The sequence below is a fragment of the Parasteatoda tepidariorum genome, chromosome 7, assembly GCF_982258835.1.
Source record: "Parasteatoda tepidariorum strain Cologne lab strain chromosome 7, Ptep-v5.0, whole genome shotgun sequence".
NCBI lineage: Eukaryota > Metazoa > Arthropoda > Arachnida > Araneae > Theridiidae > Parasteatoda > Parasteatoda tepidariorum.
The window spans coordinates 39,253,815-39,523,317 of NC_141761.1; the positions used below are offsets into that span (position 1 = coordinate 39,253,815).

The 269,503-nt window shown below is 26.4% G+C and overlaps 4 protein-coding genes and 4 long non-coding RNA genes across 12 annotated transcripts; 6 read left to right on the forward strand and 2 right to left on the reverse strand.

The window, feature by feature from the left end:
* Positions 1 to 3,183: 3,183 nt before the first annotated feature.
* On the reverse strand, positions 3,184 to 4,509 carry LOC147807027 (uncharacterized). Its single transcript, XM_087168755.1, has one exon. It carries the CDS (start codon positions 4,507 to 4,509, stop codon positions 3,184 to 3,186), a length of 1,326 nt encoding a protein of 441 aa, XP_087024881.1.
* Positions 4,510 to 7,025: 2,516 nt separating this feature from the next.
* LOC147807028 (uncharacterized) lies at positions 7,026 to 11,691 on the reverse strand. The gene is made up of 4 exons (XR_015435454.1): positions 11,395 to 11,691; positions 9,800 to 9,837; positions 9,096 to 9,172; positions 7,026 to 7,137 (listed from the first exon to the last, which is right to left on the reverse strand). It is a non-coding gene; the product is annotated as an uncharacterized LOC147807028 (long non-coding RNA).
* Positions 11,692 to 38,098: 26,407 nt separating this feature from the next.
* On the forward strand, positions 38,099 to 58,763 carry LOC139426058 (uncharacterized). Of its 2 annotated transcripts, XR_015435456.1 has the most exons (10): positions 38,099 to 38,400; positions 38,698 to 38,715; positions 42,743 to 42,766; positions 44,402 to 46,379; positions 46,462 to 46,482; positions 53,474 to 53,488; positions 54,360 to 54,383; positions 54,511 to 54,528; positions 55,709 to 55,732; positions 56,302 to 58,763. It is a non-coding gene; the product is annotated as an uncharacterized LOC139426058 (long non-coding RNA). The 2 variants fall into 2 exon arrangements; XR_015435455.1 differs by lacking the exons at positions 44,402 to 46,379; positions 46,462 to 46,482 and having other exon boundaries at positions 38,106 to 38,400.
* Positions 58,764 to 60,264: 1,501 nt separating this feature from the next.
* LOC107447057 (uncharacterized) lies at positions 60,265 to 125,621 on the forward strand. Its single transcript, XM_087168756.1, has 45 exons — positions 60,265 to 60,280; positions 61,408 to 61,428; positions 62,625 to 62,639; positions 65,431 to 65,445; positions 67,154 to 67,165; positions 68,372 to 68,407; positions 70,045 to 70,059; positions 70,852 to 70,887; positions 71,519 to 71,533; positions 72,622 to 72,657; positions 73,848 to 73,862; positions 75,617 to 75,640; positions 77,689 to 77,703; positions 78,640 to 78,660; positions 81,382 to 81,414; positions 81,524 to 81,547; positions 84,004 to 84,018; positions 84,505 to 84,519; positions 85,545 to 85,568; positions 88,458 to 88,478; positions 89,734 to 89,757; positions 91,824 to 91,907; positions 93,136 to 93,150; positions 93,532 to 93,546; positions 95,808 to 95,822; positions 97,503 to 97,520; positions 98,128 to 98,142; positions 99,428 to 99,445; positions 100,673 to 100,690; positions 101,470 to 101,487; positions 102,370 to 102,384; positions 102,535 to 102,549; positions 103,374 to 103,391; positions 104,110 to 104,124; positions 104,854 to 104,871; positions 105,554 to 105,568; positions 107,970 to 115,461; positions 115,608 to 115,625; positions 115,745 to 115,759; positions 118,113 to 118,130; positions 122,319 to 122,333; positions 123,483 to 123,500; positions 123,932 to 123,946; positions 124,509 to 124,557; positions 125,497 to 125,621. The coding sequence occupies exons 1-37, from the start codon at positions 60,265 to 60,267 to the stop codon at positions 107,993 to 107,995; spliced, it is 786 nt and encodes a 261-aa protein (XP_087024882.1). The 3' UTR covers positions 107,996 to 115,461; positions 115,608 to 115,625; positions 115,745 to 115,759; positions 118,113 to 118,130; positions 122,319 to 122,333; positions 123,483 to 123,500; positions 123,932 to 123,946; positions 124,509 to 124,557; positions 125,497 to 125,621.
* A 12,637-nt stretch (positions 125,622 to 138,258) lies between these two features.
* On the forward strand, positions 138,259 to 168,182 carry LOC107438688 (uncharacterized). Its single transcript, XM_087168757.1, has 28 exons — positions 138,259 to 138,274; positions 138,837 to 138,896; positions 140,554 to 140,568; positions 141,009 to 141,023; positions 141,768 to 141,782; positions 142,463 to 142,480; positions 144,041 to 144,055; positions 144,668 to 144,685; positions 145,829 to 145,846; positions 148,881 to 148,898; positions 150,797 to 150,811; positions 152,884 to 152,898; positions 153,895 to 153,912; positions 154,573 to 154,587; positions 155,412 to 155,429; positions 156,774 to 156,788; positions 158,373 to 158,390; positions 158,781 to 158,795; positions 158,942 to 158,952; positions 159,340 to 159,355; positions 159,462 to 159,479; positions 161,108 to 161,122; positions 161,938 to 161,955; positions 163,497 to 163,511; positions 164,373 to 164,390; positions 164,667 to 164,681; positions 166,732 to 166,769; positions 168,069 to 168,182. The coding sequence occupies exons 1-27, from the start codon at positions 138,259 to 138,261 to the stop codon at positions 166,755 to 166,757; spliced, it is 489 nt and encodes a 162-aa protein (XP_087024883.1). The 3' UTR covers positions 166,758 to 166,769; positions 168,069 to 168,182.
* A 13,356-nt stretch (positions 168,183 to 181,538) lies between these two features.
* Positions 181,539 to 206,522, forward strand: LOC107438687 (uncharacterized). The gene is made up of 22 exons (XR_015435783.1): positions 181,539 to 181,575; positions 181,722 to 181,733; positions 182,439 to 182,459; positions 183,399 to 183,416; positions 184,467 to 184,502; positions 188,114 to 188,128; positions 188,566 to 188,580; positions 189,364 to 189,378; positions 190,195 to 190,212; positions 191,793 to 191,807; positions 192,427 to 192,444; positions 193,452 to 193,469; positions 196,942 to 196,959; positions 200,020 to 200,034; positions 200,688 to 200,702; positions 201,713 to 201,730; positions 202,202 to 202,216; positions 203,105 to 203,122; positions 204,422 to 204,436; positions 205,939 to 205,956; positions 206,347 to 206,361; positions 206,509 to 206,522. It is a non-coding gene; the product is annotated as an uncharacterized LOC107438687 (long non-coding RNA).
* A 1,507-nt stretch (positions 206,523 to 208,029) lies between these two features.
* Positions 208,030 to 215,293, forward strand: LOC147807029 (uncharacterized). Its single transcript, XR_015435457.1, has 9 exons — positions 208,030 to 208,045; positions 208,153 to 208,170; positions 209,184 to 209,198; positions 210,027 to 210,044; positions 211,011 to 211,025; positions 212,019 to 212,036; positions 212,312 to 212,326; positions 213,845 to 213,882; positions 215,181 to 215,293. It is a non-coding gene; the product is annotated as an uncharacterized LOC147807029 (long non-coding RNA).
* Positions 215,294 to 226,897: 11,604 nt separating this feature from the next.
* On the forward strand, positions 226,898 to 256,220 carry LOC107449533 (uncharacterized). 4 transcript variants are annotated; one of them, XM_087167706.1, is made up of 30 exons: positions 226,906 to 226,960; positions 227,669 to 227,689; positions 228,667 to 228,684; positions 229,717 to 229,752; positions 232,541 to 232,555; positions 233,014 to 233,028; positions 235,208 to 235,222; positions 235,980 to 235,997; positions 237,554 to 237,568; positions 238,162 to 238,179; positions 239,129 to 239,146; positions 240,427 to 240,444; positions 241,644 to 241,658; positions 242,355 to 242,369; positions 243,095 to 243,112; positions 243,710 to 243,724; positions 244,332 to 244,349; positions 245,541 to 245,555; positions 247,090 to 247,107; positions 247,561 to 247,575; positions 247,725 to 247,735; positions 247,989 to 248,004; positions 248,114 to 248,131; positions 249,703 to 249,717; positions 250,535 to 250,552; positions 252,051 to 252,065; positions 252,910 to 252,927; positions 253,203 to 253,217; positions 254,765 to 254,802; positions 256,113 to 256,220. In XM_087167706.1, exons 1-29 carry the CDS (start codon positions 226,939 to 226,941, stop codon positions 254,788 to 254,790), a joined length of 510 nt encoding a protein of 169 aa, XP_087023832.1. In that variant the 5' UTR covers positions 226,906 to 226,938; the 3' UTR covers positions 254,791 to 254,802; positions 256,113 to 256,220. The 4 variants fall into 4 exon arrangements, with proteins under 4 accessions (XP_071039663.2, XP_087023833.1, XP_071039661.2 ...); XM_087167707.1 differs by lacking the exon at positions 244,332 to 244,349 and having other exon boundaries at positions 226,899 to 226,960; XM_071183560.2 differs by lacking the exon at positions 247,725 to 247,735 and having other exon boundaries at positions 226,904 to 226,960; positions 247,561 to 247,577.
* Positions 256,221 to 269,503: the final 13,283 nt, after the last annotated feature.

Genomic DNA, 269,503 nt, shown 5'->3' on the forward strand with positions numbered 1-269,503 from the left:
CTAATTCTAAAATAAAGGTCTTTACTTCTTTTTGGAACAAATATTTTAATATCATGAAGGGCACACAAATACACTTACAAACTCCTTTTTATTCCTGAAATTCTATTGCATAAAATTAATTGACCATTAAAATTCTTATGATTCTCTTTTTGATATCGACCTTACATTTAATATTTACAGTAAAAAATCGCTAGTTCTTACCACGTACAAAAGTGCTTGCATTACAAACTACTAATTTTAGTGCAATAATTACCAATAATACAAATTATTATAATTTTATCGAAAACTATTTAAAACAGCACTAATTCGAGGAATTAATTATCATGATGGGTCGTGTAAAGAAGGGACGGTGAGTAAACTTTGTTTTTACGAAAATAATTCAAAATAATATTTTCATTTAATATCTGTCATAGTAGCGTAAAGATTAAAGTGTTAAAATTCTGAGTAGGAAACTAAACTCCTTTAATTTTCTATTAAGATATGTATACTGAACTGCTCTAAATTGATTTTATGGGGATATTTATTTGAGCTAAGTCAAATAAAGAATAAATAAATTAATGCGGCAAAAGAATTACGCAGCGTAAATTACTCAACGTTATGTTGAATTACAAGTTCTTCAAAATAAATATTCTACAAAAAATATGCATATCAAATAAATTTATTTTTTTTTACAAAATAAAGAGTAAAAATTTAACTTAACTATGTCGTATTTGTTAAACTTCTTTATTCTTACTATAATTGCGAAATTTATTATATTTAACTGTAAATAAACTAAGAATAAGTTACTAGATATCAGATATTATTTATATAAAATTTTATTGAAAGATTGGTTTGAACTGTTTTCTAAAAACAGAATCAATTCAAAAAAAGATTATTAAAATAAAAAATTAAAAAAAAGTATGTGTTATTAAGAGAAAGAAATATACTATACAATTACAATTTTATTCGTTAATAAAATGATTAATGAAAGTTACAGAATACTATTTGTTTAATAACATGAGAGAATTGTAATTGCACTATTCCAATCACTGGATACCCATTAATCATTTTTTTTTCTTGGATAGATTTGTTTTAAGGTCGTCATTAATTACAGAAGGTGTCTAAATTAATTTTTGTCCTTTTGTCAGTCAATGGGCTAAATTGATTTTTAATTCCAGCCAATATACGTTTCGCAGAAAATTCTTTTCTTTCTTCAGTATTAATATTTATATAATAATTGCTGCCAAAAAGAAGAACAATAGTTGTATATAAGTTAATTATAAAACGAATATAAAATTGCTTTAAAGTAATTTAATGTAACACTATTAAAATTACCCTCTGGTGAAAGTAAAAAGAAAAAGGTCACTCTGTAAAACAATGAATTCCAAGAATTTCAAAAATTATCTTCTTTATTTTTAATTATATCATTTCGAGATGCTTTTTGATTTTCGAGATGCTATCATGATTTTTTTCATGACTCTTAGAATTCTTTACTTAAGATAATAGTGTTGAAGTTAATCTAATCGATTAAATTGGTCTAATCGAAAAGTGCGAACGCATGAGAACCTAGAATAATAGCATTAACACTGACCATTCCTGAAAATTCTTTTTATATGAAGTTGGAAAAATAAACTGCATTGTTAAATTAACGTGAAACGAGCAGATATTAATAAATTTCTTTCTCTGTCAGAAAACTGAATAAATTTCCTTCTCTGTCAGAAAACTGAAAAGGTCACTGATACCGCCACTGTTTTGGGGTTTTCAACTTAACGTTACATTTTATCAAACACTGTTTGATTTAGAAACTTCAAATTACGTTAATATGTAGGAAATTGAGCGGAGATTACAATGGAATTAAAAAATAATTCTAAAATTAAGTCAAGATTATTTTTACTCTTATACTTGTTAGAAAAATAACATGCGGGCCGCTCTGTGACAGCAAGAATTCAGCTGCGGAAGTTAAATTTGGTATGCTGAAAGAGCCAAATTTGTTTTTAACCGTAACATAGAGTCTTTATTTCCTTTTAGAAACTCTTATTTGTTTGAAAGTTATTACAATTTAAAAGTTTTTTTTCATTTTTTCTTTAACTAATAATAATTTACTGATTGTTGTGGAAAAAGTTTTCATTTACGCGATTTTCATAATATCCCTCTTGACTTAATATTAAAAATAATGAAAATAAAGAAAAAAATATTATATAGAAAAAGGCTAGGTGTTGCCAAATATAAAACTTCGACATTTTATACCGACATTTGAAAATATGTGTAGAATAAAGAGAAATAAGAATTGTTTCTTATATGATCGGTTAACAAGAAAAAATTACTTCTAATTTATAAATTCTTTTCATTGTGTCGCACACTCTGCCTTTCTAAAATGTAATTTTTTAAGCGCAGTTATTTATTATTCAAATCCAGCTATCCTTTTTATTTTGTCAAAATTAACAAGTTAATATAATGAACTTAAATAAAAGTATAATAATTTTACATTAAGCAAATAATTTTTAATCGACTTTTCAGGGAAAAAAAAAACTTTTAAGAACATTGTTAAGAACAGTTTGTGCCAAATGCCTCTAGTTCTGAGAGAATAAAAAAACGAATTTGCGCGTGGGCATAAACTGCTTTTTCCATAGAACATCTTCAATGCGTAATAACTCTCGGCGAGACCGTTTTTCCTTCTTCTTCATTTGTCAAAACTTAGGAATCCTTAAAATGCAACTGCTGGCAATCCAATCGTAATTTTTACTTAAAAAAGTGGAAGAAAACAATTTGTACTTGATCTTCAATTATTTCAAACTTGATGAATGAGATTCAACTACAGGGATTATCGAGCGTAGCGAACAGGTGACGGTGCCTCCATGTAGAAAACAAGGATACATAAAAATAAATTGTGTCGAACAACTATTATCAGTAAGCGTATGATTAATATTTAAAATTGTCTCTAAAAAAGGACTGTAGAAGCTGATCAATTGATAAAAATTTATCTGCTGCAGTCAAGGTATAAATTATCGTCACTATCTGAAAAACATTTAATATATTTAAATATTAGCATGTTTACGAATTATGACCTGTTTTTGAATTTTTTTTAAATTAACGTCAAACTTTAACCGGATTCTTCTTCTTCTTCTTCTTCTTGCTTGAGCTTGTCAGATATGTGGCACCTCTGCACATGTTGCATTTTGTACCATACTCCAAGCCCAATTTTTCCTAGTTCCATTGTCTCGGGTCGCCTACTTTATTAATATAGTCTGACAGTCCCTTAATGGAATTAAGGTGAAGCTCTTTAGGATAGGGATTGCCTAAGGTAGTGAGGCGCGTAAGGGCGAGGGCATCACATTCGTATAGGATGTGATGTGCTGATTCTACCGCTTCACGGCATTTCCGACATATTGGTTCTTGTTCGAAAAGTCCCAATCTATGTAGATGTTTCCTGAAATGATAATGCCCAGTGATGAAGCCTACAATTGTTTGAATCTTCAATCTTGGGAGCCTAAGAATTTCAGAAGCAATTTTTGCAGAAGGGCTGCTGATCATGCTTTTAGCATGTTTTTGTCCAGGAGAATTGCGCCAAACTTTGTTCATCTCCTGTTTTTCCCATTTCAGGACGGCCTTCTTTGTAGTCTTCATATTGATTCCACAGAAGGGTTCCGTTCCTATTGGATTGAAAGAGGATCCCTGTTTTGCGAGTTCATCAGCTCTTTCATTACCATCAATTCCCATATGCCCTGGTACCCAAATAAGAATGATTTTATTCCTTTTTGCCAGTTCTATTAGGAGATTCTTGCATTCCAGAACAATTTTTGATTTTACTTGAAATGAGTAAAGAGCCATAAAGGCTGCTTGACTGTCGCTGAAAATAAGAATCCGCTTACCATGGTAGCCTTTCTTAATATTTATCTGCAGACCGTTTACAATAGCAAGTACCTCCGCCTGAAAGACAGTAGCATACTCCCCAAGACCTTCAAAAAGGTTGAATCTTGGTGACAAGCCACAGACACCCAGTCCTGAGAGGTTACCTTTCTTTGACCCATCGGTATACCAGATTAGATCATCATTTTTTGTATCGATCGTGTTGTTATCCCATTCTTCTCTGGTAGGAAAAACTACTTCAAATGGTCTTTCAAACACGTACTTTCTCTCCATGCAGTCAGAAGGCATAAGGAGAGTTGGATGGTAAATTTTCTTAGTAATACTGGTATGACCTCCAGAAGAGGGCTTGTCATACCATTGATATTGCAATTTCATTCTATATGCAGTCATTCTGGCAGAGCTGCACATGAAGATATCTAAAGGAGTCAGGTCCAGAATTGCCTCAAGTGCTCTGGTAGGGGCTGTGGACATTGCACCTGTGATACACAAGCAGGCCAGTCTTTGCAGACTTCCCAGCTTGTCCTTCACAGTTTTCTGTTCCACTTTACACCACCATATCACTGAAGCATATGTGAAAGCAGGCCTGACAATTGCTGTGTACATCCAAAACATCATTTTTGGTTGTAATCCCCAGTTTTTACCAAGCATGCGACTGCACATCATGATGCATTTTTTTGCTTGATTGATTTTGTAATCAACATGTTTATTCCAGGTGAGTTTTTGGTCAAGAATTAAGCCTAAAAATTTCACCTCAGAGGCAATATTGATTTCATTGTTAAAAAGTTTTGGGATAAAAAAGCCTTCCCTTTTTATTTTACGAGTGAATGGTACTAGATTGGTCTTCTGTGGATTTATGTCCAGATTCCTCTCCCTGCACCATTTGCTTACATAACTTAGAGCGTTTTGCATAAGTTGGCAAGTTATGTGAAAATCTTTGCCAAGGATGAGTATGACAATGTCAGCCGCATATCCCTGGATATAGTAGCCTGTATTATTTAGATGTTTGATTAGGCAAATAATTTTTAATCGACTTTTCAGGGAAAAAAAAACTTTTAAGAACATTGTTAAGAACAGTTTGTGCCAAATGCCTCTAGTTCTGAGAGAATAAAAAAACGAATTTGCGCGCGGGCATAAACTGCTTTTTCCATAGAACATCTTCAATGCGTAATAACTCTCGGCGAGACCGTTTTTCCTTCTTCTTCATTTGTCAAAACTTAGGAATCCTTAAAATGCAACTGCTGGCAATCCAATCGTAATTTTTACTTAAAAAAGTGGAAGAAAACAATTTGTACTTGATCTTCAATTATTTCAAACTTGATGAATGAGATTCAACTACAGGGATTATCGAGCGTAGCGAACAGGTGACGGTGCCTCCATGTAGAAAACAAGGATACATTAAAAATAAATTGTGTCGAACAACTATTATCAGTAAGCGTATGATTAATATTTAAAATTGTCTCTAAAAAAGAACTGTAGAAGCTGATCAATTGATAAAAATTTATCTGCTGCAGTCAAGGTATAAATTATCGTCACTATCTGAAAAACATTTAATATATTTAAATATTAGCATGTTTACGAATTATGACCTGTTTTTGAATTTTTTTTAAATTAACGTCAAACTTTAACCGGATTTCAATAAATTAGTTCAAAAAGAACTGCACTCTTTAAAAAGTACCCAACAAGCACACGACTTTAGGGCTAGTGAAGGGACAATGTCGGCTCACCTAAAGTGCCATTACGGCGGGCTTTTCATTGCCGTATCGGTTCCGTTAATAAAGTGAAATCTGGGCCAGAATGAGGGCCAGTGCATGGCATTTCAGGCAAAGCGACGGCAATCGTTAAACGACCGGAACTAGTTTGTTGCCTCTGGATTACTTTGCCATTTTTGCCTGTTAAATACCGGAAAAAAAATTTTTTTTCACAGAATAAAGAGAAAATTGCCGTAAAGGCTTTTATTGTACCTTTATGATGTCTTTTTTGCCTTTTTATCAAAAGCTGAATATGTTCACTGGCACACGTCGTTGCCTCACTTGCCGTTAAGGCACCTTAACTGTTGGCTGATTAGAAAACGTCTATGCCGTTTTCGCCCGTATCGCACCTTTATTTCAGGTGCTTAGGCGAACTTCTTTGCCTTATTTGCCGGCGCACCACCCTTAACTCACCTCAAACTCAGTTTAATAGAAAGTTTTAATGCCGTCCTTGCCGGTATCACACCTTTATATCAGATGTTTAGGCGAACTTCTTTGCCTTATTTGCTGATATACCACCCTTAACTCACCTCACACTTGGTTCAATAGAAAACTTTAATGCCATCCTTGCCGGTATCACACCTTTATGTTAGGTGTATCGGCAATTTTTTTTTTTTTTTGTCACTTACTTATTTATTAGAGTTCTCCTTAAATTTCAAAGACTTTTTACTGCATGTTGTTGATAACAATTCTTATTTAAGGAACATAAATTGTTTTCTCTTACTCTGCTGATATCAGCTATAGTAATTTATTGCATTTTAACTTTTTATATTGTAATAAAGCAATAACTGCCATTACATGCAAAAAACTTATGCTAATATAAAAAGCAAAATGTTGGAAAAAATTGCTTAATTTATGGTAAATTATCATCCAATGAATCTTCTTACATAATATAATAGATTTCTTTTTTATTTCATTTTAATCAATTTTAAATGCAATAAGTTAAAAGTAGAATCATATAAAAACATTGTGTGTTTAATTGAGTGTTCACATTTTTTTACACATTATGAGGTAAAATTAAATAAAAATTTTATTCTAAGATAAAAACATATTGCGACTTAATGTATAAGTTATTTAAGTTATGAAAAAAATTAAAATAATTATATATATTAATGTATAAGTTATTTAAGTTATAAAAAAAATGAAAATAATTATATATATTAAACCTACAATTAGCTTTTTTTGATAGAAACAAAGCCACAACCCAGTCATTATTTTTGTTTTCAATATTATTCATATTTAATATTGGATAACTTTCTTTCAATATTATTCATATTCAATATTAGATAAATAAGACACATTATAAATATTTTTAAAAATATATATATACTGGGCACCTGTAAATAACACATCAGTTTCTGTGATTTTAAATAAATAAAGCTGGAATTTTAATAAAAATAAAATGCATAAAATTTAAAATAAAACATGACCTTAAGAAAAGAATATTATTTTATTTCAATATAACAAATCAAAATACAAACAAGTACATAACTGTACAATAACTTCTTTATAAGCATTCTCCTTCACAATGAATCTAGTTTTCCTGCAAAAAAGTAACCAATTTATTTTACAACAGATTTATTAAATAATACGTACAGAAACAAAATATCTCATTAATTTTTGACGAATTTTAATTCTGGGTTAAGTTATAATATCAATTAATTCTAACTATTCAAAATACTTTTATTGATCCCAGGGAAATATTCGAAGAAAAATTCTATTCAATAATTTTCAAAAATTTTGTTTTTCTCTTATAAATATAGTACGCTATAGAATTTAATAAAGTTGCTCAAACCACCTGTTTTTTTTTATTACTTACAAGCGAGCATTGATTGTCACAAAAATAAATTTAAGCTGATTGTAACAAAAGGTAATAATAGCACAAAATGAATATTCCAGCTCGTAATTAAAAAAAAATGTGTAAAATAGCGGATTCATTTGGATGGAAAAAAATTGCAGCATCAAATATTAAAAGAACTATGAATAATATCCTATGAATTAACGAAACAACCTGGATAAAACTTCTCTTTACAGTATTATGAAACAATTAATTAGTTTATATATAGAGAGAACAATGATTGACTTTAAAAAAGTTAAAAGTGGTGACCAAACTTCATTACTTTAAACTCATCTGTTATAAACTGTTAACTTTTAAAATGCTTCCATAAGTTAGAAGACTAATTGAAGCGGTACATATCGCTTAACAATGCTTATATATTGCATTTTGTAACTACTGATCAATCTATTTAATAATTGAACATAAAAATGCATTTTAAATAAAGAATTTGATAGCAAAGCTTTAATATTTTTTAATTTAGAAAGAATACATTCTCACCAAAATAGTTTGTAGCTATTAATATGTGATGTAATGTTAATATTTAAACAAAATTTAACTTTTTTACGATTAAGAACTATGAACGAATTTTTTACTTTAAATTAATATGTGAAAATACTTTAAGTTTATATAAAATTAAATTATTTAATTAAAAGAAATTTTAACCTCAAGGAAATAAACAAACTAAAGGTTTTTAAAAATGCAAAAAATAATAATGTAAAATTTTTTAAAATAGTACGTTTAAAATCTGAAAATATGTTATTTGATTAAAATTTCTAACAATTAAAAGAATATATGATCGTTCAAAATTATACTCCATTAAGTATTAATTACTTAAAAATGATATACCAATTATTATAGAAGAAGTTATTAAGATATGCGATAAAGAGGAATGATTTTCTGAATTTGTAATGAATTTACAAACTAACTAAAGAATATAAATTTTATGCCATCAAGATAGGTTGGTTTAAACTAAACGGTTTTTTAAAATATTTAAATTTTTTTTATACATAAAAAATTTTAATTTGAAGAGAACCAGTTGAAAAAAAAAGTTTAAAACCAGTGAAATATATATATATACGTATATATATTAAACATCATAACAGTACATAGCACTTAATAACAGCTATGCAATAATTTTAAGATTTATTTTATAATAAATTTTTACTTTTAAATTTTTAATATTTAAAAATTATGAAAAGAAATTTACTTTAAGATGACATGTAAGCTATGATAAAATCAAATCATTTGACTAAAAAAGAAATTTCTCTCAACAAATACAAGTAATTCTAGTATAGGCATAATTTTTAAAAAAACGAGCTGAAACTTTTTTAAAAAAGTAATAAATTTAGCGGCTAAAAAGCTAAGAGTTTAGGAAAGTACTTTTGAAAATCAAGAACAGGTATTTTGATTAAAAAATTTCGATTTAAAAAAAAAATATTTCCTTATAAAATTTTTCCTTTAAAATCATAAAAAATTATTTATTGATAATCTGAAAATATTTTAATACAAATTACAGTCGAAGAAATTATTAAAATTGCAGTTCTACATATAGAATATAAAGTAGATTTTCTAATTTTGCTATGAACTTGTAAAATAGATTCCACAAATTATAGAATATAAAATCGGTGCTACTGAGTTAAAATGTAGTTTTATCATGTTCTTACCTTTTCTGTTGATTCTCGTTCATTCTAATTCTAGTACTCAACCATTCTATTTCATTCACATTCTCAGAATTTCTGGACTTTTCATGAAAGAAAGAAAAATAATTAGAATGTGAGCGTGGAAAAAACTGTTATAAATCAACAAAATAAAAACATTAAATTAAAAAAAAAAAAAACTGCTTAGAACTCATTTCTAGACAATAAGTTTATGTTTACCAGCTATCTTGTACATGCACAATGCTTATCGGAAATTATTACTAACTACTGAAGATATTTCTTATAAAATAATTACCATTGGCAAATACTATAGAATATAGTTCAAAATTGAAATGCGAAATTTAGATTATTTTTTTTAGAATTAGGTAAAATTAGATAAGTTATGATAAAATTAAATCATTTGACGAAAAAAATGTTTCCCACCTCAAAAAAAATTCTAGTATATTTAAAATTTTCAATTTTAGTCTAGCATGTGTATGGTATGTTTGTTAGTCTAGTATGTGGTCAACATTTACAAAAGTCAAAAATAAACTTGAAAATTTTTTAGGAAAGTACTTTTGCTAATCAGAAATAAGTATTTTGATTAAAAAATGTTAAGGATTCAAAAAAATATTTTCTTTAAAATTATAAACAATTATTTACTAATAATCATAAAGTATTTCAATAATTCAATAATACTAAGTTAAAATGTAGTTTTAACATGTTCTTACCTTCTTTTCTGTTGACTGCCATTTTCAGTCTCTCCAGACTTTTCATGAAAGAAAAAGAAAAAAATAAGAATATAACCATAGAAAAAACAGCAAAAAATCAACAAAGTAAGAACAATGAATTGAGAAAAAAAAAACTGCTTCTAACTATTTACAATACAATATATCTGACAATAAGTTTAATGTTTACCATCTATTTTTAATATGCTCAATGCTTATCGTAAACTAGTATTAACTACTGATGATCTTGCCTTTAAAATAATTACACTAGGCAAATGCTATAAAATATAGTTCAGAATTGAAAGGGTAAATTTAGAGGACAAGTTTATATCTAAAATAAAAAATCGAATTTAAAGTCCTAACTTATTATGCATCTTTTTCAAAAATGGGGTAAAATGTGTGTTTAGATAAATTCTGCCTAATATTTATAATAAAATTACATTATCAAATCAATCAAATATTATAAATGACAATCATTAAGAAAATAGTAATTTATAGTTCTTTTATAACATGACGTAGTATTAAAGTGAAAAATTTTCTTTTTTAAATTTTGTTCTCTAATTCAAATTTAGAAAAGGAATAAGATATGAAAGGGAAAAAAATCCTGCATAACAGACATAGAAGTCTATTCAAATTATAGATACTAAAATAGTCCAATATATTACTTTTGTCCGGGTTACCCTTAATTTTAGAAATAAAATTCCTTGCCTCTTCCATTATAATTTCAAAAAATATTTAGATTAATTTTTTGCACTACATAGTAATCATCAGAAATATATATATATATATTCAACAGTCAATTAAAATCACTTTTTTTTTACGGAAAATATGTCAAGCATAATGCTTTTTTAAAAATAAAATTTCAATAGGTGAAAGTTCAACAGGAAGAGATTTAAAATAAACAACCCTATAAATCTTAAGATAGAGAATGAATTAAGAAAAAGATAAATAGTAAAATTTGCACAAGAACTGGAAAAAGAGCTAGAAACAGAAAACTTAATTCTATGAAGAAAGAAAAAATATTATGCTGCAAATATTTCTATACTTAAAAAGAACTTTGAATTTATTTCCACAAAAAATATTCTTATTTTAAATAATTTTAAAAAATGCAAATATGTTGCAGTAGATTTCTTTTATGGGATAATAAAGTATATGTTTATCTTAATTACTTTTAACCTCATTGGCTACATAGTGTTAACGTGAATTTTAGAGTGAATTATATTTCACGTTTATTGCAAGATTTTTTTCATGTTTTGGCCGAAAATTACATCGTTCCTGACAGTTCCAGCATTTCTGTTTACTTAAAATCAAATTTCCTGTCCCTTTTGTACACAAAGATATGGGCCAAAACAATTTTTTTTACCATTCATTATAAATGTAACGTTCGTTATAAATATAAAGTTTTTCAAAAATATGAAAAAAATTTTAAAAGACATTTTAAGAAAATGCTTTTGCAGATTAAATTATGCGTTATTTATTTAAAAAATTTAAAAATGTTTTAAAAAACATACTTCAATAACAGTAAAGTTATTTCCCAATATTATTAAAAATTTAATCCTAAATTTTACCCTTAATATAAAGATTTGAGATGTTCTTACCTTTTATCTTGACCTTTCTTCCAAAAGATTTTTTCTTCCAAAAGATTTTTCTTACAGTATTTCCATCCGTGCAAAAAAAAAAATTAAATAAATAACATTAATAAAAAGCAATTACAAAGCAACAAAAGCAAACTTAGAAAGAGTTTTCCCAGTTAATTTATTCTGAAAAATTAAGAGCTGAAAGCAAGTGTGAGACGAGTTTTAGATTGTTAAACGTTTCTAATTTAAAAAACTCTTATCAAAAAATTATTAAATTTAAATTATACGATAAACTAATAAAAAATTAGAAAATGTTAATACCATTTCTTTTTTTTTTTTTTTTTTTTAGTGGTCGGAAACATATTTGAGGAAAACCCTTTAGGTCTGATCAGAAGTTTTATTTGAAACAAAAGGTGAAACGCGCTGTCAATACATGGTCCTGGCAAAAAATGACTACCGATTTTTTTAATAAATTAAATAAGGTAATTAAACTAAGTAAGTAAATTAATTTAAATAATTATTAAATTAAAAAGTTTTTAAAAAAATAAAGAAGCATTTGATTTAAATAGCTATAGAAAATCATTTTTCTATTGTTGGGATTAATGGAACTTATAATTCATTTTAAAACTAAAATGGTAACTTACACTATATTGGTTTTTAAGGGAAGAAAATAAAACAAGGATTTAAGGGAAACAATTACGCGGATAGGTGATCGGAAACGGGGGAATATAACGATTAAAAAATATAATTACTAAAAACTAAATAAAGAAAATAAAAACAAATTATTTGTGAAAAATTAATAAATAATAGTGTACTGGAAATATACCATGAGCTAAAGAATAAAAGTTTACTTACTTGTCCTTCTTAGGCTGTTGAGTATCGCATTCCTGCAATAAAACAGAAAGGAGACCTCTTTTGAAGTTGACCATTTCCATTATTTATCCCCTTTTTTTTCCAAATTTTTTGGCGACCATTGAATCTTTTGGCGTCTGGGGTAAGTGGACCACCTGGTTGAAGAGATTATTTCTTAGAATCGGGGAAGGGGGTTTAAAGTGCTTAGCGTTCGCTTTCCCCTCTCTTTTTCCCTTAACTTGAAGGATTGGAAACAAGGTCACTTAAATGATTCTTTTTAAAAATACGTGTCCTGTGATTTCAGACAGTAAGATGTCCTCAAATTAAGATCAATATTTATTTTTAAATTATTAAAAACAATTTCTGGTGATATAAAGGAAAAATAAATTAAATAACAAAAACATTTAGTTAATTACCAACGATAAATGAACTCTCGAAATTAAATAATTGCATTATGTCAAAACTTATTTGTATGCTTTTTTTTTCAGAAAAACTTTTATACTTCTACACTTGGAAATAATGCTTACATGAATGTTTTGACTTCCTGTGCAGAAAAATAAAATCCTGTTTCTCTATAAGATTAATATGTATTATTAATAAATATTATTAACTCTTTCTGTTAAGGAATTGTTCCATGCGAAAATTAAAAAAAGAAAAACAGGGAGTCTCTGACTCCCCCCGTTTCCGATCACCTATCCGCGTAATTGTTTCCCTTAAATCCTTGTTTTATTTTCTTCCCTTAAAAACCAATATTTTAAACTGAAACGCTGAATATTTTGCTTTTAAAATGTACAAGTGAAGTAGCGTTATGTAAGAATGTTTTGTTAAAATGCTAATCGTAACGACTTCGAGGACTACCTCAACTTGAAAATTATCATCTGCACTTTAAAGAAGATTTGACCTAAGGAATACAGATTGTGTATTACAATAATAAAACAAGAAAAATTGCTGAGAAATTATTTTATTTGTTGACGAGAATTTTAACAGTTTAAACTGAGAATACTTTTTATTGTTAGGTTTATTTATTTTTAAAAAAGTCAATTTAACTGTTAAGATTTATATCCTGCAACATGCAAATCCCTCTCTCTCTCTTTCGCTACTCTTAATTCACAATTCAGTCCGAGCTTACAAAATTAAAAAAAAGACAAAGATCTCCTGACGAAAAAATAAATTTTCTGCAAAAATGAATAAACAGTCAATATTTAAAATATACCTGAAAAAAATCACGAATGAACACTTAAATTAGAAATGACTTTCAAATAAATTGGAATTCGAAAGAAAATTCGTTTTAGGTTTACATATAAAAATGATTTTTTAGCTCATCGAATTTTAACTGCATAATTACATTTAAGTGGAAAATACGAAGAAAACAATTCGGTAAAATTACGGAACTGTATTGACATTTCTGGTTTAAAAAAAAAAAAAAAAAAAAAAAATAACTTGGGTAATAAAATTAAAATATATCCTGCATTTAAACCATTTATTTGATAAATTTTCTATTCAAATTGTAAGGGTTTAACAAAAATTCTGGTTTTCACAAATATAGTTCTTATTACCACACATTTAGTAGAAAATACAAAACAGAACAGTTAATTTTATTGAATAAAGGCTTATAAGAAGAAAATGCTCTTAGCTAACATGATTATTTACCATATTTTACCAAAATTTAACAAACATTATAAAATTTCATCTTATTGTCAACCTAAAACATTACCCAAACACTTTGGTAAAAATTATCGAGTTTTTTGGTGTTTCCATAGAGCTAGAATTATGGTAAACTTAGCAATATTTTGGTAGTTTTGATCATACATTTTCTCATCTTACAGATCATCCATATATAGTATTTTTTTTACAAGTATAAGAGTTAATAATACTTATTATCGATTGTTAAATTTTCTCTGTATTTCTTTCTATAAACCATAGTAATTTCAAATTTTAAAATCTTGTTGTTTTTGCTCAGAAAAACAAAATTTCATTTCTGTAGAGGAATTTTTGTGTCCAGCAGAGCGGCTCATACGATATTTTTTATCACTGAGTGTAGGAGTTAATAATTCTCAAACAAATTATCGATCATACATTTTCTTCATTCCATCGTAATCCCTGTACACTTCTCTACAGTCCATTGTAATTTGATTTTTCTAAATCTTGCAGTTTTTGCTCTACAAATAAAATACAGATAATAAAACGTAGATTGAAGTTATCAATGGCGCATACGGCAATAATTTAACTCCGTTGGCTACGCCCGAACGAATTTTTAATTTAGAAAGAAACGCATGGTATTGTAACGTATTATTATTTCTCTACTCAAAGAATTAAGGAGTTTTCCTCCCTAAACATTGCCCGTTCATAAATTTTTCTGTATTGGTTCAAAATTAAATGAAAACAGAGTACATTAATTATTTTTTCCTTCTGAACTTTTTTGCTAATTTAAGAAATGAAATACGGTTAGAAGTTTCTGAGTTAACTCATAAATATTAAGACAGTAAAAAATTTAAATGCATGAATTTCAAAAGATCTAATTTTAAATGCATTTGTGTCCAGATGAGAGAAGAATTGAATTTTAATAATTTATGAAGATGCGAAATAAGAAGATTTAACAATTTAGTTACCGTTAATTTTTCTTTTACAGTTTTCTTTTTATATTTTAGCTTTCTTCATTATTGCACGAACCACGAAATATAGTTAATTAAGTAAGTTACCGATTTATTATATCAATTGTTAGAATTATGACAGGTTGTAACTGATTTCTCGCTTTATAATATTTTAATGTTAATTTTAATTTGAATAATGTTAATTTTAAAACACATGAATGAGAATGAATTTGATTTATTTGAATCATTTACAAGCTCTGGACTGTTCAGATACAAGGAGTTTAAAAATCCAAAAAAGTGCAAAGAATTATGATGCTTTGTTGTACTTATAAAGCATAAAAAGCGAGACCCTCTCCATTTTTAACAAGTTATATTACTAATCAAATAAGACCTTGATATCAAATCAAAAAATATTTTTTTTAAAAATTAGAGTTCATTTATATATTTATTTTTCATTTACTTTTCTAATTTCCCACAAATGGTTGAAAGATTTTTGTTAGATACATTTTAGAAACACAATTTTGATCTGTAAATGACTTTTACGGTGTATTGCTTTTCGCAATCTGAGAAATATGAGAATTTTGCGTTTTTCTGTTATATTTTTGCTTATTTATTTTTTTAGGAAAAAAAATAAACAGTTCAATGAAAAACTTATTACGAACAATTGAACATAATAGTGGTCTTATGAAAATGTTAAATAATAATAATCGTCAGCAATATAAGGAAAGAAATTAAAACTGAAATTGATGATAGGGGAGATCGATTCAAAACATAAAAAAATAACAAAATATTGGAAAAGTCTGAAGTTCCTCAAGAACTCTGACCCCCAACAGGGTGGGATGTGAGAAACGCATAACCGGACATCGTTAACTTCTCAAGTTACCATACACTAACAAAGAGAGGAAAAGGATCTCTTTTTGAAACAGCTACATTCCATCACCTACTACTCGTCCCCCTCAAAGTAAACTTTAACTTCTTAATTCTAAAATAAAGGTCTTTACTTCTTTTACTAACAAATATTTTAATATCATGAAGGGCACACAAATACACTTACAAACTCCTTTTTATTCCTGAAATTTTATTGCATAAAATTGATCATTAAAATTCTTATGATTCTCTTTTTGATATTGACTTTACATTTAATATATGCAGAAAAAAAAAGCGCTAGTTCTTACAACGTACAAAAGTGCTTGCATTACAAACTACTAATTTTAGTGCAATCATTAATAATAATAATTCAAATTATTATAATTTTATCGAAAACTATGTAAAACAGCACTAATTCGATAATTAATTATTATGATGGGTCGCTCCTGGGAGAGCAACCCCCCTGTGTAAGGAAGGGACAGTGAGTAAACTTTGTTTTTGTTTTAACGAAAATAATTCGAAACAATATTTTCATTTAAGGTTTGTTATAGTAGTGTAAAGATTAAGGTGTTAAAATTCTGAGTTGGAAACTTAAATCCTTTAATTTTCTATTAAGATATGTTTACTGGACTGCTCGAAATTGATTATATGGGGTTTATTTGATATAAACCCCATATAACCAATTTCGGGAGATATTATATTTATTTGAGCTAAGTCAAATAAAGAATGAATAAGTCAATGCGGCAAAAAAATTACTCAACGTTGAATTACAAGTTCCTTAAAATAAATATTCTACAAAAAATATGAATATAAAAAAAAAAAAAAAATTTACAAAATAAGGAGTAAAAATTTAATTTAACTATGTCGTATTAGGTAAACTTCGTTATTCCTACTATAATTGCGAAATTTATTATATTTAACTGCAAATAAACTAAGAATAAGTTACTAGATATCAGATATTATTGATATAAAATTTTATTGAAAGATTGGTTTGAACTGTTTCCTAAAAACCGAATTAATCCAAATTAAAAAGATTATTAAAATAAAAAATTAAAAAAAGTATGTGTTATTAAGAGAGAAAAAATATACTTTACAATTACAATTTTGTTAATAAAATGATTAATGAAAGTCAAAGAATACTATTAGTTTAATAACATGAGAGAATTGTAAATGCACTATTCCAATCACTGGATACCCATTGATCATTTTTTTTCTTGGATAGATCTTTTATAAGGTCGTCATAAATTACAAAAGGTGTCTAAATTAATTTTTATCCTTTTGTCAGTCAATGGGCCAAATTGATAATTAATTCCAGCTAATATACGTTTCGTAGAACAATACAAAATTCTTTTCTTTCTTCAGTATTAATATTTATATAATAATTGCTGCCTAAAAGGAGAACAATAGTTGTGTATAAGTTAACTATAAAAAGATTATAAAATGCTTTAAAGTAATTTAATATAACACTATTAAAAATACGCTCTGGTGAAAATAAAAAGAAAAAACTCAGTCTGTAAAACAATGAATTCTAAGAATTTCAAAAATTGTCTTCTTTATTTTTTATTATTACATTTCGAGATGCTTTTTGATTTTCGAGACGCTATCATGATTTTTTTCATGACTCTTAGAATTCTTTACTTAAGATAATAGTGTTGAAGTTTTCGATTAAATTAGTCTAATCGAGAAGTGCGAACGCATGAGAACCTAGAATAATAACATTAACAATGATCATTCCTAAAACTTTCTTTTTATATGAAGTTGGAAAAATAAACTGCATTGCTAAATTAACGTAAAACGAGCAGATATTAATAAATTTCCTTCTCTGTCAGAAGACTGAAAAGGTCCCTGACACCGCCACTGTTTTGGGGTTTTCAACTTAACGTTACACTTTATCAGACACTGTTAGATTTAGAAACTTCACATTACGCAGATATGTAGGAGATTGAACGCAAATTGCAATGGAATTAAAAAATAATTCTAAAATTAAGTCAAGATTATTTTTATTCTTAAACTTGTTAGAAAAATAACACGTGGGCCGCTCTATGGCCGCAAGCATTCAGTTGCAGAAGTTAAATTTGGTATGCTGAAAGAGCCAAATTTAGTTTATAACCGTAACATAGAGTCTTTATTTCCTCTTAGAAACTCTTATTTGTCTGAAAGTTATTACAATTTAAAAGGTTCTTTTTAATTTTTTCTTTAACTAATAAATATTTATCGATTGTTGTGGAAAAATTTTTCATTTACGCGATTTTCATAATATCCCTCTTGACTTTATTAAAAATAATAAAAATAAAGATAAAAATATATATAGAAAAAGATTAGGTGTTGCCAAATATAAAACTTCGACATTTCATACCGATATTTGAAAATATATGTAGAATAAAGAGAAATAAGAATTGTTTCCTATATGATCTGTTAACAAGAAAAAATTACTTCTAATTTATTAATTCTTATTGTGTCTCGCATTCTGCCTTTCTAAATGTAATATTTTTAAGCACAGTTATTTATTATTCAAATCCAGCTATCTTTTTTATTTTGTTAAAATTAACAAGTTAATATAATGAACTTAAATAAAAGTATAATAATTTTATATTAAACAAATAAATTTTAATCGACTTTTCAGGAAAAAAAAAAAACTTTTAAGAACATTCTTGAGAAAGGTTTGTACCCAATGCCTCTAGTTCTGAGAGAAAAAAAAAACGATTTTGCGCGTGGGCATAAACTGCTTTTTTCATAGAACATCTTCAATGCGTAATAACTCTCGGCGAGACCGTTTTTCCTTATTTTTCATTTGTCAAAACTTAGTAATCCTTAAAATACAACTGCTGGCAATCCAATCGTAATTTTTATTTAAAAAAGTAGAAGAAAACGATTTGTACTTGATCTTCAATTATTTCAAACTTGATGAACGAGAATCAACTACAGGGATTATCGAGCGTAGCGAACAGGTGACGGTGCCTCCATGTAGAAAACAAGGATACATAAAAATAAATTGTGTCGAACAACTATTATCAGTAAGCGTATGATTAATATTTAAAATCGCCTCTAAAAAGGGACTGTAGAAGCTGAACAATTGATAAAAATTTATCTGCTGCAGTCAAGGTATAAATTATCGTCACAATCTGAAAAACATTTAATGTATTTAAATATTTGCATGTTTACGAACTATGATCTGTTTTTGATTTTTTTTTAAATTAACCTCAAACTTTAACCGGATTTTAATAAATTAATTCTAAAAGAACTGCACTCTTTAAAAAATAGGTATGAAAATTGGATTCGTTTTGTGCTATGAAAATTGCCAAGTCGATTCGGCAGCATGAAATACTATTTAATTTTTCGCCAGTTTATGGTTAAAAGTTAAAAGAGCTCCACTTAGTTCTAATTACATAATCATTCAATTTTGTCTAAATAGTTATGCCTTTTCTAAAATATTGATTTGCAAATTGACCGTAAATTTAAAACTATACCAACAGTTTAATTGGGCAAACAAATAAAATTTCGGTTCTCTTACCGTTATTTTCATATTTCAGCCATATTTCTGCCATTGTTTCCTAAGATTTAAAACACATCACAATTTTTAAATTTGTTAACCCCAAAACCCCTTGTGAGAAAAAACAATGTTTTTAACTCATGTATAGGAAACATTTTGCAAATGACGTTTGAAAATGGATAAATGTGCGTTTATTATTTTGTATTGTCACGTTTCTTTCATTTTTCTACAACTAGGGAACATTATTGGAGAATGAGTAATTTTTCACACAATGCATTTTTATTTAAATCTTATATCGACTTCATAGAAGAAAAAATCGGTAACTTTTTTTAAATCATGCTATAACTTTTGTATTTTTTCCAGCTTTAAATACGAATCTATTTTGATTAACACTTGAATTGAAGTATGTGATGAATGTAAGTGTAAAGAAAGATTGAAACAGAGAAATTTAATGTTTAATTTTGTCTAATTTGCTATTAAAAGAATTGAGTTTTAAAATAAAACTCAATAACGCAATTCTGGTTTTAAATAACTATTCCGCTATTTAATTGGTAAAGGCAATATGCAGTGGAACATTTTTTTATTTATGTCACATTTTATGCTAGAATAAATAGTGCAGACTCTTGCCACACATGAATGATAGATTTGCTTTTTTTAAGTAAGCAGAAACTTTTGTTGGAGGGTTGTCCTTGGGTGGGGGAGGGATATGATTTCCGCAGAGTCCGCGGGGGGTTATGCCTCAGCCAGGACAGAAGCCGTACCGACTGTCATTCTGTGCAAATTGGCGAAATTCTATCAAAGTTAAAAGAAAGGCAACCCTACAAGACCCGACACTTTATATTTTCTGCCATCTATCGGCAGGAATCGAAAACACGTCTAAAGTAAAAAATAAAAAAACAGCGCCATCTATGTATTGCATTCAAAACAGTTTTTTTTTCCTTAATGTATATAAACTATTTTAAAAATAAATATAATACTGCATGAAAAAATATTTTTGTTATGCGAATAAAAAATAAATATAATTAACATTTTGAAAGTATAATTTTTATTTTTATCTATATTCTGTATTATAAGCTTAGAGAAAAAATTATTTGCTTAATATTTTGAAGTTTAATTAATAAAAATATCCAAATGTATTTTTATTATTTAAAAACATATTTTGAAGAATAAAATTTCCTAAGCAATTATTACCTTCAAGTATTGCTTAAAAGTTTACGGAAAAAAAAGTTACTTACTTTATTGGACTAGACGTTTGCTATAACCAATCAGAAAATTTAAACACGATTTTTTTAAAATTCAAAATTCCTAAGACCATTTAAACTATTTTGAATCCAGTTTTTAAGAAGTAAGTGATTAAACTAAGATATTAAGTTTAAAATGAACATTAAAATAAAAATAATAAAAAGCAGTTTATATAAATGAAAAGTTTACTTTTTTAAATGGTATACATTCATTATTACAAAATACTTAAATTGTAATAAAAGTTAGTAAATTAATGTAATAAAAAAGCATATTTCATTAAAAATCCTTGCTCTAAATTCAAGATATTTATAATTTCAAGGAGGATATAAGCAATTTACAATATTTTTTTCTATTTATTTTCTATAAATGGATTTTTTTATTTACATGAATTTTGAACTTACCAATTCATTTTTGTTTTAAAGAATGTTTAAAAAAAGAATCATAGTCTGAAAAAAATTCATGTTAATTTCATTTGGTTAATTTCATTGTTCTAGTTATAAGTATTAATATTTATTCTTATTTTTAAGGGAATATGTATTCAATTTTTCTTGAAAGTAACAAATATATTATATTTCGAGTTAAAAATTATACTTCAGAAAATGATTTCAAAAAGAAAAAATTAAAAAAAAAATAATTATATATATTTATTTAAAAATTGTAATCAAATTTAAAATGATTATTTTTTTATTAAAATTACTTTTTTTAAAAATATAATAGGTAATGCCACAGAAAGTATATTTAGATTATAATAAAATAATAAAATTCTAGTTTTTAATATTCTATTTAAAAAATTAGCAGTTTTCAAAGAATAATAAAAACTGTTTTTTTCCTCTCAAAAAATACGGTTAATGTTTTATGAATTTTTTTCCTTTCTCTCTTGATTTTTTTTCAAAGTTTTGAGTTAAAAGCACATTTTTTACCAACTCTGCATCTATTCATTATTAATCAATTGTAACATTACATTTAATTAACGGTATACAGTAAAGGTCCTGTAACTAATTAAGTGTAAGAGGCCAAACAGCGGTATACAATAAAGGTCCTGTAACTAATTTTGTGTAAGAGGCCAAACAACGGTTTTATTTTTCGGGCCTGTATAAGTGAGGAGTTATTCCGCCTCTTCCTGAAATGCCTCAAAACAAACGATAAAGGACCCTATTGTACTTGCCTTTTGCCGTTATCCTACCTAGAATGCCAGCTTACGGCCTTACGTTTGCCGTGAGGTGTGTGCTTACTGGGTAGGTATGAAAATGATTCATTGGATTCGTTTTGTACTATGAAAATTGCCAAGTCGATTCGGCAGCATGAAATACTATTTCATTTTTCACCAGTTTATGGTTAAAAGAGCTCCACTTAGTTCTAATTACATAATCATTCAATTTCGTCTAAATAGTTATAACTTTTCTGAAATATTGATTTGCAAATTTACCGTAAATTTAAAACTATACCTACAGTTTAATGGGACAAACAGATAAAATTTCATTTCTCTTACCGTTATTTTAATATTTCAGCCATATTTCTGTTATTAGTTCCTAAGATTTAAAACATAGCACAATTTTAAAATTTGTTAACCCAAAACCCCTTGTGAGGAAAAAACAATGTTTTTAATTCATGTATAGGAAACATTTTGCAAATGACATTTGAAAATGATTAAATGTATGTTTATTATTTTGTATTGTTATGTTTCTTTCATTTTTCTACAACTAGGGAACATTACTGGAAAATGAGTAATTTTTCACACAATGCATTTTTATTTAAATCTTATATCGACTTCGTAGAAGAAAAAATCGGTGACTTTTTTTTAATCCTGCTGTAACTTTTGTATTTTTTCCAGCTTTAAATACAATGCTATTTTTATTAACACTTGAATTGAAGTATGTGACGAATGTAGTGTAAAGAAAGATTGAAACAGAGAAATTTAATGTTTAATTTTGTCTAATTTGCTATTTAAAGAATTTAGTTTCAAAATAAAACTCAATAACGCAATTATGGTTTTAAATAACTACTCCGCTATTTAATTGGTTAAGGCAATATGCAGTAGAACATTTTTTTATTTATGTCACATTTTATGCTAGAATAAATAGTGCAGACCCTTGCCACACATGAATGATAAATTTGCTTGACTATAGTAAGCAGAAATGAGAGGGGGGGGATATTGTCGCCGCAGTGTCCTCAATTGGTTATGCCTGGACAAAAGCCGTACCGACTGTCATTCTGTGTAAATTGGCGAAATTCTATCAAAGTTAAAAGAAAGGCAACCCTATAAGACCCTACACTTTATATTTTCTGCCATCTATCCGCAGGACTCGAAAACACGTCTAAAGTAAAAAATAAAGAACAGCGCCATCTATGTATTGCATTCAAAACAGTTTTTTTTCCTTAATGTATATAAACTATTTTAAAAATAAATTAATGCTGCATGAAAAAATATTTTTGTAATGCAAATAAAAAATAAATATAATTAACGTTTTGAAAGTATAATTTTAATTTTTATTTATATTCTGTATTATAAGTTTTTAAAAAAAATTATTTGCTTAATATTTTGAAGTTTAATTAATAAAAATATCCAAATGTATTTTTATTACTTAAAAACGTATATTTAAGAATAAAATTTCCTAAACAATTATTATTTTCAAGTATTGCTTAAAAGTTTAGGGGAAAAAAAGTTATTTACTTTATTAGACTAGACATTTGCTATAAACAGTCAGAAAATTTAAACACGATTTTTTTAAAATTCAAAATTCTTAAGACCATTTAAACTATTTTGAATCCAGTTTTTAAGAAGTAAGTGATTAAACTAAGATATTAAATTTGAAATGAACATTAAAATAAAAATAAAATAAAAAACAATTTATATAAATAAAACGTTTACTATTATAAATGGTATACATTCATTATTACAAAACACTTAAATTGTAATAAAAGTTAGTAAATTAATGTAATAAAAAAGCCCATCTCATTAAAAATCCTTGCTCTAAATTCAAGATATTTATAATTTCTAGGAGGATTTAAGCAATTTACAATATTTTTTTATTCATTTATTTTCTATAAATAGATTTTTTTATTTACATGAATTTTAAACTTACCTATTCATTTTTGTTTTAGAGAAGGTTTAAAAAAGGAGTCATAGTCTGGAAAAAATTTATGTTAATTTCATTTGGGGCTTACAGTAATAATTTTCAAGCGACCAAAACATAAACAATGGGAAAAGTTTTCATATCGCTTCTTCCTAAAATGACAAAAAATAGACAATGACGGACCTTTAGTCTTTTACTGCTATCATATAAATTATACTAGATTTTTTTTTTTTACCATGAATTACAAAAATGATGGATTTTTTATTGAATCCTTTAACGTTAAAAATAAATGTATCGCTTATTCAATTAAAAAATAATAATAAGTCTTCAATAAGAAAAAGTCTTCAATAAGTATTCAATTCAATAAGTCTTTCTTAAGTACATGTTTAATACAATAAATTTAACAAAATTTTATAATAAACAATCGAAAAAATAAAAACTTTTTCTCAATGAACAAAGGAATTGTTCTAGTTAAAAGTATTAATATTTATTCTTATTTTTAAGGGAATATGTATTAAATTTTTCTAGAAAGAAAGAATATATTATATTTCGAGTTAAAAATTATACTTCAGAAAATGATTTCAAAAAGAAAAAATAAATAATTATATATATTTATTTAAAAATTTTAATAAAATTTAAAATGATTATTTTTTAATAAAATTATTTTTTTAAAAAATATAATAGGTAATACCACATAAAGTATATTTAGATTATAGTAAAATAATAAAATTCAAGTTTTTAATATTCTATGTAAAAAATTAGCAGTTTTCAAAGAATAATAAAAGTTGTTTTTTTCCTCTCAAAAATACGGTTAACGTTTTATGGATTTTTTCCATTCTCTCCTGATTTTTTTCAAATTTTTGAGTTAAAAGCACATTTTTTACCAACTCTGCATCTATTCATTATTAATCTATTGTAACATTACACTTAATTAACGGTATACAATAAAGGTCCTGTAACTAATTAAGTGTAAGAGGCCAAACAACGGTATACAATAAAGGTCCAGTAACTAATTAAGTGTAAGAGGCCAAACAACGGTTTTATTTTTCGGGCCTGTATAGGTGAAGAGTTATTCCGCCTCTTCCTGAAATGCCTCAAAACAAACGATAAAGGACCCTATTGTACTTGCCTTTTGCCGTTACCCTACCTAGAATGCCAGCTTACGGCCTTACGTTTGCCGTGAGGTGTGTGCTTACTGGGGATTCCCTTAGCCTTGATAATGTTCATTTTATTTCCTTGAAGTTTTACGTTGATTTCCTTCATTTTTTCAAGACTATGAGTGAGGTACGCAGTTTCCAACTTGCGTTGTTTCAAACTCTCACTTAAAACAGGATCTGTGGTGTCGAGAAACTCAGTAACCGAATCCAGCAATTCGAAGAAACGGATCAGAAAGCCATCTTTTGAAAGCCATCTCACGGCTGTATGTAGGAGCAGAAATTCGAAATTTTCATCATTTTCATGGCAAAATTCTCGGAACAAACGGTTATTAGGAGAATTAGCTTTTATTTTATTGATGCCAGAAATAAAAAAAATTTCGCAGCCAAAAGTTGACGATGAATGACATAATAGTGAGATAACTTCCGGTACTTCTTTTTTAAGGTGACCAGAATCTGACAACCAGACTTGGTTGGAGCACCATCTGTTGCTCAAGCACTTACATTTGTGAGGGGAATTTCTTTTACCTCAAAATAATCTTCGACCAATTTAAAAATCGACGATGCTTTTGTATCTGTGTTCAAAGTTCTTGTAAACAACATTTCCTCGCTAATCTCCTTACCATACCTGCCAACTTTTAATCCTTTCCATTATCATTTTTCCCAATGGTATTAAAATGGAATTAAAATTTCAATTTTAAGCAAACAAATACATTGTATTTGAGAAACTTTAAGTTGACAACCATGATAGTAACGCATATTAATATATGTGCTTAATTTTTGTAAGAATAGTGGTGATTAAAATCATTTAAAAATTAAGTTTATAAAAGAAAAAATAGTATATATTTACTACCACTTAAAATATAAAAATAAAATCTTCCGGAAAATCCGGAAGAGTTGGCAGGTATGCCTTACTCTCATTTATGAATCTCACGTAAGCTAAAACAGCTTTGTTATCTATCACTGTTGATTCATCAATCTGCAACGCAAATTTACCTTCTTTCAGAAATTTTATGAGTTTTGATTCAACGTCGGCGGCCATCTCATCAATACGCCTGGAAACAGTATTATTGCTCAGAGGAACAGAGTGACTTATCAGATTTCCGCCTGCGATACCAAAACGTATGACGAAAACGATCCTGCACTTGAATTTGTTTTAATTTTTAACTATTATAATTCTTTGTCTACACCAGAACCATAGGTTTCATATATATTTTCAATTTCAATCTCAAATAGCTTTTATTATTAATATTATTAGCAATTTTTATCTTTTGAATACTCGTCGCCCCCTGATCGCCCCCCTAAGGATTATCGCCCCCTTGAGAAGCTCTATCGCCCCCTTTGGGGCGATCGCCCCCAGGTTGGGAACCACTGAGATAGATTTTGCAACTTTATTTAGTTAATAAGAATATAATATATCTAAATTTCTTTTATCGAATTCGTAAGACATCATTTAAATAAATTAACAAATTATGTTACTATAATAACTAAGTATTTTATAGGTCAGATCGAAAAAGGTGTATCTAACTAGATCAAAAAATATATATGTAGTTGCTGCAGTTGATGATTAATTTAAATCAGGATAACGAACATAGCTATAGTGTTCCTTAAGTCTAAATTTTATGCTTCGTTTGGTTTTTACAATGTAGACTAGATCGCACTGGCAAGGTATGTGGTTATTGCCTTAGAGATTTCATGTAGACGTGCTTGAAAATAATTGGCGTCAAAACAAAATTTCAGACAAAATTCAAACAGACAAAATTTAATGGAGAAAATAATATACACTTTAGGAGACGGAAACTACTACTTTAGAGATGGAAAAAACGATATGGAAATCTTAAGAATAACCATAAAGATAAACGGAATTGAAAACTTTAAAACCAGTTGTATTTTATTTTATTTTACCCTTGTTGAACAGCAGACCCAATGTTTGGGCTTACGACTACTAATGTTCAACTCAGTAGCCTTGTAATTTCGAACCCAATCCAGAAGACAAGGGAACTCCTGGATCAAGCATTGGGAGATATTTACCTTTGTGGAGGACTTTTTTGATGTAACTAACTCGCATTTGAGCTACATGAAGGGGAAAACCACGAAAACCATCCACGGTTAGATTGACGGTAAGGGGACTCAAACTCATGCTTCGTCTACCACTGAGGATATTTTACATCAGCACTGTGGTCGGTGCGAGCCGAATGCGGAATTCGTGTCGACCAGCCATCGCTATAATGCCAACCTGGTTCAACTCATTGGGAGGAGAACTCATTATTCCCTAAGTCACCATGGCTCTAAAAACCAGCTTGATTTCATTTAAGACCATCACTGAACAGCTGACCTAGTACTACTAATGTTTAACTCCGTAGCCTTGTAACTTTGAACCCAATCTAGAAGACAAGATAATTCTTGGATCAAGTATTGGGAGAAATTTGCCTTTGTGGAAGACTTTTTGATTGAACTAACACACATTTGCGACACAATGGGAGGGAAACCGCGAAAACCTTAATTATGGTAATGGTAAAAAGGGATACCAAAAGAAGAAGATACTTGTGAGATGAAAGACGAGATTACAATGGTACAAAACAGACAGTTAACTTTGTCAAAAACGAATTTATTTTATGAAAACTAAAATATTAAAGTAAGTAATTCGGTAAACGACTCATACACAAGCTTCTAAATTTTTTGAGAGAAGAAGCATGACCCTAAAAGTCTTGCATCATAAACTGAAATGTCATCTTACCACTTCCAAAGAAGCTTAAAAGTGGGGTCACCTAGTATTTACATTAACTCGTGTGAAATTTTTAAAAAAAATTGTGGAGAAAAAATCCAATTTAAATTACAGTTTTGTTGATATGCAAAGAATGCGGTGGAGAATTAAGTAGTTGTAAAATTGTTCTTGATTTCTATAAAACACACTTTTAGAATTCGATGCAATAATATAAAAACAATGCTTTTTCAACTAGTTGCTGTCTTAAACATTTTTTTAAAGTTCTGTTAATTTTGTTGATATTTTTAATTTGATAAAAGATTTAGCCCCTGAGAGACAGCTGATTGATACATTATTTATAACAAAAGTATAAATTATATAATTGACAAAATTAAAAATATATAAAAATTGAAGCATATAAAGTATTAAAAATGTGTGAATCAGGGCCCATGCTAATGACTTAATATTATCAGGCAGTAAATTAGCCGAAAATCAAATGTATTAGACGAATTTTAACAACCTTAACCAAAGGCAATCCTTAAAGGAATTTTTACACTTTGTGTATGTTGCCTTTCTGTCTCACTTAGTTGTTTCCTCTACTATCTAGTGTCAGACCCAGTAGCGCGCCTATTTAAAATTTAAGTGATGGAGTAAACATTTTGTTTCGCCCCTCCTGAAATTTAGATATTCACAAAAATAAAGTAAAATAAAATGGGTAATTTGAGAAAAAAAAAAGAATTATATTTTCAATTTTGAAGCTATTTTTCAAATAGAAAACTTTATATTCCTGTAAATTTTAAGTGGGGGTGTTAAATATTGTGCTGTGCCCTTCTGATATTTAGTTATTCGCCAAGGCTACGTCAAGTAAAATTGGTAATTTGAGAGAAAAATGAGCTATTCTTTCTCAACTTTGAAGTTATGCACCAAGTAGGAAACTTTATCATGTTTTGAAATTAAACTGAATGGGCGAATAATGTGCTTTTTGACATTTGGAAAAGTGAAGTGAACGTATAAAAATAATATTTTATTTCTGATTTTCACTCTATTTTCCGGGCAGAAAACTTAATTTTCTTCCGAAATTGTAATGAGAGGTCAAACAAAGTGTTTCCCTTCTTCTGAAATTTCGACGTGCGCAAAAATAAGGTCAAGACAAATGTTTTTTAATTAAAAAAATTTCATCTTTGAATCGATTTTAACAATCAAAAACTTTGTTTTCCACTGAAATAAAAGTGAGGGGTAAGAACTCTGCTTTGAATCTTATGAAATTTAGACAATAATAAAATAAAATCGAGTAAAGATGAAAATTTTAGAAAAGAAAGTTGTTTTAAAACTTAATTAGATTATCTGGTGGTTTCACCTATCCTAAAAAGTGGAAATGCTAGACTTTTTTTGTGCTAAGCAACTTTATGGTGCTGCCATCTATGCGTAAATTAAAGTATCTTATTCTAATACAGTGATAACGTTACACGTGTTAGAGAATGGGGAAAAAAATCATTTGTATTTTTCAAAGAAATTTCAAACAGTGTATTAATAGTAATCATTAAAACAATAATGTAGATATTTACTAATTAACTAATTTATCTAATTAAGTTGAAGTTACAGAATCGAAGTATTAAGTTGAAGTAACAAAAGGTGAGAAAGCGATACCTTAGTATCGATAATTTAAATAATTATAAAATATTTAATCATTGAGTGGTAACCATTTATTGAACTAACTAATATGAAACTGAATACTATTAAACTTTTTAGTGCTAGATATTTTGAAGTATTTAGCTACTTTAAACCACAATTAAAGTGTCATTTTCATAACTTTGCGTCTTTATAATGGCTAAAAGTCTTGTATGTTCATTAAGGTCAGATTTACTTGCCGGCCGTGTGCACATGCTTTTTTTTTTACTTTAACACCTTTAAAAGAAGGATTTTTTTTTTTTGCACATTATAAAAATTCCGGATCAAATAATTTTAAAAAGTACCGAAACTCAGGGTGCCGGTACTCTGTACCGAACATGTTACGATACATTTACGATCTGATATACCGTTGTGTTTACAGTAATAATTAGCCCAAAATCACTGAAACACTCTTATTGAGGATAATTGTAAAAATTACGGTATAATATTTAACGGTAAAAAGGAATTTTACGATAATACTGTTTTCATGGATGAGACAACCAAAGTACCTGTACTTTAATTGCAATTTGATCTGGAATTTTTTACACTACAGTAAGCATAGAGAATTGAGAGGTTATCTGCTCTGGAACTGATTCCATTGTAATAAGATTATGAAATTTTAGAGTTATAAATATTTTAAAGAATTAATAGAGATACAGAATATAAGAAACACCTCATGAGAAGAACATGAGAAACTGATATGTTTGAATTAGCTGGTATGATATCTGGTATGTTTGAATTTTGTACGAGTTTTGGACATCTAATGATCTAGGCATACATATTTTATTAGTATTCTTTTACATTATCAAGAGAAGATTGTACTCTTAACAAAAATACATAGTTTTCACATACACCACTAAATCTCTACTTTGATTACAAAATTAGTTTAAAAATTTTCGTATGCATCTGCGTATTTTAATTGTCTATAAAATACGTCTTACAGATACGTCTACTGCAATTATGTATAAAACTACTATATATAATGTATTTCTTACCATTTACTTAGCCCCAACATCTTCTGGTAAGTTAGTAACATACAATATATCTGCATAAACAAATTTGAACTTTCTATTATGAGATTGTGAAAATTATGATTAATCCCTTTTTATGAAAAATAGAAATTTATTTTAATTTAATATTTTGACAATTCTTTCTTTAAAATTGAAAAAAAAAAAATAAAACGGTTTAAATTTAAAATATATATATATATATATATATATATATATATATATATATATATATATATATATATATATATATATATATATATATATATATATATATATATATATATATATATATATATATATATATATACAAAGATAAGTTGATTAATCTATTTCCCACTTTCAACGATTAAGACACATTTTCGAAATCACTCGTGCACTTGTTTCTTTAGAATTAAAAGTAATACTTTGAAGAGTCCAAAGAATATATTATGATTAGGTTATACATACCACACATTCTATAGATAAGTAATATAAATGATAATAGTGATTTAAATTATTTAATTTCCTTTGAATCAACTGAATCAAATCATAAAGGTGATTCATAGTTTCATATCTTAACCGTTATTGCGACGGGGATGATTATTACCGGTCTGCTAAAAAAATTAAGTAATTGCTTTTTAGTATTGATTCTATTTAGCAGTTTAAAAAAATAGACTAAACAAAAAAAATACTTAAACCAAATGATTATTTCATCTAAGCAATTTTAATGAAAAATGTTTTTAAAATAAATAGAAGTCAAAGGTAGTAAAAGTTACTTGATTACAGATGAAGTTTAAAAATCAGAAAGTTTGATAACGAGTAAAAATACCTTTGTAACATTATTACCCTTATATGCCAAAAACCATTATTGTGTTCTAGACACGTGTAAAGTATTTTTATGACTGATAAAATCGTTTAAGCTTCAAACATTGAGTATAAATACGTCTTTATTTGATAAATCTTCGTTTTTTCTGTTATTGCCATTTATTGAACACCTGTCATTTTCAGAATAAAAAAGAATTAAATAACCTCACAAAATATCATAATGAGAATGAAAATTCCTTAATCGAGACATTGTTAAACGATAAATTTGGGCTCAAGATCTGTGTTAAATATAATTATGACTCCTTACTAAATGCTTGAATAAACTATTCAAAGTTGCAGTTGGTATGTCGTCGGCCTTCTGAGACCAAGTCTGCGGGTTCTATCCCCAGCCCAGACACCGGATTTTCGGGATGCAGAAAATCCTCAGTGGCCATGTCGTATGATTATGCGGTATGTAAAAGATCCCAAGAGTGCCTTATTGGCTCTTGGCATTTCCGGCAAAATTAAATTCCTAGTACACTTTAGCATCCAAATAGAGTCTCGGTGCTGTCATCTAGTGTGGCAGAAACTAGGCGTCCAAATTAACATAACCAACTGTATCTCACCCATTGTTGTTTTCCTGAAAGAGTGGATACCTCCTGTGGAGAACGCACTAGGTCTGCTCATCGGCAAGACCGATTGTGCAGCTCATTGGAAATAAAATTAAAAAAAACTATTCAAAGTTTTTTTTTTAAAGATTTTTTGCTGTAAATAAAGATTTCTCAAAGTTAGATAAAATTGTTTCAAGATAGCCTCTAAACAAGTATTGTCGAATTTGAATACCCCATGTATTTAAAATTGAAAGAAAACTCATTTGTGAGCAAAATGTATAGTCTCAACAGTAGTGTGAAGGAAAAAATGTGTGAGAGAAATGTTTGTTGGCTATCGTCAGGATTCGAACCAGAAACCTCCGAGTTCGTAACAGGATGATTAAATCACCATAGTTGTACTCCCTAGTCCAGGAACTATAAGGGAACTTCATATAGAGCCATAATGACACATCATGACATACACTCCACTTGCTTAAAAGTCTTTCCGATATAGCAAAATAAGGAAAAAGAGAAACTAAAATTTTCTATCTCCTGAATTGGGACCATAATTTTTTTTTTAAATGGCGGCTCTTTGAATCACTAAAATTAGAAATTAGTATGTTATGAAGTGTAAATTTGACGGCCACTATATAAATCTTAACTTTGCCGAATTGCAATGGTGGTTAGAGAATTCCATTACGAGACAAGAGTTCCTTTATTCGAATATTGCAGCAGCCAATGAACATCTCTCTCACATATTTTTCCTTTATCATCTCTTTTGAGACTAGGCATTTCACCCAAAATTGAGAATATGCTGTCTTAGTTTTGAATACGTGAGGTTTTCGATTTCGAATCTATTTGTTTTGGAGCTATTTCAACACATTTTATCCCAATTTTGAAAAGGCCTTATTTATGGTTCAAATATCCTAACATTTACTATCATAAGACATCTGCGTACAGCATAGTAGATATATAATGTCATATATTTATGGGATGAAATTATTAACCTTCCCAAACATGTATGAAATAAAGCTAAAGCAGTTGAACTTTAAATATGGATATGGGATAGAACTACGGATATTTGTATCGTTTAGTCTAGAAAATTTATTAATTTTGATGTTCATATATTTTACTGCCTCTCATACTTATTATGATAAAAGGCATATTTATAATTATTTTCTTCTTCTTTTTATTGTAATTGTTTAGTTGACATTGCTATACAAGGTAAGAATGTAAATACAATTTATTCCTTTTATTTTATCATGTAAATAAACTTATTTAGACCTAAAAACATTTTAAAGCAGCAGCAGCAAATTTTCTGCTAAACTTTTCTGTTAAAAAAAAGATGAATTGTAACAGACAATTAGCAACAATAGTTACTTCTCCAATTCTTGAAAAGAGAAATGGAATGATTCTTGCAACAAATTACAAATGATTTTAAATAAATATTTAATCTTAAGATTTGTTTCAGTAACATAACTCAGTAACATTCAACTTTCGAAAATTATAATTAAAATGCTTTTGAATAGCAAATAGAGTTATTATTCAATTATACAAGAAGATGTATGTTATGAGTAAACTCATTGAGAGATTAAAATTCAAATTATATGAATTAAATATATAATCTAATACAGTTTTTGTAAAATTCTAGATGCTGCTTGCGGACGTAAGTATTTCGACTAGTTTTAAATAAAAGTATTGGTTTGAGATAGGCATATCATATTATTGAATTTAAAAACAAAATCATGTAAATAAAAAAAAAATCCAAATCAATGTAAAAATATTCCAGATAAGTATGTTTAACGCCCATAAATGTTTTGATTGACTATTCTAGCATTTATTTACTTTCTCCATTTGAATTCCAAAAATTACTAATTTTGAATATTAATATATAAGTAACATCAAACTTGAATTGATTTATAACTGCGTTTGTTTTTAATGACTAATGTTTACGTAAGCAAATATATACTAAAATTTTTTATTATAAATTATTTTCAGTTGGAAATGTTATTAAAAGTAAGTAAATTACATAAAATTAGGATTTTCTAAAAGTAAATATGAGGATTTTATCTTTTGTCAGTATATCTGCTTTGAATGAATTATTTTATACATTTGTTTAAATTTAATCTTGATATCACTAATATTAAATCTTGGAAGCAACTTCTTTTTTCTAGCATTGCTAACACCATGAATATTATTTTAAATACATTTTCAAAGGCATGGTTTCTAAGAATTAAGTCAAACATGCATAAATGTGTGGTTAGCATTTAATTCAGCATATTTTTTAAAGCTAAACATGTGTTTCAAATTTTAATGCTGTGCAGAAATTTTTGAATTTAATTTATAAATGCTTACTTTCCCTTAATAAACATTACATTTCATAAATTGAAGAATGAAACATAAATTTATGTAAGTAAAATACTACATTTAACCTCCTCCGTACTTTTTTTAATAAATGTTTTTGAGAGGATATGAAACATGGATGAGTCTTATCTTTTTCTAAATATTATATTCATTTTCTTTTACTGTATTTAACAAATAATATGCTTTAATTTACAAATCTTGCATTTGCACTTAAGTTATGACATATTACATACATTCCGTTGTTTCAAATATCAAGCAATTCAGAGATTATTTTTATTTATTTAAAAAAAAACTTTTTAAAATTAGCTATATACTAACAGAGACGTTAGGAAGCCATAGAATATTAGGTTAAGTTAAATGCAAATAATTTTCTAAAAGTTTAATAAAATGTGGAAATATTTTTTTTTCCTTAGACAGATATTTATTTAGTTTTCTACATGCATTATTTTTATACTAGAGCAGACTTACTTGTTATACAAATATCTCAAATTTTCGTGTAACAACAAATTTAATATGAATTACAAATAATCTCTAAATGCATATTTGTTTATAGAAATTAAATCTTAATTCTTTTTAGATAGACAGCTGAGTGTCTCAACCTTCATTTATTTTTCTATTTAGTTGATACCGGTATATTTTTTTTTATAAATTATACATTCGAAATGCACGAGTACTCAAATATATTTGTAAATAAATAAATGTCCAAACTTCAAAAATTTATGTTTCACTAATTCATTAGAATCAAATCAAAAAGTACATTTATGAAAACGAATTAAATCACAAACACACTTATTTTTTATTCAAAAATAGGAATTATTGTATAAAGAGAATATACTTCATATCACATTTTTAAGCATGTATATTGGAGTATAAAACATATCAAAATAATATTCAACAAAAATTGAGTCAACAAATTGCCAAATTTTATGAAAAATATATATATCTAGCTTCGTTACAAAAAATTAAATAAAAAGAGAGTATGTGTTATATTTAATGAGAAATTGCATACATAAATTTAAAATAATCTGATTTGCAATTACGAATTTTTGTTAATAACGTCTTATATGAATGACTTTATTTTATATGAAATATGTACGGTTCAACATGAAATATGAAAAAAAAGAGAAGAAAAAACAATTAATTATATTAACAAGAATTAAAAAAAAGAACAACGAGGAGTAAATCTTTTTGATTTTAAGATTTTATAAGGTCATTGAAGTAATGAATCTTATTTTAGTACATGTATACGTCAAGCTTTACATTATTATTTATCTTTCCGCAACTGTGTCCGTAAAACCTATCTTTATTGTTTTTACATGCGCTGATTTATAGATTTCCAAGATCAAAGTTTCTAAGAAATTTAAACAGTTGAATACGAAAGTTTCCTTGAGTCGCAGGTTCTATTTTTATTGAGTAAATACTGATTACAGTTATATAGGCTGTAAAATCTATGTTATATAATTTATCAAATAAACTCAAAGTAGTATTGCAGTTGAAAATAAAAAGATTTGTACCTTGCATTGAATTTTCAAAAATAACAGAAACTGCATTCCAGAAAAAACCTTTTCTAGAGAGTCTTCTTTAGTTAACTTGAAAAAACTTCAGGAAAAGCTAAGATCCATTGCAAGTTATAGAAGGGTCAAACTATATCATTTAAAGGCAGATTTCAAACCAAATTGAACATTACTGATTGAATGTTGAAAAAAAGTAAACATACATTTATTAGACTCATTCAATGTCAAGATTTTAAACCTGAGATAATGTTAAAATATTTCGAAGGCTTCTATATAGTAATCAATATACGTACTTTTGCCCATAATATATAAATCTTCTCTTGGTCTAATTGAATGATCTTTAAGAGCTTTAGATATAGTCCTTAGAACTTTAGTCCTTAAAAAGTCCTTAGCACTTTAGTCCTTAGAAAGTCCTTTACACTTTAGTCCTTAGAAAATGCCTGAGAAATATGAAGTTGTACGGATTCAAAGTCAGTACATAGGAGTTAAATACTGAGAATGTTAGGCTAAGAAATGTGTAATTTATGTGCAATTTATTTAGATTGTAAAAAAAAAAAAAATTGGAAAATACGAGAAAATTCCCGCGGCAGAGATTCCAGACAAAATCCGTAAAACTGAGCAGTAGTGACCATAAATATGTAATTTTAACGAAATTGAATTTCAGTTAAAGAATCGCTTTGAAAAAAACATGTCATAAATGTGGTAACGTTATCAGCATTAATCTGCATGTGATTTCCCATACAAGCAGTCACCCATCGATCTTATGCATTGATCTGATCTGACGCTTGAAAAATTACGAAGATGTTAAGTGATATTTTGAACACCTAATTTTAAAATAAAGTTAAATTGATTTTTTGGTTTAAAAATACTTAGCTAGCTTTTTTTAATGGTGCTAAGGAAATAAATTATCCCCAAGATAACGATTATTTTAACCTCTGTAATGGCGTTGTGTTAGTGACGTAACGGATCTTTTTTTATTAAGGTTATTTTTTTAACAATACTTTTTCGAGCACTTAAATCTGATTTTAAATAGTTATGTTTGGTTATGATTAAAATTCGTCATCTTAGATTGAACATGTTTTGCGAATGCTACTTCATGGTTCCATAGTATGGCTAAAACATGTTTTGTAAGCGGCTTTCTGACATTTTAATACCAATTTTCAAAAACTTACTAATATAATGATCCCGACATTCCTCTTTTTTGTTCTACAATTACAATTAAACATTTAATTTTAAAAACCTAAACAAAACACTAGAGAATTATAGCAAAAATCGCCCTGAAAGAGCAAAATAATTATTCTTCCCAATCCCAGGAAATATAATTGTGTTTTGCCGACCAAGTGGCCGAGCGGTTAGCGCGCCTGACTGCGAAGCCATTGGCTGCGTGTTCTAGGCATGGGTGTTTCTCTCTCTCTTAGCTGTCCTCTGTTGTGTGTGTGATGTCTGAATGTGACCTACCCTATAAACGGGGTTTGTGGCAGTGTGGCGTGGGCAACGTTGCTCGCCTCCGTGACTTTGGTTCACAGGTGCCCACTGAGTAACGCTTAATGAGTAACACTTCCGGCATCTTCATAGGCAAAGATTCAAATTCAGTGCATGCCATTGGGAAAAAAATAAATAATTGTGTTTTCAAAACCATTTTAAATATTTAATAAAAGTTTCGTTCAACATTTTTTTTATTTATTTTGCCATCATTTTTACAAATAGTTCAGTTGCAATCCAGTTTCTGCAATTACTTTTTTGACGTGTGATTAATGATGGTTTTTTAAGAGGGATTTCAGAATACTTTTGTTACTTTTTCCTTTTGTAAAATTTAATTTTAATGCTAAAAATAAAAATAAAAAAATAAAAAAATAAAAACGCTGATATTTATAAAAAGGATCTTTTATAATAAAGCGTTCTTTCATGACGTCACTGACAAGCTTTCATTTGAAATAATCGACTGTTGAAAAACGGCTTGGTTGTAGATTTGATTATCCTGCGTGCTTAAACGGACTCTGCCTGAAAAAACACTGTAATACGCTACAGAGATACACTAATAACTTAAATGTTCGAAACTTTATAGTTTAAGATAAAGAGCGAACTATGCTCGTAGATACGGTAAATCACAGATTTTATTTTTAAAATGTAACTAAATTAAAACGAATAAATTTTGAAAATCCACGTGGCTACGCTATTCTCCAGAATTATTAAAAAAGATCCCCAGAACAAACGTTAACATTGTGGGCCCAGTGACAAGTAGAATTGTCGTCTTGTAAAATAATAATATTGCACATAATTACATGCACTGTTTGAGGATTTATGTTCAAAATTAATGCATATGAAAATAACTATATCAATTCAATGATTAGCCCACTTTCAGGAGATGATTGAATGCTTTCCGAAAATATGGTCATACAGTCACGAATTCTAAGCCAGCTTGAAAAATTCATTCTAGTAACTATCGTAATATTTTCTGAACAAAATAAAACACCAATGTTATGGTTTCGATGGCTCTCTCTTTATCTAGTACTTCACTTTTTTAAAGGAAAATAATATGTTTTTTGATGCCTTTAGATTACGAAATTCATATTTGATTTGTTTCAAATATGAATTTGACCATATTTGATTTCAAAGTTGATTTTAAATATCAGTTTCCTTCTAAATAAATGCTGAATTTACATACCTTCTGTTTATATTTTTAATTGTATATTTGTGCACCTTCTGTTTTTCTTTATGATGGTATATTTGTACACCTTCTGTTTATGTATATTATTTATTGCTTCTGTATAACCATTTTAAGTGAAAAAAAAGTTCTGCAACCTTTTAGAAAGTGACTCCTTTTAGATGGTTTTATTTTTCCAGTTATAAAATATAATACTATTTCGCTCTAAATTGAATTGTTCAAAAACATTTTTAACGATAGAGTACTTTAATTTTATTGCGTTATCATTTTGAATATTGCAGTATGCATACGTAACGACTTGAACCAATAAAATAAAAGGGACATCGATATTTATTTAAGCAAATTAGCTTACTATAAATATAAGTCGTTATCGAGGTTTCAAGACTTTCCACAGGCACTTCGCAAAAACTTCAAAAATGATTCCTACAATTTTAGCTGTGTTAACTATTCTCTGTTCTGGTATGCATAATTTTCAGAAAAGGAATAATAGCATGTTTATATGTATATTTTTTTTTTGCTTTACATCAAAATCCAATACTTTCTTCCATTTACAGATATGCTTATGTTTTCCTTTTTAATGTGCAAAATAATTGTCTAAAAATAAGCATTTATAAAAAAATACGTAAAAATCTTGGAAAATACATAATTAGAATTTTAGTTTTTATTTTATTTATTCTATAGTTCTATTTTATTTATACTAATAACTAGGTTATAATTCTGAAGCAAATACTGAAATTTTAATTTTTAATGTTTTAGTTGGTGTAAACTTGGGAGGTAAGTAGTATTTGATTCATAACCGTTCAAAATGCAATTTGCATTTTTTTTTTACATCTATAACAACTTACATGTACATTTAACGAAAAGAGAATACCTTAAAAAAAAAAACATGATTTTCGACCCTTTCACGGTGCATATTCTTTATTTATAGTAATAATAATTTAAGGTTCATATTGAAGCCACTATTTATAATTTTTTTTCTTTAATAATACTATTTATGTTAGTGTTATTTTTATTAATATGGTGAAATTACTGTGGGTGATGATATTTTCTTATTGTAAGGTCATAAAGTTGTCACTGTGAACAAATCCAAATAAAAAATAAAAAATAAGAAATCTGCAACAATTTAATTGAAACACAATTTTCTACGTAAATATTAATTTCCATTGTCGACATTTTGTAAAGATGTCTCTGCATTAAAAAATTGTAAGATCCACCGACATGCTGTTTTTGTTGTTAAACTTGTTACATTTAGTTTTGCTGCTCAAAATCTGCAAGTTTTAGAAGTATGAAAATTTTTATATTTGTAGAAAAATGATTTTAGAATCGATTAAATGAAAGCAAAAATGCCATTCAATAAATAGTTCGAGGATTATTACTATCCAGACCGCTACAACGGATGCAAGAATGAAACAACAGTGTTGAAATTTGAAATGCTGAGATTATAATATTTGCTCATGAACTTAACACAGAGTTTTTTAAAAATTCCAGTTTAATCGAAAATCTTTATAATTAAGTGCTTTTTTGTGAACATCATTACATTTTGCTTTGCTAATAAAATTGTTTACAGTTTGGAAACTTGAAATTTCGAATGTGTGTAGAAAAATGCAGAAGAAGTTTGATAGAATAAGAAAATATTAGAAATTCTATTATTAATTGGAGAATTATTACCAATGAAGAATTACAGGAGAATTACTTGTAGTATAAAATATGGGGTCAATTTACTGTCCGCTACAATGCAATTGTAGAGTTGTAATTTGACTTGCTAATTGAACACTTTTTAAATTTAATTTTTATGAATTTATTGTTTCAAAATTCTTATTTTTTCTAAATTTATTGCAATTTTAATTGGCTTTTTCCTATATTTCTCTTACTGTAAGAAGTGCCTTTTGGGACATTATAATCATTTTTTTGCCGTAACTTATGATATTGTTGAATATACACATAAGCTATAAATCTCATATTTTTTTGACTTTTTCAAAATTGTTTCTAAGTTTACTATATCAAAATATCATCCCTATCTGTTAAATGATTAAGGAAATACATAAAACAGTCAAAAGAGGTCCCTTAGATTCTCAAAAGAAAAACTATCATTTTTTTAGTTTTAAGGCGATTTTGGATTTTGCAAAATCACAAACATTAAGAAGATGAATTATGGAACAAAATTAAGGTTCAGTGTGATAAAAAAAACTGTCACGTGCAACAATTTTCGTAAAATTATATGACATCTTAGAATCAATTACCGAAGTAGCTTAATTGATTTTCTATTCAATTATTATTTCGTTATTGTGTCTGAAAGAAACCCTTTACATGCTGATTATAAACGGTTATATTTCTTATAATTCTGGACAAGAAAGTATTGTTGAATAACAGTTAATATCGTGTAAGTAATAATGAAAATTAATTGCATGGTGTTCAAGACACATATCTTCAATCACAAAATTTCAAGTGATAAAAAAATTTTTTTTTGTTGATGAGCTATTGCTGTCCTCAATGCTTGAATTGTATTTAATAAGTCCTTTGCCATCCCAATTGAGCATTGCGAATTCATTATTGTTTTATTAAGGAATTACAAATTAATTCGTTGAGCATAGAATTTCACCTAATTGATAAAATTCAGTCTTTAATATATACGAAACATGTCTTTTAATATTTCAAGACACAAAATAAAACGAATACTAACCATGAAAAATGATAGAAAACGAATTGTCGATCTTATATTGTCCTTTTCACGCCACGCGGATATACTTTATACATCTACTCTAATGCCTAAAGATGGGACTATAAATGGAATTTAATATTTTAAAACATATTTTGTGCTAACTTGAAATATTTATATTTTTGTCGCTAGTTTATTTTCGCATTACTTTCGCTCTGTCGAAGCAATAATTAGTTAGGCATTATAATGTAGCATTTTCATTTCAATAATGAAAAAAAGAATGAAAAAAATTAAGCACTAAAAAATTTTATATATTGTAATATTGCATTTTGATAAATATTCATCAATTAAAAAATCATTTATTTTGAAAAAAACAGAAATTTCTTACAAGGGTCAAATTGACCACAAATGACGATTCTGTTCTAGTGAAAAATAATTATTTTTCCATTGTTAAAGAAGATTTTATCTCATTTGTGACTATAATTTTATAAGATCGTGCTGGACTTGATGAAGAATAGTGAATAGATAGAAAAAATAAGACAGAGATTTCATTTCAGTTCATTTTATAACCGGTATTGAACAATTGACAAAATTCTGCGTAGCCTTAGAATTTTGAATCTAAACCGGAAGACAAGGGAATTTCGGGATCAAGTATTAAGACAAACTTGTCTTCGTGGATGACTTTTTTGATTGAACTCACACGCCTTTATTTTACATGAAAACAACCAAAACCTCACACGGTTAGTCCGATGACAAAGGAATTCTAACCCATGATTCCTCTGCCACTGGTGATATCTTATGTCAGCACTGTGGTTGGTGCGAGTAGAGAGAATATTTTGTATCAACCAACCATTGAGACTCGAACCTTTATCACCTCACTGGGAGGCGAATGCTCTATCTTTTGACCATAACTTTTATATCAAACTTTTTAAAAATATAAAAACGGAAAATTAGATAAAAACTGGTTCCAATGCGAGCCGATATGGGATTTAAGGTTATCGTTTTAAATTAACTAAAATTAATTCTTACTTATTACTTCTTAATGTGTTCGTATAACATTCGGTACTCCAATTTTTAAATTAATTTTTAGTACGGTTGATTATTTTTTAATCTAGCTATACCTTCATGTTGTTACGATTAAAATATTAACAAAATACGTTTATATAAAATTATAATAATTATCTGAAAAATTTATATTTTTTTCCAAGAAAAAAAAAGTTCTAGGGCAACAGGAGGTAATCGAATCGCAAGTTTTCAGCAAAATAGATGTGAACCGTTCTTCACTTTTAATCTTCAATGATTAAATGAGAAGTAAACACGAAGTTTGGGATTATTGAGCGAAACAAGCAAGATCTGAGTCTCTTAATTTACTGACTTAGCTTGGCCATTATGCAGTTCACTTCAGCTTTATATTCATGTTTCTTAAAAGTAACCATATCTGAATGAGGTTTAAACTTAATAACTATATCCTAATTGCGCATAGTAAGCTGATTTAGCGCATAGTAAAATAAATAGATTTTCTTCGCGAGGATTTGGGAGTGCTTAACTTTAAACCTGAAGTGCCCAACTTTAAAGTGCATATTGTGTTTCAACAATGTTTATTGCAATACTAAAAAGTACATTTGCTACCAAATTCTTCGAAATACAGCTATTGTGAAGAAAATTATTAATTAAAAAATCGAGAATTCAAATGGTTTCGCGATAGCTTAATAGATAATTCTAACTTTACAATTTAAAGTCAATTAATTTTTTTGTGTGCAACAATATATTTTTAAAATATCTTTGATAGTGTCATACTTTTTGTATGATATAATTCCTTACTCCTTTTTTCCTTTTTCTCCATTCATTTTTTCTTCACTCCTTGTTACCTCATTCATTTATTTTTTTCTTAATTTATTCAATATTAAAAAATGATAGAATAAATTTAAAAACACATTTTAAACTAATTTCTAATAATTTCAGCATATGTCAACAGGAGTATGCTTGATTTAAAGATTACATTAACAGACTTCAAGTATTAATTACTATTATAAGTTTATTATAAACGAGTTATTATGAAAATAATTTAAATGAATTCTAGACTATTTTTTTAAAATTTAGAGTTCTTCATTTTAAATTGCAACAGTTTAATACTTTTTTTTCTAGATGAAACTCAACAGCAAGTACACCGTACGTATACGTAGGATTATCTCTCTCTCTCTCTCTCTCTGTATATATATATATATATATATATATATATATATATATATATATATATATATATATATATATATATATATATAAATCAATATATATATATATCAAAATGAAGAATAAAACAAAGAAAAATTAAAGACATATGAAAAAAAAGGGGGTGGGAAGTAAATAAGTAAAAAATAACAAACAACATTTTAATTAAAAAAAAAAAAAAAAAAAAAAAAAAAAAAAAAAAAAAAAAAAAAGTGAAATGTTAATTAAAAAACCGGAGTTTTGCGGATATAATCGTGTGGGCTGAAGAAAAGATTATATCTTTTTTTTTTCCGGTTTTTTAATTAACATTTCACTTTTTTTTTTTTTTTTTTTTTTTTAAATAAAATGTTGTTTGTTATTTTTTACTTATTTACTTCCCACCCCCTTTTTTTTCATATGTCTTTAATTTTTCTTTGTTTTATTCTTCATTTTGAACTTATCTAATGATACTTATTGTTTTTCTTAACTTTCTTAGTATTTTCTTGTATTTATTTATTTATATATATATATATATATATATATATATATATATATATATATATATATATATATATATATATATATATATATATATATATATATATATATATATATATATATATATATATATATATATATATATATATATATATATATATATATATATATATATATATATATATATATATATATATATATATATATATATATATATATATATATATATATATATAAATATATATATATACCCTTGTGAAAATTAATTGAAACAAACTCAATAAATTCAGAAAACTAAGAGAAAATGCTATTTTATTTAAATTTATACGAACTCAAAAATTTTTAGTACATAATAGGATCTCCACGACACATTATTAACATTTGGACATAATTCGGCATGGATTCCACTAATTTTTTACAATAATTTATAATATTTGTGTCCTTGCACCACACATGAATTAACACCGTGATTAGCTTCTCCATAGTTGTACAGTCCATATTTAATAGGCGATTCTTGCATATGACCCAGAGATTCTCAATTAGGTTGATATCCGGAGAGTTTCTTGGCCATTCCAATGTCTCAATTTGATTCTCAGACATGAATTTCTTGACAATTTTGGACGTATGGCAATGAGCTAAATCCTGTAGAAAAATCCCTGTTCCATCAGGGTATCGTTTCTTCAACTCTGGAACAACTTTTTTACCCAGAATAGTAATGTACTGCTCAGAACGCATCATACAGTACAATAGGCTGCAAAGGTCCAACCACATTGTAACCGAAACAACCCCAAAACATCTTCTTTTAAAAACACGAAAAAAAAAGTTTGTTTCAATTATTTTGCACAAGGGTGTATATATATATATATATATATATATATATATATATATATATATATATATATATATATATATATATATATATATATATATATATATATATATATATATATATATATATATATATATATATATATATATATATATATATATATATATATATATATATATATATATATATATATATATATATATATATATATATATATATATATATATATATATATATAATTTTATAATGTGGAAAATGTTTTACTGTAGATCACAAAGTCAGTAAGTATTATGTATATTTTCATCATTTAAAACTTTATTCCGCTAGAAAAAGTCTAATTATTTCATAGTGAATTTGGACCAGATCGTTTTTAAACAAACATAAATTCCATATGCAAGAACTAAAAGTTTTATATTTTCACTTTTAATATATTTAAATATAAAAAAAATCATAAATAGTTTTCATTTTATTTTGAATGTGATGTGATTCTCTTGATATAATAATGGGGGTGTCGATATAGTACATAATAATTATGGAATTTTCAGAATCGCAACAAACCAACTGAAATTCAGAATTCAGATTTAATTAGAAAATACTATGAAAAGATCTTTTTTTCAAAATTTCATTGCAATTGATATAGTTGCACTTGATGGATATTATATACGTAAACTAGTAAAAATAAGTAATTTCATTTGAACTTTTTTGGGGTATGGAGTTTTTAACCGTTTAAAGTTTCGTATTTTTGAAAAAAAATAAATAAATATCATGATCTGTTTTATGATTATGAACTTGACATGAAGTATTAGAGGGTATTTTCAAAGCCTCCAAAGTTGCTAGAAATATATTGAAACCCTCTCACAAAAAACGGAAAATGACATAAGGACCAGCAAGCTTTCGTTCAAAGTCAAAGTATTGTCTTTAAATCAAATTTCCAATTCAATTTTTCTTCATCTCGAGTGCAAAATTGCCCCAACCTTCTAATAAATCTACGAGGCTAAAACTCGGTATAGAATGCTGCTTTATAACAAGCTCGACACTTAAGTATTGATAAAAATTCGTTGCATTAAAATTTTTATAGTAAAAATATTTTTTTTTTATAAATATCCAAGGAACTGTGTTTCTTTTTCCTTAAATTAAGGATATTTTGTTTTATATTTCAAATCCTTAGAAGTGGTATGGCATGAAAAGTTTCCTAAGTCAATAATATGATTTATATTACTTTATCGAGTGCACCCAATAAATTTTTCCTTGAACTAAATTATAAAAAATAATCCAACGAAAGAAATTTTAACAAAAGTTAAAATTTTTTAATAAAGGATGATTTTACACACTTTTTCTGTGCCTATTTTAAACTCTCGTGAAAAATTCAGATCGCTAAGTTAAATTTTAGATAGATTATGGAAGATTGTAAAAACATGTTTTTTGATGTTTTTTTCGCCGAAATCAAAACCACTTACTGAAGAATTTCTTTTATTCTTACTTAAACAGATGCTACACATTAATTTATTTTATTTTATAACAGTCATTGAACAGCCGACCCAATTTTAAGGGTTTACGACTACTAATGTTCAACTCCGTAGCCTTGTAACTTTGAACCCAATCCAGAAGACAAGAAAACTCCTGGATCAAGTATTGGGAGAAATTTCCCTTCGTGGAGGTTTTTTTGATGGAACACATTTGCGTTACATGGGGAGGAAGACCACGAGAACCTTCCACGGTTAGTCTGACGACAAGGGGACTCTAGTCCATGATCCTTCTACCACTGAGGATATTTCACGTCAACACTGTGGTCGGTGCAAGCCGGATGCGGAATTCGCATCGACCAGCCATCCCCGGGATCCAACCCCGGCTTACCTCATTCGAAGGGGAACGCTCTATCCTCTGAGCCATCGCGACTCGATACTACATATTAAGCAAAATTCATGATTAATCATATTTTTGTTGTGACGATTACACAAGACCAAGTAATCCTCAAATTCACAGTAATTTTTACATGTCAAGTATTATTTCTTTGTTATTTTCACTACTTCTATGCTTTTGACCATGTCGCATTAAGAGCTTGTCTTTATTTAAGTTATTAAATCAATAACGTAATCAATTAATAAGTTAAGTTAAAAACTATTTTTTTCTCTTTTTTTAAAACAAACAATAATTTGTAAACAGCAACTTTAGTTTATACTTCTATCCCATGTATATTTGTAAAATTCTTAATTATTTTCATTTTCCAACAAATAGCTGGTCAACCAAGTACGTAATTTTCCTTCCCTCTTTATAAAGAACGTACGCTTCGCTAAATATATTCATAAATATTTTATCATTCCTTTTCTAGCTCACGTGACTCATGTTCACCGTAAGTAGAAATTATATGCAAACTATTTTAAAACATTTAAACTGTTCATGATTTGTTTGAATTTTTACAATGTTCGGATATCTTTATCATTCTACAAAAAGACTTTTCTTCCATTATATTATATAAAATTTATACAAACCTAAAACATCTTATTTACAAACCATATATTTTTAAGGACACGTTGGACATTCTGACTACTTTCAAGTTTCTTCTGATCACTCGTACAACGCAAGAAAAACAATATTCATACTACCATTTAAATTGCAGAATTAAGTAATTTTGATAATAGTAAAATTGGTATTTGGAACCTTATAGGAAAAAAAATATTTTATAAAAACCTTCTTGAAAAATTGAACTATGATTTAATAATTTTGATATTTCTGTTGAATTTATAGATACTTTCGTGTTATTTTTCTTTCAGTTTAAATATTTGAAAAATATAGCTACCAATAGAAGCTATTCTCAGAATTTTTAATTTATGCCTAAAACAGATCATGAGCTCACATGCAAAAGTCAAAGTAGCTCTAACTTGCGACTATCTTAGAATGCAATAAAAGTATCGCACTGCTTATTTTGATTAAAAATTTCGACTTTATTTCCTTTAAAAAATAATTTATTTATTTCACTATTGAAGTGGGATATAAGTTGTCTCGTTGCTAGTACGATGATTTATGTTAAGTTGTTGTAACTGGGAGAGTCAAGTTCCACACAATAAAAAAGGAAATTTCAAAATTGAGCAAAAATGTATCAAACTAGCTCTTAAATACATATAATCGAATTTGAAAATTCCATGTATTCAAAATTTAAAAGAATGTACTTCTTTTTGTGCAAAATACATAGCTCAGCAGTGATGCGGAGAGTAAAATGTGCGAAAAAGATGCTCGCTAGTAGCCGGCAGGATTCAATAAAATGACTTCCGGTATTGTAGTTGGATGCTCCAAACGTACCAGTTGCGCATAAATGCAGGGAGAGTTAGGCAGCTCTGTATAGTGGCCGTCACAATGACATATCATGAAAAACATTCCATTCAATTAATAATGTTTAAGATAACGCTAAATAAGAAAAAAAAGTGAAATTAAAATAACTGGTCTCCTGACGAAGCTATTGGGTCCATATTTTCCAAATTGCTATCTTTTGAACCATTGAAATTAGAAATTAGTATCTCATTATTTATCATTGCGCCAGTTAGTTTAGAAAGCTTCATAACTTTACCTAGACTGGGACTTACAACTATGGTGGTTAGAGTATCTTACTACGAATTCGAATGTTTTGGGTTAGAATCCTGCCAGCTTCCAAGGAAGATTTCATTCAGACGTTTCTCCCCCCCTTGTATCACTTTTGAGACTATACATTTTGCTCAAAAATGAGAATATGCTGTTTCAATTTTTAATACATTATACTTTTAAATTTCACTATTAATTGTTTCGGAGATATTTTGGCGCATTTCAACTCAAATTTCCGGAACAACCCTTTTTTATAAAGCATAATTTGAATTATGATATTTTCCCATTATTTCTTTAATATAAATTAATAGAAGTTTTAATTTTTCTTCTAGTCTTATACACAAACATACCATTAAGTTTTTTTGTCATTAATATTTGCATATTATATGCTACCATTAAATAATTTGCAGTAACACTGAAATATAAATAGGCAATGCTATGAAAATTGTATAGAGCTGCGACTCATCTGTGCGCACGTGAGAATGAACATTATGTAACTGCGTATGTAGCTATGTGTGTTAATAATAAATGGGTAGTAATTTCATGTAATGCTTATCTTCGTTGGTTGCACGTTTGTTAGACGCTATTTAACCTATGCAATTTAAAAAATAGATAATTTTTCACCCATCAATTGTATAATCTCGGCATAATCTTCAAACAGTCACTATTTAAAGCTTTAGTTCTCCAACGTTTTTGAAAATTGAATGTTCTTTGCGATGAGAGCCTACTATTTATAAGGGATTGAAGATGTCCAAAATAATAGTTTTATTCGCACTGCAAATTGAATCAGCTAATTAATAACATAGTATTAGCTATATATAAAATCATCACAGTTTCTTATGGTAGGCATAAGTTAGGTTCAGCTGTACACAGTTTCCTTTGCATTGGCTACCCCAAATTAAAATGTATTTCAGTGAATATCTTGATACTGAAATTAATCAATGTTATTTTTGATTTTCTGTTTAAGGTTACACACATCGTGAGCATTCAATATTGAAAATATAAATCCTTGCCATGCGTGAAGGACTTTTAGTCGTGCAATTAACGTTAAAATAATAATAATAATAGTGCATTCCTGAATATGTCTTAGCAAAAAAAAAAAAAATAATAATAACGGAGAAAAAGAATCGTTGCATTTTCTATGAAGGTTTTATCAAACTTATTTCTACATAGTTATTGTGATTTCAAAGCTAAAGTTTCAGTAATTTTAACATTATTCAATGAACAATGTCACATTTTTAGCATGTAGAAACCTTTTTCTAGAAGATTTTCCTTTCTAGAAGATTTTTCTGCATGTGACTACCTATGTCTTTGATAATACAACATAGACCTTAATCCTCTTAATTAATTTAATATTAATTAATTTTGGTTTTTGTTGCTCGATAAATTGATTAATAATTTATTGCTGTATACACACTTGTGGGATTTATTTAGTTGGTTTTTCGTAGTTGTTGATAGAATTTTATTATCTAAAATACAAGTCAAACAAATGAAGTAACGCAGAAAATCACTTTTTCGAGATATAAAAAAAAAATTAGTAAATAATTTATCTGCTAGATCTTAATGATAAGTACATAAATAACTAAGAAACTGCACTTTTATGTATGTATATATATATTAAACTAAGAGGCTTTCTCAATATTCAAGACTTTATTCAAGTCAATCCTCATACGCAGTGGTTAAGGGAGTGGCTTAAGATTAACGGGAAAATTGTTAAATCTTTTGTCTCTCAACAACCATAAAATAATTAAAGCGTATAACTGTGAGAAAAAAATACTAGTAAAAATACAGTACTGTTTGGTAATGACATTTCTGGTAAAAAAACAAAGTACCATAACTCTTAAAATAAAAATGAAAATATACGGTACTTGAACCATTCATTTTGTAATTTTTCCGTTCGTAACAGTTTACTGGAATTAGCATCAGTGTGACATTCTGATAACTGATATGTATATATATATATATTAAACTAAGAGGCTTTCTCAATATTCAAGACTTTATTCAAGTCAATCCTCATACGCAGTGGTTAAGGGAGTGGCTTAAGATTAACGGGAAAATTGTTAAATCTTTTGTCTCTCAACAACCATAAAATAATTAAAGCGTATAACTGTGAGAAAAAAATACTAGTAAAAATACAGTACTGTTTGGTAATGACATTTCTGGTAAAAAAACAAAGTACCATAACTCTTAAAATAAAAATGAAAATATACGGTACTTGAACCATTCATTTTGTAATTTTTCCGTTCGTAACAGTTTACTGGAATTAGCATCAGTGTGACATTCTGATAACTGATATGTATATATATATATATTAAACTAAGAGGCTTTCTCAATATTCAAGACTTTATTCAAGTCAATCCTCATACGCAGTGGTTAAGGGAGTGGCTTAAGATTAACGGGAAAATTGTTAAATCTTTTGTCTCTCAACAACCATAAAATAATTAAAGCGTATAACTGTGAGAAAAAAATACTAGTAAAAATACAGTACTGTTTGGTAATGACATTTCTGGTAAAAAAACAAAGTACCATAACTCTTAAAATAAAAATGAAAATATACGGTACTTGAACCATTCATTTTGTAATTTTTCCGTTCGTAACAGTTTACTGGAATTAGCATCAGTGTGACATTCTGATAACTGATATGTATATATATATATATTAAACTAAGAGGCTTTCTCAATATTCAAGACTTTATTCAAGTCAATCCTCATACGCAGTGGTTAAGGGAGTGGCTTAAGATTAACGGGAAAATTGTTAAATCTTTTGTCTCTCAACAACCATAAAATAATTAAAGCGTATAACTGTGAGAAAAAAATACTAGTAAAAATACAGTACTGTTTGGTAATGACATTTCTGGTAAAAAAACAAAGTACCATAACTCTTAAAATAAAAATGAAAATATACGGTACTTGAACCATTCATTTTGTAATTTTTCCGTTCGTAACAGTTTACTGGAATTAGCATCAGTGTGACATTCTGATAACTGATATGTATATATATATATATTAAACTAAGAGGCTTTCTCAATATTCAAGACTTTATTCAAGTCAATCCTCATACGCAGTGGTTAAGGGAGTGGCTTAAGATTAACGGGAAAATTGTTAAATCTTTTGTCTCTCAACAACCATAAAATAATTAAAGCGTATAACTGTGAGAAAAAAATACTAGTAAAAATACAGTACTGTTTGGTAATGACATTTCTGGTAAAAAAACAAAGTACCATAACTCTTAAAATAAAAATGAAAATATACGGTACTTGAACCATTCATTTTGTAATTTTTCCGTTCGTAACAGTTTACTGGAATTAGCATCAGTGTGACATTCTGATAACTGATATGTATATATATATATATTAAACTAAGAGGCTTTCTCAATATTCAAGACTTTATTCAAGTCAATCCTCATACGCAGTGGTTAAGGGAGTGGCTTAAGATTAACGGGAAAATTGTTAAATCTTTTGTCTCTCAACAACCATAAAATAATTAAAGCGTATAACTGTGAGAAAAAAATACTAGTAAAAATACAGTACTGTTTGGTAATGACATTTCTGGTAAAAAAACAAAGTACCATAACTCTTAAAATAAAAATGAAAATATACGGTACTTGAACCATTCATTTTGTAATTTTTCCGTTCGTAACAGTTTACTGGAATTAGCATCAGTGTGACATTCTGATAACTGATATGTATATATATATATATTAAACTAAGAGGCTTTCTCAATATTCAAGACTTTATTCAAGTCAATCCTCATACGCAGTGGTTAAGGGAGTGGCTTAAGATTAACGGGAAAATTGTTAAATCTTTTGTCTCTCAACAACCATAAAATAATTAAAGCGTATAACTGTGAGAAAAAAATACTAGTAAAAATACAGTACTGTTTGGTAATGACATTTCTGGTAAAAAAACAAAGTACCATAACTCTTAAAATAAAAATGAAAATATACGGTACTTGAACCATTCATTTTGTAATTTTTCCGTTCGTAACAGTTTACTGGAATTAGCATCAGTGTGACATTCTGATAACTGATATGTATATATATATATTAAACTAAGAGGCTTTCTCAATATTCAAGACTTTATTCAAGTCAATCCTCATACGCAGTGGTTAAGGGTGTGGCTTAAGATTAACGGGAAAATTGTTAAATCTTTTGTCTCTCAACAACCATAAAATAATTAAAGCGTATAACTGTGAGAAAAAAATACTAGTAAAAATACAGTACTGTATGGTAATGACATTTCTGGTAAAAAAACAAAGTACCATAACTCTTAAAATAAAAATGAAAATATACGGTACTTGAACCATTCATTTTGTAATTTTTCCGTTCGTAACAGTTTACTGGAATCTCTAGGCATCTCTTTAAGTCATCTTGATACAAATACCAAATTTTACCAAATTATATAAACTTCATTGCATATAGTAAAACTATATTTTATTGTAAATTTTGCAAAAATCATTATCAAAGCACTTCGATAAAAAAATTAGCAAGATTTTTGGTGTTCCCATAGACGTAGAAACGCGGTAAAGTTTGCTATAATCTGGTATTTTTGACCATATTGTTTTCACAGTGAAAAATCGCAAACTAAGTAAAATAATTCTTTTAAAAATTTAATCGTGAAATTATATCATTGCCTTTGATTTATTATTAAGTGGCCTGTTAGAATCTGCAACTTTCATGATACTAATAATATGAGGGGTGGTCTAGAGTAATTTCCATTCATATAGGTAGTTGTACATTATTGCGATTTATATAGATGTATAACGTACTTAAATGGATTTTAATTATGTGTTATAACTAAGCTTATACTCTTAGCACTTAATTCCGTAAATTCTATTTCGTACTGTTATATATATATATATATATATATATATATATATATATATATATATATATATATATATATATATATATATATATATATATATATATATATATATATATATATAATAAATAAATAAATATAAGAAAACACGAGGAAAGTTAAGAAACGAGAACGAGTTATAAGAAAACACGAGAATGCGCTTAAGCTGCAAGTAAACAGAACTCATTAGATATGCTCAAAATGAAGAATAAAACAAAGAAAAATAATAGACAAATGAAAAAAAAGGGGGAAATAATAAGTAAAAAAATAACAAACAACAGTTTAGAAAAAAAGAAAAATAGGTGAAATTTTATTTAAAAAAACCAGAAATAAAAAAGATGTAATCTTTTCTTCAGCCCACACGATTATATCCGTTGAAGCGGATATATCAGCGAATATAATCGTGAGGGCTGAAGAAAAGATTATATCTTTTTTTTCCGGTTTTTTTCCGGTTTTTTAAATAGAATTTCTCCCCTTTTTTTTAAAACTATTGTTTGTTATATTTTTACTTATTATTCCCCCCCCCTTCTTTTTTCATTTGTCTATTATTTTTCTTTGTTTTATTCTTCATTTTGAACATATATATATATATATATATATATATATGTTCAAAATGAAGAATGATATGCTCATATAATATAATAATTTCCATAATTCCGATAAATAAAAATTTGTTATTTAGATCATGTTGTCATACAAATAACCTTGGAAAGTCTTGAAAGAATATTTATTTTTGAGGACCACTTTTTTAAGACTATAAAAAGTACAAAATGCTTACATTCTTTAATAAGAGTAGCATTCTAATAATTTAAGATTTGTGTTCTTTCTCAGTATGATTTTATATATTATTTTAAAATTATTTAATTACATAACTATTTACCTTACCATATTTTCAAATATTTTTCAGAACAAGCTGGACAAGGTGATGATTTTAAAATGTAGCATCTTTGATAAAACAATGGAATTTTTTAAAAGTTTATAAATTGTACTAAAGTATAAATATAAAATGTATTAAAGCAAGGTATATTTTTCAAGTATTCATGATTTGATGAATTTCGAGAAAGATTAATAGAAAAGTCGAAATGAGTTTCGAAAAATATAATACATTTTATTTCATAAGTTTTAATAACGCTTTTTTCAAAAAGATAATTAAACTCTAATTTATGCTGGAAAACTAAAAATATAACACAATTTTGTAATTAACTTTATTAAACTTAACTTAATTATTAAAATATGAAGTATTGAAAAGAGATGATTTAGGAGTAGCTTCGAACTAAATTTAAACAGAGATTTTTGAAGAATTTGACTTGCATTAAAGCTCCTTAAGAATTCATATATATACCCGTTCAAAAACTCAATCCTTCCAAATTTCTTATCGAGTTATATGTTCCTATGGATGAGTAATTAAAGACATAGGATTTTTATGCAATACTGTGAACTCTGACACAATTTAGAACTCTGATAAAATTATGGAAAATAATTATTAGAAATGCATCCATTACTTAGACACGCTTAAAGAAAAATGTAAGTGTTATTAAGTAAACTTCCTGCCCTGGAAATCCTTCTGTTAAAATGATTCAGAAATAGAAATTTTTCTTTTTATTCCAATATGTTTTCCCTATTTTAATAATTTATTATTTCCCTATTTTATTGTGTAAAACATATTAAATACATAGATTGTAATTGTGTAGCAACAGGCCTCGTGATCAAAAATTATAGTTATAAAAGTTTACTTAATTTTTGACCTATGCATAAAATTTTATCCCAATAGTAAAACGTTTCGCTATTTTCAGGCAACGGAGGACAAACACTTCAAGGTGAGTTACTTGAAAACCGTTAACCGATTTGATTTGTGAGATTTAAACCAAAGCCCTTAAAATATTTTGACACCCTTCTCAAAATAAATTTCTATAAATCATTCATTATAATATTATTTATTTTTAGGAGGTGGAGGATCACAAGGTGAATAACTCTGAAAATATTATTTTCGATTTAGAAAACTTAATATCATTTAAATATTTGCATTGTACTTAATAAATGTGTTGAAAATAATTAAATTAACTCGAAAAAATTTTTTTTATGAAAAGTACTAAATTTTATGAAAAAATTTTATGAAAAGTAGTAGTAGTTAAAAATAATTCCTGTTGTATAGCAGTTCAGAAAATGTAAATAACGAAGCCTTCTTTGGTTGAATTTTTCTTGAAATAGATTTCTGACGACGTAATTAATGCACAGAGTTGTTTTTTCCTGTTTTATTACCGAGTTAATATTTTTCCAAAATATACACTATAAAACAATCCGGATTAAATTACTGTAAAAAGCATACCACTCAGGATGACGGTACTCTTTACTGTAAAACCTAACTTTACCGAAATCTGTAACGGAACAAAAAATCTGGTATACCGCGGATGGATTTTATGAATGATGCACTTTAAGTGCCAGTACTATGTATAGTAATTTAATCCGAAATTTTTATTTTGTTCTTAAGTGAAGTTATTAATTTCTAGTCATAGCGCAATGCTTATTAAAAAGAAACAGAAAAAAAATGAAAAGGTGCTTTTATTGATAATTTGCATAGCTCAAAAAAATAACAGAGATTAATAACTTAGACAACGGTGTATCAACTTTCAAAGTTGATACATCTTTGTTAAATAGTTATATAGTGCTTGCACTGTATTTCCGAATCAAATTGTGGTAAAAAGTACTGGCACCCTGAGTGCAGCCTAACTGTAGACCATTTTTACCGCAAATTCTTATACCACAGTTTTTACAGCATTATATATTCAATTACAGTGATTCATTAATCTTTTAGCAAATATTACTCTACGAATTACGATATACCAGATAATTCTTTTCGTAAAACTTTACCGCTAAATGGATTTAAGGTAAAATGAAGTGTAGTGTCATCCTGATTGCTGGCACTTTTTACAGTAATTTGATCAAAAGATTTTTTACATTGTGATGTGATAGGTCTAAATATTTGGCAGTATTGTTTGACTGACTCAGAAAGAATGATGGATTTTGTATTTTGATAAATTAATAATTTAAATAAAGAAAGAAAATTTAATTTTAAGATTTCATTTTAGGAAAATTTGTGTAAAACTCATAAGACTTTTATCTACATTTTCATTCCTTTTTCCAGGTGCTCCTCAACAGCACATGCGTGGTACGTATAGATATTTTTTATAAGAAATTATTTTCATTTACATTGTGTACAAGCAATATATACATGATATTCTTCAAACAGTTTTTTTTAAAATTTTATACATCCTCTCCCTGAAAGTTTCAAACTTTGATATAATATTTAATATTTTAAAAATTACTATAATCCATTTAGTTTAATCAGGAAAATCTTGTTAGGTACAAGTATAAATTTAGAAAATATCAAGAAAGACGAAAAAAGTAATTAATGTGGCTTTTGAAAAAAAAATGCATTAAAGAATTTTCTTAAGAAATGTAATATTTTTGTTGAATTGCTTTTTTAACTTATTGAGTTTATAAATAAAACGGGAAAGTATTCTTAAAAAGTAAAAAAAAGGAAAAGTAGAAAAATGGGAAAGTATTATTTTCCTTTAAAATAGATGTAAGAAAATTTTTAAATGTAAAAAAAAATTGAAAATAAGTGCATTTGATTTGAATATGAAATACTTTTCAGATGATCCGCGATAAGTGTATTCTTATAAAATCATGTGCTTTATTTGTTTGCATATATATTCAAGGAAAATTTATTTGCAGTTCACAGAGTCAGTAAGTATTTCTTTTAACATTGTTGTTCTTCAGTTTGTCAATGTCCGCACAATGAAAAAAACATAATTATAGTTATAAAAACAAACTATATGGTATTTTTAAACCATTAATTTGCCGATTGTTTGAAATATTTAGAAACGGTTACAATTCCGGTTTTGAAGTTTATAGTTCTTATTACTAAGCATTTAGTAAAAAATACTAAATTCTAAAGTTCTTTTAACCAAAAAAATGGTTCTCATGCAATCTTTAAGAATTCATGAAAAAATTACCAAATTTTGTCACATTTACTACATTTTTTCCCATATTATAACATAATATTTTATAGGTAATTTAACGAAAATTAAATCCAAAGCTTTTCGGTAAAAATTACAGAGCTATTTGGTGTTCCTATATCCTCAGAAAGACTGTAAATCTATCTATATTTTGATAGTTTTGACCATATTTTTTTTTCTTGATGTATATTTGATTTTAGATTTATTTTCTGCAATAATATTTATTTTTTGTTGCAAGCGTAATACCAAATTTGTCAATTTATTCTGCGTTTCTTAATATAATGTGATTAAATTAAAGACTTTAATTCAATAATTCCTAGGTATAAAATAGCACTCATACAATATCCAGATGTTAGCATAGACGTAAAGGAGTCATGATTTCGAGTCTAAAACATGAAAACATGATATAGCGTGGTCAATAGTGGGCCAGATATCTTTCAAATTAATCCTACCCTTATAAAGCAAAAATAAATTTATAATTTCCTAGTCAATATTGTTGGCATTCTAACAGCTTTTGCACTTTTTTTAATATTTATTTGAATGAAAGATTTATAGATGGGGAAATGTTTCATATAAATGATGCCTGATACTTTGTGATAAACATAAGAACCTTTATGATAAACATTTAACAGTCTAATCATTTTTTAAAATTCTATATTAGCCTTATCAAATTAGACTTGAAAATGTTTTTTTATAATCTCAGTTGAATGTATATGGATAGCTCTTAATGCGTGCTTTTATTTTTAATTTTCTGGAGATTTTTAGTTAACACTGCAAAAATACCCCAATTACCTTATCACGTGCAAAACATCAACAATTCATCACCAACCGAGAGAGTAATGTTTGAACTATCGAATAAGAATAGCAGTTGTTGACCCTCGTTTAGTGGGAAATCAGTGTTAAAAATTTAATCAAGCTTCATTTTTAATTTTGATCACTTGTTTTTAAGAATTCCTATAGGGGAGCAGCGCACGTGGCTTCTATAGAGTGCTACAAATTAAACTTAATGGTACGTCAGCCCAAGGAGGGCCAAGGTCTGTCATGTCCTTCTTTTTTTCTTGGGGTTGTCAGTATGGAATACAATTAAGTAATTTTGTTATATGTATATATTTCTTATTCTTTTTGTATAGTATCATTAACTGATTTCTGACGTGAGTGTTCATACTGTCCAGATATGTCATACGTATATAAGGATTGTTTGTCATGATATTCTTTTTTGGTGTTTTCCGTAATACGTAGGCCTTAGGGAACTGAAATTTTATCATTAGTTCATGAGTTCAGATTAGAATCTTTTAGAATTAGAATCTATTAGAATCTTTAGAAGATATGTATACTGCTCCCTGCAAGAGTCGAATACAGTACTTAAACAAATCCTGTATTAATAAATCACAAAATTATTACTTTGTGGTTGGATCGACTGTGGGCTGGTTTTTTGGTCTCTTTATTTCTTTTAAAGGACAAATTTCTTTCAAAGAAACGTGCTTAATTTGATACTTTCTTAGAAGTTCTAGTGTGTTTTGGATTTAGTTGAAAATTGGCTAGTCAAAATAAAGTAAAAAAGTCAGCTTATATTTATTTATTATTTTTATTTTTAAAATTTTGTATTTTATTCTCTTAATAGCTGGTCAACAAGGTACGGATTTCACCTAAATAATCTCTTGCATTTATTTAAAAATAGTTATTTTCTACAAATTTAGTCTTACCATTTATTTTTCAGTAACTCGTGTTCATAGTAAGTAGAATAAATTTTTATAAAATATTAATAACGCAGAGAATGAAATATTGCATAGTTTATAAAATAATTCTAATAATTGCAATCGGTTTAAAATATTTCTAATAAAATTTAATCAGTGTTAGGTGGGCAAAGTGATACAATACCATTAAAACAGCGTTAGAATAGCTTTATTTCCTTTGTACAAATTTCATATTTTAAACCATTCGCGCAATATTATATATATTGTTTGAGATTTTAATATTTAAAATAGCAGTTTATTTAATTGTTATTTTACCAGATTCGACCAAAATAGTCAAATAACCATAAAAAGATATTGAAACAGTAAACTATGAGAAATATCATGTATTGACTGTGTTCTACTAATACGGTAAAACAACCAGAATTTTCACTGCACCAATTCGGTGTGCTTTATAAAGCCACCTAGTTCCTTCCAACTGTATACATACTATAGCAAAGAGGAGCTGAAGTCTATAACTCATGACCTGCTGAACGGGGGTTCGACTTCCAAAGTTGACACCATAATATTTCTTCCAGCTCTTTAACACGCGAAGAGTTTCTATTGTGTTGAACACCCCAATTCATGACAGTGGATTTTCAGAATACAACACTCTCATTCGCACATAGATGACAGCGACGCAGAGATGCTTAACACAAAAAATGAGTAGAATTTTATCACAAGGTAAAGCACCAGAATGGGCAACAAGAGTAACTAACTAAGCCACGTTTAACAAAACACAACTTCACCCCTACCTAAGTCCAATTTCCATTACCTAACGAAACGCCTAAAATAACCTAACTACATTGTGCAGTTAAATTTCGTTTTTACTGTTTTAAAACCATGCTAGCTGCAAATGGTAACACAACACAACATATAGTTTTATATTCACGGTTCTTTAACCAACCATACCAGTTGTAAATGGTTTAAAAATCATAAAGGAAAAGGAATGCTCTTAAACATAAAATAATTGGTTAATAGTGTAATTTTATGATTAATTAAAATGAAAATTTTAATGAAATTCTCCAACTCAGAATTCAATTCTCATATGAAAATATGTTGAAAAATAATTACAATTATAAAACTAGGATTTTTTTTGGTAGGATAATGGCGTTCATATGTTAATTATTGATATACTAATAAAATAAATATTGATAAATATTGATAACTAATAAAATTTTTAAAAAATAAATCATTATAAGTGAAAAACAAACCCTCTACAGATTTTTTCTGTAAGATGCTTGGTATCCTTTACCAAATATTACGTTATTAATGTATTTGTAATGCACTGTATAGTTTGCACTGGATATATAAGGCATTACGCTGCATTGTTTTTTTTCTAATCACATCTGTATTGGTTACTGTAAATGAGCATAAAAAAGAAAGTAAACTTATAATTGAAAATTTTTGAAGTGTTTAGCTTACAATACCAAAACGTTTCGGGAAAAAATCAGCATGGCGTGGATATAAGAAAGGAATTTTTAATTCAATAGATGATAAATGCTTCGTTTTATAATTTATTTTACAAGCATTCCTTTAGTAGAAGATGATATGAATAGAACTTTAGGCATCAGCAAGTTGAAAAATTTCCAAAAGGCATAAGATATATTTTTTACCATCTATCTGAGATAAATATCTATATAAAATGACTTTGTTGATTTCTACTGTACGTTTTTTTTTACACTTTACGGTTAATAAAAAAAACTTTATTGCACTCTGTATGGTTTTTTACGTGCCTTATAAGTAACTAAAATTCAATTTTGACATTTAGGGGTCACAGGTGGTAAGTAAATAATGTATACGTATTCTCAACATTTGAATTCGCTCTAGAAATAAGTTATTTTACTATTGAAAATGCTACTTTTAAATGTTTTTTAAAAAGAATATAGAGAATATATATTGACATATATATTAGCATATACAGCGACTACTCTCCGCGTCACAGTAAAATGATTGTTGATGGAGGTTAATAATTCTTAGGGATTAAAGCCATTGACTTTAAAATTTGTTTTCGAAGGTACACGATATTTCGCGAATGATCTTCATTTTTGTCAGTGTCATTTTCATAGTGGGAAAATGCCACTTCTGTTGTCGTCAGGAAAAGGCGGATTAATGAATAAAATTTAGCGTCTATGAAAATGAGCCCAACTGATATCATTATGTGCAAAAACAAATTTACCAATTAGGAATGATAAAGCTGTTTTAAACAGAAGTTTTTATTTGATTTTATGACATGAAAATTAGTTAGCTTTAAAAGGTGAGAAGAGGTTTGTTTATTTGAGATGCTTTTTCCTTCTCAAAAAACTTTTTTTCTCAAACTTTGTCCAACTTTCAACTGTAAAAGTTAGTCATTGATAGTGTCGTCCTTAGCACACTCTGACTGTATTATGGAGTTGTCAATATTTTTCAGAGGTTGTCAAAAAAAAGGAGAAAAGATTTCTAAATAAGAGACGCTCATAAATATTTTCAATTCCTTTGAAACTATTTTTTTGTTTTGTTAATATTTTTTTAAATTTGATGTGATTTTTTCGTGTTTTTTTATTTGACCTTTTCCGAGTTTTGCCCTGTCGCTGGTAGAGGTTTTAATGGTTTCTCCTAAAGGCATTCTTTTTTTTCTTCAGTAAAAATTCCATGGAAACAATATTCCGTGCCTCCCAAAAGTGGTAGTATATATATATATATATATATATATATATATAATTACGCATATACATAGATCCCATAATGCATAATGTAAGATAAACACACAAAGAAAACAAGAAAACAAAAAAAAAGGGAAAGGAAAAAATGATTTTAAATAAGAGAAGATTAGCAGTTTTAGTTAAAAGACAAAGTTAAGAACAATTATGCTATATCTTCTTCAAAAAATTCAATGCTGATCTTTTAAATAAGAAATTAATAATATATATATATATATATATATATATATATATATATATATATATATATATATATATATATATATATATATATATATATATATATATATATATATATATATATATATATATATATATATATATATATATATATATATATATATATATATATATATATATATATATACCATTTATATACAACGTATTTTTCAGCCTTGCAACAGCATCAACATCGTAAGTAAAAGTGTTTGTCAATTGCGTGTGCTTGGAGAACACACAGAAAGTTTCAAGTTCAATAAAAAAGAAGTTAAATTTTCAAAAATATAAAATAATTTATTTGTCATTTTGAATTCATTTTCTTTCCTATAGCATTGATAAAATATAGATAAATATGGATTAATATAGATACAAAAAATGACAAAGTAAAATAATGTACTGCTTTTTAACTATTAATAAACTTCAACGAAATACTTTTTACATTTTAATATCTTTAGGACAATGAAATAAATATATTTTAAAATAACTCAATAAATATGTATCAGTAAGGAAAGATAATTTTTTAATAACCTTAAGATAATACACAAGCTTTATCTTTAATTCTAAGATAGATGGGATAAAAACACACCAAACATTATGCGTGTATGTAAGTAGAGAAAAAAAAGACAAAAGTGTTTATAAAATAAAATAAAAAGAATATTCTATATACTTTGCCCAAGATGGACATTGCACAAAGAGGAATTTTAAGTTCTCTAAAACAGAATTCTTGTTCCTTCTTACATAGTTCTTGCTTTATAGAAATTACGATTTTTTTTTTTAAATTATCATTAAACGAAGTTTTAAAAACATACTTTTCTCAAAAATATTTTTATGTATAAGAAATATTAAACAGTTTTAATAATATTTATGCAAAAAGAATGGTCTAGATTACTTTATCTTTCATTATCTAAAAATCATATTTAAATATTTCATCTGCATGATATAAAAACTTTATACATACCAATGTTTTTAATATTGTTTAGAGCAAAAAACTCAGGTTAAGTTTTAAAAAAATTTATTGTCCTAGTAAAGAATTTAATTTTAGAATATTTTGGAATGAATGGATATAAATGACGTTAATAGAATACCATCGTATGCTTGTCTTTATATTTTAATAACGTAAAATTTTCAGTTCTCTAAAGCAGAATTTTTGTTCCTTCTTACATAGTGTTTGCTTTATAGAAATTAAATTTTCTTTTCTTCAAATGATCTTTCGACGAAGTTTTAAAAGCATACTTTACTCAAATGAATATGTATAAGAAATATTAAGCAGTTTTAATAATATTTATTGAAAAAGAATAGCAGAGATGACTTTTTTGCTTATTATCTAAAAATCATACTTAAATATTTCACCTGCATGATATAAAATCTCTATACATTTTTAATATTTTTAGAGCAAAAAACTCAAGGTAAGTTTAAAAAAAATATTATTTCCTTGTAAAAAAGTTAATTATAGAATATTTTGGAATAAAAACGGTTAGAATTTAAATGCATAAAATATTATATATAATTTTCCTTTAAAATTAATCCTAACTAAAAAAATTACTGAACTCTACAGTATTTATTATTCATTTTTTACCCAATTAAATTACATTATTTGATTTATATAAGCTTGATTTCTAAGCATTTTAATAATCTTTGAAAATTATAGTTAAAAGAAATTTCATGCAATTTACCAATACATATATTTTAAAATTTCACTTTTTTCACTGGACGCAAAGTTCTAAATCCTTTATTCCATCATTAACACTCAAAATGTCTGAAATCCAAAGACTAGTACCTTAAGAAAAAGCACAGAGTAAAAAATGAAGATTTTGAAGAGTGGTTATTAAAATATAAAGTAAAAGAGCAAGTACAAAACAAACGAGATACGAGTTTTTCATACACTAACAGAAAATCAAAAATTCGATAAAAAATAATGAAAAAATATGCAAAGCAAAACTAACGTTCTTATATACTTATGATCAAATGTGCAAAAAAGTTGCTTGTTTTCAAATAATTTTATTTATTTTAGAACAATACTGTTGTAATACAGTACAATAGTGATACTGTGTGCATACTGTGTGAACATTTTGTACGATGCATTAGGCAAATTAATTTTCGAAGCGAAGCGAAAATATTTCAGCTTAATAAGTGGTACTTGTTAAAATATGCTCACATAAAATATTTAAAAAAATGTTCCATATGCTTATAATAGAAAGATTTTGAAAGAAAAAAATATTGTCACACATGACAAACATGTACAGTTAAAAATAATTAATTGTAGATAACATTAATTAATTAAAAATTAAATGTAGATGAAATGATTGAATTTTATACAACCATATTTCAACCATAAAATTTGGTTTATGCTCTTAAATTATGGAATTGATTAGGAAATAAAATATTGATACGTAATCATACACTAGAAATTCAGAAAATATGCAACCTGTTTTTTTCAATGATGGTTTTTCCTTTTCAAAATAGGAAAAAAAGCATTTAAATAGCAAAAACGAAAAAAAAATAAATATTCTTCACGGATATCAAGAAAATATATATTTAAAAATTGATATTTCATTTTAAGTTTAATCAAAAAATAACGTTAAAATAGTAGGGTAGTCTTAAGTAAAATATTCTAATCTAAAGCTTTTGACTAGATAACAAATAATGATATACGCTTATTTAAATTTAACATTTGTCTTTTTTTCATCCCAATAAATGTCGTAATATCTAATTTCTTCAATAGAATTGAAAATGACAAATATTTTTTTACTCTTAAAACAATGAGATGCACCCATTTGTTATTTAATATTAACACACCTATAAATATATTATGAAATTACTTTAATGGTTTTACTAGTTTTTAATGAAAATATCAATGATATTTTCTAACTTTTTTGTATACTAAATGCAGCAATCGTATGTGTTTTTAAAATGTATTTGTTGCCATTTACTTAGGTACAACTTCTTCAGGCGAGTTGGCTACGTAAATAACTTCAAAAATTAATTTGAAACTTTTAATAAAACTAGGAATAGGATGTTAGGCTTATTAGGTCAGAAAAGAAAATCTAATTTAAATTTTTCTAAAAATATTTCTTTCCAATGTCAAAGTAAAAAGAGGACAAAAGGATAACATATTTTAAAATGCCTTTTTTAGCATTTACTTAAGTCGTACAGATTTAAGTGAGTTCGTTAGAGAAAAATGTATCGGCAAAAATTAATATGAAGCTCTATTAAGAGAATGATATTAAACTTCATTGTTAAAAAACTAATTTGAGGAAATCTCTCGCCAATTTTGCTTCATATTTACCAAACAAAAAATTGTATTAAATTAAAAACTAATTTGTATGAATATACAATATGTATTTTCAAATGAAATTTAATTTGGATAATTTTTTTTCAAGACATATTTTATACACACAGGACAATGGATTAAAATCTAGGAGATTTTCTATTAAATACTCCAAGATGGCGATTTATACTAAACTTATTAATAGCTTAAGTAAAGTTTTTTTCATCTTTATTTCATTTCTTAAGAAAAAAAGAATTAACGGTTCATCAATGTTTTTAAAAATTTTTTGCAATGCAATTTGTTAAACAAAGTAAATTCTTGTTAAACATTTATGTAAGAGTTTTTCGAAAATTGATGATTTTTTTCTTAAGTATTTCAACCTATCAAATGTTTTAGGGTATAGTTTCATCCTTTTTAATAATTTGCAGCAAAATCAGTGTTGAACAAAAGCTTTTTTTATAAAGATTTTTTCAGGAAGAGATTTCTTTTGATAACTTCTTAGTGTTATATATTTCAGTAGTTTGGATTCTAATAAAATGCTCTCGTTGGTTTCAGAGTAAAATAAGGATATAGTTACAAAATTTATGAAATTTGCTGAGTTTAAAATTGTAAAGCTTTTGACTAGAATAAAAGAAAATGTTTTATGCTTATTGAAATTTAACATTTATAAGTTTTGTAAGTGTTTTTTTTTATTCCTCTATATGTGGTAACATGTAAATGCGTATATAACAAAATGAAATGGGTAATTTTTTCCCCTAAGACATTGAGATACACCACTTTATTGTTCAGTTTAAATTACCTATAGATATATTTTGAAATTATTTTTTGTTAGTTTTTTTTATTAAAATCTCAATAAGAGATTTTTATTGATTTACATGCTAAATATATGACATGTATATTTTAAAATATTTTTGTTGGCATTTATGTAGGTCCAACTTCGTCAGGTGAGTTAGCTACCTACATTCATAACTTAAAAAAATTTCAAACTTTTTATAAAATAGGGAAAATTAATTTCAGTTGTTTTCGGAAGTATTTTTTTAAAAATGAATAAAGCAAAGTGGATTTAATGCTTTCAAATAAATTAGAATATCCATACAATTAAATTTTCACATGTTAGACATAGGTATTCTCAAGATTGTGTTTTGAGGTACGATTCTGACATATTTTTGGTTTAAAAATGCTTCTGTTGCTATTTACTTAAGTCTAACATCTTCAGGAAAGTTAGTTAGAAAAATATTATCTGCACTAATAATTTTGAAAATCTCTTTTGTAATTGTGTAAATAATTTCAAACTTCATTGCTATAAGTATTAATTCGGCTACTTTCCTTCAAAATTAAAAATTAAAAAATAAGTAATAGTTAAAACTGATTTGAATCTATATACAACTTATATTTTCACATTAAGCTTAGAATGGATCAATTTTTTTCAGTATAAGGGGGACAATTCTTTTTCCTCTACGCATTTTACTGTATTGAATGTTTCAAAGTATTGTTATTAATTTCTTAAGCAAATTGCTACAAAGTTAGTGTTGAACAAAGTTTTTCCCTCTCGAAAATTCTCTCAAGATGAAAATTCTCTTGTTAAAATACAGATGCCGTGTATTTTAGTGCTTCGGATTCTACTCTAATAAAAGGCATCCGGTAATTTCAGAGCAGAAAAAAATAATGTATCGAAATTTACAGAGTGTTAATAATTTTATTCCCCTAATTCCTTTAAATCTTGAGAATATATTTCCCCCTTTTTAATTTACATTTATACAGAAACCTTCCTTTTTTAAATTCTACATGAGGCTTTACATAAATGAGATCCTGTATGTCTTCTTTTTTATTCCAAAACTTTTTTAATTTTATTTATTTATTTATAGTGTAATCGGGTAATTTATAGTGACATATTATTAAAAGCATATAGTCATTGCAAAGGAAGTAATATCTGAATTTATATCTGGTGGTAAGCCTGATTTTTAGTTGAAATATCATAAATTTAAAACCTGATAAGATACGTACTAAAATTAAAAGATAAAATACGAATATCATTCCTTATTTTAAGTCTTTAAATTTAAATAACTAGTTTACAATACACAATAAAAGCTTCTATTACAATAGAAATTTTCATAATGCAAGGAAATGTACAAAAATATTTCATTTTTAGGTATTAATAAATTTCTAATTAGACTTATCTTTATTTCCTATTTTATTTGAAAATTTCATTTAAAAATATATTCATTAAAACTTATTACAAGTGTTTTATTCAGTGAATGAATTTTTGAAAACAATTAAGAAAATCAAAGTTCACTTCCGAAATTAATTATTAATAATTTATAATAAATTGGTTCAGACACTATTTTAAATTTAAAAAGAAATATTTTTATCAAAATACTTTGTCAAGTTTTTATGTAATATTTTAATATGAAAATAATATAAAAGTGCAACATATAAATAGAATTTGAATAAAAATAAAATAATATAAAAAAATGATATGAAAATAAGATTACATTTCCCGCTAATACAAATTTGATTGCAGCATGTTTTTTTTTCTTCCAGATTTTTTTAAACATTTATAGAATACAGATTCTAGATTCATTCTTACTATACTTTTGATATATATTATGTATATATATATGCATTAAAATGCATTTTTTGCTATTCATTTAGGTCCATCTTCTGGTGAGTTAGCTTAATAAACTCTTAACTTCAAAAATGAATGTGAAACTTTATATAAAATTGGGAAACCGATGTGAGAAATCAATTTGTCATAACATAAAGACTTATTTTGAGGTTCTTTTCGAAAAATTTTCTTAAAAATCAACAAATTAAATATGAGTTAAACAATTTGAAATAAATTTGCTTGAATATGCAATTTACGTTTCACATGTTACTAAGATATGTTCACACGACTGTTTTTCGAAATCCTCTTATAACATATTTTTGTTTTTAAAAAGGTTTTGTTACCGTTTACTTAGTTCCAACATCTTCCGTTGAGATATATAGAAAACATTTTTTCCATGAAATTAATTTGAAATTCATTTTAGAAATTGTGAAAATCATGTTGAATTTCAATGGTTAAAAAACAAAAATTTTAATTGAGCTTTAACTTTCGGCACTTAGTACAAATTAAAATTAACAAGAAAATAATGTGATAGATTTTAAAATAGTTTTAATGTATGTACAATTTTTAATTTCGCATTAACATGTTTTTTTCAATATACGTATTCTAACTGGACAATAAATTAAAATCTGTGTTAAAATCTGTAATTAAAAGTTTTATATCTTTATTTTTCTTATAAAAGAAAGAATCAAAGTTTCATGAAAGATTTCAGAATCTTTTTGCAGTCTTTTAAATAAAGTAAGTTCTTGTTCAAACACATTTAAAAGAGTTTTTCGTGAACTGACTATGCAGCTTTCACACTGTGTATTTCACTCTTTCAAATGTTTTTTTGATAATAGCAGTAAATTATTGAAAAGTTAGTGTTGAGGATGAGGAAAATCTTTTTCTAATGAAGATTCAGGCAAGGAGAAACTCCTCTTGTTGAACTCTGAATGTCTCATGTTTAAGTGGTTTGATTTTAATATAATAAAATACTTCAGTGCAAAAAAGGCTAACGCTTCACGAATTTGCAAAATTTGCAGAGTTAAAATTACTTTTTTTCTCTTAAATATTATCTAGTAAATATTTTTCTGCTTTTTTACTTTATATTTCAAACATAAACCACTCCGTTTTTAAATCATTGAAATTTACAAAAGGCTTCCCTTAAACCATTTCCAGTATAATCTGATGTATATATTTTTTACAGAAAAATTCCTAAAGTTTCATTTATTGTAGTTTCAGTTATTTCCATTTACAAGTTATTAACAGCATATTTTAATTTGCAGAAATATACGAAGTAACGTCTGAAGTAATATCTGGAGGTAAGTCAAAAAAAATATTTTTTTTAATTAAATTAATATAAGTGATAATCTGCATGGAGTCCCTATTTAAATAAAAAGCTTTCAATACGTAATTGAAACAACTTATTTTATAAAAAAAATAATAATGAATGGATCTTTTCATAAATATTGCATGTTTATAGTAAAAAAATTGTTTCAACAAAATATATAATAATTTCCATTTTTTTTTCGAAACTGACTTTTCAGAAATTGATACAACTTATTCCATTAATATGAATATTTTATCCTATCAAAACGATCACTTAAATTCAAAGTCTTAAACCCTTAATTCAAAGTTTCAATTATTCCCATCAATAAATGTTTTATTTTTCGTTCCTACCTTAATAGAAATGTCTTATAAAATATAATATCTTGCTGGATATTTTCAAGACAAATAATATAAAAACTTTTAATATTTAAATGACATAGAAATTAAAGGGTCGAAAATAATTTACATAATAATAAATTAGTATAAATAAAAAAATAATAAAATAATGATAAACTTTTTCCCAAAAATCTAATTTTGAACTCCACATACATATTATAATACATGTTCTTATATTTTTTTACATTTGTTGTTTACAAATTTTTATTTTGTTTGTTTGCTGAACTTATGTTTTAAATAATTAGCTATTTGCAAGGAAGTATTGCAGAGCTTTAATAAATATTTTTAATAATGAGGTATAAATAAATGTCCTTTTTTATTTAAACTGAATTATTCAAGAAAATTATAAATATTGTAATGTATGATTATTATGTGCAATTAAATGTAAATAAATAGATTGTAAAATAGTTTTAATTAATGCAAATATTTTTTCAATTTATATGAAATTGATTAAAATTAAAACGAGCATTTTTGAAAAAGAAAATCGAGATGGTGCTTCAAAATTACAACATTGTTAAGAAAATATGATATTGTTAGGTAATCCTACCTTGAAAAAAAAATAAAGAACCGCTTTTTTCTAATTGTTTTGTGTAAATTTTAAAGTATAAAATATGTAAAACGTAGTAAAATCTAAAATCTAGGGGAAAATAATAACAATCTTGTTTAGAAAATATATACTTATAAATAGAATGTTTCCATTTTTTGTTTAATTACTTAAAGACGATAAATGTACGATAGTCTTGGATTCTAAAGTTGGAAAGCTAAGGATTAAATTTAAAGTAAAAGTTTCATTCTTAATTAAACAACTATGAGTTTTTGAGTTCTTTTTTTATTTTGATATTTGTAACTACATATAATTGTGCCAATGATATGAAATAAAGTTGCAAAATTACGAAATTTTTAATTACAATTAAAAAAAATCAATGCACCAACTCGCTGTTTAGTTTTAATTGCCCTATAAGCAAAGTATAAAATTAATTTTAGTTAGCTTTTCAGAAAAATTTAAGTGTTAGATTCTTATTTATTTGGGTGATATACACTCATATACTCGCAAACATACACATTTAAATATATATATATATATATATATATATATATATATATATATATATATATATATATATATATATATATATATATATATATATATATATATATATATATATATATATATATATATATATATATATATATATATATATATATTATAATGAATTTTTTACCATTTATTTAGTTCCAACATCATCAGGTGAGTTTGTTACAGCATATTTGCATAAAGAAAATTTTTATAAATTCCCTGCTCAAAAACGAAAAAGATTTTTTCGTCATTTATTTCATTAAAATTAATAAACTTTAAAATGGCGTTTAAATTTTTAAAAAATTTAAATATGTAGGCAATTTATGTTTTCTCATCAAATTTAGGGTTTATACATTTTTTTTCAATGTATCCACACACTGGGTAATGAATTCCTGTAAAACTTGTGAGAATTTCTACTACATACTCAGTAATTTCTCCCGAAAAAAAATTTTTTTTTTTAAATATGTATCCGAATAAGATAGTCTCCTGTTATACCAATAGGTAATATAAATTTTTTCATGATGTTACATTAAATTATACAGGACTAAACCAGCTTGAGAGTTTTACATTTACGTTAGGAATATAATAAATCCTTGAATTATAATTTATTAATAATGTTTAATTTTCCTTGAAACTTACATAATTTTATTACGATATTAGAAGAAATATTTTTTGAACGTTGCGAAACATTTTTGTCAAAGGATGGAGACTTTCTGTGTAACAAGGTAAATTTTTGTTCTAACGCTTATAAAAGAGTTTTTAAAAAACAGACTCCCGGTTTTTCCTGTGTATTTCACTCATTTCAAGGAATTTTTAATTATTTCTTAAGTAAATTGCTGCAAAGGTATCGTCCAACAAAGTGTTAATAGAAGAATATGGAAGATTTTGTAAAGGAGAAACTTCTCTTGCTCAATAATTGCTGTTTATATATTATACGCTAATTTATAAAATATTTACTTGCAGAAATATACGAAGTATTATCTTCTGTAATATCTGGAGGTAGGTCTCATAAAACAATAGTTTCACTTAGAATGATTGGCTTGATAATTTGTTTAGATACGTTATAAAATAAATATTTTTAAACATTTATATTCTTTTTTTAAGCCTCTGCATTTCACAATTTAATAAATGGGATTTATATTGGATTGAAAACGACTTATGGTATTTTAAAATATTTTATAATGAATAGAAATATTCAAATATATTTTATATATAAAAAAATTATAACGAAAATCAGAAAAAAAGGAAATAATCTTGATTAGGAAATATAAACCTACTTAATTTTACAATTCCTGTATTATTTATTAGACACTGGAAACAAAGTACGATAGTCTTGAAATTTGAAATTATAAATTTTTAAACTAGATATCAAGACATCTTTCTACTAAAATTAAACAATTATAAGTTATCTAAATGCTTTTTTATAAATGCAGTTATACTAAATTGTGTCAGTGGCTTAAATAATTAATAGAAAATTAACATTCTTATAATCTCAAAAAAATACAATGCATTCCTTTGCTGTTTTGCTTTAATTTATCGATAAGTATAGCAAAAATTAATTTTTCTAATTTTTTCAAATTTAATTATATATATATATATATATATAATGTATTTCTTACTGTTTATTCAGCCCCAACATCTTCTGGTAAGTTAGTAACGTGCAATATATCTGCATAAACAAATTTGAACCTTTTATTATGAGATTGTGAAAATTATGATATTACAGATCCCTTTTTATGAAAAATAAAATTTTTATTTAATTTAATATTTTGACAATTCTTTCTTTAAAATTGAAAAAAAAAAACTAAAACAGTTTAAACTTAAAACTGATTTGTTTAAACAGACAAAATATGTTTTGTCATGAAATTGAGGAAATTCATTAAATGAAATTTTTTTCATTGTATATTAGACTAACACTGGTTAATAAATTTCTTAACCTTTGTGGTTTTTGACTATATGCTAAATAGCGACTATTAATACAAAACTTGTTTAATAATCGGGGATACCATTTTCATCTTTACAGCCTTCTTGACACTAAAAAATAAGGTTCCAAAAATGGTTTTTTTAAAAGATTAAAAGAAATATTTATCGTATTAAGACCTTCATTTATATAAAAATAAAACAATGAGATGAAAAGAATGATCCAAAAGAGAAAAAAAAAACAATGTTTGTGAAATTAGGTAGGTTATTGTTCGAACACGAACCTTATTTAACGATTAACTAGTTTTTCTTAAACTGACCATGGCGAATTTTCAGAGTATATTTCAGACTGTTATGTGTTTCAAGGTATTGTTATTTATTTCTCAGGATAATCTGCTTTAAAATTTCGAGAAAGTCTTTTCCTATTGTGGATTTTCTTAAGTTGAAATATTCTCTTGATAAAACTGTTATGCTTCAGTGCTATGGATTCCACTTTAATAAAATACACCTGTTGGTTTCGAAGCAAAGAAAAAAAGCGATATATATTTACAGTTATTTACGAAATTTACAGAGTTTGAATAATTTTATTTCCATAAACTTTGTCTGGCATAGATTTTTCGCTGTTTTATTTTACATTTTAAAAAGGAACCTTAGGATTTTGAATCTTTGTAATTTTACATGCGGCTTCAGATAAATGAATTCCAGTATATCCTAATATATTTTTTATTGAAAAACTTTCCGAAATATAGTCTATTGTTGCATCGGTTTTTTACAACTGCAAGTTATTAACAGACAACATATGTTTTCTTGTAGTAATTTATGAAGAAATATCTGAAGTAATATCTGGAGGTAGGTCTCATTAAACAATGGTTTTAATTTAATATAAGACTGATAGTTTAGATACATCATAAAATTATTATTTTCAAATGCACATATCATTTCTTTTTGGAATCCACTGCATTTCAATCAAAAAGTATTTAAAATGTATTAAAAATAAATTGTCTTATTTTATAAATATTCATAGAGAAAATAATACTTATAAAAATACGTTATAAAATAGGATGTAAGCTTTTATTATAACTTTCTAAATATTTTACAGAAAAATAATATACTAATTTTCAATGTTAAAAAAATAAATAAAAGATAAAGATCTAAATATAATTTAAATAATGACAAATTATTAAAATCATAAAAATAATAAAACAATAATAATTATTTTGCTATAAATACAATTTTGAAATCACAGTATCTATTTTTAGATTCGCAGATATCTTTCACTTCTGCTTGCAAAACTTACATTTCAAATAGTTAGCTACTTACGAACAATTATTCCAGTTCTGAATAAATATTTTTAGCAATGATGTACAGATAAATATGCTTAGAGAGTTACTTTTATTGTTTTCTTGAAAAATTAAAATATTGTCTTGTTTGGCACATTTGTGAAAATAAAAATAAATGACTGAATTATAATTTGCCCAAATGAATAAAACAATTTTAAAATTCGTGTGATTTGATATAAATTTAAACAATTATTTTTTAAAAAGAAAATATTGTATGGGAAAATATGTTTAGTTAAAAATAAATTAATGAATTGTAAATTGCTCGAATTAATGAAACAATTTTTGAATTCGGATGAGATATTTACATTTAAAACAGCTATGTGTGCACGAGAATATCTAAATGGAGCCTATTAATTGCAATATTGTTAAGAAAATATGATACTCATATTCAATTTTACCTTGTAAATTAAGAAATTATAAAGCCTCTTTTTTAATAACAATGTATAAATTATCTATACAAGCAGTAAAATTAATTTTGTAATTTTTTGAAAAAGTAATACTAATTTTGTTTTCAAAATAAATACTTATAAATTTAATTTTCAATTTTTTGTACGACAAAAAAATACTGTAGTCATGAAGTTTGAAATTGGAAAACTTTAGACTAGATTTTAAAAAAAAAATATTTTATTCTTATTAAAATAATATAAAATTATTTTTTTGATTCATATATATATAATGTATTTTTTACCATTTACTTAGTTCCAACATCTTCACGTAAGTTAGTTACATACAATATATCTACATAAATTACATATATTTTATTTACGAAATTGTGAACGTTTTGTTAAATTCCCCTGCTCAAAAAATAAGAAAATCTGATTTAAAATAATTTTTCAACAACTACTTTTTTAAAATTAACCAAAAAATAGTTTAAATTCATAGCTTATTTGAATATACATTTAATTTATATTTTTTCAAGAAATTTAGGCTTTGAACATTTATTTTCTGAATATATTAAGCACACACTGAGCATTGAATTGAAGTCTGTGAGATTTTTTACGCCTCAATATAAGCTCAATTTCAGTCATCTATGCAAAACAGGTTTATGACTTGCGTGAACCGTTATTTCGTATTTCCTTTTTAAGACTAAAAAATAAAGTTTCATTAATGCTTTTTGAATTTTTGTTATAATGTTAAAAGAATTTATTTTACGTCACGAGAAGTTTTCGTTAAAAGACTGACAAAAAAGACAGTGTGTGTTAGCAAAATGGGATTTTTCTAGCGCATAAAAATTAGTTTTTAATGAACAGACTGCGAATTTCGCTCTTTCGAATGTTTCCCTGTATTGTTATTTATTTCCTGAAACGATTCGACGATTCTCTCAAAATGAAATTCATCTCGCTTACCTATACATGCCAGAAGTTTTAGTGGTGTGAATTCTGCTCTAATTAAAAGCTTTGAGTTGTTTCAGTGACAAAAAAGGCAATAGCTAGAGAAATGTATGAAATTTAAATACATTGAATAACTTTATTTTCTTAAATGTCCTCGTAAATATTTTTTTCTGTCTCATTTTTCATGGATGACAAAGCTTTACATTAAGCCAAAAGTTTTCCAAACAGATTCAGTTAACAATGGGTCTTTGACTTCTCAAACAGCCATCTCAGACCCCAGTACTTAACAAAATAAAATAATAATGTCTCATACTCTGCGTTTCAAGTTCCCCCGCAACACTAAAATTTAAATTTAAATCTAAATGAATTTTATTAAAAGTTGTTTATTTTGCCTAAAAAAATAATAATCAATTGTAATCAATAACCATATTCATTAAAACAAAAATGGAGCACAGCTATAGTTTTCCTATAAGACGAGTTATCTCGTTCGTAGTGATGAATGAATTGAATATACTTACATTTTGTGCTTTCAAATGAAATTTAAAGTTGGAACAGCATTTGTTCCTAATATATAACACATGACTTTTTGAAAAACAATATTAATAATAATATGTCTCTTTATAATGCGAATTATGTATGTAGAAATACACAAAAATGTAGGTAGAAATATACAGGAAAAAAAAAACAATATAATAAAACTACGTAATTTCTCGTGTTCAATTACATAACTACAAATTTATCGTTAACAGATATGGAGAAAAAAATTGTCTTTCAATGTACTTTCCCGTCTTTCAAATTTTTTAATGTTTTGTAATTATTTCCACAAGTAAATAGCTGCTTGTCAGTAACTTGGGTAAAGTATTCACCTTACTACGACGTTGATTGAAGTTTTACTTCTCACACTCAGTCCCAGATAGGTGTCAAATGTTTTAGAGACTTGGAGTTTTCTGTAATGTAATATCACCACTGATTTCTGAACCGTGGAAAATTTTTCAAGATTTAAATTAATTTATATTTTAAGAAACTCATTTTCATTATAATCTGATGTATTTTAATGAAATCTTTGTATCATTGTAGTTGATTGTTCTTTCAGTTGTTTATTGCTTTAAATTAATAAAGACAAATTTTCAATTGCAGAAATCTATGAAGTATTATCTGGAAGTAAGTCACATGAAACAATAATTTTGCTTGAAATATTAGGAGTTCAGCAGTTTAAAAAAAACAATAAAATGAACGTTTCGAAATATACACAATGCAAAAACCTTCGGATCAAATTTCGGCTAAAAGTACCGACACTTTAGTTAGGTGGTACACCGTATGTCATAAAATCTGTTTTTAACTGAATGTGTGACCGTACAAAATATCTAAAATACCATAATTTTTACAATAATAATTACAGTAAAATCACTGAACCACTCTAAATAAAAGTATATTTTTGTAAAAATTATGGCATAACATTTTACAATAAAAATGGATTTTATGGATGATGCACCCAAAATACCAGGGCTTTATAATAGAGCAATTTGTTTCAGAATTTTTTTACTGTGCATATCACAATTTAGATGGATTTGTAATTCATTTAATAAGCTATAAAACATATATTTGTGATTCAAAATATGTTTTCATATAAAAATTAAGTATAAAATTAACATTAAATGTTAAAAAAAAGTACTTATAAAATTATATTTTTTTTTAAGAAATAATACGATTTTTTTCAAACGATCTATTTTTCTTAAGCTCAATTGAACAAAATATGAAATTTATCTGTACCAAATGAAAATATTCTGAATAAAATTTTTTTATGAAATAAGGTTGTATATTGATGTACTAGTATATTAAATTTTTAAATGCACTGAGAAAAAACTCTGGTGAAATTTTCATACTATATATATATATATATATATATATATCCTGGTCCTTCCTTTCTGGTATCCTTTTCCTGGTATCCTTTTCTGGTAGTGAAATTCTAGTTAATGTAACTAAAATATACAACTTCATTTGGTAGTTTTTCCGTTCGTATGGTAACGATGTGCTGGAAATTCAAGATTTCAAAAATATAGTTTTTATTACCACACATTTAGTAAAAAAACAACACTAAAAAGTAACTTTAGGCGAATAAATATTATTTATGTTATCCTTTAAACTATCATGATAAAATAACAAAATTCTTCTGTTAACACATATTACATAACTTCATTTTGTTATTAATATTACCAAAATTATTACCGAAAATCTACTGAAAACATTACTTAGCATATTGGTGTTGCCTTAGAACCAAAAACACGGTAAATTTTATATATTCTGGGATAATTTGTCAGATTTTTTTCAGGGTAGGTTTTATGAATGAAAAAAAATTAAATAAATATCGAAACATTTCCAGTTGAATTAATTTAATATACAATTTGAGGCTTGTTTTTATGCGAATACTTAAATGCAATTGGCGTGATATTTTTATTAAACGGTAAAAAGGCTAATATAGGACTTGATTTGAGTATGAGTTCAGAGCCTAATATATAGCTTTGAACTAAATACGCATTCATATTTTCTATATGCTTTAAAAAATACTTGAAAAAAATCTTGAAAAATAAAACTTGAATAAATATTTTCAATATGTCGCATGGATGCTGAAATAGTTTGAAAAATAATACAGATAAAAATTTTATCATTTTTTGTTAACATTTTCTTTGCGAAATTTTGATTTAAATATTTTAAATTCATTTTTCAAAAAAAAAAAAATTAAAGAAATTATGAGAAAAACTCTAAATATACAAGCCATAAAATCTTAAAAAAGCTAATAATCTTTACAGTTCTTCAGAAAATATATACTTATGAAATAGATTTCCATTTTATATTTAAACAAAAGAATACGATAAAATCTACAACAGTTTTCTGAAAAAAGTGATGACTCTTCACAGAATATATAAATTTTAGACTAGTTTTTAAACAAAATATTCTAGTTTTACAAAAAATTATAATTTACAAATATTCTTAAAGATTTTGGTTTGTTTCATTTTTATAATTGTTGTTACATGTCAGTAAAATGAAAAGATTGATGATAAGTATTACTTTTTTTTAAACTAAAGAAAAAAAAATAGGTAAGCTACCTACTAGTAGAGTATAAATTTAATTATTCTGCCAGATGTAAGATTCTTACTGTTTAGTGAGAAATATACAATACATTTTTAATACAATTACTATTATTTACTTAGGTCCATCATCTTCAGGTGAGTTAGCTACTATAAAATAAATTTTTAAGATTTAATTTGACAGTTTTTAAGCAATTGTGAAAATAATGCCAAATTTAATTGTTCAGGAAAAAAACATATTTTCTTCTTCATTCATAATTGTTTTATCATTAACATAGAAGAAATTGGATTAAATAATTTAAAGCGCAATATATTTGAATATATTTTCATTAGAAATTGACTTTTCCTTTTCATGATATTTATGTTTTCAAATGAAGTTTAAAGTTAGAATAGTTTTTTTTTTATAAAATATTATATAAAAGCAAGATACCCGTTTTTTGTACGAAGTGAAAAAATCAATAAATGAGAGTTGAAAATTTCCACTAAATCATGCACAAAACTGAAAGTTATAAGCCAACACTATCAGTAAAACTAAAAATATTCCACTTTTATTTAATAATATTTTTTCCCTTCCCATTGGACTTCCTTCATTGGAATAGGCAAAGACATTTTTAGTGACCCATCCCATCAATACAAATAAAAAAATGTAAAAACCTTAATTGTATTCAGTATCATTTGGCATGATGTTCTTGTTTGAAACCAACTTATGACAGAAAACTTTAGACAACCGAGCAATTTTCTCCACTACTTATCCGAGAGCGTAAAAAATCTCTTTCCACAATACCTATATTAAAACTGCAAAGTGTTTATTGGTGATAAGTATACTAATTGTACCCTAATGAAAACAGGGAAAAGAATTTTTTTTTTTGAAAAAAGAGAAAAAATTAAGTAAAGCCTGACCTGGTTATATATATTTTTTAAACTTTCCGTTTTCAACTCATTGTAATTTTACACGAAGCACCTACAAATGATTTCAAGGACATTCTCATGTATATTGTATAAGAAAATATATAGTAGGTTATTATTTGAATTATTTATGGTTATATATTAACGAAGGCACATTTTTAATTTTAGAAATCTATGAACTATTATCTGGTTAGTCGAATGAAACAACAGTTTTATTTTAAATATTGAATATAACTTAAAAAATTAAATATAACTTAAAAAATGATCATTATAAAATGAGAATTATAAAATTAAAAATGCATAATTATTATTAATTTACGTAAATATTTCTTTTCTTATGCAGATAAAATTTGTGATAAAATATATTATTATTATGATTATTATTATTATTTCTTAAAATTAGAAGATAATATTTGAAAAAAGTAATTTTGATATTTTATTATCGAACACGTATGGCTTTCTTCATTAAAAATTGAGAAAATTCCTTTTTCACGAAACTGAAACTGAATATTTAGACATATGTTCTTCTTATTTTTTTCCAATTTCAAAATGAATATTCTTTTTTTTAATTAGGCAATGAAAGGCTGAAACTAACTGGGCAAAAAATGGACAGAAATAAAACGTTAAAAGCTATCAGTTTAACATACAGTTCTATTTGTTTGTTTATATTATGCTTATAAATTTACTTAGGTTGATTAATAACTAGCTTAACACCCGTTCTTCGTACGGGGGGAAAAGTACATAAATAAAGTGCATATTATCGACAAATTAAATTATTTATTATTTTATAATATTTTTCTCATTTTTTTCTGCACTTTTCAGAGGTTTTACGTTATTAGATTGAGCAAAACACTTACATACTTTAAACATTATTATATTTTTTAAAGCAATATTATATTGTTAGATTTCGATTCCTGATAGTCAAAACTTAGTATGATCGAGCAACTTTCTCCAGTACTTATCTTTGTTGGGGGACCATAGATACATTAAATATCTATATTAGTGCTTTTTGTACTGAGAAAAACAGTACCATTGATTATCACGCATTACCAAAATTACCAAAGAATAATTTTTAAAATTTTGAAGAAACTTACATCTTTTTAAAAAATTGCTTGAAGTTTTTATACAAGTATTTTTACTTTATATTAATAAAAAATTTTAAATCCGAAATAAGTAATAATTTAATTTTCATAAAAATGTTCAGGATAAAAATTTTAGGTTAGCGGGAAAGGCTAAAAATGTTTAAGAAGTGAAGGAAGCAGACATTTTATTATTGCACAACAAAATTACATTTATACATGACTATAATAGCAATTTGGTGTGGTTGGTGTAGATGATATGATTGAAGTAAATAGCAGGATAATGAAACTGGCAGTTGATGATGAAAACTAAATCATAATCATAATGAAACTTTTATTCAATAGTAGTATTAGAGCTCAAGATATAAAATTAAAGGAATATTTTTCCAAATGACTTTCTAAATGAAATAATAAATTTTTGCATAATAATATCAATAAGGACTGACCATGGCAAAAAAATCTCCTTTGATCTGCCTTTTCAAAATCCATATTAACTCTAATGTACTTAATCACTGCTATGTAGAATAGGAGAACATCCATTATAAGCGGATTACCGAAACATGACACAACCGAAAGAAAAGCTAATTTATCCTGCACACGATATCGCATGTTAATATTTAAATAAATTGGCTATATCTTAATAACCAGAAAGACTGTGAAAAATTAATATAACCCTACAACTAAAGCATTTTTGAGTTTAGAGAAATAAAGCAGCTTATGGAATAAAGAGTAAAAATATATTTTGATGTTCGATTTAGTCCCAGAAATGAATTATTGAGCAATACATTTGTATTGAATTAAAAAAATAGACGTTGATTGTTAAGAAAATAATAAAATATTTATATTTACTTTTCATAAAATGTAATAAAAATTAAATAATTGATTTAATTTAATTAAAGTTGGATCAAGAAGGATTAAAAAAATAAATTAATGAAATTGAAGAAATTTTAAAAGCAAGAGATATGTAATTTCTATAATGGCATCGCAATGAAAGAACAAGCAAGAGAAATTAAATAAAAGCATGTTTTGCATATGCATCATCTACCGAACATGCGCAGTGTTTGGCTTCATCTCGAAATGTACAGGCATACAACTTCATCCACGTTTGAATATGGATAGGTAAAGACATTGATGTTTATGTTTAAAAATCAAAAAAAAATTTTATAAATTTTCTTGTACTTCCGATGTATCTGCATATTTAAAAAATATATAAAGTTCGCGAGATATTAAAAATGGAACAAAAAAATCACTGATTAATAATGGGTCAGCTCTGACTAGTGTTTATTTCTGTTTCAATTTCTAAAACAGTTTGAACAACGGAATGATACTTAAAATTGTTGTAACAAAATTGTCTGAATAGTTGAAATCGTTTAAAAGTACGCCTTTTCTCATCCTAAACTAGCAGCTTAGGAGCAGTGTGTGGAATTTAGTTTGAGTATGTGAACTAAATCTTTGAGTGCAAAAAATTTCTAATAGGAATATTAAAATTTTAATTTATGCAGATCATATAAAAGAGATATTAATTAAAGGATGCTAAAATAATTTATTGAAATCTTTGATTCATATAATAACGATTTATTTAGAAAATAAATCAAAATTTTACGCCAGCACAGGTAAGGAAGTATTTAAAAAACAAAACTGTTTTGGTGTATGATTTCACCATGATCAAGAGAATGCAAAAAATTAATTTTTAAGCGACGAGAAAACATCAAAGAGTTTTTTTTTTTTAAAAAATAGCATAAAAAAACATATTTGAAAGTTGAAAAAATTAAGTTCAGTGCTTTATTTGCATATAATTTATGTTCAAAACAATTTTGTTAATTTTTTGTAGGATCAGGACCAGCAGTATCTCAATTATCAGAGGGTGAGTCAATTTTTCAATCAGATCAGAATTTCAGAAGTTTGTTGCAGAAACAGTTTGTTGCTTCAATTATTTGTAGTTTGAAATTACTGATGGCACATTTTAATTACAGATATTTACGAATTATTATCTGGAGGTAAGTTGCAAGAAGCAATAGCTTTATCTAAATTATTAAGATATTAAATTCACCCCTTGTTTATAAAATATTTACAATTTAAATAAGCTTTCAGAACGAGGATACTTTTTATTCAAAAGAAGGCTCTTGGTATCGAGCCATCATATTTTTAGTTCTTGTGAAATATCTGTCACATCAGATGTTAATAAATAGCACATTTTTACTTTTGCGTGAGGAAATTTAAAAATAAGGACTGAAAGTAAAATTAGAGGCAGATTTTGAATCAGTAAAGTTTACATAAAAAGAACTAAAGAACTTTTTTTTTTACTATAATACATCTATTTTTAAATAAGCAAGCTCCTTGGGCCACTAGGATCTCTAATCATCCTATAATCTCATTATGTTTATAAAATTATAGTTCTTATTAGCTCACATTTAGTAAAATATAAAAAACTGAAAAGTAAATTTAACCGAATAAATTGTTTTTGTGCCATGCTTTGAGATGTCATAAAAGCATTACCAAATTTTACGATATTCAACAAATTTTATCACATATTAGGTAAGCATATTTTATGGGTAATTTTACTTAAAGCATTACCAGGACGTTTTGATAAAAATTACCAAGCATAAAGCATTTTACCGTATGTTGGTAGTTTTGAACATGAAATTTTCTCAGTGTGTAAAAAAGGTATGTCTATTCAGAAAAAGAGCTTTTTTGTGTCTGTTTTTGTAACTAAAATTATCATCTGTGCACTTTAATTAGCATTTTTATGATTCGAATTATTAATATTGTGTGCTAATGCTATCATAAGATTTAAATTTATTCAGAGTTTTAACATTTTGATTTTTTCCCTGTACAATATATCAATAAATTTAAGGCGTTAATAATTATTTCGTGTATGTATTTAATTGAAATATAAATGAATGTGTCTATTTACGAATATTTGCTTGGTAGTGTATGGAGTGAAATTTATTTTACTGTGTATACAACCATCGATCACCTTCTCTCTTCACATAGATTAATGATTGTATCGATTGAATTTTATTGTAGATGATTATTGTAGATGATTGCATATGCAATTGCAATCTATATAGTAGCAATCTATAGAAATTTTTAAATCCCTTAGTGAAAAAAAGCATTGCAGTAAAAATATAAACATGCTTTATATTATTATTTTTACTTTTAATAATTTACTTAAAATAAATTATTTATATATTTTAAATATTTGTTAGATAATGGGTTACGCTGTTTTTTCGGTAATGGCATGAGAGTCATGTTGTAATTGAGTTGTGTTTTATCAAATAAAGCACGGAATGTGGTTCAAATAGCTTATCTGGCTGTTTTACCTATCAAAAGAGATGGGAAATACTAGACTTTTTGTGTTAAGCAGCTTTACGGTGCTGCCATCTATGCGTGAGCGAGGCTATTGTATTCTAAATGTCCATGGTTAGACAACGGAGACTACAGAACATTGAAAACTCTTCATAAGATGAAGAAAATAGAGGAAATAGTGTGGTGTCGACGAAGGGACTTGAACCCCCATTCTCTCGGCACTGAAATTGACAGATTAGCCCTCACGGCTATAACATGTACACAGCTTCAAGGAACTATGTGACTCATTTCGTGGGCCTAGTTGGTGCGATTAAATTGTGATTGTTTAACCGTATTATTTGAAAGAAGTTAACGGTTTTCTCTCAGTCAACAATTTGAATACCATCTTATTTATGGTTATTTGTCTGCTTTGTTTGAATATATTAAAATAATATTTAAGTAAATTGTTATTTAACCATTTTTTTCGAGAAATTTTTAACAGTGCAGGTATTGATAATCTGAAACTGCAGTGTATGTATTAATAATCTGAAAAACAGTGTATGTACTAATAATCTAAAGGAGGGTGACTAATTGGTTAAAAAGAACAAGCATAGACCTTGACCAATGACTTAAAGAACATGAAAGATATGTTTTAAAAACATTACATGGTAGTAAGTAGTTTGGCACAACTTTAATATCATTATAAGCTGAAAAATCACTAAAATCACTTCCTATTTTTTTAACAAAATTTAATAACTTAGTCAATGATATTCCATTTTTTTCTAAATGTTTTGAAAACTATTTTATTTTAATTTCTCCATTTTGCAAAATCAGATGTTTCTTATTTTATTAAGACATAGTTTTATTTTCTCTTTTATTTTGTTTGATTGTCTTACTCAAACTTATTTTTTTTCCATTCTTTGAGTGGATATTTTTTCTCAGTGTAAATTGTACATAATTTTTCGATGGGTTTCTTCTGCATGTCTGCGTTTCTTTGTTTATTTAATGTTTCTGTTGTGATTTTTCATAACATAAGCAAAAATATCATCATGATAAATATTTATCTATAATAAGTATTTGTGTCATTATCACATTAATTTAGTATAACCAATTTTGTTTTTATTTGTTTTTGTTCTTATTTTTAACTCTGCCCTACTTTTTGCAGGACCATCATCTGGAGGTAAGTAAATTACCTATTTTTCACTATATTGATATGTCGTAATATTTATTTTTACTTATTATACTTTGATATTTTGTACTATTTTTCTTGAATTATTTTAAAAATATAATTTTTGGAAAGTTTTACTTATTTCAATAATCAGTGTTAATGTATTAATTTTTCACAATTTCCTTGAAATATTAAATCAAATTTAAAACTTTAAAATTTATTTTTGACATATTATTAATGCAGGAGATATTATACTGATTTTTTTTCATATTTAATAAATCAAGCAACTTATGATATTTTCTTAGCTTCAATAACAAAACAGAACTATAAAACTATTTATGTTTCTGTGGTGATTCTTCATAACATAAGCAAAAATATTATCATAATAAATATTTATCTATAATAAGTATTTGTGTCATTATCACGTTAACTAAATATAACCAATTTTGTTTTTATTTGTTCTTGTACTTATTTTTTACTGTGCCCTACTTTTTGTAGGACCTTCATCTGGAGGTAAGTAAATTACCTAAAACGATATGCTTCAAACCAAACTAAAACCAACATTTTTCTTGACAAAATATAATTTATTTAAATAAATTGTATTTTGAACTAAATTTGTATTTTGAACTAAATTGTATTTAAAACTGAAATTCAAAATGTAAAATTAAAATATAGTCGCTGCGAACATTTATTACTTTGTAGAGAAAATCAGTTGCAAAAATGAATATGTAATTTTAATTACATTCTATTTTTAGAAATCCAAAAAGGAAATATTTTTTAAGTTAATGAAATTGTTATTTTTAATTAAATTTTCGCCTGTTTCCTGCAAAATAATGGAAAATCTGTCTTGATTTTACATAAAAATATGAAATTAAAATAATGTTTTTTTAAGCATTGTTTTACGCACTTTAATAAAGGCTTTAAACATTTGATGGAATAAACTACAGAATAGGCTCTTTATAATCGACATCATATACAAAATTCTGGGAAAAATATTATAAAAGGCATTGAAATAGTTCATTTATGCTTAGAATCGTATTATTCATTTTGTCCGAATGAATGGAGAATTTTTAAAAAAAAATTTGTATGAATTGTATTTTTTGTTATACATATCTACTGCACAAATTTTATTGCAGGTTTAAGCATAAGGATGTTGCTTTAGCTGACAAAGCATAGCATTACAGTTTTCTTCTTCTTTTATTTAATTAGACAAGTTTGCGTCTTTTTACATACACTTATTTTTAAGATTATGGATCTCAAGACTAATGAAGTTTTTTTTTTGCAAAAATATACTATACATAAGTAATTTATAACTATAAGAGAAAATAACTTCTAGTGTAAACAGTCTATTAAAAGTGGAATTTGTACTTCAACGAAGTGCATTTATTGTCAAAAAACAATTTTAAGTACATCTAGTGGTGAGATAACTAAATTTCTTTATTTTAAAACTTAGTACCTAAGAATATAATATAAACAATAAAAATGTTCAAACATTTGTATAATTATTTGAAAACATGAAAAAATATTTTTGTTTGCAGGCTCTTCTGTAGAAATATCTCAAGGTGAGTAATCTTAAAATCATATTTTCTATCTATGTGACGAAATATATTTTGAAACTCGGTTAACGGCTCTCACGTGGAATAACAATAAAAAAAGGGACCAAACAGTTTTTAGTTAAAGGTAAATTTTAATTTTAATCTAAAAATTATGAAAAAAACTTTTTGAAAACAGGTGTTTTCATTAATTTGCAAAGCGAATTAATTAGGAAAAAAATCTACGCCAAAAAAATTTAATGATTATAAGACATTTGAAGTCCTTGATAGTTTTGAAGATATTTTTGCTTATTTAATTAGTAAATATAAGGCAAAACGAAGAAATGTTGTTACTAACCAGTTGGTAGCGTAACATATCAAGCTATATTAAGAGACAGTTGTTTTTTTTTTAAAGAAAAACACATTTATTTCACAACAACAAATACAGTAATGAAATTAAAGTACCTGTAACGGGATAGTAATAATTTTGCAAAAAAAATATAGAAAAACCCGTATCGGGTAAGTATAAACTTCAAATTCCAAAAACAAAAAAGTATCTTCTAAAAAATCAACAACTCTCTGTTGTTCTTAAAAATTGTCCCGTGCTTTTATTTTTAATATATCTCTTTATGTGTTAATTTTATTTTATTCATTCCTTTGCCAGTTATATATATATATATATATATATATACCCAGGTTTTCATGGTCTCTCGCCCAGAAACAATGTTTTCATGGGCCACATTAGGACCCATATTCCTCATAGAACAATCCCTAACGTCTGTAAGATACTTGAACTTAGTTGCAGACCAGTTCACCTATTCATGGCGACAGTTTTTCCTGCGGGGGAGGCTGTTTACCAGCAGGAAAATGCACCATGTCATAAGGGTCGAATCGTCGAGTAACATTCTAGTGACTTTCAAGTCATATCTTGGCCCCCAAATTCTCCTGACCTTAATCCAATAGAGCATTTGTGGTTCTACTTGGAAAACCAAATCTGTGCTGCCACACTACCCCCTCGCAATGTGAGGGAATTGCAGGACCAGTTTGCGAGCGCTTGGTGCCAGATACCTCAGACTACCTTGTGGAATCAATGCCATGGCGGGTGCTAGCAGTTTTGAGGGCTAAGGGGGGTCTTACATGTTATTAGCAGGGTGGTCGCAATTTAATGGTTCTTCGGTGTATGGATATAGATATTAAAGCGATTAAGAGATTCGTGTATTCCATATGAATATTTGTATAATAGTTAATAACTCGCACGATTATACATATATACATCCAAAATAGCACAGATTAGGATCCTGCTTTTTTTCTGCAGCTAGGAAGTTTATAAGGGGTGGTTGTTACGCAATCGACACTTTCAGGCGTCGTTTAGTTAGAGCCTTATATGTAAAATTCGAAATCCCATTGGTCAAACCTATTGCAAAACTGCTACCTCCTCGCAATGTGAGGGAATTGCAGGACCAGTTGGTGAGCGCTTGGTACCAGATACGTCAGACTACCTCTCAGCATCTTGTGGAATCAGTGCCACTGCTCTTCGGTTTATGTATATATATATATATATATATATATATATATATATATATATATATGTGTGTGTGTGTGTGTGTGTGTGTGTGTGTGTGTGTGTGTGTATAAACAGAGAGAGATAAAAAATATTAATATTATTAAATTTAGTAATTTATTTTTAAGGATTTACAAAAGCATGTTAAACATTGCAGTTTCCATTTGAAAAGAAAAGTATTCTTGATCCCACCAAGTTGGTTAATTAAACTTTTAATCATTGTAATTAATTATTGAGTTTAGAGGATATGAACTATTAATGCAACATAACAACTCTGTTAACAAACATGAAATTTTTTATTTACAAAATAATTTTTTAATAATAGCGATCATGATGTGGAAATTACCTGAATTTTTTTATTTTTAAGTATTATCGGTCATAAATTAAAAAAAGCAATTTAAAATAAACTTGAACTCGAATGAAACCTTTGACAAACAAAAATTTGAAAATTTAAAATTCTTGAAAATTTGAAAACGCCAAAAATGGCTTTTGTTCCTAAATTGATTACAGCTTTGATGTGTCATAAATAATATAAGAAGTTTAAAGCCCGTGTTTTACCTCAAGCTGTTTTATTTTCTGTGAAAAGAGTCGCGATTAGAAGCGTTAATTTTCCCTTTTTTCATCATGTCGCTATTTTTTATTACTTTTTTCACCATTGTCCTCATATCGACCAGTATTTTGCCCTATACTGGAAAATATGTTTGAAATATATTACACGTATGCTATTTTATATGCTAAATACTCTAAATTTTAAAAATATTTATGTGTTTTAAATGCATATTTTAATTCTAAACCGAGAAAAAAGTATGTTCGAAAACTACCTGAATATGATAAAATTTATCAAGTTTCCTGCTCTATAAAAACACCATAATTTGGTAGTTTTAAGCGAAGCGCTTTGGTTATAATTTTGGTAAAATTACCAATAAAATATCATTTTATAATTTGTGATAAAATTTGGTAAGTGTCGTTAAATTTGGCAATTTCAGCAAGAGAGAGAACATGGTGAAGAACTAGATAAGTGGATCAATTTATTTTTCAGTTTTTTTTACTAAAAGAATGGTAACAAAAAATATAATTTTGAAAACTAGAATTTTCGGCAATCTCTTACCATGTCAAAAAATTACCAAATGAATGGTTTAAAAGCTGTATATTTTGGTTTTATTAACCAGGATTATGTTACAGTTTTTTACACGAAAAAAACCTTATCATACAGTGTAGCAATTTCCCTACATTTTTTTTCTCCATGTCTACATACAGAGCATGTTACAAAAAAAATTAATTCGTTACAAATTTGGTAATTTACTATGGTAATTTTAAATAATAAATTGATCAATAATAGCTATTAATTTTTTTCATAGTTGCAAAACCTGCAATTCTGGGTAAGTAAAAATGTCAATTTTTATTTGATTTGTTAGAGATTCTTAAATTGCTTTATAATGAATGAAATATGTTTGTTATCAAATTATAATTATGCAAGTAAATTATCATAAATAAAAAAAAAGGTTTCAAATTTGATATAATGAGAAAATGTTTACTGTTTTTTGATTGAGTTCATAATGTGTTCGAAAATTAAATATACAACTGTAAAGTTTATGTTGTAAATATCTGGCATAGTTGAAATAAGTACGCCTTATTTAAAGTTATCGATTTTTTGAGAAACAGATAAAATATACATTAAATAATCACATTTAATAAAAAGAAATATTTATTCACTTAAATATTTAAATGAAAAAAAAAACTAAATTGCAATATAATCGCTTAGGAAATATTGCAATGCTGGTTCCTATTTCCATTGCATAAAACTCACATTAAAATTGCAATTTATTCTTTTTTCAATGTAAGTTGAAAAGTTTAACAGGTATTCTATATTATAATTTTTGCAAGTTAACATAAAGGTTTTGTTATTTAAGAATTATTGTTCATTAAAGATTATTAATATTTATTTAATGCTACATATATTAGATTAAATTTTTGCTGTGGAAAGTTAAAAAAAAACTATTTTAAAAGAATAAAAACATAATATCTTTAATTATTTTATTGAAAAATGTGTGTCTAGTTTAGTTTTGTTCAGACTGCGTTAATATGCTTTCAGTTTAGTTTTGTTAGCTGCTGCGGAAGAAAACTTAAATCCATAATAGATTCTTCTTCTGATAGAGACGATTAAAGCACATCAAATACTGAATGTTTGCATTGTAGTTATACATCTTCTAAGTAAATAAAAGGATAAATGCGTATTCGATAAGGAAAATGTTATTTTTTCTGTGTCCGCGAATTTTCCGTTGGAATGGAGGAACAAGATAACTATTCGGCGTGTGAATTCTGTACATAATATTCATTAATTGCATATAACATTAAAAAAAATTCCCTTTTTTAAACGGAAATTACAGTATTTTTTAATATTCTATAGAGTTCACACGCATAACCGGCCACAATCAACAAGTGGGTTAAAATCGGGGAATTTGACTTTTTCTAAAAAAAATCATTTAAAAAAAATGTGTTTCAATGATTTTTTATTTTGTACATAACAAGTTAATAAATATATTGATTAAATCTGGTATTTTCTGGGTGGTGGTCTACCCCCCCCCCCTCTCCTTAAAAATTTTATGGTTTCATGATCAATTTAATTAATTACAGGGGCCAATGGACAAATTTCACAAGGTAAATAACACTCCTATCTTTTTATTTTTTTTCATCGATTTGTACCTTCATATTTCTCTGCCTGACTTCCAAAGCTGTTAGTTATGTCATTTTGTTTTGTACACTTGTATTAAAAAAATATATTGTTTATTTTAATTTTTTTTAATATTTAAGAAGTAACGTAAAAACAGTTATACACAATTAAAATAAGATTATTTATCAAAAAAGTCAACGGTATGTTCTTAATTGTGGGGGAAAATTTCGAAACAAAATTTGTGATGATATTATTCCAAGGTAACGGCTATAATCTTAAGTTTATTTTAGTAGCATCGAAATTTTTACAGTATTCAATTTATGAAATTATTATCTTGATATATTTCATATGTATTTTTCTGACAAAAAATTCCGAAGATTTTTAAAACTATTACGTGAAATAATACAATTATATGTAACATACTGATTTACAGGTAATTTTTTAGCTACAAAGGTATAGGATTAAATGTTTTAATTTTATGTAGCCATTTTTGGATCTTTATATAAAAATGTAAGATATATAATTTTTTCATTTAAAGTTGACATTTAGACAAAAATAAGATTTTTCATTGATACTTCTATAAAATGTTCTTTAATATATCTTAATAATAAAATTAAATTGTAGAAATGTGAATTAGATCACGAAAATTGAAGTTAAAAATACCAGATGATAATCTTTTTGTTTCGTTTGATATTTTGTACTATTTTTCCTAAATTATTTTGATATTATATATTTTTAAAAGTTTTACTTATTTTATTAATCAGTGTAAATGAATTATTTTTTCGCAATTTCCTTGAAATATTAAATCTAATTTAAAGCTTTAAAATTCATTTTTAACAAATTAGATGGGGTGATTTTGTGCAGGAATATTCAGTTTTCCAACTTTGACCTAATAAAAAAATAGTTAAAAGATGCTGAATTGTACAGCATCTGATCTAATATTTGTTGTCAGCCATCTGGGAAGCAATTGCACGTAGTTAAGAGCTGATTTGAAATGTTTATTATTTGTGAACATTCACGCCTGGACAATCACAAAGTCACGCCTGGATGGGGTGACTTTGTGCAATGCAATAAAATAATGACTCAGGTCAGTTGTTTTCATTCAATTTGACTTAAAATAGTTTAATAAACAATATTTAACATTGTTAACGACTCAAAATAAAAACTTTGCAATTATAAATCATCACACTGAGAGACAGATGTTATATGATGAAAAATATCATCTCGTAAAACTTTGAATGCACCTAATGTATTCAGTTGTTCATCTATTGTATTCAGTTGTAACCTCTCTTAAGTTATACCTGATTAGTTAAAATACCTGATTAGTCTTCTGAACATCATTAATGTAAATTGATGCCACCTGGCGCTACTACTAGCTTTCTGCATTTGCAATTATGCAAATTAATGTGAATGAACCTATATAGCTCTCTAAGCTTTATAATTTATGTCAGAGCTAAATTAGGAAATTTTACGATTGTCTAACTGGGCTACAAAATTAGAATTTGATGCTTAAATATTTTTTATATAATACACATTTTCAGTCATATGGCATTAAAAATTATTGAAGAATTAATTTCAAAAGCAAAAGAACTGTACTGTATTTGAGGGACAGAAGCCTGAGACAGAATGATTTTGCTTTTATATGCAAACAACTGTTTGTATTAAATGTATTTTTCTTTAAAATAATAAGTTCTTGATTCTCTTCATTCCCGAAGTTATAATTATTTCTTAAAATATGCTTTTATGTGATAATTTTCTTAACATAGCGTAGAATAGTCAAAAAGATTAAAAAGCAACTTACAGTCTTTAAATTCTAAAATCTACATACAATTCAATTTATAAATTTTGAAATTTAATGATGTAACAAAAATTGGTTGAAAGTTAGAACAGTTATTTAAATTTCTGACTTTTAACGCAAACTAATTTGCAATTATTCCTAATTCTCAATAAACTTTACTAAACAGACTATGCTTTGCAAAGATATGTGTACTATTTTCTGATACTCTTGTAATATCTAATAAGGCACCTCACCTTTGCTTTATTTCTTTTTTAGTTGTTCCTCAACTGGGATCAAATTATGATGCTTCTCTGAAAAATGGTGGATACAGTTTTGAAGGAGTTTTTGGAGTTAATCAAAGTAAGAATAAGCAGTTTACGACTACTAACTGTTATTTATTCTACTGGTAATAACATTAAGAAGATTTTTTATATTTTAGAAGTAAATTGCAAATAAAAACGGAGAATGTGCTATTACACTGTAAAAAATTCCGAATCAAATTAAAGAAAAAAGTATAGGCACTCGGGGTGTCGTTAATTTTACCGTAAAATCCATTTTTACCGGAACACATTACGGATTAAAATTCTGATATACCGTAATTTTTAGAATAATAATTACCTTGAAATAACTGAATCACTCTAATTAATAAAATATTACTGAAAAAATTACGATATAATGTTTTATGGTCAAAATGGTTTTTACGGTAAAATAAAAATTTTACTGATGATGCACGCAGAGGGTCAGTATTTTATATCGTAATTTGATCCGGATGTATTTACATTGTACTGGTCTCTTTAGAAGTTCCAATGAAATGTGAGTCATCATTTTTTTATCTGCGTGTTTTAACGTATCCTTTAATATTTGATTAAATAAGAAAACATAAAAATTTAAGCAGATGAGTTTGATGTAATTGGTATGATATAAAACCCTAATCCAATGTTAATTTTACTTTGTTCATTTCTAAAGTATATATAATTAATAATTTTGAACTTAATTTTTTCCTCCGTTTTTCTGGTTACATAACACGCATTTAACTATATACGTTAAAAAAAGCAATAATATAATCTGAAATGATATTAAATCATTTGTCTTCTTTCAAATATAATAATTTTATCCCAACAGAAAACAACGGACAGAAAACTGAAACACAAGAATTAAATAATTGAACCATGTAAATGCTGAAACTCTTTATTATGTCTTTCTTCTTTCGTATACTTTCATGTTTCTGCATATTAAAAATAATATTAAAATTTCAGTGAAAATGAAGAGTTTTAATTGAAGATAAATAAATAAATATTTGTTTAAATAATTTCTTAAAATAATAAATCATTTTAGTGAAATAATATTTGCTATAATGCAATATTATATTTAGTTTAAGTTTAAAAATATATGAAATTTCATATAAAGAAAAAAAACATCGTTCAGATTGAATTTACATTTAAATACTCATGACATTTAAATGTAAATTTTTGCAATTAAATTTAACATTTTAAGCTCAATTGTTTTCAAAGACACTCTGTTTTTCACAAAATTAAGAATAATTTATTTAGAATAACTAGTTCATTGAAGTAAAAATGTTTTTTTTCAGGACGCAGATGCGATCGTAAGTTTCAAATGCTTCTTATTTTTACTTCATTTTTACACAACATTTTTACTGTGTTCAAATTCACAATAGAAATTTAAATTTTATTACTTAATTTATCTTTTCTAAGTATTTCCCCCAGTATCATCGTGCAATTTTTTTAAAGTATGTATCTGAATTAAATTTTCCCTCAATTAATTTTAATTTTTTAAGGAGAATAAGTACCCTGAAGAGGAAAAATAAATTTTAGCAAAAAAATTATCATAAAAAAAACAGTTTTTTGTTTAAATTACTAAACACCTAACTAAGTATAATATTCATTTTTACATAAAATTTCTATCCCAGAGCCCAACTGTAATTTAATAAATAATTTATATTTACGATGATTTTGTGTTTTACTAGGTGGACTCATTGATAGTAAGAAATCATTTTATTTTATTTCAGCACTTTTTTTGGAAAATAATGTTTGGAAAAAAATGTTTGTTTCGTCACTGAAATTATTTGTACACTAAATAAACTAAAATTTACTTTCTGCATAGGATAAACAAATTAAAAATTAATTCCATATTCTCTTATGTCATCTACATTTTCAGTGAGGTAACACTACAATGAGATCAAGAGAAGAGCTGAAATCTTCTTTTAGTGACCTTTCTGTAAATTAATTATTCTGAATAATAATATTTGCAGTTTTAAATTCATTTAATAATTTAACTGAAGTTTAAAAATGAGCATTTAATTTCTTCTTGTAATGTGATGCACATATCCTGCTGATATTATCTATACAATAGTGTTGAAACTGAGTTCTTAAGAATAATCATGTTTTAAAAATAATGAGGTTTTAAAAATGTCTGTGTTCTGTGCTCAAAATGAAAGCAAAATATACCAGCCTGAATAACTTTTGTGCTAATGATCTGATTACTATTAATTAATTTACAGAATGACACACACAAACGTGTTTTCTTTAAATAAGGATATTTTGCTTTATAAGTTTTGAATAATAAAATAGGAAAAGTAGCAGCAATTGGAAAAATATGGTCAAGTTAAAGTCAAGAGAGCAGTCGAAAGTTTATCTCCTTTAATGTTAATTTCACTTTTTTGTGTATTTTGCAATGTCTCTTTTAGTTTTTTAAGCAAATCCAAATCTTTTTGCAAAAGTTTTAAAATTAATTTATCCAAAGATTATTATCTAATTTATCCACCGTAAACTTTTTTAAAAATTCTTTTAATAATTTTTTATTATTATATAATTAAGGTTCGACGAATTTTAAATAGTAAGGTATACTTTCCATTTTACATCATTTTGAACTATGTAAATGCATATTTTGAAAAAAAAGGTCTACTATTTTTTTTAGAAAATTAAAATATAGTTGATTTTTTTAAAAAAAGTATCATAATTTCGAAACTATTTGGCAGATTTTGCTCAAGTTTTGCATTTTGTCATTCACGTTTACATAATTTAAAATGCAATTCAATATTTTTTAATTCTCATTACCACCAAGAAATTACCTTCGGATAAGAGAATTACATAAATGTGTGCAAGTAATTTTCTATCAGCTTTAAAACTTTCTGAGATATAGCTAAAAGCGTAAAAATGGAAACTAACATAAGGTTATCAAATTTCGACACCCCTGCTATATGCTCCTGATGTATTCAAATATTTTTAAGATTATGAATTACCCTCTCTCTCATTTTGATGTTCCAATTTTTTTGAGAAAAGAAGTTTATTTAAAAACAAATCTTTTGTGCGTGTTTCTGTAAATTATTGGCATTGGAAACTAATTAGTAACTAAATTTGAAGTCACCGTTTCGAAATATTAAGACCGGCACTCAGTTTGAGAAAATCAGAGTATTAGAAAAGGTATTTAAAGTGATATATTTTTTTTTGGTTTACTCACGGTTTATATAGTATATTATTAGTTTGGTGCAATGTATTTAATTACAGAATATTATTAATTCTTATTGCTTTTTTACATAATTTTTCCACATCAGTGTTTCTAACTGCTCTGCTTTTTAAATTCGAGCAACCTGAAACTCTTAAAAATTAAATGAACACAACTTGTGTAACATTGTTTGCAAGCAGAAACTTGGCCTATTTGCGAATGAACCACATTATGAAGAATTGTCGACAAATGTCATGATTTATTATCAGTGCATAAAAATGTATTAAAAAGGTATTTTGTTAATCATTGCATTAGAGCATTTTAAAGGGAAAAAGGAGCGAAGCGGATTTTTATGATAACTTTTGAAAGACTAAAAAAAATCTTGCTGAAGTAAATGAGTATTTGCATTACAATGTAACTTACTTAAAATTATCATTTTTTACGAATTTGAAAGGACTACTTTTATTCCATCCTTTTATTTTCTTTTCTTAATTTTATTTCATCTCAAGATAGAACTTTTTCAGTTTAAAAAGTCTTACTAATCTGTTACATTGATAAATACCTTAAACAAAGGGTTTTGTTTGTAAGTAAGCGAACGATTTCTTAATGCAACACTTATGAATAAACGAGTTCTATTTATATTATTGTAAAAAACACTGTAAATTAAAATATTTTTAATCTTTGAAACTAGTTACACTAGTTAATCGCAATGTAAGAAATAGAACAAAAAGAAAATTTGCGAAATGCTAAATATTATTATTTTTTACATAATTAGTTTATTTTTCATTTGTATTTCAGGAGCAGCTACTGGGTGTAAGTTTTAAGAAATTTAGAAAATTTAAACTGCTCGTATAATTAATTTTTTTATTCGAAAGAAATATAATTTCAGTATTAATTATATATTTTAGTGGATAAAACTGGGAAACATGTTTTCTGTAGTATGATGTTTCTTGATGGATTTTCATCACAAGGCTACAGATTTTTTAAACTGATTTTTTAGTCTATTTTTTGCCAAACAAGTTTAAAAACGTTATAAATGGTAGGAGGTAGAGTGAATATTGAGACAAACTTCTAGATAAGTAAGAGCACATCATCAGATTTAAAATTGCATAAGAATCCATGCTCGATAATGTCATCATGCGCAGCTAAAAGTGCTTCTCGATTTTATATATATATATATATATATATATATATATATATATATATATATATATATATATATATATATATATATATATATATATATATATATATATATATATATATATATATATATATATATATATATATATATATATATATATATATATATATATATATATATATATATATATATATATATATATATATATATATATATATATATATATATATATATATATATATATATATATATATATATATATATATATATATATATAAAATTCGTAAATTTTTACATTTTAGCAAAATATAGACGAAAAATGTCATTTTAAAAACGATTTTTAGCTTTAGGAGCAAAGGAAAATTTAATGTTTGAAATCTCCACATCAGATCAAGGCAAGATCAAGTTTTTGTACAAATGCAAGAAAATTTTTCTTTCCCAGTGTAATTTATTTGGAATTTGAAATTTATAACTTAACAATTATTGTCATAATAACTTAACAATTATTACAGAACAGTTTTTCAATTAACAATTCTACATTCATTTTCTCGTACCTCATTCCCGGTACCATCTCATCAAAAGTACAATGTTGTCTAAAATAAACGTTAAACACGAGTCCATGATGAATTATTAATTTTAATTTCTCATCCAAATAAATGATCAATAACGGTTTTAATACTTAAATTTGAATAATTATATCGTACTTAATAAGTCTGTTTTCTGTTTTTATAATATTCTTTCATGCTAGGTTTTCTTCGGAGTAAAAGGGTTTAGTGAAAATATTTTAATCAATAAATACTGTTGTTATGTCAATATGTAAATTGACGCAACAATATTACACATTGTGAATAATTGTTACTCCAATATATTATGCAATAAATTCTATTCTATGTTTCTACGTCTTACATAACACTTGATAGATGAGTATTTATGAGGTATCAAATATCGGCTAATTATTTGTGTTACATCTATAAATTATGTGAATGTGGACGAATTCGCAAATTAAATTAAATTCTCTCTTGTACTAGTAAAATATATAAAAAATTAACAGTAAATGCATATTAACGAATATGCGATTGGGGTATTAATGTGAAAAATGTAACCTTCGAGCCTTACTACTTCATAACCAAAATAAAAAATTTATTTATAAATAAACAGAAAAATGCATACCATTTTCTCTTGAAAATGGAAACTCAAGGTTAGTGGGAAAATAGCGTAGGGTATCACTTTTGTTAGCCTCGTAAATATTGTCAGAGTTTTTTAATAGATCAATATTGTGAATGTAAAATCTACTTGCTATTTACCGATTTAAAAGACATTTTTTAATCCATTCATTTATTTTATTTCAGTACGAAATACTGTTAATGGTAAGATTTATATTTACTTTTTTTACTCTTACTCTTACTTACTCTTTACTTTTTTTTTCAATCTGAACATCCTGCATTGTGTTACTCATAATTATAATAAAGTTTCAAACCATTTTAACAACATTCACTTGAACAATATGAATAAATTTAAAAACATTCATGTTAAGAATATTCTTTTGTTTTGTATCTTTTAAAAAAAATCAGACAAAAGCATTTTATTCTTAAAGCAATAAGCAACTTTCTTCCTGAAGAAAATTGCGAATTATAGCGACAAATATCAGAAGTATATTCTTCGCTTCATTTGTCACACTGTTAAAAAATTTAACAAAGACTAATCAGAAGTATTTAGATATTTATCAGAATAACAAGTTCCCATGTCTTAAATAGTTTTAGGAATAAATGTAATTTTTTCTGAAATTTTTAACTTACTTGATATATAAATAGGATATTACGGAAAATATGGCAATATTAATGTGTTTTTCTCCACATTCTTATGTATTTCTTCTTATTTATATGACTATGATCTAACTTACTTATCAACAATTAATTTCTTAACATATCTTCATGTCATAAAATTAATTTATCAAAGTTAAATTTTTGTTTTTAGGTGGAGTGGGAAAACGTAAGTAGTATTTATTTAATAATTTTGTTTTTTTTTATTATTTAAAAAAAAATTCTTCAAAGCTTAGTACTTCAATATATTAAATAAATTTTAATTTAATACACAATTTTTCTGTCGATTATGTCTTATGTATCATATCTCTCATTTGAAAATAATAGTATTTACATAATAACAAAGAATTAGTTCAATTAATTTTCACGCCAGAATAACGTGAAAAAGGAAGCAGAAAATTCAGACGGAGATAAAATAATAAATATTAAAGTGTTTCAATAGAAAAATTATTCAGAAAGTAACTATAAAATGTTTATAATTTTCAATATTGAAAAGTTGCATGTTAAGACAATTACAATGGTGAAAAATTAAATTTATTTATTTTATCTAACGCAATAAAATGTTAATGTATTTTGGAATTAAAACGTTTAAGCTTAAAATGATTTTTTATTTTAAAACAATTCCATAAAAGAAGAAAAAATCGTTCATAAAATTGATCGAAAATGGTATGATTAAACGGTTGATCGAAATGGTATGGTTTGATTAAATAATCTTATTATATTTTTGACATATAGCAATAATTGAAATTTTTCATCATAGTTTAATCTATTGAACTCATTGCTTATTTAAACGAATACGCAAATTTAATATTATCACTTGGGATGCAGGAAAATAATAATACTGTCGATAAAAAGAATGACAAAATTATACCGAACTACTAGTTCAGTAAATATCATTGATACGGATAAAAAACTAAAGAATGACAAAATGGAAAAGTATATTTTTCCTCTTAACCAAAATTGATGATAAGTAAATAAATAATAATATTTACCCTCTTCCATTTTATTTTTAAAGGTTCAAAAGTATGTGATCTGTCCCAAAAATGGAATTTTGCGAGGGTGCCATTTTCCTTAAAAATTGGCTTGTATCAGTGATGCTGAATAGTGATACATAATTACTGTCTTTGGTTCTGGGTTTGGCATATAAGTGCATATTAAAAAAATTAAAAAGAACATTAATGGACTAAACTGTAATGTTTATAATACATGATGAATATTCTTTAAAATTAACCTTTTTAAAAAAAATAGATTTGTAATCAAAAAAGAGGAACGAATTAATAAAATTAAATGCCCAGGTGTGTTTTGATTGATTAAAATGAGAATATCTTATATGGGAAAGTTAATTAAGTGAATAAATATTTCAGAACTCTGTTTTAATGCGAAAAATACATTTATATTTGCACATTATTATTATAAATACTTATAATGTAAAATACAACTATTATGTTTTATAGTAATGGGAGCTATAAGCAGTAAGTATTTCATACATTTCATAGAATATCTAAGTTCAACTTAGTAAGTAAAGAATAAGTCAGTTTAATTATATTTTGAATAATAGAAGATAATAATTTTATTATAATTGTGGGATCAATAACATTAAAAAAAACTATAGAAAATTTAGGAAAAATGTGACGAAAGTTTGCCAAAGAAAACATAAGTTAGCATCGTTTTTTCAAGCTCTTTCTCTTAATTAAAATTAAAGAGTCTCAACTTAAGATAAATATACACTTGAGGTACACTTAAAGTAAACTAATATGTAGCATCTAGGTGTGAAGAATTAATACTATAGAACGGAGAAAAAACTTAAATATTTCAAAAGTAATAAAAATATTTTTTTAAAAAAATAGCTTACTTGGCTTTTTTTCACATTTACGTTTTGCGCCATTCTGAAAATTAGTATGGAGAGTGCTGACTGAAGATAGGCGAATTCATTTATAATTTTTTATACTGTAAAATTTACTGAATCAAGTACAAGCATTTTTAGTGTATCATCCGTGAAATACATTTTACAGTGACATAAATTTTGTGAAGTAAAATTTTATACCGTGATTTTGAATGCAATATTTATTTATTACTATAAAAACTACGGTTCATCAGATTTTTGTTTCCATAACATGCTCGTTAAACTGGAATTTACAGTAAATCTATAATGGACTCCACGGAAAATATATGTTGTTGTTTTATCCCCATTATACAATTAAAAATGGAGAAGCAGAAGGGGAGAAGCGTCCTCCCTAAAAAGACCCAGGATGTGCTTTGCAGAGGCTACAGTAAATATATTATGGACACCAGTAAAAAGTATTAAGGATTTTACGGTATTTTTACCATAGTTTCATCTGGAATTTTTTACAGTGAAGGTATGTTTATTCGGTGGTTTTATGCAGGTTAATTTTACAGTGCATAACAAAATTAAAAGAGATTCGATAAAATAAAAGAAAAATAATTTTAATAAGAAGGGAGTCAATGCAATTGTTTAAACACAGTTACTTACGTTTATTCTGATATCTAGGTTGAGTTTCGCAGTGTGTTCTTATTAATGTAACGTAACATTGAATTTATCGGATATCTATAAAAATATTGAAATTCTACCAAATTTTTAATCCGTCCTTTCATTTTGAATATTTAATATTTATTTAATTACTCTTAAATTAAGCTTTTACTCAGTAGAACAATGATTAATATCTGGTTTACTTTTATAGGCCTCACTGATAGTGGAAGTAAGATTTAGTCTTATTAATTTCTTTCTTTATCTACGCTTTGTTATGTTGATATTAAAAGTTACAGTAACTTCAATTTAAATTATCTTTAAATCGCAGTATTATTTCCATTATTATAAAAGGAATGTAACTTCATTTTCTCATTAACATTTTTTAATGTATAAAATTTCGATGGCTGAAAGAAGTAAAAATAAAATGAATTAAAATGAAGCAGACTTCGATTTAAAATTGGTTACTCTATTAATGGCAATAGTTAAATTATATTAAAATGTATACTAAAACAAAACTCGAGTACTTATATTTGGCGTAATTAAATTAACAATGTTAATGAAAACATACCTTTAAAAATGAAATTTTATATAAATTTAAAAATATTTTTTAAGGTCTTCATTAAATACTAAGTATTTTTTAAAAATTTCAATTATTATTTTCATTAAAAATAATAATATATTTGATTTTCACATGCACTTGCTTAAAATTTTTATTACACTAAATTTTTATATATCTTTTTAGAAAAATTCAAGCAAAACATACATTTTTAAATTTTAATAAATTTATTCAGTAGCCAAAGCGTTTTTTCGAAGAACATTTTGAACACTCTGTCATTTTGATCAGATATAAAAATAATATTCTTATAATTACTGTTTATTTAATTTTAGACATTTTTTCCTCCTTCCTTCTGTCTGTTTAATAATATCTTAATAAAAATTTTCCTAAGTTTTAATCTGTCTTTTAATATTTATTTAAATTCTCTTTTAATCAAATTAAAATTATTCTAGCTGCTCTTGGACCAGTAGGTAAGTTAGAAAATATTTTATTATTTAAGGCAGATTTCCAAAACTTCAGATTGATGCATGGTACCATTTTATAAAGAAAAGCACTTGTTTAAAGCAATCATGGAAAACATGCATGCATCGTCTCAAATAGAAAACTTCGATTCCTTATCGTGTTGTTAATCATAGCTGCTAATATTTGGAAAAAAAATCATAGAAAACAAAAATTAGTCAAAAAATAATGTAACACATTTTGCTGTAATAATTATGCCCTCAGTAACTATTAAATTTCAAATGTAAACTATAATAATGTAAATAATGTAAAATAATAAATATCAGTATTTAATTATATAAAATGGAAAAATGGGCTTGTCTTTCCAAAATCACAAATACAAATCCTGATCAAGCTGATAATAGAACCTGAAAAGCAATTATAAAGGAATAATATAATTAAATATTAAAAATATAATTTGAAATAAATTATTTTAATAATCTGTCCACTACATTTTTCGTTTTATCTTCGATTTCTCTAATGAGTTTCTTTGTTTTACAATTTTACATAATAATAAACGATATACTAATCAACCATGTTTAATATAATCGGAATATTAACTCGAATTTGAAAAATTAAAAAAATTTAATATTTCAAAACAAATGTATAATTATTGTTTGTTAATGTTATTCGACAATTGTAATAAATCAATGCTTAATTTGTTGAAAATATCTAAAAAATAGTTTTTATTTAGAGTTTATTTATTTACTTTTACTTTATAAGAAAAGAAAATGCATTGCTTTAACAAACGCGTGCATAATAGATGCTTTAATGTTCAACTGGAGGAGTTTTAAGAATATGATCTGAAGCCTCAATATATACAGACATTAATGTATACTTTATTTATATTTCAGGTGGATTAGTGAACGGTAAGATTTTAACTAAAAAATGTATCATTAGAAATTCAAACATATAAATGGAAAATTGTTATTTCAGTTTAATAATAAAATATAAATAATTTAATCTAATTCATGGAAAAAACAATTATTATTGCTTAATTATATATTCCCTTTTATTAGCTGTCGGCCATGCTGGTAAGTAACGTTTTTGTACAAACAATTTTTTTTTTTTAAATTCCGATATTTAGTATTATGAAAGCATTTTTTTCACTTAAGCTTTATACTTATCATTTTAAACTCAAGTATATAAAATAATTTTTCTTTTTAGAAATTAAATGACAAATATGAATATATATAATTAGTTTTTGTTATAAATGATATGTCTGGGTTAGATGGTCAAAGGAGGAGAGATGGCAAGTTTAATTATATTTATTAATATATTTGTTAATATGTGTAGCCGATGCAGCTTTAAAGGAAGCAGTTTAATTTGTTTTTCGTTTTGGACAAAGTGCTTTTTGCGACATCGAAAAATATGAAAAGGCTTAATTTTTACTTTATTAAAATATTTTTTGAATTACGTATTTTGTAGTTTTTCAATAAGCTGGTAATATGTTTTCAATTAGTTGGTTCTGTAAGGCACATATATATACCACAATCTTTGTTCTCGAGTAAAAAGCAGAGGTATATAACAGCAGAATGACATAAAAAATTCGATGACCATCTCATCTTCAGCATTAGCAGAAACGGCGACATAAAATCGAGGAGTGTTACTACTTTTCATTTATGTGTACAGACATATCAAGAATCATAGGGTCCTTAAATGTTTAAAATTGGTGAAAAAAAAATAAGAAATTAAGATGTATATTAGTAAATTCATATTGACCACGGTGATTAATATTTTTAAATGAACGAATCTAGTTACAAAAACTTTGGTTTCGTTAATGGTTTTTATTTGATTTTGAGTAATTTAAAATTTGAATACAATGCAACTTTCATCTCATTATTATGAACTATTTCAGGCGGTCATCTCATTCAAGGTAAGCATTTCAAAATTGTTTTTAACTTATGCACTCATATAAGTTTGAAAAGTATTATAATATACAAATGGTGATTAATAGTTTATTTAATTTTAGTTAGGTACATATAAGATTTGTTATCAAACTTAAAATATGTAATAACCAAAATATGAGTTTTGCTATGAGTTTTGGAAGATTTTTGCTTTCTGAAATCATGTAGTTTTTTTTAATGTCTCAACATGAAATGATAGTTTCAGTTTTCAATATGAAAAAAATAACAACATAAAAAAGCTATAATCTTATCTCATTTAAATTTAGCATGAAAGAATACGGTTAATTTTAAAAAAAGACCTTAATATTGGCATTATGATGATGATTATTAATTCTAGTACACTTTGTGCTATTATAGTTATAAAAATTTGTCTACATATTGCATTTATGCTAAATATCATTTTCGATGTTTGTATCACATATATAAACACTAAATAACAAATTAAGGACATTAATAAATATATTAAATTCAATATTTGGTCTTTAATTTGGTATAGCAGTGAGACTGATATAAACGTGACTGGAACTTACAAGTATGTAAACTGACAGCTAAAAATAGATAGCAAGAAAATAATTATTCAGAAAATTAATGATAGATTAATGAGCATAATAAACATCTACTCTTAGAGATTTCTAGCAATACAAAAACAAAACCTTTTTTTTAACAAAAATAAATTTGATTCTTTAGGAAAACTGAATGAAAGTAAGTTTGGTTACAAATTTTTCTGCCATTTATAGTATATTGAATTTCATATATGTTAATTATTTCATTCATTTTGAAATTCCAACTACATATAATTTAAAAAAAAATTTAATCATAAAAATGTCTTATATTACATTAATATAGTCTTATTTTTCATACGATAAAATTGACTTAACTTTCAAATAATTCTTATAAACTTTATTAAATAATGAAGTGTATAAAATGTAGCTGCTGATTGAAATCATCCATTTTTCAAAGAATTAAAAAGACAAAGAATCAGATTTCATTAAAATTCAGCTCAATTTTTTTTTTAAAATTTGCAATTTGTAAATGTTCGCATTTGTAAATGTTTGCATGTTTCGTTTTCATATCCCAGAAATAAATTAATATTTTAATAAACGAATGCGCAAATTAGTATAATTGGTTTAACATTGAAATATTAAAATGTATTAGAAAAAAATTTCAAATAGACATTGTCTGTTCAAAGATCGTAAATAATGCTTACAAGTTTGTATAAATATCACTTGTATTAATATAATTTTTATTGCCTAATAGGCTGCAGTTCAAACTAATTAATATTTCATTTCGTACTTAATAATCGAAATAATATAATTTGATTTGCAAATATTATTTAAATGTAAATTAAGCAGTCATGTATTAAATTTCAATACCATTATTCATTTTTAGTATAACAAACACTAGATTAAAATATATGCTTATTTATTACAGTTGATTTCATGGTAAATGGTAAGTTTTGATTATTCTAATAATGACAAATAAAACTTACTTTCTAAAGCGTGGAATTCAATATAAATCAACTGTACCGATTCATATAGTGTTACGCTAATATACATATGGTGTTAATAGCTTTTACTAATGTATAAATAAAAAAATAAAATAAAAAAGTTAGTACAAAAAAATTAAAAGTGTTCGACTTTTATCGAATTGCCCAAAAGTATATGTTAAGCAAAATCCACAGAATAGACAATAAAAGGCATAACAGACATGGACACACCTTTAAAATAGAAAATAATATCAAATAAATGTCCATAGATTATTTTGTTTTTAATAATGTATTACTTAGGTCACATGGATGTCAATAATATGATGTTTGATTATCTTCTTCACTGCAAAAAAGCTACTTTTTTTCTGCCTTTAAATTACTTAAATTTTTTTTTTAACTTTAATGAAAAAAATTCATTTTCTTGCAATATTTGAATACTTCGTAATCCCAAATATATGATATTTACGCAAACCAAAAACGTATTTTTGATGCAAAAGTATTATTTAAAATTTTGTAGTAAGTAATTAATAGAATTTGTACAATTTGAAAATAAAGGGGAAAAACCGTCAGAGAATGTTTTTTAATACTTTTATTTTTACTATATTTATTTTTAATTAACTTGTTTTTCATAAACTTACTTTCCAGATGCTGCTTGTGGACGTAAGTAATTTCATTTATTTTTATTTAAACCTTTTGAAATCTTTAAAATAATATACAAGCTTAGATAACCGACAAAAAAAAATTGTCTGGCTTTGAGTGTTCTGGAGATTACTGCTCAAAGGGCTACTTTTTTTTTCTTCTTTTTTTCATTGAGTTTTTTTCCCCTTTTTTTTGTCAGAAATAATACTTCTAAGCCACTAACATACCTTAATGGTTACCTTCAGATTGAATTAGCAGAATTAATGCCTCGATGATAAAAGATTCATTTGTCGAATAACAGTCGCTAAAAAGTAACTGTCCTTTTCCAAGACTCACAACACGGGAATGAGTTAAACAAAAGTATATTGAAACAACAAAAAAACAACAACATAAAGCTGCTATGGGGTTGCCGGTGGAGTTGTTATGGAGCAGTCGATTTTACATAGTAGACGATTTTACGTAATGTTTAAGTAATCCAATGTCCTTGGTTCGATCCCTGGTCAGTGTGATTTTTTCATGGTCCAAAGGGAAGGCAAATTGATCACGGCATTTTCTTCTTTTATTTTGCTTTGGTTGAAATGAATGTAAAATAATTTTATGAGCTGGCTGATGCACAAAACTAGCAAGGCATATCACGTAGGTCCAGGTCCTCCCTGTGTGCTCCGGGTAGAAAAAATCATACTTTACGTAAGCATCTTAAAGTTGTTGAAAATGTAGTGCAATTTATGATTAATGATAATTAAAATATTACTTAAATATTTAAATAAAAATGAAAAGAATGTTATGTGAGATCTGCAATCTGGTAGCACACAGGGAGAGAGAGAGAGCAAGCAACAGCAGGGGAAGGTATCAACCTTTGCTGAGAGTTCCACGGGAAATACTGGTCTATCTCCAAAAGATGACGCCCCCTTTTCAGCGGTTGCGAGAATCTCCAAAGTCAATGCGCTAGGAGCCGAGCCCTAGAGATCTCGCAAAGGCTAAAGACGACAAAGAGGGTGCTTTAATTGGATACAGCCCAGTAGGGAATTGGAATAACAAGCACTGTGATGATCACATCACAAATTCCACTCTTGAAGGGAATAAAATATTCTTACTTACCCCCTTAAATGAGAAAAAACTTAAATTACTTCTCTAAATGTAGAAACTAAATCCATTTTTTTTAATTACCTTGAAGTTTTACCAAATACCAGTTATGAAGTTAAAAAACAACATCATACATGCATATTATGTTCAACATAAGAATCTTCATTAATCACATTCATTAAATAAATATGTAGCTACACAAATGTCTTTTATGTACACAAATTTTTATCATCTGACATTGCTTGGGCTCTAGTGCGCAGGTAAATAAAATACAATAACAAAATACAACAAAATACTCAGGTTTTGAAAAATGAAAAATGGCTTATTAAAAAAACCAGTTTTGTTTCACAGATTCGTTTTTCACCTTAATTATAAATTTTTCGCTTGAAAATTTACGTTTTTTCCCATTTATTTATCATTTACTTATTGTTTTTTCACTTATTATTATTATTCACTTATTTATTTTCATTCATCTTTCTTTTCAAATGACTTTTGTTTTCTATATTCACATCTGGTGAGATTTGAGAATGGGCGTCTATTTTTGAGCTCTCAAACCTGTGACTTTCTTTACCATCTTCATATATATATATATATATATATATATATATATATATATATATATATATATATATATATATATATATATATATATATAAATATATATATATATATATATATATATATATATATATATATATATATATATATATATATATATATATATATATATATATATATATATATATATATATATATATATATATATATATATATATATATATATATATATATATATATATATATATATATATATATATATACTATATATATATATATATATATATATATATATATATATATATATATATATATATGTATATATATATATATATATATATATATATATATATTTGTGCAAATGTAGTTTATATCGTCAAGTATAATAAGTCTTTCTACATCTAACTCTAGGGTATATTAACCTTAGAATTTATGTAAACATTAGTGGCGACATTTTATTCGAGATCCATAATTAACGGTATACAGTAATTGTTTTTTTTTTTCACTAGTTTACACCTAATCAAACTGTTATTCATATATATATATATATATATATATATATATATATATATATATATATATATATATATATATATATATATATATATATATATATATATGAATAATTTAATACTGAAGATATTTTTTATATTTTATTTTCATATTCTTATAAATATAATTTCTTTGAATGAAGAAGTAAATTAATTAAAATAGATGTAAATTAATGCAATTATAATTAATAAACTGTTATTCATACTACATTTAATTATATTTCTTGCAGTTGGAAACATTGCTAATGGTAAATAGAATTCAACGCTTTACATTACCTTATTTATTAATATTTTATTTATTATAAATCTTTATGAACTTGTTTATTCAAAGATAAAATTCAGTAAGAATTCCTTCATAGATTAAGCTATGTAAAGTAAACTAATTATAATATTTTTCTTTTAATTATGTTTTCCTGTCATTATCCTTTTAAAATAATAAATAAAACAATACTTAAAAAATTATAAACTAAATGTATAAAGCTGTGACATATTTTGTTTCATATGTTGGAATAATATATGTCATATGAATCATATGTTGGAGAGCCCTATTCATGTTATATTTTATACTTATAACTCCTATATTTGTTTTTCTAACTGGAAAAAGGATAGCTTTGAAGTTGGCCAACGGTTCAAGAAATTATAACTGCTCACTTTAACTATTCCTTAATTTGGATAAAATTATGTTAACTAGGATTTCTTACTTTCCAAGTTTTATTCAAATAAAAAGAAGAAATATTTTTAAACGGTGTTCGTTACAAGTAATATAAATTTGAAAAATATAAAAACCGGATCGTGATTTTAAAATCTTGTGGCCTTTAACAACCGGCTCTCCTGATCAAAACTTTCCTGAAAAATTAAATTTACCCTCGATTTTTTTAGTTTAGATAACAAATTTTTTAAATAAATAATAACGTGTATTATAATTTAATTTGGAGCAACTACATCCCAAAGATCTCCAGAAGTGGAGAACAAGTCTTTAAAGGCCCCTGCATTGTAACAAAATCACAATGACAAAAATATTTAAGTTGCTTTTCCGATATTTTGAAGTATAAACTACATATGTCCCTTATATTGCTAACAAGTATCTTCGAAATGGTGATGGAGTTTATCGAAGTTTATGGAGCAAAATCTAAAGTTTAAGCATCAAATTCATTGTCAAAGAGGCTAATTAGTTTCCAAAATAAAGGTCATTTGTTCATTCTTATTTCATCATTACAAAAAACAATGCTTTTTTATTTCAAATTACATTCATACGCCTTCCTGTATCATTAGCTCAGTTTAAATCAATATTTTGCAAACTATAATAATTTGCTTCGAAAAACGAAAGCAAAACACTTATGCCCATTTTTTTCCAAAAATATATTAAAAAAAAGAATGATTGCATATTACTCTCAAAATCGTTTCAAGAAGTATTAGCATTTTATTTCATCTCTGTATATAATTTAGCATATTTATACAAAATTATTGCTTATTTAACCCTCTACATATTCCTGGTTTCAAAGCAATAAATATTTTTTGCGAAAAAAATAAAAATAAAGCAAAAAATTGCTGACCTTTTAAATAGAATTAATAAAGGAAGGACAAATCATTAAATTCCTACATTTCTAAATTAAATCCGGAATTCTAAGAAGTAGTGAATCATTTAACAGTAAAATGCATGACAATTTATATGTTTCATTACAGCTGCTGTTGATATGTGTAAGTGATTTTTTATTCAAGCTTACAGAATCGAGCTTTTATTCAGAACAGTAATCATTATAAAATGAAAATAATTAAAGAGTATTTTACTTTTAAAAGAGTACCTCATTTTTTAAATACCCTTAGGATATAAATTTAAATATCATTTGAGCTTCTTAGTTGTATTTCAAACAAGAATGTTAGTCTTAGAGCATAAAAAAATTTATTAATTAAAATTATTAATTTTATACTACTTTTCATACTTTTCTTTAAATTTTTCATCATGTATATTTTGAAAACAAAGATTTTTTTCAATTTATATTCCTTTGAGTTTTTTGTGTTATATAGAAAAAATGCTTCTAGTATTAAAAAAATATTCTAAAACAATTTTTTGGAAAAATAAAAAAATTATAAATATTCAATTTCAGTTTAGTATAGTGACAGATAATGCTTAAAAAAGTCAACTATGTTTTTAAATTTTAGTAAAGTAAGAAATGAGACAGAATTTTACTGTTGAAATGAGACTGAAGTTATTGTTGAAATAATTAACCGTATTTTATATTTAGTGAAAACTGGTGAGTATTGAAAATTTTTAAATGAATATAATTAATAAGTTCAAAAACCATTTTGAACTCACTGAAATTAATTAGAAATATTCTAAACTTTTTTCCAATAAAATAATACATAATGCAGTTTTTCAAGCATCATTGATAAATATCTTTATTGAAATACTGTATGCAAAAAAAAAAAGAAATTAAATACTTATTCCGTTGTGAGATTTTTAAAGCATTAAAATTAATCAGGTATCTCTTAATGCCAAAAAAAAAGAAAAGAAAGGAAGAACCGCTAACGCCCTTTTGGGTTTTTAACTTAACGTTACACTTTGTTCTACTCTGTAATACCATAAGAATTTTAAGAATTAAAAACTTTACACAGCAGGGTGAGTATAAAAAGTCACAGGAAATACGATGGAATTGATTTATATATATTAAACTTTTTTTTTAAACTTGAGAATTTATATATATTAAACTTGTTGTATTAACGAGCTCAAAAAATTATGTATATTCATAAATTTAAATACCTACTTTATATCTCAATATGAAAAGTTCGCTTTTTAGGATAAAAACAAATGCAAGTTTGGCACGAAAGTGTCTGGTTAGGAGTATTTTTTCAAAAATAAATTAAACTAAATATTACTAAAAACTACATTCTCTATTGTTTGTAAAACTTATTTCGTTCTATACCAGTCAGTCAAAATATATGTCACAAAAATATGTATCCACTCCAAAAATTTTGGATAGGTAAAAAAGCTTTTATGCGGTTTCTTGAATTATATTGACATTATTATAAATAGTTATGTGAAGTGTAAATAATTATTATTGATGGCTCCTCGGCGAAAGGAACTCTCACAAGATTTAAAAGACGTAATTATAAAATTATAGAATTAGAGAAAAAGTGTCAAAGAGATATTGCTAAAATAATTGGCCAAAGTCGGCCAACGGTGCAAAAAACCATTTCAAAGTTTCAAACGTGAGGCAATACTCGAAATAAAAAAAAAGGTCTAGGTGATCATGTATCTTAACTGTCCGGGAAAGTCGGGTTATTGTGAGAAAAGTAAAATGAAATCCTAAAATTTGAAACTGGCGTAGAAATTACTATGGAGAAGTCGTTTGATCCTGAAACAATTCGGCGTGTATTACGAAGAGCAGGTTTCCGCGGATGGAATATACGAAAAAAAGCACACGTTAGTTAAGTCTATCATAAAAGGAGAGTTTGAAAAGCGGTTTCTAAGGGAAGTTCAAAATTTCTTCAATTCAGTAATAGTTTTTGATAAAAGTAAAGCAAATTTATCATCCATTGAAAACAAAAAGTTTGGAGGAAGGCCAAGAGCTCGAACCTAAGAATACGAATAGAACAGTGAAATACGGTGGTGAATCAATTTTTGTTTGGGGGTGCATGGCTGCATCAGGAATGGAAAATTAGAGGTAGTAAGAGGCATAATGAACGTGTACAGCTATTCGAATATTTTGAAAAAAAATTTACGCTGAAGTGTTAAATTAACTTTAATTTATTAATATAACAATATTTAAACTAACATAAATTAAATAAATTTTGCTGTATAAAGCTTAAAAATGAGCTGTAATAATTACTGCATGATCTCAATAATTTATTATATTGAGTATATTTATTTTATTTCATTTAGAAAGTATATTTATTTTATTACATTAAACAAAACAAATGTAAAGGAAATTAAGTATTTTTATGTTCCAAACGCCTAAAGGGTAAAAATGTTAAACATCATAAGTGATACCATTTTCTGATTACAATAAATGTTAAACTCCATTTTTTTAAACTAATTACAGGGGGTAAGTAAAATTTACATTCCATTTATATAATATTGTTAATATATAAAATTAAAAATGGAAATTAAGTATTATTTTGCATATTAAGGTGATTCTCACGAAATATGACAATTCACAGTCTCTTGCTCCAAGATCTAATACTACACTACTAAAAGAACCTTTTTAAAAAATCGATAAATAGCGTAGCTGTTAGCATTTTAAAATGAATTTGCACTAGCATTGGCTGTTTCGTATAGTTAAAAATTTAATTGAATATCAAAATGTCATTTTCCAGGGATGTCTCAAACAATATTTACAATAATAACTAGCTTCAAAACTTCCCATACTTTTTTCAATATCTAATATTTTTTTATCTCAATCGTTGCAAGCACTTCTAGAATATAAGCAGAGATTATTATTTCCAAAGATTTTGTTGAAAATAATTTTTTTTATCAGTAATTTGTTTATCACATGAAAATCAGTCATTTTACTGGCCACTTTTTTTAGTAATTTATAACCAAAATAGATAGCTCCAGAAATCAATTTCTTAGGTTATGAGAGTGATTAGAATATCATCCTATCTGAATATACCTAATAGCAGGAATTAAAAACCAACTTTCTGAGTCAAAATGTACTTCAAAAAATTTTACATTGTGAATAGGTTTTTATGCTGCCATTTTTCTGTCGTCTTGAAATAATTAATAACATAAACTATTTACATTTAACTTAGTTATTTCAAGAAATCCTGATGTTTTATGCTGAAAGTAAACATCTTAGTCTGAAATATTAAATTAAAATAATGTTAAATGCTGCAAAAAGACAAAATTGTCATTATCCTGGATGTCAATTTCCTGGCTTATGAATTCCAGGAAATTAACACAGTTATAAGAAAACTTTTTAAACATTATAATGTAAAAAGGGAAAGCAAATATTAGCCTATTACCCAGTTTATGAAAGATTGTAATATGCTAGTATGTAATTAAAATTATTTATTTACTTAATGATTGATTATTATACCCATTTTTATTATGCCCATATCAACAAGAACAATTTTGATTCTTTCCACAATGGATAAAATAATTAATTTTAAAAAATCATGGTCTATCTAACTCAAAAGCGTTAAGTTATTTTTTTTTCAAAGCACAGATAGTTAAAAATATAAAGGATAAACTAAGAACATTACTGTACAATTAAATTCTGTCATAGTCCTTAAACGCAGCTTAGGTGCATAAATTAAGGAATGTAATAAAGTTGCAAAATAAAATTATTTGAAATATTTTGAATTTAAATATAAATAAAAAAAGTTTCCGATGTAAATTATTGTAAAATTAATTTAATGTAAATTTTTATAAAATTAATTAAAAAATTCCAGAGATTATCATTTTCAATGTAGGAGATGTTTTTGAAGTCCTTCATAAAGATATTAAAGTTAACTTTATTATTCGTGCTGGTAAGCAGATTGCTAATCACTTTAAGTGGCCGGGGAAATAAGACTGTGTCAAAATTTCTTAGAATATGACAAATTCAAAAATGTCTGTTCCTTACCCCATATCTTCCAGGCATTTTACTTCCTCTGAAGGCTTCAAGATTAATGAAATTTTGCAAATTTTTTTTTGTTTTAACTGCTTTTTTACAAATTAACCCCTTAACGATCGGTTAAATTTCAAGAAAACAGTCATAAAAGTGCCTATTTTTTTGGCTTCTGTATTTGCATTACGTATTTGATTAGTGCTGTAACTAGCTTAAAATGAACTAACTATCTACAATTACCTTAAAAATATTCTGGCATTGTCATCAAGTGTGTAAAATGAGAAATAAAATATTTTTCGGGCAAAAGAAATGAATTGTTTTATTCTTATTGGCGCGTTACTACTGAACACTCCAGCCCGTCAATATCACGGGAGCGAGAAATAGCGGGCGAAAATTCACCCCGTCATTTATACGGGAGCGAGAAAGAAGGGGTTAAAGTGTAACAAAATTAAAATCTATCTCATAGTGTGAGTTATTCTCGCACTTTCATTATGCTTAACTAAATTGTTTAAAATTGATCACAGCAATTATTTTTGGAATTTATTTACATAAAAAAGTTAAAATTAACTCTTCAATTTTGTCTTTTTGGAGTTTCTTAAGTTGAGCTACTTACTATTAGCTTAAAATGACAGTTTTCTTAACTTCTAAGTCATTTCCTGGCTATTTCCTATGTCATTTTCCTGGTCATTTATATGTTATGGCATTCAAAATTTTGTGAATTTCGATATTATTTCTCTTCTTAAATAAACTGCACTGCTATCTGTAAGATATTAATAAATGTGACTAAAGAAATGTACAAAAAAAAATTCGATTATTTTGAGGACTTTAAATTTGAAGAAAATTATTTTTCCGAATTTTCATGTTTCCAAAAAATCACTCATTAGCCAATTGTCTTTCATTACCAGTTGAAACATTTCCTCCTTGACCAAATTATTTAATATCATATTTAACTGTAAATGTAATGTTATTTCTATACGATTTTTAATGTTTGTTCATATGATAAAAAATATATCTCAAAGTTAAGATAAATATCTATAATAAATTATTGTATGATAATTTTTGGAAGAAAACAATGCATGAAAAATGGAGTAAAATAATTATTTTAATTTCTAATGTATTATAATTGTTTTAGTATTTCACTGATCATTATTTTTAACTTATAAAATAATACATAAATAATTTATTTTATTTACATTATTTTATTTTATATTTTAACAAATGCAACTGATATCATGAATTCATGAATAATTATTAATTGTTATAATAAATTATTAACATCAAAATTCGTTCAACTTGGAGAGAAAGTTAAATAAAAATTTTACAAAAATGGATACTTTCAGACTTACATCAAATATGTAACAAAAAAGTATTTATTTGTAATTTTTTGGTACAAATGGTAACTGTTTCCTGGAAATTTTAGCCCTCAAAATTATCGTTCTTATTACTACACATTTATTTAAAAATGTAAAACTGAAAAGTAAATTTTACCAAATTTAATCACATTTTCCAAATTTTATCACATATCGTAAAACTATATATCCTTGTTAATTTTACTATAATTATTAATAATGCGCTTCGGTAAAAATTACCAAGCATTTTGTCTTTCCTATAGAGCCAACAAAACCCGATAAATTGTATCATATTCTGGTAGTTTGGTAGTCTAATAATTACCTTCTTCTCAGTGTATATTAAATTACTCCTTACTATGACAGATTAAAAATATAAGCCTATTCATTGAAAACAATATCACATTCTTTATTTCTAACAGAAATTTATCAAGACTTTTGTACTTGGTCAGCGATTATTAGCAATTACGAAGAAAACGAAAAAATTCAGTATAAGTAAAACGCTTTACATGTAGAAGGAAAAAAATCATATTATATTTAAAAGTTAATTTTAGTTTAACAATGCCTATTAAAAATAATAAATCTGTTAATGTTACATGCTTCATTTAATTGTTACACTCATATTCTGTTAATTAATAGTAAGTAAAGTAAATGTTTCAGAAAGGGTTTTACTATGAAATTGGGCTATGAAAAGGTTTTATTTTTAAATGTGTTTGGTTTAACTGGTTAAGAAAATGTGGTTTCTCTAACAGGAACAGTTTAAATCTGAACTTCCTTAAATTTTACATTCATAACACCACTTATTTTGGCAGATATTGCTGGAGGAGGTAGGAAATATTTTAAAAATGCTATCTTCGACATTATTATAATAAAGACTTCTTTTAATGATTGTTGTTAAATTGTATATTTTTAACAAATATGTGACATACTTGTTTTTTTTTTTTTTTTTTTTTACAAATTTTATGATGAACAGTGGGGACAATAGGAAAAGGTAAACCATGTTATAATATTCAAATAAATTCCATTTCATATTTGGTTCCTCTTCTAATGAATAATAATTTTAAGTTATAATTTGAAAATTGCTGCATTTTTATTATATTTATTCTTTAGAACTTCTTGGTGGAGGTAAGTGTGGTCTTCAATTTGATACTCAGTAATTTTTTGCTTAAAGCTAAGATTTATGCATATGTATATATATATATATATATATATATATATATATATATATATATATATATATATATATATATATATATATATATATATATATATATATATATATATATATATATATATATATATATATATATAATATATATGTATATATATATATATATATATATATATATATATATATATATATATATATATATATATATATATATATATATATATATATATATATATATATATATATATATATATATACCACATGTTTTTTATCGGTGAAAGATCAAGAGTGCGAGCTGGCCAGGGAAGCAATTCAATCTGGCGATTGACGAAGAACCCTTGGACAATGCGTGCCACGTGTGGTCGCGCATTATCCTGTCGAAATATGACTGTGGGCAAGCTCTGAAGGTAAGAAAGGACAACAGGTTCCAGCACCTCGGAGATGCAGCGCTGGCTGTTTAAAGTCAAAGCAATGCGTACTAGAGGAGTGCGAGAGTGATATTCAATACCCTTCCATACCATTATTCCCGGTGCAGGAGCAGTGTGGCGGTGCATATCGCAGTTGTTCAGCGTCCTCTCTCCACGGGGTCTCCAGACTCGAATGCGTCCATCGTGGTGTTGCAGACAGAAGCGTGACTTGTCAGTAAAGACAATTTCATTCCATTCTGTCGTCCACATCCTTCTTTCATCTCACCATTGACGACGGAGATGTCTATGGTTCTGCGTCAAGGGTAAAGAAGAAATGGACGTCTTGCGGAAGACCACTCTGCTGTAAACGGCGTCGAATGGTACGTGCAGACACTGGATGATGCGTTACAGACTGAATGTGCTGTGCTATGGTTTGTGATGTGACTGAGCGATCAGTCGCTACCATGCTCACAATTCGCCTGTCATCACGTGAAGTGGTGCACTGAGGTGGATGCAATCGAACACGTCGGTCCGTCATACCCTCCTGCATCCAACGATCACATATCCGCATTGCAGTTGTTTGGTTTCGTCCAACGCGACTACTGATTTCTTTGAAAGATAATTCTCAACTCGGTAGGCCACCATCCTTCCTCTGTCGAACTCAGAAACTTGATCAAAGGATGATCGCTGTTTTCTACGAGGCATAATTGATCGTTTTTTGAAAAAACCACAAGAAAAACAATTGCTGAACTTGAAATCGTCGAAATCTCCAAGCCTTAAATAACGCTTTGAAAATGCGCCACAGCCGAGCGTAATTACCTCTTGCGCTGAAATTCTAATCATTTGCAAATATCCGTTATTTGCATGCTTTCTTCAGGGTGTTGCATTTACGGTGACCAGCAGTGTATTTATCAAATACTGCTCAGCAGTCAGCTAAATGTATTTTCTCTTTTCACGTAACATTTAGGATGAAGCTACGTACAAATTTCCATAGTTGCTTACCTGTTTAATTGGTCTCAGAGTATAACAAATTTTCTTTACTTCATATATATTTTTCAAACTATTGAGACAAAGAAAACATTTATTCGCTTTTATAGACTTAATGCAGAAACTGAACAGTGTGAATTTTGTTAAGCAAAAATTAATATTTATTTCATAATATTTAAGAAGGTAGCAAATTACCATATGATCTCTGATTTTAATTACTCACTCAAGATCCACGTCATTTCTAGGAACTCCAACATTAAAATTTGTCTACATAAACTCTTGATGAAATGTAAATGCTCATAAAAAAATAGTATTTAATAATTTTCGAGCTTGTTATGAATAGAACATTTTCAGCGTGTATTGAAATGAACTTAAAACAAATTTTGAAAGGAATAATTTTTTAATTAATTTCAAATAAACTTAAATGCTTTTTCCATTTTAACTCCACAGTTATATATGATTACAAAAAAATTTAATCATTAAAGTGGGGAAGATAGAAAGGCAATCCTTTTCCCCTGACATTAATACATATTTTTTGAACCGTTGACTTATTTCATTTGTTTACAAATAATTGTTTCTAGGTAACAACAAACATTACATCAAAATAATGTCCAAAAAACGTAATTGTTATATGATTTCCTTCAGTTCCTTGTGTTATTTGAGGAAAATCAAAAATGAGACGTTTAATTTTATAAAAATGAAAATTCAAAAGTTCTTCATTTTAACTAAATGAAAATTGCAAGTATCGGAGAACTTTTTTGAATATTTATAGTTATTTGAATTACTTATAAATGAATATATTGAAATATCATGAATATATTAAATTTATATATTGCAATTTTAAGATACGTATATTTTTTACTCATGATACATTTTGTTTACCATATTTATGAAAAGTTTCTTTCCTTTTTAGTTGGAAATATGGGTGAAGGTGCGTAGTATTTAATTTATTTTCCAAATAAGTAGATTATTTTGCACAATTATATGTTTGAGAGAAATATTAGCGGTAAATAAAATAAAATTTCATAAATACTTAAAATGTATATGAAATGTTGAAATTATTTTTTAAGGAAAATTTGAAATCAAAAATTATATGCATTATACACTTTCACATATTTAAGTCTTAAAAATTGTTTTTATAAAGATTGAAAAAAAAGTCTCTCTCTCTGTATATATATATATATATATATATATATATATATATATATATATATATATATATATATATATATATATATATATATATATATATATATATATATATATATATATATATATATATATATATATATATACATATCTATATATATATATATATATATATATGTAACATAAAAAGCTTTTATTAATCTTTTTATGTTAGTTTCTTTGCTATGAAACAACTCCTACTTTATTCCTAATTAATTATTCTATTTGAAATACTTTCTCACACTTTTAAAAGCCACATCCTGTTCTTAAATCTATTTTTGGCTCAACTATGCATTTAATTAAGAGCAGGACATATTTCCCTTGCTTTGTGTGGGAACGCGCGATTTCTTTCATAAACCAATAGTAATCCTTATCACTTCCCTTTTCCCCTCAAATATAACAAAATAGAGGGAAATTCCTTTGCTACTTTCCCTAAGATAAAAACTTAAGCACACAGTTTTGAGTGCGATTTTGAGCTCCGCCTTTGCTAGAAAATGTCTTAAATATACTATGTGAAGTTAATAAAATATTTTTTGCCTTCCAACTGCTATCTGCGTGGCCTAACATCACTCACCATGACTGCTACCCTTTCAAGCCTAGCAGGATAAATTTTGCAGTTGGTTTGGCACTTTTTTTTTTCACTGGCTCCATTAAAAAAAAAAATGCTCTTTTCAAATAAGTAAAAAATATATAAATATAAAAGGAAAGAAGAAAATAATGGAATGAAGTTTTAGGAGATGCCGGCGTTGCTCGTGAAACAGATATCCTGACTAAAAGAATGAGAATTTCGGGACTTTCCTTCATAATGGATCCAGACGTTGCCTCTACACCGTTGTACCGGAATCGCCGTTAAAGAATTGATGTCTTGGCTGTTTTGGTTTCGTTTTCGCCTACCGTGTGTTACCATCAACAATTATCTTCTTGCGGATTTATAACAAGTGCTTGCTGTGTTGCCCTACTTGCTTGCTGCTTGTCGGTCTCATTGAGGATTGATAAAGGTTCAGCATATGATCGAATTGATTTCGTTTTCTGGCGATTTTCTCGAGTGTTCTGTGTTTCCTTGAACGGAAGATGACCAAAAATGTGATCTCAAGTGGTAGCTATGATTCCGCTCGCGTGTGCGCGTGATTCATCAAATATTATAAGTGATTTATTGGTGATTAATTACAGATGTGATTGGTATTTACTCTCAAAAGTTTTAAGTTTTTAAACGTGAATACTTTTGAATCATTTACGCTCATATATTGAAATAGGAACATAATTTTATGTTTATTGTTCCAAATATTTATTCCGGTAATATTATATTTATCTATTAATATTTATATTTTGATAATAGTTCCATTTATTGATGCTATTATTCAATGGTTTATAATATTATTTGTTTAAATTAAATAATGATATTAAAATTTAGTGCTATCACATATTTTTTTTTTCACTTTTAATGCAGTATGATTATGGTTTTAATTATTATTTAAGGAATCACTTTTTATATTGCATTATATATCACAGTGTATATTATATTGATTGTAGAAGAAAAATTTAAATTTTTATTTTATTATGGTGTTTAAAAAAGCAAAATATGTGCTATTCATAAATTTAACTTTTTTTTCTTTTAAATGTTATATTTAGTTAATGAAATTTATTTTGGTTATTTGAATGCCCTTACGGAGTGGCAAAAATTACAAATTAAAGATGGTAATCAAAAATAGTGCAATAAATAATTTTGAAAATCAATACAAAATTTTTCAAAATTAGAATTTAAGTGAAGTTAGACCTGGAGAAGGTTCAGGCATTTCCATTAACAGATCAAGTTTATAAGAGAAAGAGTCAAACCCAACATAAAGTGACCAAACCACGAATTGACAATGAATAGTATCCGGATACACTCAAAATACATTCAAAATAAAAATAATAAAAGTAACAACTACCCGATGGTGACTAAGAAAACTATCATGTTAAATACTAACACAGGTGGTACTTTAAACCCAACAAATATTTTAGAAAAGTTATGTGTCCAAAAAGAAAAAAAAAAAAAGATAAATGAAAACAAACAAAAAGTAATTTGCAAATTAACCTAACTTGCACTTCAAATTAAAAATAAGGAAAAAAGCTAGGTCAGTCAAAATTTAAAAAACTGATTTACCTAATACCATATTGAATTTGAAAGCTTTGTTTTGGATTTCAATTAATAATGAATTGTGTTAAACGGGTTGTAATGTAAATTCTGAGAAGACTGATCACCTTTTCTAATTGTAAAAGCAATTTGTTCTCACGCATTTTTTTCCCTGAAATCCTGGTTAATGTTTGCAATTAAAAAAAAAAAAAAAAAAACCAAAAAAGAAAGTAGATAGAAAAAAAATTTTTTTTTTCAAATCTAAGAAAAACAAAAAGAAAGGAAGAAAATAAAAATTTGGGCATAAATAAAAGAAGAATAGTAAAAAGAAAAATGTTAACAAAGTAAGTTTAAAGAAAAATAAAACAAAAGATAGACTGAAAATAAAGACTTAAATAGCAAAACTGAAAAAAACTTGAATTATCAAGTCTTTTTGAGACTGATTGTGATAATGTGGGGCCGCATTGTCAAAATCATGTTGACGGAATTATGCAAATTCAAGATAATAAAAAAAAAAATTTCCAACTTCAAGAAATTTTTCAGTTATTTTTGCTAAAAACAAATAGTATATAGAGACAATAAAAATTGAACCTCAAAGGTTAAAATAACCATCAAGTTTACCAGTGTAAAACTTTTTATTTTCTCATTGAAATAAAAATACTGAAGTCTTAAACTTCAGATTAATGACCATTGTGTCAAAATTTTTTTTACATTTTATATTGAAAATTCTTTTGATAAAAAGTGTCAATTTGTATTTTTATATCTCATATCACTTGCATTTTCATATTTTTGTATCTTTCTTGTTATTGAATATGAATATTTACATCTTTTAGGAAATTTTTATAGATTTTCTTGTCTTAAGTGAAAAGTTTATTTTAATTGTGTTAGTATGAGGAATAACTTTATTTACTGTGATTATAAAGAAGGACTGAAAAAAGTTAATCACAAAAAACTTTTGAAAATGGAGATCTAACACTTCATTTCGATAGTAGCGCTACTTCAAAAATTTTTTTCTTCCTCTAACACTGTATGAAAATTTTTTTTACATAGTGTGCAAATGTGTTTTTTTTTTCATTATAATTCATGTTACTTTATATCTTGTTGATATTACAAATATTAGTATTAAAATTTTTAATTGTGTCATCATAAGGAAAGTTTTGCAAAGGGATAATTTTAAAAATTTTTAGATATTAGTCAAAAATTTTCGGCGAGGGGGGATGTAACATAAAAAGCTTTTATTAATCTTTTTATGTTAGTTTCTTTGCTATGAAACAACTCCTACTTTATTCCTAATTAATTATTCTATTTGAAATACTTTCTCACACTTTTAAAAGCCACATCCTGTTCTTAAATCTATTTTTGGCTCAACTATGCATTTAATTAAGAGCAGGACATATTTCCCTTGCTTTGTGTGGGAACGCGCGATTTCTTTCATAAACCAATAGTAATCCTTATCACTTCCCTTTTCCCCTCAAATATAACAAAATAGAGGGAAATTCCTTTGCTACTTTCCCTAAGATAAAAACTTAAGCACACAGTTTTGAGTGCGATTTTGAGCTCCGCCTTTGCTAGAAAATGTCTTAAATATACTATGTGAAGTTAATAAAATATTTTTTGCCTTCCAACTGCTATCTGCGTGGCCTAACATCACTCACCATGACTGCTACCCTTTCATATATATATATATATATATATATATATATATATATATATATATATATATATATATATAAATATATATATATATATTGTACATATATATATATGTGTGTGTGTGTGTGAATTCTAGCATAATAAAGAGCTATTTTTTTTACACAGATCTTCTAAGTCAAGGTAAGAAACTTTATGATAAAATTGATTAGCAAGTGACGTTTTCATATTGCACATATAATCTGATTTAAAAAAATTTTTTGTCTACAGCAGCAGAATATTCTTTTAAAAAACAGCTTTTAAAAAAATTTATTTATTTTTCACCATGTTCTTCTTTAAAACATATAATTTATTAAGAAAACAGTTGTCTAGTCAATTGATCCACTCTCTGCATTCTCATGAAATGATAATTCTCTGTATATAAATCAATTTGTGAGCATATTTGTTAGTAAAAAAACATATACCTAAGCAGAGGAATCATTGTTTTGACAAAATATTATCGAAAATTACTCACGAGATAAAAATTGGCAAAAATTATCTGCAGAACTTAGCCAGAGGAAATAAATATTCATTTACCTTATCTTGTTTTTCCTGAATGTGTATCATTGTGTTTTAAAATGCACATCCTACTACTAATAAATATTACAAATAAATTGAAAACACATTAATAGTTCTCCCTTATATAAGGAAATTAATTAATTATTTCATACACAATTCAATATATCAACTTGAAATCTTGATGAATTTGTTTTTAAAAATAGTAAGAGTATTAGTTTTCGTTTGAACATACAATGAGAGTACCGCTCCTCTTGAAAACGTACTAATGTATATCATGTATCAAATTGTACATTATATGTACAATGTATTAGATGCAACAAATGTATTACGCATATACTAACCTGATAGAGAAGTTTTAGTTTACTTGGGGCATATTTTAATTTTTTCACGATTTTAAAAACAATGGCATTAACGAGAAAACAAGTTACCGCTTTCAGGACTCGTTGTAAAAACTTTTTTTAGAGTCAAATATTTTATTCCTATTACCGTAGATTAGCCTTACCCTTATATTATCTTATATTATTATATTACCTTATATTTATCTCATATTAATATTAATCTTCTGTGAAGGATAATAGTTTTGCAAACGAACTCTTTTTACTTCTAATAAGCATCCTAATAGCTGATTTTATTTAAACTATTTTGCACAGTTCATTTCATAATATTTAAATAATTCTAATTAATGTTAATGCCAATATCAACTATAGCAAATACTTGTTTTAAAGTTATTTCTGTACTTTTTAATGATTTTTTAACGATCTGAATTTTTCACAGCTGCTGAAGGCATTGGAAGTAAGATTTTTAAAAACTTATTTTTAAATAATTAACTTCTTAAATTCTTTCTGTATTCTATTTTAGATGCATAAAATAATTTAGACCTTTTTTCATAATAATGTTTTGTATATGAATTTAAGATAAAAAGAAGGCATAAATAAAATCATTTCATTAAGAATATATTTCCGTACATATTTAAATATTTAATTCAAATAATGTAACAAACAAACTTTTTGTCTATGTTTACGATCAATTATATATATATATATATATATTTATATATATATATATATATATATATATATATATATATATATATATATATATATATATATATATATATATATATATATATATATATATATATATATATATATATATATATATATATATATATATATATATATATATATATATTTGTTTTTACATTTCCATACTGTTTGTTACAGACGCAGCCAATGACTGTAAGTTATTTCATTAATTTTCCTTCCTAGTGCAAAAGTAAAGTGTGGTAAATGCACAACACATTACACAATAAAAATTACAAAAAAGAATAAAAGATCAGAGAGATTAACAAAAAAAATAAGAAAAAGAAGAAATTTTTTCAAATCTAATAACATAATGAAAAAATATTAAAAAAAACTTTAATAAAAATTCGGTAAAAAAAAATATTATCTCCTCATCAGCTCACACGATTTTATCCACGATTTTATCCACACGATTTTACCTCACACGATTTTATCCACCATTAGATGTTTTATTATCTTATTTTAATTTATTTTAATAATTTTTTTCTTCTCATTTCATTATTCTGTAATTTTAATGATTACACACAAATATAATAATATACAAATATTTTAATATATAATGATTACATATAAATTAAATACAAATATTCTAGAATTTTTAAGTGCAACTTGAAGTTCCCAGTTATACTGGAAATAGACTATTATTTTCAAAACGGAGTTTGTATTAAAAAAAATAAATTCTACCCATTTATTAATTTTATTATTTTTTTTATTTCAGTGTTAGGTTTCTTGGGTGGTTAGGGTGGAGCAGGTGGATCCAAAGAAGAGTAATTATTTACTTTATTTTAGTTACCTGTTTTTAAAAAAAAAATTGCTATTTTTTTACGAAATTATTTCAATTTATTTTTCTTGTGACGTCTGTATTAAATGCTTACTGGTGTTCAAATTTATTTCTAATAGAAAAGGCAACATTAAAAAATTTCAATGAGATGGATGTAATAAGATGATTAATTATAAATCAGTTCGAAACACTGTTTACGTAATATATTCTACAATTCATTTTTATAAATTCATTACAATATAAGGAGTTTTTTCGTTCCATTTTCAATTTTCTTTTTTATTAACTAATACCTAAGTAGCTTCATATATAAAATTGTTTAAATCTTCATTTTAATTATAAATGAGCCCTTTAGTTCGAAATATAAATATTACTCAATGTAAAAAAAAAAAAACACGATTGTCTAGGAAAAAATTAACTAATTTTTGGAAGTTTACTGGTAACCAAATTCATTCAACTTTGCTGGGTAAAATTCAGTACATACAGTAATGATGATATGAATTGCGTTTTTCTACTAAAATTTTGATATAGAATTGAATGAATACAGTAAAGTTTATTTATTGAGATACATATAGGAATTTAAAAACCAAGGAAATTAGTTAAGGAAATTCACAATTATGAATCTATTATATGATAAATAAAAGAAAGCATGAACCAACTAGTGGTATCCATTCATCGAATTCTATCACAGATAAAATTCTGGAAGAGGAGTAATGTGGTGTAACTACCACTATAAATATTGAATACCAATTCACTAGTATATAAGACATGTTAACTTGATTCTATCTTGAGGTACCTTTTGATAGATGAAGGTTGACATGGTCGATAATAATTAATCCCCCTCATATTAAATTATCTGCATGTGTGAACGTATTTAAAATATTTATTCCATTTATGATATTTATTCTGTTCATTATATTTACTGTAGACAATCGGCAACAGAAAGCTGAATCTAAGAAGGATTAATCAACAAGCCTGAAGACTTATTATTGATAATTTAAATATATATATATATATACTAGTGTTTCACAATAAAAAATAATTATAAATTTTTTTTTGTTTTCCTTGTATTGCTAAAACGTTTTAACAGAATGTACTATTTTTTTTGAAGATCCGGAATCTTTATCTGTAGCTTAAAGTGAAAAAAAAAATAATAATTTACATTGAATACAAAAAAAAAAGATTTACATTAAGGATTATCTTACATTGTAAGATATAATTTAGAGTATGGATTTTCAAATAATTTTGTCTGCTTCTTAGTGAACATGATAAGCATAAACCGCCATATTTTCATTATTTATTTATCCGAAGCTATTACAAAAATTACAATAAACCATACAAAAATATTATAAAATATAAACGAAAGTTTTTTTTAAAAACTTTTGATGTTAGACTCGTTTGTGTCTTTCAAACAACTTTTCTGCAATTAAGTTTCACCACACATTTTGCAGTTCTTCATTTTCAATTCTCTTAGTAATTTTTGTCATTTATTGCTCATGAACGTTGTCCAGAGTTCGAGCTTGTCATGTAATCTTTAATCAAATGGTCACCAAATTATTCGACTGTACATCAAGTAAGCTATTTTTATAAGGTTATATCAAATACTTTGTTTATATATCATCGAAAACAGAAAACGCAGCAAGATTTTAAAAAATGCATTTTAATGCAATATTTTAAAATCCATTCTCGAGCGAGATTTTTAAAAAATAAACATACAGGCCATGTGAAACAACAAAATTATTTAAACAAATTTAATTACAAATAAGATGTGTGATTTGTTTAAAAACTCAGAGAAAGAAATTCTAGTAAAATTACCAAACTATATGGTTATAAAATTTCCGATGAAAAATAAACGTAATTTTTATTAATCTAACCAAAAATGTAAGGAATTTAAATCATTCATTTGCTGATTTTTCGGTTTCTATTAAAATGGTTTACTCAAACTTCTGGTTTTCAAAATTAAAGTTCTAATTACCACACATTTAGCAAAAAATACAAAACTGAAAGGTAAATTTAACCGAATAAATGATTTCTTATGTCACGCTCTAAGGTATCATGATTAAAGTACCAAATTCTACCATATTTAGAATTTTATTACTCATTATTAAACCACTATTTATTGTTAATTTCACCGAAATCATAACCGAAGCACTTCGGTAAAAATTACCAAGCTTTTTAGTATTCCTATTGCTCCAGTATATTTTATCATATTTTGTATTTTTGACCGGATCACACATCAAGAATTTGCATCGAAAAACAAGGCAAAAAACAACATGTTTTGTATGCTCTTCTTTAATTTCGTAAGTCAACTATGTTATTAATCGGTGCTGTAATTTTGAAAATTTAAATATTTAAAGTCCTGTCGTTTTTTCTTTTTACCCTATATGGTTCTGAGAAAATCAAGATGAGATTTTACGAATTTAGAATTTCGTAACTAAATTAAACATTTAATTTGCGGGAAGTTTTTAATTAATACACCTTCCCCAAAAATATTGAAAAAATTATTTTCTATTCGTAAAATGGACAAAAGTCAAGTTCATACAAAGTAAAATCATTAAATTTTCCACCATTTTTCTCTAAATCTATAATTAGTTGAACATAAATTGGAGCTATATGATTTTGAAGGGAATTGATAATAAAAAAAAACTATTAATGCCTCTTTATTTAATAATTCATCGATTATATTCATGATTACATTCAATGTTCAAATAAGCGTTCAACTTTTAATATATAATGATTAATTCAAATCTAAATAAAACTTTTAGGGAAGAAAAGTTTATATTTTGGAAGGTTGTACATATTTTTTATGATTAGCTATGTTTTAATTATCAGAACAGATATCAACAGAAGCACTGAATGGTGCATCACGAAATAGAAAATTTGAGAGAACTGTAGACCGTCCTTAAAGAGATCGTCCTTAAACTTTGTTTTGAACACTCATAGTTTATTGACGGAAAATCATATATATATTAGTTATCGGTTTTTCATTTTCAATTATAAACCTTTTTTTTCAGTTTAAAATGGTTTAAATAGAAGCTCTGATCCCCCAAAATTTTTTCTTACTCACATTTCTATAAGAACTGCGACGAATTCATCTAAAGCTACTTGAATCACATCTTTACAGGTTGCATTGGAACACGTGCTTTAAACTGCCTCAAGCTAACACTGTAAAAGATTTTGAATGAAATTAGAATAAAAAATCCCAGCATTCAGGGTGACGGTCCTTTTCATAGTGAAGTCCATTTTTACTGGAACATGCTAAGGAACAAAAATCTGATATACCGTAATTTTTACTACAATTATTACCGCAAAATCTCTCTAAAGAAATGAATATTACTGTAAAATTAACGGTAAAAATTTATTTCACGGATGATGCATTTAAAATTGTTGGTACTTAATACCGGAATTTGATCCGGAATTTTTAACAATGCAGATGTTTATTAGAAGTAGCTAATTACAATAGATAACATAAAATTGGACGTAAAATTGATTAAAAGAGCACACATAGAATAGAATACCAGTGGATTAAATTCAGAGTTCTTTCATTTTTTTAAACCTAACCTAAAACTTAAACTTGAACTCAAAACTTAAATGTCTTAAAAGGGAAAAAAGAATATCCGTATCAATTAAACTGACCATATCTGTGAAAAGAGCAAGGAGGATGCCCAGACATACCTTTTTATCAACAAACTTGAGGGAGTCCTCAAATGTTACATATTGCGTTGGAAAAATCAAGATATATTTCCAAGAAAATGAAAAGAGCGATTCCGAAGAGTCAAAACGTAAATAAAAAGAAATAAAAATTATACATTCAAAAAATATCTTCCCCTTTATTAATCTATGTTAGATAACTTTTTTAACAAGATAAAAAAAATATCAGAAAAAAGTTTGAAGTAATGTCTGACTAAAAAGCCAGTAAGGAATTCACAAATTTCGGAATTAAACTTCTTTTAATATTTATAATTCTATTTTAAAATTACACATGGTATGATTTGTCCAAAAAAATATGTAATTTTTTGCCCGCTAAATTTAGAAAAAAAAGCAATGCGCAAGACACCACTTAATATCCACAAGTAGAAAATATTTTTAGAATTAAACTCCAAGTGGATTTTTTATATGGACTCTATCAATATTAGGCTGCTTTTCTAAAAAACCAACCTATAGATTTTGAAAATATTTACATAAAAAAGTGAAGTTATAAAAAACAATTATTCATTATATTTTTTTCTATGCATGTGTTTCTATCGTAATAAGTAAGGACGTTTTCCTCAAAATATATAAAATCATTTTACAATAAATTGCGAAATTATGTATAGTTTAAATAAAATGTTTAAATTACCACTTTAAAGATGGAAACGCTTATAAAGTTTTCTTTTCAAATTATTAAGAAATTCTGATAAGCAACTTTTTAATTAACCTTTTAAGCATCTACTGCATTACTACATAACTAGCTGAATACCCGTTTTTGTAAAGTTAAAAAGAGGTAATAAAACAAAATAATCAACACTACGAAATCATGCATGCACAAAACTGAAAATCGTATACTGGCATTGAAAATCATACATTGGTTGCCCTTCCCGGTGGTTTTACGTTATTAGATCAAGCTACCTTCGGTTTCAGAAATTCACTCCATCTGAATAAATATTAATTATTTTTAGAATCACTCGGCATTAATAATATTGCTTGAGGTCAACTCATGATATTAAAATTGCACCCCAATCAAAACATTTTCCCCGATAATTATACTTTTTATGATACCCCTGATCTCAGCAGTATATACATAAATATATGTAGTATCTAGTAAAACCGCATCAGTCACTTGCAATATTTATTATCTAACTTAAATATGCATCATTCGCAATAACTATAATATGGTCTTTATTTTAAGTGTAGTATAAAATACATAAATGTATATAAATTTCATAGGTATCTTTTATATATGACTTGTACCCAAAGTCTTATAAATTCCATTTGCTTCACAAATCTTTAAAAAAATGGCATGATAAAAATAAATGCAAATAAATTCTTCTGATGCTCACATTCAGAGACTATTCAGTTTCGAAATCTACCTAAAGATTGCGCAGGAAATTTCTTTTGAGTTATGAAGATCAGAAAGACGAACAGCGATTAGAACAACAACACTTCCAAGAGCGAAGATCACTAATTCGGGATCCTGAAAAGAATATTCTAAAACATACAAGAAACTTGCAAATTAGTTCCATACACCCGAAGAAACATTTCGGGAGCTCATGAGCTCATATAAAGTTCTTAAAAATCGGGATAGTAAAGCAACAGAATCCCTCATAACCTGAATAATTAAAGAAAATTGACTGACTTTCGATGTTCTCTAAAAACGTATCTTTTCAGATTTAAATTTACTAAAATGAGTTACTTTCATATACCACCTGATTATTTTACAATCGTTTGGAAAATGCTTCCATTCAAAACTCGTTAAAATAACCAAATAATAATGTTGTAATAAAACATGATCTTTTAGATCTACGAAAGGAAATTTAAGAAATTTTATCGCATATCTATAAAAGGAGATATAAAAACGAAACAACACCTTTTTTTACCGTTTATTACAGTTTTACCCATTTAATAACTACTCGTTTCAAATTTAATGCTTAGTAAGAATTTCTTTATTTTTAAATAAACTGCTTTACTGTTAAAAGAAGTTGTTTTATTTCCAAGTTTGTTGAGCTATTTCTGAACTAGAAATGATTGTATTTATTAGTTTTTGTTGAATATATAATTAGGTTGTTTACTGTAATTCCCATAAGAAATTTACTTTATTGGAATGCTAACATTTGATTCCCAAATACCATATTCAGCAAGTATTTTCGTATTTTTAATAAAACTTTTTTAAGAAAAAATTAATTTGCTTTGAAAAGACAAAAGAAAATTAAAATTTTATTTATTCAATTATAAGTGTTTTAATCACTTATTTAATATTTAAATTTTTTAAGGTATATGTTATGGGTTTTTATACGTAACCTATAACAGTTTACAAATATTTGTTTTAACCAAACATTCACCACAAGAAATTTACACAATTATCGATGTACTTTTTTCGGATAATTACTATTATTTCTATAATCATTTGGATGATACCTGATAAGTAAATTCCTTTGTAGAAATTAGTGTTTCATACATACTCTTTGTTTTCACGAAATTGATAAGTTATTCCTGTATTTTATTATCACTTGGTACAATCAATTGTTTAATTAAATCTCTTCATAAAGATTTAGTGATATAGATCTATGAAAAGTTTAAAAAAGTACAATTGCAGTTACTTCTTAAACAAAATCAACAAACCAATCAACAAATAATCAACGATATTTTAGAATTTCAGCAATTAAATTGAATTTTTTAAGAAATTAGGAGGCTCCGTTTAACAACCTATGTCTTGCAATCTTCCCAGTTTTTTCCTTAAAAATCAATATTTTCTGAACAATAAGGAAAATTCTATTAAAGTATATAGTTATTTTAGTTTATGCAGAAACATTTTTCTTAATATGTTAATCGTAACTAAATAAATGATTACCTGGATTTGAAAACTAATCAACTGTACTTCAAATTAACCCGAAAATTAATATAACAGTTCAAGTAAGAAAAAATTTCTACTTCTCGTGAATAATTTTTACTAAGTCTTAAGAAATAACACCTTGTATTATCTAACTTCTTTCTTTTCTTCTTGATAGTCTCGGCATCAATTCAAGAGCAAGTTTTAAAAACATAGATCTCGAGAGGCGTCAATAATTTTTCTATAAAAACTGATAATTTGTTTTTAGTTTTCTAAAAAAAATCAGGAACTATGATTTGAATTTGAAATAACTTTTTTTTTAAAAAATAGAATACTGAAAAAAGGAAAAACTGGTTTTTAGAACGTAAATAAAAAATAGTCTCTACCGCATGTTAAATTACAACATTTCTTCAGAATACAGGGATGAATAATTTTCATTACGATTAATAATTTTTATTACGATTAAATAATTTTTGAATTAATTTTCGATTTATTTTTTTTTGACTTCATTGGTACTTCTTGTAAAGTTTTTTTCAAAATCCGTAATTTTTTTAGTCTTATGATTTTTGTGCAACAAAACAGCGTGTAAAAAAAGTTAAGAAAAGCAAAAAAAAAATCATAAATTTGTGATCGGTTTCAAAATATTTAGAATTTCAACGGGAAAGAAAAAGTTTTAAAATGGGAAATAATGTTGAACAAATAAAATAACAGCGCAAGCAAATAAAATTCTTTATTAGGAAATATATGCTACAATCATTAATATAAAGAAGGTTAGTATAAATTTTCACATATATTGAAATGTCATTTATTTGTTCATCACAGATAATTAAATAAAACCCTAATTTTAAATTAGAATTACATTTAATTATCTGTAATATTAGGAAACTAGTTCTTTTTTTCACTAGAAAAAATGAGCTCCAAAATGTCGTAAGTTTTGGTGATCAACAAATAAAAATGTCTTGGAATCTTCTAACGGAAATAATATTTTTTTATTTCCATTCACTTTTGTGTGTTCAGAATATTCACTGATTTGACTACTGCAGCTGTAAAACAGCGATAAAATCTTTTTATTGTTATAATTACTTGGATAAATATATGATGTCCTACAAAAAGAGGATCTGTAGACAGTATTTCACACCTTTCCCTAAGTATCCAGGACAACATGAACTCTCTCGTACTTTTCCTCGGAGTCACCCTTTTAGCTTTATGTAAGTGTCTTAAGTTAACATCGAATAGAATTTCTGAGTTAACAAACAGGAATGAAAATATTATAAACAAAACGAGCTCCAATGATCTGTCTATAAAAATTTTAAAAAATGTTTAGCTATTAGTTTCGGAATTATCGACATTTACAATTAAAAAGTTATAATTATTTCTAATTAATATCGCTGGGGTAAATTTTGAGATAAATTATTATTTAATGATCTTTTTAAAGGATCATTTTGTGTAAATAATTAACATTAGAATACGAATCTGATTTATAGTTGCAAAATTTCTATTAAGATCTAATGAGAGATAGAAGAATTACTAATTTTTTTCTATTTTGAAGCTAAAGTAAAATAAAAATTATATTTATTTGAAATACATTAAAACTTCAATTTATTCTAAAGCCGTGTTGGTTAAATTTTGTTGACCGAATTTCAAGAAAAGCAAAAAAAAAAAAAAAAATAGTAGCAATAATGTTACGCTTATATTGATACAGATAGTTTCAATGACGATTACATATATCTTAGAATTTGTTGAGTTTTAAATATATTTTACTGCATGAAAATTCCTAAGTAAAGTTTATATTTTTTAAACTTCAAATCGTCCTTTATACTCCAAAGTTTAATGACGACCATGTTAAAGCAAATTCAGTCTGATTAAGGGTTTCTTTAGTCAATATTTATTTAGCCTAATAACAGATAAGCTGCAATAAACCTAAAAATATCAGATTAAAAAATAAAGCAAAAAACCTTTCCAATTAGCTTTGCGCATTGCAAAATGCTCGTGGCTTTTCCAAAAGTCATGTCTTTTAATTGGCCCATGAATTATACACAGATAAACGGTGCATCTATTTAAGAATTAGTTTTTTGCAGAAAGTACCAAATATATAAATGGTATGATCCAAATTGTTCCGATTATTTAACTGTCGAAATTTGTACGTTCAAATTGCAATTTTTAAAAGTAATAAAAACAACCATAATTGCATCATGCGCTGAAGAATATTATCTATGTATAATAAGCTGCAAAAGGATCACTAACTCAACCAGTTGTGTGCTATACCTTAGTTGGCATGATATACATTTTTATGTATGATTGTATGAGCAAAACTTTTGTTATGGAAAGGAAAAATATGATACATTAAATCTTAAACCGTGATTTCCTTAAAAAACATATTTATAATTGATCAATTTATTTTATTTTTAAGAAAATCTTCATAATTACTTCTAGGTGAAGCTCGTCCAACTGGTAAGTAATATTTCATTTTGATAAAATGGCATTTGATATTAAGCATTAATGCCTTAATAGTCTGTTCATATTATAGAGACATATAACAATTTTTTTATGAAATAAATTCTGATGAAAATAATATTAAACGCTTTAAAATCTGGCAATGGAGAAATATTTGACAAATGAATTCAAAATCTTTTTTCTGGTCTGGAAACTGAATTCTTTCGTTTCAAGTTCTTTCGTTTCAAAGATTCAAATCACAACAGGAGATCAAAAAATCTTAGTAAATCAGGTAATAATGCATATTTCTTCAGTTTATTGAAAAGTCACATAATCTATAAGTAAATGAGCTCACTCTTTATTTTCACTCTTGAAGTGAGAGCTTGTAATTAAATTAGATTTCTGAACTTCTTCTAATTTCGGAATTATGTGCTAAGTTGGATAATATTCTTTGTTTCTTGTTTTGTTCAGTTACTGGCATCACTTTTCTTATGCATGATTCTCATTTATATATCTATTTAATAATTTTTCTCAGTATAGGAATTCCAATTTCCGAATTACTTCAGCAAATAACAATGAGACAGGGAATTTTAAACCAACATTCTTTTCAAATAAAGGATTCTCCTTGTCGTTAAAAGGAAAAAAAATCTAGCTGTTATTTTGTGTCTTTGCAACTCCTTACAAGGCTTCTACTGAAAAAACTTTGTCTTTATATATCATCAGATTATTGACAGCTCAATGAAAGTCTCAAAATTTTAGTAAATGAAATATAGGCGTTGTTATTTGTGTAAAATGGCTCACCAAATGTAAATTAAAATTTGAAAGTTGCTTGCGGCAAATGCTAATATCTCCAACGAGCTTGTATTTAAACCAATGCTTGTATATGATGAAACATGGCATTTCGCTGACACCGATGCCTTTAGATGATCCAATTAACGTAACAAAATATTTTATATTCAGCTAAAAATGCTATTTTGTTCTTTTATTTCTAAGTTAAATACTCCAAACAGAAGAGTTCAAACATAAATGTATAAATATAGTTTCTTATCGTTTCTTCATTCTAAGTTAAACATTCGGTTACTTTTCTTTAGCTATAACTATGAATAAGGATTATTCCTGCGGAATATTATAATTATTATAATCAATTTCCTTAAGTAAAATACATAAACTGATATCCTTATTCAATACGATATATTTTTTCTTGATTTTTTTCTATTTTTACAGTACATAAAGTCAGTAAGTAAAATTTAAACTATTCTTTATTCTGTTACAGTTCAATTATTGTATACAATAAATAGTTCCTTTAAAAAAAATTAAAGTACAAGTTAATTAAAAATTTAAAGTACAACTTAAATAAAAACTAACTTGCATGTATTTTAGCATCTGTTAGAAACCTGAGGTACATAAAATTTAATAATTGTATTTTCCACTAATTAGGAAATATTACTAGATTCTTAAACTGAAAAGAGAATAAATAAGTTATGTGAATTGTAGAATTTTTTTTATTAAATTACTTGCGTAAGAAATTGTGAAAGATTATTACGGATAGAGATTCAGTAAAATTTGTATTTGTTCAACATTTAAATATTTAACTGCTTAGAAAATGTAAAAGCGTAACACATTCAATTCCTTAAATGTAAAAAGAAAACATTCTTAAATTCACCTTATGGCGTAATTCACGTTTGTTTTGTTGGATTCGTCTCATGTGGTTAAAATAAAACAGCGTAAGTTGAAATAAATTCAAAATTTGCTTGCTTAAACACCTGTTCAGTAGCATGTATAAAACCCACATTTTAAAAGGATTGCTTATATTTTATATTTTGTTAATGATTGTATTAACGGAAACAAATTTCTTATCTTTATAGCTTCAAAACTGATAACACACGGTAAGTAACTGCACATTCTCATTTTTATGATTTTCAATTTATTCAGTAGAAAAATTCCGCAAAATTTATTTATCGTTTCAAAGCATCATTTGTAACTAGTAATCAACAAAAAGCAAAAACGATTGTAATCATTCATAAAGACCATATGAGTAAATCATAAATTTTCTATCAAAATATTAATTGATTTAGACTATTATTTTTTTCTCAATGTTCTCGCAATGTAAGCTCGAATTTTTCAAGCACCAAATATTTTTTTGTTATAGTAAATTTCATACCAAAGCGAACAATTGGACTGGATTAATTGCTTTTAATTATTTATTTTGAATAATATTTAAAATTTTTATTAATGAATGCTAAAAATTTATACTACGGCTGCTTTCGCAAAAACCGTTGTGATATGTAGAATTATTCCGTAAATATTTTATATATATATATATATATATATATATATATATATATATATATATATATATATATATATATATATATATATATATATATATATATATATATATATATATATATATATATATATATATATATATATATATATATATATATATATATATATATATATATATATATATATATATATATATATATATATATATATATATATATATATATATATGTATATATATATACATATACAGTACCGCTCAAAAGTATCAGTACACCTAGAAACTTATGACACTTTGAATTTTGCCATTTTTTTATAACTTCCTTAAAAATGATCAAAAATGCTTCTGCTTTAGCTCATTTTGAAGCTTAAAATCTCTACTTTTATGTACTTTAATTGTATTGATTCTTATTTCATTATTATATTTTCCAAAAAAAAAGTTAAAATTGTTATAATAAATTATGAAATATTATTATCGATAAATATTAAATTTTAATTTATTTTAATTAAAAAATTTTCATATCATATTATAATTACACTAAAATTCATTATAATTGCTGAAAAATCATTAAATTCTGAAAAAAAAAACCTTTTTTTTTAATTTAACAATAACTTCGTCAAAAAACATGTTTGTTTGGAATTTGTTTTTTAAATGAAAGCTAAAAGTCCATATTTTTCAATGGTATAATAAAAATTAACAATATCTAACCCCTTTGTGCCCGTACATCGCGTTGAGCTTCACAAAAAATTAATACAATTTTCTATGATTGTTTAGAGTGTAATTGTACACTGTTGCAAAATATATTTATTAAAAACAATTAGAGTACATAAAAGTAGAGATTTTAAGCTTCAAACTGAGCTAAAGCAGAAGCATTTTTCATCATTTTTTCATCACTTTAAATTTTGCCATTTTTTTATAAGTTTCTAGGTGTACTGATACTTTTGAGCGGTACTGTATATATGTATATATATATATATATATATATATATATATATATATATATATATATATATATATATATATATATATATATATATATATATATATATATATATATATATATATATATATATATATATATATATATATATATATATATATATATATATATATGTATATATATATATATACATATGTATATATATATATATATGTATATATATATATATATATATATATATATATATATATATATATATATATATATATATATATATATATATATATATATATATATATATATATATATATATATATATATATATATATATATATATATATATATATATATATATATATATATATATATATATATATATATACTGATGAGCCGAGGCATTACGACCATCCCCACATTTCTCATTGAGCTTGTCTAAATAATAGTAACAATAACTGCTGTTTAAGGATGTTGTTGCTAAGAAATCTTTTTTTTAAATTTATTTTGCGAGTTATAGGGAAGGCTCCGGCCCAAGCGAATTTGCGAATTTGAGTGATGTCAGGTCGAAATGGCTTGAAGACTCGGAACGAGTGTCGCCGAAACTGCGCGACTGGTAGGCTGTTCAAGATCTACCGTCGTAAGTTTATATGCAAATTAGATAAAAGTAGGGGAATTCGGTAGTAGAGCCTAAGTAGTAGGATGTTCAATCGATATAAGAAAAAGATATAAGAATTCCTAAGGAAAAATAAAAGGTAAATGAAAAGAGATGATAAAATGCAATTCGAACATCTTTTATAGTTATTAACATTACATGAACTCCTGCATAATTTATAATGGATGTAATAATGAGAAACAAAATTAGCGTTTTTTATCTAAAAACCAATTATAAAGGGCAATTCATAGAACTAAATAATAAAATTATTAATATTTTTTTACATTTGTTTTTTGTTTCATTTTGCAGTTTATAGATTCAGAGAAAGTAAGTGAAATACAAATATTCTTAAAAATGAAAGTAAAATTAGAATTCATTTACATAATCAGGTTTTCATTTTAACGAAAAATAATATAATTTTTTACTTTTTTTGATTTTACTAATAAATATTTTGAGCAGAACGTGTACACTTATTTTGGCATACTTTTCCCCCAAGTTTTAGAAGAAATAATGAGTCAATTAAGTAAAAGCTCCTGCATTTGCAAATGTTTCAAATGGAAAATTTATTTAAACCAGTTACCCTGAAGGTAGGCAGAACTTATAGAAAACAATATTTCATTTGTGAAAAATGGCAAATATAAAGACATGCATTATAAATTACATGAAGATGTACAAAGACTTACATAATAAATAAGTACTTCTAAAACTTACCATATATAACACCCTATTTTAAACAATAATCTATTCTAAACAATGATGTACAATGTTTGCCTCTCTAAATAAACATACAGATTCGTATAAAAAATACAGTTCGGTAGATCCACTATCATGCCAATTAGCGTTCAATATATTAATATGGATAAAGCTGAAGGTATAAGCCATAACTAGCAAATGACTGTAGTCCTGATAGAGGAAGACGAATTAGAGACGAATACGAATGCTATTTTCCCTTGAAATAAGGTTCCTTTTACTCCTTTACCTCTTGGCTTAAAACTGGTTATTGTGAGGGAGTATTTATACATTAACTCTATACAATTACCTATTATGACTTTGAATTCGATATTTAGTTTCTCCAGTCTTCTACCGACAGTATGAAAACGGTTATTCCCATTTTAATCTTTTGGCATTGTTCAGCATTGTTTTGCGAATTGTCAATTTACCAGATCGAGACATAATGTTAAAAGCATCCCTTGAAATTCAAAGAGTTTAAATTTTCTCTTTTAACTTTGTTTTCATGAATGGATATTTTTCCATTAAAAACAAGCAAACTCGTACACGCAAAATAGCATGATAGTATCGGGCGATTCAAGAAATGTATAGATTCTTACTATTTATTTCTAAGATATATTATTAATTTTTTCCGTAGTTTCACTCCTATATGCTCGCGTATCTTTATGCACTTTCGCATTTCATGAAAACACATATCTTTACAGAAGTCACAGGCCATGATGGACGACCTAAAGATAGAAGAGATAAAAATGGACTTGGATTAAGTAAGTATTAACAGTAACTAGTATATTATGCAATCTACATAGCGTTTGATCGTAATTGATTTTCTAATATTTAAAATATTGTGTGTGTATATATATATATATATATATATATATATATATATATATATATATATATATATATATATATATATATATATATATATATATATATATATATATATATATATATATATATATATATAATTTTTAGATGTTACCTCATTTTAAATTAAATTGTTATTAATTCTTCATATTATGTGGGTTGAATGTAAAAATGTGAGACAAGTATATCAGTTTTGCGATAGTGATTTTTTTATTTCTCTTCAGCGCAGAGGCATCTTTAATTTCAGATTGTTTGTAACCGACCCCTGCTTAAATTAGAATTGAAATAATCTGAGCATGATAACATTGCAACAAACCTTAAAACTATTTTTTAATTATGATAATTTTGTATGTTAAAAAATTTAAAGTAAAAGAAATAAAATATCATTACTTGAAAAAATGCAAAAAATGTATTCCAGTTAATCTGAAGTGACTACAGGACATCTACAATATGTATTGTTCTTATCACTGACAAATAAACTAATATTACGATTTTAATTCTTTTGAAAAGAATTTAATTCATGTTGGGTAGTTTTAAAAACCTTTTTTTTAACATGCAGATAAGAAAAAAATAGTATTAAAACCAGTTCGTATCTTTCATGGGGTTGGGAGAAGGGACATAGTCCCACCAAAATCTGACTACTAACACTTATTAGTACTTATATTATGGACTCTGAGGAAAAGGGTATGGTCATAACTACCAGAATATGTAACAGTAAATATTATATAATATGTAACAGAAAACAGTAAATATATCTACCAGTTAAATTTACTGTTTTCTGCCCAAACCAAAAAGACACCATGCATCGCATATTTTTTACACCAAAAGAAGCTCCGAAACTTTCACTGAAGCACTTCAGTAATATTTTTAGTTAAATTATTTATTAAACATAGTGGTATAATATGCAATAAAATTTTGCAAAAGAGGCACCATTTCATAATTTTATCATGAGACTGATCAAGAGCATATATTCGGCTAATTTTATGTTTGAGTAATGTATTTTTTACTAAATTTGTGATAATAGGAACTATAATTTTTAAAGCAAGTATTTTACGTAAACTGTTACCATATGAATTTATTATTACCAAATGATAGGTTTAAATACCGTATATTTTGGTTTTTTCAACAAAAAACGGTTTTTTCAACAAAAAATGTCATTACCGTACAGTACGATAATGTTACCAGTAGCTTTTTCCTCGCATAAAGAGGACTATTTATGATTTGTAAAAAGCACAGTAGTAGAAAACTTATAATAGTAAAAACTTTCCTTTTAATTTTAAAAAAATCCATTATTGGATTGGATTTAATAAATTTTTTTTTCTCATTTACGGGGGTACATTTAGCTCTATCCATAGATAGTTTTCTGAAGTTTATCCATAGATAGCTTTATCCATAGATAATTTAAATCTGTTCCAGTGCCAAAGCTAAGGTTTTAAAACATCAAAAATTTAAAAAATTTAAGTTTTTGGTGCATAATTTAACATTTATTTTGAGGCAGAGGCTTCTTTTCTCTATTAATGTTTATTAATTAATTTCAAATGTTTGTTCTTACAGAAACTAATTGCCAGGGTAAGTGATCACGAAAAAATATTTTTAAGACATTTTTTCATTAAAAAAACACATATTACAATTTTTAAATATGCACATCTTCATGATATAAATTGGAACTTTTATTAGAGCAAAGAAATAAGTTTGAAGTAAATATTTTGAAAAAATTAAATAATAATTAAAATATTATAATTTCAAGCTCTTGATATTTATGTAAATGTATGATCAATGTGTACTTTAAATACTTATTCTAAAATATAAATATAAAAAATAATTATATTTTTTTTAAAGTTTCCATTATAATTTTTTAAAATTATTGTTCATCAAGAGATTAGAAATCGTAAGAAATATTTTTTCCCCATTTTCTACATTTGCGCAAATAAATATAAAGTATTCTTCATAATAAATATTCTATATTCTTACTGTAAATATTTACTAATCTACATTTATAATTCTTACAGATGGAGCTCTAGTCGGTAAGTTATTACATGTACTTCCTTAAGCATTTAATTTTTTTCATTTTGGTGCTACTCAGCATTTTATTTAAATGAACCGTGGTGGGATTCCAAAAAATTAAAATTATTCTATCAACATTATTCCTGACAGTAAGTTTAAATTTTAAATATCTGCTAAAATATACTTTTCCTTAAAAACTTTTTTTTTAAATTCTTTGCTAATGCTTCAATTCTTAATGTGGATTATTGCTTTGATGACGATCATATTAGTATTTAATTATCGATTTATGAAATTCCTCTTTCAGTTATGACTAAAGAAGCTAAAAAAATAGTTATTTAGCATATTGTTTTAGAAATATGTTTAAATACAGTTACTTAATTTTCTAACAATAATTTTTTTCCTGATTTATATGCATGTTGCTTCAATATAAAAATGCTCTAAATTATTGAGAAATAATTTATTTAGAAATGAACAAGACTAAGTTAAAGAAACAAGCATATTCCTGCTCCTCTAAGCCAATTAAAAAGTTATAATTCAGAAGCATAGCCATTACGCAGAAGACCAACCAATCTTAATAACTTAACTTAAAATATATTATTTGAACCAAATGTTCAGGTATATTTAATAATATATATATATATATATATATATATATATATATATATATATATATATATATATATATATATATATATATATATATATATATATATATATATATATATATATATATATATATATAAACATTTCCCATTTATTTTTAGGAGTTGACCGAGGATGTAAGTTATAAATACTTTATTTCTAATGACTTTATTATAAGAACAAGTAAGAAAAAAATATTTTTTGAAGAAAAATATTTTAAAAAATTAAATGAATTAGTATTAATTTCAATACTCATCTTGTAGTAAGGAAATTCTTAGTTTTAAGCTCTAAAAGTTTTGAAATTGTATCTCGAATGTTAAGCAGATACGTTTACTTTATTAAATTTCGCAATATTGTATCGAAGATAGACAATATTGGCGATAGTAATCAATCCTGTTTATTTAAATAATACAATGTTAATTTTTGTAAGTTTTATTGAATAATTCAAACTCTACAACATTGCATTACACACCTGAAAGGAAGCATTGGAGATTGTCTAAAATATAATGAGTCTAAGATATAATATCTTACTATGGACTGAAGATGTGATGATGGTAACATATAGAAATTATCTTAAAAAGTGAAATGTGCATTATCCATTAAATAAAAGAAAATTTACTTTTTACAAATCTAGATCTTAGAAATTAACTTTGCATAGGAGTTTCCATAAAATTTAGTTGAGTATTACGAAAGTCTTAAAAATTTAATGATTTTGAAAAATTTAATTTTAAGTAGTTCTAACTATAGTATTAAAAAGTATAAAGTGAAAATATCTTTGTTTTATTTTAAATACAATGCAAATTATATTCTGTTACAGTGGAACGAGGCATTTCAGGTAAGAAATAATTTGCTTTATTAACTGAAAAGAATCTTTCATAACTCATTAGTTATTCTGCTCTTAACACTCCAGATTCTTACTGCCGACAAAGATGTTCAGTGCTATTTTTCCTGATAGATTTTTATTTAAGACATTTTTTAAATTAAAAATCGATATTTTACGCAAAAACAAAGATGTTTTTATTGATAAAATACATAATTAATATAATTTTATCTAACAGCGTTTTGTTTACATGTCAATAGCAACGAATTGAATGAATACCCAGATTTAGAAAATAATTCAGTTTGCGTATAGTCTGTCTGTACAGAAAACTCATAAACTTTGTAGTATCATACTAGAAATCACAATTATATTTATCTGAATCCAGGTTAAGAAAAATCTTCATTAAGTTATAAATATATCTCTGTTTCGTAATAGTAAATTTTGAGTTTTTTTTAGTTCATAATAAAAAAAAAGCTATCTCAGTAAAATGATTACATATTTAAAGATGGATCAGGAATTTTAGAATGACGAACTATAACTAATCGACCATACAAATAAATGAAACAAAAATTTCTAAAACATGAAATATTATTCATCAATTTCTTAACTAATTTTGAGTCGTTGCTATGGGAGATATAATACCGTGAAAACCTTATTCAACTTTAATAAAGGCAAAATTTACGTGACTTTCCAGTGAAAATGTTGCATATTATCGTAATTCAAGTTTAAAAGCAATTATTATCTTGATATTATACTTTAACTTAATCCTTATAAGGGATGCAACAGTTTTGAAGAACGATATTATAGTTCATCTTAGATTAAAATTTTCCGAGGTCTCATGCTTTTATTGCACTATATCTTTAATTCATTATTATAAATTCTGAAATTGTTTTATTGTGGCAGTATTTCAGAAATTTATTAAATTTTAAAATATTTTAAAATGATTTAAAGAAATCTTTCAAACTCTTTGAAATATGAAATCGGTAATATATTTTTTCATTTAATTATCATTTATATCATTGATATATTTTATCCTCGTTAATTAGTAAAATTATCAGTAATTAGTAAAGTAAGTATTAAATTAGTAAATCAGTAAATTAGTAAAGTTTTTAAAAGTAATCTTTACAAAAAAAGTTATAATAAGATCTTAAAAAGTGAAATAATTTGTGTTATTGATGTTTTATATACTGTAAGGTAAAATTTTCACAATTAACTAAATTTGGAAATAGAAGCAAAATAGATAGTAGAAAGATCAAAAATAAAACGATATAATCATGATAGATATATTTTGAGAGGGTTATTCGTCTTTTTCCAAGCCTTGATATTCAAATTACTAGTTTAAATGCTACACTATGCTCTAATATACAGGTAAATAAATCCAACATTATCATAGTGAAAATTCTAAAATTTTCATTATTTACTACTATTTGTAGCGTTTAATTATAAAAAAAATTTTGCTGTAGTAAAAAAAAATTTCCCCGCGATGCTTTCTGTAACGCTTTTTATAAAAACTTTCTATGCTCTTTTATTTATTGTTAAAATTGTTAATTTAGAAGATGTTTTTCCTATTTATAGGAATTACTAATAATGGTAAGTGGAAGTTTATTGATATATGTCCAAAATAATTCAAAACATATATTTAATCACCCTTAGCAGAAATTTGTTTACCGATATTTAGTATTTGAAATATGAATTGGAATATTGATATGAATTATTAATATTATTTTAGATGAATGCATCATTTTTAGTTTTCATGTCACGGTAGGCTAATGTTTAAATAAGTTAACTTTTGAGTTTATGAGTCCTTAATTGGCAATATTATTAACGCTTTTCCTCAAGCATTATTATAACGTTGAGATGTATATGGTCCCATAAGTTACTTTCATACTTTCATACTTTCCATAAGTTAACAATCATCGCTAGCTATGTATAACAATAAATTTCACATTTCATTCTAGATTCACTCCTGTTTTCTAAACATACTATATTTCTTTTAATAAAAAAATTTTAAAAAAAGTAAATGAGTGAGTTTAAGTATCACTTAGTTTATATAATGTTTACAATCATCACATTTAACTGGTGTGAAAATATGATGTTGTATCGTCTGCATGTATTATCTTTTTATTCTGAAAATGTTTTTATTCAGAAATTATTTATCTATACCCTTTATTCAATGACAAAATTCTTGTATGTACTATCCAGCTGAAGGCGTAATAAGCGGTAAGAAGATGTTTATTATGTTGCATATTTTTGTTATAGTAACAAGTAAAAGTTATAGTACCATTGAAACCTTTTGTAAATAAAGTTGTTTTGAGGATGGTTCATTTAAACAGACCGCATATCATTGCATATTCTTAAACAAAATTAACAAAATCAAATATCACTTTCAAAATACAAAAACGTTGATAGAAATAATCAAGCTATTTATATATCTATATAAAGTTTGAAATGTACGTAAAAAAAGCTGTCAAACTTTCAATAAGTATCATTAAGTGCAATGATTTTTTATTAAGTACAATCACTGTTAAATATTTTATCCTATTTGGATCGATTAATATAAATTATGAACAAAATTATTCATTTACGATCAGTTCTTAGTACTGCCTATTTCGATAAATAATGCCATAAGAAGAGGTTTCAAAGCAGATTAAACAAATGAGATCATAATAGTGACAATAAAATTTCAGATACTTAATGAAAATGTTCTGTATATTTGAACATTGTAATGAATTTCATTGAGTACAGGTATATACAGCGTAATTTAATAACAATTATGTTAGAAATATATTTCTTATAATTTCGCTCTATTTACCAAAATTTACAGTATATACATATCCAATATTTATAAATTCATGACATTTTCTTTGTCAAAAAATATCATCGCTCCTGCCTAAATTTCATTTTAACGGGCTTTAACGGAACCAGCAATATGAAAAAGCAAGATATTATGTAAAAGAACTTCATGATATTGACTTTCTGATAAATAAGCAATTGCAAGAAATAATAAAAACATCTGGAATGCACAAGATTTTAAAAATTAATAGATTCGTTAGATTTTGAAAAATTTGCCCTGAGAAACACTTAAAAGACTCTTTATAAATTATAATATAAGTATTCTACTGTACATGAATTTATTCGGTACAAACGGAAGTACTTATAAATATAAGACTGACTTAGCATAATCTTAAAAACAATTTTTTAATAATTCCATTTTGAAAATAAATATTTATATCTTTTTAGGAATCCTTAATTCAATATAATGTTGTTTGTGTTTATTTAATAATTAACTTAATTATGTAGCTAAGAAGATAAAAATTTTCTTTTGAATGAATGCTAATCTGAATATTTCTTTGTTGGCTTCAGATGTCACCTTACATGGAAGTAAGTTCATTTTAAAATTTTAAACATTCAAATTACAACTATATCTAATTATCTATGACGCAAAGTAAACTATTATTTGCATTTTGTAATTTGATACCTGCAAACAACGTCACGCCTTGGTCAACAAATCAGGTTCGACACGTAGACGTAGCATCGCTTACAGGTATACAAATAAATCTGAAGCTAAAGTTTATTCAGTTTTTTAATAAACCTAAGCCTTTAAATTGTAACAGTATACGCCATACACAACCATGGGATGATTATACGCAGCCATATGCGATTTGTTGTACATACCCAATTGTGATATTTAAATATTTTGTGTTCTATTTACCTTGTTTTTTTTGTGGAATTTAAGTTAATTATGAGAAAAGATAAAATTTTGTATTTAATGCATAAGCAGTTTTGTGTACTATATCTAAACATACTTTGCTTAATATTAGGCTTACAATTTTTTTAAAAATTATTATCAGTAATTAAAAATGGTAAATACATTTATAATATTAATAATTTCATTAAAGGAAAAGGCGCAAAAAATTACATTCTAAATGTAGGCAACTAGTTAGATAATCTGAAGAAATATTTATAAATAAATTCGGTGCAGTGGCATTAACTTTATTTCTAACTTTATTCTTTTTCTTTAGTGCTTCTATCTTATTTTAAATATAAAACTTATTATGATAACTGGCATGATGAGTGCCATACACAAAGTTAGAAATTTTTCGGAAAAAAAATGGTTAAATGGCAGTTTATTAAATTGTTATTTTACCTCGTTCATGCAAAACAGTCAATTAACCATAAATAAAAGGGTAATCAAACTGTTAACGGCGAGAAAAAATGCTTAATAACTGCTTCTTTCAATTAATACATATTTTAACCGAGAGGGTTAATGTGCCAGGACCAACATAAGTGGAGTTCGAATCCCTGAGTTGACACCACAATATTCTTCCATTCCCTTCAACACAAGAAGTGTTTCTTGTTTCCTGCACTCCCAATTTGTGTCCAACACTCTGAAGTGCACTTTATCTAACGAAAAGCCTAGATTTTTGTCCAGTTTAATTTCTTAAACGGTTTCAAAAACTTAAGGGTGGAAAATGCTCTTTACGGTAAATTTTATAGGTAATCGGATGGGCAGACTGTTGCTGATTATTTTATCCTAGTTTTAGAATGAAAATTCTAACAGTGTATGTATGCTTCTATATAATTTCACTTTAAATTACAAGATTTGAATTTGAGAAACTTGGTATTTAAAGCCATTGAGCTATAATCGAAAATTTTGATATATATTTTGTTTGCAAACACTTTATTTGTCTGGCACCATTAAAATAAATACTTAATTGAAATAGAAATGCACTAAAATATATAGCAGAACTTTCTCATTTATTCAAAAATAATTACAGTACTATTGTGACAATACTTACCTGAGTAAGTTATAAAATTATATAATTCCTTCCGTTATGGCACTTTATATCATCAGATTAACTCACTAGGCGTAGTTAATGGAAGGATAAAGGAAGAAAGTTCCTTACACGCTTAAAGATTAAAAAGTTATGGATACACTCGTAAATGCATAAAAAGAAAAATATTTCTCTACATAATTTCATTGAACTATCCAGCAGACACGTGGTCTTGGGACTGTACTTTTTGCAAATTTGTTAAAAACAATCAAACATATTAAAAATAATTGCTGTTTAGTATTTCCATAATATTTTTAATGGTTGTTTCTGTATACACTACCCTCACTACATGGGACTAGTGCGGATAAACTTGATATTTGTTAAGTAGTGAAGTGATGAAAAATCGCATACGCGTAAGAAGATGTAATTACTGGCGTAACTATTTCTTGTTTTAAAATTTGAGAAATGTCTTTTTGCCTGGAAAAAAGAGTCATGAATAGAAGAACAATGAGTTTTTTTTAAAATTGATTATTGTAATTTCCAAATCTATAAGCAACTTCTCTACCAAAAATTTTTGTTAAACAAATAAAAAAAATAGCAATTACAAAGTTGTGTCTCTCGCTATGCATTCAGTTTGTTGCTTTCTATTTCTTACCTAAAGCATAAAAGTTTTACTATCTCTAAAAATAACACGCTTGGCTTTGTTACGCGTTATTTATTTGAGGGACGATTAAGAATGCCTAATTCTATTGTCTAGGCAAGCACTGATCCAAAACTTTTATTTGCACATATTTTTTTTGAAAACAATTTAGTAAAGTTTGATAGATGGCTTGTCAGTACACAGATCTACGTAGTGAATTTATAATGCAACACAATGCAGCCAATTTTGTGCAAAAATTTATTTTATTATTTACAACATATTCGAAAAATGCCACGCCATAATTTGACATTAGCGAGTAAACCACAAAATATAAAAGTATTTTAATTTTTTCCTTCACAAAATTATTTTTTTTTCAAAGAAGAAAAACTTTTACTTAAAAGAAACTAAATTAAATAATACAGTGTAAATCTTACAGCAAAAAGTGCCTATATATTACTCAAATATGTAAATATCATTTATGATCTAACTTTTTGCCTCTTAAGAATGTCAGTTCATAAATTTTTATTTTTGTTGAGATTTCATATTTTTATGTGTATATGGTAAAATGTAGAGCTACTTTAGGCATATAATGTTTCAATAAATATCTTAAAAAAATATTTTCAACAGTTCTCTGCGTTTCCGCGTTAGCAGATTTTGTTACACAAAAAAAATAGTATTTTAAATAATTACTAAAATTCGTTTCGAAATTTTGAAAAATAAACTAATTTTGTAGTGCTATTCCATATATTATTCTACTATATTATTATTCAAAATTTAAAAAAAAATATATACAATATTGCATAGTGACAAAACTATTTTTACTCTGTTATAAACGAAGAAAATGAGTATTAAAATTATCTGATAAATACAAATGCAAAGCAAAAAAATATTGCAAATAAAATTTGCTAATATTTCATATTTAAAAATATAAATAACACAGCAATAACTTTTATTCGTAAAAACATATTCAGTTTTCTAGTAAATTCGTGTATTTTTCTAGATCTCTTGGGAGTCGCAGGTAAAAAAATAATAAATTGTATTTTTATGTTAATTCTATCTTTTTATTTTACTTTAAATTTATCTTCTTATTTTACTAAAATTTTTTAATGAAAAAAAATAACAAAATTACGCAAGTGATAATATTGGATCCCATTTTATAATTCTGATTGTCTGACTGCATTTTCGTTTTACTTATTCCATGATGCAAGGCTTTTTTGTTGTTGTTGCATAATTTAAATATAATTTTTTTTTTTACAAAATTTGCGTTAAAGGTTGTGGAGGCGGAGTTATCGACAGCCAACCTTCATCTATCAAAAGGTACCTCGTGATTGAATCAAGTTAGCATGTCTTATATACCAGTGAATTGATGTTTAATAATCGTAGTAGTAGTTACGCCGCAATGCTCCCCCACCAGAATTTTATCGGGGACAGAATTCGATGAACGGATCTCACTAGTTGCTGTACTTGTGAAAGACTGGGAGAACTGGTTTTTAAGGTCACCCTATTTTTGAGTGCTGGATGTGAGAGGTGTATTAACTTCACTGTCGTAGTCGCTCCTGTGTTACCATTAGCAGTCGAGCGTATGCAGGCAGACGTTGTGTTTAATCGAGACGAGACTGGGTAGCAGCAGCGAGAGGAGGTCGATTATGTCGCAGTCACAAGTAGCAAATCAACTGTTCAATGTGGATCATTAAACGAAGTACTGTCAAGATTTTTGAGAAGTGGGCGTTACTGAGTGATCCAATCACGTCCGGGTCACCAATGTGGGGGCGGAGTTATCGACAATGCCAACCTTCATGTATCAAAAGGTATCTCGTGATTGAATCAAGTTAGCTTGTCTTATATACCAGTGAATTGATGTTTAATAATCGTAGTGGTAGTTACACCATAATACTCCCCCATCAATGTGGGGGGCGGAGTTATCGACAATGCCAACCTTCACCTATCAAAAGGTGCTTCTTGATTGATGAAGGTTGGCATTCTCGATAATTCCGCCCCCACAGGGTGAATAAATTCGTTACTATCTTTACTTCTACAAATTTCCACAAATTTCGAATAGGAATTCAGACTAATTTTTTTTTTTTTAGGATTTTGTCAGTTGTAATTAAACCCTTTCGGAAATAAATATTTTCAGAAGTAATGAAGTACTAGAACGACATTTTCTTCCCTTTTGTGTATGCGAGGTAGTAAAGATATTACCCATCTATTGGAATAATTTTACTAGCTCACCTAAGCTTCTGGCTTGTAAATCTTATTGTAACTAACTGTTATTCGAGGTACCAACTTTTTATTTATTTCAAAATTCGGAGTTTTTCTTTTAAAATGAAAAAAAAAACAGCTTACTTAATGTTTATTTTAATGCCATTTAATATTTCATTTAAACCATGCGTTTGTCAGTCGCTAATAGAGTAACCATGATATGCTTTTAAAAAAAGCAATTCTCACTCTCGGAAGAACATCTAAAGGGTTACTCTCTATTTATGGAAAGCAAGATGAAATTTCCAAAACAATATAAATTATGTCTTACTGAAACGAAAAAGAAATTAAATTTAAAATGATATGAATTTAATTGTATATTATTTTATTAAAAGTTGCTGCAAAGTCACGTTGTTTGCTTAAAAAAATAATTTTGTGTATGTATTTTTCTGCAAGTGTGAAAAGTATTACAAAGTAGTAAAAAATAAAAGAAAAAGAAAGAGAGAAATGATGCATTTGCTTTTTTCCAACAATAATGCTGAAAAACATTTAAATTGGTGTCAGAATTTTTTCCTTTGAATACAATAACAAAATATGAGTCTATATAGGGCACCCATTTTTGTTAACTAAGAATTAGATTTTAAATTATTTTGCTAACTATTAAATAATAGAGTTAAAATTTTGATATTGATTTTTGTATGTGATTATTTTAATTAACAGGTGATGCTGTTGATCGTAAGTATAATATTACAAAAAAAATTATTTGCTCTTTTTCTTGAATAATTTTAAATTGATGTCAAATTATTTTATAGTTAAGTTTGTAGTTAAGAAAACAAGAAGAAAATAAAATTAGAAATTGTAGAAAGTACGGAGATTGAAAGTTGCAATAAAAAAATTCCATCTGAATTTGATTTTTTAATTATAGTTAATGATAAAATGTCGAGATTTTAGACTTTTGTATGAATTCGGATATTTTTTATTCGAAATTCCTAATTTTAAATGTGAATACAATGGAGCTTTAAACAATCAACTTAAAAAAAAAGTTAATATGGTAAAAAAAAAATTAAACAAAAAAATTAACAGGAGCAAATATGCATATACATATATATATATATATATATGAGGGCTGCTATTTATATTTCTGGCCTAATAATGAAAAAAAAAATATGTAGGATCGAAATTGGTTTTATTGTTTTTCAAAATATTCTCTATGATGATCAATACACTTTTGCATGCGTTTGAAGCAATTTTCAAAGCACTTTTTCCTGTCCGATTGAGGTAACTCCAAAACATGCGTTTTGAATGCATCAACCGCTTCTTCGGGGGTCGAAAATCGTTGTCCACGTAATTTATTTTTGATGTGTGGGAATAAGAAGAAGTCATTGGGTGCCAAATCAGGGCTGTACGGCGGATGACCCATCAGTTCGATCTTTCGCTCCGTCAGAAATGCCTTTGTTTGAGTCGATGTGTGAGTGCTCGCATTGCCATGATGAAGAATGATTCACCTGTTCTTCTGCTTTTTTCGAATTTCTCCGATGACTTCTGGGAAACAAATGGTCGTGTACCATTCAGAATTGACCACCCTGCTTTGCTCTAATGCCACTGTTGCCACATGACCGTTAATGACGAAGAAACACGCAATCATTTGTTTCGATGTGCTTCTTCCTCGAACAACTTTTGTAGGTTTTGCCTCGTCTTGGAAGACCCATACAGTTGATTGCTGTTTTGTTTCCGGCTCATATGCATAGATCCATGATTCGTCACCTGTGTAGATGTTATACACAGCCTTTGATGCACCTTGAACGTATTTTTCCAACACTTCCTTGCACCAATCGACACGAGCCTTTTTTTGAGCGTTTGTCAGATTAAGCGGGATCCAACGCGAACAAATTTTTTTTACGCTCAAATGTTCATGCAATATTTTATTGATGCTAGTCATACTAATGTCCAAAGACGCCTCTATCTCACGGTATATCACACGACGATCATGCTTAATCAGTTCACGCACAGCATCGATCTTTTCTGGCACAACAACGGATTTTGGACGACCTGCACGGGATTCGTCCTAGATGGAACATCGACCTCGATTAAATTCGTTATACGAATTTTTTACAGTGCTGTAGGATGGCGCTTTATCGCTGAATAAAGAATTAAGTTCATCGAAGCACTCTTGTCTTGACAATCCACGTCGAAAGTTATGAAAAATAATGGCACGAAAATGTTCACGATTCAATTCCACTTTTTGAAAGAAAAGAACTTTTCAATTTACTGTCAACAACACAAATGAAGCTACAATGGTAAATCGTCTGCTGAATTTATGTTTAAAAATATCAAACTTTCGATTAAAATCGTCTGCGGTTGCCTAGCAACACTGTTGCCAAGGCCAGAAATATAAATAGCAACCCTCGTATATATATATATATATATATATATATATATATATATATATATATATATATATATATATATATATATATATATATATATATATATATATATATATATATATATATATATATATATATATATATATATATATATATATATATATATATATATATATATATATATATATATATATATATATATATATATATATATATATATATATATATATATATATATATATATATATATATATATATATATATATATATATATATATATATATTCCCCCTTAATATATGTTTTAACCAAAACATATATTAAGGGGGAAATGGTGGTATATCTTGCAAAAAAATTTGAGAATTAGACTGGAGTTTGTGATGTGCATGAGATTAATTATTGATTATAATAACATATTTTAGATGTTGGACATGCTGGTAAGGTTTTTAAATTTTATATTTGAATGTATGCTATGTTACATATATTTCTACGAAAGCAACACTCAAGTTTCACCTTACATACTCTCATTGTTCAGAAAAATTATAAAAAGAGAAATTGCATAAACTGAGTAACGCTTAAAATATATTTTCTGTTGAAACATAAATCATTTATTATTCTGTTTCTGTATAAAGTAGTATTTGAAAATGTATTTTGCATTTAACGAGAAATTAAACTGCGTCTCAAAGTACGCTTTTTTTAAAGCCTTTTAAGACGCTAAAATTTGAATTTCATAAAATTTTCTTTGTCCAAAAAAAGCATGTTAAAGAAGTGTAAGATTTAAATAGTGTTACTTTAACTTTAATAAAAGCTATAGGTCCGGAATTTTGATGTATAAAGAATTTAAGAAAATTTTCAGAGTTGATATAACTTTAATACCAATGTAAATTATCATCCAAAATGAAAATAGGATTTGAATAATATATTTTGATTATTAGTAAATTTTTTCACTTGTACGATACTGTAAAGAACTCCCGATAAAATTACGATAAAATTATCGGAACTTAAGGTGTCGATACCTTTTAATCGTTTAATTCATTTTAACCGGAACATCTTTCGGAACAAGAAATGTGATAAACAGAAATTTTTTCATTAGTCATTACCGTAAAATCGTTAAATTACTCTATTTAAATACTTATTACTGTATAATATGCAACGGTAAAAGTAGACTTTACGGATAATGAGCCCAAAGTGCCGGTACTTTACTTCTAAATTTGATCGATACAGTAATTTACAGTGTACTTAAGAAATCTAAACAAAAGAAAAATCATCCAATGAAGTGTTTCTTGGCAAAACTATGTTTGAAAATGTACTCAACTTTCTTGTTCCCTTTCTTCATACAAACGCAATTTTGGTCAATGAAATGTATTTTTCATTTGCAAACATATTTTATGTTCCCTTTCATTTTAAAAATGCATATTTCAATGTTATTTCAGCTCAAGGCTTAATTGACAGTAAGTAATATTTTAGTATTTAATGTTTCAACAAAATTTAACTTTCATTTGCATAAGGCAATGTTTCAAAATGTGAAAGAAGAGTTACATATCCATTGATGAATTAATATCATTTTATCCATAACATAGTATTTGTGTATTGAATGTATTTAAATGTATTAAATAAATTAAAATGGAATTACTTAATTGAAACTAACATTTACCAATAAAAATTTTAGTAGACTAGACAAGTACTTTTTCTTTTATGAAAGTCAATTGATTCTTAATTAATATTATTAAACATTAAACCAGGGAGAAAATTTGCGAAATGTCGCTTATGTTTAAAATTGTTTTTTCTTTAAATGCAAATTTTTATATTTTGTTAAGATTTGGTCAAAAAATATAATGAATTGTTTAATTTAATTATTTCACTCATTCAAATTTTTGTACAAAATTTGTGAAATATTAACATTTTTCATAAAAAGTTAACTATAATTACTTACTTTTTTTATTTCAAATTCTGCCAATAAGCTCTAATTCCTTTTTCTAAGATAAATTAAGCATTAAAACGCACTTCATTACAAATTGCTGTCATAAATGTTGTTTTCAATTTTTAAATAAACTTTCGTAACGTATATGGTGTATTATTAATATTCTTGTATATTTTCTTGCAAATATCAGATGTGGATCATGGGCGTAAGTATTCTCCTTATATTAAATATTTCATTTCAGACTCCCGCAATAGAATGAGGCAGAAGAAAAAATAATTCTCCCCCGTTCAAGAAAAAAGAAAGGAAAAGAATATGAAAGATCTTTTTAATTTAATTAGCATTTTATAAATTGTGCTGGGATTTTTTTTTTTTTGCATGAAATATTTCATCAGATGCTTGATACTTTCGTGTCACTGATTTTAAGTTTGCAATGTTTTTTCCTCTCCATGTTAAGAGTTTTATTTTTTAAAGTTAAATTTTTAGTCTATTTTTTTTCCGTCGACGCGTGCCAGTTTAAAATTGTTATGTAGAACAGAGCATCACGAAAATGCTACGACAAATAAAGTGAGTAAGCCTTGAGTATCAGATTTAAAATGGCATAAGAAGCATGGTCAGGAAGGTCGTCAGATATCGTAAGAGGCACTTCCCTATTATGAACTGTTTCTATGCCTTTGAACTGGCCATTACAGTGAAGTATAATTGGAAAATTACGACATTCCTATTTACCTCAATTCTCCTGATTCAATTCCTCATTCCTCATCAACCTCAAATCCTCATTTAATACTTTAAAACATTCTTTAAATCGATTTCATTTTGCCATTACTCTGCAAATGTTTTTCAATAATCAGTTAAAGAAACTAACAATGTACCCGATATTTATTATGAATCTGTCTGCTTGATTAATAATGTAGTTCCAGTACTTAATATAAATTTTCTTGAGTAAACAATGCTGATCTAAGTGAAAGTATAAAAATACCATTTGTAAACCACCATTCACCAATATTTATTGTTAAATTTTACTTATTCTAGTTGGAAACGGAATAGATGGTAAGAACATTTTGATGCATTCTTTTTAGAATTTAAGTTACGAATAGATGTTATAAGCGGTTTGGAAGGCGGAGAAAGAACAGTTTGATCGATCTGCTTTCTTTATATTGCTTTTTTTATATTTTTCATTCTTTGCTTTCTTTATATTCTTTATAAGATTAGAGAACCTTTATTCCGCTGGATAAATTAAGTAAAATTTTTTAATTATAGTTTATTGACCATTACTGCCGGTGAAAAAATAAAGTTGAAAAAATAAAGATTATTACAGACCATAAAAGTGCAATTTTAAATTTAAATATCACCCAATCAAAGTGTTAGGCGAGGAATATGTATTCTGATTGGACAGCACTTTCTCCAATCGCACTTGCTTATCTTTTGAAATAACAACGTCTTCTGTTTAAACATAACCAGAAATCTCTCAGAATGGTTTGGACGTTATGAATAGGGTACGAATGCAATGATTTCTGCTCTTCCATCTTAATTGTGGTGCACCATTACTGTCAATGAATTATCATTAGAAACTAATGCGTAATCCAGAACTCCACATAATGTACAATAGCTTGTAGTAATTATTGCAGTAGCTGAAATTATATTTGACATAAAAATACACGAAAGAAAAAAAAACGAAATTGAATATTAATTACTGGTATTAAAACTGAGCAATATGTTATAAAATTACACTAAGAAGATTTTTTTATCTCTTAAATGTTAAGTTATACTAATGAAATTTATAAATTTATAAATATTATATGCTTTGAATGAACACAAATATTGAATAAATATTTCATTATTTATTACAGGAAATCAGATCATTTACTCGTTATTGAGAATTTACACTTAGTATGCCTCTCTATATTTACGTTGCATGATTATACGAAAACTATTTCGTCATAAACAAGGCGAATATGCATATTTTTGTTATTATTATTTTCTCCTAAACAAATCTCACGGCCAAACGGCAGAATTTTACATTTTTGTTTCTTCTTTTTTTTCAAATTTGTTGCAGGAATCCGCTCTTATCCGCTTACTGAAGCCTAGAAATTATTAAAGAGGCTTTGGATTTTAAAATCTTTAAATATTTTAATTCTGCGATGCATAATATCATATTTGCAATAATAAAAATTTAAGAAAATGCAATAACTGGTTGCAAAAGCACATATTTCAGAATTTCTATATTACAGTCATGTTAAGTAGATGTGCATTAGTTATTATTTGATTATTTAAAAATGGTAGATTGAATACAGATACATTTAATTATTTTAATAATATAATAATTTAAAATACTCTGTTATTGCTTGCACATACAAATTTAGCAAATGTAAAATAGAAAATGATTATTTTCAGATCTTGCTTGTGGAAGTAATTATTTATGCATTATATTTATTTTTTTAGCTATTTTTTCCTATAAATTTAAAAAAATGTTTTTCAATTCTCTCTTTTCAAGTAATTTTGTGTTAAGTTTTTTTAAAAAGTGAAATAAAAGCTACAATCTTTTGATCTATGAGGTGGAATAACTAGCTAAATTGGCAAAAATTACCAAAGTACGTTAGAAAATTTAGCATGTGTATTCCGTTTATAAATAAGTTTCACATGAAAGTGCACTTTTTTGTTAAAAACGTCCATCGTTTTTAGAAAATTGAACTGCATTAAAATTTAAATATATTATAAATATATTAAAATGCTTTCATTATTCTTTTTAAAATTAAATCTTCATTGAATATTTTTATTTGTTTATTGTTTTGAATAAAATAATCGCATGCTTTCAGTTTCGATATCGATCGAAACTTTTCTCTACAGATTTTGACTTCTTAATTAAAATAATTATTTTAAAAATATAGCCATACATAAGAATAGTGAGATAGTTTATTTTAAACCTGATAGAATTACTTTTTAGTTATTCCCGAATAATTCTTACGATATGTAAACTACAGAATGATTAAGAAATGTAAATTCCAGTTGTATCAAAAATACCTGCAGCATACGAGATTTCCGGTTCGAAGCTAACGATGAATGAATATTTAACATACTTTCTATTTTTCTTATAATAATTTATCTACTAAAATAAAAAAAAGTAACACAATAGAAATTTTAAAATTTTAAAATTGCCAAAACTTGCCAAATCATTTTATTGAAATGCTAAAAACAACTGTCTTTATACAACAAACAACTGTCATTTTGTAAAGTATCTTGACAATAATACCATTAATAAGGGATTGGAAAACATAATTATAGATTACAAAGAATTGTCAATTAAAGGTAAACAATAAGCTACTATTGCAACTAACTATATGAAGAAAAAAAATATGAATATTAAACTGGAATTGTTAAGTTCAAATTGAAAAGATGACAGATTTTATCTACATCTCAAAAACCAACTTTTGTTGCAATATTTCTTTTCAAAGCTGCATATTTAAAAAAAACAGCTTAGATGAAAAAAGCTCTCTTAGAAAAATATATTATCTATGAGACCTGAATTCAAAATATTGTGAGCTATAAATTTTGCATTTAGCTTTCTTAACTACTTTTCTTGTAGTAAATAAAGTCATGTCTAGAAGAATCGGAAGGCTTTTTCAAATTCTGATAATTCAAAAATATTATGGGGGAAAAATAAAAGTCTATAAACTCAGTTTCAAAACTAAATAAAGGAAAGTAACCTAATATAATTAGCAAAGATTGTTTAGTTTTTAATTCTTTAAATCAATTTATTTATTTTTCTATTTTAAAAACATTTCTTCTTTAATTTTTTTATATTATTGCTACAAATAATGATACTAGATATTGTGTCAGGAGGGTAATGAGGCCTTAACGTACCTTTTCAACTGGCTCATAATAAGTTGAAAATTCGCTCAATAAATCGAGAATGCTGTTAATTTGTTTTAGTTGTTAGTAATGATATGATTTTTTTTAAAATAATTTTTCTTTTCTTTTAACATTTCCTCATAGTTGGAAAAGATGCTGACGGTAAGTTTCTAAATTACCTTTTTTATTAATCACTATGGTTAAAGTAATACATTAATATCGCGAACTAAAGCTTGGTTAAACACCAGTTTTTTATACATAATTTATCTTTCCATTTCAACTTATTGCAGAAATTTGGATATAATATTATTTATTGAATTATGTTAGGTATTAAACTAATCATCTAAGTGGTTTAATCATGTACAATTATCAAATGGTTAACCATCTAATGGTTTATACTTTTATTTGAAAATCCTTTACAGTATCTAAAATTTTTAATTGATAAATTAACTCTTTCCCAATACTTTTTTATGCACACATGAAATTTTTTATAAAAATAATTGTATTGATTCAATAAATTTAAATCAAAAATCTTTGCACATATTTTTTCAGAGATTGCTGAAGGAGGTAAATAAATTGGAAGATTTAATGTAAAATTTTTCATTCATATTTAATTGTAATTTTATCTAATACGTTTTAAAACATATCACTTCATGCTTAAATTGCAAATTAGATCAAATTACATAATAAAATACGTTGCTGTTTTTTTGCAGTCCAAACTGGTAATTATATTTCATATTATTCACATCATTATATTGCTGAATATATCTCTCCTTTCCCTGTCTCTCTCTTTATATATATATATATATATATATATATATATATATATATATATATATATATATATATATATATATATATATATATATATATATATATATATATATATATATTAATGCATTATACTTTATACGAAACATAAATGTTTGCTTGCTACTTTGAACTTATAATTACATTTTTGCTATATTTTTATATCAGGTGGTGAGTATATCTCAGATGTTTATTGTAAAAGAATTTTCTATTTATAGTTCCTGATATTGTTGTACTGATCTAAATATATATATACAGATATATTTGTAAATAAAATGTTGTCTATACTTTTGCTTCTTTAGATATCCTTGGTGGACGTATGTGATTTTATGTATTAGAGATTTTTTAATTTAACTGCTTATTTAGGCCCTTTGTATAGTGTATCGTAATTTTGAACAAATAATTCTCTTTGCTTTTTTACAGTTGCCGACGTAGCTGGTAGTAAGTATTTTCGATTATTTTCTACAATTTCCTAATTAACTCTCAAATTTTCTAGATTTTGATTTTGTTTAATATACAATTAGAAAATATAATTAAAAATAAACTCTTTTTAAGTAGGAATACCATTTCAGTTGGAAGAAAAATAAAAAAAAGTATATTTCATATTTAAATACTGAAATTGAATGTTTAACTTTTTGTTCAATTTTGTTTGTTTTGTTTAGTTTTAATATCAGAAAAATTACTTTATTTCTAGAATGATAACCGTGGCAAAATAGCAATTATTAAAATGTCAGTACTTCACAAAATCTTAAACATTTGCATAATCCATAAATTGTCGTTAGTTTTGTCAGGTTTGTATTATAAATGCATCAAATTAAAAAAGAGAATATAGTAATTATCATACTCCATCTTGGGATATGCTATTTTCTGAAGTTTGAACCTAGAAGTTTAAAATTTTCTCATGAATAAAACGCTTAGTATCAAACTTTTCTCTAAATAAAAACCTAGAAACCATGACAAAATTAAACATCAGTCATATAGCCAAAAAATATCTGGTAAATTTACCATACTGTTGGTTAAAGATATTTTTAGTAAAATATACCTTAATTATAAATATAAAAAAAAAATATGGTATTAAAATATTTGGCAATGTTTCCATTTGTATAGTAACTCTTTATCCAAAATTAAAAATAACAAAATTTGCGTTTTCAAACCTTTAAAAGACATTTAATTAATTATAGTTATTAAAACCGCATATTTAGTAAAAAAATGCTCAAAAGCGAATATAATCGAATAAATAGTTTTTTCGCCATGCTCTAAGATGTCATAATAACACAGCCGAATTTCACCACATTTTCCAAATTTTGTTACATATTATAAAATCATGTTTGTTAGTTTTACCAAATTCATTAACATAGCTCTTTTTTTAAAAATTACCCTTCTGTTTGGCGTTCCCCTACAGCCCAAAACACTGTAAAGTTTACCATACTGTGGCAGTTTTGATCAGATACTTAATGCAAAATAAATTTTTAATTAGCTTTAAGTGTTACGTCGATAGATCTTCTTTAAGGGCAATATTCCGTTAAACTCCAAATAGATATATAAGTATTTACCTTTTTAGAGTTTCTCTATATATTTTGAAAATTAGTAATAATGACATTTCTGGGAGTTTTTTAACTAAATTTTTTAATTAATATGAAAGGTATGGCAAATGTTTTGATTTTAATTTATGTCGTCGTAATTTCCTATTATTATGTTTAGAAAACTATCTTTTTTGATGAATTTGACACAATAATATTATAATATATTTGAATACAAACAAATATAAATTCGTAAGATAGCAAGTTTAAATAAAACACGCAAACTATATTAAATTGATATTAATAAGTGCAGTGATATTATTTAATATATAAGGATATATTATAACAGGGAATATTATGATATATGAAAGTTAAGTCCCTACGTTTTGAGAATTTTGCCTTCTTTTAGAAATCTAAAATTACAATTGGAAAAAAATATGCTTCTAATTCCATACATGGTATATCTTGGGAAGAACAATTTTTGTCATTTTAACTGCAAAAAACTGTCATCTAAATGATATAAAGTTACATAAAATATAATTTTTACAGCGACAGTAACAAGTGGTAAGTAAAATTATTAGTCTGTTATTTGAAAGTTTTTTTTTAATTCTTGTACTTTAAGTTGGTTTAAATTTGAATTATAGAATTTTGATATTAAAAACACGTTACTTTCAGTATATATTTGATTACTAAATCATTTATATTTCCAAGATGTATTTCTAGAAAAATACATATTTTTAACAGTATTTAAGTTTAACTCAAATTTATTTTTTTTAAATAAATAAGCAAATAAATAAATTGAACTGCAAACGATTTCTTAAATCATTTTAAAAAAGTAATTCCCATATACTTAATCAATTTAATTTTGAATACTTTAAACAATTCTATTTCATGAAAAATTTCTTATTTTTACATTTAAGCAGATTTACTTTTTAATAAAAGCTTGCAGTATCAAAAGCAGAATTTTTTGTTTATAAATCAAGTAAAAGGGATACATACTCATGCATTTAAAGTTTTGCGAAGATGCCGGTCGACTGTATGGTGGTCAGGAAACTGACCTCGAGATCTAGCACTCGAATCCTTGATAACGCATTGATGTTCCTTTCTCCTATTCACATAACTATTTGTTCTTCTTAATGTGGGAGCAACATGGGCCCACCGAATGTGGTGCCCATGTGAGAGAGAGAGTGCTCAACAAATCTATCCTTCTTATACCCGAATGACGAAAGTCAATATCCGGGTGGTCTTTGGAATAAAAAAAAAGTTTTTTCGAAGATTAACAATGATGTTTTGGCAGGAAATTAAAAATAATAATTTTTTTTCTCCATATTAAGTTGGTTTTTCGAAATTAGAATTATAATTTCTTTTCTCACTTTCAGTTGCAGATACACTCGGTGGTAAGTATGAAAAAACTAAAATTTGGTATTTTAAAATTTAAATAAAATTTAAAAAGTAAGGAAAACAATGGGAAATGAATAACTTTATTTAAAAAAAGAAATTACAGGTCTTCTTAAAAACCTAGTTCAACAACCCATTTTCAACAACCTCTTTTGCTAATGTTTTGCTTGGGATAGTTTGTTGTGTTGAATAAGAATTCAACGTAATTATTTGAGATAAAAAAAAAATTGCAAAATTTTAAAATTTTATATGTTCACAATTTTAAAAATTTTAAAACGAATTCTCTTAGACTGAATGTAAAGATTTTGATATCAAATTACTGTAAAAAGTAAAAAACACCTTCAAGGCAGCATCCGTACACTAAGAAAAAGTCCGGTAAAAAATCCGTACTGTATGGTAACGACATTTCTGCTAAAAAAACTTTGTTTAGGGTAATAGAGCAAAAATATAAGGTCATTAAATAATCCATTTTGTATTTTTTTCGTTCACTTAGTAACAATTTACAGGAAATTCAGGTTTTCATACTTATAATGCTTATAAACGCACATTTATTAAAAAATACAAACCTGAAAAGTAAATTTAACCGAATAAATGGCTTTCATGACATGCTCTAAGCTATCATAAAAAATTGCCGAGCTTTACCACACTTACCAAATTTAATCACATATTATAAAAAAGCACCACCAAAATCAATTCTAAAGCACATCTGAAAATTATGAAGATTTTTGGTATTTTCATAGCGTTAGAAAAATTAAAATTTTACCTGTAATTGACTGAAAGTTTTAACCATAAATTTTTTTCTCAGCGTAAGTTTATTTTAAACATAAAACTTTATACCATAGTCTTTACAGTAGTATTTATTTAATCACATTGATTGAGGGATTTAAAAGTAACTATTACTATAAAAATCATGATATATCAGTTTTTTGGTTTCGTAAGAATTTACAATAAAAATTAGTTTCACGATAAAAAAAATATTTGCAAACGTAGCTTTTACTATAGTTTGATATGGTTTCTAAATAGAATCTTTTGATTAAAGTAAAATACCAAGATACATATTTTTTTCCATCTTAAACAGTGAAGGAATGAGTTAGGAATTTAAGTTAAGGCATTTGATTTGATCAGAAGTAATTAAAATAAGTAAATTAATAAAAATTTTTCTAACGACTTAAATTTGCCTTCAGCATAATTATCAATTAACATTGACTCTGCTCAACAGAAGAGTAATACTGTAAAATTTTTATTATATTGCTAATTTTATATCGCACATAATGTAATAATATTATAATTAAACTTACAATTAACTTATAATGAACTGATAATGAATACTTACTTGAACTTGCCAAAATCATGTTATATTTTAGTGTGTCATATTTTATGAATTTTATAATTTTTTCACAAAATTGAAATCTTAAGAATGTTAATAGAATAAAAGAAATTACAGAAAAGTAGAAAATTGCTACATTTTAAAAGAAAATTAAATTATGGTACTTCTAAATGATCAAATATTTTTTTTAACGTTTTCCATTTTTTATTACAGCTCTTGCTGACGGCGGTAAGTAATTGCTAAATCGAATTGCAGACATTATCTTTCTCTTTTAATTAATTATTTTTCTAAAAACTAGAGAAAATACTCATAATTACTTCATAAGAAAATTTGTCATGAAAATGTCATTTAATGAAAGAGAAGATTTAAAAAACACCTTGAATGAGAATCACTTTCAACATTTATTGTTTTATATACAGTTTTAAAATAAAAAGCTGTCAAATCACCAAATAGAATAGCGCTTCCGAATTTTGACAGTTTACCTTTCTTTTAATTTTATTTACATTTTTATTACAATATTTGAATTTTTAGCAAACAAAGACATTTTCAAAATTTTTGACATCTGCTCTGCACTTAAATTTGCATCCTAATCCAAAGTCTTATATAATATAATGACAATCTCGAGGTACAAAGAATGAAATGAAAAACAAAATTATTCAACACACCTTGTTACATTTGATTTCTAATTTCAGAGTGAGAAATTATTTAGCTCCTACACCATTTGGACATTTTTATTTATTTAAAACGTATTCTTATGTTTCATTTGAATTTTATAAAATTAGTATATCTTAAAATAATAAAAAAATTCAAAAAAATGTAAAATTTCCAATACATAATAATATTCAGATTGAAAGCTGATTAAATAAATTGAAACTAGATATAAATAAAAAAAAATTTATTTCATAAAATCAATGGAGTACGTTTTCATACACATTTCGATTTTAGATTTGATTTTGATTGAATACATAAGCGTACCTAACAAACGTCGTTTTTGAAAAGTTACACAAAAAAAGATTTTAATTAATACGAAAATGTAAAAAAAATATTTCTTTTAACCATTTAATTAACTATTTTTTTCATATTTTACAGCCGTCGGAGGAGTTGATGGTAAGTATTTTTAAATTTAAAGTATTTTCCATGCTTAGGAATTTAAAAGCTCTATAATAGAAAACTTAAAATTTTACTTCTCAAATCTTTTTACTCCTAAAATAAATGACTATATAAGGAATGAGTTTGTTTTCCAAAGACTGTTAGTTTTATGAATTGCGGACGTAGAACTTGATAATCACATAAATATAATTACTTAAATTTTATTATTATTAATAATATTTTTCAAATAATTCGTAAATACAGCAATTTAATTCAAATCATTTTCAATTCTAGATGTTTTAGACCAAGGTAAGTTTCAAAGGTTGATAATGAGCATAACTTTATAACAATGAATTGTATCTGTACTAAGAAAACATAAGCAACTCAGTAAACAGTTTTCAATATTTCCAACTGGAAGGAAATCTTAATATGTTTTTTTTACGTTTAGAACGAGACAAAAATGTTGTTAGGAATTTGCATTCGAAAACTTACTTAAAATATTTACCGTTTTAACAAATTTGCCTATTTCGCTTCGATCGTTTCGTTTCGTTCTAAAAACACACGTTGAGAAAAAATGTTGTATTGGGCAAATGTTTATGTGCACGTACAGTTTTCGTGAATTACTCTGAAACAAGTTTCACCCAAAAACACGTAACTGGAGTAAAGCTATGTTTGATGAGTTCCATAAATCAGAAAAACTTTTTATTTCAAAACTGTTCTTAAAGAAAAATAAAAATTTTTGCCGAACTAAACGATATTCTTATTATATCAATATTCTTTTAAATGATCATCTTGTAGTACTGTGACATATAAACAAGGTGAGTAAAAAGTAAGATAGAACAATTTATAATGCAACACTTTTAATGGTTTAAATAAAGAGTTATGTATGTAACTATCACATAGGAAAGAAAGAAGAAATGAGAGAAGAGGTGTGTTACTATGATAAGAAAAGGAGCAAAAAAGAGAAAAAAGCTCATGTGTTGATATTAAGGGTGATATTGAGAACAACTTTATAACAATGAATTGTATCTGTATTAAGAAAACGTAAACAACTCAGTGAACAGTTTTCAATATTTCCAACTTGAAGTAAATTTTAATACATTTTTTTACGTTTACAATGACATAAAAATGTTTTTAGGATTATGCATTCGTAAACTTACTTACAATACTTACCTTTCACCGTTTTTTAAAAAAAAATTACCTATTTTGTTTCGATAATTTCGTTTTATTCAAAACATACACGTTAAGAAAAAATATTGTATTGGGCAAATGTTCATGTGCACGCACAGTTTTTGTGAAACACCCTGAAGCATGCTTCACCCTGAAACACGAGAGTAAAAATATGATTGATGAGTTCTAAACGATATTCTTATTTTAGCAATATTCTCTCAAATGGTTATCTTGTAGTACAGTGATGAGTAAACAAGATGAGTAAAAAATAAGACGTAACAATTTATAATGGTTTAAATGAAATTTTTATGTATGTAACTATCACATATGAAAGAATGAGGAAGTGGGAGGGGGGTTACTATGATTCCAAGAAGAGCAGCAAAAAAAGCTCGTGTGTTGCATTTTTTTAATAAGAATTTAATGTAGCTAGCGAAGTTATTATTATATCTATACCAGTTAAAAATTGTTAAGTAGCGAAAAACTTTGAATTCTCCGTAAGAACAATTTTTTATAAATTTGAAAATTGCTCCATAACATGCATAATATATATCATTAAATAAAATAATTCCGAGTAAATATATTATGTAATTTACTGTGACTCTGCGATTAAAAATTTAGACTTTAATGCAATGAAATATTATTTTTAATAATTATTTTACTTCTAAATCATACGTTGAAAGACGGAAAATAGTAAGGAAGAGCAACAAAAGATTCACAATATTTATAAATAAATTGAATATAAGGAATATTTAAAGTAATAAGTATTCACATTGCATAAAATATGAATAAAAATACAAAAATTCCTGATTTTTTTATTTTATGACATTGAAATTTACATATTTTAATTAAAAGAAACAATGAAGATCTTGTGAGAAATAATATACTTCAAAACCATGTAATTTATATAAGAAGTAAAATTTAAAGACCATCAGAAATTTGAAGCAAATATGCAAACTTTTGCAATATTCCAACTGGCATTACTTGAAATATTTGAGTTTAGATAGTTCATCAAATTTGAGATCTCCGAAGAATCTTAATGAAATAATCTAGGTAAACAAATATTTACTTTCAAAATGTATTTAAAACCTAGAATTTTTTTTAATTATAAATATTTAAGGAAAATTTATAATTACTTGTATATATATTAGTTCTTGTAATAATTACCTTCATGTTTTCTTTAAAATTTCAGCTTTGGATATACTTAAGAGCTTGTAAGAACGACATATGGTAAATAAATTTTCATTTTGAGTATTTTATTTAAATATTATAAATTTTAGTACTTTTTCGTTTGTCTACCAATTTTTGTTTTATTTTATTATTTTCTTGTTTCATTTTTTTTATGTTTTTCTTTGAATTCGGGGGGCGTTTTGGAACTACTTACGCATGTGAAAATGTATCACTCAAAACATAACTGAAAACTTTAATCCACTTCTACCTCACTCCTGTCAAACTCGTGAAGTATCGAAATGATTTTTATAATGAATGTGAAACAGAATAATTATTGAAGTGTGAAATATTATTGCTAAATAGAAAAAAATAATGCAATTTTAAATGCTAAATAAATAGTTTTTCATATAAATCTGCATCATTTATTGTTAGAGACTAACAGAATATATTAGGTAATGAAAATAGAAAATTTTGAACAAGTCTAGCTCGAGAAAGCACCAGCACCAAAATTGAATTCACGGACTACTTGTTACATGCTGAAATTGCAAATTTTGAATTATAAAAAATTAAAATAATTGAAAATAATTCTGTAGTACACAAACATAACACTTTACACTTATTATGAAATGAGCACTAATTAATTGACTAACTGATTGGGCACTAATATTAACAATAAAATACATATCCAATGAAACAAAAATTACTACTTCTCCCATTCTTTTTTAATTTTTTAAATTATTCCTTAAATTGCATGTGGCAAATGGGAAAAAAACTCATTTATGTTGTAGTAAAATATTGTTGTTTTCTTACTTAGAAAAAAAACCCGTACTATTTCAACTTAAAAATTTATTTTTTACGTAAGTAAGTCTTCAAAATCATACAGAAAAAAATATAAATTTTTAGAATAAATAATTAATTTAATTTCAATTAAAGAAGTTGACATTTAATTAAAGAAGCATAAAAAAATTAAAATACAAAAGATAAATTAAGAATAAATATAATCAACTGAAAAATTTCAAACATAAAACTGATAAATATTCTTTGAAATCAACTGAATTCTTTGAATCCTTTTAACCAACAATTAACATATATTTTATTTAATATTTAATATCACATGAAAGCACTTGATTTTATTGTTTGAAAACAGCTTTGTTCTAAAACCTTTATTGAAATTTTATTTTTGACATCTAATTTTTTTGTGAAATGGTATAAATGATAGTAGATTAAAACTTCAACAGAAAAAATATTTTAGTTTTTCATTGAAAATTATGAATTCTTATAGATCCAAAAATTTGTGATGAAATATTTGTAGTTAAATTTAATAATGTCTGCTCAGAAGAAATTACCTATTTTGTCCAGATTTTCCAGACATGCTCAAGACATTCCATGAAACAAGAAGTATTAAATTAAAAATTGGATGCTATGTAAAAAATCAACTACAATAATAAATAAAGTCTGTGTTCCAAAAAACAATCTGTTGCTGTTTTAAATTTTACTTAATAATTTGAACTCTCACTACATATCACATTTGATTTCACTACTCATTTTTTTAAATAATTAAAAAAAATAAATCTTGTTGCGTAAAGTTTTATATTCGAGTATTCTTTACTCTTAACTGAGTAAAGCTATTTTATGAATAGTTGAAGCTGTTCATATTTAAGCATAAAAGTCATTTTTAAAGAGATAAGCAAAATATGGTTGCAGGCAAGCAAAATATGGTTATAAGTTTTTCTGAATAATGAACCCAGAAAGGATTTTAAACATGAGTAATTCTTAATAAGTTGGATTCAAAACCAAGAACTTTATAGAAAATGTTTTTTTTTTAAATTTTGAATTTGTTGGAAAAACAATTAACTTGCTACGATTAAAATAACTATAATTAAATTTAAAGAAAGATGACTGAAGTTTACCTTTTTAAATTAGACATGCTGCATTCTTATTTTTCCCAATGTCCACCCTTACATTGTCATTCGGGTATCAAAACGTTGTCTTATTCGTTATTCGGGTATCAAAAGGACAGATGTGTTGACCACTCTTTCAGGGGACACCATATTTGGAGGGCTGAAATTAAGCCTAGCAGCATGAAGGACATATAGTACAGAGAAAAGATGGAAAGAACATCTGGTTGGGATTCAAATCCGGGACCTTTTTGACAAGAGGTCAACTCCCTGACTAACATACCAGACAGTCAGTACAGTGAGCAAAAAAAATGCATGTACTGCAAGTTTCCGAAATATCTACGAAAGAAGCTGCGATTGAAAGAAAACTGGAAAATAATAAAGATAATAAAGTAGCTGTGGTAGTTGACGAAACCTGGCGGAAGCGAGTCTTCATATCATTGAATGGGGTTGTTTCTGCCACGAGTGTAGACACTGGCAAAGTGTTGGATGTAGAGGTTTTATCAAAGTATTGTAGATACAGAAAGAGAAATAAACATGAAAAAAGTTGCAAGCGAAATTTTGAAAGTTCTAATTGGCTAATGGAAGTAGAAAACGCTTTAAGAAATTTTATACACTCTTTATTTTTCCATGGCCTACGTTATACAACTTATTTAGGGGATGGAGATTCAAAAGCCTTTGATAACATCAAAAAACAAATTATATATGGAGATGATTATCAAGTCACGAAACTTGAGTGCACTTGGCATGTAATGAAGCGCATAGGCTCAAGAGTTCGTCAGCAAAAATGCGATTTGAAGGGAAAAACTAAGTGACAGCAAAGGGATATTGATGAAAAATCTTCCCACAGATAGTGTTATTGATAAAATTCGAACTTACCATGGCCTTGCGATAAGACGAAATATAGGAAGTGTAAAAGACATGCGTCAAGCTATCTGGGCAATTCACAAGCATACTGAATCAACTGATGATATACCTCGGCATGCATTTTGTCCACCCCTAACGAACAGGAAAAGAGGTAGACCCAGGCTGAGATGGCTGGATTTAGTTGAGACTGATTTCCTTACTCTAAAGGAGAAAAACTGGCGAACAAGTGTCAAAAGTAGAGAGAAGTGGATTCGAATTCACTGGCCCACCCTGGGCTGTCTAGCCAGATATGATGATGATACATTTTGTCCTAGTGGTGCCGATTTGTGGTGTGGACATAAGAAAGCTGAAGTCGCAAATGAAGCTTATATTCACAAGAACAGTCTTCCGCCTGCAGTTGTAGAAGCTATGCGTGCAATATTCGAGGACTTATTTCATCCAGATCTCTTACAAGAATGTCTGCATGGAAAATCACAAAACCCAAACAAAAGCTTCAACAATGTCATATAGTCACGAATACCAAAATCAACATTTGTAGATATCGAAGATCTTTTGCTTGGTGTATTAGATGCTGTTTACAGTTTTAGTAATGGTAATGCATCGAAGCTGCATATTATTCAGGCATTAGGAATAGAGCCAGGAGAAAATTGTATTACTGTAATGAAGTGTCTAGATGAAGAAAAACTATTGCTGGCAAAATATGCATTTTATCAGCAAACAAGGAAAAAAAAAAGATGGAAAAAAGGCTAAAAAGAAAATGTGAGGAAGAAAAATTGCAAAAAGCCACAAAAATCTTAAAACCAAAAAGTCTTCTTAAAATCTTAAAATCAAAATGAAATTAAAAGGCCCCATAGCTTCAAACATCTGGTTATGGGACTGGAATATTTTAATTTGGTCTTTCTTTCTTATAGAATATTTTATTGGGTCTTTCTGCAATTCAGCTTTTTTTGCATTGTTTTATACGACATTTCGATACTGTTTTAAACATTTTATTTTTCTTATTAATCATAACACATAAAATAAATAATGTAACGATTTATTTTGATTATACCTCCTATTCCTTATGTAGTCTAGCAATAAATCACACTGATTTTATAAATATTTTCTGACTTACTATCGTATGCAAAAATAAATTTCTGATAATGAAATGTAAGATATTACACTTTTTAATATTTTGTGCACTATTAAAGAATAGTTATATTAGAAAGTTTAGAAATATGATATTTTAAGTTATATTTATTAAATAACACTATAGGAATAAATAATAGAACTTATTTATTCCTTATTAGAAAAGTTTTTATAGTCAGATTTTTTTAAAAGTGAATACATTCATAATTTTAACATTGTTGTCGTAGTTTATCATGTGTTTTATGCAAGTAAAATAATTCTTTTTGTGACAAAAATAACAAGAAGGAATTTAAAAAATATAAAATTAAGTAGGGTATAAGTATTAACTAAAGAAAATGAAAAGAAATGTAGAAACATTGTCAAAATATTTTAGTAAACTGCGATTTTTACAATAAAGTGGCGTTTTCCTAAAATTATATTTTCAATCTTCGTGTATCTTTTTCTTAGGAACTATAAATGACACTGCCTTGAAATTTTAACTATATGTTTATTATGTATGAGTACATATACTGAAGTGAAAACTTCATGAAATTTTTATTTTTAACTATTGGTAACTTGCCGAAAAATTTTATTTTACAATGGTGCTCAGTATTAAATAAAAATTATATTTATCTATATGATTATCACCACAGTGTATGCATAACAGTCTAATTAAGCTCCAAAAAAAATTTCAAATCCCTATGTTAAACATTTTGAGAAAAAGTTACATAAAGTTTGTCATTTTAAAATTGTTGGTATAGGTCATACCGACTCCCCTAAAATAAACTTAGTTTACTTTTTTAGTTATTATCATTCGTTACACACGTAAATAAACTTTAATCTTTAGCATAGTGTAGGATAATTTTATAGAGCATTTTACATTTTGGTTATGAAGCAAAAACAACTAGACTCAATTTGAACTGTTTAAACTTTTACTTGAATTGAATTTATTAAATTTCTTGCAAATTTTCTTTGTTATTAAAGGCTCCAACCAACAATAATAAATCTATTTATTTCTTTATAATGACAATTACTTTGTTTACGTATACTGAGAAAGCAGTTCTGCTAAAAATAATTATATGCTAAGCATATTTATAATTTAAAAAATTTTAAAAATAATAAAAAAAAACTAAAAAAACGCTGGAATTTTTGCAGCTTACACCAAATCATTCATCTTATAATTTTGCTATTTGTTATGGTAATGGTTCAGCTGAAAATCTTTGTTTTTTGACTTATCGTCACAAATCGAAATCTAAAAAGTAATTTTTACAGAAAAAATTTTTCCTACGCAACATTCTGAAGAATCACAATTATATAACCAAACAGATCTTCAGAACTATTGTCGCTGCTCGGACACACGTCTAGAAGATTTGATTACATTATTTCATGTTCCTTATTTGATTGTACATAAGTTCATGTGTTTCAAGTAGAAAAAACAGTTATCTTGTTTAATGCATCTCAGAAGTGTTCAATGAATCTGTGTAACTAGTCATCAAGATTTTTGTTTCTTTCTACGCTGCACAATTATTCATTTTGCATTTTCATTGGTAATTTTTAACATTCTGATGCAGTTGCTACTACCAGAACTTCATTGAAGATCAATTACGTCAATTAACAATTTTCCTAGCCATTTGAACTGCTATCTGTTCATAATCATTTGAATTTCATTGATCTTTATCATTAGTTCTTAAAACTTTTCGTGTGATTGTGAATGCATTGTAACATATTTCTAAGTGCACGGATCATTCCGTTTTTGAAATTTCTATCTTTTTGGTTTAAAATTGTCAATTCAGCTATTTCTATAATGTGTTCAACTATACCAGATATAACTGTTAACCACATTGACGAAAACCCTGCTGTATGTTGTAGACATAGTAACTGTATTGTAGAAAGATATTGCTAAGCAAGAAAACTATTAACTTAATGGTCAACTGACTGACATTTGATTAATAAAGAAAGAAATAATTTTCCTTGTCTTTCCTTGTCTTAGTCTTATCTTTAGTCTTAGCCTATCTTAGTCTTATCCTTGTCATTTTCTATTTACATATTTGCAATTTTTATAGTTTTTTGGCTTGGTAGATAAGAGCTTATAGATCACATTGAAATAAAAAGGAATGCTAACCAAATTAAAGCACTTTTAACAAGCATTTACTAAATGAATAAAAACTAAACAATAGCTGAATATCTTTGCGTTTTTATTAAAAAATACCAAAAATGGAAAATTACCAAGATTTTCTAAATTTACTGCCAAGCTTTTCTAAATTTACTAATAAATCAATATACTATAAATCAATATAATATAAAGAATATAAATCAACATACAAACAGAAAAGAAAAGTCTTTAAGTAAAATTTTTTAATTTACAAAATTATATCAAAAGTTGTACATTATATTGGGTAGCTACATCTTAGAAGGTTAAAGGAATCATATGGAAATGCGCAAAAAGAGCATAGCAACAAAACATAATAGGTACTACATCTTCATAGACATAAAAAGATATCCTAAAAGTCTTTACCTCTAAGAATCCTATCCCTTTTTTCAAAATATTTCCGTATATCCTTCGTAATATTTAAAGTGGTTTTGAAGCAAAACTTGATGGATTCAAGGAATTTAAATGACTATATAAAACATTATTTTCTTTCACAATTTTTTTTTTATTATTGACAAGAAATTTAAAACTCAAAGTCAAAATCAATTAAAAGTGAGTTACATTCAACTTTTCTCAAAAATATTTATTTCTATAATGTTAAGCTCATAATTTTAAATCTGAGTTTGTGACAGCTATTCAAGCGTGTCAATATATTTAAGATTTTTTAATTAAATTGGATTAAAATACTTCATTAAAGTTATTCTTGTCTTGAAAACACTATAAAATAAGAGCTCCGGTGACATTTTAAGATAAAAAAATAAACAAATAAAAATTTTAAGTTTTGTGTGCATTACGCGTGAGGAAAGAAAAAGCAGAGAAATAGTCAATGTTATTTTCATATTGCATTTTAAATAAATTATAATAAAAAAAAGTAAAAATACATTTACATCTTTAATTTCTTAATTACTTTTTTTTGATTTATTCTTTTTAAATTTTTATTACATATATATACGTAACATATCATCATGCATTCGCTTTGAAGCTTATAAGACAGAATGTCTATGTTATTTTTATGCCGCATTTTAAAACAATTATAATAAAAAAAGTAAAAATATATTTAAATTTTTATTTTCTTAATTAATTTCTTTTTTAAATTTTTCCATTTTTTAAATTTTTATTACATATACATATGTAACATATCATCATGACATACATTCTATTCCTTTGGAAGTTTATAAGACAGAATTATGTTGCATTTTAAAATAATTAAATAAAAAAGAGTAAAAATATATTTACATCTTTAATTTCTTAATTAGTTTTTTTTATTTTTTCAATTTTTAAATTTTTATTACATATACATTCGTAACATATCATCATGACATACATTCTGTTCGCTTAGAAGTTTATAAGACAGAATGAAATAAAACATAGACTAAAAGTGAAATTCCTGAACTCCTAACTAAGATAATGGGACCATATTTTTCAAATTCCAGCCCTTTGCACCATTGAAAATGAAAATTAGTATGTCATAATGAGTACACGTGAAGAAATATTTCGTGATTACTGATATGAAGTAACTCATATGAAGTTACTCATATAAAATAGGGAAGTAAAGACGCGGGATCTCTCATAATCTGAATAATTAAGTAAAAGTGACTTACTTTCGATGACGTACTCTTAAAACGTAGTTTTCCATATTCAAACCTAGTAAAAAGAATTACTTCCATATACCACCTGATTATTTTACTATTTTTGGAGAATGTTTCTATTCAAAAGTCGTTAAAATATCCAAATATTAATGTTGTAATAAAACAATAATCATTTTGATCCATGCATGAAAGTTCAGAAATTTTATAGCATATCTATAGGAATGAGAAATAAAAACGAAATAAAAGCTTTTTTTTTATCATTTATTACATTTAGCCCATTTAATAAATACTCGTTACACATTTAATGTTTAGTAAGCATTTTTTTATTTTTAAATATAAGACTCTTTCACTGTTAAACGAAGTCATTTTATTTCGAAAATATTTTGTTTTGTACGTACTCGTTGTTTTCAAGAAATTGATAAAGTTATTAATGAATTTTATTATCATTTGATACAATAAAATATTTTATTAAAACTTGCCATAAAGTTTTAGTGGTATAGATATACAAAAAAATAAGAACAGTACGATTGCAGTTACTTCTTAAACGAATAATCGATGTTATTTTAGAATTTCAGCTATTTAAATTAAAGTTCTTACGAAATCCGTGGAGCAACCTCTGTGATTGATTTGCGCTCAACTCTGTTTTCCCTTAAAAATCGATATTTTTTAAACATTAAGGAAAATTCTATTAAAGTATATAGTTATTTTAATTTATGTACAAATATTTTTAACATATTAATCCTAACGAAATGAATAATTATAAATAAAATTAACCAATTACTTATTTTTATTTCATTTTAAAAAAAAAGCAAATATAAATATTTTATTCCTTTCTTTGAAATAATGTAACTACTAACTTTTTATTTGAATGCAAATGTAAAACTCAGTAATTCACTGTCTCGACAATATCGATTTCTAACTCTTTTTTTTATTTCTTATTACAAAAATTTTTCAGTTACATGATGTGATGCCACAATTGGCATTACATTTTTTTTTCTATCCTTTTAAAATATCTTTCATTACTTACGCTTTTTTTTATTAATAGAATTACATTTAAAATAAATCAAAGACTTAATCTTTTAAAACGAACACGAACATAAAATATTTATTTCATCTCTTCTTGATCAATGTAACGGATACTTTTTATTTCATTGCTATGCAGATTTATTAATTCATTGTCGCCTCTAATCGAAGACAAAAATCTATTTAGAACTTTTTATTCTAAATTTCCAACTGCTAAATGTTTCGGTTGCATGGTTGCAATAATTCTCATAAATTTGTTGGCGACTCGTGATCGCCAAGGTGTTCTTTTAAACCCATGTTGATATGCTAGTTGCCTTTGTTTTGGCTATGTTATATTTTGATCATTCGCCAATTTTGGATTTCCTACCCAGGCTTTCGATGTCCGTTAGGAATAATTATATTCACTAATAATTTCTAATTTGTGGAGACCAGGAGTGCCCCTAGGGGCCTCCCGAGTTTCAATTTCTTACCGTCAGAAATGATATTCTGGCTGTATGATCTCTCAATAGGAGGGTATTCTGATTTCAGCCCTTTAAGGCAGCGATTCTCAACCTGTGGGGAAATAATATGCTACGTAATGATTTATAATTAACTCTTTTATAGATTTCACGTTTGCTTCCGAAGGTGGCCCGAGTGTCGCGCCACTTGGGAACATACATAAGGTCTCTCTTACCATTTGCACGACATAAAACTATTAATCTGATAGATTAATTCGAATTAAAGTAATGTGGTTAAATAAAAAGAAATAAACTTTCAGAAAACATATTATAACTCAAAGTTCTAAGAATTTAAACACATTATCTTCTCACCTGGAAATCAGAACGACAACTGCAAATAATTAAATCACTTCATACAATGGAGGCCATTCAAGGAAATATCTTCCAATTCAGCCTCGTGTACCTCAGATACAAGATTTACAATGCAGAAGGGACATCCTATGATTCAAAATAAATTTCATTTTACTTTGGGGGGGGGAGGCTACGTTAGGAGCACTGGCCACCTCTGGCTTATCCACCTTACTTAATCAAACATACTAAATTTAAAAAAAAAAAAATTAATAATTTTTAGTGACTTCCTTGTTTCTGTCCTGCAGAGCAAAGTTTTTTGAGGTGAGGCTTAATATTAGAAATAGCCACTCTCAGTCATGTTTCTATATTTAGCCGTGATCTATATTTTGTCTTCAAAGAAGCCACAGCAGAAAATCCAGTTTCACAAAGGTAGGATATTAAAAACGGTAATAGAATGCGAAATGCCCTTTGTTTCAGTGCAGAAAAATCCTCCTCCTGCCAAAATTCAAATAGTGATTTATTACTAAATTGCATTTCAGTTTCGCCACTTGTCGTGAAGTCTAGGAATTTTTCTTCCTCATCAATTGAGAGTCCTTCGGGAGTCTTATGAAATGGATTCCTAACCCACTCGTAACTTGCTAGCAGTATGTCATGAGCAGGAAAATACTTTTTAAAATTCTTTGCCAGCATGGCTAAATGATTTTCAATGGTTACAAACGTAACTTTCATATATTCTTCTTCAGCCTTATAAGTTTTAGTACAATTATCCACATTTGCAAACATTGTTAGGTTTTTTTGCTTTAAATTTCTGCCCCACAATTCTAATTTTCTACAAAAAGCATTAACTTCATCACTCGTATCCAACATATGTGTATTTGCTCCTTGGAGTTTAAGATTCAAGTTATTTAATTTCTCGAATATGACGACCAAGTATCTCAATTTCATCACAAATAAGCAATAGTGTAAATTCCCGGTTTCCGGTCTGTTATCTTTTAAGAAAATAACGATTTCTTCTCTTAATTCATGAGCACGTTGCAAAAATTTCTCACGTGATAAACATTTTGCCTTACATTTAAATAGTAAATCTGAATGTTCTGAACCCATGTCATTACAAAGAGCAGAAAAGATTCTCGATCTCAGGGTTCTCATTTTTATATAATTTGAAATGGTTACAACCGCAGTTAATACAATATTTAAACCAGGACGTATTTCTTTCGAACCCAAAGCTTCTCTGTAGATCATGCAATGAGTCCAGACGCATTGAGGCGATTTTTGTTTTACTAGTGCTTGTATACTTTCGAACCTTCCGGATATTTAACAAACATATTCCGATGCATATTCCAGTGCATATTCCGATGCAAGTTTTGCATTTTGTGTTTGCATTATTCATAACATCATTTAAGATAGCAAATAATGCTAGCGCTGTTGTTTTGAGTTCTATTGATTTGCAGAAAAGTAGTTCTACTACTGACATATTATCACAAAATCAAACATAGGCAATGAAATGGGCATCTTTATTAATATCTCTTGCTTCAAAGTTTATTGAAAACATTTTGCCACGCAACATCGAGAAAAGCTCACTACATTTTTGTATCACCAATTCGACGAGCAACAGTATCATTTGAAAGAGGTATGGACTGTAATTGTTTTGAAAAATTAACTCCAAACATAGTTTCTACAATCTCAATTGCTGCTGATTTTTACTTTACTTTTGTTTTGGTAGTTAGTTAAAAATAATTTAAAGACAGAATTAAAAATACTCAATATACATTATTGTTGCATACATTTTACTGCAAGTGGGGGGGGGGGGGGCGCGATGAAAATTATGATTGAAAACTGGGCCGCGAATACTGAAAGGTTGAGAAACGCTGCTTTAAGGGATTTCTATTTAGGATGAAGAAATGGACGTTATTTTCCTTTCCTAGACATTATCCATTTTTAGTATTTATATAATCAAAAATGTATTTTTGTACGGCTAAGTAAAAATCCACTATACGAATATTGGCGGCTAATGACGGAGAAACAAACATCTGCCACACATGGTAATACTAATTCTGTCAGTCTTTATGGTGATTCGCTTTCGCAAAATTATTTTCAAATCTAATATTGATAACAAGGGTGTTACATTTTTGTTTGGCTTTGTTATCTTTAGATAAATCGCGAACTATGAATCTGTTCCCATGCTCCTAACTGTCTGGGAACAATTCACTCACTTTTATTTCTAATTATTGGTGAACGGACTGGGATTCTCGTCCAAACCATTGACTTTATATCTTTAAAGAATTTATTGATGTTAAAAGAATAATTTCATGATTGAATGATTTCCACAAAAAAATTAGATGTCGTGCAATATCTAAGTCCTTTCTTTTATTTTTGTTCGTCTTGAAATCAACTCAAGAGCAAGTTCTAAAAATTAGATCCCATGAGGTCGTCAATAATTTTTCTATAAAAATTGAAAAGTAGCATTGAAAAAAAAATACGAACAACGAAACTAAATTTGGAATAACTTTTTTTTTTAAAAAAATAACAAACTAAAAAAAAGAAAAGAAAAGAAAACTAGCTTTAAAACCACTAATACAAAATAGCCTCTACCACATGTTAAAACTTAATAGTCGCATTTCTGTGGGACACAAGGATATATATTTTTTATAATAAAGTTACCAACAAGTAACTCTCGAATTAATTTTTAACTTAATTTTTCTCTGAAATCCTACTTGGTGCTAATTTTTTACACAATTCGTAATTTAAATTTGTTCAGTCTTATGATTTTTATGCAACAAAATTCTTTATTAGAAAATAAATGCTACTATCATTAATATAAAGTAAGAATAATATATAAATGTAACTTATATAAAAGAGTCATTTCTTTGCTCAGCACATATAATTAAATTAACTCCTAACTGTAATTTTAAAATAATTTTTTTCATTGGAAAGAGAGAATCTCTTAAATGTCATGCGTTTTGGTAATCAACAATTAGAAATGTCCTGGAATCTTCTAAAGGGAATAATATTTTTATTTCCACTCACTTTTGTGTGCTCAGAATATTCATAAATTTGAATGCCTGAAGCAGTAAAACAGTAATAATATCTTTTTATTGTTATCATTACTTGAAAAAAATATACGTTCTTCTACAAATAAAGGATCGGTGGACAGTTTTTCACATCTTTTTCAAAGTATCCAGGACAACATGAACTCTCTCGTACTTTTCCTCGGAGTCACCTTTTTAGCTTTATGTAAGTGTCTTAAGTTAACGTAGAACAGAATGTCTGAGTTTAAAAAATGGAATGCAAATATTATGAACAAAAAGAGCTTCTATAACAATTAAAAACATTTTTATCGTAAAGTTTAAAAATTATCAATATTTACATTAAAAAAGCCATTAATATTTCCAATTTTCATAGCTATGTTAAAGTATGAGATAAATCATTATTTTATGATATTTTTTAAGTGAAATTTTGTATAACTATTTAAAATTAGAATATTAATCTGATTTATAATTACTAAATTTCTAAGAAATAACTAATGAATGATAGAAGGATTGCTATTCCCCACCCCCCCATTTTGAAGGCAAAGTAAAAAATAAATTTTATTAATTGGAGTTAAAATAAAACTTTAAATTGTTTTAAAGCCGTGTTTCTTAAATTTTGTTCACTCAATTTCAGGAAAAATAAAAATCATATAATACTGCGCTTACATTGATATGGATAATATTAATGACGAGGAAATATGTATTAGATTCTGTTGATTTTTAAGTCATCTAAATCGTCTTTTTTGCTCCTAACTTCAATGATGATCATGTAATAGCTTAAACAAAATCAGTCTGATTGAGCGAAGCTTCGAACAATATTTATTCATCCTAGGGACATATAAGCTGTAATAAGAGTAAACATATCAAACAGATAAGAAAATTAAAAAAAAAGTCTTCTAATTAGCTTTGCTCACTGCAAAATGTTCGTGTCTTTTTAAAAAGCTATTTTTTCAAATTGGTCTACGACATACACGCAGATAAACGTTGCATTTATTTAAAGAAATAGGTTATTCCACAAGGTTTCAAATATCTAAATAATATATTCTAAATTGTACCAATTAATTAACTATCCCAATTTGTACGTGGAAATATTATTGTTCAAGTTGCTACTTTCGAAGTAATTAAAACAACTATAATTCCATGTTTTACTGAAGAAAATTTTATATTTATAATATACTGTGAAAGGATAACTAATTATGCTAGTTGTATACTATTTCTTTGTTTGACATGATATACATTTTTATGTTCGAGCAAAACTTTCGTTATATAGAGTAAAGAATATGATGCTGTAAATCAAAAATCATGATTTAATTATAAACGTGTTTATATTTGACTCATTAAATTTCTTTTTAAAAAATTTGCATAATTACTCTTAGGTGCAGCTCGTCCAACTGGTAAGTAAAAGTTTCATTATGATAAAATGACATTTGATAGTAATCATTGTCTATTGATGCCCTAATAGTCTGTTCATATTATAAAGGCTTATGTCGATTCTTTGACTATCTGATGAAAATAAAATTAATCTTTTTAAAACAGGCAAAGGAAAAATATATGACTGAAGAATGGAAAATATATTTTCTTTTCTGGAAAATGAATTCCTTTCAAGTTCTTTCTTTTCAAATATTTAAATCACAATAAGAGGTTAAAAAATCTTAAATTTCTTCATTTAATCGAAAAGTCATATAATCGTTAAGAAAATGCGTTCATTTTTTAATTTTCATTATTAAAGTGAGAAAGTGAGAATTTTCATAATTAAAGCAATTTCTCGGAATTCGTCTAATTTTTGAAGTAGGTGCTAGATAATAAGGGAAGTTAGTTAACACATTCTTTTTTTGTTCAGTTGCTAGCATCAATTTTCTTTTCACGTTTCTCATTAATGTATTTAGAAAATAATTTTTCAACATTTTTATAATTCCAATTTTAGAATTACTTCACCGAGTAACAATGCGACAGAAAATTTAAACTGAAATTCTTATCAAATACAGGTTTCTCCTTGCGTTTAAAGAAAAAAAAAACATACCTAGCTATTAATTTGTGCCTATGCAACTCCTTACAAGGCTTCTATTGAGAAAACTTCGTACTTATATATCATTAGCTTATTTACAGCTTAATGAAAGTCTCAACATTTAAGTAAATAAAATATATACGTAGTTATTCGCGTAAAACGGCTCACCAAATATAATTTAAATTTTGAAAGTTGCCTTTGGCAAATGCCAATATCTCCAAAGAACTTGTATTTAAACCAGTGCTTGCATTGGATTAAACATGGCATTTTGCTAACACCAAAGATTGTAGAAGACCTAAATAACATAACAAAAGATTTCATATTATTATTTTATTTCTAAACTAAATACCCCTGACAGAAGAGATCAAATACAAATGTATAAATTCAGTATTTATCGTTTCTTCGTTCTAGGTAACTCATTCGATAACTTTTCATAAGCAGTCACTAAGAATAAGGATTTTTACTACACAATATTTTGATTATTATCCTGATCTGATAACCTTACTCAATAAGATATATTTTATCATGATTAACTGTATTTTTCTTCATTTTTACAGAGCATAAAGTCAGTAAGTAAAATTTTAATTACTTTTTTATTCTGTTCCAGTTCAATTATAAGATATAATTAGTTTTTCCATATAAAAACAAGCTTAAATAACAATGTTAGTAACAAGTATTTGACTTTTCACATAAAATAATTTTTATTTCATTTTGAAGACGAAATTTTTTTTGATAAATCTTATTTCAATTTGTCATGTATCAATTAAAGGAACTTGCATGCATTTTGAAAAACCTGAGGTGTATACAATTTCATTACTTTAATTTCCACTAATTTGTTAAGACTACTAAAGATTTTTAAACTGAAGTAAATATAAAATAAATTATGTAATTTGCATAATTATTATACTTAAAATTACTTACGTAAGAAATTGAAAAAGATTATAATGGATTCATCTTTTGTAAAATTGTTATTTGTTTAGCATTTAAAGACTTAACTGCTAAGAAAATGTAAAAGCATTGCACATTAAACGGCTTAAATGTGCATAAAATTATTCTTAAAGACACTTTATAGTGTAATTCCCCGTTGTGTTTTTTTCATAGGTTTCCAGATGGTTAAAATATAACAGCTTAAGTTGAAATAAATCAAAAATTTACTAGTCTAAACAACAATTCAGTAACATGCACAAAACCGTTGTTTTAAAATGATTTTTAGAATTGCTTACATATTGTTTTTAATTATTGCATTGACTGAAACAAAAGTCCTATCTTTATAGCTTCAAAACTGGTAACACACGGTAAGTAACTATACATTCTCACATTCATGATTTTCACTTTATTCAGTAGAATAATTCCACAAATTCTACATAATGTTTCGGAGCATTTTTTGTAACACATAATAAAAATGCAAAAATGATTGTAATCATTCATAAAGACAATTCATATGAGTAAATCACAAGTTTTCTCTCAATTATTTGATTTAGACAATTATTATTTATCTCACAATGTAAGCTCGAATCCCTTAGCACCGAATATTTTTTTATAATAAGAAATTTCATACAAAATGTAAAATGGGACTAAAACAATTGTTATTAATTAATTTTGAATAAAATTTTTATTTATAAAATTAATGAAAGCTAGAAAAATTTACATTATGATCATCCTCACATTTTTCAATGAACGGGTGTGGGTATCATGAAGGACTCGTGAGTAAGTTGCAATAATATTTAACTACTTTTGAAGAAACTTGGGAATCAATATTACATTTATTTTTGTGAGTTATAGGAAAGGTTACGGTCTTAAGCAGATTTGTGTAAACCGGGTCGTAATAGCTCAAATAATCGAAACGTGTATCACCGGAACTGCACGACTGGTAGGTTTTTCATCATATTACGTCTAAAGTTTATATGCAAAGTAGATAATGTATGGTGAATTTATTAGCAGAGCTTAAGTAGTTGGAGGTTCAAGAGTTATCAAAGAAAATGGTATAAGAATTTCTAAAGAAAAATATAGAGTAAGAGAAAAATGTTGATAAAATGTGATTGAAAAATCTTTTAAATTTATTTTACATTGCATGAGCTCATGCATAATTTATGATGGGTTTATTTAACAGAAATAATTCTTGCGTTTTCATTTGAAAAAAAAACTTTATGAAGGCCAATTTACAGAACTAAGTAACGGAATTAATTAATAAACTTTGTTTTGCATTTGAAAAAAATTTTTGTTTCATTTTGTAGTTCATAAATTCAAAGAAGGTAAGTGAAATTCAAATATTCTTAAAAATGAACTTAAAATTAGATTTAATTTACATAATTATGTTTCATTTTTTCGGAAAAGAATTGAATTTCTTACTTTTTTAATTTTTCTAATAAATATTTTATTTAGCACGTGTACATTTATTTTGGTTTATTTTCCCCAAGTTTTAGAAGAATTAATTTGTCAATTAATTAAACGCTCCTGCATTTGCTAATGTTTTAAATTGAAAAATGGTCTAGGCCAGCCACCGTGAAGGTCGGTAGACTTTATGCATAACAATAGTTCATTTATGCAAGAATGGCAAATATAATGGCATACCCGATAAATCAGTAAATACCAAAACTTAGCATACTTATCACGCTAAATAATCTATTTTAAACTATAATGTGCAATGTTTGCCTCTATAAATAAAAAATATAGCTTCGTATATAAAAAATACAGCTTGGTACACCTACCGTCATGCCAAGTGGTATCTAATGTATCAAGAAAGACAAAGCTTTTTGAGTCAACCAGAACACTGTCATGTATCAGAATAAGAAAACTATCAAGATTTTATCCTTCAAATTAAGCTGCCTATTATCCCATTACCTCTTGGCTTAAAACTGGCTATTATGAGGAGGGACAATTACCTTAATTTCATATGAATTATAACTGATATGCCATTGAATTTGAATTTTTATAACACTAGACTTTTATAGACAGTTTGAATCCTGTTGTTCGCATTTTGTTCTTCAGACATTGTGCAGCATTATTTTGCCATCGTCAATCTACTAGACTGAGACATTATGTTTTAATCATCATTCGAAATTTGAAAAGTTTAAATGTCCACTTTTAACTTTTTTTCTTAAATTGATATTCTCCCTTTAAAAGTAATCACATTTACTTGAATGAACATGATAGTTTCGAACGATTCAAGAAAGTATAGATAACTACTTTTTTTTATTTTTAAGATATATATTTTGATTTTTTTTTGGTATTTGCATTTATATTTGTTTGCGTATCTCTTATAAGCACTTTAGCACACCATGAAAACATACTTTTTTTTGCAGAAGTAACACCTAAACCTAAAAATGGACTTGGATTAAGTAAGTATTAACTGTGTTTCGTATATTCTGAAATGTACATAGCGTTTGATTTTACAGTATTTTATAATTAAGAAAATAAAAATGCTTTTCTAATTTTTATCATACTGACACCAAAAGAAACATGTAATATACGATCCTTGTGTATTACAACTAGTTGAAAGTATAATCACTTCTTTAATTAGTTTAATAGTTCGTAAGTTGAGCTCCGTTATACTATTCTAGATGATTCAAAGCAATATATATACACTATCTGGCCATTAATGACCGGACACCCCTAATTTCGGATACATGAGGTGCTAGTATCAAGTCAGTAGGGCGTAGGGCTGCCACGCGCCGGAATCACAGCTTTAACCCTTCTAGGAAGGCTGTCCGCTAGGTGTTGGTACACGGCGGCAGGTATTGCCCGCCATTCCTCCTGTAACATGGCGAAGAGTTGAGTGGTGGTTTTGGGGCGTTGTGGTCTGGCCCTCAACCGGCGCTCCAACTCATCCCAGAGATGCTCAATTGGATTGATGTCGGGACTTTGGGATGGCCAGTCAAGCTCTTGCACCCCCATTTCATCAAACCAGTCCGTGATGCCATGTGCTTTATGAATGGCAGCGTTATCGTGTTGAAACACAAAGGGGCCATTACCGAACTGTTGCCACAGGATGGGAAGTGCCGAATTGTCCAGGATGTCTCTATACCCTTCTGCGTTCAGGGTTCCACGCACTAACACGAAGGGTCCAAGGCCAAACCATGAGAAACAGCCCCACACCATAATTCCTCCACCGCCGAACTTCACAGTGTCCGGTCATTAATGGCTAGATAGTGTATATCGGAGTATAGTGACGCATTATTAGTTTACGCAAATCATAATAGCCAATTTCGTTGACATAACTGTACTTTAAAGTTTATTTGTGTTATATTTAAGATTTTTAACTGTTATTTAATATGGTTAGTTCATCAATAAAAGCAAAAGTGCAAAATTGTAAGCATAACAGAGAATTTCAAACCTGGTGGACTGAGAAATATAGCATGATTCGTAAAGGCGACAAAAGAGTGTGTGTTCTATGTTCTGGAACAGTGGTATGTAGAACATCTTCTGTAAAACGGCATTTTGAAACAAATCACAAACTCGTTAGTCAAAAAAGCGAGCCAGAGCAAAAGGAATTAATTGCAAGTGCAATGAAAGACAGAAATAAATAGTCCGCTTCTATGATTAAATATTGTTATACGAGTGCGGCTAGTTACTCGGCTGCAAATGTCATTGCTCGGCATAGTAAACCTTTTCAAGAGGGAGAGTTTTTGAAGGAAGCCTAGTTAGCATGCGCGCCCTCACTTTTTGATTATTTCGATAACACAGATAAGATAATTCCGCTCATCAAAGATAACCCTCTATCTAGAAACATAATAAAAGAAAGAATATTAAAACTGGCCGGAAATGTAGCAGATCAACAAAAAATAGACATTAACTCCTCTCTTTCTATATCGCTATGGCTTGACGAAAGAACTGACATCACTGAAACTGCACGTTTAGCTGTTTTTGCTTGATATTGCGGCGAAAACGTCATTAAGATAGAATTAATTGATATAACATCGTTGTTAACAACTACAATGGGCACGTACGGCTGTTGAAATTTCGTTTATTGAGAAAGAAATTGACTTGAATTTTTTTTTGTAAGAACTGATTATGCTCCAAGTATGGTGGGCAAAAAAAAATGGTTTCATAAGTTTATTTCGTAGGACATTCGATTCATGAATTCCACTGCCTCATTCACCGATAAGCCTTGTGTGCTAAGTGTGGTTTAACATCTCTTGATTATGTAATAGGGTAGTCACAAAAATAGTCAACCTCATTTCGCCGCAAGCTTTAAATAAGCGAAAGTTTGATGCTCTGTTGGATGAAGTCAACTCGGTGTATAATGGCTTATTGATGTATAATAATACTCGCTGGTTGAGCCGCGGGAACGTAATTCAAAGATTTGTTGATTGCGTTTAAGAAATCAGACTGTTTCTGTAAAATGAGGGGAAAATTGAACAATACCCATAGTTGTTGGATGTTATGTGGTTTTCAAAATTTATGTTTTTTACAGACATATGGCAACGTTTCAATGAATTGAATGTGAAGCTTCAAGGCACGAATAAAACGATTATCGTCATGATAGATCTCATTCGCGCTTTTGATGCTTAAACTGCATATTTTCAGGAATGGTGTTATTACAAGAAACTACAAGTATTTTCCAAACTTGAAAAAAGTATCAACGATTTAGATATACATGAGAAACCAGGTGAAGAAACAGTCACCGAAGAATTTATTTCTGTTATTGATTCTGTAATCAAGGAATTTTCAGCGAGATTTTCCCAGTTCAAAGAATTGTCAGAAACACTCAGATTTATTATGTAGCCTGATGTGACTTTATTTGATAAATTGAACTTGTCCCGATTCGATAGGTTCGAAATTGAAGAATTTTAAATGCAGCTGATTGTTTCCTGTCCAGTTCAATATGGATTCAAAAATTTATTGAAACAAGAAAAGAGTTGGAATTAATCGAAACAGAAAGATTGACAAGCAATATAAGTAAAAACGCGAATAACAAAATTTTGGAAGAATGTAATTCGTTACCAGACACATTTAACTGTTTGAAGAAGCTGTCTCATGCTATTTTAACTATATTTTTGTCTACCTATGACTGCGAGTCATTATTTTCAGAGATGAATAACATTAAACACTCACTCAAAAACCGATTGACGGAGGACTCCACTTCAGCATACTAATATCTTACAACCCTAATATAAGTTATTTGTCATCTAATCTGCGACAACAGAATTCACACTGATGTTACTTTAAAGTTTAATTATGCGTAAAACTGAGACATTACAATATTTTTTTCGTTGTAAATAAAGAGTTTTGAATTGATAATATCTAGTATTATCATTTCCCCAATAATCACGTAAGTCAAAATTATTTGATGACACGTCTATGACCTTATTAAACATTTTTTAAGAGAAAATGGTACGTTGATACATAAAGGTTCGCCACCCCTTTCTTAGAGCATGACAAACTTTAACCGAATAAAAACCATTTATTCCGTAAATTTTTCACTTTTGTATTTCTCACTACATTTGTGATAATCAATAACTTTTAAAACACGTATTTCGGTAAAATTTTACACTACGAATAAAAAAAATTACCTAATGAACGATTTAAATTCCGTATATTTTGGTTTTATTATCAGAATTATGGTTTTTTTCAATCAGAAATGTCATAACCATACAGTACGGTAATGTTACCAGATTTTTTTCTCCGAATAATATAGGACTATTTCTGATCTGGAAAAAGCACAGCGGTAGATAATTTACAATAAAAAAATAGCAAAAAGTTTCACTTTACTTTTTTACAAATCTATTAATGGATTGAATTTACAAATTTTTTCTGGGGGTACATCCGGAATGCCTTATCCATAGACATGTTTTTGAAAATCTGTTTGAATATCAACACTAAAGGTATTAAAACATAAAGCATTTTAAAAATTGAAGTTTTTGCTGTATAATTTAGTATTTATTTTGTGACAGAAGCATCTTTCCTCGTTTAATGTTTATTAATCAATTTCAAATGCTTGTTCTTACAGAAACTAATTGCCAGCGTAAGTGATAATGAAACACTATTTTTCAGACATTTTTACTTTAAATAACATTAAACTATTTTTAAATATGCACATTTTTATGATATAAATTTGAACTTTTATTAGAGCATAGAAGTTAGTTTGAAGTAAATATTTTGGAAAAACTAACTACTAATTAAAATTTTATAATTTTAAGCTTTTGATATTTATGCAATTGTAAGATCAGTGCGTACTTTAAATACTTATACTTGAATATAAATATAAAAGTTAGTAATTTTTCTACTTAAAGTTTTCATTATGAATTTTTTATATTATTGCTCATCTAGATGATGAAGATTACTCGAAATATTTCTCCTTTATTTCTGCATTTGTGTAAATATATATTAAATATTCTTAATATTAATTATTCTATATTCGAACTTAAATCTTTTACTAATCTGCATTTATTATTCTTACAGAGGGAGCTCTAGTCGGTAAGTTATAAAAAATACTTCTTTAAAATTTTTCAATTTTGGTGTTATTGTTAATTTTTTTAAATGAACCATGGAGGGAATCCAAGAGATTTAAATTAATTTCTCAACAATATTCCTGACAATTTATTTAAAGTTTAACTGTCTGTTAAGCTAAGATTATTTTTCAAAACATTTTCAAATTCTTCGCTGATGTTTCGTTCTTTTACCGAGGTTAAATCTTTGGATGGTATTTGTTTGCTAGGCAAGCAAGAAATTCTATACCCTAGCAAAGAAACCAGCGTGAACTAGTATAGATATTTCCTGGTTACTTTATAATACACATTATTTCTAAACAGAAATTTTAAAAATGATCAAAATATGTCCATGCACATATAATTAAAATGTGACAAATAGAAATGATTTTACCGGGCGCAATCATTTTATTTAATATTTGAGTAGCTTAAATTCTTAAATACTAAATGCTTAAAATATTAATGAAGAAAAAATTAAAAAATTATTTGACTAGATATGCGTTTCTGTAAAAATGTACTACGTTATTCAGAAGTGGCAGATTTAGAAATAAACGAAACTAATTTAAGAAAACTAGTCATATTCATTCACCTCTAAGCGGCTTATAAAGTTATAATTTAGAAACATAAGCAATACGCAGAATTCCAATCAATCTTAATAACTCAAAGATTTATTGGATAGATTATTTAAATAAAATTTTCTTGCATGCTTAATAAATGCTCAAATGACTGTTTAAAAATTATGTATGTACATAAATGTTCCGTATATTTTTAGGAGTTGACAGAGGATGTAAGTCATAAATACTTTATTTCTAATGACTTTATTATAAAACGAAGTATGAAAAAATCATTTTACGTAAAAAAAAATTAAAATTAAATTAAATAAATTTATACTAACTTGAATACTTATTTTATATATTGACTTATATTGACTTATATTTGAATACTTATTGTGGCAAGGAAATCCTTAGTCTTAAGCTTTAAAAGTTTCGAAATTAAATATCGAATGTCTAAGCTAATATACTTTGATTATGCAATTTTGTATGGAAGATCAACAATCTTGGCTATAGTAATCAATCTCAATGGAAGGGAGGTGCCATGGACAGGAGGCGCTGGCGTTTGTCAGGTGTTGCGGCAGCCAAGGCCTTCAAAGGGCTGCTGCGCAGACAAAGAAAGAAGACGAAGAATCAATCCTATTTACATTTTTAATGCAATTTAATTTTTTTATGCTTTTATTGTATAATAAAAACTCAACTATTTACATTGCATTATAATACACACCGTAAATGAAACATCGGATATTGTCTAAAATATAATGAGTCTAAGATATAATATCTAACAATTGAACAAAGATATAATGATGATAACTTATAGAAATTATCTCAAAAATGTATTTACATAATCCATTAAATAAAATAAAACCGTAATTTTAACACATTTTGAGCATAAAATTTGAGTTTGAGTAGAAGTATCTTTAAAATTTAGCTAACGGATATATTAAAAAATAATTATTTTGAAAAATAAAATTTTAAGTAGTTCCAAATATAGTTATTATAAAGTGTACTATTTTTTTTAATGTAATAAAAATTGCTTTGTTCTGTTGCAGTGGAAAGAGGAATTTCAGGTAAGAAATAGTTTGCTTTTTAACTGCATATAAAAAGAATATTTCCTAACTGATTAGTTATTCTGCTCTTAATACTTCAGATTCTTGCAACCGACAAGAAGGCTCACTTCTATTTCTCGTAATAGATTCTTATTTATCACTTTTTTTAATTCGATATTTTCCCCAAAAAGAGATTTTTACTGATAAAATACATAATTAATATAAATTTATGTAAGAGCGTTTAGTTTATATGTTAATAGCAACGAAACGAATGAATACCCGGATTTAGAAAAGTATATAGTTTGCGTGTTTTCTGTCTGTACATGAAACTCATAAACTTTGTAGTATTATATTAAAAATCACAATTATATTTATCTGATTCAAGATTAGGAAAAATCTTCATTAAGTTATAAAATATATCTAAGTTTCATAATTGTAACATTTTAGTTTTTTTATTTCTTAATAAAAAAAAGTTCCCTTAGTAAAATAATTATATATTTAAAGATGGATCAGGAATTTTAGAATGACGAGCTATAACTATTCGACCATACAAATAAATGAAACAAAAATTTTCAAAAAACGAAATATTATTCATCCAAATTCTTAACTGATTTTCCTTTAAAAAACTCTCTGCTACGGGAGATATAATGAAGTGAAAATTTATTTCCACTTTATTAAGGTGCAAAATTCAATTGACTTTCGGTTGAAATAGTGCCATAGTATCGAACATCAAGTTTAAAATGCAATTATTTTCATGATATTATAGTTTAACTTAAAACTTATGATGCAACAGTTTAATCGTTAGTTTAAAAGATGCAACAGTTTTGAGCGATATTATAGTTCACCTTAGATAAAAAACATTTCCGAAGTCTCGTGCTTTTTTTGCACTGTCTCTTTAATTCATTATTATAAATTCTGAAATTGTTATATTGTGGCAATATTTCAAGAATTCATTAAGCTTCAAAATATTTCAAATTAATGGAAAGTACTCTCAAACTATTTAAAATATGAAGTGGGTAATACATATTTTATCATTTTATTATCTTTTCTAACATTGATATGGTTTTTTCCTCATTAGTCAGTAAATTTGTCAGTAATTAGTAAAATAAGTATTAAATTAATAAATCAGTAAAATTTTTAAAAGTAATCTTTACATATACAGTTATAATAAGATCTTAAAAATTAAACTAATTTGTGTTATAGATGTTTTATATACTGTTATGTAAAATGTTCGCAAATACCGAAATTGGAAATAGACGCAAACTCGTTAATAAAACATCAAAAATAAAGCGATACAATCATTGTAGATATATTTGAAGAGAGTTATTCTTCTTTTTCTAAGCTTTGATTTTCAAACAACCTGTTTTAATGCAACAGTACGCACTAGTATACAGGCAAATAGATTCAACATTATCATAATAAAAATTATAAAAGCTTTATTATTTACTATTGTTTTTAGCGTCTAATAATGAAAAACACGTGGCAGCTGTAAACAAAATTTCCCAGAAACGCTTTCTATTACATTTTTTATAAACGTTTTCTATGCTCTTTTATTTAATGATTAAAATTGTTGATTTGGAAGAAATTTTTCCCATTTACAGGAATTATTAATAATGGTAAGTGGAAGTTTATTGATATTTGTCCAAAATATTTCAAGAAATTAATTTAATCACTCACAGTAGAAATTTATTTACCGATATTTATTATTTGAAAAATGGATTAGAATATTTATATGAATTATTATTTTTTCATTTGAATGCATCATTTTTAGTTTTTATGACAGGTTAGGCTTAAGTTTGAATGGATTAACTTTTTTAAGTTCATGAGCATATGTTCCTTAATAGTCAACATTATTAACGCTTTTCCTCAAGCATTATTATAACGCTAAGATGTTGACTTTCCTTAAGTTAACAACAATCACCTGCTGTAAATAACAATACTTTTCAAATTTAATTCTAGATTCACTCTTGCTTTCAAAACATACAATAATTCTTTTTAGTTTTCATTACGCTTTTGCAAGCTTTTCATTTCGCTAAGAAACTTAAAAAGAGTTGCTAAATGAGTTTAGGTATCAATGAGTTTACTTAATTTTTACACTCATCACATTTAACATGAGGGAAAATATGATGTGTGTCGCCTGTATGTATTATCTTTTTAATATAAAAATGTTTTTATCCATTAAGTCTTTGTTTATACATTTTATTCAATAACAAACTTCTTGTCTGTACTATATAGCTGCTGGTGCAGTAAGCGGTAAGAAGACGTTTATTGTGATACATATTTTTGTTATAGTAACAAGTTAATGTTATAGTAACTTCGAAAAAAATCTGTTCCTTTTTCGAAATAAAGTTGTTTTAAAAATGGGTCATTTTAAAAGACCACATATAATAATTTGCCCTTAAACAAAATTAATGAAATCACATATCACTTTCAAAATACAAAAACTATGATAGAAGATATCAAACAATTAATATATCTATATATAAAATTTGAAATGTAAATAAAAAGCTATCAAACTTTCACTGAGCATTATTAAGTACAATGATTTTCATTAAGTACATTCACTATTAAATTTTTAATCCTATTTGGATCGATTAATATAAATTATGAACAAAATTATACATTTAAGATCAATTATAAATATTGCTTATTTCTATAAATAATGCCATAAGAAGAGGTTTCAAATCGGATTAAACAAAAAATCTCATAAAACTGACAATAAAATTTAAGATCTTGAATTAAAATGTTTAAATTTTTTATTTCCTTTTATCTCGCTCTATTTACCATAATTTATAGTACATACAAAGTCTACATGTTTCTAAATTCATGACATTCTCTTTGACAAAAAATAACACCGCTATTGCCCAGACTTCATTTTTAAGGGCTTTAACAGAACTAGAAATAAAAAAAAATAAGATATAGTGAAAAAGAACTTCAAGATTTCAAAAAATTTGACATGATGAACATGAATGACCATTTCAAAATTTTAATTTGATGAAGACCATTTCAAAATTTTAATATGTGTATTCTGGGTTTATTCGGTGCAAACAGAAGGATTTATAAATGTATGAGTGACTCAACATAATTTTAGAACTATTTCAATAAATTCATATTAAAAAGAATTATCTATATACTTTTTGGGAGTCCTCAATTCAATAGAACGCTGTTTGTGTATATTTAATATTTAATTTAACTATATACCTAAAATTTTCTTTTTCTTTTGAATGAATGTTAATCTGAATATTTTTTGTTGGCTTCAGATCTCACGGAACATTGAAGTAAGTTCATTTTATAATTTTAACCATTCAAACTACTACTATATCTAATTATCTTAAACGCAGAGTAAACTATTATTTGTATTTTGTAATTGGATACCAGTAAGCAACGTCAGGCGTTGGTTAACCAATCAGGATCGACACATTGACGTGGCATCGCTTTCAGGCGTACAAATAAATCTGAATCGAAAATTTATTCAGTTTGGTTATAAGACCAAACTTTTAAGTTGTAACATTACATGCCATACAGATACATGTGATGATTAGACACATCCATATGTGATTATTTTCACGTACCCAATTGTGTAATTTAAATATTTTGTGTACTATTTGCTTTGATTTTTCTGCAGAATTTATTTTAATTAAAAGAAAATATGAAATTATGTAGCGAATGTATAAGCAGTTGTGTGTATTGTATCTAAATATATTTTACTTGATATTAGGTTTACAATTTTTTTTAAAATTATCATCAGTAATTAAAAGTAGTTAAAACATTTTTAATACTTCATTAATATATTTTTTAATAGCGGGCACTTGTGATGTATTGTCCCATTGTACAGGAGTTCCAGAGCTGCTACTCTCTTCTCGTTACCCAGTGGGCACCTGTGGCGAAGCGTCGCCCACAATCACAAGCAAGTTTATAGGGCGGGTCTCAATCACATCAAGGAGAAAGGGCATAGAACACAGAGAGAAAGAAAAATCCACGCTTTGAGCGGGATTCGAACCCGCAACCATCGACTCCGCAGTCGGGCACGCTAACCACTCGGCCACCTGGTCGGCATTTCATTAATATAAGAGATGCATTAAATTACCTTTTAAATGTAAGCAACTAGTTAGATATTCCGAAGAAATTCGTATAAATAAATTCGACGCAATGGGCTGAACTTAATTTCTAACTTTAATCTCTGAGTTACCTTTTTCTTTAGTGCTTCCATATTAATTTATTATGAATTATATTACGATATCAGGCGTGATTAGCGTTATATACACTGTTTGAAATTTCTCCGAAAAAATGGTTAAATGACAATTTATTTAATCGTTATTTTACCACGCTCAAACAAAACAGTCAAATATAAACAAATGAATAAGATGGTAATCAAGCTGTAACTGGGAGAACAAAATGTTTATTAACTGCTTTCACTGAATACTGTAAAACAACTAGGATTTTATCGAACCAACTAAGTCAGCCTAAGGAAGCCACGTAGTTCCTAATAACTGCACGCATAATTTAGTCGAGAAGGCTAATGCGTCTGTCTCAAAACCAGCATAAATGGAGTTCGATTCCCAGAGTTGACACCACAATATTTCTTCCATTCCCTTCAACACATGAAGTGTTTCTTGTGTTCTGCACTCCCCGAATTGTTTCCAACACTCTGAAACGCCCATTATCTAACGAAATGCCTAGATTTTTGTTCAGTTAAATTTATTAAACAGGTTCAAAAACAGTAAAGGCATAAAATGTTCTTTATGGTAATCGGATGGCCAGACTGTTGCTGGTTATTTTACCATAATTTCACAAAGAAAATTCCAACAGTGCACGTATGCTTCCTTATAATTTCACTTTAAACTACAATATTTGAATTTGATAAATTTAGTATTTAAAGTCATTTAGTTATTATCACGAGTGTTTAATTACATTTTGTGTGAAAACTCTTTATTGGTCTGTCACCATTAAAAAAAATATTTAATTTAAATAGAATTGCACTAAAATATATAACCAAACTTTCTAACTTATTCTAAAAAAATTACGTTACTATTGTGACGATACTTACGACTGTGAGTTACAAAATTGTATGATTTCTTCTGTAATATATCTTTGTATCGTCATATTATCCAACTAGGCGAATATAATGAATCAAAGGAATAAAAATTTCGTATACATTTAAAGATTAAATAAACGTGAATACACTCGTAAATACATATTGGGAATAATATTTTCCCTACTTAATTTCATGTAACTAATTTTTTTAAATCCATCTAGGGAACGCAGGGGTTTAATTGTGAGGGTATTTGTTTTGCAAATTCATCAAAAAAACATATTTAATATAATGTTAAACTCATGAATGTTTTTTTCAACAATAATTCGGACGGTTACCTTCATCCTGGTTTGTATTTGAAACTAAAATGTTGCTCAGCTTGTTCATAATATTTTTTAAAGGTTATTTTTATCCACACTACCCACACTATATGGGACTAGTGTGGATAAACTTGATAATTTGTTAAGTAGTAAAGTGATGAACCAGAACATACACTTAAGATGTAATTGCTGGCGTAATTATTTCTCGTCTCAATATTTGAGAAATGTCTTTTTGCCAGAAAAAAAAGAAAGATTCAAGAAAAGAATAATCGATTATTATAATTTCCAAATCTATAAGCAGCTTATCTACCAAAATATTTTTTTAAAGAAATGAAAAAGATAGCTAGTACAAGATTTTCCTCAATCCATGCAATGATTTTGTTGTTTTCCATTTCTTACTTAAAGCATATAAGTTTTACGTTCTCTAAAAACCACAAGCGTGGCTCTTGAGAAGTGTTATTTAGTTGAAACACGTTTGAGAATGTTTAATTCTGCTGCCTTGATAATAACAGAACCCAAAATTTTATTTGCACATAATTTAAAAAAAAAACACAAATTAAAGTTTGATAGATGGTTAGACAGTATACAAATCTAAGTAGTGAATTTATAATACAACACAATGCAGCAAATTTTTGCAAAAAATCATTTTCTTATTTAAAACATAATAGAAAAATACTACTCCATAGTTTGACATTAGCGCAAAAACTAGAAAATATGAAAGTATTTTCATTTTTTTCTTCACAAAATTATATTTTTTCCTAAGAATACAAACTTTTACTTCAAAATAAACTAAATTGAAGAATACAGTGTAAAATCTTACAGCAAAAAAAACTCAGATATATTAACTATGTATGATCTAACGTTTTTCTTCTTAAAAATATCAGTTCATAATTATTTTAATTTTGTTGAAATTTCATATCTTAATGTATACACGCTGAAATGAGCTACTTAAGCAGTTAATCTTTCAATAATTTCCTTAAATGGATAAATTTGAAAAAAAAATAATTTCAGCAGTTCTCTAATTTTTACATTAGCAACAGATTTTGTTACACAAAATAATAATATTTTAACTAATTTCTAAAACTCTCTATCGAATTTTGAACAGCAAACTAATTTTGCAGATATGTTCTTACATATTATTATTCAGAATATAAAAAAAAAACTATATGAAATACTAACAAAATTATTTTTCACCTATTCTAAACGAAGAAAATGAGTATTAAAAGTATCTGATCAATACAAATGCAAAATCAAAAAAATAACAAATAAAATTTAATAACATTTTTCATTTAAAAATTGTAAATAACACAGCAATTACTTTCATTCGTAAAAACATATAACAGCCTTTATTTTAAGATAGGGTTAGTAATTCTGTAATAAATATGTGTACTTTTCTAGATCTCTTGGGAGTCGTAGGTAATAAAAATATTGCATTTTTTTACATCTATCTTGTCTTATTTTATTAATTTTTTTCCAAGATGAAAAAAAGAAAATATTAAAAAACACACAGGTGATAATTATGAATGCTATTTTACAATTTTGACTGTCTCACTGCTTTTTGAAGCAACTTATGCTATGAATCAGGGCTTTCTTTGTTTTTGCATAATTTACACTTCATTTTTTTACAAAGCTTGTGTTAAAGGTGAAATAATTCGTTGTTTTCCTCACTTCTACACAATATTTTATCAGAAATGACTCTTTAAGAACTAAAACATTTGATACCACAAATTTTTAATCGGAATTCAGATTGTTCATTTGTTTATTTTTTTAGGAATTCGTAAGATGTAATTAATCCCTTTTAAAGATAAAAATTTTTAGAAGCAATGAAGAAATAAAATAGCAATTTCTTCCCTTTATAGAATCCGAGATCAGAAATATATTCTCTATCCATTTGAGTAACTTAACTACCTCACCTAGTTTTCAGTTATGTAAATTTAATTGTATGTAACTAACTTTTTTCCGGGGCCTGAGTTTTTCTTAAATTGAAACAAAACACTCAGATTATGTAATGTTTATTTTAATGCCATTTAATATTTCATTAAAATCATGCTTTTATCAGTCGCTAACGAATAAGCTCCAATTATTAAAAAATGCAATTAGTACTTTCTGAAGAACATCTATAGGGTTGGTTGGTTGGTTGGTGTCGTATCCTCTATAGAATCATATTTCATGGTGTGCTTGAATAGTTTTTGTTATTTCTATGGCATTAAAAGAATACAAATCCTCTTCTGTGGGGTAGTTTAAAAGGTGAAGGCCTGCAGCGACTGCAGGGCAGTTAAAAACATGATATGGTGTCAGTTCCACATTAAGACAGTTGCCACAGTTTTGATATTTTCTAGTCTTATCTGTAGAAATTTTCATGTTTTTATGATGTTTTGTTCTTAGTCTGATGAGAGTAGTGGCTGTCTTCCTATCGATGTCAAGATTAGTTATTTGATCTTGGGCTTTGATTTTTAAAGGGGTGAATAGTTTTGATTTTGCATAAGCATTTGCATCTGCCAACGTGGTTGGGATTGAGTTTTGATTTAGATCTCTGGCATTTTTAGCCAAGGAATCAGCTATTTCATTAAACTCTAGGTTCACATGGGCGGGAATCCACTGCAAGAAGCAATTTTTCCGGAGGCGCTGAAGTTGTCCAAGTTGTTCTATGATATTCAGGACAAGGCTTGAGGTACCTTTGCTGAGGGCCTGTAAGGCAGACCTGCAGTCGCTGAAGATGGTGATACCACTAAGCTGCTCCGAAGGTTCAAGATTGATGTACGTTTCGATAGCCGTAGAAATGGCTATCAATTCTGCTGTAAAATTAGATGCGATTTTTCCAGCACCAGTTGCGAATTCTCGTCTTTGATCATCAGGAAGGAGCAGTACCACTCCCGCACCTCCGTTGGTGAAGGTGGAGTCAGAAGATCCATCAGTAAAAGCCCTGACATGATTGAGGCCAGATAGAGAGTCGATAGTTTTCATCCCAATTTCCTTGAGTTTATTCGCGTGGTCTTTTTTCGAGCAGGGCTCGATGAGTTCTAGACAGATTGTCGTATTCTCTGGAACAACTCCAATAGCGGGAGTTTCGTTTCTGATAAGACAGTCTTCGGGTTTAAGGTGAATTTTTTCTCTGATGGCCCTGTCAAACAGAAGGGGAGATGACCTTTTGAGTCTAGATTTCTTATTCCAGTTTATAATAGTACGATGTGAAATGTGCCCCTCGTCAAGACTATGGGCATTATTTGTAAATTTAACAGTTAACATTTGTCTCCTCTCTTCCAGAGGGACCAAACCGCATTCCTCTTGAATTCTTAAGTTGTTTGTTGATGAGACAGCACCAGACATTATTTTTGCAGCTTTTGCTTGTACATTATCAAGTCTCTCTCTTGAAGTAGAGGAGGAGTGTGACCATACAGGTGTGGCATATTCCATTATCGGTCTTATAAGAGTTGTGTAAGTAGTTTTCAGTGTTTTTGGTGCAGCACCCCATTTTGTGCCACAAAGCCTCCTAAGGATGTTGAGCTTTTTTAGTGCTTTATTTGAGCACTCTAGAATGTGGTGGTGAAAACGAAGCTCTTCGTCAAGTATTATACCGAGGTACTTTGGGTTAGAAATCTTTTCTATGGGGGTGTCAAACAATGTGATATTAGGACAAAATGTGTGCCGGTGTTTTCTGTCTGTGCTGAACACGCTGAGTTTAGTCTTGTTAGGATTAATGACTAGTTTAAGGTCTCTTGACCATTTTTCCAATCCTCTTATTGATTTGTTAAGCTCAGCTTCAGATTTCTGAATGTTCTCGCTGCTGTGCCAGATGGCGATATCATCTGCGTAGCATGCTACTTTTGCTTCTTCAGAGATGTGAGGATGTAAATCATTGACGTAAATAAGGAAAAGCAAGGGGCTCAATACCGATCCCTGTGGTACACCAGCCCAGAGTCGTTTCCTTTTGGATAGTACACCGTTAAATTTAACCCTAATTACTCTGCCTCTTAAAAATTCCGCAATCCAAATCAGGGCATTTCCATTTATTCCAATTTTGTGTGCTATTTGAATGAGCCTCTGCCTCCAGACACGGTCGAACGCGGAGGTCATGTCTAGAAATATGGTAGTTGTTTCTATAGGGTTACTCTCTACTTTTGGAACGCAAGATGAAGCGTCCAAAACAGTATAAACTATGTTTTAGTAAAGCAAAAGAAATTTAAGTTTATGACAATATAAATTTCATTTTATATTGCTTTATTAAAAATTTGCAGCTAAAGTCTCATTGTTTGTTTCAAAACATAAACTTTAATGCTTTTTTTATTTGCTTTTTTCAACCAATAAAAACAATTAAATTAGTCTCAGAATTTTTTTCCTTTAAATATAATAAAAAAAATTGAGCTTTGATAGGGCACCCATTCTTAATAACTAAAAATTATATTTTAAATTATTTATTTAAATAATAGATTTCAAAAATTTGATATTGATTTTTGCTTGTAATTATTTAATTAACAGGTGATGCTGTTGACCGTAAGTATAACATTTAAGTAATAAATATGTGTTCTCTTTCGAATAATTATAGTTTGATGTTAAATTGTTTTAGAGTTAAGTTTGTAGTTAAGAAAGCAAGAAATCAGGAAAAAAATTAAATCTGAGCTTGATTTTTTAATCATATGTAATGATAAAATTTCGAGATTATAGACTATTGTTACAAATTATATACTTTATTTTAGAAATTCCAAATTTTAAATGTGAATACAGCAGAGCTTTAAATATATATATAAATATATATATATATATATATATATATATATATATATATATATATATATATATACACTTTATTGACACTGCAACTACGTTATATAAGCTCCTTTAGCTGATGTACCAGAATTCGTTCATTTTTGATAATGATCAATCACCTCTTTTCAATTGGCTTTCTTACTCTAAATTTAAATCTTTATAGTAAATCCTTTTTTTATTAAATTTTCTTGAACCTTAAAAAATTATTGCGACTCTTAACACAAACTATTTCGAGTTAAATTGAACAAGAATTTTAACAAAACATATATTAAGGGCAAAATAGTGGTATACCTTGTAAAGTAAATTGACAATTTAACTTGAGTATGCATGATATACTTATATATATGAGATTAATTACTGATTATAATAACATATTTTAGATGTTGGACATGCTGGTAAGGCATTTTAGTTTCATATTTGAATGTGTGCTTTGTTATATATGTTTCTACCAAAGCAACACTCAAGTTTCACCTTACATACTTTCATTGCTTAGCAAATTATTTCTAAAAAGTGAAATTGCCTAAACTATGTAACGTTTAAAATATTTTTTCTGTTAAAACAAAAATCATGTTTCAGTATAAAATAGTATTCGAAATTGTTTTTTGCATTTAAATAAAAATTAAATTGAAACTTGTAACGCATTTTGCGACACTAAAATTTGCATTTCATAACATTTTCTTAGTCCAAAAAAAACATATTAACCAAATGTAAGATTTAAATAATGTTACTTTATTTTTAATAAAAGTTTTAGTTCAGGAAGTTTAATATATAAAAAATTTAGGAAAATTTTAAGAGTTGATATAACTTAAATATCAATGTAAATTATCATTCAACAGTAAAATAGGTTTTGAATAATATATTTTGATTATAAATATTTTTTTTTACTTGTTCTATACTGTAAAATATTACAGATCAAATTACGGTAAAATAACCGATACTTAGGGTGTCGATACTTTTAATCATTAAATTTATTTTAACCGGAACATATTTCGGAACAAAAAACCTGATAAACAGAAATTTTTACAGTAGTCATTACCGAAAATCGTTAAATTACTCTATTTAAATACATATTACTGAAAAAATTACTGTGTAATATACAACGGTAAAAATAGACTTTACGGATAATGAGCCCTAAGTGCCGTTACTTTATTTCGAAATTTGAATGATACCGTAATTTACAGTGTACTATGTCACAAATGTAAATAATAGAACAAAAAAATATAAACAATAGAAAAATCAACTTAGAAAGTGTTTCTTAGCAAAACTTTATTTAAAAATGTACTTATCTTTCTTGTCCCTTTTTTTATACAAACGTACTTTTGGTAAAATGAAATGCATTTTTCATTTCCAAACATATTTTTTGTTCCCTTTCATTTTACAAATGCATATTTCAATTTTATTTCAGCTCAAGGCTTAGTTGACAGTAAGTATTATTTCAGTCTTTACCAATAAAAATTTTAATAGACTAGACAAATACTTTTTATTTTATAAAAATAATTGAAACTTCATTATTATTAATCATTGAACCAGGTAGATAATTATTAAATGCCATTTCTGTTAAAGATTGATAAAGCAAAAAACTATATTTTGTTAATATTTTGGTCAACGAATATAGTTAAATAATTGTTAAATTTAAGTTTTAATCTTTTCGAATTTTTGTTAAGAATTTGTGAATCATTTAAATTTTTATAAAAAGAAACTATGATTATAATTTTTTTTTAAAATTTCGAATTCTGCAAATGAGCTCCAATAAAGTTTTCTAAGATAAATTAAGAATTCAAACGCATTTCACTACAAATTGGAGTTATAAATGTTGTTTTCAATTTTTAAATAAGCATTTCTGCTGTGTGTGGTGTGTTATTAACTATCTTGTCTATTTTCTTGCAAATATCAGATGTGGATCATGGGCGTAAGTATTCTCCTTATATTAAATATTTCATTTTAGACTATCGCAATACAATGAAGCAGAAGAAAAAGTAATTCGCTCATATTAAAAAAAAAGAAAACAATAGGGAAAAAGTTTATAATTTAATTAAGATTTTATTAATTGCAATGGGTAATTTTTTTATAGATTGCATTATATATTACAGCTGATTTTTGATACTTTTGTGCCGCTGATTTTAAATCTGCTATCATTTATCCTCGGCAAGTTACGGGTTTTATTATTTTTTTAAAATTACTTTTTCTGTCTATTTTTTGTGGAAATTTAAAAGTTTAAAATTGTTATATAGAACAGAGAGTAGCGTAAATGTAACTGCAAGCTAAAGTAGTAAGGGTTTACTATGAGATTTAAAATGTTCAGGAAGGTCGTCAGATATCCACAAGGGACACTTCCTTAATATGAATTTTTTCCTTGTATGCTTTTGAACTGGCCATTACAGTTAAGCAGAAAAGGAAAATTACGAGAGTCTAAATTAATCTAAATTATCCTCATGTAATACTTTGTAATTCATATAGCTTACAAAACATTCTTTAAATCGATTTCATTTTGCCATTTCTCGGCAACTGTTTTTCAATAATCATTTAAAGAAACTAACAATGTACCTGATATTTATTTGAAATCTGTCTGTTTGATTAATTCTGTCTCTTTAATTTGATTATTTGTAATCTGTGTGTTTAATTAATTCTTTCTTTTTGATTTGATTATTTGTAATCGGCCTGTTGATCTGCCATTCACATTTCCAGTACTTTATACATATTTTCTTGTGTAAACATTGCTGAACTAAATGAAAGTATAAACATGCCATTTGCAATCCACCATTCATCAATATTTATTGTTAAATTTTACTTTTTCTAGTTGGAAACGGAATAGATGGTAAGAACATTTTGAAATATTATTTTTAGAATTTAAACATTTGTTACTAATAGATGCAGTAAAATTTATCAACTGCTCCGTCGGTTTAGAAGGCAGACAGTTTGATAGGACAGTTTGATTGCTTTCTTTCTACCTATTCCACTGGAGAGGTCACGTTAAAAGTTTTAATTATATTCATTATAGTTATTGACCAATACTGTCGGTCAAGAGATAAAGTAGAAAAAAGACCATTACATCCCATAAAAGTAGAATTTTAAATTTAAATATCCCCCAGTCAAGGCGTAAATCAACGAAAGTGCCTGCTAATCGGACTGCACTTTCTCCAATCTCGATATGTCTCGTACATGTATTTTGACCTCCAACCGTCTTCTCCGACAAAATAACCAGAAATCTCTAAGAGTAGTTTAGAAGCTGGGAACAGGGTGCAATTGCAGTAATTCCTGCTCTTCAATCTTAATTGTGGTGAGCCATTATTGCCTATGGAGAATCATTAAGAATTATAGAGTAATTCAGACATTCGTCTAATGTACAATAGTTTGTAATAATTATTGCAATAGCTGTAACGTACGTAAAAATGCACTAAAGAAGAAAAAAAAAAGAAAACTTATACTAATTTTGGAATTAAAAATGATTGATATGTAATTATAATACATTAAGAATATTTTTATCTTTATTAAATGTTAAGTTATAATAAGGAAATTTAGAAATATTATATGTTTTGATTAAACACAAATATTTCATTATTTACAACAGGAAATCAAATCATTTACTCGTTATTTAGGATTTACACTTAGTATATGCCAATATATTTGCATTGCATGATTATTCGAAAACTATTTCGTCATAAACAAGGCAAATTTATCTATTTTTGTTATTATCATTTCCTCCTAAACAAATCTCATGGCCAAGAGGAAGAACATTATATTTTTGTTTCTTGTTTTTTTTTTCAAATTTACTGAAGAAAACTGCTGTAATCCGCTGACTGAAGCTTAGAAATCATTAAAGAAACTTAGGGTTTTTAAATCTTTATATATTTTAATTCTGCGATACATAATATCATATTTACAATAATAAAAATTTAAGAAAATGCAGTAACTGGTTGCAAAAGCTCATATTTTAGAGTTTCTATTCTTCATTCATGTTAAGTAGAAGTGTACTAGTTATTATTTGATTATTTTAAAATGGTAGACTGAATACAGATACATGTAATTATTTTAATAATAGAATAATTTCCAATACTCTGTTATTGCTTGAACGTACAAATTTAACAAATGTAAAATTGAAAATGATTATTTTCAGATCTTGCTTGTGGAAGTAATTATTTATACATTATATTTACTTTTTTAGTTATTTTTTGTTATAGCTTTAAAAAAATGTTTTTTAATTCTCTCTTTTCAAGTAATTTTTTGTTAAGGTTTTTTAAAAAGTGAAAAAAAGCTACAATCTTTTGATCTATGAGGTGGAATAACTAGCTAAATTGGCAAAAATTACAAAAGTACAATTGAAAATTTAGCATGTGTACCTCGTTTATGAAAGATTTTCACATGACAGTGTACTTTTTTGATGAAAAGTTCCATTGTTTTTTGTAAATTAAACTGCATTATAATTTAAATGTAAACGTATTAAAATGCTTTCATTATTTCTTTTAAAATTGAATCCTGAATAAATATTTTTATATGTTTATTTTAGTGAATTAAAAAAATCGCTTGCATCCAATTTCGATATTAATCGAAACTTTTCCTTATAGATTTTGGCATCTTAAATAAATTATTATTTTAAAAATACTTGAGAGATAGTTTATTTTTAACTTATAAGAATTACTCTTTAATATTACCGAATATTTCTTAAGACACGTAAAACTATACAATAGTTAGGAAATGAAAGTTTCAGTAGTATCAAAAATATCTGCAGCATACGAGGTTTCCGTTTCAAAGCTAACAATGAATGAACTTTTCTCATACTTTCTATTATTCTTATAATTTATCTACGATAATAAAAAATAACACTGTAGAAATTCTAAATTTTTCATATTGCAAAAACTTCCCAAATTATTTTATTAAAATGCTAAAAGTAACTGTCTTACTAATCTTAAGTGACATTTTGTAAAGTATTTTGACAATAAAACCATTGATAAGGGTTTGGAAAATGCAACTATGGATCAGCTAGAATCGTCAATTATAGGTAAACAATATCCTACTATTGCAAATAACTGTATAAAAAACCATCGAATATTTAACTGGAAATGTTAAGAACAAATTGAAAAGATGACAGATTTTATCTACACCTCAAAACCAACTTTTGTCGCAATGTTTCTTTTCAAAGCTGTATATTTAAAAAAAAACAGCTTAGATGAAACAAGCCCTCTTAGAAAAATATATTATCTATGACATCTGAATTCAAAATATTGCAAGTTATAAATTTTGAATTCAGCTTTCTTAACTATTTTTTTGTTTGTATTAAATAAAGTCATGTTTAGTAGACTTTTTCAAATTCTGATAATTAAAAAATATTCTAGGAGAGAAAATAAAAGTCTTCAAACTCAGTATCGAAACTAAATAAAAGAAAGTAATCTAATATAATTTGCAAAGTTTGCTTAGTTTTTCGTTTTTTAACTCAATTTATTTATTTATCTTTTCATACTAGCATGTCTTCTTTGATTTTTAATACTATTGCTATAAATAATGATACAAAACATTTTGTCAGGAGGATTATGAGGTCTTAACCTTCCATTTCAACTGCTGTTAATTGTTTTAGTTGCTAGAAATGATGTAATTTTTTAAAAATAATTTATCTTTTCATTTCACCTTTCTTCCCAGTTGGAAAAATTGCTGACGGTAAGATTCTATATTACATTTTACATTATTCACTATGGTTAAAGATATATATTAAACTAGTAAACTGAAGCTCGGTTAAACACCAGATTTTTATGCATAATTTATCTTTCCTTTTAAACTTATTTTTTAAATTTGGATATGGTATTATTTATAAAGTTATGTGATGAATTAAATTAATCATCTAAATGGTTTAACCATGGTTAATCAGCTAATGGTTAATTATCTAATTGTGCATACTTTTATTTGAAAATTCTCAGCAATATTTGGAATGTTTAAGTGATAAATTAACTTTTACCTAAGACTTTTTTTGCATAACTGAAATTTGTGAAAGAAAAAACAGTATTGATTGAATAAATTTTAATAAAAAAACTTTGCACATATTTTTTTCAGAGGTTGCTTCAGCAGGTAAATAATTTGGAATACTTAATGTATAATTTTTCATTCATATTTAATCTTTTTTTTAATCCAATACGTTTTAAAACATATTACTTCATGTCTTAAATTGCACATTAGATCATATTACATAATAAAATACATTGCTGTTTTTTCCAGTCCAAACTGGTAATTATATTTTACACTATTATGTTACTAAATCTATCTATCTATTCTCTCTCTCGCTCGGTATATATATATATATACATATACATATATATATATATATATATATATATATATATATATATATATATATATATATATATATATATATATATATATATATATATATATATATATATATATATATATATATATATATATGCCACGGCGAAAGACCGAAATCAGTGGTTGTTGACTTTCACCTGTGAATGTCGACAAACACCAAATACGTCGGTGAAGGATCGAATATTTCATTTCATTCTTGTACATTCGGACCCTCACCGGTGTATGTCGACAATCACAGATATGCTTTGGTGAATGTCCGAAATATTTATTACATTCGATTTGATATGAATTTATTCGTGGATATAATTACATTTATTCGATATTTTAACCGTACACTAATGTTTTTATAAGGTTAAGTGCCACTGCCCGGTATACATTTGCCCGGTATACCCTACACTGATGTTTTTTCAAGATTAAGTGCCAATGCCCGGTATACATTTGCCCGGTATACCTTACGCTGATGTTTTTTTAAGGTTAAGGACCACTGCCCGGTATACCCTACACTGATGTTTTTTTTAAGGTCAAGTGCCATTGCCGGTATATATTTGCCCGATACTCCAAACACTGATGTTTCTTCTAATCTATCGTCAGTAAGTATTAAAATATAGAATAAATATAAATATATCAAATAAATATAATAATATTAGCGAATAAATTAATATGAAATTGGATATAACAAATATTTCGGACATTCACCAAAGCGACTATGTGATTGTTGACATTTACCGGTGAGAGTCTGAAATAAGGGTATTCAGCAAATATTTCGGACATACACCAAGCGACAACGTGAATGTTGACATTCTCCAAATTTCGGTGTTTCACCGCAACATATATATATATATATATATATATATATATATATATATATATATATATATATATATATATATATATATATATATATATATATATATATATATATATATATATATATATATATATATATATATATATATATATATATATATATATATATATATATATATATATATATATATATATATATATATATATTTATATATATATATATATATATATATATATATATATATATATATATATATATATATATATATATATATATATATATATATATATATATATATATATATATATATTTATATATATATATATATATATATATATATATATATACATACATAAATGAATGTAGGAATTTTTAAGTAATATATTATACTTATACAAAATTAATACTGTTTACTTGTTATTTTGAACTTATAATCACATTTTTGCTATATTTTAATATCAGGTGGTGAGTATATCTCTGATGTTTAGTGTAAAAGAATATTGTTATTATAGTTCCTGAAATTGTTTTACTAATTTATGAGTATTATATATATATAATATATTTCTCAAATAAAATACCGTCTTAACACTTTTTCTTTTTTAGATCTCATTGGAGGAGGTAGGTGATTTTATGTGTTAGAGATTTTTTAATTTAACTGCTTATTTGGGCATTAGTGAAGTGTATCGTAATTTTAAATTAATAATTCTCTTTTACATTTTTTACAGTTGTCGATGTTGCTGGCAGTAAGTATTTTCAATTACTTTCCGCATTTTTCTTATTTAACTCTCACATTTTCTAGATTTTGATTTCGTTTAACATACAATTAGAGAATATAATTGAAAATAGACACTTTTTAAGTATCAAAAATCCATTTTAGTTGGAAGAAAAATCTAAAAAGTGTCTACTTCATATTGTAGTACTGAAATCGAATGCTTAACTATTTGTTTTAATATCAGAAAAATTACCAGATTATCAGAATGATTGCCGGCGCAAAATAGTAACTAATGCAATTTCAACAATTAGCAGAATCTTAATTATTTGCATGATCTACAAATTGCCGTCAGGTATATATTATAAATTCATCAAATTATAAAGGAGAATATAGTAATTATTAAACTCCATCCTGGGGTGTTATTTTCAGAAGCTTGAACCTCCATTTAAAATTCTCTTGAAAAAAAAAAAACTTAGTATGAAACTTTCCTCTAAATAAAATACTAAAACCATCGTAAAATTAAACATAAAGCGCAAATTATACGGTATTTAACTGTTTGGCAATTTTTCCATTTGTATAGTAACACTATACCCGAAATTAAAAACAACAAAATTAACGTCTTTCAAACATTTAAAAAATATTTACATAATTATAGTCATTTAAAACACATATATTAATTTAAAAAATAACTCAAAAGCAAATTTAAAAGAATAAATAGTTTTTTTGCCATGCTCTAAGATATCATAATAACATAGCCGAATTTTACCACATTTTCAAAAAGTTTTCACATATCATATTTGTTATTAGTTTTAACAAATTCATTAACGTACCACTTTTTTTTAAAAAAAATTACTGAACTGCTCGGTATTCCCCTAGAGCCCGAAACACTGTGTAGATTACCATACTTTGGTAGTTTTGATCATATTTTCAGTGCAAAGGAAATTTTTAGTTAGCTCTAAGTTTTATGACGACAGATCTTCTTTCATAGCAACTAAATGTTGTGATCTAAATGTTATAAAATTTCATAAAATATGATTTTTACAGCTGCAGTAAAAAGTGGTAAGTAGAGTTATAAGTTCGCTATTTTAACCTTTTTTTTAATTCCTGTACTTGGTGTAAATTTAAAACAGAATTTTTGTACTAAAAATATTTTACTTTCAATTTATATTTAATTCCTAACTCACTTCTATTTGGAAGATATATTTCCAGAATAATGCATATTTTTAAACATTTTTCCTGTTAAGTTTGAACTCGAATAAATAAATAAATAGATTGAACTGCAAACGATTTCCTAAATAATTAAAAAATACAGTCCTAAATACTTTATCAATTTAAATTTGAGTGCTTTAAACAATTTTGATTCATGAAAATTCAATTTTTTACATTTAAGTATATTTACTTTTTAATAAAAGCACAATACTATAATCAAGATAATCGATCTTTTTAATGAAAAACTTTTTTATAAAAAACTTTTTCAAGAAACATTTTGCACTAGAAGAGAATTTTTTGTACATCAATCAAGAAAAAGTATACAAATACATGCATGTGCATGCAAGTTTTTCGACGATGCCGGTCGATGTATGGTGGTCAGGAAGCTCATCTCAAGATCTAGCACTCGAATCCCTGAAAAGGCATTGATGTTCTTTTCTCCTCTTTGCATAAATATTTGTCCTTCTTTATGTGAGAGCAGCATGGGCCCAGAATGTGGTCCCGCTGACAAAGTCACCAAAGTGGTCACCAAATCTGGGTGATCTTTGAAATAAAAAAAAAGAAAGTTTATTCGAAGATTAACAATGATGTTTTGGCAGGAAATTACAAAAAATAAAATTTCTTTTCTCCATTTTATGTTGGTGTAAATTAAAATATAATTTCTTTTCTCACTTTCAGTTGCAGATACAGTCGGCGGTAAGTGTGAAAAAACCTAAAATTTCGTATTTTAAAATCTAAATAAAATTAAATAAGTAAAATTTTAAAATCTAAATAATGAAAACAATGAGGAAAGTACAACTTCATTAAGAAAATAAATAAAGATCTTGTTAAAAATCTAGTTCTACCAACCCTTTTTCAACAACCTTTTTGTTAATGTTTTCCTTGGGATAGCCTTATTATTTGAGACAAAAAATATGAAATTTTAATATTATATATCCATACAATTTTAGAATATTTTAAATACAAATTCTCTTAGACTAAATGCAAAGACTTTGATATCAAAGTACTGTAAAGTTTACCATAGTTTATACCATAGTTTTCACAGTAGTATTTATCTACTCGCATTGATTGATTGATTGATTTTAAAGTAACTATTACTATAAAAATTATAGTATATCAGTTCTTTGGTTTCTTAAGACTTTACATAAAAGATACTGGCACCTTGAGTGCCCGTAGCTTTTACTACAGTTTGATAAGGCGTTAAAATATAATACCAAAATACAAATTTTTTTTTATCTTAAGCAGAGAAGGAATGAGTTTGGAATTTAGGTCTGGGTATTTAATTCGATCAGAAGTAATTAAAATAAATAAATTAATATAAAATTATCTGAAGACTTAAATTCACAAATCTATATAATTATCAGTTAAAATTGACTCTACTCAAAAGAAGAGTAATCCTGTAAAATACTTACCATATATTTAATTTTGTGTCGCATTTAATGTAATAGTATTATAATTAAACTTATAATAAACATTAAAATGAAATTGTATTGTTAATCGCGTAATATTTTAGTGTGTCATACTTTAAGAATTTTAAAGTTTTTCACACAATTAAGACCTTAAGACTAATATTAGAATAAATATTAGAATTAGATGAAAATTAAATTATGTTACATCTAGCGGTTCAAATATTTTTTAAATATTTTCAATTTTTTATTACAGCTGTTGTTGGAGGTGGTAAGTAATTGCTAAATCGAATTGCAAACATTAAAATTCTCTTTTAGTTATTCGTTTTCTTAGAAACTAGGGAAATTACTACTACTCAAAAGAAAAGTCGTTTTGAAAACGTTGTTCAATGAAAGAGAAGAAACACCCTTAAAACACCTTAAGCGAGAATCTCTTTCAACGATTATTGTTTTATACATAATTTTGAATTAAAAATTGTAAAAATACCAAATCGAAAATCACTTCCTAATTTTGACACTTTACCTTTCCGTCAGTTTTTTTTTTACATTTTTAATACAATATTTAAATTTTCAGCAAACAAAGACATTTTCAAATTTTTTGACATCTGCTCTGCACTTCCACTTAAGCTTGCATCCTAATCCAAACTCTTATATAATAGAATGACATAGAAATCCTCATACTTAATAGAATGGCAATCTCGAGGTACAAAGAATGAAATGAGAAACCAAATTATTCAACACATATGTAATTTTTGATTCCAAATTTCAGATTCTGAACTTATTTAGTTCCGAAACAATTTGGACATTTCAATTTATTTAAAATGTAATTCTAATGCTTTTCTTCGAATGTAAAAATTTTTAGAAAATTTAGTTCTAATATTTTTCTTCAAATGTAAAAATTTTCAGAAAAATTAACACCTAAACCTTTCATTTGACTTTGATAAAATTAGTAAATTTTGGACAAAAAATTAAAAATATATATATAAATTTCCCAATATATAATAGTATTCTGAAGTAAAACTGGCTACATAAATTAAAACTAGACATAAATAAGAAATAAGCAAAATCTGTTTCATAAAATCAGTGGAGTACATTTTCACATATTTTTCGATTTTAGATTTGATTTTGATTAAATACATTAGTGTACCTAGCAAATGTCAATTTTCAAAAAATTTCACAAAACCTGATTTTAATTAATTCAAAATTGCAGAAAAAAATTTTTTATTTAGCCAATTAATTAACTTATTTTTTTAATATTTTGCAGCCGTCGGAGGAGTTGCTGGTAAGTATTTTTAATTTTAAAATATTTTCCATGTTTCGGCATTTAAAAGCTAGAATAATAAACTTAAAATTTTACTTTTTCAGCTTTTTTAACCCCAAAATAAATGACTATATAAGAAACGAGTTTGTTTTCTAAAGATTGTTAATTTTACGAATTGCGGACATAAGACTTGAAAATCACATAAATATAATTATTTAATTTTTTATAATAAAAAATAATATTTTTCAATTAATTCGTTAATACAGAAATTTAATTCAGATAATTTTTTATTCTAGCTGTTGTAAGCCAAGGTAAGTTTCAAGGGTGATGTTAAGCAAACATTTATAACAATGAATTGAATCTGTACTAAGAAAATATAAGAAACTCAGCAAACAGTCTTACAGTCTTCTGCTGGAAGTAATTTGGAATACGCTTTTTTGCGTTTATAATATGATAAATATGTTGTTAGGAATTTGCATTCGAAAACTTAATTACATTATTTACTTTTCACGGTTTTTAAAAAAATTATCTATTTTGTTCCGATAGTTTCGTTTCATTTTTGAATTAAGAACAGTTTTGTATTGGAAAACGTTCATGCGCCCATACAGTTTTCGTGAAACATACTGAAGCCAGTTTCACCCTAAAAAACGTAACTAGAGTAAAGCTATGATTGATGAGTTACATAAATCAGAAAAACTTTTATTTTAAAACTGTTATTGAAGAAAAATAAAATCTTTTGCTAAACTAAACGATATTCTTATTATAGCAATATTCTTTTAAATCATAAACTTGTAGTACAGTGACATATGAACAAGGTGAGTAAAAAGTAAGATAGAACAATTTATAATGTAACACTTTTATACATTTAAATAAAGTGTTCTGTATGTAATTATTACATGGGAAGGAGGGAAGAAACTGGAGGAGGGTTAGTATGATTCTAAGAAAAGCAAAAAAAAATTTATAAAGCTCCTTTGTTGTATTGTTTGATAAGAATTTAATATAGCTCATTCTAGCGAGGTTATTATTATATATATGCTAGTTAACAATGGTTAAATAGCAAAATTGTGACTTCTCTATAAAAAGTATCAAACATTAATGAATTTTAAAAAGTGCTCCAGATTATCTGAAATATAATTTATACAATAAAATTTCTCCAAGTAAATATGTTATGTTATTTACTGTGACTCAGTGATTAAAAATTTAGATTTTAATCAAATGAAATATTGTTTTTAATATTTATTTTACTTCAAAATCATATAAATCATTGAAAAATGAAAAATGGTTAAGAAGAGCAAAATTTGTTTTTATGTGCAAACATTTTGAGTTACATTATAAAAAAAGATTCAATAACAATAAAATAAAAATGATTCAAAAGTTTTATAAATAAATTGAATATTAGGAGTATTAAAAATAGTAAGTATTCACGTTGCATAAAATAGGAGCAAAATTAGTAAAATTCCTGACTTTTTTATTTCATGACAATGAAATTTATATTAAAAAAAATGATCTTATGAAAGATAATATGCTTTAAAAATCATGTAAATCATTTAAGAAGTAAAATGTAAATACTTTTAAAGCAAATATTCAAACTTAAGCAACTATCCAACAAACATTACTTGAAATATTGGAACGTAGATTGTTCATTAAAGTTGAGATCTCCGAAGAATCTTCATGAAATTTTCAAGATAAACTAATATTTATTTTTAGATTGTATTTCAAATCTATTCTTTCTTTTTTTTAAGTTATAAATTTTTAATGAAAATTTATTGTTACTTGCATGAATATTTTTTCTAAGACTAATTACATTTATGCGTTCTTTAAAATTCTAGCTGTTGATATACTTGCGGACTTATAAGCACGATATATGGTAATTTTCATTTTAAGTATTTTATTTAAATATTATAAATTTTAGTACTTTTTGGTTTGCCTGCCAATTTTTGTTTTACTTTATTTATTTTGGCTTTGTTTCTTGTATTTTTTTTAGGACACGGGGTATTTTGTAAAAACTTTCGCGTGTAAAGAAAATGTATCACTCAAAACATAATCGAGATCTTTAATCTCCCTTTCCCTTGTGTCTGACGAAACCGAGAAATAACGAAATGATTTTTATCACGAATGTGGGAAAGAAATGCGTGGAGTGGAATATTATTGATAAAAAAAGAGTAACATTTTCAAGCGAAAAATACTGTAATTTTAAATGTTAAATAAATAATTTTCCTATTAATCTACATCATTTATTATTATAGACGAATATAATATATTTGATAATAAAAATAGAAAAGTTTGAGCAAATTTTATTCGAGAAAACTCCAGCACCAAAATTGGAATTCACGGACTACTTATTACATACTGAAATTGAAATTTTGAATCATAAATGAAAATAATTGAAAATAACTGCTGCAGTGAACAAAACACTTTACACTTATTATGAAATGGGCACTAATTTATTAAGTAATTAACGGGGCACTAATATTAACAATAAAATACGTATCCAATGAAGGAAAATGTACAACTTCCCTCTTTCCTTTTTTAATATTTTGAATCATTCCTTAAATTCCGTGTGGCAAAAGCGAAAAAAAAAATCATATATGTTGTGCCACAATATTGTTGTTTTCCCACTTAAAAAAAAACCGTAATATTTCCATTTAAAAATTGGTTTTATCGCAAATAAATTTTCAAAATCATACTGAAAAGAATATAAATTTCTAAAAATAAATAATTTAATTTTCATTGAAGAAGAGTTATGGACAAAAGTTTGCAAATAATAAAAAAATTGAAGAATAAATTTATTCAACTGATAATTTCAAACATAAAACTGATAATGAATCTTTAAAATCAAATATTTAATTTTAAACAACAATTAACATATATTTTTTTTAGTATTTAATATCGCATAAAAGTATATGTTTTTATTGCTTGAAAACGGATTTTTTCTAAAACCTTGATTACTTTATTGCAATTTTTATTTGATTTTAGTGAATATGATTGAGTGATTTTTTGATTTTAGTGAAATGATATAAATGATTGTAGATTAAAACTTGAAGAGAACAAATAACTTACTTTTTCATTCATAATTATGAATTCTTACAGACCCAAGAATTTTGTGATTAAATATTTGTAGTTATGTTTCCTAATGTTGCTTTGTCTGAAGAATTTTTTTTTCAGATTTGAGAACGTACTCAAGATATTCGATGACGGCAAGAAGCATTCTAAAAAAATTGGATGCTATGTAAAAATTCAACTACATTAATAAATAAAATATGTGTTCTTAAAAACAATTTGTTGCTGTTATCCATTTTAGTTAACAATTTGAACTCTCACTATATATTACATTCGATTTCACTACTCATTTTTTTAAGTAATTTATAAAAGAAATCCTGTTGTCTAAAAGTTTTTTATTCAAGTATTCATTACTCTTAAGTGAGTAAAACTATTTTTAGAATAGTCGGAGCTGCTCAGATTTCTGTATAAAAGTCCTAAGTCATTTCGAAAATCATAAGCAAAATATGGTTTGAAGTTTTTCTGAATAAGGGTTTTTTCTGAATAAAGGACCCAGAAGAGATTTTAAGCATGAGTAGTTCGTCATAAGATGGATTCAATACCAAGAAATTTATGAAAAATGTTTTTATTTTACAATTTTGAATTCGTTGGATAAACAATTAACTTTCTACAAATAAAATGACTATACTTTAAAATTAAACAAAGATGACTGAAGTTTACCTTTGCAAATTAGATATGCTGCATTCTTTTTTTCCCAATGTCCACCCTTACATTGTCATTCGGGTATCAAAACATTGTCTCATTCGTTATTCGGGTATCAAAAGGACAGATGTGTTGACTACTCTTTCAGGGGGCACCATATTTGGAGGGCTAAAATTAAGCCTAGCAGCATGAAGGACATTTAGTACAGAGAGAAGACGGAAAGAACATACACTCATATGATTGGGATTCAAATCCGGGACCTTTTTGACACGAGGTCAGCTCTCTGATATACAGGACGGTCAGTACAGTGAGCAAAAAAAAAAATATCACCCTGAATAACTTTTGTTTTTATTCTTATGATCGCATTTTCACGTACTAAGTGTCAATCTTAAGGTTCCTGGGAGTGACCTAAAATATGCTAACTGTGTAGTGCTAACTATTAATTAAGTTATGACATCGGACACAAAAACGTACTTACTCTAAATAGACGATATATATATATATATATATATATATATATATATATATATATATATATATATATATATATATTGATTCGTAACCTTCAAAATATATCGGGTAGTCGCTATCTGGTCCCCATAGTTTGGTCAGGAGAGGGATCCAAAGTTTGGACACCTTAATGCTAATTTCACTTTTTGTGTTTTAAGCTAAATTTTCAAAACTAATTAAGCAATTCAAAAAAAATTGCATCCAATCTGAAAAACCGTTTACCCAACGATAATTTCATACAGAAGATGAAGAAGATTTTTAATAATTATTTTTTTAATTTTTTGTTACTTAATTTAATTGTGAATGAAAACATTTTGAAATATGAGGTGTAAGTGTTTTTATACTAAATAATATATACCTTAATTATCTATATATAATACCATATTAAGAGTTCTTACTTTATTCGGTAGAGTCCGAGAAAAATGAATTAAAATTAAAACAATAAATTGGCGACTATGAAGACATGTTTAAATGGATCGATTAATATTTAAATGGGGTTAACTTACTAGAAAGTTGAGTTATGCGCGCGGAGAGTGAAATTTCATTCCTATTTTTTCCGCTAATAACCGATTGCTTATCCATTTGCTTAAGTATTAAATACGATGTTTATTTTGTAGTAGTCTGAAACTTTATTCGGAATTTAGTTTAGAGATTTTAATAAAATATTTTATTCAACAAATTTAGAGTGCTATAAAAGCATGTTGCTGACAGAATGTAATTATACATCAGCTTTTTTTAATTTTATTCTTTGATTTGTTCTTTCTATATTTGATACAATTTCAATAGTAAACAAACGTATGGGTAGCTTTGGAATAATATTCTTATCAATTTCTTCAATATATATTTTTTAATTATCAATACGAATTTGTTGACATCATTTTTAAGTATCTTAAAATTTTTGAATATCTTACGTATCGTCTTAATATGTTAGGTTGTTAATAATATTTCCCAATTTTAGCACAATTTAAAAAATATTCTTATGTAAGAAAAATGCTCGATATGCCTTATTTTGGTAAACAGTAAAATACTAAAAATATAAAATTGTAAAAAGATTCCAAAACCATGTTATTTTTAGAATTATAATGTAAAAAAAGAGTTCTTTAATGCTGAAATAAGATATATTAAGTGATTTTTTGATAACGAATTATTTTAAAGATTTAATATGTTTAGCAAATACATTTCTTAGAAATTATAAAGAGAAATCATTATTTTATTTCACCGTAAAAAACAAGAAGGATAATGCTTCTTTTGTGCTCAATTGATACGTGACAATGATTTAATTAACCTCAGAATTGAAATCTGCGTGGAAGTAACATTTAATTTCTAAAAATAGTTAGAAACAATTAAGTTATCAAAATTATTAGAAATTAAACTTATTATTTTAATTTGTTTAGAGCGCCAGGAAAAGTAGTGAAAATTCCATTATACCATCATACTTTCTGTTCATAAAGTTAAAACATATAACTTGAGTTTTTTAAGCAAAAAATAAAGACAAAAGGTAAAATTTAAGTTCTGTTAAAGTATTCACTAAAACATATCTAGAAGTACACACTAAGTGACTCCTTAATTCTACACTAAAGCATTTAGATTCCTTAATTATGCACTAAAGCACAAATCTGGAATAGATTTTTGATCGATGAATAAAAAATATATTTTCCAAGAATTTTGAATAGGGCGGCTCGTAATTGTCTTGTAATGTTGAATTCCATGCCAACTAAAACCAGTAGTAAATTTTTACAGTTTAAGCAATATCCTTGTATTTGATATCATTTTAAAGGAAATCTGTTTAATTTATGAATTCAGAAGGGTTTTTTTTGGAGTTATTCATGATTATTGTAAAATTTATCATAAATAGAGAGCATTCATGATTTTGACTTATTTTACCAAAAGAACTGTCGATTTTGTAGAAGAATAAGTTATTAAAAATATTACTATTTTACATATAGTTTGATTTATATTGCAAAATAAATTGTTCCTGAGTCTAATTATGCAGTGATTTTCAGCAATTATTATTTTTTTTTTTTTTAAGTCTAAAACTATCTCAAATATATATTTGTTCTCTTTGTTACAATTATTCCTTAAAATTTATTTTATTCACTACACAGAAAAACTTTTAACTTAATTTTTGGTTTTTACAATGAAGTCTATCAGTACAATCATGTTACGTTATATTCTTGAAAAAAAAGTTAAAAATTTCAAAGTCCCTCGTAAAACAGAGCGGTTATAATAGGGAGAACAAAACTAAATGTCCCCTCAGTTACATAAAATTGATAGGTTGACCATTAAAAAGGAAGTCTAGGAATGTAAACAAGTGCTAATGCACCCTGACTCAACTAGTTTAAACCAGTTCCTCCACTATTAGAGCATACATTTTATACAAAGCTGCGTCATTTTTATTTGATAGTGTGTTTAGTTTAAAGTTAAAAGTTTTTTTTTAAGTGAGTAGTCAATTATGCGGCTTGTAAAAGATCCCTGGAGTGCCTTATTGGCTCCTAGCATTTCCGGCAAAATTAAATCCCTAGTACACTTTAGCATCCAAATCGAGTCTCGGTGCTGCCATCTAGTGACTAGACGTCCAAATCAGAACTAACATGGCCAACGGTATCTCACCCATTGTGGTGGTCCTGAAAGAGTGGATACCACTTCTGGAGAGTGCACTAGGTCTGCTCATCGGGAAGACTGATTGTGCAGCTCATTGGAAATAAAAAAAATGAGTAGTCAATATGGGGGAAAACAGCAGCAAAAAGAATGAGAGAATATAGACAGATAATGTTTCAAAAAAGAAAGATATTTGTACTAAGAAAGATAAAAATTATAAAACGAAAATTTATGATAACAGAAGTATTTTGAAAAAAAAAAACTTAACAGAGACGAATTGAAAAAAAGAAGACAAAGGAAAAATAAAAAGACACTGATACAGACAGTAGAAATTCAGGAAGGATATTCCTTTTATAATATTACTTAAGCATTGGGGAAAGCTATTAAAAAAGCCAACCGTGCATTACCTGTATCTCCAAAAAAAAATTTGGTTTTAGAAAAAAATCTTCATATCTAAAAAGTTAATATCAACTTAAAGTAAACACTGCTTTATTAAAATTGCATATGTTCAAATACTAAAATCCTTGGAAATTATGAACAATTTATGGATCAATTCAAATTTTATTTTTAAAGAAAATGAAAAAGAAAGCATTATTTGCTCTTTGGACAGTAATTAACTAACAACAAATCTGTAACATAGAAACTTCAATATATTTTTCTATTAACTATTTTTTTTAAAAAAAAAAGCTTTTTCGACCAGAGCTAACTAAAAAAATGAAGACTAGCTTCAAACTTTATTTTATTCTTTTTTTATTTTCTCATCTTGTATTTTTCTCGTGATTACGCGGATAGAGTATGGTAATATTATTCAAATTCTGTTATGGTTAATTCTTGGCATCTTTCTGGGACTACTCTAAACGTATAAAACTTCCCAGTAACCTAAGTTTTGATCCATTTCGTTTCAAAATTTTCTCTACCTCTCCATTTCGAGGGTCAGAAATCTAAATACACTTAAAAAAATTATGTTTGTTCAGAGAAAGCGCGTTTTTTGTGTCGTATTTTGTGACAACCTAATTAATAGTTAGTAGTCTATAATTAGCATATTTGAAGTCACCCCCGGAAATCATTAACACTTGCAGTAAAATCCGTGAAAATCTGAATATTAGAACGAAAGTTATTTATAATGATACATATATATATATATATATATCTTTGCTGACTGCATAATTTAGAAATTCTGAATTTCAGCAAAACACTATTACATATAATGATTGTATCTAAATGACTATAATCAATAAACGTACAATGCTTTATCAAAAATGATTGATACTTTCATTACGTTCAGATATGTGGCTCAAAAAATTAATTAATCAATTAAGATTCAATCAGAGATAAAGAATCAATTAAAATGGGTCTGTAAAAAGCTTGTGTTCGACTAAATAGTTGGGAACATACTTAAAATATATTACTGCACTTCTCAAGTATAGCTTTGTTTGGTCGTTTGATTTACGGACAGGTTTTTATACTAAGAAAATTACCCTGTATATAATAAATATATCGATATACATGACATAACAAATGGTGTAACACAGTTTTTCATTGTTGTTGGGGATTTTTTTAGGTTGGAAAATCACATGGAAGGATAAATTTTTCTCGCAATTTGTTTGTCACCATCATAAAATTAATGAAAATCATTATATCATTGTTTTCGTATAAAACTTTTTCGTATTCCTAATTTTAAAGTATTTATCTGTAATATGTATTTTTTTCATTCTACTTGGCTCTTATTACGGTTTTATTTTGACTACTTTCAAAATTAAAAGTTTTAAAATTATTATTTTTCGAGCAAACATTACTTTAGTATTAGAAATTACAGTTGAAGAGCTTCACTTGATTAAAAATTTATTCATTTGAATAAAAACTTAATGTTCAGTTTTATGCACAATGTAAGACATGTACAGATTGTACTTAAATATATAAATCCGTTTTACAAGCGAAAATATTGAATTATAATTGCATACTAACCAAATTTGTTACAAAAACAATTGCTTTCAATACGGGCAGGTTATTGGAAAAGGTTTTGAAAAAATTTCATAAAAGTGATAAAACTCATAAAAGTGATTAAATATTTAAAAAAAAACCATTTCAAACAAACTTAGTTTACTTTCTCAGTTATTTTTATTCGTCACACACGGAAATAAATTTTAAATTTTAGCATAGTGTAGGATATTTTTATAGAGCATTATATATTTTGGTTATGAAACAAAAACTCAACTAGGCTCAATTAGATTTTCTTTTGTTAACTTTTTAAACTTTTACTTGAATCAAATTTATTTTCTTGCAAATTTTTATTGTTATTAAAAGCTCCAACCAACAAGAATATATCGATTTATTTCTTGATAATCACTATCACTTTGTACACGCACACTGAGAAAACAGTTCTGGTAAAAAACATACGCTAATGGTAAACATATTTATAAAATATTAAAAAAATATATAAAAAATACTTAAAAAAATTAAAAAAAAACACTGGAATTTTTGTAACTTTCACCAAATTATTCATTTGATAATTTTGCTATTTGTTATGGTAATGGTTCAGTTGAAATTTTTGTTTTCAAAATTATAGTCTTATTACCGCAAATAGAGAACTAAAAAGTAATTTTTATGGAAAAATTGTTTCTACGCAACATTCAGAAGAATCACAATTACATAACCAAACAGATCTTCAGAACTATTGCCGCTGCTCGGACACACGTCTAGAAGCTTCGATTACATCATTTCCTGCTCCTAATTTGATTGTACATAAGTTCATGTGTTTCAAGTAGAAAAAACAGTTACCTTGTTTTATGTATCTGAGAAGTATTCCATAAATCAGTGCAACTAGTCATCAAGATTTTGTTTCTTTCTACGAGGCACAATCATTCATTTTGCAATTTAATTCGTAATTTTTGACATTTTGATGCAGCTGATATCACTAAAACTCCATCAATTAACAATGTTCCCAACCCATTGAACTGCTTTTTGTTGTTAATCATTTCGACTTCATACATGTTTATCATTAGATTGGATCTCAATCAGAAAATTTAAAAAGTCTTTTTTTTAACTCCTTGGGTGATTGTGAAGGTGTTGGAACTTAGTGCGCAGACGATTCTATCTTTTTAAATTTCCCAAGCATTACTATTATATTTTCCCATGGATTACTGCGGTTTGCCAGTCAGAAACTTTTAACTCACCCATTTATATGGAAAGCTTGAATCCATTAATGTTACTATTCAGTATCTTACAATTCATTGGAGATTTTTTATTCGTTTATTCGTTACTATTTTAAATTCAGCATGACCGCTACAAGGTTTATTCTCTAATCAAGATAGAATTAGTCTTCGTGTTCATCCGTATAAGAATCCTTCTTAAAATGCTCTTTCAGTGTGTGCCCTCCCACTGTCTTTCGTCATTCTAATTTTGAAATTTGCCATTTCATCCTTGAAAACTAGACATAAATCGAATCTTCAGAAAAACATTTTGTACTGCACCTTTAATCTCTTTAAGTATAAGGACTGAGGATGTTCTCATCAGCGGTTTTCATTTCAAACTGGACGGTCCAGGGTCGAATGCGATTGCCGATTTTAGATTTTTATCTGGGTCCGACAGTCCTTCTGTCTACCTTTTTCGTTTTAAAATTGTCAATTCAGCTATTTCTATTTTATGTTCGCCTATACCAGAGATAACTGCTAACTACATTGACGAAAGCCCTGCATTATGTTACAAATATAGTATCTGTATTATAGAAAAATATTGCAGAACAAGAAAACCTTTGACGTAATAGTCAACAGTCCGACATTCACTTAATAAAGAAATACATAATTTCAGTCTTATCCTTGACACTTTCTATTTACATGTTCGTAATTATATAGTTTTTTTGGTTTAGTAATTAATAACTAGCAGTTCACATAGAAATAAAAGGGAATTCTAACCAAATTAAAACTTTTTTAACAAGCATTTACTAAATAAATTAAGATTAAATAATAACTGAATATGCTTGCGTTTTCGTTAAAACATTTAAAAAAACTGGAAAATTACCAAGCTTTCTTAAATTTTCTACCACACATCATCGTGACTATAAAGCAATGTTTTATCTAAAAATTCACCAAAAATCATATTCAAAGCACTATGATAAAAATTAAAGTAGTTTTTGATTTTATCCTGCTTATTTACTTGGTTTAAATAAACAGGAAACAGAATGACATGTAAACAGAAAAGACAAGTCTTTAAATAAAACTTTTTAAGTTACAAAATGATACCAAAGGTTGCACATTATATTGGGTAGCTGCATCTGAGAAGATTAAAAGAATCATATGGATATGCGCAAAAAGAGCATGACAACAAAACCTAAACAGTGTTACATCTGGGGAAAGTCTATAAATGGCCCTTGTACAACGATCGTAGATATTGCAATCAACTCTGTTTTCTCTAAAAATTCAATATTTTCTATGCAATAAGGAAAATTCTGTTAAAGTATATAGTTATTTTAATTTATGTACAAATATTTTTTACATATTAATACTAACAAAATAAATAATTTTAAATAAATTTTAAAAAAATTACATATTTTTATTACATTTTATAAAAGAAAGCAAATATAAATATTTTATTTTTTTCTTAATAATAATGCAACGGCTAACTTTTTATTTGAATGCAAATATAAAACTCATTAATTCAATGTCTCGACAAAAACAAAATCTATTTCTAACTTTTTTTTCTTTATGTCTTATTATCAAATTGTTTCAGTTACATGTTTATACTAATTCTGTCAGTCTTTATGGAGCTTTCTCAAAATTATGTTGAAATCTAATATTGATAACAAGATGGTTAGCCTTTCGTTTGGTTTTGTTATCCTTAGATAAATCGCGATTATCTAAGGTTTTGTTATCCTTAGACTCTGTCTGCGAAGAATTCAAATACTTTTATTTCTAATTATTGGTGAACGGGCTGGGGTTCTTTGGCTTCTCAGTCCGAACCATTTACTTTATATCTCTACAGAAATTTTTGATGTTAAGAGAATAATTCTCTTGATTGAATGATTTCCACAAAAAAATTAGATGTCTTGCAATATCTAAGTTCTTTCTTTTATTTTTGTTAGTCTCGAAATCAACTCATGAGCAAGTTTTAAAAATTAGATCACATGATGGCGTCAATTATGTTTCTATAAAAATTGATAATTTGCATTAAAAAAAATTACGAGCAACGAAACTAAAATTGGAATAACTTTTTTTTAAAAAGATAAGAAACTAAAAAGGAAAAAAAGAAAAGAAAACTAGCTTTAAAACCGCTAATAAAAAATAGCCTCTACCACATTGTAAAACTTAATAGTCGCATTTTTGTGGAACACAAGGATACATATTTCTTATAATAAAGTTACCAACAAGTAACTCTCGAATTAATTTTCAACTTAATTTTTCTATAAAATCGTACTTCGTGCACATTTTTTACACAATTCGTAATGCAATAAATTCTTTATTAGGAAATACATGCTACTATCATTAATGTAAAGTAAGCATAATACATAAATTTAAATTATATAAAAGAGACATTTCCTTGCTCATCACATAAAATTAAATTAACTCCTAACTGCAATTTTAAAAGGAAATTGAATGGAAAGAGAGAATCTCTTCATTGGAAAGATATAATCTCTTAAATGTCATACGTTTTGGTAATCAACAATTAGAAATGTCTTGGAATCTTCTGAAGGAAATAATATTTTTATTTCCACTGACTTTTGTGTGCTCAGAATATTCATAAATTTGAATGCCTGAAGCAGTAAAACAGTAATAATATCTTTTTATTGTTATCATTACTTGAAAAAATATACGTTCTCCTACAAATAAAGGATCGGTGGACAGTTTTTCACATCTTTTTCAAAGTATCCAGGACAACATGAACTCTCTCGTACTTTTCCTCGGAGTCACCTTTTTAGCTTTATGTAAGTGTCTTAAGTTAGTGTAGAACAGAATGTCTGAGTTTAAAAAATGGAATGCAAATATTATGAACAAAAAGAGCTTCTGTAACAATTAAAAACATTTTTATCGTAAAGTTTAAAAATTATCAATATTTACATTAAAAAAGCCATAAATATTTCCAATTTTCATAGCTATGTTAAAGTATGAGATAAATCATTATTTTATGATCTTTTTTAAGTGAAATTTTGTATAACTATATAAAATTTGAATATTAATATGATTTATAATTATTAAATTTCAAAGAAATAACTAATGAGTGATAGAAGGATTGCTTTCCCCCCATTTTGAAGGCAAAGTAAAAAATAAATTTTATTAATTGGAGTTAAAATAAAACTTTAAATTGTTTTAAAGCCGTGTTTTTTAAATTTTGTTGACTCAATTTCAAGAAAAGTAAAAAAACCAATAATACTGCGCTTACATTGATATGGATAGTTTTAATGACGAGGAAATATGTATTAGATTCTGTTGAGTTTTAAGTCATCTAAATCGTCTTTTTTGCTCCTAACTTCAATGACTTAATAGCTTAAGCAAAATATAATAGCTTAAGCAAAATCAGTCTGATTGAGGGATTCTTCGAACAATATTTATTCATCCTAAAGACCTATTTGCTGCAATGAGACTAAAAATATCAAACAGATTAGAAAATTTAAAAAAAATAAAAACTTTTCCAATTAGCCTTGCTCACTGCAAAATGTTGGCCTTTTCTTTTAAAATTGGTCTGCGACATGCACGCAGATAAACGTTTCATTTATTTAAAGAAATAGGTTATTCCACAAGGTTTCAAATATATAAATAAGATATTCTAAATTGTACCAATTAATTAACTATCCCAATTTGTACATGGAAATATTATTGTTCAAGTTGCTACTTTCGAAGTAATTATAACGACTATAATTGCATGTTTTACTGAAGAAAATTTTATATTTATAATATACTGTGAAAGGATAACTAAATATACTAGTTGCGTGTTATTCCGTTGTTTGGCATAATATACATTTTTATGTATAAATGTTCGAGGAAAACTTTCGTTATATAGAGAAAAAATATGATACGGTAAACCCTAAAACATGATTTAAAGAAAAACGTGTTTATATTTGATCTATTAATTTTCTTTCTAAAAAATCTTCATAATTATTTTTAGGTGAAGCTCGTCCAGCTGGTAAGTAAAAGTTTCATTATAATAAAACGGCATTTGATATTAATCATTGTCCATTGATGTCTTAATAATCTGTTCATATTATAGAGGCATATGTCGATATTTTGATTATCTGATGAAAATAAAATTAAAGTTTTTAAAACAGGCAAAGGAAAAATATATGATTGAGGAATGGAAAATATATTTTCTTGTCTTGAAAATGAATTCCTTTCAAGTTCTTTCCTTTCAAATATTTGAATCACAATAAGAGGTTAAAAACCTTAAATTTCTTCATTTTATTGAAAAGTCATATAATCGTTAAGATTCACTCTTATAATCGTTCACTCTTACTGTTCATTAAAGTGAGAATTTATAATTAAAGTAAATTTCCAAAATTTGAAGTAGGTGCTAGATAATAATGGAAGTTAGATAGTATATTTTAGTTTTGTTCAGTTGCTGGCATGAATTTTCTTTTCAAGTTTCTCATTCATATATTCAGAATTGTTTTATAATTCCAATTTTAGAATTACTTCAGCGAGTAACAATGTGACAGAAAATTTAAACTGACATTCTTCGCAAATAAAGGCTTCTCCTTGCGTTTAAAGAAAAAAATTATACCTAGCTATTAATTTGTGCCTATGCAACTCCTTACAAGGCTTCTAATGAGAAAACTTCGCCCTTATATATCATTGGCTTATTTACAGAACTTGTATTTAAACCAGTGCTTATATTGAATTAAACATGTCATTTCACTAACACCAATGAATCTAGAAAACCTTAATAACATAACAAAATATTTTGTATTATTTTATTTCTAAATTAAATACCAATAACAGAAGAGATCAAATGTAAATGTATAAATTCAGCATTTATCGTTTCTTCATTCTACGTAAGACATTCGATTACTTTTCATAAGGATTCACTATGAGAAGGATTTTTACTACATAATATTTTGATTATTATCCTGATCTGATATCCTTATTCAATAAGATATATTTTATCATGATTAACTCTATTTTTCTCTATGTTTACAGTGCATAAAGTCAGTAAGTAAAATTTTAATAAATTATTTATTATATTCCAGTTTAATTATAAGACACAATTAGTTTTTCTTTAAAAAACAAGCTTAAACAACAATGTTCGTAACAAATATTTGACTTTTCACATAAATAAATTTTTATTTCATTTTGAAGACGAAAATTTTTTTATTAATTAAATCTTATTTCAATTTGTCATGTATCAATTAAAGGAACTTGCATGAATTTTTAAAACATGAGGTGTATACAATTTACTTATTTTATTTTCCACTAATTTGGGAAGATTACTAAAGAATTTTAAACAGAAGTAATATATAAAATAAATCATGTAATTTGCGTAATCAATATTAAATTACTTGCGTAACAAATTGAGAAAGATTATGGTGATATATTCAGATTTTGCATAATTTATATTTGTTTAGCATTTAAAGATTTAACTGCTAAGAAAATGTAAAAGCATTATACACTAAACGGCTTAAATGCACAAAAAACTATTCTTGAAGACACTTTATAGTGTAATTCACGTTTGTGTTTTTTCATTGGTTTTCAGATAGATCAAAATATAGCAGAATAAGTTGAAATAAATCATATATTTACTAGCCTAAACACCAATTTAGAAACATGTACAAAAACCTTGTTTTAAAACGATTTTTTGAATTGCTTGTCTGTATTTTTTTTATGATTGCATTGACGGAAACAAAAGTTTTATTTTCATAGCTGGAAAACTTGTAACTCACGGTAAGTAACTGTACATTCTCATTTTCATGATTTCCACTGTATTCGGTAGAATAATTCCGCAAATTTTACATAATGTTTCAGAGCATCATCTGTAACGTGTAGTAAACAAAAAGCAAAAATATAATATAATATAAAATTGTAATAATTCATAAAGACAATTCATATGAGTAAATCACAAGTTCTCTCTCAATTAATTGATTTAGACTATTATTTTTTTATCTCACAATATAAGCTCGAATCCCTTAGCACCGAATAATTTTTTTTGTTAGAAAATTTCATACCAAAACGAAAAATAGTACTGAAATAGTTGCTTTTAATTAATCATTTTGGATAAAAAGAATTTAATCCAAAAAAAAAATTATAAAATTAATAAAAGCTAAAAAATTTTACGTTATGATCATCCCCACATATTTCAATGAACGAATGTGGATATCATGAAGGATTCGTGTGTAAGTGTCAATAATATTTAACTACTTTTGAAGAAACTTAGGAATCAATATTGTATTTATTTTTGTGAGTTATAGGAAAGGTTACGGTCTTAATCAGATTTGTGTAAACAGGGCCGTTATAGCTCAAATATTCGAAACGTGTATCACCGGAACTGCACGACAGGTAGGTTTTTCATCATCTTACGTCTAAAGTTTATATGCAAAGTAGATAAAGTATGGTGAATTTCCTAGCAGAGCTTAGGTTGTTGGAGGTTCAAGAATTATCAAAGAAAAGGATATAAGAATTGCCAAAGAAAAATATCGGGTAGTAGAAAATTTTTTATAAAATATAAATGAAAAATCTTTTACAGTTATTTAACATTACTTGAGCTCTTGCATAATTTATGATGCGTTTATTTAACAGATATAACTTTTGTGTTTTCATTTGAAAAAAAAACCTTTATAAAGGCCAATTTACAGAACTAAGTATTGGAATTCATTAATAAACTTTGTTTTGCATTTGAGAAACATTTTTGTTTCATTTTGTAGTTCATAAATTTAAAGAAGGTAAGTGAAATTCAAATATTCTTAAAAATGAACTTAAAATTAGATTTAATTTACATAATTATGTTTCATTTTTACGGAAAAGAATTGAATTTCTTACTTTTTTAATTTTTCTAATAAATATTTTATGCAGCGCGTGTACATTTATTTTGGTACATTTTCTCCAGGTTTTAGAAGAATTAATTAGTCACTTAATTAATCGCTCCTGCATTTGCTAATGTTTTAAATTGAAAAATGGTCTAGGCCAGCCACCCTGAAGGGCGGTAGAACTTACGCAAAATAATATTTCATTTATGTATGAATGGCAAATATAATGACTGACCCGATAAATTGGTAAATACAAAAACGTAGTATACTTATCACGCTAAATAATCTATTCTAAACAATAATGTGCAATGATTGCCTCTATAAATAAAAATATAGCTTCGTACATAAAAAATACAGATTGGTACACCTACCGTCATGTCAAGTGGTGTTTAATGTATCAAGGCTTTTTGAGTCAATCAGAACAATATCATGTATCAGAATAAGAAAACTATGAAGATTTTATCCATCAAATTAAGGTGCCCATTATCCCATAACCTCTTGGCTTAGAGCTGGATGTTGTGAAGAGGGACAATTACCTTAAATTCATATAAATTATACCTCTTATTCCTTTAAATTTGAAATTTTTTACAGCAGTATTTTTCAGACAGTTTGAAACCTATTGTTCGTATTTTGATCTTTAGACATTTTGCAGCATTATTTTGCCATCGTCAATCTACTAGGCTGAGGAATTATGTTTTAAGCATCCTTCGAAATTTGAAAAGTTTAAATGTCCACTTTTAACTTTTCTTTCTTAAATTGATATTCTCCCGTTAAAAGTAAACACATTTACTTGAATGAACATGATATTTTCGAAAGATTCAAGAAAGTATAGATAGTTACTTTTTATTTTTCAGATATATTTATTGATTTTTTTTCGATTTTTGCACTTACATTTGTTTGCATATCCTTATGCACTTTAGCACACCATGAAAATATTTTTTTTTGCAGAAGTAACACCAACACCTAAAGATGGACTTGGCTTAAGTAAGTATAAAACTGTATATTTCGAAATCTACATAGCATTTGATTTTATAGTATTTTATAATTAATAAAATAAAAATGCTTTTCTAATTTTTATCATACTGACACCAAAAGTAACATGTAATATACGATCCTTGTGCATTACAACTAGTTGCAAGTATAATCACTTCCTTTAATAGTTTAATAGCATGAATTTTAAAATTTAAAAATATTGTGTTCCGATATATTATTCTAGATGATTCAAAGTAACACACACACACATGTATAATATATATACTTTCAGAACGCACCCTGTATATATATATATATATATATATATATATATATATATATATATATATATATATATATATATATATATATATATATATATATATATATATATATATATATATATATATATATATATATATATATATATATATATATATATATATATATATATATACAGGGTGCGTTCTGAAAGTAATGCGCATTTCCCGGGAAAAATAGATTTATTGATCCTATGGGTTCAAATGGTTAAAATTCTTCAAAATAGTTCCCTTGTGCATCAATACACTTGCGGAGACGATTCTGCCACGCCTGTAAGGCACCCCAGGAACTCCTCGATAGGAATGCCTCTCAGGAACCTTGTAACATGAGCTTGGATGCTCTCCACCGACTCCCAGTGCTTTCCTATCAGCTCTCTTTTCAGTCGAAGGAACAAAAAAAAAGTCACACGGCGCCAAGTCAGGGCAATAGGGAGGCTGGGGCACCAAGGGAGTCTTACTTTGGGTTAAGTAGTTTTTTCTCCTCCATCAACACCTTCAGCACAGGCTTCGCACAGACCTTTCTCATTTGCAAGTCCTCCGTCACAATACCATGTACCACGCATTTTGACAAGTTCAGGGTGTTGGTGATTGCCTGAATGATTAACCGACGGTCCGACTTCAAAACTTCACGCACACGTTGGACGTTTTCATCTGTTCGGGCTGTTGTTAGGCGTCCAGAACAAGGCTCGCTCGTCGGTGACCTTCTCCCGACCCTCCTTGAAGGCCTTGTGCTACCTTCCACACTGAGATCTCGAAATGCATTTCACCTTAGGCGTCTTGACGCATGTGATGAGTTTCCGTCGCATTCTTCCCAAACCGCACACTTTCCAGCGAACACATCACGCTGTGACTGGATCGAAAAAAAGACTTTGCTCAAAGACACGTCCTATCGCTCCTACTACTCGGAGCGACCTGAGATCAGGGGCATTTGGAAGGACATATCCCCCACCACATTTTTAAACCAATCTGAGTGAGCTGCGATTGATAGTCGCGTCACAATAAAGTCATACGCATTACTTTCAGAACGCACCCTGTATATATATATATATATATATATATATATATATATATATATATATATATATATATATATATATATATATATATATATATATATATATATATATATATATATATATATATATATATATATATATATATATATATATATATATATATATATATATATATATATATATATATATATATATATATATATATATAACTGGCAAATAAGCTTATATTACCTTTTTACTTTTGAAACAAATTTAATTTTAATTCATGTTTGGTAGTTTTAAAGCTTTTAAAACTTTTTTTTTTTGACTTGGAGAAGAGAAAAAATAGTATGTAAATCATTTCTATTTTGGGGTCGGGAGGAGTAAAATACCCTTACTAAAATCTGACTATTAAACTTATTGGCTTTTATACACTGTACACTGACAAAAAGAGTATGGTCACAACTACCAAAATATGGTTAAATTTACCGTGTTTCTGGCTCTATTGCGACGAAACTCGATAATTTTCACTGAAGCACTTAGGTAATAATTTTAGTAAAATTAGTTCTAATAAATACAGTGGCATTATATGCAATAAAATTTTGTGAATGAGTCTCAATTGGGAAATTTTATCATGACTACAAGTTACAAAGGAAGAGGAATTAACATTAAAAGGCTAAAACTTCCTCCCGACTCCAGTTCAAACATTTGACATCATATTTTTTAGATTGTGACTAATCTCTTATTTTACTCTGAGAAAAAAAGTATGGTGAAAACTAACACAACTGTAATAAAATTTACTATGTTTGGTAAGTTTTATTACATCATCAAAAAGCAATAAGATATATAAGGTTGAATGAAATTTGATAAATTTTTTTAATTTTTTTATGATATATTAGAACATGGCATAATTTAACCGAACAAAAACCATTTATTCCGTTGCATTAATTTTTCACTTTTGAATTTTTCTCTACATTTGAGATAATCTATAATTTTTAAAACACGTATTTCGGTAAAATGATACAATACGAATAAAAAAAATACCTAATGAACGATTTAATTCCGTATATTTTGGTTTCATTACCAGAATTATGAGTTTTTTCATCCAGAAATGTCATTACCACCCAAACCACCCAGTACGGTAATATCAACAGATTTTTTTCTCCGAATAATATAGGACTATTTCTAATCTGGAAAATGCACAGCGGTAGATAATTTACAATAAAAAATAGCAAAAAGTTTCACTTTACTTTTTCTGAAAATCTATAAATAGATAAATTTACGAATTTCTCTCTTGGGGTACATCCGGGATGCCCTATCCATAGATATATTTGGGAAATTTGTTTCAATGTCAGCACTAAGGTATTAAAACATAAAGCATTTTAAAAATTGAAGTTTTTACTATTATTTAGTATTTATTTTGTGGCAGAGGCATCTTTCCTTGTTTAATATTTACTAATCAATTTCAAATGTTTGTTCTTACAGAAACTAATTGCGAGCGTAAGTGATAATGAAACACTATTTTACAGACATTTTTACTTTTGAATAAATTTAAAAAAAAATATTTTTAAATATGCACATTTTTATGATATAAATTCGAACTTTTATTTGAGCAAAAAAATTAGTTTGCAGTAAATATTTTGTAAAAACTATGTACTAATTAAAATTTTGTAATTTTAAGCTTTTGATATTTATGCAATTGTAAAATCAATACGTAATTTAAATACTTATACTTGAATATAAATATAAAAATTAGTTATTTTTCCACTTAAAGTTTTCAATTGTGTTAAAAGGAATTGTAAATTTTTAAAATTATTGCTCATCAAGAGGATGAAAATTACGCGAAATATTTCTCCTTTTTTTTCTACATTTGTGTAAATACATATTAAAAGTTCTTAATATTAATTATTGCATTCTTACTTTTATCTCTTACTAATATGCATTTTTAATTCTTACAGAGGGAGCTTTAGTTGGTAAGTTATAAAAAATACTTCCTTAAGCATTTTAATTTGTTTTTCCATTTTGGTGTTATTGATCATTTTTTGAAATGAACCATGGAGGGATTCCAACAGATTTAAATTAATTTCTCAACATTATCCCTGACAATTTATTTAAAGTTTAACTATCTGTTAAGCTAAAGTTATTTTTCAAAACATTTTCAAATTCTTCGCTAATGTTTCGTTCTTTTATCGAGGTTAAATCTTTGGATGGTATTTGTTTGCTAGGCAAGCGTGAAATTCTATACCCTAGCAAATAAACCAGCGTAAACTAGTTTAAATATTTGCTGCTTTCAACAAAATTACTAGTCTGACATGGTGTGTATTTTTTGACTTTATTGCTTGTACAGCACGCGAATACCTTTTTGTGTTGCTAGATTAAATGAAAAAAATTCTAAATTTTAAATACCTTTGAAGCGACTGACGTTCATTCCAGTAGCTTCAGAGCACCATAAAATTGATATAATATGGCGTCTCAAACAAACAAACGTGAAGAAGTTGAAGTTGCTACTCAATGATTGAAAAAGTTTTTTCAATTTATCCCTCGAAAATCGAACTAACTATAGAAATATAGTTATTCTTGCTGGAACGTAGCATATCTGTCTAAGCTACCTACAGAGCATATTTCATTGTCAAGCATAAAAATGCATAAAATAACTTATTGATGTGTCTACCTCCCCATGCTATGGAAGTTCCTTAAACAGCTAATAAATATAAGATGCTTGTATATAACTTATCATATCTAACTTATATAGCTAATCATAACTTGTATATAGCTTATAATAAAAAAACTGAATTTTAACTACGTTTGAAACGACTGACGTTCATTTCAGTCGCGGTAGAACCCCATAAAATTGATGTAATATGGATTTGTGCATGGCGTCTTAAACAATCAAACGTGAATAAGTTGAAGTTGCTATCCAAACAATTGAAAAAAATTTTCAGTTTATCGCTCACAAATATAACTAATTGCAGAAAATTAGCAATTTTTACTGCCACATAGCAAATCTGCCTAAATTACCTAAAAAGCATATTCCACTGTCAAGCATTAAAAAGCATATAATAACTTGTCGTTGAGGTCTTTCCCTCCCCAGGCAATGGAAGTTGCTTAAACAGTAAATAAATATAAGATGCTTGTATATAGCTTATCATAACATTACTGTGCAAGCTAGATATGTGAAATTTGATGCTGGCAAGCATTGAAATAAGCATATAATAGCTTGTTAAGATGTCTACCTGTCCGTGCTTTGGAACTAGCTTAAAAAGCTAATAAGCATGAGATGCTTGCATGTAGCTTATCATGCTATTGAAATAGCATATGATGCATGCAAGCAAATAAAAACATATAATAGCATGAAAATCTAGCAGATCTACCAATACATATCTAGAAGTAAAATATTTTTGTTGCTGGAGCCAACATGAACTTTAACTTGAGTAGCATGGATTATTACTTTGATGCCGATAGTTTTGGTAAATATATATCGATTCATAAAATTCTTCTTTTAATTATGACTCTAAAAGCTGTAATAATGGTTATTAACTATATTGTTTTAGAAGAGTTTAAAAGCAGTTACGAAATCTTCTAGCGAACGTTGTTTACAGATTTATATACATGTTTCTTTAATGTAATTATTTTTTAAATATAAGATAAATTTCCAGTCATTCTGCTGATTTTTTAATACACATTATTTCTAAACAGAAATTTTAAAAATAATCAAAATATGGTCATACAAATCTAATTACAACGTGACAAATAGAAATAATTTTATCATGTGCAGTCATTTGATTCCTGATTTGAGTATCTTAAATACTAAAATACTAATTGATAAAATTATTATTGAAAAAACTAAAAGAATTATTTGACTAGATATCATGCGATTCTGGGAAAATACTCTACATTATTCAGAAATGGTTGATTTAGAAATAAATAAAACTAAGTTTAAAAAAATTGCATATTCTGTCACCACTAAAAGACTTATAAAGTTATAATTCAGAAACATAGGCATTACAGAGAAAACCATTAAATTTTAAAAGTTTACCTTCAGAAAGATTTATTGAATAGATTATTTGAACAAAATTTTCTTGTATGTTTAATAAATCCTTAAATGATTTTGTTAGAATTATGTTTATACATAAATGTTCCATATATTTTTAGGAGTTGGCCGAGGATGTAAGTTATAAATACTTTATTTCTAAAGATTTTATTATAAAAGAAAGCGTGATGAAAACTAAAAATTAAATTAAATAAATTAATACTAACTTGAATACTTATTTTTCAAAAAGGAAATCCTTAGTTTTTAGCTTTAAAAGTTATGAAATTAAATCTCGAATGCTTAAGCTAATATATTTTAATTATACAGTTGTGTATGGAATATCGACAATATAGGCAATAGTAATCAATCTTATAAGAAGGGTGTTGCCATGGATAGGAAGAGCTTGCGTTTGTCAACTGTTGAGGTAGTCAAGACCTTCTAGGGGCTGTTGCGCAGACAAAAAAAAAGAAGAAGAATGAATATTATAGACATTTTTAAAACAATTTTAATTTTTGTAAGCTCTTATTGTATAATTAAAATTCTATTATTTATTTTACCTTATATTACACACCGTAAATGAAACATCTGAAATTGTCTTAAATATAAGGAGTCTTAAGATATAATACCCAGAATGATAACTATAGAAATTATCTCAGAATCTGAAATGTACATAATCCATTAAACAAGATAAAAAGCAGTAATTTTTACAAATCTTAAACATAGAAATTGAGTTTGACAAGAAGTTTCTTTAAAATTTAGCTAACGGTATGTTAAAAAGCAATGATTTTGAAAAATAAAATTTTAGATAGCTCTAGCCATAGTGTAAGTTATTGTAAAATGCAACTATTTCTGTTTTATTTTTAATATAATTAAAGCTTCAATGTTCTGTTACAGTGGAACGAGGCATTTCAGGTGAGGAATAGTTTGCTTTATTAACTGCATATAAAAAGAATATTTTCTAACTCATTATTTATTCTACGCTTAACATTCTAGATTCTTACAACCGACAAAGAGACTCACTTCTATTTCTCGTTATTAATTCTTATTCATCACTTTTTTTGAACCGATATTATCCTCAAAAGCAAAGAGGTTTCATTGATAAAATACGTAATTAAAATAAATATATGTGAGAGCGTTTTGTTTAAATGTTAATTGAAACAAACTGAACCAATGCCCAGATTTAGAAAATATATAGTTTGCCTGTTTTCTGTCTGTATATGAAACTCATGAACTTCGTAGTATCATAATAAAAATCACAATTATTTCATTTCTGATTTCGGGATAAGAAAAATCTTCATTAAGTTATTAAATTGATCTCAGTTTCATAATAGTAAATTTTGTGTTTTTGTTTTCTTAATAAAAAACTCTTAGTAAAATAATTACATATTTAAAGATGGATCAGGAATTTTAGAATGACGAACTATAACTCATCAACCATAGAAATAAATGAAAGAAACTTTTAAAAAAACTATTAATTCAATTTCTTAAATAATTTTACATTCAAAAACTCTTTGTGACGAGAGGTATAATACAGTGAAAATTTATTTCAATTTTAATAAATTACAAAATCCAACTGACTTTCGGTTAAAATCGTGCCATAGTATCGTAATTCAAGTTTTAAATGCAATTATTTTCGTGATAATATAGCTCAACTTTACCCTTATAAAGGATGCAGAAGTTTTGCATAATATTATAGTTTATCTTAGATTTTTCAAAGTCTCTTGCCTTTATTGCAATATCTGCCGTCATGCTCTGCAATTCATTAATATAAAATCAGAAATTTATTTATTGTTGCAATATTTCAAGAATTATATAAATTTTGAAATGTTTCAAATTATTGGAAATTAGTTTTTCAAACAATTAAAAATATTACATATTTAATAGCTTTTATCATTTAATTATCATATATAACATATATTTTTTCCTCGTTAATTAGTTAAATTGTCAGTAATAAGTATTAAATTCTGTAATAAGTATTAAATTCGGTAATAAGTAATAAATTAGCAAATCAGTTAATTAGTAAAGTTTCTAAAAGTATCTTTACGTATACATTTATAATGAGAACTTAAAAGCGAAACTAATTTGTGATATAGATGTTTTATATACTGATACGCAAAATGTTCGCAATTACCAAAATTTAAAATAGGCGCAAACTCGATAAAAAAAACGATCAAAAATAAAATGATATAATCATTGTAGATATATTTAAAAGGGTCCATCTTCTTTTTCCAAGCCTTGATTTTGAAAATATCAGTTTAAATGAGACTCTACTCAGTAGTGTAGAGGTAAATAGATCCAACATTATCATAATAAAAATTCTAAAATTTTTATTATTTAATGCTATTTGTAGCGACTAATAATAATAAAAAATGTTGCAGCTGTAAACAAAATTTCATAGAGGTACTTTCTATGTCCTTTTATTTAATGATCAAAATTGTTAATTTAGAAGAAATTTTTCTTATTTGCAGGAATTATCAATAATGGTAAGTGGAACTTTGTTGATATATGTCCAAAATAATTTTTAAAAAAAATTATTCAATCGCTTTGAGAAGAAATTTATTTACCGATATTTATTATTTGAAAAATGGATTGAATATTTAAATGAATTATTATTTTTAGATGAATGCATCATTTTAATTTTTATGTCACGTTAGGCTAATGCCTAGTAAGTTAACTATTTTGAGTTTATGAGCCAATTTTCCTTAATTAGTTACATTATTAACGCATTTCCTCGAACATTATTATAACATTAATATGTAGACCTTCCTTAAGTTAACAATATTCTCTAGCTGTGTATAACAATAAAATTCACATTTCAGTCGAGATTAACTCTTGTTTTCAAAACATATAATATTTCTTTTAATAAAAAAATTTAGAAAAAGTCATTAAGTAAGTTTAAGTATCAATGATTTTATTAAATATTTGCACTTATCATATTTAACAAAAGAGAAAAATATGATGTTGTTTCGTCTGTATGTATTATCCTTAATTCTGAAAATGTTTTTATATGAAATGTTATGAAAGTCTTTGTTTATACCCTTTATTCAATAACAAAATTTTTGTATGTACTATCCAGCTGCCGGTGTAGTAAGCGGTAAGAAGATGTTTATTATGTTACACTTATATATCTATAAAAGTTTGAAATGTAAGAAAAAGCTGTCAAACTTTCAATAACCATTATTAAGTACAATGATTTTCATTCAGTGAATTCATTATTAAATTTTCAATCCTGATTGCATCGATTAATATTAATTATGAACAAAATTATACATTTAAGATCAATTCTTAGTATTGCCTATTTCTATAAATAATGACATAAGAAGAAGTTTCAAAGCAGTTTAAGCAAATAATATCATGAAAGAGGCAATGAAATTTAAGATCTTCAATTAAAATGTTTAAGTCTTTGATTATTTGGCCGTTGTTAAAAAAATTTCAGTGACTTTTTTAAATTTTTTCTTCATATTTTGCTGGATTATATACATAGAAATTCAATATCGATTATGCTGAAAATACATTTCCATGTATTTATAAATTCATGACATTCTCTTTGTCAAAAAATATCGTCGCTATTGAACAGATTTCGTTTTAGTGGGATTTAACATAGCTAAACCATACCAAAAGAGTAAGATATTATGCAAGAAAACTTCATAATATTTACTTTCTGATGAATGAGCAGTTAGAAATAAATCAGAAAATCATATAGAATGTACAAGATTTTAAAAATTGCTAGATTTAAAAAAAGGAACCTCAGAAACAGTTTAAAGATCATATAAAAGTTATAATATGAGTATTCCACTCTTCATGGGTTTATTCGGTACAAGCAGAAGGACTTATAAATATATGAACAGCTCAACAATATTTTAAAATAATTTTAAATAAATTCATATTAAAAAGAATTGCCTATATACTTTTTGGGAGTCCTTAATTCAATAGAAATCTGTTTGTGTATATTTAATAATTGACTTAATTATATAGCTAAAAAGTTAAAATTTTCTTTTTCTTTTGAATGAATGTTAATCTGAATATATTTTTGCTGGCTTCAGATGTCACGGCACATGGAAGTAAGTTCATTTTATAATTTTAAGCATTCAAATTACTACTATTTCAAATTATCTATTACGCTAAGTAAACTGTAGATTGCATTTCTTAATTGGATAACCAGTAAGAAACGTCAGGTGTTGGTTAACCAATCAGGTTCGACACATAGACCTGGCCACATGATGATTAGACGCACCCATATGTGATTAGTTTCACGTAACCACTTGTGTGTGTAACCGCTTCTCCACAAAAAAAATTTGTTAAGCAAATTTAAAACAATAGCTAGAAGAAAGTTGTCTTTCACTGTATGCAATGATTTTGTTGTTTTTCATTTCTTTCCTAAAACATAAAAGTTTAACCTTCTCTAAAAACAACATACATGACTTTTGCTACGTGTTATTAGTTGAGGCACGTTCGAGACAGACTTGGCAAGCACAGAACAAAAAATTGAAAAAAAAAACTTCAGCTAATGTTTGATAGTATACAGATCTACGTAGTGAACTTATAACGTAACACGATGCAGCAAATTTATGCAAAAAATATTTTTTTATTTAAATCATATCCGAAAATTATCAAGATATAATTTGATACTAGCGCGTAAACCAAAAGATATAAAAGTATTTTTAATTTTTTCTTCACAAAGTTGTATTTTTTCCAAAGAATAAAAACTTTTACTTCAAAAGAAACTAAATTAAAGAATACAGTGTAAAATCTTACCGCTCAAATCATATATGATCTAACTTTTAAATCATATTATCATATATTATCTGACTCTTTGCTTCTTAAAAATGTCAGATTATAAATTTTTAGCTCTGTTGAGATTTCATATTTTTATGTAAGCACGGTGAAATGTGCTACTTTAAGAAGTTGTTAATATTTCATTAATTTCCTTAAAAGTATAAATTAAAAAAAATATTTTCATCAATTCTCTACTTTTTACATCAACAACGATTTTTGTTACACAAAAAAAATTATATTTTAAATAACTTCTAAAAATCGCTATAAAATTTTAAACAACAAACTAATTTTGCAGAAATGTTCTTACATATTACAAAATTTTAAAAAAACAATATTACATACTAACAAAATTATTTTCCATCTATTCTAAACGAAGAAAATGTGTTTTAAAATTACCTGATGAATACAAATGCAAAACCTAAAAAATTACAAATAAAACTTAATAATATTTTTCATTTAAAAATTGTAAATAACACAGCAATTACTTTCATTCGTAAAAACATATAACAACATTTATTTTAAGATTGAGTTAGTAATTTTATAATAATTATGTGTATTTTTCTAGATCTCTTGGGAATCGTAGGTAATAAAAATGTTGCATTTTTATTTTTTATCTATCTTGTCTTATTTTATTAATTTTTTTTCAAGATGAAACAAAAAGTATTAAAAATCACACAGGGGATAATTATGAATGATATTTCATAATTTTGTCTGTCTTACTGCTTTTTATGTAACTTATACTATAAATCATGGCCTTTTTTGTTGCATAATTTAAACTTCATTTTCTTAAGAAGCTAGTATTCAAATTTAAGTAATTTGTTAATTTCTTTACCTCTACACAATATTCTATTAGAAATGAATTTTTAAGATCTAAAACCTTTGATACCACAAATTTGAAATCGGAATTAAGATTGTTTATTTGCTTACTTTTTAGGAATTCGCAAGGTGTAATTAATCTCTTTTAAAGCTAAATATTTTTCGAAGCAATGAAGAACTAATACGGCAATTTCTTCTCTTTATAGAATCAGAGGTCGGAAATATATTCTATATCTATTTGAATAATTTAACTACCTCACCTAAGTTTCGGGATTATAAATTTTATTGTATGTAACTTATATATTTATTGCATGTAACTAATATATTTATTGTATGTATAATATTTTTTTTTCGGAATCTGAGTTTTTTTTAATTAAAAAGAAACAGTCAGCTTACTTAATGTTTATTTAATGTCATTTAATATTTAATTAAAACCGTACTTTTGTCAGTTGCTAGTGACTAAGCACCAAATATTAAAAAAAACATCTATAGGGTTACTTTCCATTAATGGAAAGCAAGATGAAGTTTCCAAAACAATATAAATTATGTCTCACTAAAACGATGCAAATTTCAGTTTATGATAATATAAATTTCCTTTTATATTACTTTATTAAATGTTTCTGCAAAAGTCTCGTTGTTTGTTCAGAAAAATAATTTTGCGCAGCTATTTTTTCAGCTAATGTGATAAGTATTATAAGGAAGTAAAAAAAAATAAAAATTAAAAAAGAAAACACCTTGCTTTTCAAATTTAATGATATACATTTGCTTTGTTCAGCCTACATTTTTGAAAAACAATTAAATTAGTGTCAGAATTCTTTTTTTAAATACAATAACAAAAAGTGTGAGACTTGATAGGGCACCCATTTTTATTAACTAAAAATTAGATTTTAAATTATTTAGTTAAATATTAAATAATAGATTTTAAAAATTGAAATTGATTTTAGTATGTAATTATTTTAATAACAGGTGGTGCTGTTGATCGTAAGTATAATATTTAAACGAAAAATGCTTATTCTTTTTTTAAATAATTGAAATTAGATTTTAAATTGTTTTATAGTTACTTTTATAATTAAGAAAGAATGTCTTTTGTTAGAATTTAGACATTTTAAAATCGAAATTCTAAAATTTAACTGTGAATACAATAGCACTTTAAACTTAGCTTTAAATTATATATATATTACTATTTATTGATAACTTATTACCATTTCAAAGAAGACTGAGTTTAAGAAAGCATATTAAGTTTGATTGCGTGGAACAGTTAGTTATAAGTAAATGAATTGGTAAGATAGAGCTAATGAAGCACAATTGCAATTGCTAGTAGATCCACATTTGACTCAGCATCTAAAAAAAATACGTATTCAACCACTTCAACCATGTTAGATAAGCACCCTTAGCTGACGTACCAGAATTCGTTCTTTTTTGATAATGATCAATTACATCTTTTGAATTTACTTTCTTCGACTAAGTTGAAATCTTGATAGTTAATCCTTTGTTTATTAAATTTTTTTGATCCTAAAAAATTGGACGCAACTCTTTACACAATATATTATTAATTAATTTCAACAAGAATTTTAACCAAAACATAAGTGGGATACATCTACATGAAACGCAAATGGTAGTATATCTTGTAAAATAATTCACATGACATTAATTACTGACTAAAATAACATATTTTAGATGTTGGACATGCTGGTAAGGCTTTTTAATTTTATATTTGAATGTTAGACATGTTGCTTATTTTTTTACCAAAGGAATAATAAAGTTTCACTTTACATTCATCCCTTACACAACAAATTATTTCTAAAAGAGAAATCGCATAAAATGAGTAACGCTTCAAATATTTATTCTAATGAAGCAAAGAAAAAAAGAAAAAAATTAATTAAGAAAAAAAGGATTTAAAAAATATCTTTCGAATATAAATAAAAATTTCTACTTGTACTATACTGTAAAAAAAATTCCTGTTCATATTACGGTAAAACTTAGTAGAACATAGGTGGTGATAATTTAAACAGTTAAATATATTTAAACCGGAACATCTTGCGGAACAAAAGTCTGATAAACGGAAATTTTTACAGTAGTTATTACCGTAAAATCATTGAATCAATACATACTACTGTAAGAATTACTACATAATATGTAACGGTAAGAATGGGACCGAAGTGTCAGTACATTGTAAAGTAAATTTATTGATACGTAATTTACAGTGCACTTGCAAAACCTACAGAAAAGAAAACTCAACGAATAAAGTCTTTCTTAGGAAAATTTTATTTGAAACAAATACTAAACTTCGTTGTTCCTTTTTTATATACAAACGTGCTTCTTTTAAAATTAAATGTTGCAACATATTTTTTTTTACAAACATATTTTTGTTCCCTTTCATTTCACAAACATATATTTAATTTATTATGTTATTTTAGCTCAAGGCTTAGTTGACAGTAAGTAATATTTCCGTCTTTAATGTTTCCATTCCAGAATTTAACATTTATTCGCATTAGTCAATGCTTCAATATATGAAAAAAGATTTAAAAATCAGTAGATAAATTAATGTCATTGTATCCATAACATATTGTTTGTGTATTGAAAAAATTAAAATATCATTATTTAATTGAAAATAACATTTACAATTAAAAATTTTATTAGACTAGACAAGTTCTTTTTATTTTATAAAAATAATTGAGACTTAATTAATATTAAACTTTGAACGATGTAGAAAAACTGCTAAAAGCCGTTTATGTTTCAGATAACTTTTTCATTAAATACGAAAAATTATATTTTGTTTTAATCATTCAAATTTTTGTACAAAATTTGTAAAATATTAAAATTTTTTATGAAAGTTAACTATAACTACTTATTTTCTTTTGATTTCAAGTTCCGCCCATAAGCTCTAATTAATTTTTCTAAGATAAATTAAGCATTAAAACATACCTCATTAAAAATTGCAGTCAAAAATAAAGTTTTCAATTTTTAAATAAGCATTTGTGCAGTGTATGGTGCATTATTAATGTTCTTGTATATTTTCTTGCAAATATCAGATGTGGATCATGGACGTAAGTATTAACTCCTTAATTAAATATTTGATTTCATGATATCGCAATACAATGAGGCAGAAGAGAAAATAATTCTCGCATGTTAAAAAGAAAAGAAAAATATTATAATTTCTTTTTAATTTAATTAAAATTTCCTTAACTGCACTGGGGCAAATTTTGTTCTCCTTCTTGCGTGAGATATTTCAACGGAATTCATGTCGCTACTTTTAAATCTACCATCATTTATCCTATGCAAGTTACACGTTGCTGTTTCTTTGTTTTCTTTGTATGCTTTTGAACTAGCCATTACAGTTAAGCAGATTGGGAAAATTACGAGAGTCTTGTTGTTTTAAACTCTCCCAATTTAATACATTGTAATTCACATAGCTTGTAAAACATTCCTTAAATCGATTATATTTTGTTTTTCAATTGTTTTTCCAAACTCATTTAAAGAAAATTACTATATACCCGTTATTTATTTATAATCTGTATCCTTGATTAATAATGTTATTCCAGTGCTTTTTGTAAATTTTCTTTTGAAAACAATGTTGAACTAAATGAAAGTATAAATACACCATTTAAAATATCCCCAAAATCAATATTTATTGTTAAATTTTACTTTTTCTAGTTGGAAATGGAATACAAGGTAATAAAATTAAGAAAATTTGGATACATTCTTTTTAGAATTTAAACATTTTCTACGAATTGATGCTGTAAAATTTATCAACTGCTCAGTTGGCTTAGAAGGCGGAGAAAGGACAATTTGATTGGACTGCTTTCTTTCTACCTATTCCACTGGAGAGGTCACGTGAAGAGTTTTAATTATATTTTATTGACCAATACTGTCGGGCAAATGACAAAGCCGAAAAAAGATCATTACAGTCCATAAAAATGCAATTTTAAATTTAAATATCACCTAGACGTGGTGTAAGGCGAGGAACTGAGTTGAACTGCACTTTCTCCAATCTTGATTATTTGCCTTTTGACTTCCTACAGTCTTCTCGGATGAAATAGCCAGAAATCTCAGGGAGCATTTTTGAAGTTGGGGCACGGGAGCAATTGCATTGATTACTTCTTTTCAATCTTAATCCAGACATTCGCTTAATGTACAATAGTTTGTAGTAATTATTGCAATAGTTGTAATATGTAAATTACACGAACAAGATATTTTCTCTATTCAATGTTAAGTTATACTAAAGAAATTTATAAATTTAGAATTATTATTTGTTTTGATTAAACACAAATATTGAATAAATATTTTATTATTTATAACAGGGAATCAAATGATTTATATATTGTTATTTAGAATTTACACTTAGTTTACCCCAATATATTTACATTGCATAATTACGCGAAAAATATTTCGTCATAAACCAATTTACATATTTTCAATAATTCAAACATTTCTGCTATTATCATTGTCTTCGATGCAAATCTCATGGCTAAAAGGTAGAACTGTACTTTTTTGTTTCGTGCTTCTTTTTCAAATTTATTGCTGGAAACTGCTGTAAAGCTTAGCAATTATTAAAGTGACTTAGAAATTTTAAATCTGAGAATAGTTTAATTCTTCGTTACATAATATCATATTTACATTAATATAAATTTAAGAAAATGCAGTAACTGGTTTACAAAAGCACATATTTTAAATTTTCTACTCAACAGTCGCGTTAAGTAGAAGTGCATTAGTTATTATTTGATTATTTAAAAACGGTAGATACAATAACAGATACATTTAATTTATTTTTGTTGTTTTTTAATAATATAATAGTTTTAAAACTATGTCATTGTTTGCACATACAAATTTAACAAGTGTAAAATTGAAAATAATTATTTTCAGCTGTTGCTTGCGGAGGTAATTATTTAAGCATTTCATTTATTTTTTAATTATTTTTCATTATAGCTTTAAGAAATGTTTTTTTTTTAATTCTCTATTTACAAATATTATTCAATTAAGTTTATTAAAAAGCTACAAAAAACGCTACAATTTTTGGATTTAAGAGGAGAAATAACTAACTAAAAGAAAAAATTACAAAAGTACGATTGAAAATTTAATAAGCTTCCGTTTATTAATAAGAACCCGTTCATTAATAAGATTCACATGACAGTGCACTTTTTTGTTAAAAAAGTCCATCGTTTTTAGTAAATTAAACTACATTAAAATTTTAATGTAGGCATATTAAAATGCTATCATTATTTTTTATAATTGAATTTTGATTAAATATTTTTATTTGTTTACTGTTGTTAAATAAAAAAATCGCTTGCATCCAATTTCAATATCATTCGAAACTTTTCTCCGTAGACTTTGACATCTTAATTAAAATGATTATTTTAAAAATACTTGTGAGATTGTTTATTTTAAACCTGCTAGAATTAATTTTTTGTTATTCCCGTATATTTCTTATGATATGTTAAAATAATAGAATAATTAAGAAATGAAAGTTCCAGTAGTATTAAAAATATCTGCAACATACGAGGTTTCCGTTTCGAAGCTAATGATAATTTTTACATACTTTCTATTTTTCTTATAATAATTTATCTACTATAATAAAAAAAATACTGAAGAATTTTTAAATTTTTCATATTTCAAAATCTTGCCAAATCATTTTATTGAAATACTAAAAACAACTGTCTTAATAATCTTCTGTGACATTTCGTAAAGTATCTTGATAATAAAACTATTAATAAGGGATTGGAAAACATAATTATTGATTACCTAGAATTGTCAATTATGGGTAAACAATAACCTATTGTTGTAACTAACTATATAAAAAAACTGCGAATGTTAAACAAGAATTGATAAGAACAAATTGAAAAGATAACAGGTTTTATCTACATTTCAAAAACTAACTTTTGTAGCAATATTTCTTTTCAATGCAGTATATTTAAAAAAAAACAGCTCAGATAAAATAAGTACTCTTAGAAAAATATATTATCTATGATACTTGAATTCAAAATATTGTGAGCTATAAATTTTACATTCAGCTTTCTCATCTATAGAAGAATTGGAAGACTTTTCCGAATTCCGATAATTCAAAAACGTTGTAGGGGAAAAAAATGAAAAGTCTAAAAACTCAGAACCAAAACTAAATAAAAGAAAGTAACCTAATATAATTAGCAAAGATTGTTTAGTTTTTAATTTTTTAACTCAATTTATTTATCTTTTAATACTAACATATCTTCCTTGATTTTTAATACTATTGCTATAAATACTGATAGTAGATATTTTGTCAGGAGGATTATGAGGCCTTAACCTTCCTTTTCAACTGGCTCATAATGAGTTAAAAAGACTCTCATTTAATCAAGAATGCTGTTAATTTGTTTCAGTTGCTAGAAATGATAAAAGAATTTTTAAATCATTTATCTTTTCATTTTACCTTTCTTCCCAGTTGGAAAAATTGCTGATGGTAAGTTTCTAAATTAAATTTTACATTAATCACTAGGGTTAAAGTAATATATTAATCTCGTGAAATAAAGCTTGCTTAAGCACCCGATTTTTATACATAATTTATAAGCTTATTTAAACTTATTTAATACATAATTTATAATTTTATTTTATTAAACCCAATTTTTATACATAAACTTATAGCAGAAAATCAGATATGATATTATTTATTTAATTATAATATGTTATGTATTAAATTAATCATCTAAATGGTTCAATCATGGTTAATCACCTAATGGATTATCAGCTAATGGAATGTACCTTTATTTGAAGAGTCTGAACAGTATCTGCAATTTTTAATTAATAAATACACTTTTTCCTAAGACTATTTCATGCATAAGTGAAATTTTTGATAAAAATAATTGTATTGATACAATAAATTTAAAACGAAAATCTTTACACATATTTTTTTCAGAGGTTGCTTCAGCAGGTAAATAGTTTGGATTATTTAATGTAAAATTTTTCACTCATATTGAATCTTATTTTCAATGTGATACGTTTTAAAACATACCACTTCATGTCTTATGTTTCAAATTAGATCATATTACATTATAAAATACATGGCAAATTTTTTTCCAGTCCAAACTGGTAATTATATTTTACATTATTATATATAAATGAATGTAGAAATTCTTAATAATGCATTATACTTACACAAAACATCAATTTACTTGTTATTTTGAACTTACAATCACGTTTTTGATATATTTTTATATCAGGTGGTGAGTATATCTCTGACGTTTAGTGTAAAAGAGTTTTCTTATTATAGTTCCTGAAATTGCTGTACTGATTTAAAATATATATATACGTAATAAAAATGTTGTTTACACTTTTACCTTTTTAGATCTCCTTGGAGGAGGTATGTTATTTTATGTGTTAGAGATGCTTCAATTTAACCGCTTATATTAGGGCATTTGTGCAGTGCATCTTAATTTTAAACTAATAATTCTCTTTTATATTTTTTACAGCTGCCGATGTAGTTGGTAGTAAGTATTTTCTATTAGTTTCAGCCTTTTCCTATTTAACTCTCAAATTTTGTAGATTTTGATTTCGTTTAATATACAATTCGAAACTATAATTAATAATAAACTCTTTTTAAGTAGGAAAACCATTTCAATTGGAAGAAAAATAAAAGAAATCAGTAAAATTATGTTATTTATCGAATGCTAACCGTGGCAAAATAGTAACTATTAAAATTTCACCTCTTCGCAGAATCTTAAACATTTGCTTAATCTATAAATTGTCGTTAGTTTTGTCAGGTATATATTATAAATGCATCAGAGGATAAAAGAGAATATAGCAATTATTAAATTCCATCCTGCGACATGTTATTTTCAGAAGTTTGAACCTATACATAAAATTCTCTCAAGAAAAAAAAAGCTTTTTATGAAATTTGACTCTAAATAAAATGTTAAGACCATAGCAAAATTAAACATCAGTCACATAATCCACAAAATTCCGCTAAATTTACCATACTGCTGGTAAATGATAGTTTTAGTAAAAACAACCCTAATTACGATTGCAAAAACCAGATTATACGATATTTTACTATTTGGCCATTTTTCCATTTGCATAGTAACAGTTACAACTATCCCGAAACTAAAATCAACAAAACTTACTTATTTCAAACATTTGAAAAACATTTACTTAATTATAGTTATTTAAAGCACATATTAAGTAAAAAAAACTCACAGGCAACTTTAACCAAAATAATAGTTTTTTGCCATGCAGTAAGATGTGATATTAACATAAATGAATTTCACCATATTTTTTAAATTTTTTCACATGAAATCAAATTTGTTGTTAGTGTTAGCAAATTCATTCACGTAGCACTTTTTCAGAAATTACTGAGCTATTCGGTGTTCCCTTAGAGCCCGAAACACTGTATAGATTTCCATACTTTGGTAGTTTCGATCATACTTTTAGTGCAAAAGAAATTTCTTAATAGCTCTAAATTTTATGTCGATAGATCTTCTTTAAGAGCAACATCCCGTTAAATTGCAAATAGGTATATAAGTATTTACCTTTTAGAGTTTCTCTAGACAGTATATATTCTGAAAATTAGAAATCATAGCATTTTTGGGAGTTTTTTCATTTTTTTTAATTAATATTAAAGGTATTTTAATGTTTTGGTTTTAATTTATGACACCGTAATTTATTGTGTAGTTTATTGTAATTACATTTTTAAAACTATCTTTGTGGATAAATTTGACACAACCACACATTGGAATACTGACAAACAAAAATTCCTAAGATAGAAAAATTCCTAAGAATTTAAATAAAACACGCGAACTATATAAAAATGATAGTAATACGTGAAGTGATATTATTGAATATATAAGGATATATTATTTAAGTGGATATTATGATGTATGAAAGTAAAATCCTTACTTTTTGAAAATTTCGCCTCCGTTTAGAAACGTAAAATTAAATTCAGAAAAATAAATCGTTTCTAATTCCATACATTATATAACTTGTATAGAACAATTTTTGACATTTCATATGCAAAAACTATAATCTAAATGTTATGAAATTACATAAAATATAAATTTTACAGCGGCAGTAACAAGTGGTAAGTGAAGTTATAAGTTTATAGTTTGAAATTTGTTTTATTCCAATACTTGGTGTGTAAATTTAAAACAGAATTTTGGTACTAAAAATACTTTACTTTCAGTATATATTTAATTATTAAATCACTTATATCTGCAAGATGTATTTTAAGAATAATACTTGTTTTTTTAACATTTTTCATGTTAAGTTTGAACTAAAAAATAATAATAAATAAAATAAATAAACAAATAAGCAAATTGAAATGCAAAGAATATCACTCTTAAATAATTCAAAAATTCACTCCTATATATTTTATCAATTTAAATCTGAATACTTTAAACAATTTTGTTTCGTAAAAAATTCTACATTTTTACATTTAAGCAGGTTTACTTTTTAATAAAAGCATGAAACATCAAAAAGAATAATTTTTTGTACATCAATCAAGAAAAAAGTATGCATACACGTGTATTTAAAGTTTTTCGAAGATGCCGGTCGACTGTATCGTTGTTAGGGAGCTGACCTTGAGATCTAGCACTCGAATCCCTGATAAGACATTGATGTTCTTTTCTCCTTCACATAACTATTTGTCCTTCTTGATGTGGGAGCAACATGGGCCCACCAAATGTGGTGACCCTGAGAGAGAGAGCTCAACAAATCTATCCTTCTTGTACTCGAATGATGAAATTCAAAATCCGGGTGGTCTTTGGAATAAAAAAACAAGTTTTTTTGAATGTTGACAATGATGTTATGGCAGGAAATTAAAAAAAAAAAAATTCTCCTCCATATTAAGTTTTTTTTTTTTTTTTTAAATTAAAATGTACTTTTTTTCTCTCTTTCAGTTGCAAGTACACTCGGCGGTAAGTATAAAAAAACTGAAATTTGGTATTTTACAATCTAAATAAAATTTGAAAAGTAATGAAAACAATGGGAAATTGAATATAAGTGATTAACGGTTTTGTTACAAATCTAGTTCAACCAACTCTATTTCAACAACATTTTTTGTTAATGTTTAGCTGGGAATAGTTTGATTTGTTGAATAAAAATACAACCTTATTATTTGAGACAAAAAAAATATTCAAAATCTTAATATTTTATGCCCATACAATTATCGAAAATTTTAAAAACGAATTCTCTTAAACTAAATGCAAAAATTGTGATATCAAAATACTGTACAAAGTAAAAAACACCTTCAAGGCAGTATCCGTACACTGAGAAAAAAACTGGTAAGTAATCCATGCTGTAAACGACATTTCTTCTAGAAAAACTTAGTTTGGGAAATAAAGCCTAAATATAAGGTAAATAAATTATCCGTTTGGAGTTTTTCCGTTCACTTAGTAACAATTCACATTAAATTCTTGTTTTTATACATATAATGCTTGTAAACACACGTTTGATAAAAATATAAGCCTGTAAAGTAAATATAACAAAATAAATGGCTTTCATGACATGCTCTAAGATATCATGATAAAATTATAGAGCTTTACCATATTTATCAAATTTTATCACATATTAAAAAGCCATATTTTCTTATTGATTTTGCAAAAATCAATACTACAGTACGTCCGTAAAATTATTGAAATTTTGGTATATCCATAGAGTTAGAAGAACTGTAAATTTTAACTGAAAAATACTGTAAGTTTTAACCATAATTTTTTTCTGAGTACGAATTCCATTTTCATCATAAAAGTTAATACCATGGATTTCACAGTAGTATTTATCTAATCACATTGATTGAGGGATTTTAAAGAGATTATTACCATAAAAATTATAGTACATCAGTTTTTTGGTTCCCTAAAACTTTACATAAAAAATACTGGCACCTTCAGTGCCCGTAGATTTTACTACAGTTTGATACGGAGTTAAAATACAATACCAAGATACAATTTTTTTTTCATCTTAAACAGTGAAGAAATGAGTTTGGAATTTCGGTCAGGGCATTTGATTTGATCAGAAATAATTAAAATAAATAAATTAATATAAAATTATCTGACTTAAATTTACAAATATGTATAATTATCAGTTAACCTTTACTCTGCTCAAAAGAAGAGTAATCTTGTAAAATATTTACTATATAGTTAATTTTACAACGCACTTAATGTAATAATATTATTATTCAACTTATAATTAACATTATACTGAAATTGTAATGTTAATCACGTAATAACTTTATATTTTAGTGCGTCATATTTTATGAATTTTAAAAATTTTTAAAAAATTAAAATCTTAAGAATTAATTTAAAATAAAATAAACTACAAAAAAATAGTAAATTTCCATTTTTTAGAGAAAAATTGAATTATCTTCCATCTAATTGATTAAATATATATTTTTTTATCATTTTCAATTTCTTATTACAGATGTTGTTGGAGGCGGTAAGTAATTACTAAATGGAATTGCAAATACTGGCATTCTCTTTCAATTAATTATTTAGAAACTCGAGAAATTACAACTACTCATAAGAAAAGTCGTAATGAAAATGTTATTCAATGAAAGAGAAGATTTCTAAAAAACCTTGAGCAAGAATTTCCTCAACGATTATTGTTTTATATACAATTTTAAAATAAATTTGTAAAAAGACCAAATAGAATAGCTCTTCCTAATTTTGACATTTCAACCTTTCAGTCAATTTTATTTACATTTTTAATGCAATATTTGAAATTTTAGCAAAACAAAGACATTCTAAAAAATTTTTGACATCAGCTCTGAGAATTAAATCAAAACCCAAATTATTCAACACGCGTTGTTATATTTGATTTCTAATTTCAGATTCTGAAATTCTTAGCTCCGAAATCATTAAAACATTTTAATTTATCTAAAATGTAATTCTAATGTTTTTCTTCAAATGTAAAAATTTTCAGAAAATTTAACACCTAAACCTTTCATTTGATTTTGATGAAATTAGTATATCTTAGATAAAAAATTTGAAAAACAAATTTAAAGTTTCCAGTGCATAATATTATTCTTAAGGAAAACTGGTTAAATAAATTAAAACTAAACAAAATCTATTTCAGAAAATCAATATATTACATTTATACTTATATTTCGATTTTAGATATGATTTTGATTGAATACACTAGTGTATCTAGCAAATGTCAATTCTGAAAAAGTTGCATGAAAACTGATTTTTCATAATTCAAAAATGAGAAGAAAAAAAATAATTTTATTTGACCATTAACCAAAAAATTAATAATTAACTATTTTTTTCACATTTTACAGCTGTCGGAGGAGTTGCTTGTAAGTAGTTTTAATTTTAAAGTATTTATCAAGCTTAGGAAGTTAAAAACTATAGTAATAAACTAGAAAATTTAACTTTTTCAACTTTTTTAATCGTAAAATAAATGACTATATAAGGAACGAGTTTGTTTTCTAAAGACTGTTAATTTCATGAATTGTGTACTTTTGACTTAATAACCATTGAATATAATTACTTCAATTTTTGTAACAAAAAAATAATATTTTTCCATTAATTCGCAATACAGAAATTTAATTTAGATCATTTTCAATTCTAGCTGTTATAAGCCAAGGTAAGTTTCAAGGATGATGTTGAGCATAACTTTATAACAAAGAACTGTATCTGTACTAAGCAACTCAGCCAACAGTTTTCAATATTTCCAACTGGAAGGAAATTTTAATGTTTTTTTACGTTTACAACAAGACAGAAATGTTGTTAAGAATTTGCATTCGAAATCTTACTTGAAATATTTACTTTTCACCGTTTTAACAAATTTACCTATTAATCCCGATCGTTTCGTTCTAAAAACACACGTTGTGAGGAAATATTGTATTGGGCGAATGTTCATGCGCACGTACAGTTTTCGTGAATGACTCTGAAGCAAGTTTCACCCTAAAACAAGTGAGTAACGCTATGATTGATGAGTAACATAAATAAAAAAATTTTCGAAACTGCTCTTAAAGAAAAATAACTTTTTTTTCCGAACTGAATGATATTCTTATTATATCAATATTCTTTTAAATATAATCTTGCAGTGCAGTGACATATATACAAGATGAGAATAAAGAAAGACATAATGATTTGTAATATAACACTTTTAATGCCTTAAATAAAGAGTTCTGTATGTAGCTGTCACATAGGAAAGAAAGAAGAAACGAGAGAAGAGGTGTGTTACTATGATAAGAAAAAGAGCAAAAAAAAGAAAGAAGTTCCTGTGTTGTATTTTTTATAAGAATTCAATATAGCCAATTCCAGCAAGGTTATTATTATATCTATACTAGTTAAAAATGGTTAAATAGCAGAAACTTGTGAATTCTCCGTAAAAAGTAACATACTTTAAAAATTGCTCCATAATATGTGAAAAATAATTTTTAAACTAAAATCTTTCCGAGTAACTGTATTATGCAATTTACTGTCACTCTGCAATTAAAAATTAGATTTTAATCAAATGAAATATTATTTTTAATATTTATTTTACTTCAAAATCATACGTTGAGTAACGAAAATTAGTTAGGAAAAGAACAAATTTTATTAATGCGCAAACATTTTGGATTACATTGTAAAAACTGTTTCAATAACATTGAAATACAAAATACTCAAAATTTCATAAATAAATTGAATATAAAGAGTATTTAAAATATTAAGTACTCACGTTGCATAAAATATGAATAAAATTACTAAAATTCCTGATGACATTTATATATTTTTAATATTTTCTAAAATATTTTTATATTTTTAGTATTTCTGATAAAATTTATATATAGTATTTATAAGTCTTATGAAAAATAATATAATACTTTGAACCCATGTAAATCATATAAGAAGTAAATTAAAGAGTAAATTAAGAAGTAAAAGGCCATTTGAAGTTTGAAGGAAATATGCAAACTTTAGCAACATTCCAACTGGCATTACTTGAAATATTTGAGTTTAGATTGCTCATTAAAGTTGAGATCTCCGAGGAATCTTAATGAAATATTCAAGATAAATTAATATTTATTGTTAAAATGTATTTCAAATCTATACTTTTTTTAAATCATGAACGTTAATGAAAATTTATTACTACTTGTATGAATATTTTTTCTAGTAATAATTACATTCATGCGTTCTTTAAAATTTCAGCTGTTGGTATAATTGCGGACTTGTAAGCACGATATATGGTAAATAAATTTTCGCTTTAAGTATTTTATTCAAATATTATAAATTTTAGTACTTTTTAGTTTGTCTACTAATTTTTGTTTTGTTTAATTAATTAATTAATTTTACTTTTGGTATTTTTTGAGGGAGGTGAGAGTGGGGGGGGGGCATTTTAGAACTACTTCCGCATGTGAAAATGCACCACTCAAAACATAAACGAGAACTTTAATCTACTTTTCCCTTGTGCCCGGCTAACCAAGAAATACCAAAATTATTTTTATTAGGAATGTGAGAAGGATAAATTGCAGAAGTATGAAATAATGTTAACCAATAATTCCAATAACCAATGATGTTCACAATGTAATAAATTACTATTTTCAAGCAAAAAATATTGCAAATTTAAATGTTCAATAAATAATTTTTCATATTAATCTACATCATTTATTAGAGACCAATAAATTAATATTTGATGATAGAAATAGAAAGGTTTAAACAACGAGAAAACACATGTACCAAAATTGGAATTCACGACTACTTGTTACATGCTGAAATTGCAAGTTTTGAATTATAAATAAATGAAAATAATTGAAAATAATTGCTGTAGTAAACATAACACTTTACACTTATTATGAAATTGACTCTAATTGATTTATATTAACAATAAATTACATATCCATAGAGGCAAAAATTGCAACGTCTCACTTGCCTTTTTAATATTTTGAATAATTCCTTAAATCTCATGAGGCAAATGTGAAAAAAACTCATATGTGTCGTATAAAAATATTGTTGTTTTTTCTCACTTAAAAAAAACCGTAATATTTAAATTTAAAAATTAGTTTTAACATAAATAAATCTTCAAATTCATACAGAAAAAAATATAAATTTATGAAAATAAATAAGTGATTTAATTTTAATTGAAGAAACAGAGTTACATAAAAAAAGTTTTTAAATTACAAAAAAAATCAAAAAATCACTATAATAAACTGAAGAATTTCAAGCATAAAACTGATAAATCTTTATAACTCAATATTTCCATTTAACCACAATTAACACACATTTTATTAAATAATTATTATCACATAAGAGTACGGGTTTCTGTTGCTTGAAAACAGCTTTGTCCTAAAACCTAGCATACTTTATAGCAATTTTCTTTTAAACATCTTAATTTTCTTTAGTGACATGGTATAAATAATTGTAGATTAAAACTTGACAAGAAAAAAATATTTGGTTCTTCCTTGATAATTATGAATTTTAATTGGGCCAATAATGTGTGATGAAATATTTGTAGTTATGTTTGATAAAGTTGTTTGGTCAGAAGAAATTTTTTTTTCAGATTCGAGAGCTTGCTCAAGACATTCCACCACGGCGAGAAGTATTCTAATAAAAATTGGAATTAATGTAAAACATCAACAACAATAATAAATACATATGTGTTCCTTATTACAGTGTGTTGCTCTTATTCATTTTATTTAACGCTTTGAATTCTTACCTCATATTAAATTTGATTCCATGGCTCATTTGTTTAAAAATAATTTTAAAAAAACGAAATCTTGTAGCCTAAGAGTTTTATATTTTCGTATTCTTTAAGCGAGTAAAACTATTTTAAGAATAATTGGAGCTGCTCATATCAGTCCTAAGTCATTCTTTAGCAAGTCATTCTTCAAAAGATAAGCAAAATATGGTTATTGACAAGCAAAATATGGTGTTAAGTTTTTTTGAATAAGGGAGTTTTTCAAAATAAAGAACCCCGAAGAGATTTTAAACATGAATAATTCGTGATAAGTTGAATAAAATACCAAGAAATATATGGAAAACGTTTTTGTTTTACAATTTTGAATTTGTTGGATAAACAATTAACTTTCTACAATTAAAATAACTATACTTTAAATTTAACCAAAGATGGCTGAAGTTTACCTTTGCAAATTAGACATGCTGCACTCTTTTTTCCCAATGTCCACACTTACATCGTCATTTAAGTATCGAACCATTGCCTTATTTGTCATTCGGTTATCAAAAGAACAGATGTGATTACCACCCTTTCAGGGGACACCATATTTGGAGGGCTAACGTTAAGACTTGCAGCAAGAAGGATTTATAGTACAACGGGAATATGTTAAGAAAATTCACTCTTCTGGCTGGGATTCGAATTCGGGACCTTTTTGACTAGAGGTCAGCTCTCTGACTAACATACAGCGCAGTCAGTATAATGAGCAAGAAAAAGAAGCTATCACCCTTAATAACTTTCGTTCTTATGATAGGACTTTCTCATAATACGTGTCAATCTTATATGCTAAATATGTAGCGCTAACTATTAATTAAGTTATGAAATTGGACACAAAAACTTACTTTCTCTTAATATATATTTTATAATGATTTATACGAATACGTGGTTAATAATTTTAAGCATCTTAAAAGTTTTAAACATCTTACATATTGTCTTAATCTGTTAAGTTGTAAATATTATTTCTCAGCTTTAGCACAATTGAAAAAAAAATTAATATAAGGAAAATGCTCGATATGCCTTATTTTGTTGAATAGCAAATACTAAAAATATAAAATTGTAAAAAGATTCCAAAACCATGCTATTTTTAGAATCATCATCTCGAAAAAATTGTTTTTTTTTCTAACTTCTGGAATTTCTTTAATGCTAAAGTAAAATATATTAAAAGATTTTTAGATAGCAAATTATGTAATTAATATATTTAACAAATAATTTTAATGAACATTTTTCAGGAATTATAAATAGTCATTTTATTTCACCTAAAAAAATAATAATGTCAATGCCTCTTTTATGCTCAATTGTAACGTTACAATGATTTAATTAACCTCAGAAAAGAAATCTGTTTGGATGCAACATTTAATTTCTTAAAATAGTTAGAAACTATTAAACTTATTAAAAGTATTAGAAATTAAACTTATACTTTCAATTTGTCAAGAGCTGCAGGAAAAGTAGTGATATGCCCATTTACCATTATACTTACTGTTCATAAAGTTTAAACATGTAACTTGAGTTGTTTAAGCAAAAAAATACAATAAAATAAATTGTAAAATATGAATTCTATTGAAATATGTCTTTAAGTATAAACTAAAACACATCTAGTATAGATTTTGGATCGATAAATTAAAAATATATTTTCCAAAAGCTTTGAGTAGGGCGGAGACGTTAACTTGTTTGAAATAATTCACTCGTAACTACTTAACTTTGCTTCCAGAAGACAGGAATCATTTCATTGTTTCATTCGACGTTTGTAATTTTACTTGAGAATGGAATTGCTTAACTTCTCAAAAAATGTATTTCAGATCAGCAGCCAAGAAATTAAATAAATGAAAGAAAATAAATTAATTAATAAATAAATGAAAATTGAAGAAAGTTTGCTAAATTATATAGTATTATTTTTCTTTAATGTAAGAGCCATAACAGAAGGAAAAATCCAGCTCAAAGTCGCCCTGTCTGGCCGGAACTAATTGAGAAAGCCTTGGGCTGCACTAGGCTGTAGTGCTGAAGAAGAAGAGGAAGAACCATAACTGTTATTTTATCTAAAACTGATTTTAATATCACATTGAATATTTCTATTTAATGTACTGTGTCATGAAAGGAATAATCCCCAGAAAGTAAAGCGGAAAGACAAAAATTTCATTATTTTCAAAAAATAAGAAAATGTAAGGAAAATTTGAAGTGTTCTAAGCGCTCAAAAACTGGTGTCGGGAGTTATTCAAGTCTAGTCACCCTGAGAATGGTAACGTATGAAGTAAATGTTGAGCGTGCTTAGAAGACTAAAGGGCTCATTTTGACTCAAGGAACACTGCAGAGAAGTCCCTTTTCAAGAATACGGTTGATTCTATTGTTGCATATCTTCGGAATAAATTTCATCTCATTAATGCCTACATTCTAACCACTGCCAACATTCCAACCACATCAGTTCATCTTGATAGACAGGAATCTTGTTTTGTTCACATGAATGCCGATTCTCTTGTTAACGATATTCAATCTTTATGCCCTCCTATATTAGTTCTCACGCCATCGTTCCGTGGAAAGCGCAAAAGTATTTTTACCCGGTTTGCCTTTCAAGGTTATTGCGAGTTTTCTAGTTTTGTTTTTCTTTTCATTTAATTTTTTATTTCACACTTAGTGTACTGTGGTTTTTCCAGTTTTTTTTTCCATTCCACTTTTACTTATGCTTTCTCATTGCAACTTCACATTTCTGTTCTATATAACTTTTTTTTTTCTCTTCATTCACGTCATGAGAGTCTTATGAATGGGCGTTTATTTTCTTCATATTTTTTGAAGCCAATGAAGTTTTTACCATCAAGTATAATGGATCTTTCTTGATTATTATTTTGATCAGAATTCTTACGCTGAAAGAAGCAAACGTCTGTAAATTATTATTTCAACAGGATTCCTGATGTCTTAAAATATTTAAAATATCATGGCATCTATAATGAAATAAAAAAGTTATATTTAATTTTAAAATCAAAATTTCAAAACTTAAATATTCATAACCAGATTATTGAAGTTATATATTGGAATTGATAATTTAAAACTATGGTGAATATAATAGTAATAAAATCCATTTATCTTCTTAGTTATGCAGCCACTATTACAGTTTCTTAAGGACCGTACGAATTTTGGTTAAATGGACAGTATCGTATCAGGCATATGCAAATATGTCTGATAGTACAAATTTTAAGATAAGTTAGTCATAAAAGGAATAAAGCTACGAAATTATAGTAGCAATATTTGGTTGACTCAATTGACTTTTTATTTTATAACCGTCGTTGCACAGCTGACCCAAAATTGAGTTTACGGCTATCAATGTTCAACTCCGTAGCCCTATAATTTTGAACCCAATCCAAAAGACAAGGGCACTCCTTGATCAGTACCCCCAGAGGTTTTGATTTGTTTTGGGAATTTGGAGGACTTAGGGACCTGACATATTTAATGTACATCAGTCACCATTTAAATCACTGGGATTCTTTTGATGTTGCCATAGATAGTTTTGCAAATGCAAAAAGTTCTAGGAAAAAATTGGGTAGCTAATTTTGTTGCCCAAATAACTGAAATTGAGAAAGAAAGAAACAATGCACTTGTTTTTCAAACAGTGTCTGGTAAAATAAAAACTTTAAAATCTAACTACAAGAATGTAGCACGGGCTTCAACTATAGCAGTGCTGCCAACTGCAACTTTAAATAACCGAAGAACAGTTATATTTCCCTTTAACTTTTTGTCAACTTTGTAAGACGTCCCTGTTGTTACATTCCATGCCCTCTCTGTTACGATGCATTATTTGGATTTTAAAGAAAAGGGATTAGAATATTAAAAGGCTTATAATAAATTATTTTACCTTGAAGTGTAATAATTTTTAAAAAAAGTACAGATAATGTTTCGGATGGTTCAAATCACAGAATTTAGCATAAATAACAGTGTTTGTCAAAATCGTGGGATTTTATTTGTCCCCTCTGTTACAACTACATTTTATTAACGAGCAATTTAATTATGACGCTATTTAAATTATTTAAATTATTTTATACCAATTAATTTAACATTACACCCTAAATTTGCATATTCTAATAGAATTTTTGCTTTCAAAATTATTTAATGCATTTTTTTAAATAGAATCCCTTCTGCTACGCTTGGAAACGCAGAGTCTTGGTAAAGCCATAAAAAAATTGTACACTCACTTCAAAAATCACCAATAGAATTAGTATCACCAATAGTTAAATCAACGAACCAATTAGTAAATCACCAATAGTAAAAAAATTAATTCAGTCTCTATGTGAGAAGTATTTAACATCAAACTCAAAAGAAACTAATTTAAGTGAGAAAAGATGAGCTGGTGAGCTGTTTAATCTGGTTAAAAAATTTCACTGGCAAGATGATGCTAGTTGCAAGCCTTCAAGTATGAAGGATTCTGTCATATAACAAACTCTGACAGAGTAACGAAGAGTGCAAATGCAATATATGCTGATGACACTAAAAGAGGCTTTTCATAAAGAAGCATATAATGATGTAAAGTGTGTCTTATCTCATGTTTGTTCTTATTCTCATTTTTGTTAAGTGTATTTCATTAATACCTCGCAGCACATGCACCTATAAATACCATGTCAATGTGAGATTGTTCTAAAAGGCCAAACAAGAAGTTGGCTGCTTTAAAACGGCACATAATATGATAAAGAATTTTATGATTTCGATATGAAAAGCCGAAGAAACAAATCGTTGAAGTTTTGTTTTTGTCCAGCTATTCTATTTAAGAGAGGGCAAAAGAGAATGACTTCAGATAGACCTTGTTACAGCATCATTGCCAGGGACAAGAGACTTGCACTAGATGCTCATGTAGTTGAGAAGTGAATCATCAAAATTGGAATGCTTTCTAATTTTGACCAAAACCAAGTGTATGATTTGAAAAGCCACTGTTTTGAAGAGAAAATGGAAAACATGACAGAGGAGTATGCGGTCGGCTCTTTAATTATTATCCCATACTGCGGAAGAAAGGAGCAATTACTTTGATAAACAAAGACGATTTAGATGTTAAAGTACAAAAAAGAAGATGGGACAAAAATTGATTTATGCATAAATATTCTGAGAACGAAGATAAGATGTGACATTTGCAAGTTATATATAAAACCTCTTCAGAGACAATCTAATTTTCAAATTGTTGAAATTTTACTAATTCTTATATAAATATTAATCCTGCTTATGTGTTACATTCTGCTTATCATTTACATATTAATAAAACATTTTTTAAAGAAGACTTTCTTCCCCTGAACTTTTTGTCATTCTGTCACGGTCATTCCCTCACAGCAAATAGATGTTAATAACTGCTAGCCAACCTGAGGTTAATTTTCCAAATTCACATCTTACATTATCACATTTGCTTACACATTATACTACAAGTAAAAAATAGCTCAAAAAATAATTGCTGCAAAATTCATAGAAACTACCAGATCTGAGCGGCATGCCAAAAGCTTGGTTGCCAAAATGTCATTCCGTCACACAAATAAAAAGTTCGTGAAATTAAAAATAAAAAAATAGAAAATCCTTTTTTTTTTATTTATGAATAGCATTATGCCAATAATAATGATATGCATAAGAAAAAACAATACTTATTTAAAATTAGATGCATAGAAACTTTAATTGTTATTAATTAATTAGTTGTTATTTTACAAGTCAAACTGTCATTCCGTCACATATGGAATTGCCCTATTACCAAAATTCCCCAATACAACAATTACATAAATTAAGCAATGTTACCAACCCTTTGAACTGCTTTTCTTTGCTAATAATTTGGACTTCATAGACCTTTATCATTAGATTGGATCTTTATCAGAAAATTTAAAAAGTCCTTTTTTAAACTCATCGGGCGATTGCAAATGCATTTTTTAAACCATTGAAAACTCCTGCTGCAAGTATAACATGAGACTTACGGAGATAAGTAGAAAACAAAAAAAAGAGAGTTTAGAAATTTACATTAAAAACAAAATTGCGCAAGACAGCAAGACTTTCGATACTTTTAAAAAGTTCTGAAAGAAACAGGAGGCCAAGAAATAGAAAGACGCCCAAAATTTATTTAATTTAATTCGGACACTCGCATACAGATTGCAATAAAGAAGAATGTGCTCAGCATCTTCATCAGCATCGCCGAAAGCACAAAGTTCACAGGTCACCAGATGGAAACGAAATAAATTTCTCTTAAAATTTCCATGGTTTGTTAATATTTTGGTAAATTTAATGTCAGTTGCATAGAATTTACATTTCAATCGGTGAAAATGGACGGAGAGAATCTTTTCGTCCAGAGCAAGCCAGGCGAAGCAAGAAATTCAGCAGTTCAGTCCGAAATTGTAAATGCATTGGAACATATTTCTTAGTGCACGGATGATTCCATTTTTAAAACTTCCCACGGATTACTGAGAAATTTTCCCACTGATTACTGTGATCTGTCAGTCAGAAACTTTTTAACTCACTCCTTTATATGGAGAACTTGAATCCATTAATGTTACCATTCAATAGGTTTCAATTCATTAGAGTTTTTTTTCTTTCTTTCTTCTTTTTTTGTGCAAAATTTGTTACTTTTTCCAATTCAGCATACCCATTATAGGCTTTATTCTCTAATGAAGCCAAAATTAGTCTTCTTGTTCATCCGCAAGGAAATCCTTCTTAAAATGCTCTTTCAGTGGGTACCCTCCCACTGTCTTTCTTGATTCATTTTTAGAAATTTACCATTTCATTCTTGAATACTAGATATAAATGGAATCTTCAGAAAAACATATTGTACTGCTGCTTTAATCTCTTTAAGTTAAAACACTGGGAATGTTCTCAACAGGGGTTTCCATTATGAACTATACCAGAGATTGACGAATGCCCTGCATTATGTTGCAAGCATAGTAACTGTATTGTAGAAAAATATTGCAGAACAAGAAGCCCATTGACGTAATAGTCAACAATCCGACATTCGCTTGCTTCAGTCTTATCCTTGTCATTATCTATTTACATATTTGCAGTTTTCATAGTTCTTTCGCTTGGTAGATAAGAGCTTATAGATCTCATAGAAATAAAAAGGAATTTTGACCAAATTAAAGCACTTTTAACAAGCATTTATTAAATAAATAAAAATTAAATAGTAACTGAATATCTTTGCGCTTCCATTAAAGCATAACAAAAAATGGAGAATTACCCAGCTTTCCAAAATGTACTGCTAAACATCATGATAATCAATCAATATTTTATCTGAAAATTTACCAAACGTCATATTCAAAGCACTAAGATAAAAATTGCTGATTTTTTTGGTTTCATCCTGCTTATTTTCTTAGTGTAAAAACAAGCAATCAGAAAAGAAAAGTCTTTAAGTAGAACTTTTTAAGTTACAAAATTATATCAAAAGTTGCACATTATATTGGGTAGCTACATCTGAGAAGGCTAAAGGAATCATATGGATATGCGCAAAAAGAATATAACAACTAAACATAAAAAGTACTACATCTGGTGAAAGTCTAAAAATGACCCAAGTACAATTATCATAGATATAAAAAGATATTTTAAAACTCATTAGCCCTAAGAATCTTATCTCTTTTTCAAAAACATTTCTGCATACCCTTCATATTATTTAAAGCGGTTTCGACAGTAAAACTTGATTGATTCAAGGAATTTAAATGACTTTATAAGACTTTATTATTTTATTTCACTATTTTTACATTTTTAAAAAAAAATATTGACAGGAAATGTAAAACTCAAAATCAAAAGCAATTAAACGTGGGTTACATTTATCTTTACTCTCAAATATTAATTTCTACAATTTTAAGCTCATAATTATAAATCTGAGTTTGTGACAGTTGTTTAAGCTAGATATTTACGATTTTCAATGAAATTTGGAATATAATCCTTCATTAAATTTATTCTAGTCTTGAAAACACTATAAAATAAAAACTAAAATAAAGATATTTTAAGATTTAAAGAAAATATTAAGAAATTCGAAGTTTTGTGCGAAGAATGAAAAGGCAGGGAAATAGTTAATGTGATTTTTATATAGTGTTTCAAAATAATTATAATAAAGAAATAAAAATATATTTACGTATTTAATTTCTTAATAAGTTTTTTTAATCATTCTTAATCTAATTTTAATAAAAATTGAACATTGATATTTAATTTTTATTTCTTAAATTTTTATTACATACTTAACATATCATCATGACATACATTCCATTCGCTTAAAAGTTCATAAGACAGAATGAAATAAAACATGAAGTGAAATTAAAATTCCTGATTTCTTGACTTTTGCAGCCTTTTGTACCATTGAAATCGGAAATTAGTTTGTCATGATGAGTACACCTGAAGAAATATTTGGTGATCGCTTATATAAAAATAAAAAAATCGGGACAAATAAGCCGCAGGTTTGCTCATAATCTGAATAATTGAAGAGAAGTGACTGACTCTCGATGATGTACTCTTAAACGTAGTTATTTAGATTCAAATCTAGTAAAACAAATTACTTCCATATACCACCTGATTATTTTATTATAGTTCGTAGAAAGTTTCCACTTAAAACTTGTTAAAGTAACCAAATAATAATGTTGTAATAAAACATGATCTTTAAAATTTATGCATAACCGTTAAGAAGTATCATAGCATATCAATAAAAGGAGAAATAAAAACGAAATATAACCTTATTTGAGCTTTTATTACATTTAGCTTATTTAATAAAAACGCGTTTATCATTTAGTGCGTTATAACCATTCCTTTATATTTAAATATAAGACTTTTTAGTCGTTAAAAGTAGTTATTATATTTCCAAGTTTGCTGAGCTATTTCTAAAATAGAAATGATCGTATTTATTAGTTTTTGCTGAATATCTTATAAAGTTATTTATTGTAATTCCCATAAAATTTGAATTTATTCTAATACTATCATTTGTGTCATAAATACCTAATTTTACGAGTAATTACTTATTTTCAACTAGATTTGTTTTAAAAAAAAATAGTTTTCTTTGAAAATATTGAAAGAAAATTTTAAATACTCTATTATAATTGTTTGAATCACTTATTTAATTCTTAAATTTTTGTAAGTACATGTTAAGTGTTAATATATATGTTACCTATTGCAATTTAACAAACATTTGTTTTAAACAAACATTCATTAAAATATTTTTTTTACGAATTTATCTATGCACTTTTTTCAGAAAATTAATGTTACTTTAATAAATCATTTGAAGGAAATCTGATATGTAGATTTTTCAGTACAAATTTATGTTTCAAACGTACTTGTTGTTTCCTCGAAATTGATAAAATTATTCCTACATTTTATTATCACTTGATACAATAAAATACTTTATTAAAACTTTCCGCAAAGTCATACTGATATAAATATAGCATCAGAACAGTTAAGAAAAATACGATTAAAGTTATTTCTTAAACAAACAAGTAGTGTTTTTTCAAAATTTCAGCAATTAAATTGAAATTTTTAAGAACTCAGAAGGTACCGTTTAAAAACCTAAGTGATTGATTTTCATTCAATACTGTTTTTCTCATAAAAATCGATATTTTCAAAACAAAAAGGAAAATACTGTCAAAGTATATAGTTATTTTAATTTAAGTACAAATGTTTTTTTTACGTATTGAACGAAACGAAATGAATGATTTTAAATAAATTTAATCAATTTTAAATAAATTTAGCCAATTATTTAATTTTTATTACATTTTGTAAAAAAAGCATGCTTAAATACTTTATTCCTTTCTTAATAATAATGTAACGGACAACTTTTTATTTGAACTCAAATGTGAAACTCATTAATTCACTGCCTCGACAAAATCGGAAAAAAGATCTATTTCTAATTCTTTTTTCTTTGTTTCTTATTTCAAAAATATTTCGCTCACATAGTTATACTAATTCTCTCAGACTTTATAGCGATTCGCTTCAGGGCTGATTCGCTTTCTCCGAATTATTTTCAAAGTTGAAATTGATATCGGGGGGTTAGCTTTTCTTTTGGCTTTGTTATCTTTAGATAAATCGTGAACAAGGAATCTTTTCTCATGCTCCTAACTGTCTGCTGGGAACAATTCTCTTTCTTTTATCTCTAATTATCGCTGGGTTTTTCGGCCTTTCAGCCCGAACCATTGACTTATTATATCTTTATATCTATATTATATCTATATTGACATATTATATCTTTACAGAAATTCTTGATGTTAAGAGAATAATTCTCTTGATTGAATGATTTTTACAAAATAACTGCATAAACTATACAGTAAAGAAATTGGACTAAGCTGCTTTGAAACTCAATCTAAGAGTTCAAATAAGAAACGATTTTACCCCTGATGAAAATTTTTTTATTATAAATTTTAAATTAGATATCTTGCAATATCTAATTTATTTATTTTTTTTGTTAGTCTAGAGAGCAAATTTTAAAAATCAGACCTCGTGAGACGTCAGTAAGTTTTTCTTTAAAAATTGATAATTTGCCTTTATTTAAAGAAGCGCAAGAAAAAAAAATTAGGAACAAAGAAACCAAATTTTGAATAGCTTTTTTCTTAAACAGAAAACTAAGAAAAAGTAAAACTCGTTTTAAAACAGTTAATCAAAAATAGCTTCGATCACATGTTAAAACTTTATAGTCGCATTTCTGTGGAATACAAGAATACTTATTTTTTCTTTACACAGTTACCAACAAATAATTCTCGAATTAATTTTTAACATATTTTTTTTCTGAAATCGTACTTCGTGCACATTTTTCTAAACAATTCGAAAGTTAAATTTTTTGTGAAACAAAATTTTTATTAGGAAATGCATGCTACTATCATTAATAAAAAGTAAGAATAATATATAAATTTAACTTGACTCATTTCTTTGCTCATCACAAATAATAAAATTAACTTCTAACTGCAATTTTAAAATAGTTTTTTTTTTCATTGGAAGGAAATAATCTATAAAATGTCGTACGTTTGGTAATCAACCAATCAGAATTTTCTAAAGAAAATAATATTTTTATTTTCACTCACTTTTGTGTGCTCAGAATATTCATTGATTTGAATACAGCAGCCGTAAAACAACAGTAAATTTTTTTAATGTTATCATTACTTGGATTAATATACGTTGTCCTACAAATAGAGGATCGGTGGACAGTTCTTCACATCTTTTTCAAAATATCCAGGACAACATGAACTCTCTCGTACTTTTCCTCGGTGTCGCACTCTTTGCTTTATGTAAGTGTCTTAAGTTAACATCGAATAGAATATCTAAGTTAAAAGTAGGAATGCTGATATTATAAACAAAAAGAACTTAATTAATCAATCTAAAACAATTAAAAACATTTTTATCGTTTAGTTTAAAAATTATAAATTTTTACATTTGAAAAGTTATAAGTATTTCCACTTAATATCGCTATGTTAAAATATGAGATAAATTATTATTTTATGATCTTTTTAAAGGAAGATTTTGTATAACTATTTAAAATTAGATTAATAATCTGATTCATAATTATTAAATTTCTACAAATATCTAATGAGCGAAAGAAGGATTGCTATTTTTCCCATTTTGAAGTCAATATAAAATATAATTATATTTATTTGTTTTAAATTAAAACTTTAAGTTAATTTAAAGCCACGTTGCTTAAATTTTGTTGACTCAATTTCAAGAAAAGCAAAAAACAAATAATGCTGATCTTACATAGATACGGATAATATTAATGTCGAGGAAATATGTTTTAGAATCTGCTGAGTTTTAAGTCGTCTAAATCGTCTTTTTTGCTCCAATTTTCAACGATGATCATGTAATAGCTCAAGCAAAATCAGTCTGATTGAGGGATTCTTCGAACAATATTTATTCATCCTAAAGACATATAAGCTGCGATAAGTCTAAAAATAACAAACACATTAGAAAAAAAACATTTCTAAATAGCTTTGCTCACTGAAAAATGTTGGTGGTTTCTTAAATAGCCGATATTTTTAACTGGTATACGACATACATGCAGATAAACTATGAAACTATTGAAAGAAATAGATTATTCCACAAGGTATCAAATATGTAAATAATATATTCCAAATTGTTCCAATTGTTTAACTATCGCAATTTGTACAAGCTAATATTACTGTTAAAGTTGTATCTTTCTAAATAATAACAGATATAATTGCATGATTTACTACAGAAAATTTCATATGTATAATAGGCTGTGAAAGAATAACTAATTATACTAGTTATTTGCTATTCCTTTGTTGGCATGATATACGTTTTTATGTATAAATATTTGAGCAAAACTTTTGTTATGTAGATAAAAAAAATATGATTCGGTAAATACTAAAGCATGATTTTATTAAAAACGTGTTTATATTTGATCTATTCATTTTCTTTTTAAAATATCTTCATAACTACTTTTAGGTGAAGCTCATCCAGCTGGTAAGTAAAAGCTTCATTATGATAAAACGGCAATTGATATTAATCATTCTCCATTGATGTCTTAATACTATGTTCATATTATAGAGGCATATGTCAATTCTTTGATTATCTGATGAAAATAAAATTAAAGTTTTAAAACCAAGCAAAAAAATATATGATTTATGAATACAAAATCCTTTTCTAGTCTGGAAAATTAATTCTTTTCAAGTTTTTTCTTTTCAAATATTCAAATTACAATAAGGGGTAAAAACGTCTTAGTAAATAAGCTAATGATGCATGTTTCTTTATTTTATTGAAAAGTCATATAATCGATAAGAAAATGCGGTAATTCATCATTTTCATTATTAAAGTGAGAGCTTATAATTAAACTAGATTTCCGGAATTCTTCTAATCTTGGAAATAGGTGCTAAGTTAGATATTACATTTTTGTTTTGTTCAGTCACTTTTCTTATGCAAGCTTCTCATTCATATATTTAGAAAATAACTTTTCAAAGTAGATAAATTCCAATTTTGGAATTACTACAGTGAATAACAATGCGACAGAAAATTTAAGCAGACATTCTTCTCAAATAAAGGTTTCTCCTTGCGCTTAAAGAAAAAAAAAGCATATCTAGCTATTATTTTGTGCCTATGCAACTCCTTACAAGGCTTCTAATGAGAAAACTTCATCTTTATATATCATCATATTATTGACAACTCAATGAAAGTCACATAATTTTAGTAAATAAATATAGCCTTTGTTATTCACGAAAAATGGCTCACCAAATGTAAATTAAATTTTGAAATTTGCCTTTTGCACATACCAATATCTTCAATGAATAAACCTATCCCTCTACATGATGAAACAT

Coding starts and splice junctions, on each gene's coding strand:
- LOC107447057 (XM_087168756.1), top strand. Junction 85,569..88,457: donor TTCTGTAGAAATATCTCAAG/GTGAGTAATCTT, acceptor TTTTTTTCATAG/TTGCAAAACCTGCAATTCTG. Junction 89,758..91,823: donor CAATGGACAAATTTCACAAG/GTAAATAACACT, acceptor TTTCTTTTTTAG/TTGTTCCTCAACTGGGATCA.
- LOC107449533 (XM_087167706.1), top strand. CDS start 226,939: ATGTTTACAGTGCATAAAGTCA. Junction 226,961..227,668: donor GTTTACAGTGCATAAAGTCA/GTAAGTAAAATT, acceptor TTATTTTCATAG/CTGGAAAACTTGTAACTCAC.
- LOC147807027 (XM_087168755.1), bottom strand. CDS start 4,509: ATGATGTGCAGTCGCATGCTTGGTAAAAACTGGGGATTACAACCAAAA.